General features: G+C 41.4%; 9 protein-coding genes and 2 long non-coding RNA genes across 23 annotated transcripts; 7 read left to right on the top strand and 4 right to left on the bottom strand.

Annotated features, from left to right (window-relative positions):
• The first annotated feature begins 5,321 nt into the window (after positions 1 to 5,321).
• On the top strand, positions 5,322 to 31,989 carry LOC130250345 (uncharacterized). Of its 2 annotated transcripts, none has more exons than XR_008839970.1 (4): positions 5,322 to 5,786; positions 7,214 to 7,406; positions 30,297 to 30,671; positions 31,688 to 31,989. It is a non-coding gene; the product is annotated as an uncharacterized LOC130250345 (long non-coding RNA). The 2 variants fall into 2 exon arrangements; XR_008839969.1 differs by having other exon boundaries at positions 31,630 to 31,989.
• An 18,449-nt stretch (positions 31,990 to 50,438) lies between these two features.
• Positions 50,439 to 84,132, top strand: DPY19L4 (dpy-19 like 4). 2 transcript variants are annotated; one of them, XM_056485902.1, is made up of 19 exons: positions 50,439 to 51,590; positions 55,086 to 55,193; positions 56,179 to 56,303; positions 57,010 to 57,100; positions 58,845 to 58,966; positions 59,797 to 59,942; positions 61,617 to 61,740; positions 62,275 to 62,409; positions 63,621 to 63,752; positions 63,842 to 63,940; positions 65,133 to 65,206; positions 67,052 to 67,210; positions 68,852 to 68,971; positions 70,066 to 70,186; positions 71,570 to 71,626; positions 73,969 to 74,051; positions 75,770 to 75,902; positions 76,293 to 76,451; positions 78,739 to 84,132. In XM_056485902.1, the coding sequence occupies exons 1-19, from the start codon at positions 51,452 to 51,454 to the stop codon at positions 78,901 to 78,903; spliced, it is 2,292 nt and encodes a 763-aa protein (XP_056341877.1). In that variant the 5' UTR covers positions 50,439 to 51,451; the 3' UTR covers positions 78,904 to 84,132. The 2 variants fall into 2 exon arrangements, with proteins under 2 accessions (XP_056341877.1, XP_056341878.1); XM_056485903.1 differs by lacking the exon at positions 50,439 to 51,590 and adding an exon at positions 51,762 to 51,905.
• Positions 84,133 to 88,298: 4,166 nt separating this feature from the next.
• Positions 88,299 to 89,411, top strand: LOC130250355 (cadherin EGF LAG seven-pass G-type receptor 2-like). Its single transcript, XM_056485933.1, has one exon. It carries the CDS (start codon positions 88,299 to 88,301, stop codon positions 89,409 to 89,411), a length of 1,113 nt encoding a protein of 370 aa, XP_056341908.1.
• Positions 89,412 to 100,183: 10,772 nt separating this feature from the next.
• Positions 100,184 to 143,062, top strand: LOC130250340 (neural-cadherin-like). Its single transcript, XM_056485899.1, has 32 exons — positions 100,184 to 100,328; positions 100,755 to 100,980; positions 102,265 to 102,469; positions 102,857 to 102,968; positions 106,015 to 106,264; positions 107,169 to 107,311; positions 107,659 to 107,831; positions 108,168 to 108,336; positions 109,880 to 110,050; positions 114,075 to 114,247; positions 114,349 to 114,516; positions 115,396 to 115,645; positions 116,880 to 117,007; positions 118,147 to 118,333; positions 118,440 to 118,583; positions 120,171 to 120,454; positions 121,383 to 123,000; positions 124,839 to 124,932; positions 125,691 to 125,875; positions 126,448 to 126,680; positions 127,519 to 127,796; positions 129,426 to 129,640; positions 129,919 to 130,046; positions 130,879 to 131,006; positions 131,186 to 131,318; positions 131,401 to 131,581; positions 134,288 to 134,454; positions 135,102 to 135,366; positions 136,208 to 136,388; positions 137,808 to 138,061; positions 138,962 to 139,116; positions 139,475 to 143,062. The coding sequence occupies exons 1-32, from the start codon at positions 100,199 to 100,201 to the stop codon at positions 139,874 to 139,876; spliced, it is 7,530 nt and encodes a 2,509-aa protein (XP_056341874.1). The 5' UTR covers positions 100,184 to 100,198; the 3' UTR covers positions 139,877 to 143,062.
• A 1,076-nt stretch (positions 143,063 to 144,138) lies between these two features.
• INTS8 (integrator complex subunit 8) lies at positions 144,139 to 165,493 on the top strand. Its single transcript, XM_056485900.1, has 27 exons — positions 144,139 to 144,357; positions 145,592 to 145,766; positions 147,659 to 147,799; positions 148,207 to 148,278; positions 149,452 to 149,503; positions 149,719 to 149,901; positions 150,436 to 150,543; positions 151,196 to 151,351; positions 151,852 to 151,952; positions 152,282 to 152,423; positions 154,238 to 154,308; positions 154,447 to 154,622; positions 155,463 to 155,596; positions 156,211 to 156,321; positions 156,984 to 157,185; positions 157,734 to 157,855; positions 158,865 to 159,049; positions 160,448 to 160,481; positions 161,131 to 161,187; positions 161,272 to 161,333; positions 161,968 to 162,086; positions 163,241 to 163,344; positions 163,993 to 164,043; positions 164,671 to 164,744; positions 164,819 to 164,883; positions 164,977 to 165,020; positions 165,284 to 165,493. Exons 1-27 carry the CDS (start codon positions 144,228 to 144,230, stop codon positions 165,398 to 165,400), a joined length of 2,988 nt encoding a protein of 995 aa, XP_056341875.1. The 5' UTR covers positions 144,139 to 144,227; the 3' UTR covers positions 165,401 to 165,493.
• Positions 165,494 to 165,674: 181 nt separating this feature from the next.
• Positions 165,675 to 179,371, bottom strand: CCNE2 (cyclin E2). Of its 5 annotated transcripts, none has more exons than XM_056485908.1 (12): positions 179,265 to 179,371; positions 177,461 to 177,499; positions 177,259 to 177,367; positions 177,021 to 177,077; positions 175,016 to 175,167; positions 173,106 to 173,241; positions 170,895 to 171,041; positions 169,618 to 169,713; positions 168,761 to 168,895; positions 167,985 to 168,096; positions 167,196 to 167,350; positions 165,675 to 166,795 (listed from the first exon to the last, which is right to left on the bottom strand). In XM_056485908.1, the coding sequence occupies exons 2-12, from the start codon at positions 177,472 to 177,474 to the stop codon at positions 166,694 to 166,696; spliced, it is 1,215 nt and encodes a 404-aa protein (XP_056341883.1). In that variant the 5' UTR covers positions 177,475 to 177,499; positions 179,265 to 179,371; the 3' UTR covers positions 165,675 to 166,693. The 5 variants fall into 5 exon arrangements, with proteins under 5 accessions (XP_056341883.1, XP_056341880.1, XP_056341882.1 ...); XM_056485905.1 differs by having other exon boundaries at positions 177,021 to 177,080; positions 179,265 to 179,370; XM_056485907.1 differs by lacking the exon at positions 179,265 to 179,371 and adding an exon at positions 178,951 to 179,050.
• A 10,342-nt stretch (positions 179,372 to 189,713) lies between these two features.
• TP53INP1 (tumor protein p53 inducible nuclear protein 1) lies at positions 189,714 to 201,467 on the bottom strand. 4 transcript variants are annotated; one of them, XM_056484385.1, is made up of 5 exons: positions 201,360 to 201,463; positions 198,040 to 198,321; positions 197,200 to 197,548; positions 195,492 to 195,525; positions 189,714 to 193,170 (listed from the first exon to the last, which is right to left on the bottom strand). In XM_056484385.1, the coding sequence occupies exons 2-5, from the start codon at positions 198,149 to 198,151 to the stop codon at positions 193,153 to 193,155; spliced, it is 513 nt and encodes a 170-aa protein (XP_056340360.1). In that variant the 5' UTR covers positions 198,152 to 198,321; positions 201,360 to 201,463; the 3' UTR covers positions 189,714 to 193,152. The 4 variants fall into 4 exon arrangements, with proteins under 4 accessions (XP_056340360.1, XP_056340357.1, XP_056340359.1 ...); XM_056484382.1 differs by lacking the exon at positions 195,492 to 195,525 and having other exon boundaries at positions 197,200 to 197,551; positions 201,360 to 201,467; XM_056484384.1 differs by lacking the exon at positions 195,492 to 195,525 and having other exon boundaries at positions 201,360 to 201,462.
• A 19,017-nt stretch (positions 201,468 to 220,484) lies between these two features.
• NDUFAF6 (NADH:ubiquinone oxidoreductase complex assembly factor 6) lies at positions 220,485 to 239,644 on the top strand. 2 transcript variants are annotated; one of them, XM_056483762.1, is made up of 9 exons: positions 220,485 to 220,644; positions 224,018 to 224,117; positions 225,041 to 225,163; positions 227,168 to 227,224; positions 228,347 to 228,449; positions 231,005 to 231,138; positions 232,932 to 233,033; positions 236,876 to 236,932; positions 237,428 to 239,644. In XM_056483762.1, exons 1-9 carry the CDS (start codon positions 220,493 to 220,495, stop codon positions 237,554 to 237,556), a joined length of 957 nt encoding a protein of 318 aa, XP_056339737.1. In that variant the 5' UTR covers positions 220,485 to 220,492; the 3' UTR covers positions 237,557 to 239,644. The 2 variants fall into 2 exon arrangements, with proteins under 2 accessions (XP_056339737.1, XP_056339738.1); XM_056483763.1 differs by lacking the exon at positions 220,485 to 220,644 and adding an exon at positions 221,549 to 221,672 and having other exon boundaries at positions 224,018 to 224,121; positions 237,428 to 239,643.
• Positions 233,039 to 240,832, bottom strand: LOC130249214 (uncharacterized). The gene is made up of 3 exons (XR_008839757.1): positions 240,381 to 240,832; positions 239,696 to 239,833; positions 233,039 to 236,503 (listed from the first exon to the last, which is right to left on the bottom strand). It is a non-coding gene; the product is annotated as an uncharacterized LOC130249214 (long non-coding RNA).
• Positions 240,833 to 247,272: 6,440 nt separating this feature from the next.
• Positions 247,273 to 254,354, bottom strand: LOC130250346 (alpha-protein kinase 3-like). Its single transcript, XM_056485911.1, has 5 exons — positions 254,284 to 254,354; positions 253,980 to 254,124; positions 253,220 to 253,575; positions 249,124 to 249,212; positions 247,273 to 248,789 (listed from the first exon to the last, which is right to left on the bottom strand). The coding sequence occupies exons 1-5, from the start codon at positions 254,352 to 254,354 to the stop codon at positions 248,779 to 248,781; spliced, it is 672 nt and encodes a 223-aa protein (XP_056341886.1). The 3' UTR covers positions 247,273 to 248,778.
• PLEKHF2 (pleckstrin homology and FYVE domain containing 2) lies at positions 253,481 to 273,831 on the top strand. 3 transcript variants are annotated; one of them, XM_056483764.1, is made up of 2 exons: positions 253,481 to 253,565; positions 270,485 to 273,831. In XM_056483764.1, the coding sequence occupies exon 2, from the start codon at positions 270,499 to 270,501 to the stop codon at positions 271,246 to 271,248; it is 750 nt and encodes a 249-aa protein (XP_056339739.1). In that variant the 5' UTR covers positions 253,481 to 253,565; positions 270,485 to 270,498; the 3' UTR covers positions 271,249 to 273,831. The 3 variants fall into 3 exon arrangements, with proteins under 3 accessions (XP_056339739.1, XP_056339741.1, XP_056339740.1); XM_056483766.1 differs by lacking the exon at positions 253,481 to 253,565 and adding an exon at positions 253,786 to 253,979; XM_056483765.1 differs by lacking the exon at positions 253,481 to 253,565 and adding an exon at positions 253,849 to 254,190.
• The last annotated feature ends 2,183 nt before the right edge of the window (positions 273,832 to 276,014 follow it).

Here is a 276,014-nt window from a genome sequence, read left to right as displayed (position 1 = left end):
TTTACTTCACCTCCTGCATCAAGGCTCTGCCCTGTCTCTTCATGTCCCAGTCCCATTCCTTCCCTTGTTTCCATCACCGCATCATTCAAGCAAGTGCTGAAAATTCTAAGATGAGCCTTAAATAAGGTTTTCTGGGTGTTGGTGCTGTGGGGCCATAGTCCGGAACACGCTTATTCACGTGACGGGGCATGCGGTCGGCTCCGCTAGGAACAGCTTGTAAAGTGTAAGTTTGCTCGTACACATAACTGCTCTCAGCACTGTACCCTTGATTAATCAGTAAGCAGTTGGCAAAGGAGAGGGCATGTCCTTCGGTCTGTTTGTCCTCATGTTCTCCTGAGCTACTTCCACTTGCTGTACCGAGCAAGAGCCTGTGCATAAATGCACGTGTTTGTGAACATGCCTGCTGTCTGCACATGGCACTGGTGTGCTCACCAGCCTAGGTGTCCAAACCCATTATTACATCCCCTGCCTGGATTTATATGAGCTGGGCATAAATCATGCTACCTGATTGCATATTATTTATTCATGTGCATACTTAAAGATACCAATACTTTCTTATTTTCAGCACTTTTTTGGTAACTGTCAATTAAAACACAGATCACATTTTTCTATATATGATGAAAAAGTGAGATTTTGTTGCCCCCTGCCCGCCCCCAAGTATTTTTAAGAAAACACTTTCACCTTTAGTCCTATTTAGCCGTGTTCAAAAGCAAAGGAAGCAGGCCTACATAGATGCAGTGGATGGATCTACTTCAGCTCCAAGGGAGATCTATATTCAGATCACTTCAGAGTGGGTAATCTGGTATTCTGTACGAGCAAAACTGCCATAAACCAGTACAGCTTATTCCAGCCTTTTCTTCTCCCACAAAAGCAAAATAAGCTATACCAGCAAAAGCTCAGTGCTGCTTGTGATTACATCTACACCTGGGGCTTTCATGAGCCCGGGAATGATAATCACAAATCGTGCTTCATTGCATCCCTAACCAACGGCAGTGCTGGGAAAAGCTGGCAGGATCATGCAGATCAGTGCCACAGATAGGCAGCTCAGAGCACAGTCATTAGCAGAATCCTGATGTCCTCAGATCTTTTTAAATGCAGAATTTTAGTGATGACTGGTTCATAGTGGACTAGTATCTGCTGAGGGTTTTAGGACTAAACATACTGCAAATGTTTATGCTGAATGCTACTGATCAGGATTAATAGATTTGCCAGCTGAACAAAATGAGATTTGTGGACCTTCAGGAGAAGGGTGTTTCAGATTATGTCCTCCTAGAGGAATTGGGAGCCTCAGCCATTACTTAGGTGCTATTTGCTTATTTCACTGATGGGAGAAAAGCTAAAGTGCTGGAGAAGACGGTATATCCTGTATCTGCGGTTGTCCCTCCAAGATTTGTTTATGTGGGAAAACTACCAAAGAGGTCTCAATATGAATTTACATTATAATCATATCAGTGGAATGGATCTCAGTCTGTCAGCACCCAGTGACCTTTCTGGGCTTAAACCCCAGTCCATGCTAGGGGCAGATCTGGACTGTCTGCAGCCATCATGGGGTGTTCCTGGCAGAAATACTACAGCAGGTCATGAGCAGGCAGCTGTTTGCTAGTGCCTCTCCACAGAAATGAGAACAACTTCAACAGTGGGTTTTGCAATGAAGGGCTGTCATAGGTGTCCTGATGCAGAGTTTCTAAGTGACAGCTGGCTGCCAGGTCAGTCCCAAAGAAGCTGAGGCCTCGACCATTGCAACTATCAGGTTTGGCCAAGTCCTGAGTAAGCTGTAGCTTACTCACTGTATTCTCTTTAAAATTAGGAGAATAACAACCTGGTTATCATAATTGGCCTTCTACCACTGGAGATAAGCTCTGCAGCACTGCTTTTACTTTAGCAGTTTACAACAGTAATTGCAATGAAAAACAACCCCAAAACCCCAAAGCATAGAACATAGAACACTAAGGATAGGGGGAGGTTCTTTTTACAATACAAATATAAAACAAGTTGCAAAACTGTTGACAAAATTTCTCTGACCTCTGACAGTATTTTTCTGAGCAGAAATTTGATAATGACTGTTGCTACTATTCTTTTTTTTTTTTTTTCCAGATGCATTTCTGTGTATGGTCTGCTTCTCTTCTGGGATTGCCAAAATTCTCATGGCAACTTGTCATCTAAGTCATTCTATTAGCAACTGAGAACAGTGATTGGTCCCTTTTTATGATTATTATTACTTGCACTCTCACTTTATCTGTTCAGATTTTTAGAAAACCGTCTTTAAGATGCTTTTAGTAATACTTGTCTTTCAGATATTCCTACCAGAAGAAAAAAATCTGAGCTTCATAAACTAGTACTAATTATATTAATTATGTGCCATCTATAAAAATTTGACATAATTTTACTGTGTTTCCTGAGGATACATTTTAATTTCAGAATATAAAGGTCAATTTATATGTTTTACCTTTTGTACTGATCCTGACAACATGGACAACTGGATGTGAATTCTGAGCTTTAAACTTATTAAAGATAAAGAAAAAAACCCCTTAAATTCTTTGAAGTCTGCAATCCAGTGTAATCTCAGTACTTCAACTACATGTATGTGTTCAGGATCATGCACATGTTCTAATCTGTTGTGGAGACCCTGTTACCCAGTCACTGTGAAAATTTTAAATAATACTTCATTTATGGAGGTGTTTGCATTTCAAACCCTTTTGCTGGAGTTGCGTGATCTGTGATCTCAGACTTTGGCGTGTGTAGAAATGAATCAGGTTGATAAATTCATGGTAGAGACTATGTAGTGTTGCATCACAGTGTTAAAGTATTTATAGTGTTGTTTACCAAACAGTAAGACAGCTTTGAACTGGGTGAACCCAGTGACTAGGAGGTCCTTTCCAGTCCTTTCCTTCTCCAGGCATTTTTCACATCCTTTATTTTCTACAGAAACTTCTGTTCGTATTTGTTAAATATGCAGAGCTTCTCTTCATAACAATAGTGTCAATGAAGGATGCTTGTGTAAAGTAAATTAATTTCCTGTGCACACTTCAAATGCAAAATGGAGAGAGGCCAGAACACCATCCAAATAAGACAAGTCTAGATTCCCCAATAATTGTTTTGTAATCTGCATTTATAATAGATTTCCAAGAACAAAAGACATTCCTTTAGAAACAACTGAGGTTGCTAAGTGACACAAATGTATTTACTGTATCATAACTTTCAAAAGCTAAGCATATTAAAACAAGAGTTTTAATAAGCAGCAGTGTCATGAATCTCAACTTGACTCCCAGGGTAAATATAAACCTGTTGGCCAGCAACTTTACATGTTTTGGGATGCCCAGTCTGAGACCTTAATGGAAACAGGAAATGTTAGTTGTTTTAGAAAATACAGACTTTCACTCTTAAGGAATTGAAATATGCATACTTTGTCTCAATGGATGTTTGGGATTTTTTTCTTTCATGTATTGTTTCTATTTATTCTAAGAATTTGCATGTAGGGATACTGCTTCCTAACAAGGCTGGGAACTATGCTGTCAGTTGTGAGACTGAGTTACTTCTTTTTGCTGAAGTTATCACTGTTTCTTATATCTTTTAGAAACAAAAACCCCTCTCCAGTCTTTTGAGGAAAGCAAAAAGCTGGCACCTTCTTCTGTCCTCTCAGCTTCTTCTAGTGTCTGACACACCAAACTGCTATATTTCAGCTTGTCCAAGCAATCAGAGCACAGGGCCCCTTTGGAGCGACCACATTAACATTCCTTTGGCATGATAACCTGATCCTTCTCTTTCCCTAAGCTGCAAAACCTCTTCTTCCTGCTCTGATACACACAAGATGCAGTTGATGCCCTGTGTCTGCCACAAATGTGCAGGAGTGGACAGTGTGCAGGAATTGCTTCCAAGGAGTGCATTGAGCTACCTGTTCATTAGGAGCTGCCAGGTTGCCTTGCACAACAGCCTCTGCTAGTTTAGGAATGAGACAGGAGGCGTGGGAATGGAGCCTACAGACATCTCAGGGATGCACTAAACTATGGGGCAACCCAGTCTTTGTTTATTCAAATAATTGACTCACTTCCAGCTTTCCTAATAACTGGAATACATTTTAATGGTAACCTATATTATCAGTAATGAACCAGTGTAATCCATTGTGTGGGCTCTCATAGGTTTTCTGTATAGTTCCTGAGAATAATTTCCATTTGTTCAATCTTTTCAAATATTAAAATATAGGAAGCAGAGATGAAAACAATGCATTGAACCACTCCTAAAATTAAATGGACTTTAGGAACATCTCTTTAAAAATACCAGATTAAAGAGAAAAGCCCTTTCACCTTTTGTCAAAATACCCTGCACATTTCTGGATGTTCTGACAAAAACCCTGTGCTTATTTCTATACCTTCAATTGGTAATTGTTTGTTAACCAGACATGTCTCTTGACAGTTCTGTTAAAACAAGCCTATCTACAGTGAATACTGAAAAGCCACGATCAATAAACTAGTATATAATGATTACAAGTAATGCATCTCACTCAGCATGTAGGGCAAAAAAGAAAAAAAAAACCTCCTGTCTAATTATATTTGAAGTAGACTTGTCTAAAATTAAGGGAGTACTTGTCCCACAAGGACTGCAGCCAATTCCACTGAATCAATGGAACCTGGGCAGGGCTGCCAGCTTTCCTCATTGAAATTCCTCCTTCAAGCATACTTTTGGCATTAAGCCATTAGAAAAAGATGACTGTTCCTTAAAAAGGAAAATGAAGACCAGGCACCACCTGAGATCTGACAACTCCTTCTTGTTTTGAGTCTGAACTATGCTGTTAGTACAACTTTGGCCCTGGATTTTGCACCTCACAGATGCATGATCAACCTTCAGGTAAGAAACCTCTTGGGGCAGCTACAATGGTTATAGATGTTGTCACATTTACTTCTTTTGCTTCCTGACCACAGCTCACTTATTTTTTTCCTTTTTCTTTTCTTTTTTTTTTTTTTTTTTTTTTTTGGTGGTATTACTCATCTCATTGTGAATTCCTCAGTTTTCCTTCTTAATCTAATCCTGCAGAGCACTGTGATGTTCACTTGTGGTACTCAGTATGATATTTAATCTTTGCCATTTTCCCCTGTGAGAGAGATTAGTAAAAGATTTTAAAACCAATGATTTTCATATCCATTTTTCTCAAGACTTATTAGCCCTTTAGAGCAAGACACATGGTTCTAGCTTCTTGAAACACCTTTCCTTCTTCTCTTTAAAAATATTATATCCATGACAGCCTGATTCTACTGCACATGCTCCTTTCTGTTTTACCTAAAATAGTCCTTTTGATCTGCTTACAGTCCTTTTTTTTTTTTTTTTTTTTTTTTTTTTTTTTTTTCTCCAGTAACTTCTAAATATCCAAACACATTTCATAGAATCATGTAGTGGTTTGGTTGGAATAGACCTTAAAGATCACCTAGTTCCAACCCCCCTACTGTGGGCAGGAACACTTTCCACTAGACCTGGTTGCTCAGAGCCCTACCCAGCCTGGCCTTGAACACTTTTGGGGATGGGGCATCTACAGCTTTCCTGGGCAGCCTGTGCCAGTGCCTCACCACCCTCACAGGAAAGAATTTCTTCCTAGTGTCCAATCTAAACCTACATTCTTTCAGTTTAAAGCCATTATCCCTTGTCCTGTCACTACACACCCTGGTCAAAAGTCTCTCTCCAGCCTTCTTTTAGGTCCCCTTGAGGTACTGGAAGGCAACTCTCAGCCTGTCCACACAGGAGAGGTTCTCCAGCCCTCCAGTCATGCTTATGACCCACCTCTGGACTTGCTTCAACAGGTCTGCATCTTTCTTGTGTTGTGTTGGATGCTGTACTCTAGCTGGGATCTCAGTAGAGTGGAGTAGGGGGGCAGAATCACCTTCCTCGACCTGCTGGTCAGAGTGTCAAGTGGCTTATTTGAGGGGTTTGGGGGGATTTGTTCCTCTATCTGCATATTTTATCTTCCAACAATTTATTAGGTTAGCCTGATTTTCCCTTTTTAAAATCAAGCCTATATAGACAGTGAATTTCCCAGCAGCAAAATCAACAAACAACACGCATAAATTATTGCACAGTAATAATTCCCATCACATTAACAACTGTGTTTTCTTGTATATTTTGTTTAGGGCTAAATTTACTCTCAGTGGATAATAAAAAACAGCCCTTTATGTTGCAAACCTTTCAGCATATATTGTTCATCATAATAGATTTCGTTATGTCCTTGGGTGCTAAATGCATAATTTAGAGTAAGTGTCACAGGTCATGTTAGTTACTTCATCCTGGTGTAGAGTTCTCAAGACTTTGGTATTAAAAAAGTCTTTGGCTCATAGTAAGAGACATGGAGAATGTTCCTGCCTTATTCAATTTTCCTCTCTCTAGGGTCCTGCTGAACCACCACAGTTCACAGCCAGGGGCACACACATAAACTGGCCATGATTTTAAATTATAGAATCATGGAATGCAGGTTGGAAAGAGCTGATCTCAAGGAACATTTCATCTAGCCTTTCTTGGTAAAAGCACAAGATGGCCCAGCACACTGGCAGCCAGATCTCAGGAGTGTACAGTATTGGGGAATCCACCACTTCCTGGAGATTATTCCAGTGGCTGATTGTTCTCATTGTGAAAAGTTTTTCTTTTGCGAGTAGTTGTAACGTCCCCAGCAGTGACTTGTACCCAATACCCTCTGTCTTTTTCATGTGACTCCTGGTAAAAAGGGAGTCTCCATCTTCTCTTTAAATAGTGGAACATGGTGATGTCTCCCCTAAGCCTTCTTTTCTCAAGGCTGAACAAACCCAGTTCTCTCAGCCTTTTCCCCCGTCACTGGCTTCCCAGTGTGTGACTCTTCTCTGGACATCCTCCAGCCTGTCCACATCTTCTCTGCACAGCAGGGACCAAACTGAGCACAGTACTCCAGTGTGGCCTGATGAGCACTGAGCAGAGTGGGATAATGACTGCTGGATCTCTGCCGGTGATGCCCTTGTGGGTGCATCAACCTGGATGTTTTGTCCCCATGGCTGGGGGCCCAGCAGTGCTGTGCAGACAGAGGTGAAGGAAGTGTTGAGAACCTCTGCCTTTTCAGCATTGTCAGTGGCAAATTCACCTCTCTTATCAGTGGGACAAGTATTTTCTTTCTGCCTGTTGTTTGTGTATCTGAAGAACAATTTCTTTTAGTTTTGAGCAGACTCAGAAGCACACAGTTAACCTGAATTTTAATTTTCCTTTATAGCAAGACTTGGATTTGTGGCAGTTCTGTAGCTGCAGAGGAGCAGACTGAGTTGCCCCTGAAGCAGGAAAACTGGGCAGTGTGGAAGTGCTGGGGAGAAGCAATTTTAGCCATCTCAGTGAGAGCTTTGCCTTTCCACTTGGCTTGGAGGGCTGTGCTCAGATTGAGTGGAGACCTCTGGAATGAAGATTTATGGGTAAATCCTTAGGGGAACCACTGTTTTTTTGCATTATCTGAATTGTTCGTGTTGGACTCCCACTTGTTTCAGATAAATGTGCTCTTCTACCTTTGAAAACACTCAACACTTCGGAATAATTCCCCGTCTTCTTTTCTGTATAACATCTCTTAAACTAAAAGCAGCAAACCAAAATTCCTGCCAATTACAAAGAAAGCTTTTCTACACTTTAGAGCCAAATAACAATAACTTTCCTATCTCACTCTATGTTTCATCTTCCCCATACTGACTGCTGCAGCTATGATTGCCACTGGACATTTTGATTCCTGCATTACATCCTTTTTGCTGAAAGATGTGACTGTATTTCAAAGGAGTGAGTCATAGGGATTCAAGTGGGGTTTTTTGTCAGGAAAATTGCAACTAGCCCTCCCCAATAGTCCCTGACCACTGGCTGATTTTGGGGGGATTTAGAATTGTTTAGATGTGTTCTAGAAGTGTTCTCTTGCACTAGCTGCCTCAAGCCTCTTGCTAGTTCATGAAGGCATTTGCAGCCTCTGCTCCTGGAGCATGTCTTTATACCTTCCCTTGTGTCTCCTGCAGCTGTCACAGCTTCACAATGCCACATGTTTTGTAAAAATGCTGTTTTAAGCTTTCTGACCCTGCCATGCCCACTGCCATGCCCATGTTGCAGCCCTTATGTGCTGTGCCACACTAGGAGCCACTGAGCTGTTCTTTGGAAATTTATCTTTTTCAGGATTCTAAAAATACTGGATCAGCAGAAATGAGCAATGCAGGGACAGAGGAGGGCAGGACTGAGGAACAGTGTTGAAATGGGATCACTAGAAGTAGGTTCTACCCTTAAAAAACTTCACACCATAAAACCATGCCCCAGGATTTCTGCAAACCTTAAAGGTTTTTAGCAGTACCACAAGCTGGCAGTGCTATTCATTCTGTTGCAGGCATGAGCAGGAGGCCTCTGGCAATAAGGAAGGATTATTTCCATTGCATTGGAAAGGCATTGGAAGAGCAATATCATTCAAGTGGTGGAAAAATGTCCTCATAGTACAGAGTAGCTGACAAGACAGACACTTCAGTATCAGCCTTTATCCTCCTGTTTTGATTTGAGGCAAGGCTGCCTCAAATCAAAAGCAACTACAGGCTTGGGTTTCATACTTTTTTGTGTAGAAAGGATTCCAGTTATATCTGGAATAACTTACAAGGTAGGTTGACTTCACAGTGAAATTGAGTTCAAAGAGCTTATAAACAGAATTCTTGATTGCAAAATTGATTTTAAACTGTATAAGGTTCTGTTGGCATTATGCTATTTTAGCAAGGACGACAGGATCCCTAAGGCCAACATTTCTAAGGCAATTTGTCCAAGAAAGAAACCTCTTTTCAGTTGATGAACCACTTTATAAAAAAACTTAATATTGCTAGCTTTCACTATAACTTTCCTATAAAATATGTCTTCAGCTAGGGAATCATGACTTAGATGATTTACCATTGGCATCATGAGTTCATATATTTTAGAAGTTCTCTCCTTTACAGTTTTCATGAATTTACCTTCCTGATCCATTTCCAAATGGTCCCTATTTAAAGTTTATGTTTCTTGCTGAAGGTCAAGCTGCAATAAGAAGGCTCTCCACCGCATTTACCAAAATTCGTTGGTGTTGCAGCCTGGTGGGTTTCATTACTTTCCTTTAACGTTCATTTAAATAAGATAGTCAATTGGGCAAAACGGTACCAGAAGTTGCAACACGGTTTGTGAGAACACAAACTTAAAAATGAGCAACAAAGGCAGGAACCAGGGAAACTAGATATCATTTGTCTACATGCTTGAGTCCACCTTTCTTCTATTCCAGAATCATACTTGACTTGAAAGACACTCACACAGCAATAAAAAAAATAATAAATTAAAATATCAAAATAGTAAACAACCATGGCAGTTCCAGCTTAGTGGTTACTTTCTTTCTCATGGCTTTCCTGTCTTCATATTTATCAGCACTGGGCATTATAGTCTGCTACAGCAAATTGTGGAATTGCACTGCAGAAAATAAAATGTTAATGATGATGATTAAAGTTTTCCTGGGATTCTCATATGCACTTATTATCACTGCTGCCATTATTCACTCTCTGTGCTGTGCTTATTGAAAACTCTGCAACTGAAATAATTTCTTGAAAGTAATGTGAATCTAAATTCATCTTCCTTCACAAAATAATTTTGGAAAAACAATGCAGTCCCAAAATCCCAAAAGAAAACCTCTTCTAAGATACCAAAAGAGGAAGTTGGTTGCATTGCTCAATAAGAAACCCCAAAATGACAAGCAGAAAGGAGGGACCACATGAATATTTCCTGTGCTGAGGTATCCCAGCTTTCAGAGGGATGTTGTAAGATGACTTGTGTAACTTGTGGGTAGTCTGGATGGCACCTCATCATGGAGATGGCTTTTGATAATGACCAAACCTGACTAAGCCAGCATAATGCCAAGCTCCCTTTGGAAGCCCTCCCCCACCTGCTCCCCTTTCTGTGTTTCTAACATGTCCCTTGTGCTGTCTCTGGTGCTCTTTGGAGCCACAGTCAGAGCAGTCAGATCAGAGGGCCCAGACAACAGAAGACTAGGTCTGCAAAAAAGCACTGAGTTGTAGATCAGTTTAGCTTTCTGCTCTGGATTATTCATGGTGCATCCCTAGCAAAGAGCTTGCAGAAAGCATGGCTGGCAGGCAGGAGAGGGAGTGGGACTTCTTTCAGCTATTTAGTCTGGTTTAACTGAACCACAAACCTGCAGGAGAAGTCTCCCCAATACACTGACTTTGATAGTGAAGCCTTCAAACAGTGCTCCAGGCCCAGCTGACTGCTTCTGCATTTGTGCTGGAATCCATCCCTCCTGAGGTGGGTCTGTGAAACCAGTCTCTGTAGAGCTAGACTATAAACTGGGCTGTGGCTCAAGGTACATCATTTGTGACGCAACAGCAGAGCTGGTGAGCTGTGGTGTGACACCAGGAGTGAGTACTGGAGGTCACAAGGCAGGAACTTTACCCGCATGGTTGCTGGAGCCAGTCTCTCATGAAACTACATTTGGAGTGGTCTCAATGGCTCATGTTCCCTGAACTTATCATCACCTGCAATTCCTCTGTGCTTTTTAATTAAAGAAGATGATCTGCGTGGCAGCTACACTGGTGGATTCAGTGTTTTTCCCAGAAAACAGTCTGCTAAGGGAACAAATTAACACACAGGAGTTGTAGCATGGCATTGTGGGCTTGTCTAGGACATGATGGCCATCCATAATTCAGTCTTGCAGCATGGACAGGCATGGCAGAGAGGACACTACAACAGCACTGCAGTTACTAGGGCTTACTGGGGTCACAGGTCTCCTTTGCAGAATGGAGCCATGCAGATCTGCTCAATATAGACTCACTAACTGATCTTACAGACCTTCAAAATCCATTGCTTTTACCATGATATAGGAATAAAAAGAAATCAAATTTCTTCCATGCAGGCAACAAACCATAGGTTATGTTGGGGATAACAAACACCTTAAGAGTGCCGACATTTAGACTTGGACCAAAGCACCTGAAGGTGTGGTCTTCATGGGTCGTCTCAGTGCTCCACTGGGAATTTGTATGCTGTTAAGTCTCCAAAAAAAGTTTTCTGTGTGCAACCATATGAATTGCAGAACTAGTATCAGAGGTGAGGACCAGTCACCATTAAGATACATCTCTGTTGTGGCTGGTGTAAGGGATGAGTAAACTTTTTGGACTTCTCTGTCTGAGAAAACATTGTAAAATATTTTACTCATATTACATTTTCTGCTTAGAAAGTGTGTCAAAGTTTAAACTGATTGTCCACTCTGAGTGAACTCTTCCTTTCATCCTTGGCTCTTTGAATTGCCCAGCACCCAATGGACGCCCTCTCTTATTGCAGCCAAGACAAAATGGGTAATGGATTTTAGCAGATCCCCTCCCACGCCTGCCAATATGTAAAGGAGGCTAATACTGCTTGTAAAAAAAAAAAATCATGCACATAGTTTCTCATTCTGATCACAAAGCAAAGCCAAGTATGATGGAAAGCATTTTCCCTCTGAATTGATTTGTTGTATATATATTACTGTTTGCAGCAACAAAGATGCCATTGTTATGTAAAACTGTCAGTCCTCAGGTTGAATTTGTAGTTGCAGTTATCTGATTACATAAAAAGAAATGCTGAAGGACTGTAAAACTCTCAAATACTTATTCAGCAAAAAAGCTGAATCCTGTGGACTCTTCCTTCACTGTGCACATGTACATGTTTCTTGTATACTATTTAGTGTGTACTGCTTTTTATAGCGTAGTTTGTGTAATTTGTTACTTTGATTTACTGTATCATTTCCTGAGTATGGAACAATCCTGAAGTAAGTGCCATTTTGTGGGTAGCAAAGTATTTGAGTGCAGCTCACCACCTCCAATGTGTCAGCTAGATCTATTGCACAGCTATTAATGGCATGTTCAGAAGAACTTTTACACTAATATTGAAATTCTTTTAAGACCATATTTAGCTTTGGCAAATGTTTCCCACATGTCTTTGAGTGGCAGTCCATCTTTTGATGTTTATATTTGCCATCTGGATATGTCAGCTTTGTGCAACAGAAGTATGAAATGGTGTAAGTAAATCTCAAGAAGTGGAAAGAACATTTTAAAAGGTTTACAAACAAATGTACCCATAAATAGTAGAGAAAAATGAATATGTAATGGTGTGGACATACTTTTTTGGCAAGTCACTCTACAGTCTGAATTTTTTTAGATCTTATTACTACAGATATCCCAAAAGAAAGTTTAAGCAAGTTATAAAAGAGAAAGAATATACATTGTGGTTTTTGGTTGTTAATTTTATGCATGTGATCATGTGTTTGGTATGATCAAGCTCACATTTCTTCCAGTACTTCCTATAAAGAGGCAGATCTCCTGATTTTCATGGATTTTCCCACACAACTTTTGTGGAAAATATTTGAACAAATTATAAACTACATGTAAAACATTAAAAAAATCCTTGGTTCCTTGGACAGGCAGATGCAAAAGTTATCATTATGCTTATGGCTGTTACCATTACTTTTTGTACTTATGAGAATTTAAATGCAGAATCTGTTTTTCTTTGTACTCAGCTACAACTCAGATAAGCATCAGGAGGGATTAAATGTAACTGTGTAGAGGACGTAACCTCCTGTTACACTGCACTAGGTTTGTTTTGCCACCAGCTACTGCAGGATAACATGAAATTCAGCTCTTGGCAGGTAAAACACTTCCAGTTCAACTTGATAATTCCTGTAATGTGGAATATTTGAAGCCATAGCCATGTTAAATATAATTAGATGCAACCAACCATTGTGTGCCACAGAACAATTAGAACTCAATCCCTAGAAATGTGTTAAAGTTCTTTCCAGTTATTTATGCTGTTGAGATAGGCAGAGCCATATACAGTACTCAGAAGTGATATGCATTCATCTGTGTTTATATCACCAGGAAAGGCACTGCCATCTGCCCTTAGCAATTCTCTCTCTACTCTTTGCTCTTTGTAAGATGAGCCCAGCTTCAATGTCATGTTACAATTTATTGCTAGTGATCTGCTTCGAGTTGTTTTCTGGTCACCGGTAGTTTGTTTGGATACCTTTTTTCCTTGTCTGTTGTCTAGTGTCACTGTGGGACTTGGGCTTGTTGTACTTATTTTATACATCATTAGCTCAGCAGTGCAGGGGATGATTACTTTCTCATATAAAAGTAATTCTTTCTCAGAAGACGTGTAAATCTTGGCTGTGGAGACAGTGCTTTTTGCAAATTTCCTTGAAAGCTGAATGCTCAGGATTTTATTCTTCATTGCCTCACACCTCTTGCTGTCATTTAAACTCCTGCCAAAGAACATCACTGAAGCAGCAGCTCTGCACTCTGAGTCTTCCAACCTTTGAGACTGCTGCTTTGTAATCTTAATGTCCTTGTACACAAGTCTTATTTACTTTTTTTATGTCATCCCAAGTTCATTTCCTTTAATGATCAAAAGTCCATGGCACAGTTTAGCCCTGAAAAGGACTGATACTACAGCCCTCTCTACATTACTGAGTGTAACTAGGGCAGAGGCCAGCTGGGCAGCAGCCAGTGCCTGGCTCCAGCATTTGAGAGCTGGGAAGCTCTAAGGTGAAACATTACTGGACACACTTGAGAACTAGAGGCTGTAAATAGAATAAAGTAAATAAAAACATTCAGAAAAATGAGGGCTGCAAGAACTGGGCTCTTTCCAAACACTCTTCCTATTTTCTTTTTTTTTTTTTTTTTTTTTTTTTGCAGTCTTCGTTTCGTTTGTAGGATAATACAAGTTCTAGATCTTGGCACTGCCCTTTCCACGGCACAACATGTGCTCTATTCTCTGTCCTATTTCTTCTTGTGATGTAGTTTGCTGAAGGGCTCTGGTGTGTAGTTGTTAAAGTTCATTGCAAAATGGCTGGTGGGGTCAGGACACAGCAATTTTTCAAGTGTATTTGGTGTGCCTCAGTGGTCATCTGCCATTTGTGCACCAGAGGATTCATTTTCATAACCTGAGAGCTGCTCTGTCATTGAAACTTGTAAGAACTTGGAGCATTCACCACTGCTCCATGTTTCTCCAAAGAGAAACAATCAAAGTTTATTGTAGAATCATTTCTCCAAAGTCCTGTTCTGTTCCTGTTTTGATGGTGTTCTAATAGTCCAGCAGTGTCTGCTGTTGTTAGGGAAGCCAGGCTCACAGGGAAACAGGTACATTGTGGCAGCAGCAAAGTTGTCAGCCATCGCTCCACAATCCAAACTCTTCAACACTCAGGTGGGCTCATATATGTGCTAATATTTGTTAGCACAAAACTTTATTAACCAAGCTGTTGGCCTGACTCAAAGCCTTTTCCATTCAATTTTTATGTCCTCTGAATTGCCCTCCTTCATTTTTCCACAATGAGTTCTGCCCATCATTATCAAGAGCAGCACTTTCTGGAGTAATCTGGAATAAACTTTGTGATTCATTTGTCTTCCATTTATAACATTTTAATTAAAACTTGATTTTTTTTCAATCTCCCTGCACTGTAGCAATATCATTGAAGGAATGCGTGTTCCATTCAGGTAAGGGAGAATTGTTTCTTCTATAATTTATTTGTGGAATTCCAAGAGTGTTTGTTTATTTAATGGCTGCACAAATTCCCTCCCAGGAGAGGCTGCATATTTAATAAAACTTACATACCTTGGCCTAATTCTCATCTGTCTTGGTTTCTTGTTAGCCATTCATCCTTGTGCAAGGTGTATATCCACTATTAGGAGGAGTATATATTTGGGGTTCAGTAGCATTTCACCTTCATCCACAGAAATATACAGTGGCCCAGAAGTCATGCCAGCAATACTGTGCTTCTGGCCAAAGCTGTCTTCAGGTGTGTCCCACTGCAGGGATGACTGGCATACTTGTAGTGTAAAACTACACAGCCCTTCCAGATGTACCAGCCCTGCAGGAATAGACAAGTATGATGGAGAATCAAAATCTTTACTGGTGGAGACCAAGCTGGTAAGACCTAGAGCAGCACTTCCACAAGCACTTCAGGGAAGTTTACACACTTAGGCCCCCATAAAGGGCTTTTGTGGCTGAGATTTTGAGGGGACAGAGAGTCCCTTGGTGGAGTTGTGGGGAACTGAGCATACATCATAGCCAGTGGGTTCCTGCTGTGATCTTTCTGTGATGGAAACAGGTCTCAGACCCCACCTCCACTAAAGGAATCATCAAGGCACTGATAACTGCAGATATTTGCTTCTCTGACATTTTTCTCTGCCCCTGCCAGTGCTGCTGCAGGTTGGCCCTTAGGTCTATCAGCTTAAAAATGTGATCCTGGGGGTAAATCATGTGCTGACTTTTTAAAGCTGGACAGTTTTTTTAATTACCCCCACAAAGAGCCGGGTTGGTTTCCCTGATGGAGTGTTGCATTGTGGTTTGGGGTCTGGAGAGCTGTGATCAAGACAGAGAAGGATAGAGAGGGGATCTATGGTTTTGAGACCCATCTTCTCAGTGGTTATGTTCCAGATATGGGAACATATTCTGACTGAAGCAGATTTACTGGGGTGCTGAAGAGAGAATGACTGTTTTGCATTCAGTGTGTAAGGGTGAGTTACCATATAACATGCACAGGAAATACAAAATGTATGACTGCCTCTGTCATCCTTAAAAACACACTCTAAAATATTACTTTATGAGAGGCTGCAAAAAAGAAGCCAGAGCAAAAGGAAAAACTGGAATAATTTACAACTGCCAGTTAGAAAATGATGCAGTATGTCAAAAAAGTTGAGACTTTATGAAAGCCAACTGTGCACTGCAGTCATTTATGCTTAGTAAAGCTTGTAACTATTGCTGTACATAGAAGGATAGCAAATAATTAACATAAAAGTGGTTAGTTATTACTTGGGCGTGGAGCCAAACCGTGTTATGGCTGATTTACCGTCAAGCTTATCGGCACTCGAGCTGTTCCCACCCTTGCCCTGGTACCAGCATGGTTCCACTTGTGGTAACAATTGCAGGAGCTCTTGTTGGACCAGGCAGGGGCACTTTTACTGCCATGTGGCCTAATCTGGTTGTGCAGTCATGTGTGCAGAGAGCAGTGCATGGGTGTGTGTTTTACAGCTTTTCCTTAGAAATGGCTTTAATATGCACACCAACAGTCAGCACATAAAAGTCATTTCCATCGAGAGATTTGGGGATATAGGAAAGACAGATTTCAAGGCTTGTTTTTATGCTACTGTGATGGGCTTTAAAAAGGAAACATTTTTCCTAGCATGTTATAAATATCTCATCATGCCATTACGATCACAGGCTAGGAAACCATCACGGCTATGCACGAGAAAGGCAGCACTGCAGCAACATAAAATCTCTCACTCTCTTTTGTTTTCCTGGTGGATTGTTGCAAGAAGGAAAACTTGCTAGTGTCCAGACATTTTCTTGCTCTTTTTTAAAAGTCAGAATTTTTTCTTGTTTACCTTAGAAACAGAGGCTTTGTTTATGGTGTGTTCTGTGCTGTGAAGCACATGGAAATACTGGCAGCCCCTGCTTGAAGAGGCTTCTTACTCACTGATCTACTCCAACATACTCTCAGGGGAACCCTGACTTGGGTTTGGTGATTAACCCAACACATGTACATGTCTCAGAGGACTCAGGCATTTGAGAACATAAGCTTAAGTTTCTAGAAGTAAGCAAGGAGTTAAACAATAAACCATATCAGGTAGCCTGTTTATTACCACATGGCCATTTCCATGCTGTTCTCCATAAAGTTGTGCCAGCACTTTAATTTTAAACATTGTTTTTCATTAGTTTATATAATACAGCTGTAAATATTTTTTTCAGACTCAAACATGGAATTTAAGGGGAGAAACTAGGAAAAAACACACCCCCAACTACTCTGCTTTTGAACAATATAAAAGTGAAACTGCTGGGAGTATTGCATGGGATGTGTATGTCCATCTCAATAAAAGCTTTGGATTAAGTGGAGCATGTACAAAGCCATCTCTGCAGATGCCCTCCATGAGGCAGATGTCCTGGAAAAGGCCAGGGAATGAGCCTGTGTGTTGAATCTTGAGCTAGAATGGAAGAGCTCAATAAACAAAATACCAGTATAGTAACACTGAAGGAATATAATTAGTCACCACATTCTTGACTTGTGCTCTCTGGTATTTCCATTGTAAACATGGATTGTTTTCATCAAGCCTAAGGACAGCCCTGGATACAGCTGTGTGTCCTTGTGCAAGTGACAAGCATCAAGGATCTGATCACTGAGGCTGACATTATACAAGACAACTAAACCATCTAACAGCCCAGTAGAAAACCAGCCTCTTTTTTACCAGCCTGACTAGTTTCTGCCAGGTTAGTGAGCTTGGTTACTCTGGTGAAGCCTCCAAATGCTAAAGCCAGCACAAGTGAAATGGCTCGAGCACAGACCCTCCTGACAGCACCTGCTGCTCTATCTCAGTCCCTCTGCATCACCAGCCTGGGAGCATCTTCCAAGGGGGACATTTTGTTGGTAGCATTGTTGAGCAGCTGTTTCTCCGTGCTTGTCCTGGACCCCGTGCACCTGTCTGTGGGGCTGGCACAGCTGTTAGGGCAGCCAGGCAGTGAGCTGTGTCAGGGAACATCCCTGGGCTGTTTCCTAAGGCACTTTACTGCATGGTTACACAAACAGTTGGGCTGGTGCAACTCAGGAGGCTGCAGGGAGGCACGACTGATCAGCTGATGGGGACAGGGTAAACAGCAACTGCTACAGCCAGTCCCAAAGCAGCAGGGAGACCAGAAGCCAAACCACAGGCTCAAGTTATTTACAGTCCTTTCCATTGGCTTCAGTGAACAGCAGTTGGTCACCCTATTGCAACCCCAAATCCTGGTAAGACTGAAATCAGTGAACAATTCTTTTCCCCATGGTTTCAACTGATTTGTGTTTAGAGTAAAAATCTTAACCTATGTTTTGATGTTATCTATGAAGGTCCCATCTGAAGGTATTTGGAGTGGGTACTAAAAGACCATTTGGGTAGCAACTCACAGATTTTTATCCCACTTCCTGGCTCATTCACCATGGTCTCTGTTGTGACTAGGGTTGATGTAAAATAATATGACAGAAAGCTCCTTCAATCTGAACCACAAGGGAAATAAAAAACCATGGCTGACAGAGGCTCAACTGAGAACACAGGCTGGGGAAAAAAGCACCTGATGCCTGGGACATGTCCACTAAAAGAGAGCATCCAGTCCCCTTCTTCCTCATGCTAGGCCACATACTCTGTGATTGTGCTGTTTTAGCAGCTGTGCAGAGAAAGTCCCTGCTGGGTCCCTAAAAGCCATCATGGACTTGGCCATCTGGGTAGGTCAGTACGTCCATAAAAATCCTCTTGCATTAAACCGAAATGAAGAACAACTCTCCAAATCCATCAAAGGAAGTCCAACATGTGGGTGTTGATACAATGGGCTCTTTAGGTGTGTAGCTCTTGTCTGTAGCAGAACTACTAAAACCTCATTTGTTTTTGACTTGTTTTGAATCTAGGTGCCCACTATCCAGTGCAAGTATCCAAGTTTTGGCCAGGAACGCCCTAGGTGTGGAGATACCAAGTGATAATTCCTGCATGAACCTGTGAGGGCTTGGTTCTTTGGAAGGAGGTTTCAAGCATCCCTAGAAAAAAAACAGAGAAAACAACTTGATGTCTCTGGCAGGAAGATTTGTTTTGCAGTCCCTATATCTGAAAAAGTCCTACAATTACACGCAACCTAACAGAAAAGCTGTAGACTTGATTAGTGTGTGCAAAGCCCGTCAGTGTGTACATGGTGAAGTCTATAGACCTGAGAAAGGAAGGAATGAGGTGGCCCAATAACTCTGCAGTGAGTCAGAAACATTACCTAATCTATAGTACAGCTGCACCACACGGGATACTCACTATAAACACACTGCCTTATCACCTGCTCCTTGGGAAGGGTGAGCTGGTTTAGCTAAAATAAGAACAGGAATAAACCTGTGTCCAACAGCACTTCCACCTTTCCTCCAGTTATGCTCCAGCGCTCCCTGTCTTGAGTGAAATGAACTCCCAGGGGTTTGTTTTTTCCATGAAGTATTAATTATTTCATTGAACAAAAAGAGGGAGGATGAAAATAACCCAGAGAAATGGGGGTTTGTGCAGTGTTTCAGCCAGGTTTCCAAGCTGATATACAGCAATAAATATCAGGGACCAGCTGCTTCCTTTCCTGCATGAGTCCATGTGAAGATGGCAATTCCCTCCTGATCTCCCCTGGGAAACACTGGATAAGAGCATCATTTGAAAAATAAATAAAGGATGTCAGCAAACAGAGGTGGACTTTGCATTATTCCCATCTCATTTTCCCCTTTACAGTCCAAGCTCCATGGCTATGTTCATGGGGACTCATGAAACCATCTGGCCCATGGAGGCTTTGCTTCCACTGGAGTTGCATCCTGCTTCCCTCCACTGTGCAGAAAAAAGGGGACCAAACTTCCAAGCATAGCACAAGGGTTCAGCAGGTGCTGCTTCTCAGTCTGTAGGGACATGGTATGTGTCACATCACTGCTGCACCTTGTCACCTCTGGAGGATGCTGCAAGCTCCTTAGAGCAAGGTAGGTGGGCTATGGCAGAGAGTGATGCTTAGGAAGGGCACAACTCCAGACATCTTAAGATTGCAGGCAATGAGTGCTTTATGTACTATTTTGATGATTGTATGGCATTTATATTGCAAGTGATCAGATGTGCTAGAAATTGTACAAACTGATAGGGTAATATAGTCTCTGTCACCAGGGAACATTTTTAAAAGATAAAAGAGATGAGTCTGGGGGAAGGTAATACTCTGTCTTACAAATATGTACCAAGATAATGATGAAAGTTCTTGCACATGCTCGTAGATCTCACCCAGAAAAATACACTTGTAGCAGAGTTGTTAATCTTGGCTTTCCTGTTTGGTTGTGTTTTGTTTAGAAATCCATTTTTTGAATCAGAAACAGCTCGTCAGAATAGAAATGAGAAGGAGGGGAAGGACTAATCAGTAAGGGGATAAGGAAATAAGAAGATGGGAATAAGGAAGGAACAGAAAGAAAGAAGATGAGTGCAAGAGGAATAGCGAAGCTTATCATTTTAGAACATTAGCATGGGGAGATTACAGAGTATGGAGTTAGAAATGCAGTGTAAAGCAGGGACAATTGCCATTGGTAGTTTAAGAAAATAATGAAAAATAGCAAGAATTTTAAACATGTGTAAATGTTGGCTTCATGAGCTCTAGAGGCATCAGAAAGAAACTGACCACTGGGACTAAGACAGGGACACTACCTTCACAAGGGCAGAAGAGGATGCTGCTCTCCCCTCCCACACTGCTTCCCATCAGCAGCCCCCTTTTTAAAGCCTGTTCTTAGGGTAGTTGCTCCTAAGACCACCTGTCTTGAACCAAGCAGTCCTGCACCCCAGTGCTGAGAAGTGTGCAAAATACAGAGTAAATCTGTAAATCCATTTGCAATTGTCCTTTATTCCAATGAAGTCCCAAACCAAATCTGGGTCTGTTTGAGTTTCAAGATGAACTGATGCCAGGGACAGGAATTTCTCAGGTGCAGTTTTCCTAACTTACTAAATAACTCTCCAAAGTAATTTCTCCCTGAGCAATGCAAGAAAGCCAGGCCTGTCCTTCCATAAGAAAGGACAAATCTTAGTTTCTTCCTTACTTCCACTAGAAATGACACACCATTCATTCTCTGATTTTCCTTCTTTCTTTCCATTTCCTATGCACATGCACCCTTTGGTCTGTAATCAGTTCTAAGAAATCTCTTTGGTGTTCAGTGATTGCTCCTGCTTGGATCACTCTGCATCCCCATTATCACCAGTGGAGCAGGCAGTGGCAATGAACTGGTGGGAGGGGATCTGTGCTGCTGAACATTCCTTCCCAAAAAACAAGGGTGGCTATCGTGTGCTCTGGCCTGCTCAGCCCATGCAGTACTGGCCCATGGCTTCTGTTGCACTTCCCCAACATTAACCCTTCCTTTCTCCTACATGGGGAGTTCATGGCAGCTGGAGTAGAAAGTTTTTTATTCCCACAGAAAACCAGGGGTGTGTAAGCTCGAGGTGACATTGTTTTATCTGAGCTGTGTTGACCCATCACACAGAGGAAGGTGTGTTTGACTGTGCTGACTGTTCTTACACCATTATCTTCAGTTTTGTAATATCAGGTGATGTTGGTAGGGGCCAGCTGTTGAAATTAGATGATAATATGTTAATCCCAGTTTTCTTTTTCCTTTCTTAAAACAAGCTTGTGGCAGCAAAGTAAGGGAAGCCTGACAGCATGGCACAAAGCCTGAAACATTTGAAGGCCCATAAAACACACTTCAAATGAATGCATTTTGTAAAATCTCATTAGTTTTTGAGGCTTGATTCATGACAGCTGAATCCTCAGGACTGGCAATATTCATATAATGTAAAAGAGCTATAAACATTAAAGAAGTAAAAATGCGCACAGCTTCTACATCAGTCACCAGCTGCAGCCAAGCTATGGCTCATTGGAATTTATTGCAGCGTCTTCAAGCGGAGCAAGTGGTGAAGTGGTGCTATTACTTCTGATTACAAATGGACTAGGTAAGAGCATTGGTGCTATAAACACCCCATCACAGAATGGGCTGCACACTACAACACCTACTATATTAATAACATTCAATTCTTCAGATTTAAAAATAGTGCTCTTAGGAAGAAAAGCAATTGCATTCTAGTCTGACACCTAAAAGGAAATGTGGGAAGGAAATAACTGTAACTGGCACAGCTAATAATGGATTATGGTGTTACCCTCCTGAGAACTGGAGGGAATTGTCCTGCACTTTAGATTGGAACTAGTATTCTTTCTCAAACATAAATCTGTGTTAATCCTTCTAAAAGCTTAAAAAAAAAAATGTCCAGGTGAGCTTTTGGTTCCCAGGGATCTCCTCTGTGCCATTTTGATGAAGGAAAAGGATCAGAAGGCTGCCTCTATGGTTCATCTGGAAGCACCCCTCTGAAAAGGGAGCCAGAGACATCCTTGTACCTACCCCCCACACACACAGTGTCTCCACACCTGCTGACAACAAGAGGAGGCTGGAGCAACTTGCCCTTTGGTAGGCTTTACCTAACATAATAATCCCTCAAGGCCTTTGGCAATTCAAAGATTAGAGGGCTCAGCTGAACACAGAAGCTGCACCAATTTAACTTATATCATGGCTTTGATTTGCATTCCCAGAACCAGTTCAAGGTGTGGTTTCACAGGTTCCTTGCTCTCTGTTCCCATCCCCTTGCCAGAGGTCTCTCCCAGCAGAGCTGGTAGCCCTTGCCCTGGGTGCTCATCTCAGCTGGTTTTGTCCAAAAAAAGCCCACACACCTTCCCACAGACCTGCCTTCATCAGGCACTTGTGGGAGGACACTGGACTTCTGCCCTGGAGGAGCTGGGGCACAGGGAGCCTTGTTCCTGCCAGCTCACAGCAGGATGGTGGCGGCAGCACAAGCGCTGAGTAAACACCTGGGCAGGGGACTCCTCCAGCATTGCACCAAGGGCTGCCAGACTTCATCAGTCAGCACAGCTGCTCCACAGCCCCAGGGAGTTCAAACCCTTCCTCTCCCACACCCCAGCATTGTGCCCAAGCCACATGACTGTGGGATAGCTGGAGAGGAAGGGAATGCTCTCTGTCTCATCCCATGATTTTTTAACTGCTGAAAAGAAAGAAGTCAAGATTCAGGCAAGAGGAGCAAGGTGAGGCTTTAGTTATCACTTCCCACTGTTGGATCTCAAAGGGGTTTGGAGGTAGATAGTTTTAAGCCCATTGCACAGACACTGCACCAATAGCATTCAGTAGATGGTTGATCTGATGAAGGTCATCTAGCAAGCAAATGGCAGAACTGGGAAAAAAAATGTTACCTTAGACCCTTCCAGTAACCCACTTACTTCACAGTGCCTCCAACTATGAACTCCTCTGGCAGACACAGACCATAGCTGAATGCTTGCATCTTCCTTCTGTCCCCTGTGCAGGCATCAGATTTTAACCAAATCTGTCCTATCCCTGCCTAGGCCTCCTTCCACCACCCAGATTGTGCACAAAGGGCCTTCCATGACTACACTTGTCCTCATACACCCTGGAGGAGTGGGATGGGACATATTCATGCTTTGAGACACCGATTTATTCATCCCAGACCAACCTTGCATCTTTGGTTAAATTGATGTGACATTACACATAGGCTACAACAAAAAGTCCCCATGACCTTTGGGAAGTAAAATGGCTGAAGAGGGATCTAAAGGTTTGTTCTAACCTTTGTCCTGTCATTTTTTTCCCACTAAGCATGTGCATGAGCACAACTGAAGATCCAGCCTATTTTGTAGCAAGCATAGATTTAATAAATCTGTCTCAATTCCGGTTGTACAAGGAGAAGCTGTTATAATGGGAGGAAGTCAGCTCAGTTCATATTCTTCCCTGAGACAAAAGTTCTGGGCACAACTAGATGAGAAAATAGCTACAGCTTTTTCTAAAGAGCCAGTGAAATATAATCACTGGAGGAAATACTCCAAAGCCCTTCAACACAGTAAACTATGCAGGCAAGCAGTACAAGCAAAGATTACATCATTGCCAGAAACAACCAAATAGTCCTGTCAAGGTAATTACCAAGTATGAGGGAAACAACTGGATCAGGGTACAGGTAAATACTGCTAAACCAGAATACTGGGCATGTTATCCTGGAGAACAGAATGGGAGCATTTCAAGGCATATGTTAATTCATCAGCTCTCACCATTATTCTTGATCAGAAGTGCTTGTGTTTCAGTGCTGTCTTGGGAAGCTGTGAACATCAAAGCCCAGACATACACACACACATCCAGGTCCACCAGCTCTACCAGGCAGGTATGAATCTCCAGCAAGCAGATGATAACAAATAGCAGGAAGCCCGTGAAAATACATCTTAAGCCAGCTCTGGGAACAGGAATCAAAGCCATAGTTTAAGTTACTTTGATTCAGCCCCTGTGTAGAGACTAGAAACTGAAAATCAAAGTGGGGCTTGGTACCTTTTTAAAGGAGCCAATTCACCACAGCCTAAATGAAAAGAGATAGTAGCTGCCACAGAAGTGCAGGTACAATTCTCAGCTGAGATGTGAGAAGCTCTTTTCTCTTTTCAGAGCTGGTTACACAAAGAAGTTTACTTTGAAATGTGTGGTGCCACAAAATAATTGCTTCATATAAACTGGTATGCAGAAGCAGTCTCCAAAATGAACACAGGGCTTTTTCCCAAGTCACTGTTTGTGCTTGGAGAAAAAGAGGATGCTTCAGCTGGACACCAGGGTACCTGGACCTGCAAGGCTGTGGGACAGCTCCAGTGGCACCCAGTGGGGCAGGTGACAAAGCATAGCCAGCAGTCACAAACTTCCACCCAGATGTTCACACCATCAAATCTCTGTGATTCACCTTTGGGTGTTATCATTGTTCAAGGTACCAACTAATCACTGTGAAGAAACCAGCTCTCCCCAAAGTAACTGGGCATAGGTGACCATCACTGTGGGGATATTTGGCATAGCAGTGTCTGACAGCTGCAAGTTTTCCAGACAGGCACAACTCTTCCATGTAATTTTAGCTGCCATTTTCCCAGCTTCCTGTGCAGTGCCACAAGTACAAGGATGTAGAGGAGAAGCAGAAGGAGTTATGGAGCTCTGCTGGTAGAGCTGCATTTCATGTGTCTTCCCTTCTTGTCATGAGCTTGGGAGAGTGGAGAGGAGTATGCTGAGGGCATACAGAACGTGCTCCAAGGTGTGGAAAGGCACTTTGCCACATGCAGTTACCTGAGATTCTGCATCATTCTGCCTTATCAAAGGGGCAGCCATCACCAGCCAGAAAGGTGCTGTCAGGGCAGAGATGGAGATCCCCAGGTCTTGGAGTGTAGTTAGTGTCACCTATGAGGGTCTCTAATTCCACTGGCTTGGCACAGCCCTTGCTGTTGTTATCCCTGAGCCAAAGCTTGCACTTAACAAATACAGCCAGGTACAGGGGGGTACTCGGGGCAGCCCTGGCCTGGGGGGGCAGAACACCCAAGAACAGGAGCACTCCTGCTTGCCTGCACCAGTCCCATCCTGGGCTGTGCCACTGGTAATACCTCAAGCCCCACAGTTTTCCAGTACAACTTCATCTAGGGGTTGTCTGCTCTACTTCAGGCCTTCTGAAAACCTCTCAGAGGTCTTAGCTTACACTGTATGCAATTCGCCAGATTGTCACCTGACTCCACTGCTGAAAAAGAAAGGATTGCCATCCCACTTAAGAGTGTCATTAGCACTAACAGGGTTTCTTCTTCAGTTTCCAGAAGGTTCTGTGGTCACCCTCTCTGTGTGACTCAGTAATGTATTGGTGGGACATCTGGACCATAGAAAAATCCATTTGATGGCTGCAGGAGCAGTGACAGCCAGCAGTGAAATGCTGTTCCCCATCACCACAAGCTGTGAGGAGACTCCAGCCAGTCTCTGTGAGCTCAGAGTGATCAGTGTCCCCACACTGCACCAGAGAGAGGGAATAGTCTCAGCTGGAGACCAGGCTTTAGGTGTTATAAGGCTGGCTTAGCAGCCTGTGTTCATCCAGCAGAGTGGCAATTTCCAGAACATGTGTCAGACAGCCCTCCTACACTGGTGCTGAGAGCAACACCTTGGGTACAGGCCTGACATAATTCTAGGAATATTTGTCATGATTTATGGTATGCAGTATCACTGATGCAGGGACATGACCTGATGAGATGTGTGAGACATCTCCTTTGCTAGGATGTGCAAGTTCTGCATGCTTGGGAAGCTTTTATTAATTTTAAATAAAATGGGGGATGTCAATTAACTGTGGGAAATATGTCAGCCTTTGTTAATGCACTTTGTACTCCTTTATTAATTTTTCATACTGCCATGGATGCAAGTCTGTTTGGGGGAAATAGCAGTTGTACACAGTGGGTTTCCCTGCAGGGTCCTGTGCTGGGAGGCAGGGAGTGCAGAAGAGAGGGAGGCTCTCTGTTATTGCTCAGTAAGATTTTCAGAGTGCCTGAGTGTACACACAAGTGTATAAAACTGTGCAACTTGTACATAATCAGTCTGAGTGCCTGAGTGCTGGCCTGTGGGGCCTCTCTCCCTGCCTGCAGCATCATTCCAAAAGCTTAGGTTATTTTCTAGGTCATGATCAATATAATATATCGGACTACATGTTGGATAATGCTGGTGCATTTAAAAAAGAAAAAAAAAAAAAAGTAAAATTACAAATATTTACAAATATTATTTAATATAATTACAAATTTTTTTCTCCCTGGAAAGTGCAGTGTTTTAATGCTATGCAAACAGAGGGCTTAATAAAGGACAAGGGAGATTCTGGTGTGCAGAGCTGAGTGCTCTTGGCATGCTGTGGAGAGTCTTCTAGTGTGTGTGACCACCTTACCTTTCCAGGAGTCCTGGGAACTCCTGTGACATGGCTCTGTAATCTGCTCACAACATATCAAAGGTGGATCCACCTCTGAACAAGTTTTGCACTGTTTTTTTGGTAAGGGAGAGATCTGTCTTGCATTCCCTGGACTCTGCTCATCCCAGAGCATCACGCCCCTGTCTTGCACATTTCTGCATTTCTCAGGGCTCAGATAAAGTCACCAAATGTTTCTTTCTTTGTTTTTCCCTTTCTTCATTCTCACATCCTCTCAGGATCCTGAGATCTGTGATCTTAAGGAGTGTGAACCTGGAAAGGAGCAAAGTCAAACCCCTGAATTTTGCAAGAGTGAACTTCCAGCTCTTTAAGGAGTTGGTGAATAAGATTGGCTGGGAAACTGTCCTTAAGGACAGAGGTGATAACCAGTGCTGGCAGCTCTTTAAGGCCCCTTTTCTTAGAGTGCAAGGATGCTCTTCCAGTGTGTGGGAAATCAAGCAAGGCAGGCCAGAAACAGACATGGATTTGCTCCTCAGACTGAGGAGTAAGAAAGAAATTTCCTGCCAGTGGAAGCAGAGACAGGTGACATGGGGAGATACAGAGACACAGTTCATGTGTCTAGGAATGGGGTCAGGAAAGCCAAGCAAAGCTGGAACAGGACTTGGCAAGAGATGTAAGGAATTACAAGAAGGGATTCCATAAGGACATGGTCAGAAAAGGCCAGGGAGAGTGTAGCCCCATGATAAGCAAGAAGGGTGACACTGATATGGAGAAGGCAGAGGTAGTTGTTGCAATCTTCACTGACAGTCAGGCCTGCCACTTCTATGGGACCTGAGGAGATGCATCCCAAGATCCTGAGGGAACTGGTCAGTGTTGCTGCTAAACCATTCTCCATGATATTTGAAAAATCATGGTGGTAAGATGAAGTCCTTGGTGACCAGAAAACTGGAGACATCACTCCCATTAAAAAAAAAAAATGGGAAAAAGGAAGATCCAGGGAACTACAGACCAGCTGGGACCACCATGGTTCAGAACCTACTAGAAGATCTGCTAAAGCACATAAAAGACAAGGAGGTGTCAGCCAGCACATCTCTAGTGAGAGCAAATCATGAACCAGTCTCAGATGGAGCTGCCATGGGTGCATCCTCCTCTCCAGGCACAGCTGTGCTGGCCTTGCACCCCAGGACTGCAGGGAGCTGCAGGGAGCTGAGCTGGCTGAAAGCTGACACAATTGTCTGCAGAAAAACAAGCTCCCCTACCCAGTCCTTGTGTCATTGCTCTGGTGCCAGTGTTAGTGCTGGGGTGGGAGACAGCCAGGGTGGCTGCAGCCCCAGATTTTACCAGCAGGGTCGTGTCCCAGCTTGGAAGCTCCTTGAAAGACATCTGGGTCCTGGCTGACTTCTTCCTTCCTTGTCCATCCAATGCACAGTGCAGTGCCAAAGGGGGTGCTCAGTTCTCAAAGGCCACAGGATTGTTAATAAATCAAATGGATGGGGGAGGTGGCTAAACTCTCCTTATCCATCCTGCCTCTTGGGGAATGGTCCCTGGGTTTTTCATGTCCCCCAAACTGGACTGGAACCACCAGTTGCCACAGGGCTACTTATCCTGGAGGGTTATTTAGGATTCTCTGAGATGCAGTGCACTATGTAAGTACAGACACCCTCCTGCCCCCAAAGTAAACACATATCTGTCAAAATACTGTGCATCTCATAGGTGACATTGCTGTAAGGAAACATGCCTTTCAGTGTTGTGCAGTGTTTGGATGGCCCAGAGACCTGAGAGATGCTTCCCAACCTGCTCTGTGAGGGCTTTGTGGCAAGATCTTCAAATGTCCCAGCCTCTCCACGCTGATATTTAAAGATCAGTTGTATTCTGGAAAGTTACCTTGATAGGCATGGTGAAAATTAGTCTTTATAATCAACAAATTTGCCCACTAACAACAGAACAGATGTGCCAGTTCAGGGTAAGTTCAGCTGAGAAAGCCAGAACTGCTTTTTCTGTGTCCCACCCTCAGTTGTAAGGGCTGTGTAAAAAAAGTTTCAAATACTTCAAATGTGACTGGAGTTGGAGTGGAAATGTGCTGTCTTGGGTGAGGAAGTTCTGCAGCCTTAGCTGGCATAAAATGTAGCAAATCCTTATTTTAGTGAGTGAATTCCCCAGATGTGCCTGGGAACAAGTCAACTGACTACAGAATATCTATTTATCCACCATCACTATTTAGAGTAAAACTGCACTTTGAAGTCTGGAAGGCTCTTTTGCAATAGAGGGGTTTGCCCTGATGTCCTTGGCCAAAAATAGTGCCTTATTTTTGTCCTGCTAACACATGCCAGCTGGCTGCCACCCTCCATTCCTGACACAGCTGCATTTCAGTTCTGCTGTTTATGTAAAGTTTGTGCAGTGTGATTTAGGGTCCTTTGGGATGAAATGTACTATGTAAATATAAACTCTTATTTCCAATGTCTTTCTATAGCCATTAAGGGCCTGATTCATCCCATCACTCAGGGGTTTGCACCAAGATTTGGCCAAAAAGATGCAGAACCCAGCATCATCTGGCACCTATTGGGTTCACTCTCTGGAGGAAGCTTCCATGAGCAGCTTCTGGAAACACCTCAGTGCTGCTCAGTGTCCCAGCCTGGCCCAGGATTTGGAACATCCATGTAGCAGAGGGTTTTGAAGACAAGGGTTTAGTTTGGCATTTTTACTACATAAACTTGTCGTGTGCTAACAGATGGGAATCTGGATTTGGAGTTTTGCATATTCCTTCACACTAGGCTGTAGGATAGTTTGGATCCATCTGGTTAATTTACCAGTACAGCTGAGCAAGTGATAAGGAATAGGGTGTGCTACAGCTATCTAAGGGCTTCTCTTGCAAGATCCCCATAATTTGGAATAATGTGCAAATATATTGCTTTCACAAAGAAATAAGCCCTGCTGAGGAATTGGGAGAACTGTAAATCTGGTCCAGTTTGATTATATTTTGCCATCTATTGACAAGTATGGGCCTATCCCAGATTATAAGCAACACATATCCATAATTCACACTACACAATACCAAATGCAACATTTGCAACATAGGAAAGCAGATGATCTGCAAGAGATAGCTGCCTATTTAAATAGTGTCCTGAATATTTATCCATAAGAATTTCTGTGTCACTTCAGCTGTAGAGAGAGTGGAAAAATGTGGGCAAAAAAAAAGTAAAGGCAAAGTTTGAAAATCCAGGGTAAAAAACTCAAGAGACTAGTATCACATGCCTACAATAGCCTCCCAGCAGTTTAATCAGGGATGTTCAGCCTCCTCTGACTGCAGCAGAACTGACATTGAATAACAAGAGATTTCCCTTAGATTTTAGAAGCTACAAAACATGGAACAGACTTCATGTGCCTTAACCACAGGTGAAGTTGAAATTTCACCTGTGCTCAGCCAGCATCAACTTCTGCCAGCCCAGGCAGAGCCTGTGACATGGAATCACATCCCCATATTTGTGAGTTGATAAGCAGAATGGTTTGCAGACTTCCAGCTACACCTCCTGCAGGTGAATAAACTCAGGTGAATGTCTCTGCCTCCAAGAGCAGCAGTGTGGGGCCAACCTGAAAGTGGGTGTTTTTCCCCATAAGTCTCTCTCCTTTGCAATTAATTCAGTTCCCCATGTGCAATAGCAGCAGCACATGCTCTCAGGCTAAGCCTTTCATGCACACTTTGAACCAGCACTGCAGCCACACAAGAGGCAGGAAAGGGGAGCTGCCTCAGACAGAGGCTGCTGAGGATCTCCCTGTCAAAGCTCAAACACAAAAGGCACTTATGGACTTCTGTCCCAGGCAAGAAAAATTACCCTCAGAAGGAACTTGCTCTGCCTGGTATGAAATGCTGATGGTTGCCCATTAGAGCAGGGAGGTCTGCTCTGGCAGTCCTCCTTGCTTCTCAGAACACCTTGGTCACCAACAAAGTTCCTTGTGAGCATTGGGACACAATTTTGAAAATGACCAGATGCTTTTCTCAAGACAGGCTATCAGGACTTCACAAATCAGGTGGGAATACTGCACCAAGAATTAAAACCTGGAGCTGCTGAATTTACAACAACCAGCAAGACTCACCTGAACATTGAAAAAGCAGAGTAAATACAATCCAAATCTCCAGGCCAGAGATGCCATCCTGCTGCATTTATGGGATGATGCAGCCCATTCCAGCAGAACCTGTCCCCCTCCTGGAGAATGGACTCACTTTTCTGAAGGCAGAGGAGACCATGCCCATCAAACCTGGATCAACCCCATCCCCAGCTCCACCTGCTTCACCTCCCCCAAAGCCCATGTGATCACCTTTTGCAGTGTCCTTGAGCCTGACTGGATTCCCACTGGGCTCCTGCAGTGTGCTGGAAGGTGAGATCTGCTCCCTGTGCTATTCTCAACCAGCAGCACATAGTGTCTCTTGTTTTCCCCTTGGAAATTCAAAGAGGGAAATTATTATATTTCTTCAAAGGTGCCCAGGACTGTTTGAGGCTACCTGATCCCAGGGAAGAAGATGGAGGTGTTCTGTACCTTTTCCCATTTTCCTCTGTATCTCCATGCCCATTACTGCTGCACCAAACTTAGAGCTTATTAGCTAAAAAGGAATTGCAGAGGAATTTGCAGAGGAGCTTAGGAGACTATTTTTGGGGCCAAATGAGCTCAGAACCAGTGAGGAGCAGAGACTGGCTGCAATGGTGATGCTCACAGACCTCCAGGACTGGGTTGACTATGACCCCAATGATGGTGCTTTGGCTCTAATCTGGCACTGTGAAATGTCCTTAAAACAAAACCAAAAGAATTAAGTATTGCCAGAATCCTGTCACATCCAGAGATGAAAGACTATACTGCATATTACCTGTGCCTTGCTGCTTCAGTCATGGTGAGCACATCACCATCACTGAAATACGGGACTGGTACCAACGTGACACATTTTTAGCAGAAGTGCTCAAAAGGGAATTATCTCTTTTTACAAACTCTCTCTTCCTCTCCCAGGAGCAGTCCTAGCTCATTTTTTTCTCTCCAGGATTCCCACTTCTCCTTACACTCATGATGTTTCTACCTTTATTTCCCCTCCTGTTTGGCAAAGACAAGTTATTAATCCTCATGGGGGTTGCAGGGCAGCAGAAGGTGTAGCAGAGGCTGCCAAAGGTACAGTGGTGTATAGTTTGCCTATCTCTGGTGTCAGCTGGGTTTGGGATGAGTCAGGAAGATAAGTTAGGCAACAAACAAGTGGGAGAGCTAATAGAGCAGTTGGTAGCATGGCAAGGGTGCGTCCGCTGCTGACTCAGACCTAATCAATGTCTTATCATTTCTCACGCCTTCCACTCAGCATCAAACCTCTAAGGGCTCTCATCAGGGGATTAATTCCTCCTTCTCATCTTCATCAGGAGCATGCACTTGAGCCCTCTGCGTGGGAAACAGACACATCTTCTCCGTGTGGCAGAAACACCCAGCCAGTGATCACACCCAGCAGCTAATGGATGGACAAGTATCCCAGACAGTCGTACCTGGGTACAGAATGCAGATACATTATCCCCAGCTGCAAGCACTATCAGGAGCCCAAGGAATTATTAGATATATTTTATAACAGAATAAAGAGATTGTAAGGGAAGTGGAACCTCAAAGGAAAAAGATCAGACATCCTGCAGACAACAAGCAGAGGTGCTCAGGAGGATGCACATTATGCTTAAACACAAGTCCATCAGAGGCAGCTGAGTCTCATGTCACAGAATAACACATCTCTTGGTGTCATTCTGTGAGAGCTGTGAAGATTCACCTGAAGATCCATTGTGAAGGCTGGAAGTCATGTTGTTAAAGGACTTGTCCTGAGAAAAAAGACACAGGATGAATGCTAGCCCAGTGCTGTGCATGTGAACCTTGTTCCCTGGAAGGGAGCCATACTGCAAGACTCCAGCACCAGGCTCAAGTAGGGCCCTCTTTGGCTCCTTGGTGGCACCTCCTAAGGCTCCTTGTCTTTTTCCTCACCTGGCCTCTATGGCCCTTCACTCTGGGCAGGGTTATGGTGGTTGCTGATTGCTGCTGATTATTTCAGACAGACTTTTGTAGCTCACTCAATGTTTCTGACCCTGCCCCATCCCGGACATGGCTATAAATGATGTTCCTTCTTCATGTCTTGCCCCAGCTTTTGTTCTATTTTTCTCTCCCTCAGTCTCCTAAGTGCTTGGAGGTGTCTTTCATCTGCCTGGCATGGGCTCCACGGATATGCAATGGGCACAGAAGCTAATTAGTGACTGATGCAACAGGGTTTTAAATTTAACCTCATGGGGCAGCCATGCCTTGAATATAAATAAGGCACATGCTTTTTGGTGAACATGTGGGGTCCTTTGAGAGCACTTTAGAGGAGACCAACCTGCTGTTCAGGCCAGGTGTGACCTCTGCAAAAAACCTCTGAAATACTCAGAGGACTTACTGTGTGCTACTCACACACTACTTCAAAAATTTCCATCAGTGCTCAACTGCTTGCAGCAGCAGAAGTGCATGAAAATCTGAAAAGTGAAAAATTCACTACGAATCTTTAGAAAGGGATCTACAGGCAAATTTGGAGGAGGTAGTCAAGCTTTTAGATGGCTTTCATTTCTGACCCTCCTCTGGCCTTATTTACTAAAGGAAATTGAGTTTGAACAAAGGGAGTAAAATCAAGGAAAAGATGCTTTTAAAGTTAAGTGATTAACAATAAATAAAATGAGAAAACAAATCAGAATAAAAGAAGTGCATCAAGATGATCTCAATAATCTCAACACAAAACCAGTTAATCCTTATAAGCGTTAAGAGAGGCTCTTCAGGAAGCAGCTGTCCCTGTGGTTACAAACACACTAGAGTCAATTTAGCAGAGAAACTGGAGCTGCTTAAATAGTTTACTTTTGAGACATTACTATCTAATGTTCACATCACAGAGCCAGTTATACAGCTCCCGTCTTAGATTTCCGTTCTCACATAGTAGGTAACCCTTTCCTCCCCTCTGCCAGCAGATTCCAACAGAAGACAGATTTCAACAGTACAACTCTAATAAACAGGATTTTGACAGGTCTTATTAGCCAGAAACTATCTGGGGCAACAGCAAGGGCTCTTTTAGCAGAAAATAATTTTTCTTTATGAGCCAACATTAAAATATTTTCTTCAGAGTACAGATTTTAGGGACAGACACATGCATGCATGCACACAGAAATGCTTTCATGGCATAGAGTGAAGTCTAAGAAAGTCCAGACATTTCCTAGACATCAAACACAAATTGCAAACATCGATAAAGAAGCCACTTCCCAGAGGACTGGGCCTGGAGCTGCAGTTGCAGACGCAGCAGATGTGCTCTTGGCTCAATGCTTCTCCTGCAGACCTTGTTTGGGAGCTGGCTGGGAAGCAGAAGACAGAACAATATAATCAGCAGAGTTTTGACAATGCCTCATTAAAAGAACTGTACTTGGGGGGACTGGAGAGCCAGTTTTCTCTCAACAGGTTCATTGACCTTAAAGGTGAGATATCCCAGGCTGTCTCTTAAGGTTCGTGAACTTTGCTGACTTGGACTGTGACATCTCCCTCCCCAGGCTGCAAGCAAATCTTCTGCAAGGACTGATTTGGAGCTACCCCAGATTTGAACTTAGCAAGTGGCAGGTTTGGGAAAAGTCCATTTACATCCACAGAATAAAAAGTATTTGGTGCCTTATAGGGCAGACACTGTACATCTGCAAACATTTCCTAAGCCTTCATTTCCCTCCCTCTCCTCTGTTTTGTAAGTAAAAAAAAATTAACATGCAAGATGTTTCCTGAAGATTTTGGCATAGTCTTATCTGGATAAAAGGTCTCATAATGACTCAGTTGCCAACTTATAGAAATTTCAACACAAAACTATTCTATAAAAATAGCAGCTTGCCAGGGTTTGTTTATTTTCTTCCCAACCGCTGCCTGACATTCCCTCTTGTGCAAACTCAAAAATAAACGTGTGCAATTTATTATTTCTGTCATCATTCTTCTCCTAAAGAAGGCAACTTACAGTCAGCATTCTATTTTGGAAATAAGCTAGAAGTCAAGCAGTTTGTCTCTTGTACACTTTTAGAGAAGCAAAACTTGCTGGTTATTTCTTTGCTGACTTAGCCTTTGAGCAGTGCTGGGCACGCTGCCTGACGCTCCCACAGCTGATTCCAAAGCTGTACCCCACCAAGAGCAGTACTTGCAGCAGCCTTTTGCAGAAGGAGTGACTTTGGGGTTCCCAGGGGGCTGGGATCTTACTGCTATCCACTGAGGATGCTGGGCAGGGAGCAGGGTCTGAGCACCCTTTGCTCAAGGGTGATGCTTCCTGAAGCTGTGCACAGCCCTGCTGATGGGCACTGAGCAGCAGGGAGGCAGTGTCACCCTGTGCCCCATTTCGAGGGAAAAGCAGAGAGAGAACAGACCTGTCATGTTTCCCCCTCCACAGCTGGCTGCCCTTCTTCCCCACATTTTGGAGAAGCAGTGGTGATAGTACCACTGCACTACATAATAATCAAAATGTATGTTCTGTGCTCTGGAATCCTATGTTCTTGGCCTTGCCTGGGAGGGTATAATCTTTGTCTCTCATCCAGACAGTTTGGAATCTGAGGGTGAACAATTCAGTGGGTGTGGGAAGACCCACTTTTCTACCCTCCATCACAGACTCATTTTGTGACAAGGAAAAGTTGTCCAGAGCTACAGAGAAGTGCCTAGTTAGCTCCTCCTTTGAAAACCAGACCCTAAACCTTCTGTGTCCGACCACTCCAACTTCTTTTGGTGAAAGAAGCACTTCCTATGCCCTTTTGAGAAATGTATTCAAAACTAGGAGCACTTAGTGATAGGGACAGATGCTCCCTGTAACCTGGGTTTGCTGTCTTGGCATGCCTGATTGCTCTTGGTGGGTCAGGAGCACCCACACTGGTGGAAACTGAGTCCCTGCTGCCACACTGGCTTTGGGGGGTCATGGGGAGCCAAGGGCTTTGGCTGGGTGAAGCAAGGGGCTGGAAGTGAGCTTCACCCAGGGCTCATGGCAAGGGCAGCCCCAGCAGGAGAGGCAGGCTCATGGCTTCCTCACTCTAAAGAGGAGGGAAAAAGATGATTGGGACCCAGTTGCCTGGTATAAACATTAAAGGGATTTTGCATGCTTATATTTTTTTCCTCGGAGAAAAATTATACTGCTTTGGGTTGCCATGGTTTCTGGTTTCCCTGGTTACCTCTTGGTATGGAGTAGGGGATGAGAAATGAGGGGAGGAGGAGCCAAAAAGGACAGGGGCCAATTACAAAGATCCTGAGCAAGGCAGATGATGTCAGCAGACCTTTTTCCCGGGAAAAAGAACAAAAAGACAGAATGGATGTTTGGCAAAGACGGTGGCCCTGTTTTGTACCCTTTGATGTTTTATAATTCAAAAGGGGGAGAAGATTATACAACAAAATTAATCACCAGTGAAAACCTACAGCCCAGTGTTTAATACTTCCTTAAACTTAGAAGCAAGAGGATCATTGGTGAGAGAACCATGATGCAGAAGAAGCCACAGCAATGAGAGTACCTGGGACCATGTGCAGACTGGCCAGCAAGGCCAGGCTGCTGGTAATGCCTTCTGCAATGGACCATTGCAGCCAGGCAGGAGAAAAGTGCTGATGGAACTCTGTGAGGTTATGAACCTTCGGTGAACTCTGATTTCTCTCTGAAAAATTCAGAAACCCTCAACTCACTGACTCCAACAGAATTCCAGCTCCAGAGAGCTCCAGCACAGCACTCCTGGCCTGCCCCATCCTGCAGAGCCTCATACAGATCATCTCCTTACAAAAATCAACAGGAAAATGTGTGCTAGAAAGGCATCCTTACATGGCCAAGTCCCCAGTCCTTAGTGAAAATCCCATGCTGTTTTCAAGTGGTCAAGCTTTGAGCAAGGACTAAACCAAGCCTACGTAAACCCTCTTTATACAACCACATGTTTCAGTGGTTGGACAAGAAATCCAATCTGACCCCAGTGGCAGGGAGCCAATAATCCTCTCACCTTTCTGTTAATATCCTGTGACTCAGTGATATATGTCAGGCCATTTAAACTCCAGCAGCAGAGTTCAGGTGCTGTGCCAATTATATTGAGTGGATGGGGAGATATGCCAGTTGAACAAGAAATAGGTCGGAGGAACGATTCAGCTAATAAATTATATTAATGAAAAGTTCTTTTGGGAGCTGTTGGGTTTGTAGTTTTGCAGAGGAGAAGAGGGTCAGCAAGAGCAAAGAGAAAAATGGGAGGACCTGGCAGTAGACCTCAGTAGAGCAATGAATGGACAACTGAGAAGATGGGAAATTGGATGAACAGAGCATGTCTGGTCTTTGTGGCACTGACCCTGCTATAATGGCACTGAACAGTCTCCACAGGGCACAGAGGTGCTTGGGCTAGCTTGTGTTGGGGGCAAAACTGCTGCCAAAACTGAGCTTCTCTGCCCAGGTCAAAATAGAATTTCTCATCAAGGCTTCTTAGCCAGGATTTCGTGTCCAACCAGCCCAGCAATATCAGCCTCCAGCCCTGGCAGTACACTCAGCACTGGGCATCTTTGTACAGCATTTCATTCACCCCATTGAAATATCTACATCCCTGTCCAAAATCTGCTGATGTCAAGTCTTTCCAGTGCTGGGCTTTGAATCAAGTCCAAGTCTGGTGTCTAGATACAGAGTTAGCAAAACTGAAATTGTTGCCAGGAACACACAGAATCCTTAGGTTGCCTTCATTACCAGCTCACTTTGAAATTATTCCTAAGGACTACTTTGTTGTGTTCTGATTGCTGGGGTTTGGAAATGCAGGGGAGAGTTTCTCTGCAGTCTTGTGTTCCACCTGTAGATAAACCAAGACAAAACACACCTTCCAAAGGTACTAATGGCAATCTATTGCATGTCCTACAGGGAGAGCAGGACATGACTGCAAGTTGGGCAAAAATTACAAAAATGAGTAAACAAGGTATCTTTGGAGTTTTGTTTCTGTTAGTAATAACAGAGATAGCTTCAAAATTATGTTGTCATCACTGCAAATGAAGGCATAGAGATTAGGTGTTTTGAAGTTAGATGACTGTTGCCAGCCAGAGGAGAGCAGCTGGGACTGCACACCTTGGAGCTGTCTTGGAGATAAAGTCTCTCCTGGTGGTGCCTGTTTCTCTCCACCATTTTCAGACAAAGCCCAGCAAACTGATTTCAGTTATCTGACTGTGAGTGCACTGTGTCAGATGTACAAGGTCCACCTGTACTTTCTGTGATGGCTGTTGACAAAGGAGTGTCCCCTGCCCGCAGAGCTCCTGCTGGTTGTGCTCAGGCCTGAAACTCCTCCTGGCAGCTAAGGACAAAACTGAAACTGGCAGGAGATGGGCAGGGGAAGGAACACCTCCCTACAGAGAAGAAATTTTGGATTTCTGGTTTCTCATTTCTCTCTGCCATGCAGCATCCAGCCCACAGAGTTTATTGCATATTGTTGGTGAATTTAATTTAGGGCTGATGCTGAACAAACCACAGAAACAGGGCGTCCATCACAGTACTTATTTTTGTAGTGAGATTTGAAGTAGTAGTTTGAAAAATAATCTCCAGCATTCATGAGATGTTATAAATTGGCTCTTTTATGTATTAGAGACAGGGCAATAAATGCCAAAAAGGATTTATTGGTTATTGCTGCTCTGATAAAAGGGTCATTAAGAGTTGTAAAAGTCTAAACGATAATGGGGAGATGTTGTAAATGCTGTAAGTGAATAGAATGAAAGAACATGATATACCCATCAGCTGAGGTCACTTCCTAATAGTTTATAACCCTCTTCTGAACACTGAAGAGAAATCTGGGTTTGTCCAGCCAGGCAACCGAAAATTCCCATCAGTCACCCCAAGCTGAGCTCCTGGACCTTCCTAAGCATCCTGACAAGCATCCTGAAAAAGCCCAAGCCTGCAGAGTAAGTCTCTACACCATGTGGGACTGGTCTCTGAAAGGGCAAGTATGGGGCATGGGGGTGTGTCTTATGTGGTGCAGCACCAGGGGCTGTTCTGAGAAAGGCACTAAAACAGTTGTGAGAAAGAACAGACCTACATGCCCCAAATCTGCACCTCTGATGCAGACAAGCCTCATCCTCCTCTTAAATGTGTAGGGAGGTTTTTAAAAATACTCCAGCAGGCCTGCCAGCTATTTGTTTTATCTGCCCTGCACACAGCATCTAACCAATAAGCCCCATCAAAATTTAAATGTGAAAATCATTTTAAAATGAACACCATCAATTCCCACAGCTTGTTATTAGCAGAGCTGCTGAAAGCATCTGTTATTAAGGTCTTCAGCATGTCCCTTAGGAGCCTTGTTTTCTGTTGTTTATGATTTTGTCAAACTTGAACGGAAATTTTTCATTCTGAATCTCTGTCTCCTGCTGAATTACTGTGGAACATTTCAGGCAGAACAGTAGAGCTGAGAGGCTAGAGGAAAAGACATCATTTTGTCTGTGTTTAAGTAAGACACTGTGACTTTTTCTTTGAGGAAGGCTAATTTCTCTGTACTCAGAACTCTGTCATAACAGCATGATTTCAATTATCTACTTTTTTGCAATTTCACGGGTAAATTAGGGGAATCTGGTAAATTATGTTCTTTGGCAGTTAAAAAAATCAACATAACCAGTCAAGATGCAGTACATGACTTCTGATTTCCTGGGTGTGCTCCAGTCCAAGGAGGCCATGACCTTACCTGCAGATAAAGGAGAGAATGTCAGTCCAGCAAGGGCTGGATGTCAGATCTAAGGGGAGATCATAAATTTAGGTCCCTAATAGGAGCTGTGAATGTAGCCCTAGAGAAGAAGTCAGAGCTGTGAGAGATGTAGGGCCTGATTTACAGAATATAGGTGGGATAAGCTGTGGGAAGAGGGAGAGGAGGTTTACATCAGGGCAAGAAATTGTGGATGGAGATGGAGATGGAGATGATGGAGATGAAGATGGAGTGTCTGTGCAGGAGGCTTTGAATTTGCTGGTGAGCTCTGCAGTAGCACCTGAGGGAACTGCTCTTGGTTTGTCCTCCCCATGCCCTTATGTGGGTAAAACATCCCCTCTCCTCCTCCTTGAGAGTGTTATTGCAATTGTCAGGTCAAACATCTGCAGATGGGAAAGGTTAAATCTTCTATTTTGCTGAGCTACTCCAGCAATACAATCATATGAAAAATCCTGAGTAAGAATACATAGCTGCCTCCAAAGCAGGGTTTGAAGAGTGTACAGTAACCAAGGGCTGGGCACACTCAGCACAGAGTAAACAAACTGCACATCCTGAGCACCAGGGCAGGAGAAAACATCAGTGGGTGATCATGTGGCTAGAGATAAATGTATCATATATCATTTGCCACCAGGAAACAAATGTCAGTTGAGTAAGCATCCTAATTCTGGCATTTCTTAGATTTTCAGTGTTTGCCTTTGCAACCTAATCATGCCTTTGGCTTCTGTGATGCACCTGATATCATGGCACACTGCGTATTGAGGCACTGCAGACTGTCTCTGACCTAGTAAGGGAGGCACGTCGGATTTATTCCCATGACAGGGCTGGAGCAGGCACACTGCAGAGCTGCTCTCTGCTGCAGATGAGCTAAGAAGCTTGGCATGTCACCTGCCCTTAATTCCCCCAGAGCAGGCACAGAGCAGTCAAGGCTCCTTGTGACACCTGATGGAATGCAGAAACTCTATGGAGCCCAGCTTGCTCAGTGACTTGTGTGCTCTGGGAGGCACTGTAAGTACCTTGAAATATCGATTTCACACACATAAACCAATCTGAAGAGGATTAAAAGATTGGTTGGCATTTGAGCAAACAAGAAGGATAGTTTTTTTCTAGGGTGTCTATGACTCATCTTTTATTTGACTAGTCAGACAACCTTCAGATATTAAAATACATCTTGAAAATACTTCTAAACCCTTGACTTATTATAATCCAAAGAGAACTGTTGTTGACTGTGCCTGGTTTTAAAAGATTTTCATGTTTGGTCAGGAGCAAGTACAATGATGCATTTTACAGCTTCACTAAAAAATATAAGGAATAAATAATTTCTAAATGTCACATGAAATGAGAAGTTATTATTTGAATTATTTACAGAATATTCACAAATAAGAAATTTGTGTAGAGAAAACAGGGACAACTATGCCTACACACTAGGGAAGAAGTTTGTCAATAAAATAGTATGAACTATAAATTGTAAAGGAATGTAAACAACATTTTAAAAACAGGTAACAGTATCAGAGGTTTCTCAGACATAGATCTTCAAGCAGTTGACTAATTATGACATTAGTCAGAAAAAATTGGACAAGTCCCAGCCCAGCAAATTATCAGCATCCTCAGAGAGGATAACCTCATTTCCAGGGCACCACTGGGAACAGACAAACAAGTTGGTTCAGTTTTTCCATTTAATTTTTGTTTTCTTGTTGTTGTAAATTGTATGCTGTTGTTTTGGTTTTCAGTGCTTATGGTTAAGTTACTTACAAGCAGCATGACTGTAACTTAACCCAAGAAAATGATTGTGGATTTATTTACAAGATATTAATTTACACTTGTGTAACTGAGTAGAGAATTCTCCTCCAACCTGTATGTTCTCACCTGGCATTCTTCCTGTTTGCTTGCTTTTAATTACTTCTAATATGCATACTAATGCTCTTAATAACTTGGCTCATGCAATCTACATCTGCAGTGGGCTTTTAATTTACAGCTCGAATGGCATTGTTTTAATTTTCTCTTTCCAATAACAAAGCAGCTACTGATGCTTCAGATGTGATCAGAGTATTTAAACATTCCTTTGGTGTGCAATGGATGCTCTTTGCTACACCAGTACCTTTCCTGGAGTGAGGCTGGGACACACACAGGACAATCCTGAACTTGTACTGGTCAGGACTTCATCCCCTGACAAGCCCTGAGCATCCTTCTGCACAAAGGAACCCTGTTCCTGTTCTCTTCATCAGTTCTGCTTCTTGACTCCTGCATACCTTTAATTTCCACATTTAAAACAATCTCACAGCCTTCACAGAAAGCCATGAGCCACCTGTACCCCAAAGCCTGGCTGTGACTGCTGTTTCTTCCCGTGGCAGTCTGGCTTTCACAACTCACTAACAAACCTCACATCCGGGGATTGGCTTGTCATGAGTGTCAGATAATGGGGATACATTTGCTTTCGTGGTTTCAAGGCTTTCCAAGTTTCTATCTAATCATGAAGGTTGGAAATTTGCTTGCATTTTTTTTTCAAACAAAAGGCAAATCAGAAATATAACTGAGATTATTCACCAGGCACGTGGCTTCTGGAATGTGAGTTAAAAGCAAAACATAAAACGAATATAATGCTTTAGAAGTCAAGAGAGGCAGAACCACTGCAAAGAATAATTTGTGGATTACTTTTATTGTGTTACACAATAAATAATTAATAAAAGTAAATAAATTCTGAGGTCATACAGCAAATAATGATTGTGATAGATAAACGACACTGTAAAAAGTTGTAGGCTTGGTCCAGGTTTTTAAACATAAATTAGTTTTCTGAGAAACAATGCTTTATATACATGCACTTTAAAAGCTCTTTAACTCTGCTGTACTATGTGGAGTAAATAAAAATCAACCTCTGTATTTACATACACTAAATGTGCATAGTAATGTGTTTTGAGAGTTAATAATGCATGAAGGGTGCTCAGGGTAGAGGTGGAAGCTTGGCCTCTGGTTGCTGAAAACTTCTGTGATGCAAAGGGGGTCATGCAGATTTAACTGTTACCTGAGAGCTTTTTCTGGGGTTTGTTGTTTGAAAACAATTTTTTAAAAAAGTTTTATACAAAGCAAAGCAGGAGAAAGGCTTCAAGTGAAACAAATACCATCTTAGAGAAAAATTATACTACAATTTTACAAATTTATATTTATTTACATTCTATATGAAATAAAATCTATTCTAATAAGATAAAATAAAATAAATCTCTTAAAATAAAACTACTGAGAGGATGTTCATAGAAGCATTTTTAACTTCTTCATCAATAACATACCAAACAATCCACATTGTGTAATCTCCTTTGTCCCCTGTGTTCCCCCTGTGTATCCTTGACCATCAATCTGTGCTTCCTGATGTTAAGTCCTTTTCTCTCTTTCTAAGCCCTGCAGTTGTGCTCCTCAGGCACCATTCATGTGGTTCCTCACACCTTTCCCAGCTCTCTCAGAATGGGGTGAATGGCCCCCAGGAGACTCCCCTCTCTCTCCATTTGCTCAGCTGGAGCTGGGATGGGCTGGAGCAGCACACAGGCACTCAGGATAGGCGAGAGGAATCCCACCCCTCTTCCCAGTAACTCTCATTTCCTGGTTTTCCCAGGATTAAACAGTGCTGAGCTGTTTGGCCCCAGAGGAAAAAGGAGGAAACAGAACAACAAAGGAGAAATCTGATTCCAGTGGGAGCTGTTGATGAAAAGCATTTAGGCAGAGCTTTAAAAAGGAGGCAGAAATACTCATTGTGTCTCACTTCAAGTGACACACATCAATAAAGCAGTGTAAAAGCAAAGGGATCTGCTGACCTTCAGAGCAGAGCTTCCATGGGAAGCACATTTTGTGATTTGGCTCAGGTATGTCAGGAGTCATTAAATCAGGAAATTACAAAACCGAAGGCTGGTGCTATTGGGAATCAGAAGGGAGCACAAAAATGGACGAATCCTGTACTGATCAATTTAACAAAAAATAGTGGCAGTTTGAGAGCTGACAAGCAATCAAATAAGATCAAAGTTCTCCCATAATGGCTGGCATCAGATGGGAATGGTGTTTGCTAGGTGGGAAAGGCTGCCCTGCCCTTCTCCACCACGAGCCTGTTTGTGGACAAATACATTAATTCAAGGTCCCAAATGACTTCAGTATTTCAGGCTGCTAGCCTGATCAACTCCCATTGAAGGCTTGTTTATCAGTGCTAACAGCCTATTTCGCAAGGCAGGCCTTTATTTTGGCTGACATTCTGTATTCCAAAAGGTTGATGTAACACGGGTCACAAATGTCTGGTGACAAATCTCTTCCATCCTCTAATTTCCATGTGAAATCAACTTGCATGTAGCCCAGATTATATACAGCCAAGCAAGGAGACGGTGTCTTGGCACAAGCACGTTTAAATCCCCCAGGTGCAAGGAAGGAGAAACAAAGATTCATTACAGTAATAAAGTTTCAGCCTTCTAGAGACGAGGTCAAATGAGAGCAGCAGAGCACTGGCTACCAGGAGAGCAGATCTTATGTACATGGGAGCCATCAATAAGCCTTCCAACACCTGTCTGTCGAGTAGGGTCCATTGAGGGAAAATATCTGCCTTATCACTGAACATTTCACAGGGCAAGAAATGTTCATTGGGCAGTGTTGCACAACTAGGAATTTTTTTTTCTGTCTAAATTTGCTTTCCTAGCTTATTTACCTTTGTGGTCATTCAAAATAGTGAGTTCTGTCAATCTGTATGTTTAGTACAATGGAAAAACACTGTGTTATTTTGGCACTTAGCAATTTTTTTATTTACTGAGAATCCTTTCTTTGTAATGATGGAAATTCAGTTTTTAGGGTAGGAATTGTTCATTTGAATCAAGTCTGGAAACTGCAAGGATGCACACCAGAATGCTGCCCACTTCTTTAGAGTCAATGAAAATGTGCATTCTCCTTAATACACTACTACATATTAGTATGGTTTTTACAGACTAAAAGCTGCTGCTGCTGCTGAAAATGCCAAAGTGAACTGAAAAGCACAACTAATATCTAGGTTGCAACATGTTGTCAGAACATTCCTGAGAAACAGGAGCCTCCTGGGAGCAGTGTAGGTGGCATTCACTCACTTTGGAGCCCCAATGTTTATACCAAATTGCATTTCCCTGCCACTGTGCATGCCAGAGCCTGCCTTAATTTAGACTCTGCCCTCATAAGACCCTGAACTCCCTCCACTGCTCCCTGCTGAGGCATGAGCAGCAGCCAGAATCTCCCAGGACAGGTCTCCAGAGCCTCTTGCCCCTCCACTCAGTTCAGCAGAATTTCATGACATATACATTAACACGGGTTTAATTTGGTACTTCTCCAAATGCCAACTGCAAAAAAGGGGCTGAGGAGGAGGAGAGGGGAAGAAAACTCCACAAGCAAGTGTGCTACCTGCAGGCCTATAGCTCCATTAACCTTTCCAGGAAAAGGCAGGCACTCTTGTTTTCTAGCAGTCTATCAGTTTTCTCCCTATATATATATGTACTCTTTGCCTAGGTTATAAAGTGTCTAAATGAAAATTTGTTGCAGGGGCTGGCTATTGATTTGCAATCCTGCACATCTGGAAGACTTGATCCTAAAAGAATGCCCATTCTTTGAACTAATGAAAATTTTAACTCTAGCATAAAATAAATTGTTTCAGGATAAAATTAACTGCCATTTTGAATGAACACCTCTGAGGCTTGGGCTTATTTTATAGGTAAATTTTGTTTACAAAATATACCAGAGAAGTTTCAGTGATATTTGTGGGGCTGATTGAATTCAGTGAAGCCACACTGGAGACTTACAGCAATTAATGACACCCTCCTAAGTATATTGCAAAGAATGGTTACATGACAGCTGCTTCCCAGAGTCCCTGATGTCAACGGGATGGATACAGTAGTCTCTCTTAAGATCGAGAATTTTTTCTGTGAATGAAACAAGCTAGTCCGTGACCAAGCAATTCAAGTAAACTCCCTCTCTGGGAGGGAATCCAGGTTTCTCCCTCTGTCACTTTGTGTTTCATTCAGTCATATCTCTGCCAAAACCGTGGAGTTCAAGGACTAAGCGTAAATTTCCTGTCAATTCCTGTCCAAGTCCTTGCTGCTGACATTCTGACTCACTGAAAAGGAAGATATTATCTACCTCTGTCAACAAACATCATTCTTCTTGCAATTCCTAGGGCACGACTAACCCTTCACCTGTAAGGTCAGAACCACGTAAGGTTGGGAAGGATATTTAACAAATTACTCTAACGTGATGTATGTACACAGGAAAAAACAATGCAGCCAGCTAAGGCCAGCCACAAAACCTGGTTTCTTCAGATTCTCCCATCACAAAAACCATATAAACATTTGGCACTTTCACCAGCACATGCACCAACAGGTTGACTCTTTGCTCATCTGAACTGTACATAAATTAATTTCTCCGTAAGTTTCTTAGTGATAGATCTTGTATCTGCCTACCATCCAGGCTGTCTGTTTTATATGTGCAGATTGCACTTGCATTAACTCAAAACAACACAGATTTACAAGGAAGCAAAGAATCTTCCTTTGTTTAGAGAGTCATAGAATACTCTGAGGTGTAATGGACTTAAGATCCAACTCTTGAGTAAATGACCCATCAGGGGGGATTGAACCCACAACCTTGGTGTTATTATTGTTATTAATATTATTGTTATTATTGGTGTACCATGCTTTAACCAACTGAACTAACACCAGAAAGATGACTGTATTATTACCAAATGTCAAATTTAGCCACCTTTTGCTTAAGCAAAGCCATCACTTTCCTTCCCTCCCTCCACCTGCCAATGCATATTTCTTCTTGTGTAAGTATTGCAATAAGGTATTACAGTAACAGTCACTTTAACACTGGTAATGATATCACTAATAATAATTACCTTGAACTAATATAGTGCCTTTCTTCTGGGGATCACACTGTGCTTTAAAATCATCAATGGGTGCATTAGATTTGTTACCCCAACTTATAAAAATGCATCTGTCAAGAAGAGGAAGAATCAGTCTGCAAACTAGCTAGTGATATTCTAGTAACACTCTGAAACTTGACAAGTGGAGTAAATTATTCCACTTTTTCAGACATCCCAGTTTTATCACTGGATCTATCTCTCATCTTCATTAATTACTATTGAAAGTGCAGGCAGTAATCCACTTACCATAGAACAAGCAGGAAACAGAGTATTCAAAGGATGATGAATCAGTGCTTTAACTAGCCAAAACATGACAAGCAAAGCTTGCTGCCGTCACTGGTGATTCCCCAAGAAAAGCATTTATGTAACTGTACAGTTATACATAATTACACAATGATAGGTGTCCTGCTTACACACCAGGTCTGTTTGTTCCCTTCAATTTTCATAGTGCCCAGTGTCTCATAAAAGCAGTTATGCAGACTGATACAGGTGCCAGTAAAATTAATAATTTCAAATGGTTGGTTCAACTCAGACAACTCCAGGCTTGGAGAGCATCAGTTCTGGAAATGAAGTTAGCCTGGCAAAGCTGGCTGGGATTGAAGAAAAGCTCAGGAAACAGAACTGCCCTTCCTAGAGGAATCACACTTCTCTGTAACAAACTGCCTGGCTTATGTTTCCTCACTTGGAAAATTACAGCTGGGATTATTGGAGCTGCTTCAGAATCAAGAATCTGTATCCCAGATGGAAGTTGCACCCTACTTCCAAGTATAGTCCCATTCACTTCTTTTCCTGCTGCCCAGGAAATCCTAGCAGACAAGCAGTAGCTTGCTAATAGCTAACCTGCCTGGTTGGAGTGCATTTTGCCTGTGCTGGAGTCTGTTTCTACTCACTCCAGTGAAAAGCAGCACCATCTGCAGAGGGCTGCTTCAGCCCAAGATGTTTTAATAACACTAGAGAAGGGATCTTGTGTCTGCTTAGTGTTTGGGCTATGACTTGTATTACTGATTTATAATCTTCAAGTATCAGGCCAAATTGCTTCCTGCTTAAAGTTGGAAACCCATCAAAAGCAGTGATATCTCCCTTTCTTCTGCCAGCTGTAACATGGTCAGACAAGAATGTGGGGCTAAGACTGCTGGTTGCTACGTTGGGATGGGAAATGCGCCTGACTAGTGTACATTAAGACACACTAAAGATCACATTGCTCCACTTCTCTGAAAAAATACTTATATAAAAAAGGCCAGCACAATATTCCAAGAGCAATTTCCTAGATGCAATCAGTCATTCCTACTGATGTCAGTGCCAGGGATGGGGTTTCAGTGACTCCAGGCCTGCCCTTCAGGGACAACACAGTGCCTGAAAAAAGACCTGAATTCTGGTGCTTGTTTTGCACCAGCTGAAGTGTTTGCTAAGCCCTCATCATCAGCACCTGTGTGATGACCCCAACTCTGTTATCACTCAAGAAGTGTTACTGGGGATGCCACTGGAAGCTGGGGAATGCCCTGATCCTGGGAAAGCATCTGATGAATGGTAAAAGTGATGCATGGGAAGGCAGGGGATGAGGCTGCCTTTCCATGTTGGCAGGGCAGCTGTGTGGGGACCAGCACCTTCAGAAATGCAGCCCAAACAGCTGGGCACCAGAGACAAAAGAGCCTCCAGACTCTGAAATCTGCAGGAGACTTTTCAAAAACCAAATGGTATCAAACCCAGGAAGAAGGAGAAAGGGGAAATACTCCTTTGACCAATCATGGAGAAAACAAGTATAGCTTTGACCCAGCAGAAATGACAGTGAAATCAAAGATGTGGGCTGCAAGGGTTGTCGTCATTAGAAATAAAAAAAAACCAAATTGCAGTTTAGTAAGAGCTGACCAATACACTAGGTGGCAAAGTGTGAGTCAAAGCAAGTGCAGAGCTATGAGTCATCCACCTCAAAGGGCTTTATCCTTGGATAAAAGTCAAAGAGACAGCTCAGGAAGCAAAAAGGAGTGTAGGAGAGGACAGAGAAAATATCAGAGCAGTGGGCCTCCTCACAGAGCAGAGGCCATGTGGAGGGCAAGGCAGCTGTTGGCCAGTTATGCTCCCTTACTGTTATTTCTGGCCAGGTGCACAAAACTCTGCGTGATTCACAAATACACGGGTCAGCCTCCTGCTCTGGGGAACTTCACCTGCAGCACAAACAAGAACTAGATCAAGAGCAGAAAGAGGGAAGTGATACACAAAGCAAGTCACATCACTAAGGGTGTGTGTTTGTGTGTGTGTATGTTGAAATGAACAAACATTTACCAAGATTTTTCTCGGTAGTCCATTTACCATGACTTTATTACTGATACAAGTGCAGGCACTTGGGCTGATGGAGCAATATAGCAATTAGTCAGCTGACATGGCTTGGTCTAATGAAGAAGATGAAAAGCAAGAAACTAACAGAAAATTACAGGTCAGATAAAGGCAACTGTGATAAGGATCAATGCCATTTAAGAGGGTGAAAACACAAAGAAGGAGTTCTTTCAGGTGGGATGGAGAGAGAAAAAAAGGATAGAGAAGATGATGAGATGGTTAGAAGGACATAGAAGAGAAAGTAGAGGATGACACACTGCTGAGCATCACACACATCTAAACACAGCGACATGAGTCAGTTCTAGATTACAGGCAAGCACAAGGAGTGACAGGAAGAAGCAAAAAAAAAAGAATATGCAGCATCTCATGCTGCTTCAAGGACAGTAAATGCAAAAGGCAGGGCAGAAAGATCAGGAAGATGGCCATGACAATCACATCTGTAGAGTCTTACAGGGCGCTGTTTAAAGAAATTCCAAAGGTCTCAGGAGAAATCAAAACAAAGATTTACCACCAGAGGATTGAAGCTAAGAGAGAATGGAGCCAAAGCAAGTTTCCATGTACCCAGCTCAGCTTCAGAGTGCAAATCTATATCAGCTCCCTTGATTTAATGTGTGTTTTACAATACAGGAAATGACAATAGAACCTGGCTCACTTATATCCTAGGCAAGGCAGGCAGGAGCTGAAGCAATCAAAACCAGTGGAAGCTGTGATGAAATAAGATAGAAAAATAATTAAATAGGTGGGGAAAATTCCAAAAGTTTTACATATTTTGTGTAACTTAATCTTAGGACTTCTTAGGTCCAGTTTTAAGTAATGCTTCCATATAGTCATTATCCCTCAATATCCCCCCACTTATTTCCTTGCAGTCCCCATATGAGGTGGGAAAGCACACCTTTCCAACTTTAAGCAAAATTTTGGTCCCACAAACATTTTTGTAGGCACTACTTTTTTACACTTTGGTAGAAGATATACAGCTTTGGAGAAGGAATAATCTGAAATAATTAAAATAAGTAAAACCTCTGGATACTGACAATCCAGAACCATAAGTTAGCAGCCTGAAAATTATCCCTACAAAAGGCTGAAATCAGGAGAACAGGTGAAATATCCACAGTTGTTACCTAATTATTGAAACATTAGAGATATTTTTAGGCATGGGATCTTTAACATAGAAAAATACAACCTGGTTTGTTTACAAAGTAAACAACTACATATTTTTAAAAATTTTGTGTAATGACAAACATGCCCAGTATTAATGCATGATACTGACTTCTGCATCTGTCTCCTGACAACAATCTCTAGAGGAGAGAAAGAATGATTGTTAAACTGGAAAGCATCAGTTCATGATGAACTTATAAACAAAAAGGAAAGTTATGTCTGCAGAGCTTAGAAACAATATGTAAACAGAAAACAAATGTCACCATACAGATACATGATGCATGTTTGTACAGAGAAAGCTTGGAAAAAGAACACAATATCCCTGTATTTATCCACTGTAATGTATTACAGCACAATGTTTAGGGCACACTATAGGCTGTCAAATGAAATAACTTTCATATCATATCAGTTACAGAAAGCATTTTGGAAGATTGAAGTGCAACAGTAATAACATTTTCAACATTACCTTAACAATCATTTCAGCATATTCACTCTGGGAGAAAGAAACTTGCATGAAAAATTATTTTTGATTCTCTCACCTTCAAATGTGCAATTTCTTTCCTCAGCAAAAATTAAAATCGAGTGAGCAGACTGGATTTTTCACTTCTCTGCTAACTATACAGTTATGCATGTAAATAACTCGATGTACATTTATAATTGTACTGAAATCAAGGTGTGGGATGATCCATGTTGGAGCATCAGTAAAAAAGTGAAGTTGCACAATAAATGCCCTTTATAGTTTATAAAACAGCAAATACAAAAAGGCTTAAGAAAAAAGAACATCTAGAGCACAACTAAGCAATTGTTTATTTTATGTCTGTCCATGTACTGATGGTCTGAGCATAAATATTTACAACAATCACTGTTCTTTTCATTGTAATAATTATTGTTGCTTATTCCAGTAACTTTAAAACCCCTAAACTAACTAACAAACAAACAAAAAAAACCCCAGTTCAAACACGATGCATTTGAAACGCAATGGATAATTTGTTCATCATTGAAAACGCAAGCAACTCCTTTCCCTATCAAAAATAAATCAACAACTGCAGAAGTATTTTAGATTTTATTAAAAAATCCAGGAAACTTATAAATCTCATTTTACACTCCAACAGGACACACATATTGGTTTAGTTTTTCCCTGCAGCTGCTGGACAAGCAATCAGTTTTCCAGCAGCTGATGGGCTGCAGGTCAGGAGACATGCAGCCTCCAAGGGGCAATTCCCATCAACCTCTTCCATAGAAGTTACCAGTCCTGTAATCACAGAATCGATTAGGTTTGGAAAGGCCTTGGGATCATCGAGACCAATGTCCGACCCAACACCACCAGGTCAACCAGACCCGGGCACAAAGTGCCAGTTCCTTAACCACCTCCGGGACAGTGACTCCACCACCTCCCCGGGCAGCACATTCTAATGTCTAATCACTCTGTGAAAAAATTCCTCCTGGTGTCCAAGCTAAACCTTCCCTGGCACAGCTTGAGGCCATGTCCTCTCGTCCTATCTCTGGCTGCTCGGGAAGAGAGACGGACGCTCCCCTGGCTGCCAGCTCCTTCCAGGTAATCGCCGAGAGCCGTAAGGTCACCCCGAGCCTCCTCCTGCTCTCCGGGGCCTGCGGAGCGGGGCTGGCAGCGGGAGCGGCACGGAGCGGCCGCGCTGCCCGGGAGGGGCGGCTTTGGGGCGGCGGGAGCGCGGGGCTCCCACACGGGAGGGAGCCCTGACCCCGCCCGGCAGCGCCCCGGTACTCCCGCTGTACCCCGTACATACGCTGTGCCCCGGTACTCCTGCTGTAACACCGTACATACGCTGTGCCCCGGTACTCCCGCTGTACCCCGTACATACGCTGTGCCCCGGTACTCCTGCTGTAACACCGTACATTCGCCGTGCCCCGGTACTCCTGCTGTAACACCGTACATACGCTGTGCCCCGGTACTCGTACTCCCGCCGTGCCCCGGTACGCCGCCGCTGGGCTCCGGCCGCCCCCCGCGCTCCGCAGCCGCAGTTCCGGCGGCGGGAGGAAGCGCGGGGCCGCTCCGCTGCGCTCCGCTCCGCTCGGCTCGCCGGGGGATGCGGGAGCGCTCCCGCCCCCGCGGCCGGCGGGAGGCGGGCGGCGGCGGCGGCGCGGGCGGGGCGGACGAGTCGCCCCGCGGAGAGCGGCGGGGGGACGCGGCGGCGGGCGGCGGGCACAGGCCGGCCATGGAGGAAGGTGAGGGCCGGCTCCGCAGGCCGCGGAGCGGGGCCGGGCGGAGGCGGTCGGGCACAGGCCGCTGGTCAGGCCGGCGGTGTGGCCGCCCCCCGCGGTTTGTGCCGGGGCCGTGCCGGGGCCGCCGCGCACGGACAGAGGTGAAATACCGGGTGCAGCACACGGGGCCTGCCGGGCCCAGCCCAGCCCAGCCCGTGCTTTGCAGCTAAGCGGAGCCGGGCCGGTCTTTAGGGGACATGGGGTCTTCTCTGCCCTCGCCTGGCATTGTGTGTGGGCAGAGCGCCCGGAGCAGCATCTGTGGGCTCCGTGCGTGCCTCCGTGAGCGTACTTTCTCTTTGGCATCCTTCCGTATGTTTTAGTCAGTCTTCCCTCTCGTTAAGTATTAGAGAGCATCCAAAAGAGGGCTACGAAGGTGGCCAAGGGCCTTGAGGGGAAGCTGGATGAGGAGCGGCTGAAGTCATTGGTTTGTTCAGCCTGGAGAAGACTGACAGAGACCTCATCGGAGCCTGCAGCTTGGTCAGGAGGGGAAGAGGAGGGACAGATACTGATCTCTTCTCGGTGGTGACCAGTGACCGGACCTGAAACTGCGTATGGGGGGGTTAGGTTGGTATTAGGAGGAGGTTCTTCACTCAGGGGGTGGTTTGGCACTGGAACAGGCTCCCAAGGGAAGTGGACACAGCACTGAGCCTGACAGAGTTCAAGAAGCTCTTTGACAGTGCTCTCAGGCACATGGTGTGATTATTGAGGTGTCCTGTGCATGGCCAAGAACTGGACTTGGATCATCCCTGTGGGTCCCTTCCAGCTCAGGGTATTCTGTGATTTGTTTCACTTTTAGCCCCTACACAAGTGTTTTTCTCCATGTCTTTAAAGTGCAAACCCCCTTCGTAGGGGATAGGAGATGGTGTTTAGTTTTCTTGGAGAAATCAGCAGAAACAAAACTGTTAATAAGCACCCAGAAAAATACAGGAGCAAAACAAGCATATGCAAATCTGTCCCATGGCATATTCCAGCATCCCAGCTGTTGTCAGCAGGGGTACTTTCTGAGTTGCACATGGTTTCTGTATGTTTAGGAGTCTCCAGTTGCTTGTCCTCCGCAACTGTGTCCGTCTTCTTATGAATCTGTGCAAACTCTACAGAACATTCTTTGGGTAGGAGTGTTCTGCATGAAGGTGATGTGCAATGAGCTGGTTCTTTTTAGCCTGACTCACTAGGTTTGTTTGAGAACTTCTTGTATTAGAAAAGGTGAATCACTGCTCATTATTCAGTGTGTTTGTGCACTTCACTAACTAGTAGACGTCTGGCATGTTTCTGTTGGTCATCCTCTTTTCTAGGCTGAGGCATCTTCAATTTGCTTCCCCATTCCTTGTGTGGGAGCCATTGCACGACTTAAATCACCTTCATGGCCCTTCTCTGAAAGTTTCCCAGCTCTATCTTATCCTTCTTTAGATGAAAGGACTACAGACAGTGCTCAACTAGTAGGCAGATTAGAAAAGTAGATGAGTATAGTGGCACAAAGTAGGAATGAGTTATGTTTTTCTGAGGCAGAAACACAAAAATAAGTGGAATGCATGTTTCCTGAAAGAGGGCTTATTTGAACTGGGGTCCTACAGGGAACTGAAAACCAGATGAAAAATTACGTGCTGGATGGAGAGTTACTAGAGACTGTGTCATCAAAAATTCTATAGAATTCTTAGTTGTTACCTTATTTGACTTTCATTTCACTCTGTGCGAAGTATTCATTGAAGTGAAAACAGCATTTGTTTGCAGCAGCAGCAGCAGCAACAAACACAAGTAACACACTCACATCTTTGTGTTATTGCTTTGGGGGTGGGGGATATGTTGTGCAGTCTTCAAAACAGAGGTGAAGATCATTTGCTGATTGAGATGTTTTTGTTTCAGAAGTAGAATTTTAAATTGTTAATGCTTTGGGAGCTTTCTATTACTGCTGTTAGTGCCATACTTGATAAGTTTGTTGCACTTCTGCTATGGTTCACTTCTCTGCCAGAGAAGCAAAGGCCTTTTCTCCAGTGTTCTCAGTGCTGTTGCTTTGGTTATAACTAGAATGACAGGGGCACTCAGTTGTCCTTCCAAGCACATATGTGCCCACTTTTGTGATCTAGGGTTTTCTCCCACTGTGTTTTATTTTGCATGATACAGATGATTTTTAACTGCAGTGATTGGTGTTTGCATTGCTGATAAACTTCTCATTTACATGTCATGAAGAGATGCTGGTATACATTTCATTTTGGATTGACATGATGATAAATGATACTGAACACTCTATGCCTTGTGTTGTTTAGCATCTTTACAGTCCTTTTCTTGTTTAAGAAGGTAGACATTTTCATTCCATGAAAAATGTTACCATTGAGATCTTGGTTTGCTCAGAATGATTTATAAATTGCTCTGTCAATACACTGGTGTCCTGGTCCAAGCAGACATTCCTTTAACCATTTATATTTCTATCTCTAGTTTCTAGCATTTTGATCTAATATAATTGAAGTAATATACAAGCAGAATACTTAAAAGCTTTGTTGTGAGGTGTGAAGATGGACACTTCAAGTTTAAGGTTGGATGGGTTTATTATGAAAGAGCTGTTTTAAGTCCAGAGGAAAATTGGTGGCTGCAAAATTTCGAGCAATGTTGGACAGTAGGTCAAACAGGAGAGGTAAAAATTCTGGAGTGTGAATTACAGTTAAAACTTTTCATTACACTTCCAGAATGACAGAAATATTGTGGGATATCTTTAATATAGGAATTATAAAATATGTTTGCAATGAGTCTTTTTGTATGTAGACTTGAAGTCTGTGAATTACTCTCGTTGCCTTTCAGACTGTAAAATAAGTGAAGCAGGACTTCAAACTGCTGCTGCTCACAAAAAAAGTTAACAGAAGCCCTTGGTCTTATGATGTGATCTATGTGGCTGAGCAGACTGGGCTTTTTAGTTATATGTTAGACTAAATACTTGTAAATCTGCTTAGTTCCAGTAGATCCAAAAGCAGGAAAAAAGTGATAGTACATTTGCTTTATAAAAGCCTTTGCCATATAAATAATAGGCATTTCAATTTAAAAGTAATGGACTAGCCCAGTTTATGTATTGCACTGCTATGGCAGCATAAAACCAGGATGAGAGTAGAATGGAATTGGCACCAGTTTCTCCCAGTGTCTTTGTCAACGTTTCTAAACTACTGATTTCCTTCATTTGTGTTCACCAAATGGAATAAACCAGTTAGCTTCCAGTTTGGATTCTAGCTTATCCCAGAGCGTGGCCTCAAGAGAATACTCTTATTTTTTCTAAGGAATAACATAATAATTTATACCTATAGTGTTATATTGTTATATTAGTTGAGCATATGACATACTTTAATTGAGACTTTGTCAAATACATCTTTCATGGGTTTGAATCAGTAGCAGTAACTGGCTGCTACCTGCTGCTGTGTGGATTTCCCAGTCTGATTTTAGGTATTGTGTTGAAATAACTTTAAAAAAAAATGTCTTCAGGGGCAGCAGACCTGCGACAGAGGAAGAAACAAAACTGCACAGAATCTGACAAAATGGATCCAGAGGAGAGAAACAAAGAAAATTCAAAGCTGGGAAGGTCGCCAAAATGTAAGCTACAGAATTTTTAGCTGACTTTTGATTGTTTTTTTCATTATTCTCTTACATTTTATGGGAAGATGTTTGTAGCACAGTAATTCATAACAGACTTACTTTGAATTAGGTTTTTCAATATTTCAAGAGAAAACAGGCATGCACATTAGAGTTCTTTAATTATGGCATTTTATGTATTGGAGGGTGAAATAGTAGTCTTGGATTGTTTCAGGCTTGGGGAGGGGAGGTAGAGGCAGGGGAGTTAAGAAATTTGCTGTTACTATATGCATACAAATAAATATTTTTATTGCTTCTGGAATGATCTTCTGGTTGGAAGCTGATACGCATGAAATAATGGTACTGAAACAAGAACAGACGAAAAGTCCTTACAGCTTTTCAAGAGACAGAACTAAAACTGAACTAAACAGAACTAAATTAGGTATAATTTTAGGCAAGTGCTCACCAAGCTACCAAAAGCTTTTATGTTAAAAGTACATGCTGACTTGAGAGAGCTATGAATGAAGTAGACATCTTTTGAGTGAGTTTGGTAAAATTCAGATTTGTTCATTCTTATATTCAAAAACAGAATGGAAAATAGAATGTCTCAGAAAATATGTCAGATGTGTTATGCCACCTGTCTGTTAATGTCTTTAAGAAGTTTGTGGTGTTTTGGGTGGAATCTAGAGTTGCTCTATTTATCTGGAAGAGGCCTTTCTGAAGCTTCTTGGAATTCATTTGAAATTAAAGCTTGCTGGAGAAAATTTGCAGTGTAGTGTTTGAGTATTTTGTCTCAAAGTTCTGTGAAGCAATGATAACAATTGAGAAAGAAAACTACAGGACAGGAGTAACAAACCAGTTTTCAATGTATCTGTGCTGCTGATGGTGTGATAATTCTCATGCCATTAAGTTTGCTTGTTGTTCACAAATAAGAGTCACGTGTGGGAGGTACTGTTTGTTTCTCCATCCTCTGGACTATTTTAGTTTTTCCACTGTTCATTTTCAGATATGTTAATCCAGCGTTTTGCAAAGCTTTTCTTTGGCTGTCTCGCGGCAGTCACCAGTGGAATGATGTATGCTGTGTACCTCTCAACATATCATGAGCGGAAATTCTGGTTTTCCAGCAGGCAGGTAAAGATAAACTACTGCAACAAAAGCCAGATTGTGTCCTTGAAATCAAATCTGATCCATGTCATGTTGAAACTACTTGCAGAATCCTGTGTTCTTCTACTGAGGCCTCTGTCTTGGAAACAGCTTCTTTTTTTTTCGTTTTCTTTTTTTTTTTCCCTCCTGCTAACAGTTGTAATGGCTTGTCATGCTTTGGTATGTTTTTCCATGCCACCCTTTATCTTTAAAACACCTTTGTAAAATATGGAAAAGTAACTGAAGCATACTGGGATTGCAGAAGCTAATCAACAGGAATATGTGTTGGGCTTTTTGGGATGGGTTCTTTTGTGTTTGTTTTGGGATTTTGGGGGGGTAGGTTGTGTTTTTTGGTTGGTTGGTTTGTTTTTGTTTTCTTAAGAGCTCCATTATTAAGTGAAGTATAGAAAGTTGAATGAAATTCAGGTTTGTGAATATGAAAAGATCCTGTGGATTTTGTACTGACTTACAATGTGGATTTGAGTTACTCTGCTTCCAGGCATGTTTGCTAAGTTACAGAGAGCCTTATGTACCTCATAGAAATGCTGTGAAGATTAATGTTTTGTGGAATATTTTGAAAATGTACAGTGAAGTCATAACCATGTACCATGTTACAAAACTGGTCTGTCTGAAAATATATTGTCTTCTCTGGAAAGAGATTGCAGAAGATTAATTTTTCTTTTTTTTTTTCTAGGAACTTGAACGAGAAATTACATTTCAGGGTGACAGTGCCATTTATTACTCATTCTATAAAGAACTGCTAAAGGCTCCTTCCTTTGAAAGAGGTATGAAACTCATTTGTTTTATTAACTTTGAAAAGTCCTGTTCTCTTTGGAGACAGTAAAAAACTATAGACTGGGGAGACTAATTTTATTCTCTTATGTAGGTATATTGGCCAGATTAATCAAAAACTGAATGCTGTCCTAACTTTTCAATGCCTTTTTGAAAACAGTATTTAACTATTCTGTATGCCAGCAGATTGCCTTTAATCAATACTCTGGGATAGGGTAATATTAGTCTTGTGATGTCCTGTATCAAAGTTATCATTGGGTTTGCCTGTATCACAATAGTGGATCTTCTGCCATGTAAATATAATTTATGTTGAATTTGAGAATGAGGGGTGAAAATTATTGTTTTCCATCCTCTGTCAGAAGAGAGAGAAGTTTCTGTCACAAGCTGATCTGCTCTGTCCTGTCCCTGCCAGAAGTTTTTACTCTTGTCAGCTGTGATGAGTAGATGCTGGTGAGCACTGAGTGGTGGGGACAGAAAGCAACAGGAATGAGAACAGACTGAGTGACAGTGATCTTCCTTTGTGCTCCTGCTCTTTATCCAGCACTGGCTCTGGGGCTTGCTGACTCTGGGTCCCTAACCAAAAGGAAACTAAAGCAGTGAAAAGAAGAAGGAGCACTTTGGTGCTTGCTCAGGGAGTTCAGAAGTGTACTGCACTAGCATGGGGCTGGAACTCAGGAGAGAAGAGGATGAACTGTCCTATCTTGCAGTGGTCAGCCACTGAGTCAGTTCAGTCCCTTTGTAAAACCTCACTGAAGCTAGTAGAACTAAACTTTGTGGTTAGTGTTTTATTGGTTGAACAGTTTCCCAGCTGAAATGTAGCACATCAGCAATACCTGAGATCTTTGGTACACTCAGTGCCTCATGACCTCTGGGGATATTGCCCATGCTGTCAGTGGATGGACTGCATGCCTCATTCAGGGACGCTGTCTCTGCAAACAGGTAGACTCGTGTCTACAGGGTATTACAAGGCATCCAGTCTTCAAGAGTGTATTGCAGCTGTCCTGAACCCAGTTATAAGTCCTGAAAGACCTGGTTTGGCCTACAGACAACTGAAACTGCAGACCAAGATATGCTCAGAGCTGGAAACAATTGTCTGGTTTGACAGTTGCATTGTTTTTGAGCGTTTTGTTCTCCCTCTTATTTTGTTTTGGATTGTTTTTGCTCTTCCCCCTATTGTCCTAAGTATTGACAAGTCTTTTCTTTATTTATAACATTTTGAAATTATCTTGGAATGATCCTTCAAATATGGCAGCTTCAATTCCATCTTAACCCCATAGAAAGGCACACTGTGTTTGGTGAATGATTCTTAGAAATCTCAGAAATGCAGAGCTGAAAGGGATGGTGAGGCCATCATACCTGACATCCTTCTGGAGACAGATTTAATACATCCTGCTCATCCCTGTTAGATCTGTCTCACTCCTTAAGATCTTCCTGTGAAGGTGATCTATAGGCAAATAGTTCCAGCTCTGCAAAAGTGTGTTACTGAAAAGACTGTGCTTCAGATGATTTGTTTTGGGCCTTCTATTTAAAGACTAGATGGAAAAAGGGTAATAACTTTCTAGCTAGATCAGTAGGTGGAATGATATCTAACATGAACATTTCTCCTTCCTTTAAGACTATGTATGGTGAACCAGTCAGTAGCTTTAATAATTTCCCCCTATCTTTGAATATATTTTGGCCTCTTTTAGGAACAGTAGCAAGTCATTCCAAGAATATATTTTTTTTTTTTGTCTGTAGGTGTTTATGAGTTGACACACAACAATAAGACAATATCACTGAAGACCATAAATGCTGTGCAGCAAATGACTTTGTATCCAGAGTTGATTGCCAGTGTTTTATATCAAGCATCTGGTAGCGAAGTATGTGCATTTCTCCTACTTTCAACATTGTGGTTGTTATCTGTGTGTGTGTGTATGAGACTTTCTGTGCTGTGTCCAATGAAGACATACATTTTTTGTTGAATGAGTTGAGCTAAGGCTCTCACCAGGTCCAGGTTCTCCTCATTTCTGATCAGTCTCTGGCATAGGATTTTGGGGGTTTAATCTTAACTAGTAACCTTTTCTGTTATTCTTTACTTCTACAGACTGCATAGAAATGTCAGGAGTATCTGTGCTATCCATTAAAAACAGGAAAGTTAACTCCTTTGGAGTGTAGAAGTCTGTTATAGTGGTGCCTGTCTACCCGTTCTCATAGGGAAAAGCACTTCTGTAGATTAACCTTTTGTCAGTTTTCACTCTACCCAGGCTTTGTTCTGCTTATGCTGCATACTTGTTTCCTCTCTCGTTTTCTTTCCTTTCTTATTATTTACTTATTTTGGAACCATTTTTGCCACATCTTTACTTCTTCAAGTTCTTCCATTTTATAACTTCTTCTAGTAGTCCTTTGAACTTTATATCCCACTGCAGCATAGATTTATTAAACCTGACACACAGAGTGTTCAAGCTAAAGCAAATTCAAAAATCATGGCTCTGGCAAGCTGAGTCCTCAAGTGTTCGCTTAATTCACACTGTTTTGTTCTTCCTGAGCCCCAAATGAAAGCATGCCCAGTACTTTCCTAGAGTAGGAGGCATCTCTTACCTGTTTGTAAAGCACCTAGCACATTGTTAGCAGTAACAAATTGTAAATAGTAATAATTTCCAGCTTCAGCTCAGTTGCCACTATGTCTCTTCGTTTTTATTTGTAATTTCAGGAAGTTATTGAACCAGTGTATTTCTACATTGGTATAGTTTTTGGACTGCAGGGAATTTATGTGACTGCATTGTTTGTAACCAGTTGGGTTATGAGTGGGACTTGGCTGGCAGGAATGCTGACTGTAGCATGGTTCATTATTAACAGGTAAGAAAAACATCTTTATACAATCTAGTTTGTCAATAAGGCATTTTAAAATATTAGTGGATTTAAGTGATTTTAATTAGTGGATTGAAATGCTTTTATTAAGCTTTGTGTTCTCGCTGTGAGAGCAAAATCTTATGGTGAATAGAAAACATTTCCAAGAGATTCATTGATTCTCATGGTGATTTTTTTTAATGGAAAGGCCTCCTGTTGTCCAAACCATCCACGCTACCAGTTGAACTGACCTTATGTATGTGTGTGAATACAGGAGCATTCACACACAATTTCATTTCTCAAAAATATTCCTCAGAAGATTTGTTTTTGTGCTGTTGAAGAATGAAGACTAATGTTCAAAACAGCTGTAAAACAGAACTGCACTCTCTGGCCAGCTCCAAATATTGTGACAGTTGTCTGGTGGTATAGAAAGAAATTCTCAAGTGCATTTTTTTTGGTAAAGAATATTTGATTTATTAGTATTCTTTTTGTAGTTGGATTTTCTGCAAAGTGGAATTTTGTTAGATGATCATAATACCAAGATTTTTTTTATTTTATTTTAAAACAATTCACTTGGAATTCCCCTTCCCCACAATAATAGGAAGCCTTACTTGGGCAATGAAAACCTATGTTCATGCTCTTGGTTTTGTCACCATGGAACTCTGGGGCTTTCTGTGAACTTGAGAGCCCTTGAAATAAAAGAACTATGGATCAAACTGTTAAGGATATACCTTTAAAGTTGAACTGTTGGAAAGCATCTTCTAGCAATATGAAGTCATCATGACAGAATCTGTGATTAGGAGGTGAAAATACTGTTCATCAAGCTGGTGTGAACAGTGGAAAGTAGGAAAAATGGTGAATAACTCTGTAAGACTTTTCAACAATGAATAAGATTAAACAGTGTCAACAAAATGAAAAATTTAGTAGTTAAAAAAGCTCTGAGTATGCCTCTGTGAGAGGCTTCAGAGGGAAAAATGAAAGGTGATGCTTTTAAATACCTAAATGATAAAGGAACTTGAGGCTCCTTTTTAAAGGCATAGTAGACACAAAGAAAACTGTGTACCTCTGAGACTTATGCTTTTGATCACATTTGAAAGCGTGGTTTGTGCTTCTGAGTCACTTTATCACTTTTAAAAACTTTCACCTACACCTCTAATTGTGTGGATACTGTCAAGTCATTCCATGAGAAAACCCTGCATGCTCCCCATCCATCTTTAATCTCTTGTTTTGCTGGGCAGAATTTTCCCCGTAGATGAAATATTTGCTGCTTCTGCTGCTGTGGGGGAGCACCAGTTTGTATCCTAAGTATGTTGTGCTCAACTATCTAAATCACTTGTTTAAAACCTGTTGTATGAGAACTGAAAGGAATCTTTTCTGTCAGCTGTGAGCTGATTTTCATTGCAGGTGAAAAGGCTCGAAGCAGTTGCTTTTTGGCTTCAGTCCTATGAATGCCAGCTAACATGGAAACCTGCTAAATAGATGAGTAAAGATTGAGCCTTCCATGCTGTTAATAAATTGGTGTACTGTATCAGGAGCAGAACTGTGTCAGTGTTACTTTGCACCAAAATCAGGAAAAGTTTGCTTCTAAGGCCACATTTACAACTAGAAGTCACACTTAGGCTTTCCTTGATATTTTGTACCATAAATATTTTAATGCTTTTGTTTCTTTTTACTTTATTCTAGGACAGATACAACAAGAATTGATTACTCCATACCATCAAGAGAAAATTGGGCTTTGCCATATTTTGCATGTCAAGTAGCAGCTCTCACGGGCTATTTAAAAAAGAACCTGAACTGTTCTGCTGAGGTAAAGCAAAATTAGTTTCTTAATAAAGAGCTGCTGCTCTGGGTTAGTTACTTCTGTTATTGTTGCCCTTCTAGGCAGAAAACAATAGATGTTTTGTTTCTTCTTTTCAAAAGATCCAGTAGGATTTCACCTAGGCATGTGCAGTTTTTGCTAAGCAACTTGTGCCCTACCTTGTTGTGCCCCCAGGAGGGTTCAGAGAGAACAGTGTGGTAATAGACTGTGTGCTGCTTTTTTTTTTTAATAAAACAAGGCAGAATTTTTCCTATGTAAACTGCTTTTCTTGAAGAAGATGGTTTTTACTTTCTTACCATGACTCTCAAAAATGTTTCTTTTGGTTGGCTTGAAATGTTTTTGACTATTTCAGTAATTACTTTCTTCCATCTGAAAGTTAAGCACATCTGAAGTCAGCATTTTAATTATATCTCAGAATAATAATTAATTTCCGTAGTTTATGCTTTAATGACCTCTCAGTTACTGGTGACAGACATGCATGGGTACAAAATAAATGCTTTTTCTTTTCTTTTTTTCTTCTAGAAATTTTGTTATCTTTTGGTGAATGCCTCAACATATACCTTCGTGATGATGTGGGAATACAGTCATTATCTCCTGTTTGTCCAGGCTGTTTCTCTTTTCCTGCTAGACAGCTTTGCCCTGGCACAGACAGAGAAGGTATTGGAACTTTTCAGCCTACTGGTACCTGGAGGCAGCCTCTGAGGTGCCTGCCATTCATACTGCCCAGAAGCTCCAGAGGGCACAAGAGACTGAGTGATGAGTGTCTTGCAGCATGGGCCCAGCTGAAGTGCATGTGATATCCATCAGAAGAATAAAATAACTTTAAACTGAGTCTCTTTTGAACTGCTGTGTTTAGGATAGAAGCTAAGCAAAGCTTCTGAGACCTGAAGCATAATTGGAGAGCTAAAAGACTGATGAATGATAGTCTTCCGTTTTGGCCTAGCTGCCTCTTCTTTTCTTTTTTCCTGTTCACAGCAGGGTGGGCAGACCAAAGAAGTGCTCTGTTGGCTCTGTGCACTTAAAGGGCTCACTTGCACCCTCAGTGACCTGTCCTGCAGTGATTTGCCAATAAATAGACCAGACAGATGTTGAAGGCCAGTTGATTTTTCAATGCAAGAAAGTATTTAAATTTATTCTGCAAAATGGTTCTTAAAAATGTTGCAACAACAAGGCATTTTTGTTCTGCCTGTTGCAGTTGTTTATATGCTCTTTTGTACATGCATGCCTTCTGGTTTTATTAGGTATCAAACTGCATGCGATTCTAATTCTTCACCTCTTCTCTCAGTTTCTTTTTATTCTGTTCCTCAGCAGCTGGAAATGTTTGATCTATTATAATTCAAAGCAGAGTGCATAAGGGAGTAAATGGGTGTTTTGGTAAAAGTCTGAAGAATCAAGCATCAAGGTTTATAAGATCTGCTTATCAAATAGTAAATAACAGCAAGTATAGATGTCTGAGTATTCATTTCTGAGACAGGTTAATGAACAAGTTGTTTTGAGGTCAAGGAAAGCACCTATTTGCAGGTGAGCTCTGTCACAAATTGTGTGTTCTCACTGGTGCTCATAGTTACTGCTTTGTGCTGCATCACAGGGAGATGTTACTAAATGGGGAGACCTGGTAAAATACTCCTGCTTCTGGCATTTTTACAGAATTCTTGTGAAGTAATTGCCCATTAGTTACTGGGGCTGACCAGGATCATTTTCATGTGCAATGCTTTCCAACTAAATGGTACCTTGCTAGACACATGAGTTGAAGGATTGAGATCTGTTAATCCCCTGATGAACAGAGGAAGTGAGCTATCTACTGCTCTAAAAAGGTGTATTTACATCCACTGTAGTTTTATTTTATTGTTTATTTTTTTCTTCATCAGGTGCACGAGGTGTACAGAATCTACCTGTTTTCTCTCATCGTGGGGTATCTGCTGCAGTTTGAAAATTCAGCCTTACTAGTGTCACCATTACTGAGCCTTGTGGTAGCTTTGATGCTCTCTAAATCCCTTCAGGTAACTAGACTTTCTTCTAACCCTGAGTGTAGTTTTGAAGTTTAAACTGAACTCCAGAATGATACAGCATTCTTTGAATATTTTTGCAGATGAATATGAAAAAAAGTACATTTGTGTCAAGATTGCTGAAAGTAATGTATATTTATTTGGTGCTTACAGTAGCAGTGACACTAAACTTCTTATTAAAGGTAAGATTTCTCTGAAAATGTGATTTTAATTTCAGAATCTAAATGGAAAGTTGCAGATATATCTTGAAAAAATATTTTGAATTGTAGCGTATCTCATTGATACAACAGTTCATGGCTTAATTCATAGTCAGTATGAACTAAAAATTCTGTCATTTTGTAGCAACTCAGACAGCTTGGTCTTGTTAGGGTTTTGGTCTTCTGGGTTGAAACAGTACAGAAATACTCTTTGAAAGACATTTAATGTATTTTATAAATATGGCCTTTGTTATAACTTGAATGGCCTCTACAGACTAGTCTGAGTATTAAAACAATATTCTTGTGCATGGTGACACAATAGCCAGAAGCAAGTATGAGTAGTCTTAGGGTAGATACTAATTTTCAATTACATTTCAAGTAGAGCATGGCAACAGAGGCTTTCACTTTGTGTAGGGGTCAGTTAAGAGTTGAGATTACTCAGTGGGATTTCAGCCTGGTCTTGTATTTCAACTAGCAATTCCCTCTTGCTGGCCTTTTACACATATCATTGTGCTTTTCTTCTATGTCTCAAACTCACCATGGTTGGGTTAATTAAAAGTATTAACTTAAAAGTAAAGAAACTACTGAACCCTAGAAGGCTTGAAAGAATGCTCACATATAATTATTTTCTTGTGCCATTCAGGCTGATTAGCCGTGCTGTATCTCCAGGAAAATAAGATCTAACCTTGAAAAATATGAATTAAATTGCAGTTATGAGTAAGTTACAGAACTTTAGGCAGCTCAGACAATCTGTGTGAATATTACAAATGCTCATGACTTTTGTTTAGGCTGCAGTCCTGTTTTCTAATGGAACCAAGTATGACACTCTTAGGCTTGTTTGAGAGTAAGTGTGTTTTTCATGATCCTTGTTACACTGCTCAGTAGTCTTTTGACAGCTTATTGGCAGCTTTTTACTTGCCCTCTTGTTGTGGCATGGGAGTGGCATGAAGGCAATAACATTCTCAAGGAAACTCTGAATATAGATTTATTGAAGTGAAGATTTACAATACTATACCAGTACCTTAATTGGCACACTTAATCCATTTTGTTAGTTTTAACTAAATCTTGAATAGTTGATTGTTACCTGACATTTTGTAATCTGAACAAAATGAACTGAACTATGTGAAAACTGCTTCCAGCATTTCCTATGATTTTTCTCTGCTAAATTAATTTTCAGATGTTCATTCCTCATAAAGAAAATGAGCATATGCTGAAGTTCATTGAAGTAAAACTTGGCTTAAACACAACTAAGTAAGTTTATTTAAACTCTTTACATCTCCCAAGGTATCCAAGCTTTTGAAACTATTCTGAGAAGTGTAACATTCCAGTGGCTTGTGAGAGTTTTGTAGAGGAGCTAGGGAAATAGTTTAGTTATTTGTTGTCTGATTTTAAGATTGATGTAAAAAAAAAGCACATACAGAATTTACTTAGGATATTGAGGTTTCTGAGGCACTTCAGTATTTTTTATGCCTTGGGGTGAAAGCATTTCATGGATTTTTGTTCTCTTGTGATGTTGGAGAGTGAAAACTTTCTGTATCCTGTCTAGTGTTTCTAATAAGACTTGAAAGCAAAGATAATAGGGTAAAGGTGGCAGTGTTTTTTATAGCTTGGAAAAGAAGGCTCTGGAAAGAGTCATGAAGTATTGATGCTATCTCAAAAGAGGCTTGGGTTGTGGGTACCCCCAGTACTTCCTTTATGTTTTGGAAGAAATTAGGACAAGGAACATCTTAAAAGTCACAGGGAATTGTGATTCTAAGAAAAAACATTAGTATCTGTAAAAGAGTTGGATATTGGACTGCAAGAAGATGTCATGGCAACAGATTTTCTGGAAAACTTCCAGTGGAGTATTAGTAAGGACTGACACAGTCCTGGACCAAAGCCAAGACTTGCAATTTTGTGCAGGATTTGGAACTCTCTCTGAAGAAGTGCATCTCTCTTACAAAAAAACTACTTCACAGCCTTTCAGAGGAATAAGTGGAAAATTACATCACACCCAACTGAAACTGCTGGGGAACTTTTGGAAGACAAGATGTAATGACGTTGACTACAATACATTGTTTAACACACACACACACACACACACACACACACACACACACAACACACACACACAGACACACACACACACATACTCATTCTTAAGTGTTTTGCAAGAAAAGAAAGGACTCCTGGTCAGGATTTCCATTTATTCAGCTCCCAGGTATTAATGGATTTCTCTTTTGTTTTTTTCCCCTGGGGCCTTACTTAACATTACTTTTCAGACTGTCAGACTCTGCAATGAAGCCAGAGATTGAGATGAAGTGGATGCCTTTATGCCTGGAACACTGTGTAACTGTGTATTGGAATTATGATTTGTAGCAGAAGAGCTTCAAGATCTGTCTTTTAAGGCCAGTTTGGCCATGCCCAGCTGTTAATCTTTAAACTGATTCTGTCTAGTTGAAAGTGGTTCTGTCCTCTAGTCTTCCTTGGGAGAAAATGAAAAGAAGGAGGAAAGCAAAACAAAGACAAGAATGCATTCACAGCACCACATACTGCACCAGTTCCAGTTGAGAATGCACACTGACAGTGCTGCTTATTATCTTCCTGCTCCTAACTGAGAGAGAAAAATGATCAAGTGGCTTCAGCTACAGAACTAGAATTTCAACATTAAGGATTTTATTCCTGGCAGAGCCTCAGGCTTCTTTGTGATCTCAGATGACCACTTTCCCTTCTTCATCTCCTTATTAGGAATGAGGACAAGCATACCTTCTTGCATCAATATCTCTAAAATCTTAATCCACTGTGACAAGATTCTTTTGGTCCCCATTATGGAGTTATATGGGAGGTTGGGCTTTTGTGATATAAAGGACTTATAAAGGACCAGACTATAGTCTGGTCTCTTCAGATCACAAATACTTTTTGGAAAAATAAACTTTTGACAATTACCCTAAAAAGTATTTGCAAAGCAGTTTCAAATAATAAAAAGATGATGAATTTCAAGTAGTTTCCTATGATATGAATAGGTTAAACTTCTATTGTTTTGGCTGGGTTGTTGGGTTTTTTCATAATCTATGGGATATTGTTATTGTTTTTAATTGAATGTTTTTGCCTTACTAGGAATTTTACAATGAATTGGCTCCTTTGTCAAGAATCTCTTCAGGCACCCTCCCAAGACTTTTTTTTGCGACTAACACAGTCATCCCTGTTGCCTTTTTATATTTTAGTATTAATTATCTGCTTTTTTTCTGTAACTCAGGTCATTTTTAGAAGAATTTGGTAAGTAACTTATTTATATGAAAAATAATTAAAAATAAGAGGCTTCAGGGAATGGTCATCATGTTTGTTGCTCCAAAGTTTATTGTACATTGAGCTTGTCAGGGTGTGAGCACAGTGGGAAGGCCCACCAGAGCCTTCTAAAGGAAAGTCCTTTAATGAGGAGGTTCTTGATCATCCCTCCTGTCAGAAAAGGGATTGTCATTGGTTTGTTTCCCTGCAGGTGCAATTCCTGCAGAGCTCTGCCTAATGTTTGCTGTTTGTGTATGACAGAGAAAGATGATATATCTGTAGTTCTTCTTCCAACAGCAAAGTTATCTAATTGTTCCTAGAATTTGTTTTTCTGTTTTGGATTTGGGGTTTTTTGGTTGTTTTTTTTTTTTTTCAAGTTTACATGTTGAGAAAGATGAGGTGGGTGGAGCTGAGAGGACTTTGGATTTCTAATGCTTCACTGTTGATTTTTTAAAACACTTGTTTACTGTGATAAGGTCCACTAGCCGTTGCTGCTTGGAACAGAGCTGAAGTGAAACTGACTCAATTAGTTTTAGTTTCACGGTGATTCACAGTTCCCTTGAGAGAAGGAGTAGTGGAACTGTCTTTGTAAAAAGACTAAGAGTACCAACACTGTAGATCCTAGCATAAGTTGTCTTGGAAACTCAGTGGTTAGGAAATTATCTCTTCCTGGTAGAAGATGAATGGTGTAACTGCTCAGATACTGGAACAAATTTCTCACTTGTCTGCAGCAAAAATCAATAGGTTTATTTCAAGGATGAAGGCTTCTAACACATAAGGATTACGCTGCTATAAATGAAGATGTTTGTCAGGTTGGATGTGTGATAGGATATTTGGAACAATTTTTGTTATTCCTTATTGTTTGCTGGTGGTTAAAATAACTATTTATTACTTTGTAATGAGGCAGTGACTACACTATGTCCAACACCTTTTTAAAGAAAAGCTTAAAATAAACCTTCTCCTCTCTCTTTTTTTCTAAATTTTTTAATCTGTTAATAATCTCAATTTTTTTTCTAATTCTCATAAGGAAGCTTATTATAAAGATATAACCTGAAATCACATAGTGGTAGAAAGAATTGTGATGTATTATGCCTTGCTATCTTGTTAGTAGAAAACCTTTCATTGCAAGATTTTGACAATGATTTTTATTTATAATATATTTCTACAATTTATAATAATGTGACTAAAAGCTACTTTTTTTATCTTTGTTGTACTCATATTCCATACAGGATTATCATCCTACAGATTCCATAATTCTTTACCAAGATAATGCTATGAAGGAACTTAAAATGCATGTTCAGCATGATTTGTCTAAATGTTTGTAGAGTGTACATGCAAGAGCAAATTAGACTGGCTCTTGGTGGTGAATTACCTTAAAGTAAGATTTATGGTCATAGGCAGTGTGATCCCATTGTATTAATTTGCTCCAGAGAGGTTACAGTCTAAAACAAGGGACAGTGGGTACTGATATGCCATTCATCAAGTGCAAAAAACAAGTAAACAGTGCAATAGTATTATATGCTATCAGGTAGAAAGATCTCAGTGCACTGCTGACTTAAAAGTATTTTTATTGGCACCTTTTCCTGGGATAATAACTGAATTAAGTGATGTTTCATTTTTTTCCAACTGCAGTGGTGAACCACTGAAAGAGACAGTTAAACTTGAGGATGGTCGAATTGGAGAGAGGCCAGAAATAGTTTATCATGTAATTCACACAATTTTGCTTGGCTGTCTAGCGATGTGTTTGGAAGGGTAAGTCTGATTTTGATGTATCTCTTTTGAAAGCAACAGAGTTCCTTACTGGACATGATATGCTGTTTATCCCTTTGAAACTCACCCTTTTTGGGAAATAATTTTGGCATATAGTGATACTAGTTAGGACTAGTCAAAGGTAATTTTGATTATAAATCAGATATGGTTATATGAACGTGGTGCTTGGTCTCTTTTTTCCAAGCTTTAATGCAGCAAGATCCAAGACATTATTTGAATCACAATTTAATTGCATTCTTTATGGTATTTATGTGTATAACTGTGCTGTAATTATTTTTAGCAAGAGCTTATGTAGTGTTTTGATGAACAGAATACTGCTGGAATATTGGGGCATGGAAGATTTCTTATCCATCTTCTTGTGTATAGGCTACCTTGAAGTGTACCTTTGCTTGACACATTAAAGCAGTAGCAGAACTAATTTCAAAAGTATTGTGTTAGTCCTTAAAGCTAGAGGAGCTGATGTTTGGGAGACATTATTGTTCTAATCTTGTTTCTCAGCTTAATCAGCTTGAATATGTCAGGCTTGTGTTTTTATTAGGCTCCTCATCCTAAAATCTAAATATTCACAAATACTGCTTAAAGTGAGCAGACTGTTGGTGTTATCCTGCAGTTGTTCTAAGTTGACTAGTCTACCCTTAAGAGGCAGACAACACCAGCAAATCATAAATTGTTAATTAAATATTTTCCTTTCCTTTCTTCAGGAATTCCCTTATAGTACATTGTCTGTACAGCTTTGCTGAATACCTGCTTTTTATCCCTTCTTGGCTGGAAAAACACAACAGCCAAGTGACTTTACTATTCTCTTTGTTTTTCTTTCATCCTCCCCTGAACTCTGTGAAGGATTTTGTCATCTTTTACCTTGGATCTTGCTCCTGCATCTGACAGCAAATACTCAGGTGCCAGCTCTTCTGCTAAAGATTTCCTTGGTTTACCCTCCAGTACATCAAAGTTGACCTCAGATTGTTTGAACATCCAGACTATGTTTGACACAAGAAAAAAGTTTGAATGCTTTTATAAGAGTTTTGAGTACAGAGGCATACACAGGGTCCCAACTAAGTTATTGCAGTGTTTTTCAGAATGAAATATCTATGGACACCTTATGTTTGCATGCTTGCTGCATTTGGTGTGTGCTCTCCTGAACTTTGGATGACGCTTTTCAAGTGGCTTCGACTGAAAGCTGTGCACCCAATACTGCTGGTGAGTTGCTATTGCCAAAGTCTTGGAAAATACAGCTAGCAAGCATATAACTTTGCAAACAACAATTACCTAAGACCTATGAAAGAACCCATGAAAACAACAGGTTCTCTGAGCAGTGGATCACATATGGTCTGTTCTTTCTGTGCTTTCATTCTTGGTATCATGTGTTCTCTGGTACCTGGTGATAAAGTTGCATCCACACTACAACCTTTCCTCATAAAGACCAGGGCTGTCTTCATCTTCCTTTTCTCAATTTCTTTTAACAAATCTTTGAGACCTCAATCTCTCTGTGATATCTAGTTTGGTTTGGTCAATGTCATGCACTTGCTAGGAGGAATGCAGGAGAAAAAGTACTGGTGCACAGGAAAGACATAAGCTTTGTTTCACAGGAAATGGATCTTAAAATGGTGTAGGAAGGTGTATTTAACTGCTGAGAGTAAAACTGCTTCATAAGAAATGGCAAGTTGAATTATGTTGTGTAAGATTTGTTCATGTATGGCCATTAACAACTCCCCTGCTTCCAGCCCTGGCTTTATTATCAACATGACAAGAGTTACTTCATGTGATTTTTAGCAGCTTTGTGCATTGGTTGTATTAATAAAATAGGGATAGGATATTGCTTCCCTTAAATTCAAGAGGTTTATAGGAATAAATATGTTATACTTAGAGGTTTCATTATGTCTTCCTATGAAAATACCATACACGGCTATATCAGAAACATTGACTGTATTCTTTCAGTCAAGAAGTAACCTTACGTTCAGGTACATGGCAAGCACATTCTTTTATTTACTTCATGTTTTCTGTGATGTAGAGCTGCTTTTTTAGTATTAACACAGTAGATGTGTTAGTGGCTTATAATCAAAGGAATGCCTTGTGTGCATTCCTTGCCAAATGTTTTCTGTACCATACAAGCTGTTTTCTCCTTGCAAAGCAAAAATTGTATTGGCTAGAATGATGGTATGCTGAGGGATGGGTTTCTGGGTCTTGCACATCAATAATGCTAAGCTGAACAAAAGCATCAGCAAGATCAGAGGTTTGAAATGCTTGGTTTTTTTCCTTTCTCATAGCATTTGAATGTGAGGTGTTTACCCTCTTTTGTTCCCTACGTCATGTGCACAAGGAATCATTGTTACTTGAGTAGTAAATTAAATGTCCCTAAAATTGGTGGTAAAGTTTTAGTAAGTCAAATTAAGCCTTTGATGCTAAATTAGGCAAATTCTTGTTTAAGGAAAGTTTTTTGCCTGGTAGAAAGCCACTAAGTTTCACCTACTGTCACTCTAAGGTTTCAGGCATGAATATTGCTCACTGTGTGAGCAGAATCAACAGACACCTCAGTGTTGGAGAATGGTACATAATACATTTTCTCTAACATGTACTTTCTAGGCTCTTATTCTGAGTATGGCAGTTCCCACTATAATTGGATTCAGCTTGTGGAAAGAGGTAAGAAAAATACCTTTGTGGAGTTTGGAGTTTTCTTTGTATGTAGGCATAATGAGTCAAAATGATGAGCAAATATAATGAAATGTACTTGGTGAAATTAAATATATGTGACGAAATTGAAGCTGCCATCCGTTGAAAATATGCTTAGTTTTTAAAAGAAACTTTACTTTTTTCAGTAAAGCATTTGACAATTTAATTTTTTAACAGTCACTTATTGTAATTGAATTTAAATGAAGACTTTATTGTATTGAGCTGTTAAGCTTTGGGTGTATAAACTGGCTCAACAAAGAAAATACTGCCAAGGGAAAACTCAGGATGTTGAAAACTATGTTACCTCAATTTTAGTTTTAGTGAAAAGGACTAAAGCTAGATGAAGTAAAATTATAGGAGGCCATATGCAAATAAGGTGTTTGAAAAGCTCCCTTCAAATTATAATGGAATTAAATTCTTTGTGCAAACCATTGTGTTAAGGTGTGTACCTACTACAATACAGGAAAGAAAAGCCACAGATGTTCCATGTTTAAATGAATACTTAGTTCTTTATTTCAAGTCACAGATAGACTGGGAGTAGAGTATTTGGAAATTGTTTTTTTAAGGTCCTGTGAGTGCAAAAAGTATGTGAAACATCTCATGAAGTGTAATCTTCTGCTATACTGGCACAGCTTTATAATAGTTTGGGTAGTCTAAGAATTCATGTATAGAAGCCGGTCTTGCCCAACAGTATTTTAACAGATTTTGTAACATCTATTTTACATTGCAACCAAATTTTCTACTGTAGCCTGAGTTTTTACATGTTTCTGATGGAGCAATAGGTACAGTCTGTAGAGAAAGCTAAAGTTGCTCAGAAGAGTAATGAAATCTATTACAATAGAGGAAACTAATTTAATTAACCAAGTAATTCTTTTTCAGAATGTTTTTAATGAAAGCAGTGTGAGGGTTTGGACTCTAGAGGGCTTCATCCATTGCAGGTCTGGCTTCTGCTTTTAAGCAGTGGTGAACAGTTTGCTCTCCAGGTTCATAACTCATCCCTAAGGGTTGCAATGTTGATTTGAAGTAACAGAGCAGCAAAAATGCCTTGAAACTCTTAATCTATTAGCATGGCTATAAAAGGCTGAGTTGTATAGCTCAGCATCTTTTTGCTTGGCTGCCTTCTGATCTGTCTGGCATAGTCCCTCCTCTGACTAGGTTTTTTCCAGGTACTGTGAGGGATGAGTGAAGCAGGTTCTCCTTGGGATGGCAGTAGCAGTTCCTCTTTCCATCCCTCTGTTCTGGGAGTAGTTCCAATATATGTGTAACAGCAGTGCTGTTTGTCCCTCACACAAACATTTGGCAGCTGCTCTTGTGCTGGTTGTAGACTGCTGTCACTTGACAGCTGAGTTATCCAGGTAATGGGGGTGGAAACTCCTCCATTAAAAGCAGGCTCCCATTTCTAACTGCCTGTCCACTGTGGCTGTCCCAAAGTAAGCTGGCTCTTTAATCTGGCATGACCTGTAAGATTTATTCTTTTCCAAAAGAGCTGACATGCAGGAACTTTCACTTAGCATTTACTACATCATGTACATGTGCCTGTTGCAGCCCCTCAAGGCTGGCCAGTTTCCAGCCATGCCTCTTTCAGATAAATGCTCCAAATGGCTCAAAGACTGACAAAATCTCCTGTCTTAATGAAGAAGGACCTCAAACCCAATAGGGTGGGGAAGCGATGATGCGGGGTTGCAATCTGGCCTGGTTTGAAAGAGGTGGCATTGTCTCACTTTGCAGAATCCCTCCTTTTCCCAAAAAGTTTTTCAAGAGCATAAACTGAGATATCCCACTTCACACAAGGTAATGTGCTTTCCTTCACTTCAGTGATTGAAGTCAGAAGCAAGTCCAGAGAACATTACCAGGGCTGCTAGGAAATTTCTTCTCTCCTCTTACTTCCTAACACTTTTCCATCAAGTCCAATCCCTCCTACTCAAGCAGGTTTATCATGAGGGATTTATCACCTTCTTGGCTCAGTGCCTTTGTTTGTAGACATTTGCATATGACCACCTCAACTATGGTTTTGATGCATTTAAGGCCGTTTGATGTTGATGAATGTTGTTGCTGCTATTTGTTTATTTATTTTTAAGTATTCTAATATAATAGAGATGAGAACTTCTGTTTAACATACTTACTTTGGAGAGGGTCTCCTGTTGTCAGGTAAGTAAATGTAAGATGAGTTTTGCAAAATGTTCAAGCAAAATTAGCAGTTGGCGGTAAAACTGTTGAAACCCATTTCTGTTGTGTGACTTAAGGCCTTAATATCATGAGAAGCTCTATAGATACTTTTTAAAACTGTAAGTAACCAGAAACATTTCCATCAGTTTTTCCCTAGAATAATGACAGAGCTTACAGAACTGCAAGAATTCTATGATCCTGATACAGTAGAACTTATGACATGGATAAAGTAAGCATCAAGTCAAACATTTCTATTTTACTGCTTTTTGTAAGGGTATTTTTATCTCAGCAGTTTGTGGAGCTACCTCTATCAAGCTGGGTTTTCACTTCAATCGTTCAATGATGCATGAGGGAAGAAGTTCTGTATTTTAGGTTTGGTATTGTTCCCATTAGAAGAAACAGGAGTTTATCATTGATTACAAGAGAAGATCCTGAAACACACAAGCAAAGTCATGTTTAATGTCATTGCAGATCTAGTTTCCAGCTAGAGGTGGAGATCTTAGCAAGATCTTAGATCTTGCTTCTTTGCATGCTAACTTTTCATCAGATTACAGGATTCATGTTCATTGTAATGCCAGTGGGGGACAAAAACACTGTAATGTTATGTGCCTGAGCCAATAAAATGAAATGCCTGAATGTGAGGATTTAGAGACTTTTGTCAGGATGCATGGAGGGGAACATTTGTAATTCAGACTTCCCCTTTGACCACAGCAAGTATGGAGCTATGTTTTACAGCTCATACTGAACACAGCTAGTACCAAGTCAAGTCATTTTCACAGATGTGTTTTCTTACTACCAAAAGTTTCAGAATTGCATTCTGCCTCATTCAATTTAACTTCAAACTATATCATTGGGAACTACACTTTCCTGAAAATTAGATCCCTTGTGTTCAGATAACTTAGCTTTAACTGTATTTTTTAGAATATTACTTTCTGTATTTATGTAGTCTTTAATGGCAGCCTGTTCATCTTCACAAGAGGCAAGACTGGTAATTAGTGTTCCAGCCAATTTCTTCTTGTTGTTGTAGTAGTGTATGTTGTTTGTCACTGCTGTAGCTCTTCAAGGCAGCAAGTGGAATAATGCCAAGTACCTAATGGCTTTTATGTTAGTCTGCATATACTTCAAGTACATAATTAATCCGGGTGGATTTAATTGAGATTCACTCATCTACAAAGCAATTTGACTACCCTTATTTGTAGCAACTGTTCTTATTTTAAAGAATAATTCTTATGGATATACTTAGCAATCCATATTGAAATTTTAATTCAATATCATTATTACAGTATATTTTCTCAAAGTTTTCTTTCTAATAATACAAATTTAATTTAAATTTTCTCTACAGAAGTTGCCAAAGTCTTTCATAAAGTGTGACAATGACTGGTTTTTTTCACTAATACAGAAATACAAATAGTCAAAAAATAATACCAAACCCAGAAACATAATTACTGTAGACTGTATTCTGTATGCTGACGTTATTTTCTCATCGATTATAAAATACATAATCATAGATTACATATGAAATATATAATAGAGATCGAGTTACAACAGTCACAAATCTTACAAGATAACATCATGTTTCTCCTACCTACGGTCTCTCACGAGCTTGTTTTGTCACGAGTTGGCAACCATTCAGAAAAGCAATGTTGGATCCATTCCAGGACCACTCTGAATGGTACTCAGTGGATTGCAAGGAGGGAAGAACAACCATCAGCCCTTGCCCCAGCAGGAACTCTTCCTTTCAAACTCCATATTGCTGTGGGTCTGTGCTTTCCCTGTCAAGGAAAGTACTGCCACAGCAACACAATCACCAATTGTAATGAGACCCCCAATGACACCATCACTTACTCCAGTTCATTCTGCAGCACCCTAACAGACCCCACAGTATATAAAATTGTTTTGATGAGTGTATCCAGTACTCAGACATGTGTGTTGGTGTTGCTTTTGCAGACGACAGGCTCCTGTGGCTGCAGTGTTTGCAGGCAGCCCACAGCTCATGGGTGTGATTAAGCTCTGTACAGGATGGATGGTGTCAAGCTTGCCTTTGTATAATGATGATGATCTTCTGAAAAGAAATGAGAATGTGAGTATCCAATTCCATAAATGTGGCATCTCACAGGAACTCAGAAGGAAGGAGGACATAGGAGTACAGCAGACATGGAAAGAGATTATCAAGTAGATTATCAGTGTTTAACTCTGTACAGAAACAAATATCAAAATATTATTTCTGAAGACTTTTCAGGCCACTTGAAGTATGTAAGATGAGAACTTGCCATCATCAGAGACAAATACTTCCCATTCAGCAGGCCCTTGCCCTCGCTGTTTTAGAGATTTCAAAACCAAACTTTTTATATCTTGATGTGTACCTATAGTTTGTTGTTGCAGATGGGTCATTGTTAGGGGGTGTGTGTGTCCCAGTGTTGAAGGTATCGCTGATTTTTGCATTGCATGAACATGTTTTCTTCATTTTTAGATTTATCAAATCTATTCAAAGAGGTCAGCAGAGGATATTTATAAGATACTCACATCTTACAAGGCCAACTTTCTGGTTATTGAAGATTCAATTTGCAATGAAGTGGGACCTGTAAGAGGATGTAGAGTTAAAGATCTGTTGGATATTGCTAATGGTCATGTAAGTATCGGTGAGAAAAAATGAATGTTTGAATGCATGAATAATTAAGTTAAAAATAAATCTTATAATGCTGGTCTTATTTTTCGTGTTGTAATTGACTTGTAGGCAAAGACTCAAGTTTTAAAAGTGATCAGTTAAGTTTTGGATTGTCTGTTTCTTAAACTTGTAATCTTACCTTATCCCTCCTAACACATGAGTATCTAGCTGTGCTGCTTTTCTGCCAATCATGAAATACCATTTAACTATATATAAATGTTCAAGACGGACACCTGAAGAGGTTATTACAAAAGCAGTGAAGTCCTGCCTCAGAAGGCATTCTTTACTAGCTTTGAAGATGAAATTCTTAAATGGATAAACTCAGTTCTTCTAAAACTCTGACTGGGATGAGGACCAGCCTGCCATTTAGTTTAGTACAGACTTTGGTTCTGATGAGGGTGCACGTGTATTTAGTTCAGCCTTGCAGTGAGGTTAGCACATCAACAAATAGTTTAAACCATGTCTGCTAGAAAGATTGGTTGAATAAACTGCACCATGAATACTGCTTCAGTCATTGACGTGTTCTGTCTCTTCGGATCTTGGTAGTGCTGCTCTTGCTGGGAATAAGATGTGGTTTGTAAGGTGATCTCACTGCCACTTGCTTCTTGGAAATCCAGCAAAAATTTTGATTTTAGAAAGGCGGGGGCAGCCTTAAACTTGCATAGAGTTTCATTGCTTATTCTCAGGTCAACAGGAAAGAGGGAGTCACCAGTTACCTCTAAGCAATATAGGAGTGGTATGCTATTAGGGGATTACTCTGTATTGCCCCAGGAGTCTACAGCTGGTATCAATTTCACTTCAGGTTTCTTAACTACTTTATCCATGAAGGATATTGTCTCCATTTTTCTATTAACTTCCTTACCATTGCTGAAATCTGTTTTTCCTTTTCTTGTCTTGCTGCTAAAATCATGTATGCTGTGATTATTCCAGGATATATCCAATATACAGTACCATAACTAGAGTGTATGTGTATGAATAACCTCTCTCATTGTTAATCTGCACGTTGCCTCTCAGTTTCTTCTCAGATCTGTGTTTGCATGACTAAGGTCCTGTTTCCTCTTCATACTTAGGATCTCCACTGGAGCAATTAACCACAATTTCAGGATTCCATGCCCTCATACCCCTGCATCTCTCATCTCCATGCTGTCTGCATGCTTCTCTCTCACACATAAGCCTGATAATCCTTCTTGTGGGTTTTTTTTTGGTGGTTTTTGTTGTTATTGTTGTTGTTTTGGGGGGCATGGTTGGTTTGGGTATATTGGAGGTTTTTTTCTGAAAACTGACATAATTTGTTCTGGAAGGTTAAAAAGTATATTGTTAAAGTACATTGTCTCAGGAAGCTTTAAACAAATCTCTCAGTTTGCTTGCTAACAAAAATTAAGTAATGTTGGGAGATTATCAAGACAGTAGTGCATACATATTTGGAGACTGCATCTGCAGCATTTACTTACTCCCAAAGTAAGTGAGACAGTGGACAGTGTGTTGACAGTTCTATGGATGTGTTTTGAATTACTGTGTTTAAGAAGATAAGTACTACTTTCTATCTTATGCTACATCCTGTAGTCTCAGTCCAATATCTTGTTTCTGACACATGCTGAGAGCACAGGTTTACTGATAGGAAAAGACAAATGTTTTCCAGCAGTCTGTTGCTGAAGGACTGTAGCTCAGGGCAATTATCTTTGTATTTGGCAGCCACTGGTGGATTTTTCTTCATGAGTTTCTCCTACCACCTTTTTTTAAAACCATGTAAATTTGTGCCATCAGTAGGAATAATGAAAAGATTTCTTCAGGGATATCAGACAGTAGATGCTAAAATGCAAGTTTGCTTCCAAGTCAATTGATTGGAATTTGTAGGACTATGTGTGTGTTTCTTTGGTCTTTACTAGGTATGTCAAACTTACTTGGCCTGGGAAAGGTAATTGAGATTTTCCTTTCTTTCAAATTGGTATGCCCTGTGCAGGTCAGGTTTGAGCTACTGGGTAAATGGGGCATGTTCATAATTTCCACTGCTGTTGTTCTTTATGATATGAATGAAGCACACCAATTTTAATGTATCCCTTGAAAAAGGGATTAATTCACAAAGGCGGTTAAACAAATTACAGGGGAATGTTTATTGGAACTGTACAATGTGGAAATTAAATGTCTATCATAAATGAAATTTACAGAATACAGAAGTTAATTAAATGTACAGAATTACATTCTGTAATCACTTATCTTCAGTACTGTAATTAGGTCTTTTTCTTTCTGACAGGTGGTTTGTGAGGAAGGTGACAACTATGCCTACTCAAAATATGGACGATTTTGTCATGAAATCAAAATGAACTATTCTCCATATGTGAATTATTTCACTCGAGTATACTGGAACAGGTCCTACTTTGTATATAGAATCAACACTGTGATATCCTTCCAGTCATGAAAAGGCATGCAAGCTTCTTTCTGAGGATTAATTGTGAATGAATTTCAGTTGGAAAAGTTCCTTTTGAACAAGGAAGTATATTTTTCCAGAGAGATGTGCACACATGCAGTGTACTGACAACTTTATTCTACCAAACTTAAATTCTTTGATCTACAGATCAGCAGACACATATACCATCCTTGAAGGAAATGGGAACATTTATCAGTTTTACAGTCTCTGTGTTACAGTCTTCCATGTTTTTACATTTTTCTTCCCATTATAAATCTTAATCTTCATGTAAATGAGATTTCTAACTTTAGTGTTAGAAACTTCAGTAAATATAGAAATATATGTAGACGTCAGTAAATACAGAAAAAAAATATTTTAAGAGCTCATTTAAGTTATGTAGCTTTTAATTTTTAGCAAGAAAACAATCACTATCCCAAGTCTTTTCAAGTAAGTGTTTGGATTATTAGCTTGAAGTTTCTTTTTGTTTTGTTTTAATTCTTCTGTCTTCCATGGTAAACATTTCTTTGTTTTTCAAACACGCATTTATACATCTTACGTGTAGCTATATAGTTTGTATAAATCAAATAAGGAAGATTTTACTTAAACAACACTTCCATAGGTTAAGGCACTGATTTCTACATTGTTGTCTCTGTTGTCTACAGAGACATATTGGTGGAAATGCTAGGAATTAGACCTAGCTCAGATCTTCAGTTTGGAAAGAACTTGTCTTCAGCATTTCTCCACACTTAAGTGTGTATGTGTGTATGCTTAAGTGTGTCTTTCTTAGCAGCCACCAGAAAGGGCCAGTATACCACATGCTTGTTTTCAGGCAAGTGTAGCAGGACAGCCAGGTTTGCTACTGAGACTTCTGCACTTCAGTTTCACCCCCTGTGAGTGTGTGTGTGTGTGTGTGTGTGTGTGTGTGTGTGTGTGTGTGTGTGTGTGTGTGTGTGTGTGTGCGTGTGTGTGTGTGTGTGTGTGTGTGTGGAGGGATGGGTGATACTCATTTCATTCAACTTATTATGCAATAGCTGTATTAAGATAGTGCCATAACTGTCATTTAAATCACTATAATCACCACCATTAATAAGTAATGGTACAGATGTTCATAGCTATTTTTATATCAATTATGCAAATACACAGATCTTTGAAAATTTGGGAAGGTACTCTGCAATTTTCGTCCCTCTAAAATTTTCTTTATTATATGATCCTCTTTGCCTCTACAACTCCTTTTCTTAACAAATTATCTGTTTATCCTGTTTGTTGATGGCTGACAGACTTTCAAGAAAATGAATGATGTTTTAATTCCAGCTCTGGGCTTAAACCTTTTGTTGACCATGGAAACTCCAATAGAAGGTCACAGTCAGTAGCTTTGCTTGATGTAGGTGTTACTGGACAAAAAGCCATGAGTAAGTTTTGGAAAAAGATGGTCACCCCTTAGGAGTTACCTGCAGTTACAAATTAATGTAACACCTGGCCCAGAGACCAGTCTATCAGGCATGCGAGAATGATTCTTTGGAGCCCAGATGCCTTTAATCTAGCAGAATAGGATGAATAGCTGAAAAATCTGCAAACCATTCTGCAAGTGGAAGCTGCAAAACAGTCATTACTGGAAATTGGAGATTTTAACTCAGAAATTATTAGGAACTGCAGCATGTTGTTGTATGTGCATGATTCTTCTCTGCTCTGTGCACATACATTTGCTTACTTTACACTGACACGTAGTGCTGAGATTTTTAAAACTTTTGGAGTGATTTTAAAGAAAAAAGCTTTATTGTTTTTTTATTGTTTTAAAAGCCAACATGTCTGTAATCTGTTTTTTCTTTCAGTTACATTTTTATGCCTATGAGTCTTGACAAAATGTTAAATTATGCATTTTATTTTAAACCAGTGTTCAGAAAAATCCATCGAGTATATGGGATGCTGTCACTGAGAAACATTTGTCCATACAACTGAGTTACAAGTTACAAGCAAATATCCTTTCTGGGCATGCAGGCATCGTGTTGAGGGTAGTGTGTGCCTGTGTGTCTGCTGGAGTGCAGGCTGCATTTATTTGCTTGTGCACAAGTGCATGTTCTACTGCACTGGGCTGTTTAAGACTACTCAATTACTGTATGCAAACAGAAGCTTGTGTATTAATTTGAGCTATGTCAGGCCTGCAGGAACCCCCTCTGTATGTGTGGATATAGATGTAATACTTGGAAGTAAGTTTAGAATTCCTTTTTCAATTTAAGTTTGTTTGAATCAAGGAATTACATGTCTGTGTGTCGGTCATTTAATCTCTTGAAGTTAGTAATTCATGAATATCACTTCATATCAGCAATAAGGCATTCCAAGTGCAAACTTCAGGGTTACAACTGTGCTTGGGGAGGTGAAGTCGCAGAGCTTATGGCTTCATGCCTTAGACTGCCACTGAGATGCAGCATTCAGCTGTCCTTGACTGCCTGTTGTGTTTTTCTGCAATGTTGTGTGTATTCCCACACAGAATATAATTTGAACTTCTACATGTAGAGCACACATATTAAGAGAACCACAAATGAGGCCACCCACACATCTAAAAAAACTGTCTTGTAGCACATTGGCCTTTATACATGTTTGAATGAATGAGTTGAACTTTATTTGAACTGTGACATAGTTATTGTTATTAGTTTTGTCATAGTTTTTAAGATGTATTCTTGATACTTCAATTGATTCTGCTTTAGGAGAATCATTTAAGATTTTTAACTTGCTTTTATATTAGAGAAAATTATATTGCAGCACCATTGGCACAGCAGCCTTAAGTAACAGAAGGAGCCTTTTATTTGGGAGAACATTATGATTGTTCCTGTAAAAAGGCATTATTAAAACAAGTGACTGAAAGAATCATATCTTAGAAAGAAAGTGAATTAATTTCTTATCCAGCTATGGACTAGCAAAATACTGTCTAATCTCCAGCTTCTGTGAAAAATAGTAAGTTCCAGTGGTACCCCTCAGTGGGACAACAGTAGGGCATAATTACACCAGACAACCCTGGCTTGGTTTTCAACCAGATCACAGGTTTAACTCCCTGACAGGGTTGTGGGAAAGTTTTACAAATCTTGATCTGCTTTGCTGTAGATGTTGCAATTCAGTTGAAACATGTGCCTTGCAAGCTTTTATTAAACAAACAAAAACCTCAATTCATGTTTCTTTTTGTGAAGGTTTTTTTTTTTTAATTCCCGTCCCTCTGATTTCTAGAGTTTCTTAATAATAAACTTAGTAAGAGTTTTGTCTTAATACGCCAGCCTCCGAGGATGCCCAAGTGGTGCAGCTGGGGTGTGTACCAGCCATCTAACAGCTGTTCACTGGGGAGAATGAGAATTTGCATTTGTGTGATTATTCTGCTGGCTTATTTCCTCCTTCACATGTCCACTTTCTTATATACTTGATCTTAGTAAATGAAAAAAAAAACCTACCTTGAAAGAATACATTAATGTAGTGTTTTCAAGCACCCACGTGTTATCCTTAGACTTGTGAATTGAAGTTTGACCAACCCACAGCTAAACTTAACATACACAGTTTTGTCTTAATCTTAAAAAAATGCTCTTTCACTTCCTGAATTACCACATACTTGAACTCAGATTTGACAAGAGATGTGTGAGACTAAGGAAAGGTATTTCTGAGATAAACTTGTATTCATATTATTTAAAAAAATACTTATTTCGTTTTTTCCAAAGTAAATGGAAATAAAGTTTAATACAACACAAATACATTTTCCATGGGGGTGGGGAATAAGGAAAAGATACACAGGTGTGGAAGAAAGAGGGCCAAAAGGTTTCACAGGCATTGAAAATTGTTCCAACTATTTGCTCTGGTGGCATTACTGTTTACTAAAAGGTAGAAACTAGGGACCAGCTCTTGTTCTTACCACCTTATTTTCACTAAGTCATCTTCAAGTTTCCAGGCCTTGTGGCATTCCATCAGCTTTTCCGTGCAATTCACATGAAAAGGAGCTGCAAGATCAGGTTGTAGGGATTGTAAGGTATCCCTGAAATACTTCTTAAAATTTCATATAATCTGTCCTTCAACCAAAATTCCAACAGGAGAAAGCATAGGCTGTGCTTGTGACTGCGTGGGCGTGTGCACATACGATGTGTTTGCATTTACTGTTTTACTGTTGTGTTTTGGAACTGAAATGAGGAACTTCTCTTACCACTAATAGTGATTGAATCTGTAAGTCTGGTAAATGTTGATGGGCAGATGGACTTTGGAGTACTGTGGTATTGGAGATGAAAGAGAAGCAGAACTTTATTGCAACAAAAGCAATATTTCATGTGAAATAATACCTCAACATTAATCTGCATAAACATGCTTTAATACTCTTTTTAAAACTTAACTTTAGAGGGAAAAAAAAAAGTGGGAATTCTAAGACATGCATTGTGTGTTATCTTAATAATCTTTTCTACTTCATCAGTACAGCTATAAAAACAAACACCATTATGTTGCTGCACTCTTAACTATGCCAAATGCACAGCTAGTGATGCCTAAAGGTCTTCTGAATTGCTTTGTACCTCAACAGTGTGTTTAAGTGTAATTAATCTGGCAATGGTTTTGGTTTCAGCACAGTTAAATGTATGTATTTCTGCCTTTCAAGTGATGTTTAAGGCTACCTATTTATTTGATGGGACAGAAGGTTTAATGCCTTTCAAAATTTCAAACTTGTTTACTTCAATAATGCAGAAGAATTATTGGTGGTGCTGTACTTGTTAACAGTGACATTTAGCAGTAGTGTGTATGTGCAGCTATTTAATAACAAGTCTAAGGAATACAATTCATTTTATCCTGTTTGTTGTCTTGGACAGTTTTTTATCAAAATAATGTATAAATAGTAATTATTTTTCTCTTGTAACTATTTTTTTTTCTGTGGAAAAAAAATTAATAAAAACCAAGTCCAGAAAGTATGAATTGTTTGGGACACAAACCATTTTATCCTTTGAGAAGTCAAGGGAAGGCTGTGCAGCATAGCTCAAACGTCTGTCTTGACGGGCAGCATAAACAGTCTTGCAACTCTTGAGGACAAGCAGCCTGCTCAGACTGGATCCATATGTTGTGCTGACTGTGACTGCCTGTTGAGACATACTTGTGTGAGGATGAACAGCAAAATGTGATCTGCTTCATATGGAATTGCTGAACTGTCACCTTCTCCCTAAAGATGTTCCTACAGCAAGCATGTCACCTGGAAATAAAGTGCTATGCAACGTCAAATGCTTACTGATGTAGTTTTTTTCCTAATCTACTAATGTATTATCTGCCTTGTTTTTTTACAGATCATTATTACATATTTTGGAACCCTCTTTTGTTTTATACAGTATTGTTAGTAGAAATATTTGAATGCAGATTACTTTGTAATAATTTGGCATGTACTGATATAAAAATTTTGATTTTTTTTTTTAATTCCAAAGACAGTAGAAATACTACAGAGCACTTGTCCAAAAACAGATCATTTAGCACCTGAAAAAAATTACATATTACATCTTTAATTTGTAATGATTCTGAGTTTGAGCATTTATCAGACTGCTTTGTTTTAAGCTAGTCAGGAAATGAGCTGATGTTGAAGTATCCAAGTTTAGCCATTCAGGCAACCAGGCTTTGTGATTTCTTAGCTAAAAGGGGAATGGAGCTTCCTGGCAGCATGAAGTCTATGTTGGTATCTCTGTACTCCTCTATGCCTGTATGCAAAACTGAGACTGGTTACTAGCTGTGAAACAGAGAACATTCTATTATGTATAATAGAATTTGTATTGATACGTGTCTGTAAATAGGTGCATACATGTTTTATTTGAGTCTATATAAAATATGTATTCTGTTTATAATCAATGATCCAGAGGCATTAGGTAAAAATCACTGTCGGTTTGGATTATTTTCCACCAAAATAGTGGTTCTGGAATGTTTGTAGGAGCTAATTTCCCAGATTTTCCCGTTTTTGCAGTGACCCAGCCTATCATACTTCCACCCCTGTATGTTTTCAGGTTGGTTAGGTAATAAATGTCATAGACGTTTTCTAATAGTGATGAGATGCATCTTATTATGGATTAAACTGCATATATAGAATATACAAACATTAAGCAATCCTGAGGATTATGGAGCTATTCACTAGATTGTATCACACTACCAGTACATACATTTACTTTCAAAACTTTGGGCAGCTTTACAATGCTTTGGAATTTCTTCCTTTTCGCAGTTACACTGTACTGTGTGCTGTCAAACCATGACTCCTGATGATGCTGTACTGACTGGTAACAGAAAGACCCAAAACATGTTAAGACTGACTTTATTTTTAAACTGGAATAAGTACCAGAATATTCTGTAAGGTGAGGGTGAATGTAAAGTGATTCCTTAAGATGTTCTCCCCTCTGAAGTGAGTAGAAAAGGGATGGGTAAGAATGCAGCTCCATTCTTCACTGTCTCATGTTACATTCTCCATGATACTCCAAGCACAGAAGTTGTCTCCCCAGAGTAACTGCAGGGTGCACCTGTGGTTTCCATGGCTGATCTGACTTCAATTATGGGCAGTAAGACAAAATCACTGCAGCAGAAGTGACTAAACCATTTACGCAATTTTAGAAAGGTACATTAAAATCAAGCCTGTTTGTTACTTCATCATGAGAACCTCTTTCTGAAACACTGTCCTTTTCATCTATTTCAGCATTGTTTTCACGTGAATAAATGCTGCTCCTTTATTTTTTTTCTTTCCTTTTTTTTCTTTTTCTCTCCTCCCAAACTTGGATCATTTTATGCTAGTCTGAGCTGTAGTACAAACTGCTGGCTGCATTCCAGGGACTTGTTCCAGCTGCAAGGAACAGCCAGAGGAAGGCTGTTGGGCTTGCTGATGCTTTGGCCTCAGAATGCCAGTTCTTAGATTTGGTGGTTGCAGTTCACAGTCCTCAGTTGACTAGATCAACATTGCTTAAGCAGAATTCTAAAACTAAATTTCACTGATTCTTTGGCAATGGAAGCTGACAGTGTCCTGAAGATATCTGTGTTGGTTTAGACAATATCTAAGGAGCTTATTTATTTTTATTTATTTCTTGTTTCCTGTTGAAGCTAAAAGCCATCTTCACTATCTTTACTGAGATGTCCTCTTGGATTAACACTGGATCAGTCTCTGTGGATTCTGCTTCAGTTTTGCAGGAAGAGACCAGTTTCTTTGGAAAACACAATTACATTCAAGTGTGTTTGCATCTCTTTAAATGGTAGGGTAGGATCTGTGGCCACAAATATCTGTACATTTGTTTTGTCATCACACAGGTTTTGTGTAATTGGGTGTTGAAAATAATGCAGTTGTGCTAGTGAGTATCTACAAGGGGAGCTTCGCTCTGGTTCTGCTCTGTAAGGTGTGTCCTGAATTCTGGCAATACGAGTGACATGAAGGAGGAGCCTGAATTTCTAACACCGAAATTCTGTGTTAATGTATTAGAAATACATGAGTTCATAGGTGGGAGGGAATAGTGTGAATAAAATCTAGTTTATATCTTCACAGGCTGTAGGGGAAACTGCATGTTATAAGAGCTTGAATAGAAGAGAATAGAAAGGGTAGTGTGTCCTGTAATGTAGGCTAAAAATGGGAACTTGATTTTGAGAGGATGTAATTTGCTTGTTGAAAGTTGTGTAAGGATTCAACACGCTTCAGAAGAGGGGATGCTGTGCTGTGTCCCATGCAGAGCTGAGCTTGTCCTAAACTGAATGCTTGTTTGCATGGTCTGGCTAGCTCATTTAGTGTTTTAAATTAATGAGCCTTCTAGTACATTTGTGAAGGAAAAAATTAGGGAACAAAGAGCAGCCATACCATACTCAAAACTTGCTACAGCACATTAACCAGGCATGGATCTGGATGATTACTTTCATGTTACTGGTAAAACATTCTGTAAAACTACTTGGTTTTACTTTTTGCCTTCCCAGTCTGAAATCTTGCATTGTTCCACATTTTAGAAGCTATCATGCCTTCACCTTGAGGGGGTAAAAAATAAATGTAATTGTAATAATGGTATGCGGTCTCCCAGCTATTATCTCTCCTTAAAACCAGTAATTCCCCGGGTGGCACAGGTGCAGGTCTAGCAGCTGGCTGTCACCTTTGACTGTTGCCCGTAATACTTGACTAAAGTAGTGAAATGGGTTCTGACTTTCTTGAGCAGAGCTTCACTTCCAGCCTTGTTATGTCATCACTGAAGTTACAACACAGCTGGCAACAAACACTCTGCCTTCCTAACAACCTTCTGGTAAAACTATCGAGCCTGTTCGAAGCAGGAAGAGGGAGCATTTCTGATGGAACAACACCTAAAACAGTTTGACCAGCTGGATGTGGAACCTTTGCAAAAGGCAGTTCCTGAGCTGTTACCATCACTATGTGAAGGGAGATATTTTTGTTCTTGTTTATTAACGGGGAGATGCTGCTGGGAACTCAAGCTTTGAGCGATTAGAAAATGAGTACTGTTTTGTTTGATGAGCAGTGATTGACTCTGGAGTGGTCTGGCTTGTATTCACACTCCCACTGATCACAGACTAACCAGAGCGACGAGTTCCATGCCCAGATGGTTTTATGCATGTTTAGTGGGACTGATGTGTTTGCTCCATATGTTCAGAAGGACCATTTCAGTCTGGCTCTCAACAACAGCACACACTACTCTTGTCCCAAAAATATTGCAGCTTCCCTGAAGAAGCAGCAACCTGAATGTGCACTTTCTGAGAGTCTGTTCTTCCAAGACAAACCCAGCTTACAACAGAAGTTGTCTGCTGGGTGACAACTACTCTTATGATTCAAGTGTCCCAAGGTCCACTCTCCTTTATGCAATTGTAGTTGTTTTCCTTGATTCTTTTATGGTGTTCTTGTAGCTTGGCTGGGTGTTTTTTTTTTTTTCATACAGGCTCAGAAGAGAGGGGGAAATTGCCTGTTTTCCCCCGAGTCACCACCCAGGGAAATTTAGTTCTGCCTGTGTCTGCAAGCTCTGCTCAACCTGCAGAAGACCCGGAGGGAGCAGCTGGATGCATGTGGTAGTTTGACCCCGGCTGAATGCCAGGGATCCACAAAAGCTGCTCTAGCACTCCCCTCTGCAACGGGACAGACGAGAGAAAATACAACAAAAAGTTCGCGAGTTGAAACAGGGGCGGGGGGAGAGCGCTCACACATGACCCTCACGGGCGATGTGAAATGGGGGAAGATGAGGAATTTGCCAAGCAACATCGTGCGCTTTACCACGGAATAGGGGAAAACGAGGAATTCGCACCTCAGCGCTGTGCGCTTGGCCGCGGGCGGGCTCCCCGCTGGAGCAGGCGGGGCGGTCTCGCTCCGTCCCCGCCCTCGGCCGTGCGTGGCCGGGCCGGGGCCGCCGGTGCCGCTGTGCCCGCGGCGGGAGCGGCGCAGAGCCGGGCTGCGCTCCGCTCCGCTCGGCGGGATGGGCCGGGCGCGGCGCAGCGGCTGCGGGCTGCTCCCGCTCCTGCTGCTGCTGCCGCTGCTCGGCGGGGCGGCGGGGCCGGGCAGCGGCGGCTGCCCCCGCCTGCTGCGCTTCTCCGGGCAGGTGCCCGAGAACAGCCCGGCGGGGACGCGGGTGCGGGGCTTGTGGGTGCCGCTGCGGAGGCTGCTGGGCCCCGGGGAGCCGGCCGGGGAGTGGGCGCTGGAAGGCGACGGCGCCTCCCGCTTCTCCCTGCAGCGGCGGCCGGACGGCGGCGGGGGGCTGCTGCTCCTCCGCACCGCCGAGCCCCTGGACCGGGAGACGCGGGCCGAGTACGGGCTGCGGCTGCGGCGGCGGGCGGGCCGGTCCCCCCGGGAGGCGCTGCTGCGGGTGCGGGTCCTGGACCGCAACGACCACCGGCCGCGGCTGCCGCCGGCGGGGCCGCTGGAGGTGGACGAGCTGGTCCCGCTGGGCACGGAGGTGGCGCGGCTCCGCGCCTCGGACCGCGACGAGGGCGCCAACGCGCGCCTCACCTACCGCGCCTGGCCGCCGGGCGCCGGCAGCCGCCTGCTGTTCGTGGTGCCCCGCAGCGGGCAAGTGCTGACCGTGGGCTCGCTGCTGGGGCAGCGGCGCCTCCGCCTGTGCGTGGCGGCCCTGGACCACGGGCGGCCGCGGGCGCTGCGCAGCCCCGCGCGGTGCCTGCGCCTGGCCGTGCGCGGCCGGGGGGCGGCCCGGCCCAGGGAGCCCCGCTCGCCGCGGCTGCCGGAGCCCGGGGCACGGCGCTTCACCGCCCGCCTGCCCCCCGCGGCCCGCGTGGGCGACACCGTCTTCACCGTGCCCGGGAGCCGGGACTCGGCGGCGGGCGCCTGGTTCGAGCTGGCCTCGCCCGGCGCCAGCCCCGTGGGGATCGACAGGACGTCGGGGCGGCTCTACCTGCGGCGGGAGCTGCGAGCGGGCGGCCGGGAGGAGGTGCTGGTCAAGGTGCACCGCGGCGGCGGAGCAGGTAGCGCTCCGGGGCCGGACCGGACCGGACGGGGAGGCTGGGATGGGTCGGTTCTCCCCGCGGCGCTGCCCCGAGTGGGTCCGGATGGCCGCAGAAGGAGCGGATGGGCATGAAGGGTTCTCCCGAGGGAGGGGATGCTGAGCAGACACGGCCGTGCCGGGCATTTCCCGGCAGATGCGGCCGCGGTGATGCTGCCCTCCGAGGGGTGCGGGAACTGCCCCCGGCTGTGGGAGCTCGGTGGGTGAAGTGGGAATGTGCCGGCTCTTCCCCGGTACCGCCCGCTGAGCTTCTGCCTCTTGCCTTTGAAGGAGCAGCTGGAAACGTAGGGAATGGTGTTTTGGTTATGTTGTCTTGTAAGGAATTCTTGTCACGCTAGGTTCACTTTTGTGGGACCAGAGGCGTCTGCTCAGGGGGCCCGGTAAAGAAGGGGCCACGCCACAACAGACAGCTTTTCTCCTAGTGGGGGCAGCCAGCAGGGAGCCTCTCCTGTCGCTCTGGGCCTGCTGGAAGGACCCGAGAAGGAAGAGGTGACGCTGTCCCGGGTGTGGCAGTGCCAGCCCCGCGGATGCAGCCCCTGCGCTGGGATGCCGCCGCTCCGGGTGATGCTGGCACTCAGCGACAGCCTGGCAGAGCAGCGCACGGGAGGGGAAAGCAGTCCTTACAAAATAGATGTCAACGAGCTAGGACGAGAAAAAGAAAAAAAATCTGAATCCAGAATCCTAGGAATTGGAGTAGAGAGCTAAATGGAGATATTGTAGTTATACCTGATTGTCAAGAGCTCATATACTGTTATGTATGGCTTTCCTAATAAGATGGCAAAGACTTGATAAACTTCTTTAACCACATAAACTTGAGGTGTGTTATCATTGCAGGAGCCATCCTTTCCATGTATTACTTTCATCTTAGAGTAAGTTTTAGAGTGTGTTTGTAAGTGCAGCTCAGGTCGCTAATAACATAACTGGTTATCATTTGTTTGGGTTTGTTTTGTCTTGTTTCCTTGTCTTTTTTCTTAGATGTTTGCAACTTTACTAAAGAGGGAATATTTACCAATTCATATAATTGAATTTTACAGCCTAGTTCTCAGGAAATGTGGAACACAGAGCTGGGAGGAAAACAAATGTGCTGAAGCATGCTGTGTGCAGTCTACGAGTCCAGGGCTGCCTGCCTGAGAAACTTATTCCTGCAGGAATGGGATGCATTGTGCAAGTGACAAACATTTACCGTTAGAAAAACTCTGCACAGTATTTCCAGCTACTAACTTTAAACAAATCACTTGATGATGTTTAAAGTAGAACTTCTCATTCAAGCTAAAGATGGAGCTGGAAAGGGGATGCATAGCTTGACTGTCTTGCTTATTTATAATTAAAGCAAATAACCTTGTGAACAGTGTTCAACACATGATTGTGTTGTCCTCTCCAATCTGGTGGTGGACAGCATGTTTTTACCACTGTCTGTGTGCTAATAATGTATTGACAAGAGATGAGCCTCAGGGAGAAAGGAATTCGATGATCAAGTGGGACAAGGTCATTTAGATACTCCTTTAAGCTACTTTGAAAATCAAAACTGTCTCATAACTTTGCACAGCAACAAACTTGGGATCTTTTTCTGTCTGCTTATTTTACAAAAATATGGTGAAATCGTGAGAGGATTTGAGCATCCATTTTTTTTATCTGAAGAGACCTGGTGAGCTGTCAAAAGTCAAACAGAATTAACTTTGGTCTGCTCCTCATTTCTCCTCGTGTCTATTACTAAATGTAATTAACAATCATTCACAAAGCAATCAATATTATGGAACATGTAGCAAACTTTTAATCACCTCTTTAAATGAAAAACAAAGCTACCAGACCTTTATTAATTGCCATCTCTTATGTAAAAGACATCAATGGACTTAGGCATTTCACAGGTGCTGCTTCTCGAGGCAAGGATGTGTTTTGGGGTTTTGGATGCGTTTGCCTTTTTTTTTTTTTTCAAGAAAAGAAAAACTTTTTTTAAAAAAACAAGCTTTAAAAAAATAAAACAGTAGGTCAGATGTAACTTAGAGCACTATTTCCTGCAACAGTAGTCCTAGGAAGACAAGGTATTCCTGTGCACAGTTGAAATACTGAAATAAACTGAGTGCAGAGTAAATAAATAAACAATAAATAGCCTTCTGAATCTTCCCAGTTGCTCAACAGCACACATAGCAGTGATGGGGAGGGGGCTGCCATCTGTTTTGTGGTGACCCTGTAGCAGGCTGTGAAAACACAGCTGTTCTCCCATTGAGTGTGCACTTGGCACATGGACTGTGCATCATAAAGGTGTTTGCACAACTTCTGGGGCTGGTTTTATCTACCTACACCAAGAAGTTTACATCTGCTTTAGGAATCTGGCAGTCTGTCAAAGCCTTGTTGTTCTGAGCTCTGTGCATGGATGGACCTGGAGTTTAGATAAGGCTCTCATACAAAGGTATGAACTGCATTTCTCATCCAGATTTTCTTTTGGGACATTTCACATCCTGGAAACACTGGCTGCACCATCAGAGGAGTGTGGGGCTTGAGCATGGAAAGGCTGGGGGTGGTGAGGAAGGGATGAACTCCCTTTCTCTTCCATGTCTGCCTCTGTCCATGCACACCTACAAGTGCCTACATAAGGTCTCATGGTTGTTATTACACAGGGTAGGATGTGCAGTTGCTATTTTGTCTTCTCCCCCTCAGCTGCCCCCTCAATGCTGGCAATAGGTGCTGGTGCACATTATGTAAAAATTTGACATTTAGGACTTTGTCTATCCTGCATCAAAAAGCAATTTCATACCCCTGTTCTTCAGCTCTAGAAGACTTTTAGGTCTCTTGGGTATTTTGGTTTGGGGTTTTTTTTTTTGGTGTTTTGGGTTTTCTTGTTCATTTGTTTTCTAATTTTGATTTTTGGTGTTTTTTGTTTGTTTTGGTTTTGATTGGTTGGTTTTTGTTTTTTTGTTTATTCGGTTTGGTTTTTTGTTTCTTTAAACTTAAGAGCCTGACACAAAGGGCTTACAGAGTGCCTTGGCTTGGAATAGTGAGACCCAGTGGGACATGTTGATGTTCCTGCACACTCACACTGCAGATACACTCCACATGCTGTCTGACTGAAAACAACTGTGTAAGAAGTCACTCTGTAATCTACAAATTTTGCCAATGGTAAGAACTCAAAAAAATCATGGCAAGACAAAACTCTTCCCCTTTCATGTGTCTGCAGTGCACTGAGGGGTTAAAGGGTTGATGTTAGCAGCCCTGTAGCTCTGGCATGCTCAAGACCTCAAAGGTGGGTGAACACCAGCAGGTAGTTTAAGACTGAAGTGAGTAAAATAGTTGTAAGGCTGTTCAGTATTTTCCTGGTTTTGGAGGTGAGATGAGTATCTCATTCCCTGCTCTCTCTGGTGAGATAACAACTGTTTACTACTGTAAGTGAATTCCAAGGAGATAGATTTTAAATCTGACTAAGGAAGCTGTAGCATAATGCATTTCCTTCAGTGCAATGCCTTGTGGTGGAATATGACCAGTGTTGAACCCTTATGATTCACTGGAAGCAAGCTGCATTTTAAAAAGACATCTGTCAGACATAATTTCCTGTGAATACAACCTAGACTGCACGTGGAAAAAATATGTGGTTTGAGTCCCTTCTACTTTCTTAAGAAACTTCCATCAGGATGCCTGCTGGGAAGGGAGACCTTTCAATCCATGGAATACAGCTTTTGTAAAGCTAACAAGTAATTCATGTATGTTGCTGGCCATGATTTAGGTTTGGGGTTTTTTGTTATTTTTTTTATTTTTCTTTGTCAACAGAGCCAGAAATTGCCCACTGCTTCCTGGCACCCCCTGACATATTTAGAAAATAAATCTCACTCCAGAAGCAGAAATTTGACCTGATCAGGTACTCAGGTCACATTATATCACATTATATGCTGCTTTTTTTTTTTTCTGGGGGTGGGATGGGGGGGTGTTTCCTCCTGGTATCAGACTGATTAAAACCATCTGTGGATGCCATTAGTGTGCCTCCAAATTCAGGTACCAACAGAAAAAGGTTGCTTCTCTTAACCCGTGAAATCTCTTTAATGGCCAGGGATCATTGGATGAAAGAGCAAGCTCCAGGATAAAGGTTATTATGTTACCCTGTCTGTAGGTATCTTTGTAAAAACTTTGCTGTAAAAAAATAAAAAATTGAATCAATGTAAACATATATAATGATCCAGAGGCAATAAATTGGTCTTAAGAATGTCTAATAAAGTCAGACATTTTGAGACACCTACAAGAAGCTTAAAACTGAATAGGTAAATGTAAAGCTTATGTTACAAGTATTCTTGGTAAGTTGCATAAGCTATTTAAATGATGAGAAAACCTCTGTCATAACAAGTTTGAGAAAAAAGTGAGAGACCTTAAAAATACAATATTAAATCCTTTATTCTTAAGAGTAGCATCATGAATCCTTTTATACAAACTATGATTTAGTATTTCTGAGTTTTCATTACATTTCAACAGCAGGAAGGCATTTAAAAAGCTGGTTTTAGACCCAGGTGAAAGCTGGACCATGCCAGAAACAGCCCTGTGTGCTCCTGGTGGTATCTCACACTCCAGGAGCTCCGTGCAGTGCTCAGCAGTGTTTGATTTTTGTGTGCTGGCAGGAGCCAGCTGACCTGGGGCTGCCTTTACACACCTGTATTGCACATGGGAGCCCCAAAATTCACATGTACCACATTTGCACAGGCAGCCTGTTCACATTAGCTCCCCATGGCAGGTGTGCACAAAGCCTTCTCCTTAGGGACTGTGACTGAAGTGGAATTGAACTTGCTCCTGCATCTCTGATGGGCTTGGAAAGCTGTGTCCTCCCCAGAGAGCAGTGGCCTCACAGCTGGTGTTCTGGTGTCTTGGGGCAGGCATTAGGGGTTCCTTGCTACAGCAGCCAGACCTTGGCTAGTGCAGAACTCAACAGTGCTGCACTTTGAACACTGAGGTTGGCTTGCTGGTGGAAACTGCCCAAAATTTAGGAAAAGGTAAAGCAGAAAGTTTAAGAGAACCCTTTAAAAGCCTGACCTGAGGAAACAGGCTGACAGAAAGGACTTGGAGTTCTGCTCCTGCCATGAGTTACTGTTGGAATGCCCTAAAAGCAGTGCTGGATGACAACAAAGTAGGAGCCATTAGTTCCTGTGAGTGGCTGAGCTTTTGCCTGAGTAAGCAAACCCTGTGTGTGGCATAGACAATGATTTGTGAGAGAGAAGTAGCAAGTTATCAAGGGCTATGTCTGTGCAAGAAATTTGTTCTATAAGGAGAACTGGAAGGTGGTGTAGCAACTTTAGCTTTTCATTTCTTGGGACACAGCAGAGCACACAGCTCCTTTGGATGCTGCTGCTCCAAACACCTGCCAGTGCTGCTGCCCTGCTTCACCAGAGGGGCTGAGCTGCTCCTCACACCTGCATCCAGGGATGCTAAAGTGTTAAAGCTGATATTGCTACAGAGCTTTTCAGCATCTTTTTGTACATGCCAAACACATTTGCTGTTCTAAAATGATTGGATTTTGCTGGTGGCATTAACTTTATAAGCATTTGGAAAGAAGTTAATACACTCTTAAGTATAGAAACAGCTCTTCCTGCTTGAAGCCTCAGCAAGCAACTTCTTATTTTAAAATGTTTGAACAATATTCAGGGAGAAGAGACTTAATTATGTTAAAGGACAACAGATAAATGCTTGTAGTTTTTCCACAGGAAGACTGGACATCAAAGCAAAGTGATTCCTAACCACTGAAGCAATCAGACTCTGCTACAGCCTCTCAGGAACATATTTTTATGTCCCACATAAACTACTTTAAACTTAATAAGTGCCACTTTAATGAGGAGGAGCAGGTGCTGTGCTGGGTAGGATGACAAGAAGACAGGATTGTAACTGTGTCTGCACTTTCCTTCTTTAAAAGCTGTAAAAAATCCCCCAAATATCCTTTGTGCTCTTGACTCCTCAGCTGTTCTAACTACCTTGGTGTGATCTGACTTCCTCTTCAACTGATGTGCCTGCAAACTCACATCACATTGAAGTCCCCTCACATCAGCTCTAATCCTAGTCTTAGGAAAAGAGATTTCTCTTCTCTTCTCTTCTCTTCTCTTCTCTTCTCTTCTCTTCTCTTCTCTTCTCTTCTCTTCTCTTCTCTTCTCTTCTCTTCTCTTCTCTTCTCTTCTCTTCTCTTCTCTTCTCTTCTCTTCTCTTCTCTTCTCTTCTCTTCTCTTCTCTTCTCTTCTCTTCTCTTCTCTTCTCTTCTCTTCTCTTCTCTTCTCTTCTCTTCTCCCTCTCCCTCTCCCTCTCCCTCTCCCTCTCCCTCTCCCTCTCCCTCTCCCTCTCCCTCTCCCTCTCCCTCTCCCTCTCCTCTTCCCTGAAACTTCCCTCCCCTCTTCTCTTCCCTTCCCTTTCTTCCTCTGGTAAAGAAGGAAACTTTGAAGGAGTTTTGATTGATTTTGATTGAAGGAGTGAAATTGATACAGGCTTGCAAGAATAGCCACTTGCAGTTTTGGAAAAAATCCTTTCCAGTTCTTCCTTTGCTTCCATATTCCTGTCCAAGGAAGGTGTGGGTGTATCTGCTCTGCTCTGCTGAAGAACGTTTAGCCATCTGAGACACAAATTTAGCATTTCTGCATTCCCCCCAATTCTTGCACTTGCTACATCCTGAGATTTTTACTTAGGATGCTCTTAACTGGTGATTGATTGACATCCCTTTTGTTGACATGTGTTTTTTAGATGTAAGCAGGAAGTAAAGCTGAAGCCTTGGGGATACACCAGCATCTCCAGGAAAATCAGCACTCCTTAGGATTCTCTTCCAGAGTGATCCTGCCAAGACTCTTCCCAATGTGTGGTGCAGAGGCCAGAATATCCTGTTGATAGTCTGGTTTCACAGGGAATAGAGCCTAGTTTCCTGATTATTTCCTTCCTTGCAGTGGATGATTCATATTGACAAAATGGGTGAACTGCAACATCACTGGGTGATGTTGCATTTTGATTTAATAGGATGTTCTGGTTGTGTCAGGAACAAAATAAAACACTATTGATTTCAGAGGCTTGATCTGTTAATGCCTTTACAGCTATGACAGCTGAAAAACCAAAGCGTTCCTGGGGAAAACTCTACTTTGTTAAGGCTGGTTTTGTTTCACTGACATGTTTCAAGACAAGGTGGTAATTTTATACAGTATCTGATTGCCACATGTCTGTAACACCTTAAAGTCCTTGAGTTTCTCACACCTGGTGTGTGTGCAGAGGGGAGGGACCAGAACAAAAGTGTCTGTACTCATAGTGCTGCTTCTGAACAGCTCTTTCTGGATGATAGGGGAAATCAGTGCTGTTTGACTGAGCTCCTGTTAGTTTCCCGACAATGTTCAACACTGCTTTTTTAGGGTTTTGGAGTGAATTGATAAAATCTGCTCTTTGTAACTATCTTTTCTTCCATTTATGCCTTGCTAGAATTAGAAGTCTGATCTATATAGATACAACCTGGACTGTTTTGTCAGCATGCTTGCAGGTTGCTTCAATTTTAATTTTCTTTGCTTGCATGGAGAAAACAGCTTCAAGTCTGAAAATCTGAAATAAATGCTGGGGGCCTGAAGGAGTGAGCCAGGTCTCAGCTGCAGAAAGACATTCCACCCTATAGCTGAAGTTGATTACCCCTGCCCTCCAGGTTTGGCTTCATCCCATGTTTTTTCTTTCATGTGTGGTGCTGGATGTTTCTAGACTGCCATTCACTCCTTTTCTCACTTCTTACCCTTAAGGAAACAGCAAAGAGAAAACACAAATGTTTGTTTATGTTAGAAGTTCCTTGAAGCTGCAGGGGAATGAGTGACATGTGGCCATCTATGCCTCAAAAATCAATAAGATGCAAAAGCTGAAGGGCAGGGAGATTAATGTGTGATGGAAAGGATTCAATAGTCTTGCTGGTTCCATGTCCCTGCCTAGAGGCAGGTTTTGTCACAACAAAGCAATTGCCAGCAGATATTTGTTTAGTCAGGTCTTAAAGATCTCAGTGATGGATGCTGTCTCACCTCTCTGGCCACTCTCAAGGGCTCCATTGTCCTGATAATTAAAAACGTGCTGAAGGGTCCCATGCCCAACATCTAATGCCAGTCTTTTCCTCTGGAATGGGAGTTAGTTATTCTTTGTTTTGCAGGTTATGGAGCAGCTGACTGCTGACATCAGTCCTTCAACCTCTTATATCATTATTTGCATGTCTCTTGCAGTCTCCTGAAAATCTCCAGGTCTTTTCACCTCTCTTGAAGGGCATTCTTTCTGGTTATGCTCTTGGCTTTTCTCTGGACACTTGCCAGCCAGTCTATGTCTTTCTTGAAATCCAGCCCTGAGAACTTTAGTTCACTGGATTGCCCAGGGAGGTTTTGGATTCTCCCTCCTTGTAGATATTCAAAAGCCTTGTCGACATTTTTCTGAGCAGGCAGCTCTAGGTAGCCTGGCTTGAGCAGAGCAGTTGGACCAGATGATCTCCAGAAGTCCTGCCACGCTCACCCCTGCCATGAGTCTGTGATCTGAGGCTTTGCTGAGTGTCACAGCTTTACCAGGGTTCAGTGAGGGCTGAACATGAGCCAGGGTGAGCCCAGGTGGCCAGGAGGGCCAGTGTCACCCTGGCCTGTGTCAGCAATGGTGTGGCCAGCAGGAGCAGGGCAGGGATTGTCCCCTGCACTGGGCACTGGTGAGGGTGCACATCAAGCACTGCATCCAGCTCTGGGCCCTCAGCTCAGGAAGGACATTGAGGAGCTGCAGCGTGTCCAGAGGAGGGAAATGGAGCTGGGGAAGGGTCTGGAGCACAAATCCTGAGAGGAGAGGCTGAGGGAGCTGGGGGTGTTTACCCTAGAGCAAAGGAGGCTCAGGGGTGACCTTACTGCTCTCTGCACCTGCCTGAAAGGAGGAGCCAGGAGTGGCTTGTTCTCCTCTCCCAAGTAACAGCACAAGAGGAGATGGCCCCAAGTTGTGCCAGGGGAGGGTTAATGTCGATATTAGTGGAAAAATTCTTCACAGAAAGGGTTGCCAAGCATTAGAACAGGCTGTCCAGAGAAATGGTGGAGTCACCATCCCTGGGGGCATCTAAAGGACATGTGAATGTGGCATTTATGGACGTGGTTTCTTGGAATTGTAGGATTCTTAAGGTTCAAAAAGACCTTTAAAATGATCAAGTCCAACTGTCAACCTATCACCAGCACCATGTTCACCATTAAATCATGTCCTCAAGTGCCATGCTCATATACTTTTTCAACATTTCCAGGGATAGTTAATTCCAGGTTTAGTTGTGAAGTTGGCAGTACCAGGTTAATGGTTGGACTTGATAATCTTAGAGCCTTTTCCAACCTAAATTCTTCTATGATTCTATTTAAATACACCTTTCATAGAGAGGGAAGGTGAACTGTTTGTAAAAGTCCAGAAAATTATGGTAATTTTGAACAACACATTTTCCCTGACATGCTGTCCTGAACTCAGTGAAATTTGTTCCCTTGTCTGTCTTTTTTAAAATGCAAATCTCAGTTTCACTGCTGACTTTAGGGAGCTTTTGCAACACCTACCAGGATTAGGACATTGTTACTGATTGATACTTAACAAATGGATCACCTACATGGAGCAATATTAAGAATAATCTGTATAATTCTAATTTTTAAAACCATTCTCCAGGTTTCACTAAATGGGGAAAATATTTGACTAGATATCCAATCTCTGCAGAAATTACAACTGCCTGAATTAGACCAATAAATGAACAAAAATATCTTTAAATGCTCATGCCTACAAGTTTTCATCCCTTTACTAGCAAAATAACACTGTCTGTATTAGGACATGTATTTCTCAACCCTCCTTCTTGGCTATAGATAAAATAGTGACTGCTCCAGCTGCTCTTTTGAGCTACTACCTCATGCTGTGGGTTGTGCCTTTTCTACACAGCAATACAGAGGAAAAAAAATAAGAAAAGTGAACCAGTGTTCTCCTGTATGCAGTGCTGGTACATGAGAAAACCAGAAACCAAATCTAAGAAAAACTAAGGAAACCATGTCTTAAATGATTTTAAATAATTTAAAACCCCACAAAACTTCAGTTAAGTTTTTTCCTTCCTGGGAATGATTATCTCTAGGAAATTTCTCTAGCATGTATTTTTACTGCAGGGTAAGGCTGCTTGTAACTACAGGGCTGGTGTGTCAGGGAATGTCTGTCTGTGGGCAGCCTTTTATTTAATATTACATCCCTGAGACATACACTTAAAATGGTTTGGAATTTCTTGCTTACTTCTTGCCTTTGGTGCTGGTTTTGTCCACCTGCTCCTGTCTTCTTCCATCCTGTGTGAAATGATGATGCCTTTGTCCTTCTTGAAGGCAGAGATGAAAGGTTTCCTGTATGAGACACACACACCTGGGTGGGTGTTTCATTTTGTAGTGGTGTAGCCCTCCACAGACCTGCAACCTCAGTGCAGTTTGTTGAAGTATATGATCATATTTTAACAGGCATTTCATACATAGGAGAAATGTACCTTTCTTCATACCCCCCTTTCTACATTTAGTTTCTCTTTTTATTCAAATTTATTCTCTACATTCAATAACACATTCATTTTAATTTGAAGTCAAATCTTAAGGCCACTTTTAGAACACAAATGTGCTTAGGAAAATTTCTTCAAGAAGCCCATATATCCTTTAGCATCAGTTAGTGACTTGCTGTGAATTCAAATATAGGTCAGAGTACTGTGATGAAATCTCTACATGTCCTTTGCAGCGGACGCTTCCTTCCCAGTGTGTTTACAGATACTAATGGGTGAGGTGTTAACATTCCTGGCTGAAGTTTGTGACCAAGCTAGAACCCGTGTGCCTTTTGCAGATGATGACTGGTACCTGTGCCAGGTGACACTGGTGGCCCCAGAGGAGGAGCTGCTGTCCTGGGCCATGCACCCGTTCCCGTTCCTGGCGCGCGTCGACCCCGATGCGCGCAAGGGCACGCTCGTCTACCAGCTGGTGGCACGCTCCAGCAGCCAAGGAAACACCTCTGCTGGCATAACCTACACACTCCTTGCAGGTAGGGCTGCTCTGGGAAAAAGGGTAGAATTCTGTTTAGTTGCAGGTGTTCCCATTTTGTAATTTAATTGGTAGATTTTTCCCTTGGGGAATCCTTAAAGATACAGCATGGACAGCAAGTAGAAGCTGGAAGTGCTGTAAGTAGAAGTTATGTGGATGGGAGTCTTTCTTGTTGCCATTTTCTTTGCTTATTTTGAGATTGCTGTTAACTTAAGGCTCCATTTCTTACTCATTGTTGTCTCTTTTACACTGCACTGGTCAACAAAACAGTGTGAGTGAAAGACAAGGTGAGCAACTGGGAAGGTGAAAAGAAGTGCATACAAGGATGTGGGTGGATGAGTTGAGGATAGCTTACCTTGAAATGGGGAAGGTGCAAATGTTCCTTCTGTGGGCTTGTCTGAGAGCAGCTTTGTGCCTGTGTTGGTAGGTGGTGAGGAGCGATTCCAGGTGGATAAGGACACTGGCATCATCATGACCACTGGCTTGCCCCTGACGTGGAACAAGGAGTACGTGGTTACTGTGGAAGCCTCTGATGAGAACGGCAGCAAGAGCCCCTACGCCTCCGTTTCCATCCTGGCAGGCTCCCGACCTCCACAGTTCACCAACATGTCCTACAGCGTGTTTGTCCCTGAAAACACTCCAGCAGGAGAAAGGTGAGTTCTGCTTGGTTAGGTGGCTCCCTCCCTGCAGCCTGAGAGGAGCTTCACAGAGCACAGCAGAGTGAAACTTTTGTGGTATTGCTTCTCAGGGCTACACATATGCATTTGCCTATTACACTTTAAAAATCATGTTGTGTTTTCTAAAAGAAATTACACCTCTTTTGATGTTTCAGAGTCTCCAGTGGGGCATGAATCATGAATTATTTTAATGCTTTTGGGGTCTTAGTGCCTTGCATCATGAATTAGAACAGCCAAACTACTGGCTATGCATCTCCTGGTGATTTAAACAAATGCCTGAAAATAATCTTTTGACCAACCAGATCTGGAGCAGTTTCTGTGCCATTTGACTTGTATTTCAATTTCTAGGAAGATTAGTCATTGCCAGACTCTTGAGATAACAGCACCAGTGTGGAGCACAAATAGATAAATCTCAATCTCCAAGGGGCTCTGCTGTTACATGAAAAGTAGCTAAGCCAAATCACAGTGGGGAGATGCTCTCAAGCTGGCTCTGAGTTTATTGTCACTGTTCAGCTACTTGAGAGCAGAATGGGCTTTAAGGAACAGGTGGAACTGTGCCATGAGGCCTCTAAGGAGCAGGAAACCTCAAAATAAACTGATGACCTAGGAAAAATTGCTGGAGATGTGCCACTAATCCTTAAGAGAGACTGAATGAGAAAGAGGAGGGAAATTTCTCTACTTCCCAGGAGCTTTTAGTGAGATGAGCTAAAAGTGTATTATGCTGGTGAGAGACTGGTGCGAGAGGTGGAGCTTCAAAACATAAGTCACAGTAGGGAGGCAAACATTCCTTTGATGTCCTGCCAAGGTGGACAGCAGGATCTGGAAAGCCCTGTGCTCCATGGGTTTCTCATCCATGCCTGAACCCTTTTCTTTTCTGAATATACAACTACAGAGAAACTCAGAAGTATAGTTGGTCACTTACTTGGGAATAACTGAGAAACTGGGGGTAAACCAATAACTGCTGTCAAATATTTAAAAGGCAAAAATAGGGAAGAAAAGGATGTTTTAGTGTTAGTGGGGGTTGAAATGGGTTGTTATTTCAGCACTGCTGTGTCAGTGAATGAGTTTGGTGAAAGAAGAGAAAGTAGATGTGCTCCCTGTAGCAAAAGGGGTTTCCAGTCTGAATGCAAAGCTGAGCCAAGCATTGACAGAGATTGAGCAAGACACCTTTCCTCATCCTATCCTCCTCCTCTAGCTGCTGAGGGGACAGCTTTGGTTGTTACTGTTTTGAAGCAAAGGTTGTTCTCTCGTTCTTTGCAGAGTAGCAGTTGTTGAGGCTGTTTCCTTCCAGAGCCAGCCTCTTTCCTACAGTCTCCTGACGAACCCGTCCGGGCTGTTCCGGGTGAGGCAGGAGAGTGGGGAGCTCAGCCTGACCCACCCCGTGGACTATGAGAGTGAGCACCACCTCTACCAGCTGCTGCTGAGAGCCATGGAAGCTGAGAGCACCCTCAGCACTGTGACTGAGGTACCTGAATCTCTTCACGTCCCACCCATGGTCTGCAATCCGTGCTAGGATTGCTCCAGGTTACACAGATGGATAGCCCAGGACACTGTGAGGATGCTGGGCAGGGAGGAGGACTTGTAGAACAGGCAGAAATCTGACATCTGACTTGGGTTCACATCTAGGCTCTGCAAATACCTCTTGTTATTACTTTTTGGATTTGCTCCCATCTTGGGAGTGGAGGAGAAAATACTTCTCTATGTTACAGGGGTGGTATGAGAGGAATGGCATCAGAGGTGTAAAGATGGGACAGCAGCAAAAGCACTGACTGCCACTGCAGTGTCCCAGAGGAGGTGCTCTTTTAGCAGTTTAGAAGCTAAAATCCATTCTCAGTGTGTCCTTTTTCCTCAGGTCATGGTCCACATCACCGATGAAAACGACTGTTCTCCCGAATTCCAGCGCTCCATCTACAGCAGAGACAACGTTCCCGAAACCATTCCTGTTGGGACGTCCCTTCTGCAAGGTGGGGACCATCAAAGGATTCATTTCAGTCCTGCCACAGGCCTGCTAGGTTGTTACCTTCTATGTGCTCTCTTCCACAGATGTGGATGCAGCTGTCCTGGCAATCTGTGGATGACTTTTAGGTTTCCTGGAAGTAGAGTGTCTTTACATGAGGATCACTGTATTGTGCTCAAGGAGAGATCCTGTGGTGTCCAAGGACAGAAAAAGCAGCTGATGGGAAGTGCTTAGTTTCCTTTAAATGTTGTAGCTGTCTTTTAGTTCATCTTGGCAATCTTTTTGTATCCCAGAAGCAGCTGCAATTAGTTTTTCTCTTCTTAAGGTCTTTTTAAAATGGACAGCTAGTTTTGTCAAATAGCATTATTATGCATATTATATATACACATATACATATATATATGTATATTATATACAGCATTAATGCTGTATAACTGATTTGCAAAGTGTTAAAGGAAAAATATTTTGAAAGCATGTGAACTTACATTTATGATTGTGGCCAAACATCCCATGTTTGTTGTTTTTAACATGGCCATGTATCACTTGTGTGCACCCTGAGTGCACAGATGACATTTTTAGAGGCTAAAATAGCATCCTGATAAAAGACTTCAGGGGGTATGAGCCCTGAGAAGTATATGCCAAGGCAAGACTTAGCAAAAACACAAAAATGTAATTTCCCAAAGCTGGAGCTGAACTTGCAGGTTGCAGAGGTGGTAAGAAGCTTAACTTTCCTTGTGTAAGGCTGCAGGGCCTGCTTCCTCTAAACATTTGCTAAGAGAGTTCAGAGCTTGTCATACTTAACTTTTAGATTTAATTGCTCTTGGGAAGAAAGAAATTGGTCAGAAAAACCAAATCCTAAAATTCCTAAGCATGTGATTTTACTTAAAGAGAGCAATATTCTTCTGTCCAGAGGACTTGTAAAGCTCATCAAAATTCCACTTGTGGGGAAAAAAATGAATGCCCCATGTCCAAAGCAAGTAGAATGTCAAAGCTGTGCAATGCATCCCGTGTTGTTTCTTGCCACATGGGGTAAATTTCAAGAGAAAGAACCATCTTAGAAAAGAAAGTGTGAGTTGGAAGTATAGTGACAATCAGTGGAAATGGGTGGAAAAGACTCACCTGCTGCAGAAGGGCTGAGCAGGGTTGTTCGTGGCTGCAAAGAAGCTGCATCTTGTGCAGGATGAGACCTGTGCTACTAACTCTGACTGCCAAAGCAAGTATCTCAGAAAACAAAAAGACAAACAGCTCTTACCCTCGTTGTAGTTCCTCAAGGGGTGGGATGGTGCAGCCTCAGAGTGATCCACAAACAAAAATAAATGCAAATATGAGACAGCTTTTTCCATTCTGGGTATGCCTGTAGCTGTTGGTGGCAGTGCAAAAGGTGGTGTGATATGTGCCTTTGTTAAAACTGGATGATGCAGATGTAGGTTTCAGTTATCAGTTGCTTTTATTTTAGCACACTGGAAGTCTGAAGCACAGAGGGTGCTCTCAAAGGGCTCTCAACCTTCAGCTGCATCACTGTGCCAGCAGAGCAAGGCTTGGAGCTGTGGCTGGCAGCTCAGTCAGCTTTTGAACCAGAATTAGTTTGAACTTAGCTAGATCAGAACACGTGCAAAGCCAGCACAGAGCTGCTTGTTTGGCATATGATCCTTAAAATATCCTTTGCAATGCACACAGGTTTCCAGGATGGAATGCAATGGAAGGGAATAGAATTCCCAGTTGCTATTGGGAAGTAAGGCATGTTTCTGTCATGTACATGTAAGAGCTACATTCCTTATTTGCCAGAAAACATCTGGGGGAAAAGAAGCGTGTCGTTAAGCACATAGAATGTGTTTTTGTGAGTGGTTACAATGGCTCACTAATGACTGTAGATTAAATCAGGATTTTTCAAATCAAATAAGTTTTTGACATTCTGCATGCCTTTCTAAAAACAGTATTTAACCACTATATTTGACAGATTTAAATCACTGTCATTTTAGTCTTTCTTGAGTTTTTAATATATTTTGTCTGTTAGTGCAGCAATAGAGTGATTAACTCTAAAACCCTTGATTTTGTAGTCTGTAGCATACACAAACGTCTAGTCACAGCAGGATTTGGAGAGATTTTAAACAAAATGTTGCAACCAGTCTAAATATCCTTGTAAACAAAGATCAGTAACTTTCCACAGGCAGATGTAGTTGAAATTTTTTGCAACTAAGTAGAACAGTTCTTCAGTGTGCATTTGAAATCATTCTCTTCTCCTTTCCTCTTTTGAGTTGATATTCTGATAGAGGTGGGTTGTTTCTGCCACCCCTCTGTGGATGATGCTGCAGCAGGTTGCTGGGGTGTCCACACCCTGCAATCACTGTTCTGCCTACAGAAGGCTGTGTGCTCCCACAGTGGCTGCATCTGGATCCCATTGGTAGAATAAGGAGTTTGTTCATTACCAGTGTAGGTATGATGTGAAGCCTTGTTGTTAGGCTAGAAAAATTGCAAGGTAATTGGAGAGGTGAGCTTCTGCTCTTAAAAATCCTTTTTGATGCTATGCTGTGAGCTCCAGGTCTTTGTTGTGCCAGTTTGCTGCTTCTGAGCAGATGGGGCACTCAGCATACTCAATAAACACTTACTGGGTAGGAATGTTTAATCACTCTTCATACCTTGAAGCACCAGGTAATTAAACAGTATATAACTAGCTGGGAGCTAATTAAATTTGAACATAGCATTTCTGGAAAGAGTGAGGAACTAGTTTATGACTGATAATGTTCAACCAACGTGCATACTGATTGTGTGCTAATTACCAGTGCTGATTGCTATTTGTACAAAGCATTTTGTGCAGTTCTGAGATCACAGCTCTCTTGCAAATTCACCTGGCTGCGATGATCAGGTTGGAGCAGAGGGAAGCGTTCTTTTGATTTCTCACTCCCAGCATCCTGCTAAGTTCCCAGACTCCAACCACCAAAAAAAAAAAAAAAAAAAAAAAAGGCTTTTATGGATGAAGCAGCCTGTTCTCAAAAACTGGCAAAAAACCAGAGCTGTCTTGGTATGACTGTTCTGTTAAATGTGTTCTCTAACAGTGCTTGCAACAGACTGCGACTCCGGCTCCAACGCTGAGATCTCTTACTTCATTCAGAGCACTGATTTTTCCATCACACGTCACGGGGTCATCAATTCTAACCAGAGGCTGAACTTTGAGCGGGCAAACCACATGTACGAGTTTGTGGTGATAGCTGTGGACAGAGGACATCCCCCTCGGACGGGGACGGCGTCCGTGCGCATCCGAGTGGCCAACGTCAACGACGAGGCTCCCGTCTTCTCCCAGCCCGTGTAAGGCACCTTGGGCACCTGCCTTGGCTTTAAAATATGCTGCTCATGTAACCTTAGCAGCACTTGGCTAAATGGCCACTTGTTTTGTGCACCAGTGAAATTGAAGGGTGATTTCTATAGACAAAGGCTTTAGGAGTTGGACTTTCATTTCTAGGTCGTATATTAAAAAAATACATCATTTGTGATACCAGTATGTTGACTTTATAGAGAGAGAACAGAATGAATCAAAGACCTATCTATACAGGGAATGATTTTGACTGCGTTGACTCCTCGGTCTCACAGCGATTTTCCATGTATAAATAGGTGACAAATAAATATGGTAGTTTGCAAACACTAAAACCTAAATTTAGCATCAACAGATTGTATTGTAAGCTAATTTCATGAGCCCCTGCTTGTTTAAGATTCCTTTTTCTTTCCTGTCCCTAGCCAATACAATTTCTACTCTTTGCATAATTTTGAAGTATGGACATATTTTAAATACAAAACATACATATATTTATATACAAAATTAAGTACTTCTTTGCATTCATCTCTGTAGTATCTGATGTGTAGTATCCATTAATATATAGGGACACAAGAAACACTGCATGGCAGATACTAGTCCTTTTTCTCAACTTTAGGAGATATATAATCCTGGTTTACAGTGCAGTGTATTATGGTGCATATTGTTATCCTCCAAAGGATCCTTCAGAATTACTTATATCAAAAGTACATGATTACAATCCTAAAATAAGTACCCTACGTTGAACAAATAAGACCGAAGTCATATGTTAAACCCATTTAAGATTCCGTGGTTTCATGCCAAAGCTTTAAAAGACCATTCATAATGAATTAATAATCTTGCTGATAGTTAACATGGTTATTCTGATACTTTGTGCTGCCATTGCTCCCTTGTGTGCATCAGTTACAGGACTTTCCTTTCGGAGGATGCTGGTCCTGGCACCTTGGTGGCTACTGTTCGGGCAGAGGACCCTGATGGAGATGGGCTCCTTTATCTGATTACAGGAGGCAATGAGGAGGGCAACTTTGAGATGGATAGCCAGAAAGGTAAGGAATGAGGTTTAAGAACACAGTTATTTACTGTCTAATCTTTATTGACTCTACTCCACCTGAATGTCTCAAACTGTAAGAAAGTACCAAATTTATATAATCCACAAATGGGGATGTTTTGTATCAGTGAGGATTAGTTCTTTGATGTCATGGCTGCTCTTCAACTACCAGCCAAAACTTGGGATCCTGGTCCAAGGCTGTGCAGAATAAGATGACAGGTTCCTGTGCTTTGCAACCAAAGTACAAACTGAACCAGCAATACAGTGACAGAGAAATATAATGCTCACTTGATTTCGTGTGTTTACACAGTAAATTAATATGACACTTTATGCTTCCAAATTCAGGTATCATCAAACTCCGGAGAAACCCACCACCCAGTCTGAAAGGGCCACAGTACACCCTGAATGTCACTGCCATAGACGACAATGCCTCGGGGGGACCCACTCCTCTCAGCAGTTTTGCTGAGGTTATTGTAGGAGTTAATGACATAAATAACAACAAGCCTGTCTTTAGAGAGGTAAGATGTCTTTCTGCAGAGATTTTTTTTTCCCATGTAAGCTATAACTGGGGTAATAGAGTCTCCATAGCTACTGGTGGGCTGAAGGGTCTGTGTGTGCAGAGCAGAATGAGCTTGTAAGTGAAAAGCAGTCAGCTCTCTTTATAGAGGAAGTGTAAAGTCTTCATTCTCCTTTTTCCTTCCTCTCCCTTAAAGATTGATTTATTTGTGTGCATAAGCAATAGTGATTTTCTTCCAAGTTTTTCTCAGACCTGCTGAAAAAAATATTGACACTGTGCAGGCAATTCACATGCCTCTGTGTAATATTTAGGGTCGGATGTTTGGGTGTGTTTTTAGTGCGCTTACTACAGTGACAGCACCTGGGTTCTGGAGAATCAGCCTCCAGGCACGCATGTGCTGCAGGTGGAAGCCTATGATGCAGACCTTGGCATCAATGGAGAGGTGAAGTATGGGCTCATGCACCGAGATGGAGCTTCCCTGGGCTTCAGCATTGACCCCGACACAGGTCAGTGGCTTCAGGTTACTGAGGACAAGTGAAAATGACATTGTGTTCTAATGAAAATGCTGCTCCATCCCTATGTCCATGTGGGTTCATGCTTAACTATGTAACTGCAGAGTTAGCTGTGACAGTTTATAGGATGAACACTGGGAAATGCTCAGGGTATGTAAATAGCTATGAAGATTAGATTAGGTTAGATTAGATTAGATGACAGTTGTAGTGATTTAAATCATAGGTTTTGGGTTGGAAGAGACCTGAAAGATCATTGATTTCCAACACCTCTGCTGTGGGCAGGGACACCTTCCACTAGATCAGGCTGCCCAATGCCCTATCCAACCTGGCCTTGAACACTTCCGGGGATGAGGCTTCCACAGCTTCCCTGGACAACCTATGTTGGGCAGAGTCTCACCACCCTCACAGTAAAGAATCTCTTCCTGATCTAAACCTGTTTCCCTCAGTTTAAAGCCATTACCCCTTGTCCTATCACTACATGCCCATAGACCCTCTTCAGCTCTTGTGTAGGCCATGTTTAGTTACTGGAAGGTGGTGAAAGGTCTCCCTGGAACCTTCTTTTCTCCAGGCTGAAAAATCCCAACTCAGTTTGTCTTCACAGGAGAGGTGTTCCAACCCTCTGATCATCTTCATATCTCTCCTCTGGATCCACTCCAACAGATCCACATTCTTATTATATTGGGGCCCCAAATACAAATGAAATAGAGAAACAAGCCCCAGTTGAATAAGAAGATAAAAATGTGTTCTGTATCACGTACCTTCCTTTTTGTATCAAGGGTAGCTATAAAAATGCAGAGCAGAAAGTGTGATTTTTGCAGATTAAGTTTATTCTTCCCGATAATGTAACCACATTTCTCATCTCATGCACAAATAGGAGATCAAGTGCACTGCAGGCAAAACCCTTGTACCAGAACAGGTCAACAATGTCTTAATATATGATTTATTTCAAATGAAGATGTTGTACAGTTGTTGATGTTTCTATAATAAAAATAGGAAAATGGGAAATTGTTATGTCTAGGACTGCGCAGGAGACTGGAAGGGACTACAACAGAGCTGAAGAACTCTGAGCATAGCAGAGAAGTGGCCTCAAGAAGGCCAGTTCAAAATATGCTAATAATAAAATAGGTGAGGTAGGGAGAGACTTGATTAGTAGGGAGGAAAACTTGAAGATTTGGAGAAAATTGTTTGATTTATCTACTGTATACTTGGGCTGGAATAAACCTGGGGAGACCCTTCAGTGAGAAGGAGAAAGTCCTGTGCTCCATGAGCCATGAGATAGCAAGATACTCAGACTGAGCTTCTTATCAGGGCAGCAGGAAAAAGGTGACATGTGACATGTGAGGAGGGGAGGGACAGGAACTGGAGTTGGTCTGGTCCAAGATGTGCATTACAGGGCTGGTGAGGATGGAGCTTCATGGTTGTGTCGCATGCGGTCAGAGCTTCCTTTTGCACAGGAGAGTGCAGATTCCTGTCTGCGAATCCATCCTGGTCTGTGACAGGAGGTGGCACGCAGGACAGGGGGTGTCTGTGTTTGCAGGAGCCATCAGCACCACGCGCAGTTTCGACCGGGAGGAGCAGCGGGAGCACACCCTGTGTGTCACTGCCACGGACCAGGCGCGGGAGCCGCTGATCGGCGTGTGCCAGCTCACCGTGCTCATTGCCGACCTCAACGACAACGACCCCACCTTTGAGAACAGCCGCTACCAGTGTGAGTGCTGCTTGCCCACCTGTCCCACCACGGCCACCTGAATCTCCTTTGCTTATTCCTCATTACAGTGGTCAGCTTGTTAGGTGACCAATCTTCCTTTGTTCCTTCCTTCATTTACCAGTGTCCTGGTTTGAAGGACAGGTGTCTGCCGATAAAGGCAGAAGCTTCTCTTTGAAATGGAGAATGTAAACCCCCTCCCTCCAAATTATTATTATAATTTTGAAATTAAGGGGCTCTCAGGCAAAGATATGGGAATTAGGAATAACAGTTCTTTACTAGGAAAATTAAAATAGAAATACAGTATTACGAAGATCAATCCCAAAAACACTGACAGAGTCAGAATACAACCTGACACCCTGTCAGTCAGTCAGGGTGTTGGTAGCAGTCCCATTAAATGGTGGCTGCATCCTCCTGCTGGGGCAGATGTGGTTCAGCTGAAGCAGTGCTCCTGTAGAAGGATGCAGTTTTCCTCTGAAGGTCCAGGAATGATGTGGAAAAGGTCTGGTTTTCCTCTGGAATCCAGTGGAAAGAAAGTAACTTGCTGTCCAAAATCTAAGTATTTTATCTAGGTAAGAAAGGCTTGGCTCCTCCGCCTGGCTGGAGCATCTCCCAGTGGGATGATGTAATTTTATCAGTCATACAGTGGGACTCAATGGCCCAGCAGCAGATGATATCTTCCTGGAGGAGGGATGGGTTGTGGAAAAGATAAAGATGATTGCCCCACGTGGTTTTAAAGATGGCCCATTAGCAGATAATATGTGCCACAGAGATAAGGAATCACTGCCCTACCCAGCTTCAACAGATGGTGATAGAATACACATTTCTGGCCACATCCTATATTGCAACCCAAGACAGCCAGTTGCTATTTAACCCATCATCAGTGGAAATGTGCAGAATTAGCCAGTCCTCTTTAGTTATTGCAGTTCTCTTAAAAACATGGACATACTTGTTTTTGTCCTGCAGATGTCCTGCAGATGAGGCAGATCTGATCCCTTCTCTTTGCAGCTTTTCTCTGTCCAGCTCTTTTCCACACTGAATTTTTATTTGATGTCCCAAAACAAAACATGACATCCTAGCTGGGAAATCATCAACCCTGACTAGAAGTACAATTGTCATCCGTGTCTCTGTAGCATAGCACCTCTGTTTGAATAGACATTTATGTCATGTCAAACACCACAAAATCCTTTGTTTCTAGGCTGCCTTTGGCTGGCAGCCAATGCCTGCTGTATCTGTCCTGCTGAGCTAGCTTTTCCCATTTGCCCTGGTGACATTCCCTTTTTCATCCCCACATGATATGCTTTGCATCAGTCTTTTGTTTAATTTGACTTGATGCTTCTCCACTAAAATCCTGAATTTCATTACACTTGGACTCTCTATATTTAATGTCGTCCACAAGTCATGAGCATAATCTCTAGTTGTTGGACTGGAACAGGTCCTTCCTTGCATAATTACTTGAATATGAAAAAAAAATGTTGCTGATGCATCTGCCAACAACTTCATTTTGGAGTTTTTTTGCCACTTGTGTAAAAATGTCATGGAGCAGTGACCAATGCCTTATTAAAATAAAGATGGCATGTAAGAAAATTGTCTTTAACATCTCAGATGCCAGCATTTCAAAAGGATAAATTGGATGTTTATATTTTCGAACTTAAACAAGAAGTGACATGCTGGGAAATGAGCTAAATATATATCCACACTTCAGAGTTATGTACAAGGACAGAAGGAAGATTGTGTTTCACCTTTTAAAGTATCTTGTAGTGACTAATTATAAGTGCCAAATTCATTAAAATGTGTAGATTTGGAATAGCCATTTCTACATTCTTACCAGTGTCTTCTGCCAACCTGGCCAAAGCAGCACTGAGAAGCTGGGTAGCAATGATCTTTCTGGAGAGAAATATTTTTGAGCACAGCAGACAACTCCTGAGGTAATGTTGGTGCAAAGATGAACTTTTCTATTCTACCATCACACATGTCCTTCAGGTGAAACTGCCCATGATTTTTATTCTCTAAAGCTGTGGAGCTGAGAAGCTGCATTTGTAATTATGGTGGCTTCAGCACTTCTGAGGAACAGGCAGATTTTTCTTTCTTTTGTCATGAACAGAGGGTACAGAGGTTCTGGAGCAAAGGCAGCTTTTTGAGATGGCAAAACTGCAGATAACAAGGCCATGTTATGCCTAGCACTTTCCCAGCCTCTCTACATAAGTAATCAATGCTTGAACGTCACAGAATTGAAAATAGCTTCTCCCCTAACCAGATCAAATGCCATTAGTCATAGGTTTCTATTCATCCTGGAAACTGCTGGTTCTTTACTCTCAGTACTAGGATGTTTGTCAAATTCCTGATTTAGCCATGCATCTTATCACCTGTCTGCAAAACAGACGTTAAAGAAATGCTTAACTGTAGTACGGATGGTACAGTAAACATTAAAGTTGTGTCAGCAGCAGGCAAAGCACATGAAATGAGAGACTACCACCCTTCCAAGTAACTTTGTCTATTTTCTTACAATGCAATTTAACAGAATTTGACTGTTAAAGACAGCATAAACACAGGCACAGACATACACACACACAAAAGCATAAACACAAAAAAGGAGTATTTTGCAGTTATTTTTGGCAGTTAATCCAATTTTCATTAATCTGTCTTAGTGCTGGTAAATCTCTTGTGAGATAAGCTTTGTATGTTACTGACATACCAAAGACAAGAATCCCAGGACAATTAAATGACACAGGGATGAGTGAAGCCAATTAAATCTCAAATTATTGTTCATGGAGCAAGTGGTTGCTGTTGTTTAAAGTTGTACTATTCCACTACTACAGACTGTAGACATTTAAGGAGAAGACCAAAACAGAAAACATGCCCACTTTGAAAGTAGCATGCAGTTCTGATTATCCCACCTCAAAAATGCTAAAGGAGACACATATGAGGGAGATCAAAGGTATGAAATAGTTTCTGAAAAAGACATGAATTAACAGACTGACTGGGTTGCCTAAACCCAACTGCAGCAGCCTTCCTACTGTCATTTTTTATACACTGAGCTGATGGAGCCTTAGTACAAGGAAACAGCTCACAAACACAGTCAGGCAAGGCAAGCACACATAGCTACTTGGAGGAGGAATTGGGACTGGATGGCTGAGGATAGAGGGAAGAGCTGGACTAAAAATCAGTGTAATGTGAATATGACTGTGGAATAAAGACAGCTGGCAGGGATGAGATAGATTCATATAAAACTGTGCCTCACAGAGTGGAGGGGAGCAGGAAATGACTGCTTATGATTTCCCATCATTTGGTTGGTGTCCCTTCCAGAAATCAGGCTTTAGGAGGACAAAATTAATTTCTGTGCAGTGGGCTCTTCAAATGTGTGACTTTGACACCTGATTTTTAGATGACAATTATCCAAGCAGGTTCAAAGAAGGATTGGTGTCTCTAGAACTGTGGGCAGAAGGACACAACCTCTGACACAGGTGGATTTCTGGGAGCAGGGAGTCAAACCTAAGGAAAAGGACACATATAAAATGATCATTGCCTTTGCCCTGGGCAGCTTCTCCAAAACACTGAGGGTTTGGAGGCATCTTTGCTTGTGACCTGAGTCTTTGTGCTTTGCAATTGCCTAGTGCCTCCCGCTGGCAGCGCTGCCAGCACCACTCGTATTCAAGGTTAATTCAGTTCACACAGAATTCCCTTTGGTGCCAGCTGCTTTTATCATCAGCTGAGCCCAGCAGGCTGGGCTGTGATCTGAAGCAGTGGGCATGCGAGCGCCGTGGAGAGGCACAGTGCTGGCAGCAGCAGTGTCAGTAAATCTGCATCACCTGCAGCTCACTAACAGCCCAGCGTGGCAGGGGACAGGGAAGGGGAGGCTAAAAGGGACTATGGACACTGTTGGTGGCAGTACTTTATAACCTGCCTCAGCACAGAAGTGTTTAATCTCCCATGAAGGCAACAATGATGTTTTACAGGGGTATTTCTTTACAAATACAGCCTGGTAAAGCAGAACAGACCTGCTCACAATACCTTTGTCTTTTCAAAGACTTCCTTAGTGAAGACACTCCGGTGGGGATGAGTTTCCTCCGAGTTGCAGCTCACGACCGTGACCAGGGTGTGAATGCTGCTGTCACATACTCGATGTTAGAGCATCAGCTGGAATACTTCCAGATCAACCCCAGCACAGGCTGGGTGTATGTGAATTGCCCGCTACCCCAGGTAATGTGAGACTCCAACCCCTCAAATCCATCGCAGAGGGTTAATTGCAATCTCCTGGCTTGTACAAGATAGTTTTGAGTATCCCCTGTGTCTTTTGGCAGCCGATGCGCATCAGCCGCTATATTGTAGCGACAGACGGGGGGAACAGGAGCAGCACGGTGGAGCTGACGGTGACGGTCACCAGTGCACGGAGCCAGCCCCCCCGCTGGGAGCAGGGCACCTACTGGGTAACCATCCCCGAAAACACCATTCGTGACACCAGCATTGTGGTATGTTAAATGCCTGATTACTCCTCTCCCTCTTCATTTCCACTTCTTCCTCTGCTGTGCTCCAAGTGGATGCCCACTCTGCAGCCTCATTGCCCTGCACTGTTCCCTTGTGAGCCTTCACTGCTGCGTGACCATTAAAGTTTGTCACAGAATAGGCTGGCATTTCAGCTGGCAGCAGTTTTCCCTGTAATTCTTGCCCAAATGGCCCTCAAGGTGTGCTTCTACAGGAGCAAGACTTGTTCTCTGCCAGCAAAGGAAATCCTTGAGTGTTCCTGCCGAGGGCCAGCTCCTCACTCCTCCATCCTCAGTGGGCTGTGCTATCTGCTTGTCTTTCCTAAAGCATTTTTCAGTTTAGCAGGAGAGCATGGAGTGACACAGTTTGCTTTGGACCCTTCTGACTCAAACCAAATCCTTTTTAACCCATAGAGACTTAGTCTTTAAGGACAGTGCCTTCTATATATTGCCACATAATTCTTGCTTTCCTCCTTCTGTATGTAATATTCAAGCATTTGCAAAAAAATTAAGGTTTGGGGCTTTTTTTTCTGCAACTTACTGGGTAAAATATACATTGGAGAAATGGTCTCCTTATGGATCGGCTTTGCTTTGGAAGGAGGAGAGAGGAGGGATTTCCTTCAGCTGTGCTTGGCACATTTACAGGCAGATAAATTTCCTGTTGATTAAACACCTGCATCAAACCTAGATACTGTAAAACAAGACTCAGCTCTGTAAATGTTTCTATTTTGTCTGTCACCCGAGTCATACAGGCGTGTGTGTTCTTGGAGAACATACACGTATGTATGCTTCTGCCATCAAACTCAGCACCTAACACTTGCAACCCTGTGCTTCATGAATGTATGTGGTGGCTCTTTTCTTCTTCAGACCATCAAAGCCACATCCCCTCTTGGTGATCCCAGGGTTACGTATAATCTGGAGGAGGGTCAAGTTCCAGAGACTAACATGCCAGTTCGTTTCTATCTGAAGCCAAACAGAGCTGATGGATCTGCTTCTCTTCTAGTCGCTGAGCCACTTGACTTTGAGACAACTAAGTTTTTCACCCTGACAGTCCGGGCACAAAATGTAGCAATGACTCCTTTAGCTTCCTTTGCCACTGTTTGTGTGAATATAACAGGTAAGCTTTGCTGCTGTTCAGAACAATATTCTTATTATTTTTACTATAATGCCACAAATTAAGGTAATGTTCATGAGATGCCAGGCTGCCTCAGAATGCTTTTTACATTTCTGTACTGTAAAAAGTTCTGCAGTCATTAAAAAGATCTGTGTGAGAAAACTCCTAGGTACAACTATCAAATGTGGAGATGCAATAGTGCAAAAATGGGCTGTCTGAATGTTTAGGCAGCACTAGTGCCTGGTTCTGTAAAGGTAATTAGAAAGATTTTCTTTCAAAAGGAGCAGAAATCAAGTACTTGTTCCCAAGCTATTGAAAGGAGATGAGTATTACTGGAAATAGTCTGTGCTATAGAAACAGAAACAGCCCAGATAGGCTGGGTTTGTGTTGGATATCTGTTTAGGGGTTTTTGCTGCATTCAGAATTTTCCATTGCATACTGAGATTACAACTACAGAAGCAAAATTGCAAAGATCCTTATGATAAGTGCAATTTTTCAAAAATTTGATCCAAACCTCCTTATAGCAGGGTCTTTTCATAAGGCTCTGTTCCGGTAGATCCACATAAAGCTGTAAATCTGATATTAATCCCTGCTTTTTGCAGGATTAGTGGAGTTACTTTGAGGCAGACATTCAATGAAAATATGAATAAATGAAGTGTCCAGCAAAAACATTTGTCTTCCACCACCGTGGAAATGAGAATGGGGTAGTATTTGAAAGGGAATCCAACTTTCCTGCTTCACTTTATCATGACATTGTCCTGTCCAAAATCCACCAATGCAAAACCCCTTCAGCCTGCAGAGCAGAGTCTGAGCCTCATTGTAGGTTATGGACTCTGTCCCAGAAGGTTTTTCCTGTCGTGCAGTTACTGGTACCAAAATTATGCAAAAACTTCATTCTGCTCACAAGAAAAAAAATCCCTTTTCAGTAGCTTAGCTGTGGATGGAAGCTCTCCTGGTCCTGGAATTCATGGACTTAGTATGTCTCTGGTCAAATCATTAGGCAGTTTCTCATCTGGGATTAGGCCACTATCTCCCAGAAACTGCCCAGTGTCTGTAAAATGCTTCCTGACTGCCACCACGAGAACAGGAAAAGCCAGAGCAAGATTGCTTATTACAATAAACAATGTAAATTCTTCCTCCAAGCAAAATACAACTGTGGGGGAAAAAAACCAAAACACAGTAAACTAAAATGTCTTCAAATATTTTCTTACCATGATCCTCATCACCTCCCTTTCAGATGTCAATGATAATGTTCCATTCTTCATGTCCTCTAACTACGAGGTGTCTGTGCCAGAAGGAGCTGATGTTGGCACGTCCGTGGTCCAGGTGTTAGCTATGGACTTGGACTCTGGCCTGCATGGACAGGTTTGACTTTAATCCAGTTCTTTTCCTCACAATACCCAAGTGGTAGTATTGTAATTAATGAGAATATGCAGTCAGCAGCTGGCAGGGTAATGAGCCACCAGCACTTCTTACAGCACTTGTCAAGCATTTGTCTGTCTTGTGGCTGATGTGCATCCCATGGGATGCAGGCAGAGAAGATGCTGTTGGTGATCTCAGGGTCCTGCAGCTTGGCAGCTCATCCTGATCCAGCAATGACAAAGTACTGCTGCAGGATTCTCAGGGCTGCTCCCATGACAAGCCACGTGGATGTGGCTGCAGGACGTTTCCAAACTCTTGCCTCTTTAGCTCATATTTTTAACTGGCCATTAGTGATTATAGTCGACTAAATACCATCATTGGTCAAACCATCATTTGACCATCATAGTAATAATAACCCAACCCTAGAAAAAAGCAGAATTCTGAAGGGAATTGCTCATTTTCTTTGCATTTTCCTGAGTGATTTCTAAAAATCCAACTAACTCTTCTGTGAAGAAACTGTAGCTAGCAGAGATCTGCTGCTCTGGAACTGTCATTTTGCAGCTTCTGAAGAGTAACCTGTGTGGTAGAACAGTCTGGTGCTGCTCTGGGCATGACTTGGGTGGGGGGTGGAAATGGTGTTTTTTTAGAGAATGACCTTTATTAAAGGGAAAAACGTGAATATCTTCCATTGGTGGAGGTTTTAATTTAAGCAGTCTTGTTGAACAGGACCCAAATTTTTAGCTACTTTTTTTTTTTTTTTTTTTTTTTTTTTTTTTGAGATCAGAAGCACAGTGGATTACTAGAAGCTGAGGAGATACCAGGGAAAATGCCAGTCCATACATTCTCTCTCCTTTTGTCATTCATTGTCATTCTTTTCTGCTCCTACTGGCCACTGTTGGAGATTAGATACTGGGCTTGATGGGCCTTGATATCACTGGTACAGACGTTCTTCTGTTTGAGAATTCTGCACTTTTTATATCCAAATGAACAAAAGACTTAGAAAAATTATGTTCTGTCTTTCCCCAGAGTGTTGCTACTTTGCAGGAAGAGCTAGGAGGCTACTGAGGAAGGGGGAGGTCACAGCACTTGGACGTACAAATGAAAATTGAAAATGTAACCTCTTTTAACTATTTCCTTTTTAGGTTCACTACTTAATATTAAAAGATGCTAATGAGGATTATCAGTTCTTCACCATTGAACCTGAGACAGGAATTATTTCTACCCAGGCATCTTTTGACAGAGAGAAAAGAGCCTCTTACTTGATTGAAGTTCAGTCTCAGGACTTATCAGAATCTGCTAGACCTGGTGTTCACGGGCAGCCCAACACAGGTAAAACTAAGGAATTCTGTATTGGGCTTTTTAACTTTCATAGGCTTGGCAGGTATGTCCACCTCTGCCATTTCTACTGTGCTTTCCTCCTGCATCTCCTCCTTAGACACAGCCTACGTGAGGGTGTTTGTCAGCGATGTGAATGACAACGCTCCGGCGTTTCCTCGGTCGGTGTATGAGGTCAGCGTAGATGAGGACAGGGATGTTGGAACTCCTGTTGTGACAGCAACAGCAAATGATCAAGATGAGGGTGAGTGGACCCTGCATGTCTTTTTAAGTTTACCATGTGTTTGTGTGTGTAGGGCTGCTTTCTTCACAGACAAACAGTTCTGAGCATTCAGGAGACAATTCCACATTTCAAACATTTGTAAAAGGGGGGAGAGAAGGGAGAGAAGTTCTGGGCACATGGGAGCATTTCTTTGATTAGGTGCTCAGGTTTGTAGTGCAGAGGTTAAGTTAGCTGGCAATGTCTTTGGGGCAGAATGAAATCACCTGGCATCACAACACTGCTGTAACTTTACACTCACTCTTTCTGGAGCACATGCTTGCTTTTTGCTGATTCCTGTTCGTTCAAGTTCTCCTTAGGAGTCAGTTGTGTTTACCACTATTGTAGAATATCAAATGTGTGCTTTGTGGTGAGTTAGTGGGTTAAATATGCTTGTGGAAGAATCTGACAAACAGTGGAAAATGTGGGATGATGTGGCCAGAAATGAAGTCAGGAAGAAAGGGAATGTCAGACTCATTTGGGCTCACACTGACATCAGCTTCCAGATGGGCAGAGTCAGTCTACCAGCATCTACCTATCTTTGCATTTTGGTTACTTTTGTGAGCTGGTCCATCTCAACTTGCCCAAGAGAAACAAATCTCTTGATTAAAAGAAGGCCAGCTGGTGCAGAGCCCAAATGAGAACCAGAGGAGGGAGCTGGCCATTCCTTTCTGTGGCAGTGCTGCAATGCCTGTGCCTCTTAGTGCCCATGAGGGAGGTGTAAAGAGACCATTTGAAACCAGCTGCTGCACTTGGGAGAATTTGACTAAAGCTGCTAGCAAGTGAAGCTCAAACTCTTGCTGCAAAGGTAGCCAAGTCCTTCCAAACACTAATGCTGAGCACAGCCTTTTCACTTGCTAGCCATCCATACTCTTCTAATCTTCTCATCCACAGCTGACTCAGAACTTAAAAAGCTGAATATTCTTTTTGTTCCTAGCAGCTCACCTATTTAATTTAGGAAATGACTTTGTATACTGGAATGCAATGTATTTTTTACTTTTCCAAATAAATAAACCAGAAGCACTAAGCAATTTGTTGTTGTTCCTAAAAGTTTTGTTCTTGTTCCTAAAAGTTTTGCAGCAATCAAACAACTGCTGTTGCACAGGTGGAATGTTCTAAGATTAATTCTTGCTCAAAATGGAGGACTTCTGTTATATTTTAGCACCACCCAGTGGTTTAAAAAAAAGGAATACTGGCATTTGAAATGAGAAGCTTAGGAAACATTGAGTAAAAACAGCTTCTTGTATTTTCATAGTATGTTACTTTATTATTGGCAAATGAATGCATGGTAATTTAGAGGCACAAAATTTCTCCATTATCAATCAAGTGCTTGTCTGTGTCTGTAAATGATACTTGTAAGTATAAGTGCAAACCTAGCCTCACATCTACCACATACAAAACCTTCAAATTACATACACAGATCATTCTGTGTATGTTTTTATGTTTTATCTCACACACACACACCAGAACAGTCTGGGCAAGTAGAGTTTCTCTTGGCTACATGTCCTTTGTGCATAGCTGGATTGAGCATTCATAAAGTGAACAGGGAGCAATTGTTTCTTTCTCTTATAGGTGCAAATGCCAAACTAAGATATCAGATCACTTCAGGAAATGTGAAAGGGTTTTTTGATGTGGAACCTGAGATTGGAACTGTCTTCATTGCTCAGCCTCTGGATTATGAACAAGAACAACATTATGAGCTCCGGCTTGTGGCTTCTGATGGAAAATGGGAAAACCACACTCTTATCATCATCAATGTTGTCAATAAGAACGATGAAGCACCAGTCTTCACTCAGAATGAATACCAGGGCAGTGTCTTGGAGGAGCTCACAGATCTGCCTGTACTTGTCCTGAAGGTAAAGCAGTTTCCACAAAGCAGGGCAAAACCTGGCTTTGTGTTCAGCTCAATCCTATCCATTCACACAGATCCAAAGGGATAGTTAATTTAGAGTGGGTGAGGCCTGGTATCAAGAATTAGCTAGCAACTTTCTGTAGAGAATAGAATAAAATAAGCCTGGTAATTTTGCGTGGTGGACTTGCTCTCTTGACGATCATAAATAACGCTTGGTTTTGATCTTAAGGGTCATTTCCAAACTGATTCTAAAATTATGTATTCTAAGTATTGAAAAATGTGACAACTGTCCTTTACAAAGAAGATTTGGTACATTTTGAGTTACTGTATAAGCACAGAATGGTTGGCATGTATACCTCATGTATGTAATGGTTAAATTTATGCTACCAAATAAACATTACCCGGAATTGTTCTTTGACTCCAGCTCAATCATCTTCGTTATTTTGTTGTTAGAGTAGTTCTTGGTAGGCCCTGCTAGCAATCTCCCAAACAATCCCTGGATGCAAATCAGGAGCTGGGAGTACTCTCTGGACTGTACTGATTATCAGCTTGGAGGTATGGGCTGTTTTCACAGCAGTCTGTTCACTCAGACAGAATCAGCCTCTGTTTGCCTTTGTATTCCAGCACCAAAGAATTTCACAAGAAATATTTGCTCAGCAGAACTGTTATTATTTTCACTTGATTCTTCCTACAGTTTTTCTCTTTTCAAAATATACTGGGGAGTAGAATGTATTAGTCTGTCAAAACGTCCTCATCTTGTTTCTCTAGGCTGTGCATGATGTTTATTGAAAGAATACTTGAATGACTCAAAATGAATAGATGCTTGCTGTTAAAATGCACGCCATTCATTTAGCCTGCTGCCATCAATAAGAGAACTGTGATTTCCCCTTTTTTTTTGAACATAAACACTTGCCTGCTGTGGCTTGTTCCAGGTTTCTGCGACGGATCCCGACCAGGCAGCAGATCAAAATGCCATTAACTATTCCCTGCACGGCCAGGGAGCCAGCAGCGAATTCAGCATCAATGAGAGCACAGGTGAGATCAGCGCACACAAACAGCTGGACCGAGAGAAGCGATCAACGTGGCGCTTCCTCGTTCTTGCCACGGATGAGGGCGGAGAGGGACTGACTGGCTTTGCAGATGTGATCATAGAAGTGGGGGACGTGAACGACAACGCGCCCCTTTTCCTCTGCGTGTCCGATGGCTGCTTCACGGGCCGCATCCCTGAGGACTCTCCGGCTGACACTCCTGTCATGGAAATGACAGCAGTGGACCTCGATGACCCCAAGGCTGGTATAAATGCTGTTCTGACATACACTATCATCCAGAACGTCAAAAACGAAATTAATTTGAACTTGTTCTCAATTGATCCAGTCAGTGGCACCATCTCTACGGTGCTGGGGGCCTTGGACCGCGAGAAGGAAGACAAGTACCTCGTGGTGGTCGAGGCCAGAGATGGAGGAGGGCTCACTGGGACAGGCACCGCCACTATTTTGGTGACTGACATTAATGATCATGCTCCAGTCTTCCTGCAAAGGATTTACACAGCATTTGTCTCTGAGAATGCAAGTATTAACACTGAGGTGGTGGTGGTGTCAGCTGTGGACAGAGATGAGGGAGAAAACGCCATGGTGACGTTCAGCATCGTCGATGGGGACAATGACCGCAAGTTCTCCATAGAGACAGATGAAATCAACAACTGTGGGTTTATCCGACTACACAAACAGATTGACTTTGAGAAGCCTCATGAGAGGGTGTTCAATTTGACTGTGAAAGCAGAGGACATGGATTTCTTCAGCATTGCTTACTGTGTGATCTATGTGGAGGATGCAAATGATCATGCTCCTGTCTTCTATCCCCAGTTCTATGAAGTGGCTGCACTTGGGGAAGATGTACCAGTTGGTACCAAAGTTATTCAGGTTTCTGCTGTGGACTTGGATTCTGGCCTGAATGGGAGGTTTTTTTTCCATCTGCTAAACAAGTCTGATCCCGGTGGCCAGTTCTCTTTGGACAGTGATGGGTGGCTGATGGTTGCAGGATTGCTGGATCATGAGACAGTGGCTCAGTACCAACTCATTGTGATTGCCACTGATATGGGACAGCCCCCTCTGACTGGCAGTGCCACCGTTGTAGTGACTCTGCAGGATGTAAATGACAATGGGCCAGAGTTTGAGGCACATTATAACCCAGTGGTCTGGGAAAACACAGCTTCTCCACAGGTTGTCCCAATGAACGAGACCTGCAGGCTGCTGTACGCCAAGGACCGAGACACTGCTGCGAACGGAGCGCCTTTCTCCTTTCGCCTTCTCGGGGATCTCGACAGCCTGACCAGCTTCAGCCTGCAGGACTTCCACAATGGCAGTGCCATGCTGACTGCACTGCGCACCTTTGACAGGGAGGTGCACAAGGCCTTCTACCTGCCCATCCTGATCACAGACAGCGGGATGCCCCCCATGAGCTCCACCAACACCCTGACCGTGAACATCGGGGACCAGAATGACCACCCGCATTCTGCTGGCTACATGGAATGCCTCATTTACAGCTATGATGGTAAATCACTCTCTGACCTTTGCTTCCCAGTGTGACATAAGGTTAAAAGAGGCAGCTTTGAGTTTTACAGGAGGACTCTGTCCTGTTCCACATAAGCTGATAATAGAGTTTGCTTAAACCCCAACAGAGAGCAGGAGGTATGTGGGGCACAGGACTCTGGGCCACTTGATTTGTGGAAGAAAGTGAGCCTTGAAGAGGCAGCATAACTGGCTGCTTTTCTTGGCACCTTTCTGTCAAACTTGAGTAATGGTCTCTTGGTATCAGATACAGTTTTTCAGCAGCATTAACATATCGGGGAGAAAAAATTACCAAAGTTCATAATGTTGCTGAAAAATGATGAGTCTAAATGGTGAGACCCTTCTGTCTCCTCCTTAAACCTTTTTCCTTCTCCAGAATGAATTGAATTTTAGTGAATGCACCTAAACTGAACTCATATGTAAACTGTTGAAACATTCATCAAAGTCTTCAGCTGAAAAGTGATGTTATGGGGGAATTTTCTGTGAATGCTGGCTGCATGCAGTGAGAGAAGCTGTCTTTCCCTTCTTGCTTTGGCAATTAGGCAGCAGTATCCTTGTGATCTGGTGCCCTCATAATAAGCCCATTAGGAAGATAAACAGCAAAGGTAAACATATTTTGGGATGCTTGATCTATGTTGACTCAGGGCATTCCTTCCTCTTCTACTCTGCTCTGTGTCCAATTATTTGATAGCACATTAAATAGATTGTCTGTTGTGGCACACTAGGAACTACTGAATAGATGCTGAGCAGATTCACATTTATTTGTACTGAAACATTGTACTGCCTGTTGCATGATTGCTCAAGTTCAGCTTATTGTTAAATTGAAACCAAGTCTGTTTCTATTTGCTGAGAAACTCCACCTGTAGCTTAAATACCAAACATTTTCATTAAGCCTGAATTCCATTTTAGTTGTTTCTTGAAAATCATCGGTATGTCAGTTAATTTCTGGGAGAGGCAATTCAAGACCTCAGATCTTTGATTAAATAAAATATAAAGGAGAGACAGAATCAAAAGGATCAAAAAGAGACAGAATCGTTGTATGTTACATTCATCTGTGGGAATCAAACACCAGGGCATCCTGTGTACTGTCTCCTGCAAAATATCCAGTGAATGTCATGGAGGTACAATTTTCTCTCCTTGCATTCAGTTCCTTGGTTGTCCATGTTTGTGCTGTTCCTTGTCACAAGGTGAAGTCCTGCATCTATGCTTTTTGTGTATCCTTGATTCTTTTACTCAGCAGGTTTATGAATTCAGATAACTATGAACCTTTGCGTCAGAAGTAAATTTTGTAAATCCAGAAAACACAGATTTGTCAGTTTTGCTGAGAGGATGCAAAACCAGCAGAATACATGCTGCTTTCCATCTCACCCCAGTCTCACCATGTACTCAAAATAAGCCTGGCCACTGTATTTTGGACATCCTCTCTATCTTGCTGTAACTGCTATTGTTTTTTACCCTTTATAACTCAGTCTGCATTTTGGTTTTTCATCCTGCCAAAGACCAATGCCTGTCTAAACCACTTTGTAAGTTGGCTGGATAATGCAGATAAAATAGAGAAAATTCTCAGAGATGGCTTTTCTTTATTCCTTTCCATTGCTTTTCATTGCAGTAACCTGTAGAATTAAATCTGTGTAGTCACACAGCAAACATGTGATAAGCAGGGCACCATGTGGCATTTGCAAACTGGTGCACATCTCTCAAGAACTACCACAACTATTTTTGTAAAGATCTTAAGCTTACAATACGTGCTTAGACCAGTACACAATGTTTGTGTGCATGTGAGAGGTCTGACTGTGCCACTTGTGTGCTGTGTTGTTCTAGGTATTCTCCCCACGACTGCACTGGGCCAGGTCAGTGCCCCTGATGCTGATGACTGGGATCGCAAAATCTACCAGTTTGAAGGGAAAGCATCAAGGTATTTGGAAAGGAAAATGGGAGTTCTGTACATTTTATGGGAAAGTCAAGCACACACAAAATCATAGCAAGTATTTACACTGACTTTTTTTTGAAAACAAAGCACAAAAGCATTTTGTTGGTCAGAAATTTCTGTGTGTAGATCTCCAAAAGCCTTCTGGATGTGAGGCTGCAGTAAATAACCCTGCATGCTGACCCAGTCTGCTGCCCATTGCCTCATGGGCCAGAATTCTGAATTCCTGTTCACAGCCATATCCACAATCAGTGTATCAGTGACCCACTGCAGGAAACATACCTACTAACTTCTAAATTCCTCCATCCAAGCTCCTGGTGTTTCCATGGCACCACTGGTTTTAACACCTTATTTATACTAGATGTAAAGACTTGGGAGTGTCTGGGTTGTGTCTGGGGCTGAGATGTGCTACTCAGAGGTTTTGACAGAGGTGTCACTCTCAGTGAATGTATCTACACTAGGACTTTGCACTGTTCCCAAAGTCCTGGCTATTGCATCTTTAGTCTTCCTAAACAGTCTATTCGGCAGAGCAGCAGGAAGAAACCTTCATGATACACTGGTGAAGACATTAGGAGCTAACAGAAGACAATGTAAAAAAATTCTGTTCTGCTCTGTCCCTTCATGAGGGAACACATCTGCTTTCTTTGATAAATAGAAAGTGGTTCAGAAAAACCATCAGTGATGATAATTAGTACTTAGCTTTTGAACTTCTCATAGCTTGTTCCTTGGCTTAACTCTTATTACAGGTACTTTATCCTTAATGATAACTCAGGTTTGCTGACTATTAAAGAAGGAACCCCACCAGGAACATACAACATAAGAGTTAGAGTCATTGATGGAGTCTGGCCAGATGTTATCTCCACTGTAAAGGTTATAGTGAAGGAAATCAAAGATGATGCCCTCCAAAATGCTGGTTCTGTACGAATAAAAGGTAAGCAATATGCTCAAGTACAGTCTATGTCTTTAGTGTTGCTGCTGTGTTACTTAGAATTCTGCTTAGAAAGTTCTTAGACATGGGATGAGAATTAATAATTTTCTGGGTAAGGGTTTGAAAATGCATCTTTGAATGATACTCTGATGCTGCATGTGAAGGAACATCTATGGAGAAAAAAGACAGCAAGGGAATGTTCTGATTTCTACACCAACTTTTAAAAACCCCAGCAACTTATATTTCAGAGGAAAAACTTTATTTGAACAAGTGCTTTCCTGAAATTCACCAAATTCTTTCAATCTTTGTGGAAAAGTAAAATCTTCTTAAACATGTTTCTGATTAAAAAAAAAAAAAAAAATGGAAATCAATAAAAGAAAAAAAAAAAGTTTTAGAACACAGAGGTTTAGCAGAAGCAAGCACAAAAAATTTCAGAGCCTAAAAATGAAAATATTCCTGAATTGCAGTTGAGTCCATTTTCTGCAACTTTATGATTTATTCTGCATTGCTCCTCTCTTCTATTGTTACAGCAGTTGCAAGAAGCATATGTGACAAGTTTTCAACTTCTGTTACAGGTATCACACCAGAGGAGTTCATATCCCAGTCCCCTGAAAAACAAAGTAAATACTACCAGATGAAGAAGCTGCTTTCAGAAATTCTCTCAGTTCAACTGGAAAATGTTCACATTTTCAGTGTACTGAATAGCCCAAGTCCAATCCAAGGGGTTGATGTTTGGTTTGCAGTTTATGGTCCACCTTATTATAAAGCAGAAAAACTTAATGGCAATGTAGCAGCTTCCAGAGCTTGGGTAAGTATCCATCCTGTGTTTGAAACCACAGCATCTTCTCATGGTGTCTATTCAGGTAATGCCCATTGCCTAGTGAATGGGAACAATCAGAATTGAGGGAGTAATGTGTGAGAAAAATAGATAGTTTTAATCAGTAAAATCAAACAATCCTTTTGCACTTATTCTAAAAGTTTCAAATATGAATGTTGGAAAGCCAGAGCCTAAATACATATTGTCACCTAAACACAATGCACTTTTAGGACTGTAAACATGCTTTTCCTGTTGAACACTGTATGAAGAATGTTTTTGGCTCTTGTCTTTCTACATGATGCCTTAATGTTTCAATTTTTAGGTCTCTAGTTGAACCAGTCAAACATTTCAAGTTTCTAGACTTAAGAGAGCAAAGTAGTAAAAGACCCACTCTCCAGTATAAAACCAGGATGGAAACATGTGTTTAAAATTTAGTAAAGTTCTTTCCCTCTAGCAAAAAAACCCAAACAAAACAAAACAAAACAAAAACAAATCCCACCAAAAAAATCATATTGAAAAGAGTTAAATTATTTGCTGTCTTGGAAACATGTTGGTACAGAGCTGTACCAACTCATTCTCTAATAAATATTGACAATATTTTTGCCCTTGAAATGCTTATTCATGCTGAACTGACTTGCACCAAGGCTTTGGTCTTAACAGATGCCAGACTGATCTGCCTCTGGCTGTATAGGGTGGGGCAGACATTGGAAGGAATTGGCACAGCCAACAGTTTTGAAGATAAATAAGACTTGGGCTTTTCATTGCTGTCATTGGTGAACTTAGTGGAGAAGTCAGATGAATGCAATTAATTGTTGTTGTTGTTGTTCAGCTGGAAAGTGTTCTGCACATAAATATCACCCAGGCTGGCATTGATGAATGTGTGACTGCAGACTGCACTCACAGCAGCGGATGCATCAGTAAGCATGAGCAGACCCATGTACCAACCATAACCACAGCTGGAAGCGTTTCCCTGGTGTCTGTGACAGTCCTGAGCCAGGCTGTGTGTGGCTGTGCTGCTCGGGAGAATCCTCACCTTTCCTGCTCCTCGTACCAGACAAACCCTTGTCTCAACGGTGGCACCTGTGTGGATACTGTCTTGGGCTACAGGTTGGTAAAGCTTCATGAGGTGTGCAAGCAAAGTGCACGTAGTGTAGACTGTAAGGAGGATGTGTTGAAGCTTTAGGAGCCACTACTGCATGTCTTCCCACTGTGGCAGGTCTAAATTTTGTTATACTTCACACACAGGTCTTGCAAAAGAACCTCTATTTTCAGATTCATGTATTTCATGTATTTCAACATAGTCTTATGGAAAACTTTGGGAATATTCCAGGCTACACCAGTTCCATTAATGCCACCCTGCAAAATGCTCTTAGTTTGTGCAGCCTACCTTAAACATTTTAATGCTGTTAATTTACGTCTCTTATGTCACTTAATAACCTCTTTCCCCCATTTCTTGCCTCACTTGTTTCTCCAAAAATGAGATCTCTTAGATAATATAGTATAAAGATGAAGAAAATGATTGGACTGTACTAGCTTAGAATTAGCCTGATCCCCTTCCAGAATGTGGCTTCCAGCATGTTTGCTTAAAAATAATCATCCCAATATAGGAAAGTAGAAACACTGGCCAGTCTTTGTAGCATCCTTGGTAGGGGTGACAGGACCCAGTCTGAAGCTGCAGAAGTTCTTGTCATGCTGAAGTTCTCATTTGCTGCTCAGGTATAATCAGACAGGGAAATTTTGCTGCCCAGAAACTCTAGGTAGGCTCTGTCACCTATCATTTGTTCAGCTCTGAGGTTTCTTTGCTTCTTCTCCATTTTCAGTAGTTTTGTGTGTCATCTTTTTCTGCATCCTATCCCCATCATGCTGCTCTCAAAGGTACTAGCAATCTATGGGAAACCAAACTAAGGAATAGGAGTCCAGCTGATCTCCCTTCCTGTCCTTCTGCCCATTTCTGTTGTTCCTTTGGTTTCCCAATTACAGGTTCTGTTACTGTCATACTGTGGCTACTTTTTCTACAGAGTATTAAGGAAAGAACTTCAAGCCTCTCTTGTTTGATAATATAAAAGAAATAAACTAGCAAGTATCTTGCAATAAGAGTGAAGACACCAAGATCTGTAACTGCCACATCCTACTTTTTCTGGGTGATACTACCTTTCTACACCCTTCCTGTGGACACTCTGATTGGACACAAGCAGAATTTTTTTCCCAGTGAAAATAGTCAACCACTGTATTAATCTCCCCAGGGAGGTGTTGGTTTACCCAACAGTGGACACTTCTGAGATTCGACTACCAGGATGCTTGTCTAGATCATTCTTTTGCCAAGAAAAGTTGGACCAAATCATACTTGAAGCCCTTTCAACTTGGCATTTTATGATTCTTTGATTCCTTTGCTTTTCCTGTCAGCATTATAAAGTCTTCAGACAAGCTGATAACTAAGCTTAGTGAAAAGCATGGGGTTTTTAATACTGATGAGGTAAGAGGTTTTCATGGGCTTTATATATTACAGGAGGTCCGTCATTTACTCACAGATTATCCTTGCACAGACATACTATAATTTAGACTAAATTTATATTGCATTTGTAAAAACAAGTAAAAACATTTTTTGACAGAAGTTTTGCTAGCACTTTACCTACGTACTATGTGCTGTGTTTAAAGTGAAGAATCCTGTTGTCAGAAGAGACCTTTGCATCTTCTGTTTGAATGATGGACATTTGCTTTTAATTTTTTATTAAACAGATGCAAATGTGCTGCCAATTTTCACGGACCAGACTGCCAGCAGACAAAACACAGCTTCAGAGGCCATGGTTATGCCTGGTTCCCTCCTCTCCAGCCTTGCTTTGAGAGCCGCATCTCCCTAGAGTTTGTCACTGAGGTTGTGGATGGCCTTCTGTTGTACCATGGACCAGCAGCCCAGGGGCAGCCTGGGGAACGGGAGCCTTTCCTTGCTTTAGGTTAGCACCTTATAAAGTATTTGTGTTGGTGTCAAGGTGAGATTCCACTTAGCTCAGAGGTTTGGGAGTTTTATTTTTAAAAAGGCTCAGAAATTTACATTTGGATAAGAAGGAGAATGCACAATGGTTTGCCAGTATGCCTAATTCATATCATTGTGTCACTGTTAGAAGCTGGACTTTTTTTAAAAGTAGCTAAGATCTAGCTACAACAGTCATTTCAACTTCATTGGAATGGGAACATGGTTACTGCATATCCAATGAGAGTCTTTCCTTTGCAGGACTCTCTGGTGGTGTCCCGTCGCTGACCGTGAGCCACAGCTCTGGTGAGCTTTTCCTGCAGCTGTCACAAAAAGTTAATGTTGCAGATCGCCGCTGGCACAATATTAAAATTATAAATGATGGAAAGGCAAGTGTAAATATGGGCAGTCCTGTGTAAGCATTAGATCATGTACCTAGTTATTCCTTCCAAATCCTTCCTCCCTTCTGTAGAACTCTTATCAATCAATCAATCAATCAATCAATCAATCAATCCATTTTCTGTAATCTCTGAAACAGCAGGGGTAGAAGTTTGTTAGTTTGGACGTCCTCTTAGACCTGGAGAAGTCTGATCCAGTTATGAAACTGGCCATGCTGTCTCCTTTGTTTAATTATCCTGCCTGCTGCTTAGGCAACAGAGTTGTGATAATCCAGGAGTTAAATGCTTCCTGATGTGATTGAGTGAAATACTCGTGCTTTATCTGAGTGAGAAGCCCTGCCCCACCAAGAGACTTTAGATGTGCAGCACAAAGGAGGTAGATGCACTTCTGTGTACAGGGACTGTTTTGCTGATATAACACTACTGAAGGCATCTGCTCAGCTCCCCCTTCTCCCCCACATAAGACAAGCTGAAGGGTAGGTCAGGGTCTGGGATGCAGCCTGATGGACCTTCTGATCTGCTAGGTTATCTCTCTGTGTTCCGATCTTGCAGAAAACTCCAAATGTCCTATGCTCCCTCTACTATGTCAATGACTTGGCATGGTCATGGCAGAGTCAGATCTTTCTTTTGTGTGGATCTTTAGTTATATGCCATGTGCAATAACTTTCCAGATTAGTATGTGGAATATTTTATTATTTTAACCAAGTTTCCTACACTGTAATTGCTAGTTATTATTCTGCATTCTGCTAAGTGAAAGAAAATATGTCATTAAAATATATGCATGCCTCTGGATGTAATTGTTTTAAATAATGCCTTTTTCTAGGAAGTGAAGTTGATTCTTGACAACTGCATGAATGTCTCAGTTAGAGACAATGGCAGTGTCACTAAGAAAATTTCCCAAATGGATCTGTCTGCCTGTGAAGCCTCTGGAGAGATTGTGGGATCTCAAAGGTAAAAAAATAAAAAAACCCAAATTAAAAAACAACCAAACAAACAACAAAAAACAAACAAAAATTGAAACACAACTACTCAAAAGAGCTACAGAAAAAGGCAGGGGTGGGGTGGTGAAATCAGCCAAACTGTTGTGTTTTATGTGCCACTGATTCTTTCTTTCCCTCCCTCCTGTTCAGCCTGGGTAAGCTCTTCAGTGGCCATCAGCCCCTGCAGCTGGGTGGAGTTAAGAAGACCTTGCCTCACCACAGCTCCCAAAGGCACTTCAGAGGGTTTGTGGGCTGCATACGCAATGTCATCGTTGATAGTAAGGTAGGGCCACAAAGATCAGTCTTGGATTTACTGCTGATAATTGTAGGCACCTGCTGTGATGGTTTTCTTTGACCTTTTCCAGGTCTATGATTTAGAGCACCCTGCAGAGTCCCTGAACAGTGCTCCTGGCTGTGTCCTTATGGATGAAATGTGTCAGAGTGGCGGCGTGGCCTCCTGTGGCACCCATGGCAAGTGTGTTGGTGGCTGGGATTTCTTTCACTGTGACTGCTCCCCAGGATATGCTGGATTAGCATGTGAAAAAGGTACTGTAAATTCTAGGGAGAAATTGGTGGTGAGGATCTGTGGGAACAGCATCTGACACATTGCTCCAATGTTCAAAGTTATGCTGCCATGACTTCGAACTGAATAGAATAATAACACCATGCTCTACTCTGGAAATTATTTAGATCTTCAAAGATGTCAAGATTCTACTAACTGTTGTTAAATAAAGATAGTGACACAGATGAGGGCTGTGTTAAGACCTGCTTTATTTTGCAGGGTAGAGAAGTGGTCAGACAGGTTGTTTTGTCCTTTATATCACCATCTTATTTCTAAGTGGTGAAAGGGGAAATATTCTGCATTGTGCCTTTTTCCTCTGCTCATGCTGATCACAAAATGAAGTTTAATGAACATATGGGCATAACCCTCTTGTTATCTTCAGGCCCCATTTCCCATTTATAAAATGGTGATAATTGCATTTGCATCTGTCATTAGAATGAATTGCAAGTTGAGCAATGCCCCTAGACCACAGCAGTGGGTGTACTTGGGGGCATAATATCAGGCTGGCTGCAACAAATGTGTTATCCTGTACAAAGTCAGCATGAAATATATATCAGAGAACAAAAGCTTCCCATGGTGGATAATGAAACCTCAGAGATGTTTTAAGAAAGTGGAAAATTTTACCACAATTAAAAAACTTAGGAAATATATTATTTAGCTCCTAGCAGCCCACACCCATATACACTTGAAGGGGATATACACTTGGCTCTGTCCCCTCTGTCTTAAAACCTTCATCAGCCAAGCAGGAATCAGAAGTGAGTGACAGGTGTTTATTGGGACTTTACCTGCCTGTATGTACAAGGTATAAATTATGTGGTTGATCATGACAGTCTGTAAAGAGCACCAGTGCCCCATAACTCTGGAGGCTTTGTTGGAAGAGAATTATCCCCTCATTCCTGTAGTTTGAGTGAGCTACAGGTGAGGATGAGTTGCAGTGAGCAGCTGCAAAGGAGTGCTTGCAAGCTAGTGTTGGATCAATGTGTTGGAATTAATGAACAGGACAATGGTGCATTACATGTATCCTTTCAGCTCAATGCACTTAATTTTCCTTCTTGTATACAGAGCAATAATACCCTATGCAGGCAGCCAGACCCTCTCTTCTTTCCCCATCTGCCACACAAGACTTAAAAAGTGTAACACTAAACTACTCAGTGGAAGTCCAGTGAGGGAGAGGACTGGAATTGTAACTGGCATAGTCCAGACCTGGAGCATTCACTGTTTAAGGTGTTCATAATGACCACAAAATTGGTTAATATAGTTAAGCTTTTTTGTATTACAGACAGATGATACTGGTTTATAAACATCTGCCTGGATTCAAATCCTACTCTATTTTGCATTACTTTGCTTCACAAGCCCAGCTGCTGAATTGGTTCTACCCTTAATTACTGTGGGACAAACCAAGGACTCAGAAAGTAATTGTTCAAAATCTGTAAGTCATATCCTGATGTAACAGAAGAACTTTGATTAGCACCAGCTTCTTCTAATATGTTGGGCTGCAAAATGCTGGTATGCAGCTGGTGCTTCATGAATGACTGTGAATGAATGCTGACAGCAAGGAGCAGACAGCTGAGCACAGGAGTCACTGGAGCATCCCAGGAAAACCCATGCCTGCTCACCAGCTAGAGCCTGTAGCTGCAGAGACAGTGAACAAGAGAGAACTAGGTTAGGAACAATATTGTTGCTTTAGGAAAGGAAAGAGAGAAGGCAAACAGTGAAAAGAAAAGAGAGTGCAGAAATTAAATCTCTTGATCATTTAATATTTCATGTCCTGGGAACAAAGCGAAATGCCTCAGGATGAGCTGGGTACTCTTTGGATTTCTACTTGCATGACACTGATGTCTGATGAGCTGTTGGTCACCCAGCATCTGACTATTAACTAACTTGAACTATCTCTTTATTTGGTGAAAAGAAATGTCTTTTTTTTCAATTAAGTTTGGCCCAAAACAGGTCTAGAATTGCGGTCAGCTAATGACACTGAAATAGGTGCCTTCTTTGCCAGAGCATCAGGACCTGGGTAGTTGAGTAGTGTTTGATTTCCACAAAAGTGTGCAGTGCAACTTTATCAAACTGTGTGCTGGACCCTGGGTTCCTCAGAGGGATAGGGAAACAAATAATTCCAGTGCATTTTCCCTAGTTAAAGTAGTAAACACTAACTTAATTTCCCTTTGTAGTTAAAACAATCCTGTGCTTTCACTGAGGCTTTCTCTTGTGCCAATTGAAATGGGAAGTAAAGTGCATATTTTCTAACAGTGGGAGTTTTAACCATGGGACTAAACTACTGAAAGAAACATTTAATTCTTTTCTTTGGTTGTTTTTTTGGGGGGTTGTTTTTCTGTTTTTCAGATCAACATGAACTACTTTACTGGAAAGTATGCTTCAGGTTGAAAAAAAAAAGTTATTTGGGCAAGTGTAAGAGGGATTGGGTAGAACATACAGGTTGTAACAGGCAGACTGCAAGAGACACTATTTAATTGTCCTTTTCCTGCCTAAATTCTGAATCCTGGATTTATTTTCTCTTAATTCCCTTTGAAGTGCGACAGAGGCTGCTTTCCATGATGCTTCATTGTATTGCCAAAATTCCTTAAGAACTAAAACTCTAACACTCAGAGCTAGTAAATTCTCAAAGAGCAGAAATCTGAGGGAGCGGCCACTTCTGAGATTTTCCCTTTGATTTTGTGTGCTGTGCTCAGTTCTTCCAGAATGGGCTTTTGGAAGGGACAGCTGGATCCATTTCGAGCCCAGGAGCATCCTCAGCCCCCGAAGCACTCGGATCCAGCTGATGGTGCGCACGCGGCTGTCCCACAGCACGCTGCTCAGCCTGGCCTCTGCAGGTGGCAACGGGCACATCCAGCTGCAGGTGAGCAGAGCTGCTCTGCTGGAGTGCTCCTGATTTGCCATGGAGTACCACAGTGACAGAAAAAGATGCAGTTTCTGATAAAAGACACCTGTTCTGTAATATAATAAAGGGCAAGGATTTTCTGTATTTGTGTTGTCCTTCTCAGTATTACTCTTTCATGTCATAAATTCTAGTTTGCACTTCCTGTAAAAAGTCCATGTGGTGCATGTGAATGAAGAAGATTGTTCTGCTTGTCCTACTTGCTTTTTCCCTTGGCTTCTATCTCTCTCTGTCTCTAAAACTTGCCTCTACATTTTTGTTGCTGTTGAAAAAAGCTGTCTGGACAGTAGAGCTGTCTGGACAGTAGAGAGAGGCTAATTATTCTAATTGAACCAGGAGTGTCAGCTGGGAAGATTTAGAGGTAGATATCAGTAGGGAGAAGACTGATTAAAGAATTCTGTGAGTTAGAAGAGTGGCCTGCAAAAAAAGAGTTGATAATTCCTGCACCTGCAGTCTTCTTGTGGTAACTTCTATCTGGGAATAAAGCACTTAAAAACAAGAGTGCCATTTCCATTTTATAAACTCACATCCATTTCTTGAGGCAGGACTGTGTAATAACATTTAGAATTGCATTTCTGTTATTAAAGTTCTTTATCATCTTCTTCTAGGTGGTTGAGGGTTTCTTTAGTGTTAACTTCAGCTTGGGGGACAAAAATCACTCTTTGAGAATGAGAACATTGCGTATAAACAATGGCCAGTGGGTTCTTCTGACCATGGAGCGCTACAACAATGAATTTACCCTGCGTGTTAACAGTGGTGGAGGTGATCAAGAAGTCACCTCTGTCTTGGGTATGAACAGATGGTTTGAAATGGATTGGGCAAGCATCGTGCTAGGAAACCACCTTCCCAGTCATTCAGAGAGTGATTTCCAAGGTAAGTGATAAGATGGATTCCTAATAGGGGGGAATTAAAGCCTGGAAGTGGCACTCTGAGTGTATTGGATAGTCTAAAACCCAGGTAACAATTCCCAATATGGACTACTATGCCCCTCCTTTACTGGGGAATTCAATGTTCAACCCTATGTGCCATTGTATCTGGTTCTAGTGAAGACATGAGATTTCCTGTAAATATTAAAATATAGCACTTCAGTTTTTTGTTTCAGAGAATCATAGAATGGGTTGGAAGAGGTCTTAAAGATCATCTCATTACAAACCCTCTGTTAGGGCCAGGGACATTTCCACTAGATCAGTGTACTCATGGTGTCATCTTCACTCCTGTTTTTGCCTTAGAAGGATTTAAGAAAAAGGGAGAACAGCTCTTGACAGGAGGAGAAAGAATTGCAAGGCAATTTGTGGTGCTCTCTCCATCTCCTGGGGTTGAGTGCTGAGACTTTGAGATTGTGGTTCAATAAGAAGACAGCTTTTTCCATTCTGTTGCTTTTTATTCAGCTTCATTTTTGAGATTATATCTTAAATCTAGATTAATTTACTGGAGCTGTTCTGATTAATAGCAGAGTTCTGCTGAACTGTGGTATTGGTACAGTGCAGATCTCCTGGAGAAGTGTTGTCCATCTGTAGATTGACCAGAGCAAAATAGACACATGTTCTTTGGCTCTCCTAAAATAAAACTGAGGAGTATAAGGATGTTTTTAAACAATATTTTAAATTCTCTGCACATCTCTAAGTTCTCCTGCTTATGTGCTGGGGGCAAGGCTTGAGGTGCAGAAATAGCTAACTTAATGTCCTTCTGTGCACCCTGCTCTGCTTTGTTGCAGGCTGTATGCGTGATGTCCAGCTGGATGGTCATCCACTCCTCGTGGAAGGCAGAAACACAGAGTTTGGGTTAATTTTGAGGCGACAAGGGGTTACCATGGGATGCCATTCCAGTGCCTGCAGCAGCCAGCCCTGTTACAGCCCCTTCCTTTGTGTGGACCTTTGGAGAAAATATGAATGCCGGTACATGAAGCTTTTATTTTCATCCAGGGATGGCTGGGAAGCTTTTGTTCCACCTTTGACCAGGCAACTTGCTTCTAACAGTGAAATTCACTGTGGCTGCTGGCCAGAGAGCCATTCTGAGAACAAATCCTTCTCTCCATCTCCTCTCCCTATCATGGACTAGACTTGCCTTTTTCTGCAAGTCTGGTGTGGAGCCTTATTACTCCACCTTTTTTTCCATGGTGAGAAGGCCAGTGAGCAAATGAAATGTCCTTTGATAAAAAGTGGACTGCAAAAGCTTTAGTCTGTCCTCTGTATGAAAATACTAATATAGTGTATATATACACTTATAGTGTATATAGACAGTGTGTGTGTATATAGACAGTGTGTGTGTATACACATCAATATATATGTATATATAATATATATTTCTTTATAAATATATGTAAGTATATTTCAAATAGAATACATATATACATATATTTCCTGTAAAGAAGTAGAAATTAATCATAATTTGTATAAAACAATGAGACTTGCAAAGTTTGATTGTCACAAAACTTGATTCTAAAATTTGCTTCCCAGGGCCAGAGCCAAAGCCCAACAGCTGTTATCTGACACTGTTAGTTTCTTTGAGAAGATCCACTATTTAAAGAAAAATTTAAAAATATTTATTAAAATATGCAAATCAAAATGCAGGCATTTCTGTTTGAAAAACCCAAACATAAATACATGCAGGACTGAGAGGAGGAGTCACTTGAATTCTTGGTATTCAGACAAAATTTGGCACTTGGGAAGTCTGGTGTTTGTTTGCTAGAAGAGGCTGCTAGATGGTTTTAACTGTACCTGGGGACACTCCATTCTTGAGACTGCTTCTGAAAGAACAATATGAAGTCTTTGCCATTTTTTCAGTAGAATTTCTTTGGATTGCAGAAAGGAAGTCTGTGACCTCACACTATACCTCCAGAGCCTCTCCAATTACACACAAGAAGAAATCAATCATAAAAGACAAGACGAGTCATTTTGAGGAGGTCAATGACATTTCTCCCCAGGGTCCAAAGGAACATTGCTAAACTTATACCACATGCTTGCTAGCTCTTTTCCTATTGATCTCAGCTGTCCATTTTCTTTTAGGGGCTTTGATTACAACATGGATGTAGAAAAAGGGTTAGCCAGAAAGTGATGGCTCCCTCTTTTAATGAAAGAGTGAAGCTCTTCTGCGTATCTTCTGGATCAGGAAACCAGAACATGTGTTCATGTTTTCATAAGTCTGCTAGCTCACTTAGTTAGATTTTCCATGCATTTCAAACTGTCAGTGTGTATTTGTGGTTTGCTTGAAAATAAACTTTACTTTAAAGAAACAGTAACAAACTTTGCAGAAAACAACATGCAGCTTCAGATGTTTTGCTTGACTATAAGATGTCGTGTGCTTTGGTTGTTCAGATGCCCAGCTGGGAAAGTAGAAGTGACTGACACCCTTACAGGACTCAGACATTGTACTTCATCCCCTTGTGGACACTGGACCTGTAGAAATGGAGGTACCTGTGTGGCTCAATCCCAAGACAAGACTATCTGCCAGTGCCCTGAAGGTTACAAGGGAAGATGGTGTGAAATTAGCCAGGTGAAGGCTGGAAGACCTGTTGGACTAAGCTCTGGCTCTATTCTGGCAATCAGCATGTGTCTCCTTGTCTTCCTAGGTAGGAGATCATGCACCCTTTTTCCTTATTTTTATCTTGTACCTTGTTCTACTGAATTAAGTCTGCTTTACCTTTGAGTGTTGTGATCAGCGTTTTGCCTTTTCTGGAGATGGCTATTTGAGGATGCTGAGAGACAGACAACAGCACATAGTTACAGTTTACTTGCTTTGAAGACAGTTCAGGCAAAGTTAGGACTTCTCTCTTCCAGAGTCACTTACTTTCAATCCTTCTTAAGTAAGAGCTTTCTGTCTTTGTGTGCAATTCTTTGTGCAGCCACATCCATTTGAAACTCCCACCTGCCCTGAGCCCTTGCATTTGTAGCAGATAGGACCTACAGCTACATATGCTCTTCACATATTAGGAAGAAAGAATTCTTCTAGAAAGTTCATGATCTTAAAAGGCAAGCCTCATTAAAAATGTGGGCAGAGAGAGATGTTCACAGTGTCTCCTTTTTCAGCTGCACTTTGGCTGAAAAAGTAGTAACACCATAAAACTGTGTTCATGTTGATAAACTGCATACGCATCTCATAATAGCAAAGACTCCATGATTATATTACACTTGTAACCTTCATTAAAACAGTGGTTTACTTACTTTGGGTATCTTATTTACTCAGGATTGATGAAAGGCCAGAGATTGGCCAAAATGCCTTCTATTTAAATGGATTCCTTTAGGTAAGTAAAATACCCTTTTAATGAAGTTTATGATGTAATATACATAGATTATTCTTTACATTTGTGAATTTAAGTTGTTTATATATTAACAATATTCTTTTCTTACCTGCAAATTTAGTTGTCAAATTAAGAGTTGATTTAATATCTCAGGAATCATAATTACTTGTTTATCATGCAACATACTACGTTATACATCATATAACAAATATGTGTCTTTATTTCTTCCAGCACTTTTGGTTTCCTACACAGTGTGGAGTCAGTGGGGAAGTTCAGGGTTTCGGAAAGGAGGAATTTACCACATTCCTGAAGAGCGTGAAAGCTGGGAGGATGTTAGGGAAAATGTCTTCAATTATAATGAAGAAGGAGGTGGAGAGCGTGACCAGGTATGATGCAGCTTCAATCCAGCTTTGCAAATCCAACCTCTCCTCACCTTCCTTTCCCGGACCTTTTAGTTAACTTATTGTCAAATTGTCTTTTTTCTTCTTTTTTTTAACTGAAGTCCTCTTAAGTGGGAGGCTTCTATTTCAACCCAGTCTGTACCTTCAATGGTTCTGGTCATGTGTGCCCACTTTCAAGGGAGCTGCTCTGGATACATCATTGTTGCTTTAGCTGACTCTCCTCTTCAGCTTGTAAAAAACTCACAGAACTCAGTCTTGTGTTGCCTTGTGTTGTGAAACATTTTTTGAATCAGTTTCCTTTTGAGTTGTTTCTCTCTGATAATTGCATTCTCTTTGTTTCCAGAATGCTTATGATATAGATGAACTGAAGAAACCTCTCCATAAAATTCCCCGCTCCTCCTCACGAGCAGCTGCTCCACACTCCAGGACACAAACTGGCCCAAAAAGAGACTCAATCCCAAAACATGCACATCAAAAGCAATCAATATCAGCTGCTACCAGCATCCCAGACTTCAAGGAATATGTTTCTCAAATCATACGGGATGCAGACAATGATCTAAAGAATCTGCCAGCTGACACTATTCATTTTTACTGCTTGGAAGGGCAATGCTCTCTAGCAGGGAGCCTTAGCTCATTAGATTCCATCAGTGGGGAAGAAGATATAAATTACGATTGCCTCCAAGAGTGGGGGTCAAAGTTTGAGAAGCTTAAAGAACTCTATGTGGTCTCAGATGAAAATTTGTAACCAGCGTTAAAGGAACTTGACACATTGTCTTGACATATGGACACTACTTTTAAAAATGCCCTTTTTTATATATAAATTACATCAAGTAACTTACATGATGCAAGTTTTTAGTTACAATAGCATGATAGACTCACTTTTCCCAGGAGTGATAATCTGAATGATCTTTTTATATGCATTGTACAAAGTTATTTCATTATATAAGTGTAAAGACTTTTAAAGCATGAATTTTCTTGAAAACTTTGGAATGTAGGATGTTTATAGAATAGTATTATAATATCCTTTTTTATTTGTGTAGACCACAGTGACTTACTAGAATTATCCTGGATGCAAGAACTTGAATTATTTTCTCCCTAGTGTTAATATGAAACCTACCATGTGGGTAACAATGCATAGAGCATTCTTTTCTTAAATTGAATTAATTTTAGACTGTGAAATAATTATTACCAATGCTAAATATAAAACATTTACAATTTCTGGTTTCTTGTCAGCTTTCATTGTATCCTCCTAAACTCTGCTCTTCCATGACATGACACAAACCACCTCACTCACAGGCTGCCCAACTCTGTGGGACTTTTTCTGTCTGACCATTTTTCTAATTATCTGTACTAAGGCAAAAAGAGTAGCAAGATCCCATCTGTGAACATGACTTTGTGACAATTTTAAGGGCAGTTGTGGGACTTGGAAAAAGTTTCTGTTCAATAAACTTTTGTGTCCAAGTTTGCTTTTCACATGGAACCCTTCTTCAAAGAGTGCAGCTGGGAAGCAGAAGAGCTGATAGCAGGTGTGAAGACAAGCTAGAAGGGCATCCAGGCAAAAGTTGGCACTGAATTCTTTCAATCAAGACAGTCATTGTAAAAATTGGGATCCTCAAAACAGAAAGCATGGGAAACCTAGCCTTTACTCCTTTGCTTCCTCATGCTCTCCAAAAAATGACTGGTTTTGGTATGGAAAAAAGGGAATCAGAAGCTTCTGAAATCTGACATTAACTTGAACACTCACCTCTGTGACCATGGGTAAATCACCTTGTTCTTTCCCTTTCTCTCTTAACCTCTCTGACGTGGGCAGCTCCCAATGCAAGGGGTGATGTGTGAATGTTAATAGGTGCTTACAGAGTGCTTGTAAGCTCTGAAGCACCAAGGGTTTTTTAACTGGTTTCATCTCAGTGGGATTTTTTAATTACCGTGATACTCAACATTTGTTTTTTATTAAAGTCTTGATGCTTGATTTGATTTACCATTTATGTTTTAAAATTATATCTTTCATCATGTTTAATCATTTTACTAGGCATAAAGAATGCGAATGCAAATTAGTTTTGTACCTAGAAGGAAGATTTTAATACTATTGGAACAAATAGTTTACATCAAAAATTGATTGAACAAAACTACCATGGGAACTGAATAAAAAGATTTCCATTCATTTCATGTAATTATTTGTATTAATGATGCTAAATCAGTAATATTTATTAGAAAAATTTGGAGAACGAGTGACCATGAACCTCTCCTTCACATGGCTAGGTACTAATTGTTCTTACGAAGAGATAAAAAATAAATATGGTGGAAAGAAACTAGAACATTTCTTACACCAAGGGATATTACGTATGTTATTACTGGAAATAAAAATTGCTGAGCCTCAGAATTTCAGTAAGGTGACTCTTCCAAGTGTTGAATTCTTACATTTTAATGAAGTGGATATACATTTTTATTGCTCTTTATTATGTTGCCTTTTCTGAACTCGGTATCAAGTAAAGCTTAGCATAATTATTGGTAAACTGTCTCTTCCAAAAGAGACTAATTTGAATGATGTGCTACAAATCATGCTAACAGACTATGATCTCCTTGAGGGTTATTTTGTAATTCACATTCTGAAACTGAACATTTTACATAGGGATGCATTAAACAATAACTCAGGAAAGCTGAAGCAGTAGCTAATTTTTTCCCTCAAATAGCTGAAGACACAAAGTAATATGCACGACAGAAGATAAATTGCATTGAACTCAGGACATGTAATGGACTTCTGTCCTAATGGCAGATGAGAAAGAAGAACTTTCCTCTATCTCCTTGGGTCACTTATAGAAAAATGCAGAATGCTTATAGCTGAGAGCTGCATGTGACACCCCCAAGAGCCACACCATTTGCCTGAACATGGTCCAAACACTTCTTGAACTGTCAGGCTTGGAGCTGCAACCACTTCCCTGGGTAGCCTGTTCCACTGCCCAACCACCCTCTGGGTGAAAAACTTTTCTAGTACTGTAATATTGTATGTAATCATAAATCTACCTTGCAAACGTCCTATGCAGCCTTTGTGAACTATTCTCTTGGTAAAATATTACTGAAAAAAATTACAAATTATTGAAATAGCTATAAGCTTCTGCTAGTCATCCTGCTTCTCCCCAGAACATATATATGTTCTAAGAACAGAGATACCTGAAAAGTTTCAGAACCAGATCCTGCCTAGTTGCAGTTGCGAGAATGGCACAGCTGGACATAGACTATGCAAATACTGATACCTTAATAATTTTGGAAGTTGTTACTATGAAAGAGTAGCTCTTCTGCAACTTCATTCATAAGATGGACATGGAGTTGGAGCAATTCCAGAGGAGGGCCATGAAGTTGATAAGAGGACAGAAGCATCCCCACTACGAAGAGGCTGAGAAAGTTCGAGCTGTTCAGCCTGGAGAAGAGAAGGTCATGTGGAAACCTCATAGCAGCTTTCAGTTTCTAAAGTGAGCCTACAGGAAAGCTGGAGAGGGATTCTTTGTCAGGAATGGTAGTGAGAGTGATGCCTTGGGTTTTAGCTTTTATATTTTTCAGAATCTCTGCTGCTTAATGTGTAACTCTGGAACTTCATGTTGGGTGTTGGTAAGTTCTCTTCACAGGGTAGTTAGACAAAACACTCCCCTCCCAGCTAGAAAATCAAGGACAACTGGTACCCAAAAAGCACAAACAATGGCAAGGGAAAGGGGGCAAGCCAGGGGGCTGATGCTTCATAGCCTGGGGCTGTGGTTGGACAATTGACCCCAATATGTAGATGAATCTAAACTTATAAAAGTGTAAAGACTGGTGATTTGATTTGATTTGGGTGTATCCCTGGCCAGGCTCTTGCACTGCCCAAAGTGTATCCTTTCAATAAACACCTATTTTATCCCTTTTGCTCTGTCTAGTCTCTGTTCCAGGTCAGCCTTTCCAGGCATCAGTTCTGACACTCCAGAAGGGACCTCAAGGCATCTGGAAAACCCCTGGACTGGAGGAACACCCATCTCCTGACACACCCCCACCCCCAACCCTAGCACAGATGGAGTGGGTACACTAGAGTCCACCAGGTCAATCCCCCATGGGGTCTCTATTGAGGTTTTGGAGGATGCAACCTCCTTTTATCCTAAACTCCCAGCCACATGTTGCCCTCTTCATTTCCCCATTGGCTGAGATATTGGGAAAGTACAGCCTTCCCAAACCACCTATCACATATTCCCCCATAAGCATGTATCATCATTTCCCCCTAAAGTCTGGAAGTTCTGGCTTCTGTGGATCCACCAAAAGTTCAGACCATTTGGGCTCTGCAACAGATTTTGTACAGACCCATTTCTCCTAATACCCTGAAGTTCAGGAATTGAAAATGCCTGGTCAAAACACCTGGGCTCTGTCACAAACCTGTGCAGCTTGAGATCCATTTCAAAGACAGTACCACCCTTTTCTCCTAAATCTCGTCATGGAATCATTTGTAAAGACATTAGCACCCATCTTTCCCTCAGGAAAGGGTGGTGAAACACTGGCAGGGCTGCCCAGGGAGGCTGTGGCTGTCCCAGCCTGGGAGTGTCCGTCCTGGCAGGCTGGATGGGGCTCTGGGCAGCCTGGTCTGGCAGGAGCTGTCCGTTCATGGCAGGAATGCTTGGGTCTGGATGATCCTTAAGGTCCGCTCCAATCCCTTAACATTAAATCTGCCTCAATGGATCCTAATTTCTTTACTCTTTCATGAGGCATTAGTGTGTGCACGGGCAGGAGCATGGAGAGCTCACGGCCTGAATGCTCACAGGAGGCGCCCTGAAGTGACGGGACCGCGGTGGGCGCAAAGGTAGAGGGACACCTGCGGGGCATGGCAGAGCATATGCATCGAGCTAGTGATTTCGGAAATAAATCCACCGATTCAAAAGGAGAGCCAGGCTGCTCCGCCGCCAGGCCCGCCCGGCCGTGCGGGCAGCGCCCAGCCTCGAACCCGCGGCCGCTGGGCAGGCCTGCCGCACCGGCGGGCGGGGCCTGCGCGGGCCGCCTCACAGGGGCCAGGCGCGGCCGCCATCTTGTGCGGCGGTGGTGCTGCGGTGCCGAGCGCCCTGTGCGGGGCCCTGCGAGCGGACGGCATGAGCGCCGAGGCGGCCGACCGGGAAGCCGCCACCTCCAGCCGGCCATGCACGCCGCCGCAGACGTCGTGGTTCGAGTTCGTGCTGGAGGAGGCGCTGCTGGAGCAGCACCTGCAGAAGCCTTCTCCCGGTGCGTGCCCTGCTGGCCGCCGCCTCCCCGCGGCCTCGGCCTCGGTTCGGGCCGGCCCCGCTGCCCGGCCCCTCCTGGGCACGATCGTTCCGGGTGTGAGGCCTCGGTACTGGGAGCGGGGGCAGAGGGAGCCGGGCACTGCCCGCGGCCGTGCTGCGGCATTTGTAACGCCGCTTTTCTCATTTCACATTGTCTTTCCTATTTAATAACTTCATTTTTCTTGTCTGGTAGATAGCTTTTCTTTTCGCATGTGTGAGTGTTGTGTGCGGAAGTGCTGTAGCTGGTTTGTTCGGTGGGAGGTGCTGCTCGTGAACATCAGTGCGGTTCGCAGCTGGCTTGGTTTTCTCCCATTGGAGTCTTGTTAGGGGCAGGAGCTGAAGTCCTCCGAAAAGTTCAGTGCTGAAGTTGCTCTCTGGACCTGGAATAAATAGAAATCTCATGTGGTGTACATTATAAGAAAGTGACCGTATTTAAAAGCAGCTGGTCTTGTAAATGGTAGTCATCTGTTTCAGTACCCAAATTCTGCGAGGAGGTGGAGGGAATAGGAAAACCTGGGCCAGTGTTGCCTCTATAAAAAGTCAATTTAAGCATAATCCATCTTATATCTTACGCTTCGATTTTATACTCTATTTTGTAATTGATTAAGTAAAATGATAATACTCATTTTATGCTTCACAAAGTTCAGTGAGAGTATAATAGTTATGGTTTGGCCTCTTTTTTCAAAAGAGCTCAACGGTATTGGCTGTCTTATTGTAAGGGAGACATTTAGGTTCTTTTTTCATGCTGTTTTTTAACCAATCTGGAAGTATTTTCTAAATATATTCTGAAGTAGCAGCAATTGCTTGTAAATATACTTTATGTGCAGAGGGGAATTACAAGTAGATACATAGTTTTTATAACAGTTCACTTGTCGTTTCATTAGGCAGCATTTATTTTCAGTAGATTCAAAGAGTTGAAACATGATTAATATAATATAGTGAAAATAAGTAAAAGTGTGAGAGTATAGTTGCCATGGTCAAGTGAGCTTTTATGTTAAGCAAAGATATGTTAGTAGTCTGATTTGAGTCAGCATATGCAGGACACCATTTGGGATTACCAGGTAACAATGTCGACTATAACTATAGTATAACTCTTAACTATAAACACCAGGGATAAAAGAACTGTGTTCATAGCTGGGAAAAAAATAATCTCTGGCCTTACAAAGAATTTGAGGAGTGGCTGTGTTTTTTTGCAGACCCACCACCTGTGCAGCTGATTGTTCAGTTCTTGGAACAAGCTTCAAAACCATCAGTGAATGAACAGAACCAAGTCCAGCCACCACCTGATAACAAAAGAAACCGCATTCTAAAGCTTCTTGCTCTCAAAGTTGCTGCTCATCTGAAGTGGGATTTGGATGTATTAGAGAAAAGGTACAGTCTGTGCATCTTCATGCTAAGTTTACTAAATTGAAGTGGCTTGAGATATTTATTTTTAAAAAATGGACATTTGTCTTGCTCCCTTTTGGGTGTGACAGTTGAAATCAAGTTTTATTTTTATTTAGCTTTATTTATTTTATTTTAAGTTAGGGAACAGTTTTGATAAAAGCAGTGTGTCTGAACAAATCAACAGTATTACAGAGGAAAAATAGCATGTCTTAGACATTAAGGTATGTACATGTAAGCTTCATAACGATGAATTGGAGGTTATGTTTTTTTCAGTGAGAAAACTGAAACTTCCTCATTCTGACAAGGTTGAAATTAGAGGTCTTGCTCCAGTTTTGCTGATGTGAAGAACTCCATAAATCTGTGAAATAGGTCACTGAAATTATTGTGGTTGAAATAGACAAACCCCAACTTCGCATCTTTCCTTTAGAAATTTCAGCTGAGGAATGGTCTGATGAGCTAGAACAGTCGGGAACTGCTTCACTTTGGCAGTGCACATTAGAGAGCTGTACTTCACAGAATCACAGGGTGGGTGTGGTTGGAAAGAACCACAGTGGATCATCTGTTCCAATCTCCCTGCTCAAACAGGGTCATCCCAGAGCACATGGCACAGGATTGTGTTCAGGCAATTCTTTACACTTGTCTTCTTGTTTGTACTTAGGTAATGGCAGGAGTTCCTTATTCATTCACATAGGTCTCTTTCCCCCTTTATCTGTAATTTAATGTAAAATCTTAAGGGAGCAATAATTGCCCTGGTTCTAGCTTGCATGGAATTGTAGAATCATTTAGGCTGGAAAGGAGCTTTAGGATCATGGAGGCCAACTGTTAATCTGACACTGTTAAGTCCACCACTAAACCATGTTCCACATCTGCATATAATTTAAATTCCTTCAGGATATGATGGTGATCCAACACCTTCCCTGGGGAGTCTGTTCCAATGCCTCACCACCTGTTTGGTGAAAAACTTTTCCTAAAATTCAATTTAAACCTTCCCTGGCACAACTTGAAGCTATTTCCTCTCATCCTGTCACTTGCCTGGGAGAAGAGACTGACCACTCACATGCTACAGCTTCCTTTTGGGGAGTTGCAGAGAGTGATAAGGGCCCCTCAGAGCCTTTTCTTAAGGCTAAACATCCCAAACTCCCTCAGCCTCTCCTTATATATATATTTAACCTAAAATTTGTTAAACAGAAATCCTGGCTTTAGCTGCTAAAAGTGTAGTTTCACTGGTTGTTTTCAATACTGCTTGCAAAGAATGCAAATTTTTCACAAGATCAAAGATACTTTGGCAGTAGCTGATGTAATTTAAAATACTGTCTAAATTAGTAATAGTATTTTAGTTGTGTTAAATTATACCACAAAAGCTTGGAGCAGTGCAGTCCAGCCTGCATGTCTTATTTTATTGAAGAGTTCTGTCCCAGCTAACGTATATTTTACTTATCTCTATTAAAAAAGTTCCTAGCCTCTGCTTCACTATTCAGTTTATGTGAGTGAAATTTCATTTGTGGTGAAAATGGGATTGTTTGCCTTCAGGGAGCATGATCTGGGGCTGCTTTGAAAGAACTTATTATTAGCTGGGTCGTGCTGTTATAGGTGACTGGATTATTCTGGTAAGGTGCCTGTGTGGGCTAATGCAGTGGAACAGAGTAGTAGTTCAACTGCCAGGGCAGCTGAAATACTACTTGGGCCCATCCACTTGGGCTTAATTTATGCAGCTAATACTGGTAACTGCTTTATATACCTGATCACAAATGCTGAATAAACATCCATGTGATGTTAAGTAATAACCCACTACTGAATAGTAGTGTATATTGTTTAACATTCCATAAGTACATTTACTCTATGAAGTATCTGATTCTCTCTCTCTTATTTTTTCATAGCTTGTCTGTTCCTGTATTGAACATGTTACTGAATGAACTTCTGTGTATCAGCAAAGTTCCCCCAGGAACTAAACATGTGGATGTAGATCTGTCCAGCTTACCCCCAACCACTGCAATGGCAATACTACTCTACAACAGATGGTAAACTACTACAAGGCAATAATATAACAGTGTTTTCTTTTATCTGTATAATTGTATGTAGAGGGAGAAAGAATCCTAAAGTACTAATAAATATTGTGATCTGTTGTTAGGTTATAGTGAAGGAGCTGGGTCTGAAAAGCTATTCTAGAGCTGGTTTTCTTCTCTAAAAAATAGTCAAGATAGTGATTCGAAATCTCTCCTTATAAATATAAAAAAATCTCCATCTTTCAGCTTTTTATGGACATAGGAGCAATTCTTAGCTGCTAGATGTGCTCTTGAGTGAAGGATGTATTCTAATGGTGTAATGTTTCTGAAATGGTAAACTGCTATTATCAAGAGGCCTGTAATCTGCTTACTACACTTCTGAGGCTAATACAATTCTTTGCTTAATTTTTTCCTCTATGTAGGGCCATAAGGACCATCGTTCAAAGTAGTTTTCCTGTAAAGCAAGTGAAACCTGGTCCACCTCAGTTAAATGTGTAAGTTACAGATATAATTCATTTGGATGTCATGGGTATTTTATAGTCAAGGATGTAATTTCTGAGTGGATTAAATCGCGTTAATAATGTACAGTTGCTTAAAATGTCTAGTTGTGATATGGAAAACTTGGATTTATTTCAAGTATATTCTCACTTTCCTGTCAGACACACTTGATACATACACTTGTCTGTTGTTCCACTCTGTCAGTGTTATAATCTCTGTGACTTTGTTATGGCATGAAAAGTCATGGGAGGAATGGAGACAACAATTTGCCTTGGCAGAATGCTTATGCTCTAGTTTAGATAGGGTACATTTCTTGCATTCTTTTGCATCCCTAATTTCGAGTATCTTGTGTAATATGGTTGTTTTATTACACCAGTTTGAAGCATTGTGTATGATAACCTAAGAAATATTGAAGTATTTTAATTTGCTTTATTAGACAGTAATTTGTAATTTAAAATCACTTTTGCATTTTGCCTTCTAAAAGCTGGGAGGCTTTAGTAACAACTTGTCTATTACTTTTATGTTATAGATTTCTCCAAAAGTTGGAAGTATCTCTAAGTGATCCTTTTCATATGTTTTATGTTAATTTTATACTTAAGCATTAGACCATACTTGTTTCAGAGAGTCTGTTGAATATGTTGATTAAACATACTCCTCTTCCTCCTCCTTATTTTACTATAAATCTTATATTATCTTATATGTATCAGTCTGATCCTGAATTTAAAAAAAAAAAATCTGTGTGGGAAAATAATTTTAAAATACTTCTAATTTTTTACATAAACATGTGAACACACTTCTGCCCCTGACATGTTTGAGAAGATTTAAATGTTAAAGCTTCATGAGACTTGAGGCTGTGGAAGCTTTCTTCATTATTGTTTTGCTATTGAATGGTATTAGCAATCTGATCTTAAAAAAGGCAATGATAACTTTGCAGCTTTTTGTTTTATTGAGCCACATTCTCATACAAAACTGTCTTTTATTGTATAGTTCTGTATTTCAGATATAGATAGATAAGAGCAGTCAGTGGTTCTGCATAATGATGTTCAAAATATAGTTAAGCAAAACCAAGCTATTGAATGAATGAATTATTGTGATCCAGAACATGAAATAAAATAACACGCAGATCTGTGTAATAACTGAACTCTTTACCTCTTGTGTCTAACTTGCAGTATGAATCATATTCAACAAGAAAAGGAGCTAACTGAAAATATTTTGAAAGTGGTGAGTCTCTTTTTCCCTTATTTTTGCCTCTTTTATATGTAAATATGAATTTCTTTGTTGTACAAGAAATACAAAAGCCAATTCTATATGGCATAAAAAGTTGTGTAAGAACTTTTTTAAAATCCTTTTACTGAACTGTTAAAATTGTAGCATTAACTTAAACCCAGAGTTAAAACCAAGTGGTTAATTCTTTTAATGTATTTGAACTATTACAGTTGAAAGAGCAGGCTGCTGATTCCATCCTGGTCCTAGAAGGAGCACTCAAATTAAACAAAGATCTTTATGTCCATACTATAAGAACTCTGGATTTATTGGCCATGGAACCTGGTATGGTGAATGGAGAAACAGAGAGTTCCACAGCTGGACTGAAAATCAGTGCAGAGGAGATACAGTGCCAGGTAGCTCACATTGTGTACTGGAGCTTAGAGTTTATATCTGTTTCTTCAGAAAAAGTGTTAAGTAATAATTTTGAGATAAATTGCAGTATTTTTTCTATCAGTATTCCCTGTGCTGGTTTGGGGGTTGTTTTTGGGGTTTTTTTTGTTTGTTTTTGTAATGTAATGAAATAATGCTGGCTTCATTTTTACATTAATAGAACTTTTTAAAATCATTTTAAGTATCGTGGCTTCCCACCAACCTCACTTTTGTCCCCTCAATCCCATGATATAACTCATTATATGACAAGGACAGCTTACTGCATTTTTTTCAGTGATTATGGGAAAATAATTTAATTTTGTAATGCTTGTGCAGAACTACTCAAACTGAGATTGCAGTTAAAGAGGAAGCAATTATGTGGGGTAAGGTGTGCAGTTGGTAAATTAGATAAAAATAGGAATAGTTTAAAGTACATACAACATTTGAGCTGAAATACTTAAACTTGACTTGAGACGTGATGTCCAAGACTGTGTGTTTGACTTCAGTGCTGTTTGCAGGTTTGCTATGATTTGGGTGCCATCTATTTCCAACAAGGATCTACAAATACAGCTGTTCATGAAAAGGCTAAAGAAAAGTTTTTTAAAACAAAGGAGTTAATTGCAAAGGTAACAAGTGTTCTTTTAACATGTGTATTCAATTCTTCTGTAAAAAACCCCTTGTATAAATTATTGCTTCCTTTAGCAGTTTAATAACTCTTAATGGTACACAGAGTTTTTTAAGAAACTTCCTGAAGTTTTGACCAGAATTTTTTTTTCATGTTGTGTCTGGTTTGAAATTATATTAATTGATTGCAGTATATTGCTGCTTTGTTCTACGTTTTGTAGTTAATAGTCTTCTACACAAATCATATTGATGCAAAAAATGCAGAAATAACTTCTCCAGTGCTAATGGTAACTCAATTGAACTGTACATCCTGTGTCCATGGTGATGATGTGTTTTTGAGGAAGGTAACCATGCAGCACTTCCTATTTTTTTTTTGGAATCTAACTTTCCCTTGGAAATCAGATTGTTTATGTTCTAACTGTTTGAAAAAGTACATCTTAAGTTATAAGTAAGATATGCTTCCTTTTTTATTTTGCTTCATATTCATATTTCCAAAACTACAAACTCCAGTTTTTATTTAAATATAGCGTGTACATGTACATTCTTCTGTACTTTTGCTGTTACTTGGGGAAATTGTCAGTCTCTGTTTCTGAATTAAACATACGTTTCATAATACTTCAGCTACTAAGATCTGATGTAACTCTTACTTTTCAGAATGGCTCATCATCACTTCATTTTACCATAGATGAAGAACGGTTAGCTGGGTATTGTCAAGCTTGTGAAGTTCTTACCTCGTCTTCTGATGATGCATCTCAACAGGCAACTCCATATAGTAAAATCCACAGCTGTATGAAATCTGGCAAATATCAGGTAGGATGCCTAAATAAATCCACATATGTTTGAGGGGTTTTCTTATCATTCTGTGTGAATGATTCCATTTGAACTGGTATGGATTTTAAGAAATTTTAAATGCTAATTTAACCATTAACTTGCTGGTTTAAATCCTATGTGTTTAGGAAAATAACATAATCTGGTACATGTTAAATTAAAATATCTTGGATTCCAGACAATGGTAAATAATTCCTGAGATAAGGGATTTTCAGGTAGATTCTAAGTCTTTGGGTTTCAGGGAATGTTGCTACTTACATGTGCAAGTTTGTTTTGGTTTTTTGTGGGTTTTTCTTTGGTTTTTTTCTGATGATAGAGAATTTTTTTTTTTTTTACTTGATTCATTTTCAGTTGTTCAGTGAATTTTGGTATTAAATATGGATATGAGCTGCTTCTCTTAGTTTGTTCATTTTTACCAGATAATTTACTGTCTGTTTCTTTTGGATTATGCATTGACTCTTCCAACTGTGGTTTTTTTACAGGACTTAGTGAAGATATTCCTTGAAGATAACTTAACCCTCAGTTTACCTGAACAGTTCAGACAATCAGTGCTGAGAGAACTCTTCCAAAAAGCTCAGCAAGGGTGAGACATTAAATAATGATCAGCGATGATGAAGGGCAATTTTCATTAGTTACATATTTTATGGAAAGTATGTAAAATCTTTTAACAACAGAATACTTACATCCAAGAAACTTCAGCCTTCATTTCTGTTAGCAACAGTCTGAACTACATTTTACATCACACCACAGCTCCTTGGTTGTATCTCACTGTGGAGAAAACATAATGAACATTAACAGTTAATTTTGATCACTTTACTGGTTTTTAAAAAAAAAAAAGTTCCACCTGCTGTGGTGATACCACTCTTTGTTCGTCAGAGCTGTCCTGTAATCTTCAGTTTTGTGTTCATGCAGGAATGATGCTCTGGATGAAGTTTGTTTCAAAGTCTGTGTGTGCAACACAGTCTGCGATGTATTACAAGGTCGAATAATTGATATTCAATTTTGTCAACTGTTCCTGAAACCCAGCAAAGAGAAAATAGACTTCCTTCTTGAGGTAAAACATTAATCTAAAATTAGAAGTGAAAATGGTATTTAGTGAGAGATTTTTCCCTGCATAACTATTGTTATTGCAAGTGATGCTCAAATTTCTGAAGCAGAGAAAGGTGACTTCTCAAACATTATTCAATTTGTTTGCAGTTAGTACAATTCCACTCTGATCAGTTGTGTATCTGTTGTTAGTACAGTTCCACTCAGTGATCAGTACTGCATCTGTTGTTCATAGCTCTGTTTCCATCTATTGGGGAGGATCCACTGGTAGCTGTTCCTTCAGCTTGTATTTGAAATTGCTGCTATTCCTGACATTGTTCAATTATATAGAGATATTGGTGAATATTTTTGTGGAACAGAGTCAAATTCTCCAAGACAGAGAGAATGAGTAGAAAAGGTACACGTGGAAGAGGAGCACTTTTCCCTTACCAGCTTTGTTGTCGAAGTTAGCGTGTGATAAAGTGATCCTGACTTACTGTTCTGTGTGAGACCTATGCTGTTACTCTTAGTGAAGCTTTTTAGGAAATTGTTATTGCTTAAACTAAACTGAATCCTTTTGTTGCTTTGCTATTATTTTAATGTCTTTTATTAATTTGAACCTAGTTCTTTTGCTTGTCTCTTCCAGCATGTGGCAAAAATTAACTGACTCTCTACTGTACTGTACTCTACAGTACTCTCTACTGTATAGCAAGTAAATGCTTACATCAACTGCTTATATTGGGACTGAAACATACTTCTAAAAAAAGTTCTTGCAGGCTGACAATTAACTTCAACTATCTAGTGATCTGCTGGCTTAAAAGAAGTCCTAGTGAATCTTAGCATTTTGCACTTAGAAATACTTCGTTTTTAAACTCACGTGCTAAATGATCTTGTGAGGCTGACTGATAGTGTGGCACTCAGCATCAGTGCTTCTGTGTACCAGAGGAATAGGAAAAAGGAATGTGGATTATGTCTGATAATCACAGCTGTCTGAAACATCCTGTCTTGTGTACAGGTTGAAGAAAACTGATCCATATGTGATGACAGTAGCTTTTATCAGGTTTACTTCAGAGACAGTCTTTATTTCACACAGTTGTACTGAGATTTCTTTATCAAACTTTGTCAGTTAAATCTTACTTTCTTTGGCTTACAAGAAACCCTTGAGAGCTGGTCTCATCTCTACAATTAGAGTAACAGAATGACAGAGTTACACAGTGGAAAACAAATACTGCTTTAATTCCAGATGAATTAGAGTAACCACCCAGCAATGCTGCACTTAGTTCCCACCCAACAGCACTTGAGCAGATTCAAAAATTGCTCTGCAAAGTAAAAACAACAGACAGGCCAAAAGAGTTGGGGTTCTTGAGCCTGGAGAAGCAAAGACTCCAAGGGGATTTTGGAGCACCTTCAGGTACCTAGAGGGGACTAAAAAAAAGCTGGAGAGGGATTTTTGCATTTTGCTGTGGAACAGGACAAGGGTAATTGGTTCAAACTGAAGGTGGCAGGTTTAGATTAAATATTAGGAAGAAATCCTTTACAATGGAGGGTGGTGAGGCACTGGAGCAGATTGCCCAGAGAAGCTGTGGATGCCCCATGCCTGGAAGTGTTCAAGACCAGGCTGGATGGGACTTTGAGCAGTCTGGTTTAGTGAAAAGTGTCCCTGCCCATGGCAGGGCTTTTAAAACTGGATGATCTTTAAGGTCTCTTCCAAGCCAAACCATTCCATGATTCTATAACTTTGTTGCCTCACTTGAGATTAGAGGTTTACTGGCTGTTACTACTTTATGAGACTGAAAACTGGTCAGTAACACTGTCTGTAACTAAATATTATAAATGTTCCAGGTTTGTTCAGGGTCAATAGACTTGGAAAATGCTTCTGAAGAATTGAAGAGAAGAATGGCAGCATTTCTCAAGTATGTACCCATATTAAGATAACGTGAATTTCCACTTTGTAAGCAATGTAATACAGCACAATAAATATTTCAAGAAATTGTAACTGGAAATATAAGCACTTTTCTCCTGTTTATGTACTAACATTTTTATTTGTTTAGAAACTTGTGTTTGGGCATGGAAGATCTTCAGTTTGTCTTCATGATTTCATCTCATGAGCTTTTCATAAAACTGCTGAAAGATGATGAACGGAAGCTGCTCATTGACCAAATGCGGAAGAGATCTCCTCGAATCAATCTGTGCACAAAACCTGTGACTTCTTTTTATGATATCCCAGGTAATTTTCACATCATTTTCATTAACTTATGAGCAGACAGTGCCCTGTTTCCATGATGAAAACTTTCAGTCTACATAGTGCAGTGTGTTCTCGAAAAAGTTTAGAATGTTTTTAGAGAGAATACTTCCTGCTGTATGTTGGTGCATGTCCTGCTTGTTCATGAAGGTGGCTGTTACTTGCTTGTGTCTCAAGTGAGTGTAATAGATAAGCTCAAATGAATGTGTCCTATGTGGCAGAGTGAGAAAGTATGGCATTGGTTTGAACAAAATGTGGCTGTGGCAGCTGTTCCCAGAAAGGGAACCTTGCCTCTGGACTTACATACACTAATGATGATGTGACTGTGTGCTAAGCTGGACCAGGAGTGCCATTTGAATGAAATTTTAAACCTACCAAAGTAAAACAGATATTTTCAATCAATATATAGCTGGCTGGCTGTGCAGCTGCACAAGTCAAGGCTAACAAGAGGTGCCAGGTGGAGCTGGAAAGGACTTACCTTTTCAGCTCTAATGCAGTCTTGAAGTAACTTGAGCCAGTTAATGCAATGTGTATTTTCACTAGAGCACTATAGGAACACAATGCAGATCTTGAATCTCTTGCTTTGCAATAGCAGGAGTACTCGGAGCTGATGGAGTGAGGAAAGGGACTTGCATCAGCCCTTTAGGCCAGGGTGAAGGTAGCATAAGGAATTTGTGGAAGGGCACAAAAAGATGGCTGGACCTATAGAAGCATGATGTATCTGCTGTTCTTACTGTGTTCTGATTTGAAGTGTTATATACTGAAGAATTCTAAATATCTACATTGAGAAGAAATGTGGTGAAGACCTGGTTGGTTTTCTTTTAGCTTCTGCAAGTGTCAATATTGGCCAGCTTGAGCATCAGCTCATACTGTCAGTGGATCCTTGGAGGATTCGGCAGATCTTAATTGAGTTGCATGGTATGACCTCAGAGCGCCAATTCTGGATGATTTCTAATAAGGTAACTTAGTTTTTGTGGTCAGGAGAGACTATAATTCAAGGACTGGTTAGGTATCACATTGCATACAATAAGCATTTTCTCATAGATCCTCAGGGTGACTTACCTTCTCAAACCTTTCTGCATAGTGGTGGTTTAATAAGAATGATGATACTTATCTAAATTCACATTCTGTGTGAAAAGGATTATAACAAAATCTGTAACCTTTGTTTTAAGGAATTACTGGCTGTATCACAAGCTTTCCTTATGAGAAAAGATGTTTTCATAGCTTTTGCTTTTAGTGTTCTGACTAGATAGCAATATTGTTTTAGCTTAAATTTCTGTCATTAGAAGGTGGGAGCAGGAGAGAAGGAAGACTTTTTGTTTAAGTAAAGATTTCTTCTATTTTTATTTTTTTTTTGTTTCTCCCTTAATTATTGAATATTCAGGGTGTAAACAAAGGGTAGTTGGGCATTTTTATTGTATTTCCAAATGAGCCATACATTACTTGTGATTAGATGTAAAGACAAGAGTTGGCAATCGTTTTCAGTATTTGGGGTTTGTTTGTGGTGTTTGAAGCAGTGATGTGAATTCTAAAACTTGTTTCTGTGCAAATGTCCTATGCGTTTCTCTCCCAGTGGGAAGTACCAAATGTTTACGGCAATGTTATTTTAGGAATCAAAGACAGTCTGACTAGGGATTTGGTCTACATCCTGATGGCGAAGGGATTGCACTGCTGTGCCATTAAGGTGAGCAAGCCATCTGAGCTTCCTGGTTGGTTTGGACAATTGCATCTTAATGAAATGGAATATTTTGAAGGCACTTTTTTTAGAAAAAGAACTGAAAACTCGGGAGGTGAGGGAGGTGTTGTAACAAGCTTCATGTGTTTTATAATGGTTAAGTATTTCTATCTCTCAGAGTTCCATCAGCAGAGCAAAGATAATGGCTTTCCAGTGAGTTGGGCCTGGAGATAATTTCATTCATATAAAGTGTTGATTTTGTTGTTCTAAATCATGTGGCATTTAAATCCAGTGGTGATTTGATTTACTGATATGAAGTGCTGTTCTTTTGAGTAAGTGTTTTACATAAGGAATTTATTGGAACGCCGTTCTGTTTTCCTTGTAATTAACAAATTTGCTGAGCTGCAGCTAAAACAAAATTGTACCAAACATACCAGTTATTGCATATTTTTGCATAAACTTCTTGTTTTGATTTCAAAAGATCTGGAACTCTTAAGCTTAATAACAAGTCCAGAGGACTTATAAGTAGACACTGGGAGATGCTTGAGCAATTCTGATCTAATGGATGCTGAGGCTGGTTCAGCCACGGTGGAGTTGAATGCACTTTAGCTTGTAGTATTTCCCCTTACGTATTCATGACGAATCATTAATGCATCTGATTTTTATTGCAGGATTTTGTCCATGCAAAACAGCTTTTTGCTGCTTGCCTGGAGCTTGTGACAGAGTTTTCTCCAAAGCTCCGCCAGGTCATGCTGAATGAAATGCTGCTTTTGGACATTTACACTCACGAAGCTGGAGCTGGTGCTTCTGGAGAACGTCCTCCTTCTGATCTTATAAGCAGAGTCCGAGGATATTTGGAAATGAGAGTACCTGGTAAGTACATTCCTGTCTTTCCTAGGATGCAGTAAAGCATAAACCTTGAGAGAATGGGGAAGAAACCACAGTGAAATAAAACAACTTTGTATTGCAGACTAACTACTTAGGTGTATAAGTGGAAAAACAACAGTGACTTTGATGGTGGTTTTAGTAAGTCTTTAGAAGTTTCATTAATTTTTAGAAGCTGGAAATGAGCATGATGCCTAACAGTGCTAAATATTGACAGTTTCTGTTCAGTGGCACTTAAAGGACTTGAACATGTCTGCACTTGTACCTGAAAGGTTTTGCTAGTTGTTAAAGCTTTCTCCTGGTTTCACAATAAAAGAGTAACATTGTACTGTTGTGATTAGATGAAACGCTTGTTGCTCCTGATCTCCGGAGGTGAGGTCTCTTGTAGGTCTAAGCATCATACTTTGCTGTGACAGCTGTGGAGCAAAAACTGCTGGTTAGAGCGTATGGGATTTGCTTGTTTCCATACAACACCATTTTACAACACTGTTTTCTCAAAAATAAAAAAGTTAAACAAAGAATCCCTTTCCTTTTAGATATTCCTCTTCGACAAGTTATAGCTGAAGAATGTGTTGCCTTCCTGTTAAACTGGTGTGAGAACGAGTATTTGACCATGCAAGTTCCGTTACCCCTGGTTCAAACTAATCCTTATGTGAAGGTAACGTGCTCAGTCTCAGAGCTTTCTCAGACTGCAATTGACTTATTTCTGTTGAAGTATTTTGTACTTTTCAAACAAGTACCTTTCTGCTGTGTGGGGCTTCTGCTCGAGAGTGTGGGGCTTAGTGGCCGTAATGATTTAAGTACGGGGTAGAACATAGTAGGGCTAAGCAACAAGCATGTTTAGCATTTGACAAAAAACATGGAAGCTGTGAAATCTTTGCCCTTGTTGGCTGACAGCTAAGGTTGGTTCCATCAGATGTGTGTGGTTATGATCCATGATTAGGGAAGTGCTACAGCATTTCAAAGGACTCTCCTCAGCTGGAATTCAGCCTAGATTTATGCAGGAGGTATGAGAAGTGTGCAGATTTCTGGTTTAATGTCTGGCTTTTTTTCTGTTCCTAAGATACTTATGTTCCAAATACACTGTAAGAGTTCCATTCTTTTACCCAGAATCATTGCTGTATTTTTGGAGACATTCAAGCCCTTCCCTATTTGAAACTATGTTTTCAAAATTGTTTCACAGCAGTGTTTCAACTTCTCAAGCCGTGGAGCGGAAGGCAGGTCATATTACAGGGCAGGTTCATTATTACCCTGCCCTGCTTACCTATGATACTTCCTAATTTCTGTTTTGAGGTTCAGCTTTTTTTGTATAACATTGTTCCAGTTTCAGTTAAGATTAATTACTATATGGAAGTTAAGTGAATTCTACAGACCCAGTAAAACAGTATTCATGGGGTTACAGTTTTATGCAGTATGTAAGTTCATTTTCTGGAGCTTGTAATAATGAAATATACACCAAGGAAACTAATAAATGGGAAAATGCTCTGTTTAATTCCTGTTTTCCAGCTTCTTCATCACTGTTCTCTGCTGCAAAATTTAGTCACATTGCTTTGTAGCTTGTAATTTAAAGTCACTTGCTTAGCCATTTTAAATGCCAGTAATTCCTTTGCTGTAGATGATACGCAGAGAAGCCTTAGTTCCTGTATTTCTTCTGTTGCATTGCATAGCTGGGCCAGTTGCTGGCTGCTACGTGCAAGGAACTGCCAGGTCCCAAAGAAAGCAGACGCACAGCTAAAGATCTCTGGGAAGTGGTTGTACAAATCTGCAGTGTATCCAACCAGCACAAACGTGGCAATGATGGAAGAGTCAGTTTGATAAAACACAGGGAGTCTACACTGGGCATTATGTACAGGTATGTTTTCTAAAATTATTTTTGAAGCTGGCTTAAATGGTTAGTTTGATCCCATGTTCTCATCAAAAATTGTCTGGATTCTGCTGTCAGAGTGATGGCAGCAGCTAAAGGTCTGAGTAAAAATCCATCTACTGTGGGAGTTGGGTGTTAGCAGGGATGTGTTGACTTTCCTTTTCAGAGGCAGAAAAGGAGTGTGTGGGAGGCAGCTGAGCAAGCAGAAACTGAAGCATATATTGCTGTGCTCCCATTATAACCAGTGCAGAAATTCCAGTAAAGTCAATGGCGTCTAGAGGGCAGCGTAGATGATGGGCTGGAGGTGTCTGCTTTGAATAGAATTATTCTGTATCATTTTTATGCTTTCGTAGCTGTATCAAGCACGTAGCTCACAGTATGGGTATCTATACTTAGCTTTGTTTCTGAGTGTAAAGCTGAATGTTACTCAGCATTGGAATAAAATTCTAGTTCAGCTAAGCTCTGCAAATAGTAAGAAAATCCAATTACTCAGGTCAAGAGTTTTCTCTGTCAAATACCTTGGCAACCTTAGCTTCAAATGACTGATTCAGGACTCTGAGTTATCCAGTGTCCGGTGATTTGTCCTGTTCTGGAGTCTAAGCCTAAACACAAGTTGTCTAATATGGTACAGTTTGGCATGTGTGATTACATTGAACAGTTTCCACACAGGAGCCTTGGGAAAGGTGTCTCTGTCAAACGTTCTGTCTGTGTCTTTGCCTCCCTTGAGCTGATCAGGTTAACGTGTGCTGAAGGCCAGCTGCGTTTGCTTACGCTGCTGTGGGGCAGCTGCAGGAGGCTAGGACGTGCTGTAGCTTCCACTTGTGTACTCTGGCAAGGAAAAGGAATACAGGTGTACTCCAGGTTACTGAACCTTTCCTGACCTCTCTGATTCAAACACTAAAGGACAGTGACCCTGTTGTTATTATGGAAAAGTAGTAGTGAAACCTTTTACAAAGGCTGTTCTTGTCCGGATTGTCTTATGGGGACAATTTATGATGTTCATCACAAGAAAATCAAAGTGCATTATAAATGATCACTGTGTACCCTCTTCTGTAAGTGTGTAGGTCATTGTAGCTTGGGGAATTGCAGAGCAGTTCAATTGGTTTCCCTTTTAGGTTGACTTCTATGATTTTCATGCCTTTTATAGCTTGATAGAAGAACATACTTCATACTACTGTTTGTAGTATAAAATTTGCTAGTTACTGTATTAAAAGTGAATGGTCTGCTTGAGCATTTTCATTTACATGCCCTGCATTTGTAAACTTAGAGGTGAAGGGATATTTTAGCAGGTGAAGAATTTGCTCTACCTGACTCTTGTTTTAAGTGTGCATATATTCTTTATCGTGGATGATTACTTATGTGGGTATTTTTTTGTCCCTAATTTAGGAGTGAACTGTTGTCCTTCATCAAAAAGCTTAGGGTAAGTCACAGTAGCGTTGAAAATGTGTTTGCAACCAAAACTTCCCTTTGGTGTAGCATTTTTCTGGACTTTTAGATTTTCTGGAATTTAACAAACAGTTATATGGGTGTTTTGTATGGCTGAAAAAAGTCTGAATTTGCTATACCTGGCATACAGCAGTATGGAATAGCTTGTGAAAAAAATACCCTGTATTCTAATGGAGATCTGTTTACATTGGGAGTGTATTTTATTGCAGCTGTCACGAAGCAAAGCATTCCTTTTGGAGGGAGACAGAAGCTGCTACATGCATCATACTAAGCAGCAGAAGTAAGAAGGAGGGAAATTGTTTATAGCTTCTGGGTTTGTAAATGCATAGAAAATTGTAGTAAACCTAGCTTAAGTTTGAGGTTAGGTAGTAATCACAGAAACAACATAAAGATGTGTAAAAGCAAAAGTAAAGTTTATATCCAAGCAATTATTCAGGACAATCTGAAGTAATTAAAAACTTTCTACAGAAACATTATTGCAGTATCTTTGTGTTGCAGGTCTCTTAACAAAATATTGTCCTATTTCAATAGTGATGGCAGAACTTCTTACATAGTTTTGAAGCTTAGGGAAGGAAGTGGAGTTTCATCAGTTCATGGGAATACTATTTTTTTGCCCCTTACAGGAGCCATTGGTTCTAACTACAATACTGTCCCTGTTTGTCAAGCTTCATAATGTTCGGGTTAGTATATATCTTCAAAGTCTTTCTTGGTTTTCTTGAAATGTTTCTTGTTGTGATTTCTGATACCATCTTTTCTCCTCTTAGGAAGACATTGTGAATGATATTGCAGCAGAACACATTTCTATCTGGCCCTCATCCATCCCCAAGTAAGATGATGATGAAAAACACTTTTCAAAATACTGTATGTGATGGGTTTGGTCCCAGTTAGTGTGATTTCTCTGTATAAAGGCATCACTGCCCCCATTCTGTCTCTGGGAAGGTTGGTTTGAGGGCATGGAGAGTTTTGTTCGTAGTTTGATGGTCCTTATGGAGATATGGGGAAGAAGGAGGAGAGGAAAAAATGTTTTTTTTCTTTAACTGTGTGCTTTATTGAACTATGTGTATGTGAACTATATAATGCTTATATATGAAATCATTAATATTTTTGAGGTGTGTTTGAATAGTAGTCAAAATAGGAAGTGGCAAATTGTATATATTGATTTATTCTGGCTAAGTTGAACTGTATTTCTGCACTGAAATGTAGAGGCTCTGTGGGGAGGGAATCTCAGAATCTGGTTTAGTTCTGGCTTTTTGTTCAAGACTGTGAAGGCTGTACTTTTTCAGTCTGATTTACTGTATTGTAATAACAGTAGTCTTGGTCAACACAAAGTCTCTTCTGGAGGTATTTATGCTTCACACAATGCAAGGTGCTTTGGACTTGAACTAGATGGGAAATCAAATTAGTGGTTAAAAAAACAAAGCAATAAGTTAGGAATTATTTTTCTTTCTTTTTTCCTTTAGTCTTCAATCAGTGGACTTTGAAGCTGTAGCTATTACAGTGAAAGAGCTGGTCAGCTATGCCTTGACTATCAATGCAAACAACCACTTCTGGTTAATTATTCAGGCAGATATTTATTTTGGTAAGTGAAACCAATCTCTGTTTAACACATGTGTGGAGGTACCTTGCTGCTCTGAGATTTGTTTGGCATAACCATCCTTTTATTCCCTTTTATGAAAAGAAGTGTAAATGATACATGAGTATAAAATCTTCAGAGGCAGTGGTGTAGGTGGATTTGTCTGGGTAAGTGTCTAAGCCCACTGATAGACTGAGCTTCTGAGGGGTCATGCAGTCTTGCTTTTTGGGCAAGGGCAACTAACAGTTACCCTTAACTTTACTTCTCTAGTGCAGTTAGTCCTTGAGTGGTGTGATTGTGCAAACCCATGGCACTTGAGTGTTTTATAAGTGAATGAAAAGTTGAATAGTGGTTGCTTTTAAATGTAGAGATCAGCTTCAATGAAGCACAAGATGAGCAGAGTGGAGAGAATCTGTATTTTATATAGGGAAGTATGAAGGGTTTGTAAATGAGGAAGCATGAGGAAGGATTTGTAAATGAGCTTTATAACCCTTGGGGTAAGAGGAGGAGCCTTAATCCAGTGTTCAGTGCTGTCACATTACATGTGGGAGAGTGATTCAGGGTTATTAACCTGTTTTTCAATGTTTGTTGCCTGTACGAAGTGCAGTAGCATCCCAGAAGGAGGACGTTTAAGTAGGGAAGGTGGTACTTGAAGGAACAGTGGTTGGAGCAGTGGTAGTATTTCAGCAGCCATGGGCGAGCAGGCTGCTCCTGCTGCAGAGCCCTGGGAGGCTGCTGCCTTCTCCACAGCTCAGGAAGGGCTTACTGGGGGTAGAGGCAGTGCTGAGCCATGAGGGGGCTGTTCCTCTCACTCACACCAACTAAACTCCTTCACTGTCCCATGTGTGCTAAGCTCACTGAAGACAACCTTCCACTCTAGGGTTGATAGACTCAAGATCAACTGTTAAAAAAAACAAAACCCAAAAGACAAAATTTTGCTGTAGTGCTGGTTTCCCTGATTGTGTAGTTTTTCCATCTACCACTGTGTAACCACTTTTTGTGTGTCCATGCTTTTTTTAAAACATGAAACAGGAGTCATTTTCCCAGTAGAATTGAGCAGTGAGATATACATCTGAATAATTCTATAAGTAATTGAGCTGAGTATTAAATAATTGCTGTATTTACTTTTTAGACCTTATTTTGTTTTTTTCCCTTGGCAGCAACTAACCAGTATTCAGCAGCCCTTCACTATTACCTACAGGCAGGAGCTGTATGCTCGGACTTCTTTAATAAGATGGTGCCACCAGATGTGTACACAGACCAGGTGAGCTGAAGTGGAATTCACAAAAATCTCTTTAGATTCAGTCAGCATCCTGATTCTGTGTAGAGCCAAAACTGTCCAGCACACACACACATTCCTGTAGCATGTGCAGTGTTATATCTTGATGCATTTAGGAATACATGTCCTCATCAGTCCTTTTTCATTTTTGGCTTGTTGCTTGAAAGCTGTAGAAAATCTGAGACTTGTCTTTTGCTAAATCTATTAGTTCATAGAGGCTGCAGAGCTGTGTGCTGGGGAAGCACTGTGGGGCACCACAAATGGAAGAGCCCAGAGCACAGTCACTGTGTGGTGTGCTCGTCCCCAGCTGCTCCCTGCAGAGCCACACCATGCTGGGCAGGGCTGGGGACCAGCCCCACTCGGGACAGTGTGGCAGCCCTGCCTCACCAACAGTGCTCACCTGAGCTCCAGCTGCTGAAAACATCTGGCTCCTACTGTGCTGGCAGTCTCTACAGTGATGAAAGCTCAGTTCAGCAGTGGGTGTGCTAAAGCCTGGGAGTTTTTAGGGGGTAGAAAAATGTGATAGCTATTTAGCTGGCCCTTTGAATTAAAAAAGAGAACAATAATATAAATTGCAGTTTGTGTTCCAAAACAAGCATTTTAGAACATGTTTTGTTTTTAACCTTTCTGTAGGTGATAAAAAGAATGATCAAGTGTTGCTCTTTACTCAATTGTCACACCCAGGTAAGAGGTGAAACACGGCATTAACTAAAGCATTTCTTTAGAAATATTTATATAGGGGATAACTTTAAAAAAGACTGAATCCAACTTCCCTTGGAAATGCAATCTGTAGTAGAGTAGGTTTTATTACCTTTGCTTCTAGGACAGTTATAGAAGCAAAATTAATGGGTAAATAAGCACATAACTAGAAATGTAAAAAGTAGTAGTCTGGGTGTTTTGTCCTACATTTCTATGATAATGTAATTTTTTAATTTTTTTTTAAGAAAGAAGGTATCTGTGGGGTGGTGGGAACCTGGCCATGTTTTTCCTAACTGCAAGTGCTCTTGCTGTTCTGTGGGGTCAGTCATTCTCCAAGTAAGAAGGCTTGTATTGGGCTCTGCTTTAAAAGCTCTTCAATGCATTTAGAAAACTGGAAGCCAAGTCAGTCCCTTCTGATGTGACTAAATCAATTTTTTTTACCTGTTGCTACTGTTGATGTCAGAATGATCTGTGTACAGGTGCTCAGAACTTGCTTGCCCTGGAAGCAAGGTCCAGATTAGGTCTAGAACACAGGTGGAATGAACAAGGCAGTGTGAAAGGTTTGTTTGTGGGGAATTAGGGCTGTCAGAATCACTCTGTCTTTTCTTACAGGTAGCTATTTTGTGCCAGTTCCTCAGAGAAGTAGACTATAAAACTGCTTTTAAGGCACTGCAGGAACAGAACAGGTAAGTGTTACAACAAAAATTATAGATGCTTAAACACAGTGTGTAACTGTCAGTTAATCTGCCTTGTCTTTCAGTCATGATGCCATGGATTCTTACTATGAATACATCTGGGATGTCACCATCTTGGAGTACTTGACATGTATCCTTTTGCTGGAATCCCCCACATACTGGATGTTCACAGCTGGGAAGAGTCCATTACCTACCTAAGTGACTTTTCTTGACTCATCCTCAGATCTCCACCACAAGAGAGGCGAGACAGACAAGCGGCAGATAGCAGTAAGTTAACTCAGAGTGCTGGGATTTCTTTAGTCTTTTTCCCCCTGAAATTGCCTCTGAAAAGGTGGTTTCACTTCCAGTTTTAATTTTGTCACACAGTTGTTTTAGAATCTGGTGCTTACGTAAAGTTGCAGCTGTAGGGGTGGGGTGGTAGGGCATGTTACAGAAATAAACCGCTTATGAACTAGTGCTGAAAATGCCTCAAAATGAAACAGCTCTACTGGAAGGCCTCATGCTGGTTGTGTCTCCTCTTTTGTTTCAAGATAAAAGCCATTGGCCAGACAGAACTGAATGCCAGCAATCCTGAGGAAGTCCTACAGCTTGCTGCACAGAGAAGGAAAAAGAAGTTTCTTCAGGCAATGGCAAAACTTTACTTTTAGGCTAATGCTGGAAGACTATTACAAAATGTGCAAAAGTGAAAAAAAATCAAGACTTTATTATTTTTTAAAATTCATTTAAATTTTTGTACAACATTTACAGTCTCTAGTATCTTTCTTCTTAGAAATAGATGAAATCTTATAATAAACCCCTTATTTTTACAAACTGTACAGAAGGCTGGAAGGAACTGCAGCTAGTTCCACAATGGCTTGTTTGAAGAAGACATGAATTCAAGTTTGCCAAGTTGTTGTGAGTGTAATGTGGATGTGGGTGGCACTTGATGCTCTAGTGCAGCGTTGTGGGCTGCTCAGTGTCATGTCACACTTGTCCCTGGATGTGTGGCACACAAGGAGCATCATGAAAGAGGGAGGAGGACTGATGCCCTTCCTTCCCAGTACTGCCCTTCATCACAGAAGTGACTCAGAGGTAGTGAATATTCCAAGGAAAACACAGTAGTTAATGCTGTTTGTAAACACTGATAACATACAGCACCACAGTTCAAAATACTGTTCCTATGCTGAGTGGTAGTAGAGTACCTGCGGCTCCCTTTGTTCCATACCTTCTCCAGTTCTCATTCTGTTCTTTCTTGTTGCAAGTGGGTGGCTGGGGACTGTACTTCTTCCAGTTAGGGTTACTGCAGCAGCAGGTTCTTTGCTGGTACTCTTACATGAGGTCACTGATATACTAAAACTGAAGTTTGTGGCAGGCCTAAAGGGCTTTAAATTCATCAGCCTCCTGTGGCACTGGGATTTGATGCAAGGCTGGCTGCACTGTCCTACATGCACAGAGTGGTTTCAGAGATGTGAACTGCTTAACCACAGGGCTCTCTAATACTGCACCTGAGCTGGGGGGACTAACTGACACAAGTGAGCTTTGACCTTACCAGGGGAAGAAAAAGGGTCAAGAAGAGGTAATACATACAAGCTGTCAATATTCTCCTGCTCATCTAACCCACATTAAAGCAAGTTTGCCATGTAAGCTGAGTGGACAAATCTTGTCACCCAGCCCTATTAAGAATGTTATTGAAAGTCATAAGTTAAGAATTCAGTTCTCACCCATAAGTCACATCAGAATGGACCAAAGTGGTCCAGGCTCTTGTGACAGCAAGGGTGCAGTGCTCAGCTGAGCTCTTTTAGTCAAGTCTGTAGGAGGTTGCGGGTCTCAGTTTCCATCTGCTGTATCTTTTACTGCTCAAGTTTTGAACAGCAGTAAGGAGCATGGATCACCTTTAGTGTGGTCTTGTTTTGAAGCACCAAGTCCTGTTTCTCAATCTGTTCATGACAATTCAATGTATTTCATTTCTTCTCTGTGCTTTTGGGAGGGGTTATTATTCCTCCTGTTGACACAGGTGATAACTGCCCTGGGGCAGTAGACACTACTCCACTGTTCACTTCTTCCTGTGTATTGGGGAAAGAAGACAACAGTTAATAGCTGTGACAAGGTCTCTTTTTTTGTAGCAGTAGGAGGCAGCAGTGCTGCCTCACACCACTCATACAATTCAAGCGCTCCAGAGTCAGGAGACTGAGAAAACCACAGTGACGTTGCATAACTAAGTGAAGATTATTCTCTTATAAACACCTCTCCAATACTGGTACAGCAAGTGTTTGCTTATGGCCTGGGAGTGTTAGGTAAATCATGGGTTGTTTATAGCATCACTGGCGGTTGGGCACTCACTTGTTGAGGTGAGCCAGGGCAGGTGTGAGCAGGGAGGTGCTTTGGTCACTCACAGCTGCCTCAGGACAAGGGATGTGAAATGAACTCTCAGCTGCCCAAACTGCACATCCACAAACTACTTACCAGCATGTCCAGATAATTTGTGTGGGTCTGGATATTGTGTCGATCTTCTGCTGCAACCTTCTTAAAGTTCTTCAGCTTCACAGGGACCTTTTTTGCCACATTCACAAAAGGAACCATCCACTGTACACACTCTGAAATGCTGTCCCAGTCTAAGCCTAAAGGGTAGAACACAGGAATATATTTAGTAATCATGAGGGAGTTGCACCATGTTGCAATATGGCCATGAGTTAAAAAACACAATAAATAATACTGCATATAAAAATTCAGAAGCATCCTCCCAGAAACAGCCAACATTTCACTGTGCTTGTTACTTGAAAGGGTGGTGGCTGTGGAGGGTGAAAGGAGGTCACAAGAGTTGTTGTTGCTTTCCAGGAGAGGCTGAAGTGACTTGTGGCTTGAACACGAGATTGTGGGTCATTCTATAAAAACAAACACTGGGTGCTGCTGACAGACATGCACGACTGCTTGAGGACTACATTTCAGGAGAAAAAGTGGCCAAATACATAGCTAATGATCTCCTAAACAACTGGAAGTCACAGATCAAATATTAGCCAAAAGCAAGAAAAATAAATGTTTCAATTCCTTAGCAAAAGCTGCACTGCTGAAGGTGTTTCCTTCTTTGTCACATCTCAAGGAGTGGTAGGAAGTGAAATTAGAAGGAAAATAGTGTCCATGTAGGATTTTGGTCTGGCAGCTTGGTAAATCAATATCCTCTTAAGCAGATTTGGGCCTGTGACAGCTTCCAGAATTCCCTGCCTAACAAGGCCAAGCTTTACAGAGGCATCTTACCTGAAGCTTTCTTAACTATTTCAATTGAGGTATAGTGGCAGAGTGCTGCAGCAGCTAGCGTTCTGTACTGGAAGTCCAAAGAATTCACATCCAGAATACACAGGTCTAAAAGCTGAGGAAAGAAGAGTAACAAATTTTAACAAGCTGATACTTGAGCATGATCCTGTCTCAGAGAGGGCTGTGCACACAACAGTCCTCCTACAGTCTCTGTCTCAGAACAGGGCTGAGGTCCAGGAAGGTGCTGTCTTAAATTTAAATATTACCTAGTGCAGTATTTACACCACTAAGCTACCCAACCTCAGTAAGCCTCTCTGAGGCTGAGCTCAACACATGCCCATACAAATGGAACCACAGCACTTCCAAAATAGTCAAAACACTCCCCAGGCTCCCTTCTTGGCAATTACACAGAAACACTGTTACGGGCAACACAGGTACAAACAGCCTAGAGTCCAGAATTACCCACCTTCCTCTCAGAGCTGTCACTGCTGCTTATAGAATGCTGGAGTGCACAGTGATTAAAGAAATAAAATGGATTTTTTATTTTTCCAGCATACAGAAAAGCCTTAAAAGTATGTAAAAGCAGGGAGACAAGAAACACAGGGGTACTCATCCTCAAAACTGAGTTTCTTTCGTGGAGTCAAACTTGCATGTTCCTTAACAAAGTAACAGGCGAGGGGAAACAAGGGAACACTTAGAACAAAGTGGCTTTCAGAGTGTAACGTTCAGTAGTGCTTGCCGCTGCCCCAAGAACCGTTTTCCAACAGTTTACTACCTACCTGGGCTATTTGAATGAATTTTTCCTGAGAATACTGAGGTAGCAGCACTTTTGGGACATCCTTCAGAGCATCCACTTGAAGATAGAGGTTCAGCCAAGAGACAATTGTCACTGGACAGAGTTCCCATTTTAAAGCCTGAAAATATTTAACAAACAGGTAAGTGCCTTAAACCACTCAAGGATAGTTTTGTGCTCTGATTTCTTCCTATACCTCTACTGAAATTATTGCACATATCCTTAAAAGACACTAAAAATTATTTACAATTTCAAGTGCAAATATTCTTTTTTAGATTGCATTCTCACTGCTTTTTGAGAAGGCTCGAGGATCAGCACAAATCTGTATCCTTTTACCTGTGCAGTTGGATTTTATATGTCTTCTCCATTCAGAAGCTAGGAAATTAATATTATTTCCTCAAGCTTTTGGGCTAGTTGTGTGAACCTGCAGCTCATAGCTATTAAAGAAGAATAAATGTATAGAGTCCTGTGCTGGTAAAGATGGATCCTTTCCAACATGAGGAGCACCAAGCAGTGTGAGGTCTTTGCCTGTCTCTCCAAAAGTCCCTGTTCCTGGACAGCAAGGGATATTGGCAAGTGCAGTAAATTACAGTGACAGCCTTCCAGCCTGCCTGTGTCTGGCTGCACTGCTAAGAGCTTTTACATTCACACAAGCATGAGAAACTTGCCCTTTTCAGTCAGGGACTGCAACCCAGCCAGGGTGTCAGAGGCCCACTGCACACACAGAGCCTTCACTATTGTGCAGAAACAGGGACAGGTTCCTTTTTCTAAGAAACTAAGTGACATTAAAACACAAGGCTCAGCTGCAGAGTCTTTCATCCAACACTTACAGCAAATCCTTACCTTTAACATAATAAGTTCCATTCTTACAATATCATCTTCACTGCAAGCACCATCAGTGACATAAGCAAATTCCTGTATTTTAGGAGCGTAGATTTCCTTTTAAGGGAGAGAAAATGAAGATGAGTCTATCTCACTGTTCTAAGAAAGGTTGAGAAGATACCAGGAAATACTTTTCTGTCCATATTGGCAGGCTAACATTTCTTATGCTATGTTTTTTTCATTATATGAACTGATATGAAACTTAAGGATAAGGAGATAACACATAACCTACTTGGGTTTTAGTATCTGTTGTACAATGCAATGAACTTATTGCAACTCTGAGCTTCTGGATTGCTGACCAAGCAAGCAGAGCACCCTTTCATTTATAGATCTTTCTACGCAGCCATTCCAATGCTGTAAGAACATACATCATCCCAATGTATAGCTGGCTGGTACAGGTTACCTGCAATGTCAGTGCTGATGTAATCACATAAAAAAAGTGAGGGGGGGAAAATAAATAAATAAATAAATAAAATCCCAGTGTAACTGCCAAAATCCACAGTGAAGAGATGGTTAAGGAAATTTTCTAAGCCAGTCATGCCAGCTGGGGCCAAGCACAGTTTGGTGTGTAAGTAGAAGACAGTTTGCCAGCTAAACTGCTTCCCTACAGCTGGCTCTGTGACCACAATGGCCTCCACACTTCCTTAGGACAGGTGACTGTTCATAGGACACAGACTTGCTTTGGGAATCACAGTGAGATCTGGAGGTTCCAAGATAACTCAATCCTAAGTTTTCCTGTCTATCTAGTCCACTATGCATTGTCCAAAAGTATGCTCTTGCCCCACGGATGCAGCACACAATGCAAGGTATCACCATCACTGCACTTAAGACTCACACTCCACTAAATGGAGGATACCATAAGGGTATCAGCCTGATGTACAGGCAGTTCGAGACTTAGCCTTGGTTTTGTTCAAGTCCCACACCCATTCCTGAGATTGTTTGCCAACTGCTGTATATTTGGAAAAAGACAACACAAAACAAAACTACTTCTAGCACATTTGCATGCCTTTTAAGTTTATGTGGTCTCCTTCCCTGCTGCTGGAGAAAGAGGACAAAAACTACTCTCCAAGAGACTGACATATGCACAATTGAAGGAAGAGAAAAAAATTTCCCCTTCTGACCTTCAGTGTTGTACATACACCATCAAGTTCAAAACATTCAGACAAGAAAAAATTGTTATCACTATCTTTTTAGTTACTCCAAATTCAATATTCTCCTCCTGTAACAGAGCTTCTTACCTCAAGTTTGGAGGCAATAAATAATGAGGTAATTCCTATGAGCTGAAGCATGCTCTTGTTAATGTTCTTCTGTGTCAACATGAATCTATCAAAGAAGTCTTGAGCTAGGTAGAAGGTTTCCCGGTGGAGTGCATACACCTCACATACCTACAGCAGGGGAAAAAAACAACTCAGTTTCTGTTTTAAAACTGTGTATACACACTGGAGTATTGAAGCTTTAACAGCAAAATGCAGGTTCACCTTTTGCACACATAAAGCTTTGCATACCAAGGTATGGTAGGATGTAGTGGATAGCATGGGATTGGAAAAGCTATTTCCCATGCTCCCACCTAAATGGGAATTTCCTACAATGTACTAACAGACTTCCAAAAAATGCTTTTTCCAAATCAAATAGCAAACATTTTTCTACTGAAAGAAGAAAGCCTGTTGAAGAAAAAAACCCAACAAAACACCTACACATATACACACTAATTACCTCAATTAATAATACTCTCAAGCCTCAAGCTGAAGTCAAATCCTCACTGAATTCCCAGTAGGTCTGTCCCAGGGCAGAACCACTGGAAAAATCAGTCTTTAGCTGTACAGCAAAGAAGCCTGGAAGCTCCTGCTGGAGGGGGCTCTGCTGGCAGGCCAGGAGCACTGCCTGCAGCCCCTCAGGCACACGGCAGCCTCACTAAGCAGGAACAAAACTGCAGGAGCCGCCATCTGCTCCATCCCATTGCTGGTTTCCCGGGCAGGGAGAACTTTAAATGCTCGCATTGTATCAAAGTGTTTCAAATGCCAGTTCAACAAAAAAAGAAAGGAGAGTGCCCAGACCTGGAAATCTTAGGGAGAGCCCTACTTTTTAATCTAATCTCTAACTGAATTGGGAGGGGCTACCACATATCCAGCTCATCTGCAACTCCATACCCCTTCCACAACTAGAAAGCAGTTACATATCTATTAATTACTTACAATCTACATGCAGTAAAGAACAAGAACAGAAAAGAATATCCAAGAAATAGATCCCAGCTACTTCATTATTTTACTTGGATACAAAGTCAGAATAAAATCTCACTACTACAAGCTATTTTCCAAGATAAGGTTGGAAGCTCATTTGCAAATTAAAGCCCTTCCTGACCACCAAAAATGCAACTGATTGGCAGAAATAGCATAGCCCCACTCTTTTAGCCCTGATATATTTGCCTGATAATTGATGTGTTACTCTGATACTATTAATGACTGCTCCAGAGAAGATTCAGAACTAAAACTGCATAGACGAGGCACACCCATAAATAAGTGGCAGATTCTATAGAACTGTATTTCCCAAACATAGTTACACTTGGTCATGTTAAGCAGTATCTGTTATAATGTTACAGAAGAGTGTTAGGAATTACTGAAGAGGTCTCAAAGTTGCTGGGATTTAAATTCATTACGGCATATAGAACCAATGAGCTGGACAAAAGCAATGCCCTTGTTGATATTTTTGTTTGGAAATTGGATTATTTCCTAATTCAAGATTAAGAAAAAAAGCAACAAATTAATTTAATGGTACTATGCAAATTCCACAGTAGAGGAACTAGTGAAGCACACAATTTGAGTAGGTTTTTAAACAGACTGTATTAAAAAAATACTTTCATTTTTCTTGAAATTCCTTGCTAATATGATTTATTTGTAACCTTTCACATAAGAAGCTGTCTATATCTAGAGCCTTTACCTGTCAGCCATCAATATATTCTATGCTCTTCATATAAAGTTGAAAATTCACTATGAAATTAAAAAATAGCATCATGGGCTGATACTCAAGAGCTCTTGACATGGTCAGGGTCATAAATCAATACAGATGCAGTTGGCTATTAAGATACACATGCATGGCTATTTAGATACAGTCTACTCTGTAAGTTAGAGACCCATTAACTGGTCTGTGTGCAGCAATTTCAATACAAGTGTCTCAAAACTAGATTCCTTTCCCTTGCAGGATGTAGGGTGTCATGAGCAAAAGTTAAACACTTTTGCTCACTGTCCTGGGGGTAAAATTCAGTGCCTTCTGCCTGGGAAGGCCCAGATGTAGCTCACCAAGAGAATCAAAAGCAGTCACTTGTTCTGTTGCAAAACAGTTCTGCCATATTTTTATAACTGCACATGTTACTATTATATCTTTATGTAAAAGCTGTGCTTTTCCCTGCCTACTTCACAGGCACAACACATGGCAAAGTAACTAAAAGTACACACCTCTAAGAGCCAGTCTAGCAGTATCGATCTCATGTGAGGTTGCAAACTAGAATGTAGTGATGTGAAGTGTTTGCAGTGAGCATATCTGTTCTCCTTTGTCAGGATGTTGAGCCAGACATCTTTGGAATTTCCCCAGCTATGGAATAAAGTTACACAAAACATTATTAAGTATATATACAATTCACAAAAAGAGAAACCAAAACATTATTTATCATTTACAGACATTCAAAAACAAAAAGGAAAATTCCACATACTATAAGATCCTTATGGTAACTGGAAAACTTGCAGGAGTATTTGGAACATTTTACATTACCACAACAGCAGCTTGCCAAGATCACCAGCAAGCCCAGTTCTACAGAGCAGGTAGTAAAACTGAACATGTGCCTTTCAAAGCTGCACTTGCAACCAGAGTTTCCTATTTTGCCTAGTTTGGTGGCTGTTCAGAGAACAACACAAAAATCAAACCCTCCTCCCAGAAAAGGACAATATACTCCTCCTCAGGAAACACAAAGCAAATATAAGTTGTCCAGTTTAGCTTGAGAAAAACTTAAGATAGTGTTTAAAAGTCACTCATCCATCCCTTTATTTTCTAAATATTTTATTTATTTTATTTACTTCAAGGCTCAGAAACAATCTATTTAGAGAAAAATTGAGTTCTTCTTTATTACTAACTTAACATTTATTAGCACTCCAGTCTGTTTAGGAATATGATGCCTATATCATCAATATGGCTTGATTTGTAATTGTTATTATTAATCAATATGGGCCTTAGATGAACTTCTCATCCTGCAAGTACTAAGAGGAAAAGCATGTTAACCAATGAAATGACTATTTCCTACAGAAATTTTTGGAGTTATGTATTTACCTTCTCCCAAGTAGAAGCAGAGAGACAGAGCTGATCACTGGTATTGCCTAAAATTTTAACCCAGGTCAGTTTCATTCTGTTGCCCTCTAAGTCAAAAGCTAGGGAGATATTTGCTTGTTTATCACACAACTCTCTCCATTTAAGCAGATGGGCATTGAGAAATGAATTATCATCTTACAGGTTAGGAAAGGATGGAGAAGGCAAAAGTAAATTATCCTCTTATTCAGCTAATCAGAAAGGATGGAGTTCAGCTTTACCACATGCCTGTCAACAACAGGATTAAGCACCTTGCACAGAACTCTGTATCTGAACATATCTTTGAGGCAAAGCATCACCTGGTGGCATCTCAAAGCTCTGATCCAGTTTAGGCCAGAACAAAAAAAAACAGACCAAGTTATATCTAGAAAGGTTCTCTTAAAGAAATGTTTTCTGTTCTGCTTCTCTTCTCATTCACCTTGGCAGAAGTCTTCCTTAACACAGTGCAGTAAATTTACCACCTCTTTCATTAAACCCCAGGCTGATACAAACAGCAACTGGATACTGATCTGACACACCTGAATGTCTAGGAAATTCTGAAATTGAAAACTACATTTAAGTCAGCTAAGCTATCTCTCTGCAGAAGGGCAAGTGTCTAGAACTGAGACTGCACCAAGCACATTGCATTGCATTAGCAAGCTACCCGCACAGTGATATTGCCACAAGTTTAAGTCCTTTAAGAAAATTTTGTTAAATATTTTTGGCCACTCAGTTCCAATAGCACTGAAAGAAGTTTAGTTTAACCATTATGTGTCTCTTAATCACTTAGAATGTTCAGTGTTAAGTTATTAAAGGACAGACCTGGAAGGTGAAAACTATGTCTGGTACATTTATAAGATCAGGGCAAAAATATCCAAACAACAAAACCCAAGAACTTCTGTCTTTTGCTTTTACACCAAATCTTTTGTGGGATAAGGAGACGAGTAGAAGTGTGTATTATATAAGCACAATATGACAGATTTTATTAGAGTGTTCAGACATTAACAATTACTGCATCTATTAAACTTACTTGAGTTCTGGCAAAGGTGATGGATTTATGAAGAGGTTCCTGAATCTGTATTTTTTGAATCTTGAGAAGTCAGTGGTTACTGGTTCTTTGTGAGGTGTTTCAATAATTATGCAAGGTGAGATGCCTCCTGTTATCGTCGGGGGCCAACAACTCTGCAAAATAAACAAGGTGTCTTTTAAATGCTGAGTTTACAATGAGAGCAAGAAAGGCAAGGAGTAGATTACAGTAGCAGCAACAATATATGTAATGTACATCAGTCTTTCTGGATCTCAGCATTGATCCAAGTACTGAAATCAAGAAAGATAAAAATTAAATGCCAACAAAACCTTCCATAGTCAAGATAGAACATGTACAAATAAATTGGATGCATTCGGGAACTCAGCTTTGAGGAAGATGACCATCTTTAGTCTATGAACCCAAAAGTAGCCTATCCCTTGGTTGAAAAGCTCAGTTAAAGTAAAAAAGGCAAAGATACTAATTGCTACTAAAACACAAGACATTAGGTTGCTAGTCCTATCTACTTATCTATTCAGAGGGAAAATAAAAGAGGGGGTGGAGGTACTACTGTCTCAGTGGAAATTTAGCAACTTGTTATCTTCCACTTTAGTGCTCCAGAGAGGAGCCACCCATCTCAGCTCCAGAGCTAGATACCCACTGAGCAAGCAGCAGCTGTGAACTCTCTCAGCTTGCCAATGCCAAATATGGGATGCAATGACTCAAAAGGACAAGAGTGCAAAAGTATTCATGCAGAAAGCCTTAGAGAAGGAATTCTAGATTACTGTAGTTAACCATAACCCATTTCACTAATGCTTGTTTGATTGTATGTAACCAATACGAGTAAGGAGGTATCAAATCCCTGGAGCACATGCAGTGCTGTAATGGCTGACAGCCTTCAAAATGGTGACACAGAACTTTAATTCTTCTCTGAGGAGTTGAAAGGCAATTCCATTCACAAAGAATGGAAACACCTGTCCCTGAACACAGAAGCTTTTCCTATACAGCTGACTTGCAAGGTAAGCTACACAGGACTCCTTAGTATATCTAAATTTATTTGTAGCCAGACTGAAGTATCCCCAGAGTGAAGTTACATGTTCCAGCAGAATTGACCTTAATGCCCGCAGCCAAGAGAAAAGGGAGGTCCTACTCCTCCTCCTCTCCTGTGATCCTCACTGCCCAAGTTCCTCCCCAATGTTTGTCAGACCCTCTCCTGAGCTAACTCACTAACCTGGCAGAACTTTAACTTATTTTGTAGTGCCTAATTAGCAAGATGAACCTGCATACTGCTTCGTTCAAAGAATGGAGCAAGGCAGGGGATGGAGTGCATGACCAGATAAGTTGTAACACTTAAGTTTCACCTCAGGTAGAGCTGATGTACTTTTGCAGCATTTTTTCCTACTCAAGATTTACAAAGACGACTTTACAATCACAAGAGTTTCACTTCACCATAACTGTTAGTCTCATTTACTTTACCAACAGAATAACCACAAACAATATTGTTTGCAATAAAAAGTTATAACGTTTTACTAATCTGCTTTAAAATAGAAAACCATAAGGCCTGTCAGTTTTAAGAATTTCCTGTGTTAGTGAAAACACATTCCTAAATTGATTTAAATAATGAAAATAACTGTTAAATAAAAGTAAAGATGGCCTGCATGGTTATTAATCTTAACTAAGTGGCCATGAAACCACACCTAAAGTTAAAACAAGTGTAGTGATCTTGTTTAGACTTGCCTCTAGGCCTTACCTGCTCAGTACATGGAATTGTTCAGAAATATCTGGGGTTATTACTTTTTTCACCTAACCTTACTCTGCAGTGGGTTTTCCATTGAAGGACCTTTTATCTGCAACCAAGTCGTGTAAAAAAGCCAAAAGAGGTAAAAAGGTGCTAAGCTCCCATAGTTCCCCTATTCACTACTTTCTGGTGTGGAATGCTTGATTTCACACCCAGCACCAAACCAGACAGACTCCCTTACCTAGTTTGAAATGATATTCAGGACTGAATTACCTTAATTTCATATTGATGCTTTTTAGCAATTTTCCCATCTTCTCTTTTCTTAATCTCCTGCTGAAAAGAGAGACACACATGAATACATCGACAGCAGCCATCACACTCTCCTAAAGCTCAGGCAAACTCTTGCTACCCCTGCCCCACTTTGTAATTTGTCAAAGTAAAGATTATCCCATCCAAATGCACTGGAGAGCTTTCATATCATTCATCTTTCCCAGTTGCTCAAATTGCTCACCTCTGCTGTTCTCCTTTTTCTGGTCTGGAGATAATCTAGTGCTTGCAGTTCTTGTGAAGCCTCTTCTTGGCAGGACAGTGGCTGCTGCTGTTTGGCTTGCAAACGGCTACTGGAAAGAGCAAGGAGTAAAAAGACATTAGGCATTAGGAGAGCAGCAGTGGTTAGATTAGTACAGATACTCAGTACAACGCTAGCAGCTTACCTGCGCCTTGACATCTTCTTTGGGCTATAAGATCTCTACCTGGACCAAAGTAATAGAATAAGCTCAGTTAGTACATTCTCATGAAATTAGAAGCAAGTTCCCTACTTTGCATCATGAACTCATCACAAAGAGCAGCATGGTTCACACAGCTCAAAGAGAAGGGCACAATTCCTTCACTGGCCTGAGGAATGCCCAAGCAGAGCAAGACTGTGGGATATAAGCACATGCAGCTCCATGTCCTGCTGCAGGGTGCCCAGGTAAGCCAGCAGTTTAGCTGAGGCTGCCTGGCGGTGGGGGCAGGGAAGTTATAAAGGGACACTTCCCACACAAGAGGATATGGGGAGTCCCTGGGGCTGTGACCCCACTAGTCCCCCCACACCCTACATTCCAGGCACCCACAGACACACAGCTTGACGCTGCTGCTCCCTGCGGGGCGATGCCCCCCACACCTGCCGGGATGGCCGGGCCGCGATGGGCCGGGCCGGGCGCCGCCGCCCGCGCTCCCGCCGCGCCGGTTCCGCGCCAATTTCAGCGAGCGGGGAGGCGGCGGCGGCCTGTGCCGGGGTCAGGCTGGGCGGGGGGCACCGCCGGCGCCCGCGCTGCCTCCCCAAGGGCCGATCCGACACCCACCCGCTCCCGAGGGGGCTGAGGGGACGCGGGAGGGGCAGCACCGCCGCCCCGCCCCCCCGCGCTCCCGCCTGGCTGAGAGCGCGGCTCCCTCCAAAACCTGAGGGGAAGGAAGGGGCTGCCGGGACGGCGCCTCACACGCGGGGACACCCACCCCCCCGCCGGGACACCCCTCAGCGGGACCCGCCGGCGCCGGGACCGGGGCCGTGAGGGGGTGTCCCCACAGGCACCCCGCTCTCAGGGCCGGGCGGGGGAGCCGGGTCCCGCCGGGGTGCGGCGCGGGCGGGCGGTCGGGGTCAGCCCGCCAAGCTGCTCGGCCGGCATCCCCGCCCCCAGCGCGCCGGGCTCCCTCCAAAAGCGGGCAGCCCGCCCCCCGCGGGGCTCTCCGCGCTGGGTGGGGGGCAGCCGATGGCGGGATCCCGCCGGCACCCCGGCCCACCGCGCTGCCGCTGCCCACTCCGGCCGTGCCCACCCGGGCCATCGCCACTCTCCGCTCCCCGCGGATGGGGCCGCCCGTGGGGACATCTCCCCCCAGCTCTCCTCAGCCACTCTCCCTCCAAAACGCAGCCCGGGCGGGCGGGCAGCCCGCCTCACCGTTCCCGGCCACCGCTCCCGCCTCACCGCTACCAGCCATCGCTGCCAGTGCCCCCCTCCCACCCCCCAGCACCGGCACCGTGTCTGCGGTACCGGTACCGCCACCACTACTATCATCACCTCCATCCTCAACACCACCACCGCTATCATCACTACCGTCATCATCAACATCATCATCACCAACATCAATATTATTATTAGTATTATTATTATCATCAGCATTATCACCACCATCGCCCTGCCAGCCCACCGGCGGGACCCCCGCTCACCTCCGCCGCTGCCGCCCGGGCCGCGCTGCTCAGCTGGCGCCGGCGCCAACCCGCTATATAGCGCGGCCGGGCCCGCGCTGCGCATGTGCGAGGGCGGCAGGCGGCTCCCCCGCCCGTCCGCAGCCCGCGCCCCGCTCGCCCCAGCGCCGCCCCTGTGCGGCGGGGCCGCGCCGACCCCCGCGGCCCCCGGACACCCCGCGCCCCTGCCCGGCTGCCCCGGCTCCGCCGGCGGAGGCGTCCGGGGGAGCGCCAGGCAGCGCCAGGAGGAGCGCTGCCATGGCTGCCGTCTCTGCCGCCGCCCGCTGCCCCGGCACCTCTCCGCCGCCCGGCCTCGCTGGCGGGGGGCACCCCCGGCACCATCACCCCGCTCCGGTTCGCTCCATCGGGCCCCGTGCCCCGCCGAGACAGCGGCGGCTCGGCCGGCGGCCCCGCGCGCCCAGCGGGGCTCAGCCCGCCCGCCCCGGGGCGGGGCCGCCGCGGAGCCGCCAATGGCAGCGCGCGGAGCCGCGGCAGCGTGCGGCGGCCCGGGATGTAAACACGGCCCCGCCCGCCCCGGGCCGCCTGTCAGCGGCACCGCCTGCTCGGCCTGCCGGGCCCGCCGCACCGTGCACCGTGCACCCAGCACCACCGCCTGCTCGGCCTGCCGGGCCCGCCACACCGTGCACCGTGCACCGTGCACCCAGCACCACCGCCTGCTCGGCCTGCCGAGCCCGCCACACCGTGCACCGTGCACCCAGCACCACCGCCTGCTCGGCCTGCCGGGCCCGCCACACCGTGCACCGTGCACCCAGCACCACCGCCTGCTCGGCCTGCCGGGCCCGCCACACCGTGCACCGTGCACCCAGCACCACCGCCTGCTCGGCCTGCCGGGCCCGCCGACACCCCGCACCGTGCACCCAGCACCACCGCCTGCTCGGCCTGCCGGGCCCGCCGACACCCCGCACCGTGCACGGAGCTGTCACATATCCCACTGCATGGCGGCAGGGTGGAGAGGAGGCTAAGGAATGACCTTACCGCTCTCTACAACCACCTGACAGGAGGATGTAGCCAGGTAGGGGTTATCCTCTTCTCCCAGGTGACAAGTGACAGGACAAGAGGACAGAGTCTTAGGCTGCACCAGGGGAGGTTGGGGATGGACGTTACAGAGAATTTCTTCACAGAAGAGGTGATTGGACATTGGAATCGACTGTCCAGGGTGGTGGTGGAGTCACCATCCCTGGAGGTGTTTAAGCAAAGATTGGATGTGGCACTTTGTGCCAGGGTCTGGTTGACTTGGTGGTGTTCGTTCAGAGGTTGGACTCGATGATCCCAGAGGTCTTTTCCTACATAATTATTTCTGTGATTCTGTGCCAGCTGAAGACAGGCCTCCCCCAAGCACACCCTCCATGATGTCCCGAGGACAAGCCCTATCCCTACAGAGCAGCTTTCCACACCTGCCAGCCAGGCCCACCGCTGCCCTCAGGGTCCCACCGTGTCCAAGGGCAGCAGGCCCTGCAGGAGCGCCCGCCCTGCAATCCCCTTGTCTGGCAGACAATGCTGAAGCTTACCCTCAGTGCCAGCACACCTCCTGTCAACTTCACTCAATGGTTGCATAGAGTTTTCTTAATACATATTCTAAAAACTCAAAAATAAAATCCACACTACCCCAAAAGCAACCAAATCCCACAGCACCACATACCTAGCAGTGCTGTAAGCAGACACTTTTCTTTAAAACCCCCATTGCAGGGCACCTGCAGCCATTTTGCTGATGAGGAACAACTGGCACTTTCTTGCAGTGCTGAGCACATGTACTGCAAAACAGCACAAAGAGAAGCCACAGCTGCCTTCAAGTAAATCCACTTTTTTTTTTTTTTTTCATTTATTTATAATTTCCCAAGTGTAACATTATTAAAGAATAAACACAGGCTTTGCCTCCAAGTATGTATTATAGTAATTAAGCACAATAACCAGGTGCTTACCCTCTGGTAGCTTTGCCATTTTAAAGGGCAAGAGAAAAAGCAGTGCAGCCCACCAAGGCAAAGATGTCACAGTGGGGTCTCTGACAGCAGTTTAACAGGTCCCAAGTTTTGGGCACTGAGGGCCATCACTCAGCTGTGCGTCCTTACAGCACTTCATGAAGTGGGGACAACAATTCCTGCAAACTTCAAGTAAAGCATTGACATGTGCTAGATGGACATTGCAGCCAGCCAGCCACCTCAGCTCTGCAAAATGTCTATTCCAGACCTTGCCATGAAGAAAACCTGCTAGCTGTGGCTCAAAGGGAATGTATCACCTCATTGCAAGAAATCTAACCCATGTCATAATTCAGGATGCCTGCAGTGGACATGCAGGTGTCTCTTCTAGTTGACTTCCACCAAAATCCACCAGCAAGATTCATCCTGCTGTCTGGAAGTTCATCTCCTGCTCCACTGACTACAAAGAAAAGGTGGTCCCCTCAGTTTGGGCAAAGTTGACCTAACTGACCTCCTGCCTTTAGCTGACTTGCTGAAGTTGAAATACTACCATAGCTAATTTGTTAAAAACAACTAAAACTTCAGCTAGCAAAAGAAGAGAGACAAATTATCTTTTTTCCCTAAAAAACCTCTACCCTTCAGAGATACCTGATTAGGGATTGTTGGCAAACAGGCTCCACACAGCAAACTGAGTTTGGTACATCAGGAACAACTTCCATGGCACACTGTGGAAGAAGAATACTGTAAAGGGAATGGTAGCTAAAAATTGAATGGGTCAGGTTGGCCATGAATAGGTCTCAGCATAAAGACTGTAATGCTGCTCATTTTTCTAGACCTTTTGATGTGATCTGCTGCAGATCACCTGCCACATTTTTGTGGTTTTGATTCAGTAGTGGAAAATGCACCAGGTCCCATGAGCACTCCCCATCCTGCCAGCAATTTTTTCCCATAAATTTTCATCAGTAAAAAAATCCCACAAAGCAACCAAACCAAGCCCCCAGAAGCTAATGTGCAATCAAGTCCTGCAGCAGACAATGAAATGATGATTTTAATGCAAGCTAACACAATGACCATTTGATGTGGCAATAAAACTGAAGTGAGTTAGTCCACACTGGGACATTTCCAAGTGGATTGACACACAGTACATCCTCTTTCACTGTGTGGATACCTCCTTATGGAGGATGAATGTAAAAGATTTTTTAAGCTACTAGAAATATACTACTGCTGAGCAATATTTGTTCTGGGATCTGTCAAGTTCTTTTAGATTAGTCTTGTGGTTTTCTTTTTTTTTTTTTTTTCCCCAATTACCACCTGTAGGTATGTTCTAGGGAAGGTGTTAAGGCCTTCCTTACAAATTTATACACCTGAGGTTGTTTTTCTTGGTTATCCTCCTATGGATCTATTTGAAGGAGCCTAGAATCTACCAAGGATCTAAAATGCACAGATCTAAAGCTATGAGGATCAATCCAGTTACTGCATGCTCCATACTGTTCCTCTCTCAGGGAGTTTCTGAGTCCATTTGGTTGTTCCCAAGGAAAGAAGCAGAATTTCATTAGAACATTTTCACACAGCTCCTCTGTGATCTGGGCACAAAAATAGCATGGAATATCATGTCCATATTTCTTCTACCTTGCAGTAAGTATACTGCTATGGTCATCTGCTTGTGCTGTCAGGCTTTGTCCTTTTTAGTCACAGCCATTTTGTCAATGCTGTTTGCCTTGGTTTGAAAGACAGGTGCCTGCTAAAAAAGGGAGGAGCCTCTCTTGAAATGGAAAACGTAAAAAACCCCTCCCTCCAAATTATTATAATTGTGAAATTAAGAAGCTCTCAGGCAAAGATATGGGAATAGGAATAACAGTTCTTTACTAGGAAAATTAAAATAAAAATAAAGTAAAACAATTACCAAAACACTGACAGAGTCAGAACACAGCCTGACACCCTGTCAGTCAGTCAGGGTGTTGGTAGCAGTCCCATTAAATGGTTGCTGCATCCTCCTGCAGTGACAGATGTGGTTCAGCTGAAGCAGTGATCCTGTAGAAGGTGCAGTTGGAAAGGTTTGGTTTCCCTTTGGAATCCAGTGGAAGAAGGCTGCTCTGATGTTCCAAATCTCAGTTTTTATCTAGGTAGGAAAGGCTAGGCTCCTCTCCCTGGCTGGAGCATCTCCCAGTGGGATGATGTAATTTTATCAGTCATACAGTGGGACTCAATGGCCCGTGACAAATTAACAGAAGCTATCTCCACAGAGATAAGGATCACTGCCCCACCTGGTTTCAACAGATGGTGATACAATACATACCTTTGGTTGCATCCTGCATTGCAACCCAAGGTAGTTAAGGGAAAGGCCTGCTCTTGTGTGGATGAACTTCACCATTCCTAAGAGGAGTTTTAAGGCTATTTATGGCTCCAGATACATAATCTAAACAAAGCACCATTAAAGCTTTATACCTCCTAAAGAGAAATACTTTACCAGGAAGTTGCACCCTTCCATAAAGGTATTTTTTCTGTTGAAGAGCATGAGACAGCTTGAAGCCCTGAGGTTTAGAAAACTCTTGTTTTCTGTTATAACCTACAATATTCTACTTTCTTGTTTGTTTCATTCAGAGACCTTTTCACAGAATGGGTAAGTTTAGAAGGAGGCACATCTGGCTCAACCTCCCTGCTCAAGCAGGGCCATCAGAGCACATGGACAGGGTTGCATCCAGACAGTCCTTGAATATCTCCAGTAAGGGAGACTCCACAAGCTCTTTATTTTTTAACAAGGCATGATGCAGTTTAATATGCATTAAGGAGTATTTTTAATATCTTAAAAGATTGATTTGTTTTGTGGTTTGTTTGGTTCTTTTTTTTTTTTTCCTGTTGTTTTTTTCCTGATTTGGTGGGGAGAGAGCTCATATTACAGTTATTTAGAACCTATTAGCTAAGATATAGCAGAGCAAACCTTCAGTCATAAGCAAATGAAGATATACTTCTAAGGCAAATACCAGCAACAGAGAGCATAGGCCAAGACCAGCTATTGATAAGCAGCTTGTATGACAATCAAGTCAGCTAAGATATCCAAACTAAGAGTTTTAACTAAAAGATAATAACTGAGAATTATTTTAATAATAGAGGAAGAAACTCAAGTAGAGATCAAGAATAAGTTATTAGTTCCTTTACAATTTACAGTGTCAAACCTTGAACAGTACTGCATGATACAAGGATTTCCTCTTTGAATTAAGTTTTTGAAAGCACACTTTTTAAGGAGGTGGGGAGTCAGGATCACCAGCCTTTTAAACTCACATTCAGGAGTAAATGCTGTCACTTCACAGCAATTATAAAGCAAACCAATGGACTATGTCCTTCTGGATCTTACTAGCAGTCTCTTTCTTCTTGAGATCATGCACCTTTATTGGTGCATGGAAAAAACATTCTCTTGTCCTGAAAGCCCTTTTCTGCAGAAGGCACTTTGTTCATGTCCATAAAAACTCATATTCATGTTAGAGACCAACAGCCTTTTCTGTACATAAAGATTTAAATTCCTGCTGTGAACACACCAAAGGTGAAACACCTTTAAAGAATGATTCTTACACTTGATCTCCTGAGCAAAGCCCACAGTCACACCCCAGTAGGGACAGTGTCTCTCCAGTGAGAAGGAGCACCTGTAACTAACAGCCAAACATTGAGTTTATCTTCACCTACCTCTGTGTTGAATCCCCTATCTGAAGCACAAAGTAATAACAAGACACACTTCCCTCATGTTTTCCAGAACTGCCTAACCACTGCTCTGCAAATGTGACACCTTTTGGACCAGGACATAAGTGTAAGTAAGGGAAAATAAGAATATAGAGAATAAAGAGTATAAAGAATATAGAGTCACATAAAAGAGCCATTTAGAAGACAAGTAGGACAATAATGCAGTATTTTTAAAAACTGAAACAGTTTAATTTGTCCTAGGGTAAGCTCCTAGGCATGTAGGGAGACACCCCTTTGCCCTGCTGCCAGGAGAAACAGATGACTGGCTACAGGGGAAGGCCCCCTTCTCCCTGGCTCTGCCTGTGACCTGGAAGTGTGTGTGGTTCTTCATCCAGACAGCTCACATCACCTCATCAAACCTACAGCTGCCCAGCCCTGGGCTCAGGGCTTTCCCTTCCAAGCCTGCAAGGTGAAGGGTGTTTACTGCTGCTGCTCCAGCTTCCAAGTACCATAGCTAACACCTTTTCAACACTTAGTGACTAAGACTTATGATTCCCCATAGCCTCAGGCTTAGCCATGTTTAGGGGACACCATGAATCTCTCCACAGGCAAAGGTGATAGGCAGGAGATGATAACTCCACCCTAAACTGCCTACCATTAATAAAACATATGTACTTATTCAGCTGTTTGGCAGTTTGTCACCAGCCGTGGAAGCCATGTTGTTCTCCCCATTTAATACAAGACACAGTTGTAGAATTATACAATCATTAAGGTTGGAAAAGACTTCCAAGATCATTAGGTCCAACCTTTGACTGAATATCACTTTGGCAACTAAACCATAGCACTAAGTGACACATCCTGGAATGGTGACTCAACCAACTGCCTTGACTTCTGACACTGGGGAATTGCTGCTCCTGTGCCCATAGGAGGTGATGTTTAAAAATTGACCAGCACTGACAGACCCCAGCCCTACTGAAACATTTCCCAGAGGACTTTTCTTACTAGTTCCCTGAGCGGCCTGAAGTGTGCTCTCCTTGTGTCCAGAGTTGAGGTTTTGCCACACTTTTATTCCTGTTAACAAGGATTTTAAACTCGATCACTTCATGGTTGCTGTGGCACGACAGCACCAGTCACTCATGAGGTCCAAGCAGCAGATCAAGGAGGTAGCCTTTCTGAGTCAGCTCCCTGAGGACCTGTTCCATGAAATTGTTGTCCAGGTATTTTAGGAATTTTCTGGCCCAGGTTGTACCAGCTGTGTGAAGCTCACAGTTAATTTCTGGCAGGTGAAAGTTCTCCATAAGGACAGGAGCAGTTGATTTGGAAGTATCCCTTAGTTCTTCAAAGAATAATTTGTTGATGTCATCATCCTGTCTGGCAGGTCTATAGTAGACTTCCATGATGATATCCACATTGTTTGTTTGCCCCTTGTTTTGCCCCTTTGTTTGACTCTTATGCAAAGTCTCTCAACTGTGCCATTGCCAACCGTGAGCTCCACACATTCCAGCCCTTCCATTACATACAGTGCCAACCCCTACCTCTTCTGCCATGTCTAACCCTCCCAAAAAGCCTGTAACCATCCAACCAGGTCAGCCTGCACCCCAGGTCCTTTTCTGACAGGCCCCTTTCCAGCCACTCTTCCCTAAGCCTGTTTCACTGCCTGGGGTAATTGTGATTAGAATGAAGGACCCAGCATCTGGTTTTACTGAATCTCAGACCACTGGCTTTGGCCCATCAATCATTCCTTAGTCTCTCGTCATAGATAAAAGAGCTAGAACTAAAATTCACTGCTGGGAATAGACAAGGGGATACTTCTGCCTATGTCAGTCCTCTCTTTCTTAATTAAGATCTCATTTTCTTTGTTTACCTTGCAAAAATTGACAGCTCTTAGCCAATAACCACATATCCCAAAAGCCTGAGGCCTCCCTTCTCTTTTCCATCTCTGTCTGCTGCTGATTCTCTGTAGAGCCCCATTTCAGGGAATCTACAATTCTTTCAGTACTCTGATAGATTTATTTTTGTGCATAATGCTATTTTTTTATTATATTGCCTAAGTTCCTTGCTTAAACACAACAATTCGAAGTCTGTAGAGGAAAAAGTATAGACCTGTGGCACAGCCCATGTCTGCAAGCTGAGATCTGATGCCTGCTCCTGGACACTAGCCTAGTTTTGTTACTCTTACCTATTTGGAGTTGGGGTTTCTTTTGTTATTATTCCTTTTCCTTAGCTCACTCATGAAATTACAATAGTTATTCCCCTTATTAAGGTATTTGAGTGTTCATCAGTCTGCCCACAGAACTTTTGAACAAGTCAAGAGACTTCTGAAGTATTAGTTACACAGCAGTAACTCCAGAACAGTATTTTCATCAAGAAAAAGCTGGCTGCAAAACGTATCCTGTTAAGTCTCAGCTCAGTCTCATTTACTCTAAGACTGATAGATCATGACCATACCATGGGAAGAACAGTGCCACAGCAGCATTAGCATATTCTTTTGATGAATCATTCCTACATGTTCCCAAAAGCCCAAACCTTCCTTGCAAGTATCACTCAGTAATAGTCACAATATTTTGTGGCTATAAACAGGCACCAGAAGTCACTGAGACAAAGAAAGCAAATAATGACTGATTTGATGAGGAAACATAGTAATTATGGTTCTGACATTTAATACAGATACTATCAGACACATACAAGGATTTAGATAGACAAAAACCAGAATGTAAAGCGAGAACTAAAGCAAATAGTTACATTGATACAACCCTTCATACAAACATTTTTGCTTCAGCACAGAGAAGTTTCAAAAAACGCTAGTTCATGGTGTTTTGGAGACTGCCCAAGCTAAATTTTAAAAGTTGCATCAGGTCTGAAATAAGCACCCCCAAAAGGAACTCTATCAGCTTAACTATGTTAGGTTATCTGTGTAGATACAATAATACAAGCATAATGATCAAACTTTCTCCTTAATAATACTGTACAAGCTTTCAGCATAGACCTGCTGCTTTGATAAACATACAGAACAAAATCTACATTTCAAAGGGAAAGCTTTTACTCAGTTCTTGCTCTGGGAAGATGGATGCCACAAATACATTTTCACTGCTGTCAGTTAAATAGATCATTTTGTCACCCTGCTTGTTTGGTGGGTGAGAATTAAATCAGAAACTACTTGTAACAACTCAGCCCATACAAATCCGTGGAAGCCTTTATCCAATGTGCTGAGAGAGCTGGCTGATGTAATTTCACAGCCATTCTCCATGATCTTTGGAAAGCCACAGAGATCAAGGATCTCCAATGGCTGGAGGCAAAAAAACCCACTCATTCATACAGTTTCAGAAAAAGCCAAAATAACAATATGGAGAAGATCACTGAGCCCATTTCTTACATCCAGTGATTTCATGTATTTCAGCTTGCACACCCTGCCTTTTGTCTTTTCATTAGGCACCACCAGAGAAGAGTCTGGCTCTGTTGTCTTTATTGCCCCCTTCATCTGTTTATATACCTTGACAAGATCTCCCCAGACTTTTCTTCCCCAGCCTAAACAATCCCAGCTCTCATCCTCTCCTGTTATTTCAGTCTTCAATCCTATTACTCCCTGGCTTCTTACTGGACACCTTCTAGTGTCCTCTCATCCTGGGAGCTCAGCACTGGACATGCCATTCAGATGTGTCTCACCAGCCCCGGGTGGAGGGGCAAGATCACCTCCCTCCCCCTTGCTGTCAACACCCTGCCTGATGAGGCCAGGAATCTCTGAGTTTTTGAGGCCATGAGGGTGTACTGCTGGCTCATGCTCAACTTCCTGTCCACCAGGACTCCAGGGCCCTTTCTGTCACAATGCTTTCCAGTCAGTTGGCCTGGTGGCTGGGTTTTTTTATTCCTCCAGGTACAAGACTTGGTATTTCCCCACGCTGAATTCCATGAGGTTCCTGTTAGCCCATTTGTCCATGTTAAGGTCCTTCTGAATAGCAGCACAGCCCTCTGGTGCATAAATAACTCTGCCCTGTGACCCAGGTCATGAATGAAGGCTTCTAACAGTGTCAGGATCCTGCACTGATAGGGTGCACCAGTAAAAACAAGCTTTCAGCTTGGCTTCATGTCACTGATCACAGCACTTTGAACACAGGGTTCAGCCAGCTCTCCACACACCTGCTCACCATCTGCTTCACACAGTCCATAATTCATGGCTTTGGGAAGATGTTATGGAGGTCAGTGTCAAAAGCCTTGATAAAGGCAGATTAACAACATCTACCACTCTCCCCTCATCGACTGAGCCAGTTATCTAAGGCTCAGTACTGTAGAAGGCTATCTCAGAATCCTTGTCCATTGCCAAATCCTTTCAGACAATTAAGAACAGCTTCACAAAGACATCAGCCAGCTCCTTCAGCAGTCATGGGTGCATCCCATAAAACTGAGTATGATGCATTTCTTACCTTGAGACTTCTCATCCAAGGGTTGACCTTCATTGCTTTTGCATTTCTCATAGGCATTAAGGAACCTGCAATCCCAAAGGGTTGTCTTCCCAGTAGACACCAAGGCAAAGAAGACATGGAGTACCTCAGCCTTCTCCATGTCCTTTGCCACATGGATTCTGGTCCCACTTAGAAGCATCCCCACACTTCCTCTGATCCTCCTTTTGCAGCTGGTGTACCTGTGGAAGGCCTGTTGTCCTTCACATCTCTTGCCAAGTTCAGCTGCAGGTGGCTTTGCTTTGCCTTTCCTAACCCCATCCCTGGGCATCTGCACATCTCTGCCCCCTCGCAGAATACCTGTACCAGCAACTTTCCATACAGTTTTTCATGGTGGTTCATGGCAGGAAAATGATAGACAGTGGGTCATGAGTTGAAACGAGAGGTTCAGCCAAGACATGGAAATAATTCCCCCCACCCCACGCACACTTCATGTGTTTTTTATCTCTGTCTTGTTCACCTATGGAGTTCCTGCATGTTGATCAGGAGAGGCACCAGTCAGCAGAGATGTGCAACACTGCTCAGATGCACATTATCACCTGATCAGCAATGCAAACCAAGTCTCAGGGCAACTGCTGTATTACAGCAAGCACTGAGACCCTCATTACTTGTACCTGCCACCTGAACAAAATGCTCAGGCATCTGGACTTTCACTAACCTGTAACATTAAAGAACAGACTGACAATTTTTAATAGGCCATTTTTTATTGAGAGTTAAAATCATGTTTCCCCACAGTGTGCAGAATGCACTATGAAAACAAAATACAGGAGATCACTTTAGTAAATACACACTGGTTAAGCAATGCTACTTTTTTTTGGCAAAGTGCTGTATTTTGTCTGTTTTCAGCTTGTGTTAAGCTATTAAAAATAAGAGCCACAGATTCTTCCATATCAAAAGGACTGCTACAAATAGAGAAGTGGCTCTGGAGAAAAGCTGCCATATATGCATAGACTGATGTACAGTATTAATCCCAACTGAAATGTCCCTTTTGAATCTTCAAGTTTGCTGTGTAGAAGGCACAGTTTAAAATGCAAATCTGTCCATTGACCAATACATATGAAAATACAATTTCTGCAAGATATTCATGAATATCAATCAGTATGAGACAGTGCAAGGCCTCCACTTTTGCAATAAAAAACACACACTTTAATACAATTCAAAAAACCATATAAAAAGCCACACAGCTCACTATTAAAACAGAAAACCAAAACAAATCTAATTGCCCAATAGCTCCAGGCACAAAACAGGGCAAGACCAACATAAATATGTAAAACAAATTAACAAAAAGCCATTGATGTAGTACTCTCACACAATAATATGGTTTCCAATATTACAAATTGAGAAGCACAGCTTTGTGCAACAAAATAGTTTATATCCTGAAAGATATAGGTTTTCATCACCAGAAAGTCATCTAGTAATGCAGTATAAAAAGATCAGTATCTCCCAATTCTAGGAGCAGTCTAAAGTTGCATTTACTTGCCTACTGAGAAGAACAGACCAAGGCTCTCATTTTAATGCCTGGGAGCCTTATGCTCTCAGCTCCATCTCCCCATTAGAGGTTAAGGGATTACTTACTTCTTCCAACACAGGGAGGTGGAGACTCCATCTTCCTTCATTGCACTTTAAGAAAATTAAAGCTGAAGGAAAGTAGTACTTTTATATAAAGAAAAGTAATACAGGAAAGCAAAGAATTTTCCTGAGCTAGCAAGTTGGCAGCAAGGATAAGGAAGTTTAAGCTAGACAAAAAGTTGGAGTGATAAAGGTAGATAATCTGAGGCAAGTAAGAGTACTTGTGAACAGATAAGAGACTGGTAAAACTACAGCTATTTGCAGATAAACCAAAGTATTTGGACCACATGAGAATTGTTGCATGGACATGGGCACATATTGCTAAAACAGCAGTAACAAAATATTTCTTTTGGAAACTCATGATGTGACCAATTTTGTTTTCCTTCAGTGACCATGTGAATTCAATTTGTCAACCACCCCCCTAAAAAAAACCAAAAAAACACAAAACCCAACAACGAAAAAACAACTAGTGCATCCAGGAAAGCACCTCTTGCTTTTGTACATTTAACTATTTTCAACATCCCTTTGTGACGTTAATTGCAGTGGAGCAGCACATCTGCAGTGAAACAAGTTATAAATGCTGTTCCCTGTATGCTAAGTAGGTTCCACAACAATTCCAGCTGCAGAACATTCAACAGTACCACTACATCAAGGTCAATCTGAATTGTTGGGGTTTTGCTTCAGTGAAATTGAAGCATCTGGCTGAGTTTAAATACTTCATAGGTCTGGAACAATTCACATTATTGATCTTGCCTTATTTCAAAGATTCCTCACATGATTCCTTATACCATCTTCTGTGTAAGGACTACTGGAAGACACAGCTGAGTGTAATGTTAACACTGTATTGCCCTAGGCACTAAACACAAGGGAAAACAGCAAGACACATTCAGCACTGGCAAAAAGGAAGATAAACTTACTTTTACTTCTCTCCCTTCTTTCAGTGCAGATTTCTGCTTCCTTACTTCCATATCCATTTAATCTGCTTCCCAGATTGATCTATCAGGGTTCAGCATGCCGCTGGCTGCTGTGTAACACAGCTTTTGTTAACACATGAACTTTACCTGTAATTGTAGTTGGCAGTGCCTGCCAACTTCCAGAACATCTTGCACAGTGTTCTTAAGAAAACTACTTGACAGTTTTGAATGGCTTTTCTTTCCTGTTGGTCCATAGAATTGCTACCCAGTCCTCCTGCCTCCAGTGGGCTAGGAGAACAACCATGGCTGATCAACCAATTTTTATACACTGTTATTGCTGTGTTTAGCTCAGCATCCACTTCTCCCTGCCTCACACTGCCCTTCCTTTCTAGTCCCCATTAACCTGGATTTCTTTTTCATAGAGAAAGAGAGAAAATTAGGAGAACTCCAAATAAAAGCTTCCTTCTAGCTACTTCTGAGCTACTTTCAATCTGTAAATATGAGACAATCTAAAAGCAATCTGTAGCTCAAATAGCTGTCCATCAGCCTGACTTCTCTGAAAAGCAGTCAGCTACTGATAGAATTAAAAGAGCAGTCAATCCACCATCTTTTTCCTTTAACTAGACTAAAGATTAAATGAGATAGGGTAGGGGAAATACATGCTTCAAAGACAGAAATAGTTAGAGAAACTCAAACTTTACCTAGTAAAACCCAGTTCAGTTCTCTGTGTTGTGCATCTGCACATTAGGCAAAGGTTCTTTTCTTCCCACTCCACTGTAAGGTACTACATTTGTAACACCAGTGCTATATTGTACTGCAACAATACTGGTGGGACATTTAACTCTTTCAATATCCATATTAAGTACCCAGCTCATCTACACAGACCCCACTAACACAAGTTCTAGGAATTTAGATGAGAGGTCCTTCTTGAAACAGCTCAACGCAGCTATGTAATATCCACTGGCAGCTATAGTATTTCCTTGTTAGAAAATAATCATATATGCTGAATACAGACAGATACACAAGCTGTCAAGTACTGGTCATTAAAGCACATGGCTAACCTCAAATTTTCTAACTCCATTTTGATTAATGTAAAATGTAACTGATTTCCATCTCAGTTAAGTGTCTTTAAAACCCCAACTAAGAACCCACCTATACATCATAGTTTATAAAACAGCACACAAACTATCATACTGATAGGCTTCCAAGACATTGATATTTAACATCAACATTTAGAATTTGATGCAAGATGTTTGGAGATTTATGTGTCTTTTGAAAATAATGCAACACTAGTTACGATTGTATTCGAGGGATTGACGATCAGCTTCAGATTGACCACACTTACCTACACATGAAAACAAGAGCAACCTAAGAAACAATGGGACCATAGACTAAAACCACGAGGAGCATCAGTAATTGAACTGGCGCTGGCAAGGCTGGTGAACAAACAGTCCGTTGTGCTTGATTTGCCGCGAGTGGCAATCCCGGCTAAGGTTCTGGCGACGGAGACTGTTTCTGTTGAGATAGTGTCTTTCATTATGCTCTTTTATCCAGTGGGTAGGACGAAAGCTCTTGTTTTTTTCCAGAAAAGTTGAACTAGTAGCAAGAGCCGTGACATAGCAGTGAACACGCTGTCCTGTTTCATTTCGGGCCTCCAGTCTAGAAATGTAACAAGCAGGTATCAGTCACCACTGTGCTTTGGAAAAACAAGCAAAATAAAGGGTAGAACATGGACATCAACATCCAGCATTTCAAAAGGGTACTTTTATTCTACTGGACAAAGATTTGGGCTGAGGTGAGGTCAAGCCACTTACCACACTGGTAAGTAATGTGTAGTGCAGCTAAATCACTTTCTGTGCTAGCTGTCTTACTCTGCTGTGCTCTCTCCCCCACACCACCTCCCTAAGCCCAAGATGCAACAAAAATCAGAAATATAAGGCAATGTGTGTCACACTGCTCCAGCTTTAGAAGACTTGAGAGTAATCCACTAGGCAAAGTTTAGTCTAAAATCATCTTGAACACAGATGGTTCAGCCTGAAAACAGAAGCACGCTGACAAAAGTGCATTTCAATTATCAGCCACACAAGTAAATCCAAACAATGTTCATGCAGAGGAATGGAAAGGTAGACCAGGTGTGACACACATGAGAAATAACTTAGAATGATTGTTCCTCAACCAGCCCCCTACATTTCATGAGCAGTGAGTCAGCAATTTTGGCAAACCCTTGCTTCATCATGCACTAGTGAAAAACAAACCAGCAGCCTATGCAAGCAGTGACTGACATATTGAAAAAGGACTTCCCTACTTGACAGAACAATCACTGGCATTTCCTGAAACTTCCAAAGTAAAGTTAAAAATAGCCTAGCCATTTTAAAAGCAACAAGAACCCCTAATCTGAATGCTAGAGCTGGTGTGAGACCAGTGGCAGCAATTTCTTGCCTTCTCTCTCCCCACTCAGGGCCTAACAACTGAATGTCAGTGATGCCCAGGAAAGAAGTTTGCAAGACCAGGTGTTTGCCCAGGCATGAGCAAGAGGTCTCTTGGGAAGTCTGTCTTTCAACACTAGCATGACTTTTTCATAAAGTCTCTTCTGGAAGAGCTTAACTTGCAATTATTGTATGATGTCTCTGTAGGCATAAGTCAGGTCTGTCATGGCACACCTTTTGTAGCCTTACTCTGGGAAGCTGCAGCTGCCTGACATGAAGGAAGCTCTTCTGCCTCCTCCCACTCCACACTGGAGGGAAATACTCCTTGTTATCAAGGGAATTCTACCTCCCTCCCTCCTACTTTTTTCTCATTTTAAATATCCTAATCCTGCTTTTAGATCCTTGGGTAGCTTGATATGACTGACTGAAGACTAGAGACTGCAGAACAGTCAGATGTGACATGCTGGTCTTCCCCTGTTTATTCACTGGGTATTGTCCTAAACCTAGCAATTGAAATATCAAGCAAAAAAAAACAAGTGAATAACAAGCACAAATCAATTCACAGTGCCTTGTAAATACATTCTTTTCAGATTACACCAGTTTAATTTACATGATGGTACCTGCAAATATGTGACTACTATTTTCTATGTGGAGTGATCCCTTAGTACATCCAATAGTGCTGGGGGTGGAACTGCAAGTGAAACCTTTCTGGGGAAAGCTATTAAGGAGCCAGGAAGCCACACCACAGTTATTGCAACCTGTATTTCCTAAGTATACCCTTAGCTAGCATAGGGCAGCAACTGTTAATACAAACTTGTGGTTTTGTTATGGAAAAATATGACTAATCTGACAAATAGGGAAGTTTATATAATATCCTTTTGCTTTGAAAGGAATTTAAAATTAAAAAAGATTTCTTCCACAAAAGGAGAAGTACTGGTTTAAACTTGCTGGCTGAAGATACTTAAGCTTTTCCTCCCCTCCTACCAAATACCCTTCCAGTAATGGTTTGCAAACCAAGACACTTCTATTTGTCATCATAAAGTGACACTGGGATAGCAGAGATGGTTTGAATTAGCCAAACAGCCACATATTCTTCCAAAATGCAGCATTTTGTTACCTTATATGCATTTGGTAGGCTGGCACTAAAAAGCTCCATGCACTGAGAGTACAGGCTGATGAGTCTCTATCATATTGTCAAAATGGAATTTCAGAGATGCTGTGTCTTAAGCCAGCCACCACTATATACCTTCTCTGCTGTGCTTCCAGTGTCTATTTTGCTAGAAAGCAGAAGTGTCCTGCTCATTGTGCTATAGACCCACACTTCACAAGAAACATTAAAGGCTTCAGACCCCCAACCCAATTATTTCAGTAATTTTTCTGCACTTAGCATTTTGGCTTGTTAAAGCAGATGTAGTTAGGCTTGATCAAGTAATCATTTGGCACAAAGGTTAGTCCTAAAACCAGTATTGCTTTGGCAGACAAGGCTCTAGAGGAAGCAGTGTTGCTAGCAGCCTGATCAAACAAAAAGCACTGTTCCAAAACAGTAGTACTTACTGTGCCAGTGTGCCTTAAGCAGCTTTTCTTGGCCCTACAATATTAAATGGCCAACCATTAAACCACTAGAGACTTCATAACAGCTTTTGAAACTTACTGCAATATCAGTGTAACCAATGTTCCCACATTCTGCATTCTATCTTAGCTTTAGATTTAAATCTCATCCCAATTGTCACACAAAATATCCTGTAGAAGAGGCTAGATCCTCTGAAAAAGCAACAGCACACAGTTCAGTGCGAAGAAAATTACACACCAGCTGAAGAGCACACCTCTAGCCTCCCCACACATTAAAGCAGCTTAACTGTAACACAAGACAGGATTTTTCTCTGGATGAATTTGCATCAGCATCCCCAGTTCCAGTGACTGAAAAGTCAGTATCCAACTTTTGAGTGTTACTATTCACCGCAAATTGGTATTCTAGATAAAAGTGTCTTTACTGTCTTTTTCTAGGTCATGCCTTGCAGCCTAACAGTACTGTTACACATTCATTCAGACCCTTCACATTCAGGTGCTGTCTGCTTATAGTTTCCCCCAATTTAACTTAACCTAGACTCTGATGCTTAACTTCATAATCTGTCCTTCCCAAATAATTATACAAATCCCACACCAAGATCAATAGTACCAGCACTTTACTTCAACATTATAGAGTAGCATGTCATCTCAAAGTCACCTGTTCCTTTGAACTAAAAACTTAAATATAGCAAGGTGCTGATCAGACTAGTCAATACCTACAGCAACTCAACCCCTACGCTCATTTCTTCCTGTATATCAAAGCTTAGTATACTGTGATATTTTTCTTCAGTATTATTGTTTCTAAACTTAAGAATGAGATGGTATGAAAAGTCAGTCTTTGTTATTAACCAGGATTGACAAAACACCCAATTATTTCAAAACCAATGAACACATGGGCAAGTGTGGGGTCATGATGGGAAAGAAATACTCTATTTGCATACAGCCATGTATACTGTACTGGTATAACTGCATACACCAACACCAAAGAATGGCAGTGCATGGCAAATGTACCTCTATAATAAACCCACAGAGATAGATTTTTAGGACCCAAAACCAAAAAGCACTCCTTACTTTGCTAAAAGTAACAGTTTGCAGCACAGATTCTCACATTGAAGGGACAAGGTTTTGTGGAATCTTTCAGTTTGCCTTTGCTCCAGAAGCCACTTGAGGGTAAACTTAATCCTGTTCTTATCTATCACTAGCTTGAGGAATGAAAAAAAAAACCTAAGAAGCCTCCCACCTAAACCCAAGCCATTTCTCTGCCAGGATCATTAAAGTTCTATGTTTCACTTCACAAGATGAAACTCACTGAAAGAGTACTGACTAGCAGTTATGAAAAACACACAAAGCTGTGAAGAGGGCAAAGTGCTCTCGTATCTATGTTACTGGCTATACAGTTAACTGCCATCAGTTTTCACAGGACTGGAACATACTCTGCAAGGGAGTAATAAGGCTCCATAAATATCCACTGTAGTGCCAAAATGCATACCCAACTGTTTGCCAACATGGCCATCTTGTATAACATTTTTCTGAGCAGGCAGGCACTTTACCACTCTACACAACTTACGTGGTGTTCATGCTTTGTTCACCTATCCTGAAATAAGCTGGAAAATTCAGTATTAAGTGTCTAAGCTGATCAAGGAGAAACCAGATATTTTCAGCACCAGAGCTCCTTGACCAGAGAATTCAGACCTACCTGGGACTACCTGGGCTGTGAAACTCCTCATCCCCACATCCAGTCTCATTAAGGCTGTGGCAGGTGTTGTGGACAGCATACACAGACATGCTGGGATGCTCTATTAAGAGGTTCTCCATCGGACTGGTCTCCACTTTGATAGTGGTTAATCCACCTGCAGTAAAACATGGGGGAGGGGTAATAAACCAGCTCTCCTCCATGGGACATGACTCAAACTGGATGAAGCAAGACTCGCTGGCCTCTGGCAAGTGTTCCAGGGGAGAAGATAAGCAGGAGAAGACCGGCGAGCTGTCCGTGGCCGATGCTTCAACGATGTCTGCTTCTTCCACAGAGCAATTAGTGCAAGTGTCTGCTGTAGGGGACCATTCATCAGTGCAGAGGAACCCATGGAAGTTGGTGATTGCAGGAGGTCAAAAACAACACAGTTGCACATAGCCAGAAATGGGACATGGAAAAAAAATAAGAAAAAAAAGAAAAGCCCTGTTAGCATAAATACAAGTTTTTATTTTTTAAAAGCAGAGGAGGGAAGAAAGGAGCTTCCAGACAAGCCATGTTAGTCATGTGAACTGTTATCAGTAAAGCTATATAATTGTGAAACTATCAAATATATTTTGTTTGTACAAGTGGTTCTGCTGAAGCCTGTGTCAGGCTTATAAACCTGACATCATTTTTCTGACCAATTTACACAACACGCAACATTTGTTTAGATGACATCCTACACTCTAATCACACAGTGGTTTTGCAAAGATACTTTCCCCAAGCTACTGGTTTGTTCACATGGAAGACAAGCAAGAGCCAGAGCAAGACAAAGGCAGAACTTATGTCTGACAGACATCTTACCTATAAAGTCAACCAGAATCCATTCGTCATCTTCTTTCTCACTGAACTCTGGCTTTTGGCTGGACAAGCTATCAATCTCTCCCATGAGCATGTTATTTAACCTCTGGAACATTACTAAGGCAGGAACAAGACTTTGGCTGGTAAGTCTCTATATCCAAGGTTCAAGGCACAGCTCACACTACTAGCAGAGTGGCACAGACTTGAGATTAAAGTGCATAGATGCTTTATCAGCTTAGGTACAGGACATGCAAAAGCATGACTTGTAAACAGTTTACGTGAAACCTGCAAAAAATGATGACAACAATCTTAATGACAAAACCACAGGTAGCATCCCTAGGGAAACAAATTAAAAGCCCCTTGTTAGTGCAGTCTAAGGTACCAGTGAACATTTTTCCCTGAAGAGGAGAGGCAGCTTCACTGACATTTGCCCTCCCCTCCCAGCTAGATACATACAGAAAACCCAACCCTAAGGCTCTCCTGGGAGCTGCTTGCCTTTGTCTCAGACCTTCTCCCCAAGAAAACTGTTCAGCTGTCAGTCCCACTTTCTCCTAAGGAAGTGGAAGATTCTTGTAGAGGACTCTTGTGTCTACACTCCCCCAGCTCCCTCCCCGTCTTCCTCCATGTCAGAGAGACACCAAGGGCAAGGATACATTTTTTGCTCCAGACAATTCATCTCCTCTGTTGACACAGAGGAGCCCCTGTGAGAGCTCCCAGGGAAGCCCAAAGCAGTGTTTCTTCTCTGTTCCATCACACACATCTCAGGGCTGCTGACTACAAGTTAACACAGTACGGAGGCACATTCTGTCTTCAGGTTCAAAGTACACCACAGAGTTACCAGTGAGGTCATTCTCACAGCAACCACCCAACTAATCATGTATCCTAAGTCTAAGGAACATGGAAAAGTATGGGATACGTTTAACTAAACCCAGTGCTTATTTCTCAATTCACTCCCCTAAATCTACACGTAATTGGTCACCAAAGCCTGACCTCTGCATTGGGCAGTTAAGGTGAAAAAATCATATTAGTACCAAGAAGCTGGATGTTTAAACATCTCAAATCAGGACACTTACAGCCTTTGATATTTATGTATAAGCCAATAAATAGAAACCATTAAAGCAGGTGAAAAAGTAAAAACTATGGGGAAAACATTCACCAACTTAACTACAAGTTATTTTTGCCCATAGCAATATTTGAATCATCACAGCAGGTCAGAATTATTACAGATTAAATACATGTTTGATAATTAAACATGAAAGAATATATCCATGTAAGACAGTATGAGTGCCTGCATTCAGAGGGAGAGCAAGACACCTGACAGTAGACAAACACAGGTATTAAAATACAACCTCATAAAGAATATTGCTTATATATAGGCCAGTATACCCTGCTTCACCCTAGAACTGTCAGGTCACACTGAAGAGTCATTTGGGCCTCCTGTGTCATCTTATCCCAGGAAACCAGACCTCATCACCTGCTTGTTCAAGGTAAGGACAAGCACTTGCTCCATGCAGCACTACTCCTCCACACATTTATGCAGCTTCCTCCTTATTCTGACAGCACAGAAGGATAGGAGCAGAATTTAAAGTAGTCTTCAGGAGCAATATGAAAAGGTATAGTGAAACTCAAGAAGTTCTGCACTCCAGCTCCTCAAGAGAAAAGACTGACTTCAGGAAAACACGAGACTAGGAACAATAGGCTCAGCTGCAACAGTCATACAGGTCTCTCCTAAAGAGAACTACAAAAATGATCAGAAGTCTAAAGAAAATAAATTTCAAAAATTGAAAAGTTTAATAGAGGGAAGAAAAAAAAATCACAACAAAAGTCAATTATATGAAGAAAGAGGCAAACATTTATTGCCTTCTTTTACTCCCAGAGCAAGCAGAAGTGGCTTTAAACAGCAGCAAAGTTCAACTTTCAGTGGTTACTAGCAGGAAACACTTTTAACCATTAAGGTTGCTAAGCCCTGGATGGGTTACCTAATGAAATGACAAATGCCTACAGTGTTCCTAAGTACCTTCTCGAGAAGGTTTGAGTACTTCAGTTATAGGCAGAGCTTACTACGAATAAGGAAATGAACTCTAAGTGAAAGCTTGAAGTCTGTAGTTTTCCAGTTACCTTCCACATCCTTCTCTAACTGTCTCCTGGCACCAGGCCTATGAAAAAATGAGTTTGTTTTTTTCTTTAGGCTAACTAGTAAGCCATTGCATGGCTTTCCCTGTACTCCCACACACGTGTGCTGCCTCCTTCCTAGAACAAGCCTGGAGGTACCTTCAGGCAGAGGCTGGCTTTTTGTTCTGTGCACAGAGCAAGATGAGAGCTCACATTCCCCTAGAAAGGCTCCCAAGGCATCACAGCAACATAAAATAATTAACCTCTACAAATAAGAGAGAGATCACTGTTCCCAAGAATGTGAGCGAAACAAACCTCAGCTTTTGACCCACAAATTACTCTCCGTAGATCAAAAGCAGTTTGTTCCATTTTTCCCTTCCCCCACCCCAAGGAGGATCCAAAAAAACATCTGAATCATTTTGTCCTGGTTTCATCTCCAGCTGGGATTAAAACCACGGCACATTTAGAAAGTGGTTGATGCTTTGACATCCTTTTGGACAAGCGCCTTTAAAAAGGCCACCACACTTGCGTGCTATTGTGCAAGTCAAGACAGCGAAAGAGAAGTTCGGCTGTTATCAAGGGCCATCGTCCGGGGACGAAAGCAGGACAGAGAGCGAGAGAGGCTCTTAGACAGGAACTGTCAGCTGCAGGAAAACACAAGCCTGGAAACAACTGACTCAGCTACAGTAATGATTCAGAGGCTGTTACAGATAACACATCCAACGAATGTCAACAATACAGTACCGCAGCAAATAAAAACCTTTTTTTTTCTTTTTTTTTTTGTTTCTAACCTAGCAAAAGAGATGGGGTACGTGCTAAGAAAAAAGAAAACACAACCAAAAAACGACGCCTCCCAACCAATCCCTGTTAGAGCCGAGCCGCCGATCCGCGCCCCCAGCCCGGGCCGCCGCCAGGAGGCTCCACACGGCCGCGGCCAGCGAGCGGCACGGCCGCAGCAGCTGCGCACCTTCCCGGCTGCGCTCCGGGGTGCCGGGGCGGACGGACGACAACACCGGCTGCTCCACAGCCGGGAAAGCGCCAGGAGCCCCCGGCCTCGGCGCCTTCCCGGCGGAGACAAGCCGGGATGGGCGCACAGGAAAACGGGGGCTCCGCCGCTGCTGCTTTCCAGCCGCTCCGACCGCGGGAGACCACCGCGCCCAGGACACCGGCAGCGCGCCCGGTGCCCGCAGCTCCCCGCCAAGCGAACTCACCCAGACCGCGGCCAGCCCAGCCCCGCGCCCGGCCGCCTCCGCGGAGCCCTTTGTTGTCAGGGCCCGGCGCAGCTGACGGACCGGCCGCCGGCCACGCCCCCCGCCGCTCCGCCAATGGGCGCCGCCGCCGCCTGTCGCTAACGCACGTGACGGGCGGGCGGGGAGCGCGGGGGGCGGGGCCTGAGCGCTCCTCCCCGCCCCTCGCCCCGCCCCCGCGGCGGGCTGGACCGGCGGGGAGCGGGGATGTGGCGGGGTCCCAAAACCCGGCCGTGGTCGTGTCCGAGAGCCCGGCCGCGCCGGTGTCCCGAAACCCTGCATGGACAGGGACATCTCCGCCAGACTAGGCTGCTCACAGCCCCGATCTTGAGCACTTCCCGGGATGGGGCAGCCACAGCTTCGCTGGGGAATCTGTTCCAGTGCCTCACCACCCTCACTGTGAAAAACTCTTTGGTCTCCCTGGATACTTCTCACGGCTAAACAATCCCAACTCTCTCGGTCTTTCTTCGCAGGAGAGGTGCTCCATCCCTCCAATCATCTTGGTGTCACTCCTCTGAACTTGCCCCAACAAGTCACAGAATCACAGAACATATGAGGCTGGAAGGGACCATAGTGGGTCATCTGGTCCAAGCTCTCTGCTCAAGCAGGGCCATCCCAGAGCACATGGACAAGATTGTGTCCAGATGGTTCTTGAATATCTCCAGTGAGGGAGACTGCATAGCATCTCTGGGCAGCCTGTTCCCATGCTCAGTCACTCAAAGAGTAAATAAGTTCTTCCCCATGTTCAGGTGGAACTTTCTGTGCATCAGTTTCTGCCCGTTGCCTTTCATCCTATTGCCAGGGACCACTGAGCAGCCTGGTCCATCCTCCTGACTCCTTCCCTTCAGAGACTGGTAGACACTGGTGAGGCCCCCTCTCAGGTGCCTCCTCTTGAGGCTGAACAGAACTCTTTCGGCTTTTCTTAATAAGAGAGGTGATCCAGTCCCTTGACCAGCTTTGCAGCTCTCTGCTAGACCTGCTGTAGGTGCTACACACCTCTCCTGTACTGCGGTCCATGTCCTTCCTGTGCTGAGGATTAGATGCAGGACTGCAAGCGGGGTCTCATGGGAGCAGAGTATAGGAGGAGAATCACATTTCTCAGCATTTATTAAGCTGAGGCACCTTAACTGGGCTGTAAAATTAAAGTCACAATGTAAAGCCTTAGAAAACTCATGCATTAGATCACTTACCCCATCTTTTTAGGAGAAAAAAAAAGGGCAATGAATGTAAATGCAGCACTTTTTCAGCTGCTCATGTCTCAGAAAGGAATTTCCAGACAGTCAAGGAGTTACAGAAGTTACAGTCAAGGAGAGCTGGTGTGGCTGTGCTGCACACCTTCAGTCACTTAATGTAACTGAGAATATCAGAAACTTAATAGTCACTTCAGACTGCAGTGAGTGCTGGATGGGCAAAGATCTGTGTCCTTCAGAAGATGCTGAAATGAATCAGTGATATGTATACAAACAGCATTTTACATACAACATATCCTACCAATTTAGGATTTTTTATATTTTCAGTTGTGATGTGCAACTTGGTTTATTACAAAATAATAGCATTTTGTAATAAAATAGTCTGTGTGCAGCGTAAGTGTCTCAGTTGATAGAGTCCAGATAAACTTGGTCTTTTAACCTCCATGTTTAATGATATCTTTCTTGTCTACTTTTTTGCTTTCTCTTTCTTTTTCCCCCCTTCATTTTCTTGCAAGGACAAAGCTTCTCTATGTAAAACAAGATAGAGAAAGTAGATTTTGGAAAAATGCTGCAAAGTGCCTTCCTGTGGCTGGGAATAGGCTGTGTGAGTTGACCAAGAGACTGTCTAGCTGTACAATCTGCAATATTTCTGCAAAAGCTTCAATTAGCTAGCATTTGATGATACTTTTCTATGCAGAACTAGCAGTTCCTGAATTAAAATATCAACTTTATGACATCAGTGCTGTTAAAGGGTATAAACAAATAGTATATTTGATTGAACTTTCAGTTTATAAGCTGAAGCTAGAAATGAGAATGCCTACAAAGTCTCTACAATTTTCAATGATAGTGGCTTCAGGATAGAAGGGGGAGGGGAGAAGCAGCAAATATATCTGCAAATTCAAGATAGGCGAGACAGAAAATTAAATGTACAGAATGAATGCCCCAAAGGACTAATCTGTATTGCAAAATTACATAGTGTTAGAACATGTTAATTAAGGTGATACAAACCACTTAGTGTAGACAAGAACTGTCATGTTTGGCAGCTGGGTTACCTTGGGTCAACAACAACAAAAAATGTCAAAGCCTTAGTCTTTGTTTATACTGATTGTTATATTAAGCATTACATGCTAATCAATTAATATAATGTATTTTTCTAGTGTAGGCAAGCCCTAGGAAAGCTTGGGTTGTAATTGAGACACAGACTTCTAATGAAGATAAAAAGTCACTGTTTATATTTTTTTAAGTCCTCTGAGAAGTAATTGAAGGAATAGAAGCTCTCCTCTTTCTATAGTGTTGCTCTCAAATTCTTCCATTTTCTTTCACTTATTTCTTAATTCTCTATTGTAACAAAATGGTGGAAACAATGAACTTGCTTATTCTTTCTCAAATATCATTGCTGTTGGCAGGAGAAAGGCAGTTTTGAAAGCTACTCTCTTTCTCAGCCTGGCAACCATCACACTTTTGTTCCAAATCTGACAAGTACTTAGGCATATGAATGGTTTATAATGAAATAAATTATATGTGTGGACTCAAATACCTGCTGCACAAGAGTCCAGGTATTTTATCCTGCGCTCACTGAGGTCAATGATAAATTTTCTGGTGATTGCAGTAGTGCAGGTTCTGACCTTGGATGCTTTTTCCAAAGCCTTTCAAATCAATTAGCCTTTCCATTGATTCTAATAGTTGTTAGACCAGGCCCTCAGCAGAAGAGACACAGCTGCTTAGGTCTGGGGCTTCTGGACACAAAAATTGACTTAGAAACTGGCCTTCCTTTGAGGAATTTGGTGTTTATACTTCAGAAAATATTTTGAAGAGATAGCTGGAGCAAGGAAACCATTTATAGTTCCAATAATATGCGCCCATGCATGATTCTGAATTTATTGGTATGAGTTAGCAGAGAGCACTTTCTTTGCACACATTGTACTTACTGTGTGCTCAGTGGCAGCTTAATGGCACAGCCATTGCTCTCTGTGTGTCCTGGGAATAGTAAACAACTGGGCAGCAGTCCCCTGTTATTTGAATTGTATTGATTTTTCAAGATCCTACACATTAATGCGAGGCATGACCTATTGTCTGGGTTCCCACTGCGATGAAATAGTACAGCAGTATTGAGCAGGCACAATACATGTCTAGCCATGGAGTAGAGAGTGACCTTCCTACCACAAGACCTGCGAGTTACAATGAGTGCATTGAGCTTACAACAAAGCATTGCCATGTGCTGTGCCTCTTGGAGAGGCCCTACTCACAGTCCTGCCTGTTTCAAGGGTAGGTGAGAATGCAGATCTGTCTCTGTATGAGAAACACTGAGTAGCGGGAGGGAGAACCACACCAAACAAAGCTTGCACACACTAGAAAAACAATCTCTAAACTTTGGACAAGATATATCCTCCAGACAAAGATAAATAAGAATTCTTTCCAAACCATGTGTAAAAACCAGCTTGATACCACTCTGGGTGATTTGCATAAACACACCCATTGTTCCCACACAGAAAGAATCTGGTGTATCAGTACAGGAAGCTCCACACCAGTCACCTTTGCTGATGTGTGCCATTGTTTTAAGATCAGTCTCGCACAGCTACCAAAATGGAAGTTTCAGTTTAATGGTAAGTTAGAAACCGATGCTCTGAACTTAACCCTAGTAAAGAAGTCTGAAACCCTCTGCCCTACAGCTTCCATCTGGTTGTGGTAGAAAGTCCTGTGCTGTATGGGAAGAGATTCTATGTGATACTGCAAGATCACAGCTGTCAGATAGATCCTTGTCTGTCCTATTGAATGCATTAGGCAGAAACAGCCAGGGTTTCTAATTTTAAAAATATCTCAAGTTTATGATTAACCACAGTGAAATACTGTTGTGTTGGTTTGGACTTTTTGTTTCTTTTTCCTATGGAAAAGATACGAGCTACTGTTCCAAAGAGTCCAAACTTTTGTGTCCAAATTTAGGTACAAACACTTCAAACCTGCTGTTTAAAGCATGAACAGTCTAAACAGACCCAAGCCTAAAAAAGCACAGCCTGACATTTGTGTGCTTGTACAAATGTCAATCCCATTTTTGAAGTGGACTTCTAGATTTAAACATCAGTCTCAACTAAAACAGGCACTTACTTTTCTGCTCTTCTTCCCTGACTTTATTTAGTGCAAAGATTCCTGCCACATTGGTTTCAAGATGATAAATTGTTTCTGCTATAAGTCACAAGTTTCTAACGCTATTTTCCCAAACAGCAAATTACAATTTGAGTAAGAGCAGGCCTTTCCAGACTTTTATGCAAAACAGGTGTTAGAGACCTGTTACTGTATTTCTGCAGCATGAATTCAGCAAATTCAAGAATCCAATTTTGACATGACTAGAACCCTCATGATTTGGCTGAGAAAGATCCAAGGAGGCAGAAATTACTGGATATGATCCTTTAAGACAGACTGAAAAAGATGAGAGATTCCATTTTCAGAAGAGCTATTATCTTAAAACATCCAATCTGTTGCCCTTTTCAGCAGAGTGCATTTTAGAAAAAAAATAATTTTCCCTCAAAACTGTCAAAACACAAGTCCTGCTTTTTGTATTGTTTGAGAGCAAAACCAGGTATAACTCTGTCTTCAAATTGCCATTGGCAGGAAGCCATTATAAATCATAGCCAGATTGAAAAAATAATGGTAAGCTTTAGCTGCACTTTTCTTCTTGTCAAAATAAAAATCCTCTCAGAAGTCATACAGATTTCAGTGGTCTGAATAACTCTGCTTTTTCTAGAGGACCTTCAGTGGCAGCATTTGGATTGTTAGCTTGGACTGAAGCATGTTGGGCATCACAGCAGGTTGTGCTGTACTGCAGTGCCAGCCAGCAGAGAGCCAGAGACAGATGCCTCTTCTTATCGTTATGGGAAGGATTTTTTCCCTGAGCCCAGAGGCATTCATTAAATATTTTCCATTGGGATTGTCTGTCCTCTCTCATATTTGTCTCTCATACTAGAAGAAGTCCAGTGCATTTTCACTATTCTTGCCTGAACCTGTCCTCTCCTTCAGCACTCAGTAATAAAAGACCCTATTGTACCTCTGGGTACAGCCAGGAATATTCTTCTACTGTTCTCTTCTTTGCCATGTGATTAGAGAGCCTTTCCAGAAGCAAACCTCCCACCTAAAACAGCCAAGCAAAGTGTTCTTAACGTCCAAAGGGGAAATGACCCGTGAATTTTTGACTATGGCATTGAACATGCATTTGTTACATTTATGGAATTTTTGCATGCTTCAGATATTGATGGCTTATTATCATGGCTATTAACCTTTCTTTTTTTTTGCTCTTCATTTCAGTGGTGGTGTTAAGATGATCAGCACCATAGTCAATGTATAGGCAAGTCTGCTTGATCAGTTAATACAGGTTGTCTAAGAGGAACTTGCCTTGATCATATAATTTATTTTCCTCTGCTGGATTTACATTTTAAAGATTGTCAGATAATGTTCAGTGACAGAATAAGCAGTGTCAGTCTGTATAACATATCTTTGTTTTAAATCACGTAGGAAGGACAGACACTGTGCAAGATCTCTTCCTCCTTAAATTGTCAGCTCAAAATGTTTTTGTGTGGCTAGACATGCTTAAAACCCTTCCTCGATTTTTTTCTGCACAACCTCAGAGTCAGCAGACACACTGCTCACATCTCTGAGGCATTTTTAGTCTCACCAGTGATCCATTTGTTTCCTTTTGGCTCTCCCACTGACTCATATGCTTCCTAAAATAGAGCCCACTATCTTTGTTCTGTTGTGGTAAGTTACAAAAGAATTAGCAACATTAATTTCACACCAAATAACATGAATCATATCATATGCTTAGATGTACTTGGATTTCAACTGTAAGATTCCATCTAATTGTAAATTACCATTATTTTGAAAAATTTCTTAGTCTTTTCAGGGTACAAAGACACACACCTTAATTCTGCATTGTTATTCTTTTCAGCCATGGATGCTTTTTACAAATACTGAGCCCAATGTTCCTCACAGTAACTCAGACCAGTCCCTCTTAAAAAAAAAAAAAAGCTAAATGCTTCTGAGAGAAGAACAAATAATGTCTATTGCAATGGAGGCTGAGGTGATCATGGTAGATAAAAGACATGCCCTTTCCTGACCAGGTCTCAGGCACTGCTTTTTGGAACAAAGCAGCCAATACTTCGCAGTGTCCTTAGCTTGCATGTTTCAACCCCATTTTAACATGGAATACATACAAATATATATGTGTCTTTGTGTATTTCATAATTTATTTATGCAGTGCATGACAGCATGCATGCATGTTTATGTATCACACACATGAGCACCAGCATTCTGTGCCAGCTGAATGTGGCTGAATGAATGGTGTGGGAGGTCTTGTCTGTGGGGTTAAGAATCTCATGCGAGCCAGGTGTGAGCGTCATCCTTGCATATTGAATCTCTGCAGCTCAGGATCTAGTATTACATCTGTTTACAGATAGCATTTCAAATTGGTCCTGAACAATAATGCATTTGTGAGGTCTCAGTCTCTTCAATATTTGTGCTAATGAAGCCTTCAGGCAAGGGACAGATTGTCCCTTCCACATGTCCTTCCAGTTTGGAAAAGTTAGTGTTCACAGAAATGTTTAGCTTCCCTACATCACAATATAACTCCCCAGGTGACAGCAAAGGTTCTATTAGAACTTGCTAGCAAGGTCATGTTGTCCAGCCATTACAGCAAGAGACCTGTAGCTTCAGATTTAGTTTTTAACCAGTTGCCTGGCTTTGGGCAGACTACGTAATTCTGCCTGAGTTCCTCATACCTAGGATGTGGTCAGGCAGCCAGGCACTCCACTGGGATGATGCAAGAGAGGTGTTTGCACTTAACCCTTTTTACTCTAGGCTGCCTAAGAACTTTTCAAATGGCTGTAAGTTGCTGGAAATGTTTTTAGATAAGGTGAAGTAGAGATGCTCCTGAATATTCTTCCAGCTGATAATTCAGCAGGTGTGAGGTCTAAAACACAGAGAAAGTAAGTCAGTGTACTTCAATTCTTAAACTAATAGACCAAAACAGCTCATTCTTGGCCATGAGTGACAGCATGACAGAATGTGACAACTTGAGAATGATGCCCTCTTAGCACCTGGTATTTCCCAGGGCTCAGTCCCTACAGTTGATATGCTATGAACCATTTGTCTCACCTGTGCCAGTGTTTCAAGGCATGCTACCGAATGTATTTTAAAGGTACATCTTTCTTCCTGCTGTAGTGAAAGCGCTGAAGTATAAGAAATAGATTTGTATGAAAAAATTTCTGGCTGAAGCAGGGCCTTACAGTGTCTTCCAGGGTTTTTGGAAAAACATGAGTGGTTGTGACTGAGTGTGGAATGTATTGTGAGAAGACAGGCAGTTCAAGAGAACAGATAAATAAAAGACTCTGAAGTTGAAAGAACCCTTTTTCTCTGCGCCTGAATTTTGGACATAATATCACTCAAATGTCAGTGTTTGAGTTATTAAAATGATGTAATGAGATGTAATAGCCAGAGCTGCAAGGACAGTAAACATAACTGCACTATTATCAGGACAAGCTGAACTTCCAATGGTGCAAGAGGTCAAACAGCTATAATCATAACACCGTACCTGGAACAGTGTAAGTGGAGGGGCCACATCCAGGCTGCCCATGAACATAATGTACCTGGGCACTGGGACTATAATTAGAGCAAAGCTGAAGGTTTATAGATCCCAGGCATAAGCCAGCATGATAAAGTTTTTAAAAAATTGAAAGAAAGATGGAAGAAATATAAGCTTAGCATTCACTAAGCAATTTCACACCAGTTAACTACATAGTTGGATTGTTAGTGAAAAAATGAGAGGCTATTTAAGAACAGGAAATCAAATATTTTATGTCTGGTCAGGACTAATCCACTGCAAAAAACACAGACAAGAAATATTCTGGATGTTGCATATTCTTTCAAAAAAAGTTGAGAAGTACAAATATAAACAGAGGCAATAAAATACATGAAGTGATTCTTCCACTTTCCTTAGTATTGGCAAAGATCAGTGGGAACTCAGCAAGCCTGGCTTGGGCCACCATGCTTATGAGAGATAAAACATTCATCAAGATACAGAGGAGAGCAATGTGTATGATCAGAGTTCTAGAAAAACACAGATTACATGGGAAGACTGGACAAACAGGGGTGCTTGCTCTAGTGAAGAGAAACCTAAAAGAAATGTGACAGCAGTCTTCAAAAATAAAGATATTGCAGATATTAATAAGACATTCCATTGCAGCAGAAATAAGCTTTGGTTAGACATTAGGAAAACTTTCTAAAAATAAGGCTAGTGATGCATTAGGCAAGATTGCCTGAGGATTGTAAATCTTTTTAAAAGAGATCAGATAAAACTTAGTCAGTAATGACAGAGGTAAACTTTATTCATCTGTAAAGAGTGGGATGGTAATAACTTCTTGAGATACCTTTTCATCTCTATTTTCTATGTTCATCCACAAGATGAGTGTTTGTTCTTTTCAGACTTGCTTGTTTATTCATGCCAGTCGCTTGTTTCTTCATCTTAGAAATGGAAATCCCATTATTCAGTCCCAGTCAGGCTGAGTTCAGGTTTTTCTTGTACTCCGTAGCAACACAATGTGACTGTTCAAGGTGCAAAGACATAAAGACAAAATTTAAAACTGTGTTAAATTAATAACTATGAGCAAACAATCATACCAGACTTATCATTGGCTTCAAATCAAAAGACTGCAGGAAAACAAGTCCTAAGTCGTGAGTCTTGGATAATTCACATGGTCCCTTTGACACTTCAAAGAGATTGTGATGCTTGGATGAGATGTTCAGTTCTACTGGGACTGGCAAGACAAGAGTCAGGAACAAACCATTTGGATCCACTCTGCAAAGCAGCTGTTCCCACTCTTTCCACACAGGAAGCAGGAGATCTGTGCTGCCAGCACCATTGACACTTTCATACATATCCACATCCACTGCCAGCAGCATGGAGTCCCACCCACACAAAGGAGGTGGCAGGTGGATTTCAAATCTTCCAAGAGTGCTCCCACTGAATTACTGGGGTCTTCAGCAGGAAGACTTGAGATGAGATCAGTAACACAGGCCTCTTCTTGCTGCCATGGATGCCTTTGGTGGATTTTCTCCTCCAGTGCTCCTACAGCAGCAGAATCAAAGCATGGAACAGCAAAGCCTTCTGCCTATATTCTGGAAGATGTGGCCAACATTTGACTATGTTTCTGTCTCAATGTAATTTTTTTACTACTGAGAGGATTTTACCTTAGCATCAAATTATTTAAACGCCATTACAGTAATCCTTGTTATGACATGTTAAGGCACTTACTTCCTGAGCAAGTGCCTTACAAAAAGGATAATGTGCATCTATCTATTATGATTAATATTATTTTGCTAAATATGGAGGGCACTTTGGCTGCCCTCCCCCTAGGTTACTACAGCAACACACGTCTGCAAGGAGTTGTTCTTCTAATTGTGCCAGTTAGGCTTATATAAGGGTATTTCAGTGATCCAAATGCTGTGGAAAGCACAGTCTGAGGTCTGGCTGAAGACAAACTTCATGCTCCAAATGCTAGCAAAATTATTTTAAACCTCCTTCTGGTGTAACTGTATTAGTCACAGTGAGCAAGAAGCAGTGCAGTAGCTGGGCAGGTTCCTTTACTCTCTGAGGGAAAGAAGCACAACAGGAGACTTCTGAAATGCACCTCTGAAACAGAAAAAAAGCGAGCTTGCATTTTGTTTGCAAACATTATTTTGCTGTCAAGGAAAAGAAATGAGAATGCAAATCAAGCATGTAAAGGGTTAATGAGACTAATGATTAATATTTTACATCTAAATGGTGCCAGATTAATGACTAATACTTTACAGCTATACATAACTTTTTGAATAAAGCCAACCTGTGAAATACTTAGAGGTGCTTAGGTCAGCAACAGTGAAAGTGCAGTAACTATCTGATTGACACTTTGACTGAAGAAATGTGAAAGCTCCAGGGCCATGTAGAAACTTTGCAGGCAACAGCAGAGTCTTTCTCATGCAAGAAAACTGCTGTTTTCCTCACAATAAAATTAAGTTAAGGAGTTTGTAATAACTAGCTGCTTATTTTATTAGCTTTATCCTCCAAGGGTGTTTTTGCAAGCCAGATCATTACGTGTGAATAAGAAACACTTTGTGAAAACCTGGACTGCTTGAGACGGTTGTCATTAAAACATTAGCAAAAGACACTGATTTGCTGTTCCATGACATTATAATATCACACTTGACATGTTTTGCTGATGTTGTGACTCATCATAGGAGTTTCCTTGAGACTGGCTATTGGAACACCATCCAATTGTAATAATTGCTGTCTGAAACCTCCTGAAACAAAGAAAATTGTATCTTTAAAGTGAGACAACTATGTCTAATTACAGCCTGTGATGGTCATAAAATAACTGTCCAAACATAACAGTACAATTGTTCAGATATGTAATTATGTTAATCCAAAAGAAATCAACATGCTGATTCTTTCCAATTCTCATCTTGTGTTGCAATGGACTTACTGGTCAGGCTGAACACTATTTATTGTGTAGAATATGGAGATACAATCTTTGCAGACAATGTTTTCAGATTATACAGTCACAGAATCATAGATCAGCTTGGGCTGGAACGGACCTTAAACATTATCTAGTTCCACCCCCCTGCCATGGGCAGGAACAACTTTCCGTAGGAAAGTACAATAAGGTCACTGTGAATAAAAGTTTACTCTCGCTTTGTTTTTCACACAGTTACTAGAGGCAACAAAGTAACTCACAAATGCATATTTGTATAAGATGGATCATATTTGTATAAGATGGATCTCGAAAAGTCTTTATGTTAAAAGATGGTAGTAGCTTATATAGGGTTAAAGATGACAAAAGGACCCCTTACACTCACAGATGCCAAATCTCAATGCTACCTACATTTAAGAACTTCCTAACTCTAGGCTAAAGTATGAATCACCATGTTGGAGCAATTTATTTTACCCTTGCATCAGGCTGCCTAGTGCTGCAGCTTTTGCTTAGGAATTAGACGTGGAGCTGAATGTGAAATGACACCATCAAAATGCACTGGCTTCCCTTTGTCAAAGAGGCGGTGGGGAGGAGGTAACACGGTGTAAGAAAGCAACGAGAGAGGTTCCCCAGCTTCGTATTTCCAGAGCCAGCACTGACCTACATTGACCTGCCTCCCAGAACCGAAGCTTTGTCGTGCTGGTGCTGAAAGGATTACTTCCCCATGGTTTTCAGTCGTCAATCTTCCAACCTAAAGCTCCTTTCTTCTTAAGATTCTCAATAATTGTTCTACTTCAGCAACCAGAGAATCACCATAAATCACCTTTCTACAGTACTTTTTCCCCTTCTGTGCTCTCTCAGGGTGTTTTGTCATTGATCTTGTCTGCCCTGCAACTCTTTTCATTATTTTAGCTGCATTTAATTAGCATGACCATTTATAATGCTCAGAACTGGAGTGTCTGCGGATTTGCAAAGAGTTGATTTCTAAAAGGTGTTTTAGAAATGCTTTGAGATTCCATGTCACCAAAAAAATGTGGAGAAGTGAAAAGCAGGGCAGTAGCTAGGCATCTCATTCTTTCCAGCAAATGCTATACTCTGCTAGTTATTATGGTTGGCTGATAAGGAACACTTTTGAGAGTGATTGTTTCTACTTACCACTGCAAATTTCAGTATCAAAATTCCCATGTATGCTTGTGCCCTGAAGCCCTCTGCAGAAGATCCTCCTGGCTTCTGCCCAAGTGTGTCCCCTCCCCTAGGCCCCCTGGATCTGATAAATCACTTTGTCCAAGCAGAGCTGGGAGTGATTCTCTTTGAGGAGTAAGAACACCATCTGTAAGAATGCTCATATGGATGGTTGAAAGAGTAGGATCCCACTGTGAGATGGAGCAGAACAATGTGACAGGGTGGAAGCTCTCTGTGTGACCTCTGAGGAACCAGGCTGAGTTTCAGAAGGGGACATAGTACCTGAGATAAAGACTAGGCAGAAAGCAGTTTGACTGGACAGTCAGGCCCAGGTTGTTGATCTGAGGAGCTGGAAGTGCCCAAGTTTTTGTCAGAAAAAATGCTTAAGACAGCAAGATCCTGCTTCTGCACGTGGCATTATCCAGTAAAGCTGGCTACCACAGGACCTTTGGCACATCAGCATCCCTTTCCTCAGAACCAATCCCAGGAAACCTCATATTCCCTCAGCAACCATTTTAAAATGAATACAAGTAGAACAAATGGTGCACAGTCTCAGAAGCCTAGGCAGCTGTCTCTACATTGTCTTCTACGTTGTCCCGACAAATGTTCCTTATGGCCTACACGGTATAAAATTTTCAGATCATTAAACAGTATTTTAGTTGGGTTAGCAACCCTGCAGCCTTGCACAATGGGTTTCAAAAAGAAACTTGTTTCAAAAAGAAGCTTGCAGGATTTGGGGTGGTCTCCTGCTAAGCAGCTGACTCTACAGCCTCTTCTCACTGGGACTGCTGACACCTGCCATGACGGTCTGGGATGTGGGAAGGAGAGAGGAGGAGAGTTTAGTTTCATATCAGGAGCAGGGAAGGAGACTGCCACTGGGACATAGAGAGCAAAAGTCAAGATGCAATGAGTCTGTCTGTGTCCTTGGAACTCTACAAGTTTTGAACATGTTGCTGCCAGTCATTGGTTACAGGTAAGCTTCCCAAAGCATTGTCTCATGCCTGGCAACTGGCACACTGCCTGGTCTGCAACATCCTAGGAGTGTCTGCTCTGCACAGAAAGTTTTCTCTGAGCCCTTTTACAAGCTGCTACAAGGGCCTTGGAGGCAGCAAGGGTGCATGGGTTGCTGTAGCACTGCCAGCAAACCTGTAATGTTTTGCCCAGCTGCCTGGCAGCACACCCAACCTTGCAAGAGTTTGGAGCCTGGTTAAAGTTCTTGGACTGGTCAGAGGTTAGGCTGAGCAGATCATAATAAAAAGGGATCCCCTCAGGCCACCAGTTTTTTAAACAGCAGAAGACATCAGAAGTTCCTGGCTTGTGTCTGGTGGAATGTATCCAAATGCCAAATCATGCCGTCATCTTGGACTCTGTCAGGGTAACCAGTTTATGAATTATCCTTGCTGATTGACAAGGCTCAGGCAGATCAGGTGAGGGATCCTTCCTAGCTCTTGCAGACACAGACCCCATATGACAAACAGCCAAAGGAATGTGGGTCCTAATTCTGTCTCTTCTTTTGGTGAAATGGCATTAGGTAACTTCTCTTGCAGGTCACTCCTGATGCCTTATTCTAACACATAAAAGTAACAAGCCCCAACATGCCAGCACAGGGAGCAGCAAAAGGCAGAGGAAGAACAGTAGAAGAGGGAGCTGTCTGTGTCCAGCCACAGCAAGAGCTGCTGATCTCATCTTTTCTGCCTCAGTTAGCAAAACTGGACACGGGCCTGGGGATCTTTCCCAAATGGGATAGCTCTCATGCCACCCTGTATCCCCCTTAATATGCAGTAGTGATGTGCCCTGTGCACCGAAAAGGCCTTTAGATGTGAACACTAAAGGTGCAAGTCGGTTAAGATGACCTGGCCCAGGACCGTGAAGTGCAGGCCTCTCTCAGAGGTGACCACTGCAGACAGTACATGTGCTGCCACAGGAGCTCAATGACACGACTTCAGAAGCCCAGCTGCCAACTCTGTGCTTTAATAACTCAGTAATGGTCCCTCCTGTATGTTCCTAAAAAAGAAAAAAGGGAAGTAGGGAAACATCAGTAGAACATGATAAAGTTCTGGAACAAGTTGTTCTCTCTACTGTTGTTGCCTTTTTGCACACATGCCTGAGGCCTCTCTCACCATTCTGTATCGGCTATCACTTCTTTCCAGGCCTGTCAGGGACAAGTCATAGTGATGTAGTTTCTCATTACTCACCTTCCCTCTTGAGTGCTAGTCTGGTTTGTAGGAGTTCAAACAAAGAGATGTAAATAAAAGCAGCGTACACAACAAATGCACCTACCTTCAACACAGCAGACATGACATTTAGGTCAATTTAGGTTCTGGTGAAGAAACATTCACTTGGTGAATTCCACTGAAATAATTTTTGTATTTGCAGTTGACTTCATCTGCATGCTTCAAACAAGTTTGCACACCCTCAGCTTCCTCTCTTTTTCATCTCTCTCCCAACAACTTCACAAGAATTTCAAAGAAAAGGTTGGCAACTTGTTGAAAGAACACAAAGACCCTGACCTTGCTAGGCAGAGAGAAAGTGCTGGTACCTGTCTGTCAAGAACTTGTGGCTTTTCAGTTTGCATATTTCTTGCTAACACTGTTTATCCAGGTAGCACAGATGGGGTGTATCATTTGGCAAGCTTACCCCTAAGCTTTTTACAAGAAGGATGATAACAGGTGCAAGATAAGGGATACAGACAAAACCGGGATTTCATTACAAATACATTTGCATCCAAAGCAACAGTAGAAGGACTTGGCTTTACTTTATCTTTAAAGCACACACTTAGTGAATTCCATTCAAATATTCACTGTATTTGCATTTGATACTGTGCACACATTTGATACTGTGCATTTGTAACTGTGTCACACCAGACAACTACATGGAACCAAACTGTGTTTGTGTGGGTTTGCACTCCTGTGCAAGGGTGGCCAATTAAGTAATCTCTTCTCATGGCAGTATGGAAGTTTTACAATGGGTGCTAAAAAACAGGGACAAAATTCTGAGCAAAGTACATTGTCCCACAGAGAGCAAGATTTTTGAAGGAAATTCTTAGATTAATAGCAAAGGCTTATTAAGTCTGAGGGTCTTATTTTGATCCCAAAGTTGAAGCTCAGCAGTTGCAATGTACTAAACACTTGGACCCAAGTTCTGCATCCATGTGTTTGTGTGTTCAAAGAATGTGGCACAGCTGTGGAGAGGTTTCTGATCAGAAACAGTCAGTAACCTACAGTAAGGAGAGGGACTAAATTGATCAGCTGAAGCTATTCCTTATTCTGAACTACTCTCTGTAGATGTCCTATTTTAATCGGTTGTCTGAAAAGAGATGAGAGTAACCTAATAAAAGATAGGTATCAAAAAGTTGCATGACACTTTTCACTCACAAGTCTGCATGCAGTCTGAAGCAGAACTAATTAGAATTCGGTAATATCTGGCCTTTACTTGATAGTGTATGTAAAGCATGTTGATAGATCCATCCGTTTGGGAGCATAACTGAATCCCAGGTAAAAGCCCAAGAGGCTTCGGATATCAGATGAACAGCCATTCCTATTGAGTAGAGTAGTGTATGCCCAAGGCTGGCAAAGGTGCCAGTGGATAAGGAAAAATTGCTCTTTCCTTCCCCTCTGCAGGACAGTTGCTCCAGCCCAGTTCTGCAGCACAAAGCCAAGGAAGTTTGCAGTGGTTCTTACTCTCTGGAAATCACCAAGACCTTTGTCTCCCACTGCTTTTAGCACACCACCTTGTACAACCTCATTTGTACTTGAAACTGGGAAATGAAAGAGCACAATAATAACATGAAATAAACAAAGGCTTACCAGCAATTTATCTAAAGAGAAACATACCAAAAATAAAAAATGCAGCAGCAAATGAAGATGAAATCCCTTCACTGCAATGTCCTTTGGAACAGGTTTTCATCTACTTCATAATTAAAGACTGAGATGTTTAAAGCATGAAAAATGGGGAAAGTGTGATTTAAAGTGGCCCAATATTTATCAACACACACATTAATGTATTATTCTTTGGCCGGACTGAAATGACTGCCATTAAACTAATTTTCTTAGTGTTCTCCTTAAACAAAGATTTTTGGTTGAATACTTCTGGTAGTTCAGGTAAAAATAACTGCATACGCCTGTTCACTGTGGCATGGAACTCAACAGGAAACACTATTGTTAGTACACATAGATTTTTCCTTAAGTCTGATATTGGAATTGATCCAGGATTATTCAGAAAAGGAAAATGAGAGAGCGGGAGAATACATCCTTAGCCATGTGAGTGTAGAGAACAGACCTGTCAGATCCCTGTTTGCATTTCTGCTCTTGTCACTAGAGATGAGGGATCCTAGTGACTGTCCCCCAGATCCCAGTTAACACCCCAACTCCCAGTCACTGGATATTCTGTGGGAGATCTCTCTCTTCCCTACTCCATTCTCCTCTGCATGAAGACTTTTGTGTCTACATGAGTATATGTAGACTTCCTAAACTTCAGCCTCTGTTTCGCCAGTGGGACGGCTGAGGGGCTTTTTCTCATTTCTGTTGACAAATTGTATCTGGATGTTCTTGTAACAAGGGTGGGCTATAACTGATCAGTATTTCCTTGACACAGGATTTGGGTTTTTTTCCAGAAATGCCAGGTTAGAGTAATAACTGAACCATCTCTGCCTAAACCAGCCATTGCTGCCACTAGCACTGCTGCCCAAGGATTTCAGGGTTTTGTCTGAGGAGTCAGTGGGACAAAATACTCAGGAAGGAGGACACATCAGAGAGGTGGTCACCTTTCAGCTTCTGAGAGCATTATTGTAAAAGGTGATGGAACGTGCTTTTTAACACAGTGAGATAATGAAAAATAAGTTTGTGGCTGACTCTTACAAAGCTTCAATTTCCATATACAGTGTTCAAAACTTGCTAAAGCATTAAGCTATTACTCCCACTGAGCTGGCAGCTAACTTTTTAGAATCTATAGAGTCTTGAGGAAGCTTTTCAATAATTACACATGACACTTGGAATATTTGTTTAAAGAAAAAAGAAGTGCTTTAATAAGAACAGTAAAGGTACAGAACAATAAGAAACAAATGTCAGTACACTGAGAACAAGGTCAGGATTAATATTTTATATAAACAACCAGTTTATTCTTTTCTTACTATGAGTTTAAATCAGTTTAGCACCCTTTTTGTTCAGAAATGAAAAAAAAAGTTAGTGTTTTATAAGATTTATTTATAATACTCTTGAGGTTTAGAGTATGTTTATGTAACCCTTCTGCCAGGAATTGGCAGCAGCTGAAAGAGCTGGATTCGTTTATCTAGGGGTTCTCTCTGAAAACTTAAACAACAGCAGTTTCAGCCTCCGCCCAAAGCTAAATGACCTTCTTTGGGTGCCCTGACAAACAATAAATCCTGCTCAAGGCATAGCAAGGGTTTAAAACAAGGTTTAGACTTTCACGACAGAGAGAAGTTTAGACATAAGAAAAAGGGAAGAAGAAAGGTTCAGAGTAAACCCACAAGGGCCACTAATCAATAAAATAAATAATGTTTAAGCATGATCCCTAACCTCCTTCTCCTCATCTCTGTAACACAAAATACAGGCTTGCTCTCATTTCCAAGTGGACGCCTTGTCCCTTGCATATCATTGCCCACTCAAAACTCTCGCTGTATTTGCTGCATGGCTTCATTTTGCAGCTAAGCTCATGAACATATTACTGCCCACAACCCAGGAGAGCCCACCCTCTCACCAGCCCACAGCCCCTTGCTCAGCTGCCTATGCAGTGTACTAATTCAAGACACCAAGCTGGCAGAAAAGGAACTCATGAAACACAAAAGTGAGCAGTGGATGGGTCCCTGCTGGTTTAATTCCCTGTACTATAAGATGAAGATCAAAGTTGGCACTGAGGAAGAGGATGGCACAGCTGGGGATAGAAAGAAAAGCAAGACTCCTGTTGTGCCTCTTCTCACAAGAGCTAGGTTGGGCTAGTTACTAATAGGTTGGGCTGGTGTAGTTTTAAGATGAAACTGCCTTTAAGCACAGTGACATTTTTGTATGAATCCGTTATCTTATTCTCTATAGGCCAAATTTTGAGGAAGCTGTTCTGTCCATGACCACGAGGCTAACAGAGCTGTTCTGTCTCTAGATAAAGTTCAGCCAGCCTGCACAGTGAGGTACCCCTCTGCCAGCTAAAAGGAGGAAATAGGGCTTCTGCTGCAAATCTTAAACACAATTTACCAAGGCTGGAACCCTGGGGCTAGTTTTGCTGTCTGGACAGAACTGCTCTGCCTTTCTCCCTCACAGTACACCAGCCTGAGGCTTTTCCCAGTACCACAGCCACTCCTATGAAACACTGCCCAAAACAGGGAGGCTCTTACAATTCAGCTTCCTTGAGGTTTTTTGGGCACCAGGTTTAAAAACTTAATCACAGAATCAATTAGCTTGGAAAAGACTTCTGAGATCAACAAGCCCAATCTGACCAAGCATCACATCAACTAGATCAAGGCACTGAGTGCCATGTCCAGTCTTTTCTTAAGTATCTCCATGGACGGTGACTCCACCACTTCTCTGGGCATCCCATTCCAATGTCTAATCACCCTTTCTGTGGGGAAATTCTTCCTAGTGTCCAGCCTAAACCTCCTCTGTCACAGCTTATGCCAATTTTCTCTTGTTGTATCACCTGTTACATGGGAGGCCAACCCCCGCCTGGCTACAACCTCCTCTCAGGCACTTTTATAGAGCACTAAGGTCCCCAGTGAGCTTCATCTTCTCCAGGCTAAACACCTCCAGATCCCTCACCTGCTCCTCACCAGACCTTTCATCAGCTCCATTGCCCTTGTCTGGACATGTCCAGCACCTCAATGTCTTTCCTGTAGTGAGAGGCCCAGAACTGGACAAAGCACTTGAGGTGTGGCCTTACCAGTGCCGAATACTCTCACTGCCCCGGTCCCGCTGGCCACACTGTTGCTGATACAGGCCAGGATGCCACTGGCCTTCTCGGCCACCTTGGCTCACCGCTGGCTCACGTTCTGCCAGCTGCCGACCAGCGCCCCGAGGTCCTTTTCCAGTGTGCCGGAGGAGCGGAGGGATTGGCCTCGGGAGGCGCTGCAGGCTGAGCCGGCTGAGGCGCTGCGGGCTGAGGGGTCGCTCCGTGCCGGGCGCCATCCGCAGGCACAAAGCGCCGCGCGCCCCCTCAGCGTCCCGGCCGCGGGCGCCCCCTGCCGGCGGCCCGGGCGCGGCGCGGCGGAGGCGCGGCCATGGCGGGCAGCATGGCGGGCAGCATGGCGCGGGCAGCGCTGCGGCGCGGCGGCATCGGCCACCGCCTGGCGCGGCCGCCGGCGCTCGGCGGGAGGGCGGCTGCGGCGGGCTGGAGCGGCCCGGCGGCAGGAGGAGCGGTGCAGTACTGCGCCGAGCTGGTGCGGTGAGTGCCCGCCGCGGGGGCTGCGGGCGCGGGGGTGCGGCGGGTCCGGCCCGGGAAAGCACGGCAGCGCTTCCCACCCGACGGGAAGGTTGAGGAGTTCCCGGAAAGGATGACTGGGAGTGCCCAGGCCGCCCTCGGCCTCTCCTTGCCCCGAAAGCAGCCCGTGTGGGACCGCGCCGTGTCGGGAGCCTGGAAACCCGGCCCGTGTTTAGGCCGCGCGGATGGTTCAACTGCGTACAGAATCAGTGATTAGTTTGTGTTGACGGGACCTCTGGAGATATCCAGTCCAGCCCCACGGCCAGGCAGGGTCACCTAGAGCAGGTTTCACAGGAACGTGTCCTGGTGGGTGTTGAATGTGGCCGGAGAGGGACATTCCACCACCTTCCACGGCAATTCCCTCCCCTCCTCCCGCCCCTTCATGGCTGCACTTCTTCACAAGTACCGAACCTTTCTGTTTCCTTGGATCGGCGTTCTGGAGAGCGAAATCACCGAAGTGGATGTTTAGAAACACTGGGTGTTTTCAGGTCTTGGCTGCTGAGAAATAGCCATGCTTCCTGAGTGCTCCTTGTTAAAACGGGCCGAAGCAGAGGAGTGTGACAGCTGGAGCAGCTCAGTACCTTCTCTATCCTAAACGCAAGAGGAGGGCTGTGTTTCCAAAACATCCTCTCTTTTTGTCAAACCCAAAATGCTCCAAGAAGAGCAGGAGTGCAGTCAAACACTTACAGGTCAGGCCACTTTTTATTCTTGGATTCTGGGCCATAAACAACGTGTAGGGCCCCTTGGCTGCTTCGTAGCTCCCAGAAATTAAATTCTTTGTAAAGTAAGATGTTAAACAAGTCTCTTAGTAAAGACCTAGGTAATTTCCTGTGTATGCAATAGTATTTGAACAATACTGTTGTTCCAGATGATTGACAAAAGCTGGAAGAAAGGTTCCATGTGCGTATAGAAAGAGTGGAACAGGATTATCTTCTCCAAACTGGTGCTTGTAAAAGATGGAAAGGTGTGTGTGATCTGCAGTAATGTCTGAGGTAGGAAAATTAAGGGAAAGTAATGGGACTATCTTAAATGTTCAGTGCAGCACCAAGAAGCTGATGTGTACAGGTGCACCACAATGCATAGTCACATTGCATTTGTCAGAATGGTTTTCGGAATGCAGCTTTCTTTTTCTAGTTATTCTAGCCAGGATTAGTTTTCCTCATACTTAGGAGACCAGAAGCTGTGTGTTCAGCCAATATACAGGTAAAGTTAACATCTGCAGGTGAAATATTTCCAGAAACAAGCAACTGTAAATAGAAGAGCTAGGTTCCAATGAGATGGTTGAATTAAAACTTTTTTTAATATGTATTTTTGTTAAATGATAACAGGACTAATTAGAAAAATACTCAAGCATTCAAAATAATAAAATGAAAGGTAGTTATGCTTTTGGCATAATTTAATTGAAGCTGCTGTTCCTAGTAGCTCAAATATTGCATGGAAATAATAATTATAAAAAATAAGTGGAAGGAATTATTATTCAAACAGAAATAAAATACTTGGGGCTATGCAAGTGTCAGCAACTCCCTAGTTCTGAATTTGAGTCTCCAACACATTAAGAAGTACAACTGAGTTGTTCTTTAATAATGTATATTTGTTTTTGCAATATGGAAGATGCCATTTCTCTTGGATCTTCCTTTTTCTGTTAAACAACTAAATTCACTTCAAGTTATTTGACTAAAAATATGTTTATGTTATGGATATGTTTTATGTCTCTTACTGTGTATGATTCCTGCTCTCAAAGACAAGCTTGTGGATTGATAGCTTTATTATAAATTCATTATAGAGAAAGTCCAGTTATGATCATTACTAATTTTTCTTCTGTGTATGAGCTCATATATAAGCTTATATTAATTTGAAAACTATGAAAACACTCAATACCTGACTTAAGGTCATTCCCTCCTTTCTTCATTCCTTACACTGATACATGAAAAGGGTTGGGGTGGAATGTGCTTTATAGCAATATCAGTTTTATTTTAGTGAGGCTTAATGGATTTGCTACACTAAATTTTTAAGTTTGGAATAATTAAAAATAACCAAAACCCCACCATATCAGTACCATTACTACAGGGAAGACAATTTCCTGTATTGTGTTACTGTGTACTTTGTGTAACATATTTCTTTGTTTCCTTTCCAAAAGTGGAGGTGGTTGTGTGTTGTGTGAGCAACACAGACAGATTGGAACTGGGAAAATGTGGCTGTAAACCAGGCAGCTCTGTCTAGGGTGAGCAACACTGGGTATTTCTGCAATTAATCTTGAAAAAAAATTAGGTTTTGAGCTGATAGTACTTTTCAGAAAGTGTCTTAACTGTAGGAGGTTTAATGCATCTTCTGTAATATGAAGAGGCCCTTTAAAGCCCTCTACACTCAAAAATGTAATTTTTTGGTTGATATTTCTGGATTTGTATCAAGCTCTAAAAGAGTTTGACAGCACTTGTGGAAACTCAGCATTTGCCAGTTTTCAGCTGCCGTGTGTTGTAGGGCTAAGCATCTCTGTTAAACTTTTTGTTTGATGCTAAAAGTAGCAACCCTAATAACCCTTGGGTTTAGTTTGGCTTTCTATTTTAAGATCATATTCAAAAGAAATATGAGTACATGCAAGAACAGCAAACTTAATGAAAATGAGTACATGTGTTTTCCTTGACAACCTGCTTCTCCACCCTCCAGGCCAAACATGGGAGTTCGTCTTGTTCTAAGGAAGAATCAGGTTTCAAGCTTACCAGAAAGTACACAAAAATGTTGTTCAAAGCAAGGAGTTTAGCTTTTCAGAGGTGGTCAGGTGTTTTTGTTAGCTGGAGCGATTTTGTAGTTTATGACTTGTGAGCACTGTGTTTTTAATTTTGTGGCACACCCACGTGGCCAAGCAAAGGCACACCACTCTGGGTTGGCAACAAGTTACCTGCAGCAAAACTGCCAACTCCTGGAGCTTTTATGCTTTAAATATAGTTACCAGTAAACAAAAACTTAATGATTAAGCAAGCACTCTACTGCCAGGCTCCAAAGCACAGTCTTGTAAAGAAATGTGGTTTCATGTTTGGAACAGAAATCTGCAAGTGGGACAGTCTGGATTCTCTTTGCAGTTCTGCCACAGCCTTGCTTCATGGCTTTAGCCAGATATCTTGAGATGTGGATTTCAGAGGTGCACCGAGAGTTCAGACAGCCTGCCTCTCTCTTGGAGTTGGTCTTATTTTAAAACAAGCCTAAAAGCTGCTACTTTTGCAAAGTCAGAGTTTTGAGCTATAACTTTCTGCTACTCTTTCAGGAATTCAGTGCTAAGGAATAGCACACCTAATTGACTTAGAGCTGTAGGTGACAAATGTGCATTTTGATTCTTTTATAGGAAACATGACTATGAAGGGTTTCTGTGTTCTCTGCTGTTGCCTGCGGAATCTCGAACCTCTGCTTTTGCCTTGAGAGCCTTCAATGTGGAACTGGCTCAGGCAGGTATTAAAATACATTTGTGAACTCTGGAAATTTAAAATAACAATTTTGATATTCTAAATTATGCTTGTAAGAAAGTAAGTGTTCTCTTTCTGTAGTAGGTGGTGTTTTGCCAAGATTAACTTTTGTACTGTCGAGGGCAATGAATAAATAGTGCAGTACAAACCTCCAGTTTTGAATGGCCCATGGAAAATACCCAGCCTGCCCTATTATTTTGTTTATGTATATATTTTTTATGGCCTTTTTCTTTATGCATTTTAAAATTGAATTATAACAGACAGTGATTCTTGATACTGTTAAATGATTGCATCTAAATCCTGACTTCATGTGCAGTTAATGGGTAAAGTGCAGTTAAATCCTAATTGCAGAAGGTTGGTCAAAAAATGGGATGCTATAATCAGGACCAAGTCTTTGTTGGCAGAAGTGAGGTGATGAAAAGGCTGCAGGAGGGAAGTTTGTTGTTAGAGAGTTGTGGGAGAAGAGTGGCTGGAGTCTCTCCCCTTTGCTAAGTGGCCAGAAACTGCCAGTGCAATCAGGAAAGTTGGCAGTGCTTGCCAGAAAGGAGTGATCCAGGAAATGAGCTGACCAGGCAGAACTCCTGGCCAGCTTCTGTAGGCTGTGCTTCTGGCAGCCTGTGGTGTGCCCTCCCTTGCTGCTGTCACCATTGTTTTTTTTCCTTCAGGGAAGAAAGCTAAGGTGAGGGTTGTCCAGCACTTAATCTCTGTGGGTTTTAAAATCAAGTTGTGGTAAAGATTTCGCATTTACTCTATGTGGTGTTCTAAGCTTTATGAGGAATAAAAGTCAAGTCAGAACTGAGCTCTTTCCCTGCTGAGTTTGACTATGTCCTGTGTCTGTCTTTTCAGCATAGATAGACCAAGTGTCTTAGAGACACTGAATTTCACTCCAGATGTATCCTTTCCAGATCAAAGACTCCGTAACTCAGAAGACTACAGGTTTGATGCGGATGCAGTTCTGGAGAGATGCTGTGGAGGGCATATATGGTGATAAGCCACCACATCAGCCCGTTGCTACAGAACTGTGGAAGGTAAAATACACCTTTCTTGTCCTAAAATTTGCTTTAATATTACTTTGGGAAGTAATGTCAGTGTTTTGTGTGTGTTGCGGTGCATCTGTTCTAACCAACAACTTTGTTTCCAGCACAAATCCAGAACACAGCCCCATAAAAATGCTGTGAAGAAAATTAACTCTCTCCCAGCCAAAACCAATACAGTGTTCAGATATAAGTAATTCAGATTCTGTGATACCAATTGTAACTCTCTCCAGTAGCTAAGACTGCCAGTCATACTCCTTTCTCACAAAACAGAAAATTGGTTTTTGAAGTGGAAGAAGAATGGTCTCTGTGAGATTTCACTTCATTTATGATTCCTGTAAAGGAAGACCAATACAATACAATCCAAACAGAACTACTTGCAAAATAAGATTATGAAAAATAATTCAGAAAATATTTTTAGGAGCTCTGATAGCTCTGAGCACTGCAGAGCACTGGAGTGAACTAACAATTCAATGTGACTTTGTGACTTTTGCAGTCGATGGGATTTTATTTCCATATTTCAGCAAATACCCCAAGAGTGACCTATTTGAAGCCCATGACTTCACAAATGTCCAAGAATGTCATTGAAATCCTTAGAAAAAAGGATTTGGAAAGACACCTGAACTCACTAGTATTGCTGAGCTGTTAATAGAATTAATGTGTCTTGCACAGCATATTCTATGTACACTTCTTTGTTGCTGTTGAGTTTATATGAGGACTGTGTGATTTTCCAGAATAATTTTAATTTATGATATTTAAATGTGTTCCTGAAGTTTTGTATATCCCAGAATACTCGCATTTGGGTTCCAAATTTTTATCTAGTAAATAAATAAATAGCCTTTAATAGTATTTCTAGTATTATTAATAGCTCAGCTCTTGGTGACTTACACTTACACAGCAACTGTATGATGCATGATTTTATTTTGAATGTATATTTTGAACGTATGAAAAGTGAGGCCTAATTCTCTGTTCATTGTGTGGAAGAAACCAGTTTTTCAAACTTTGGAGAAGTGAGTACCCATGTGTTTGAATGAAGGTATCTCAACATGGATGTAATGTATAAATTTGGTAATTTAGCAGAGTTGAGTTTGATCCTTTAAGTCTTGGCTTGTTAGTATTTCAAGGATTTCATTTACAAAATTATATTTGAGGTGAAAAAGTGAGACTCATAACTGACATTTGTAGTTATAACTTAAAATTTGCCTTTTCATATACCAAGTACTGTCTCAAGCAGAATTATGGAATCAACAAAATCTGGTCTTGTCAAACCTTGAAAAATATTTATTAATATGATGGATGTAAAGAAGAAGTTGAAAGTGAACTATAAGGACTAAATATTGAGAAATCTGCTCTGTAAATTTTGTTTATAGATGTTTTTATGTGTGATTGTGCCTTTCTGGCAAGGTGTTCTGAAAAATTCAAAGTGTGGAATTAAGAGGATTGATAGTAAGTTGATAGAATGAACTGGCACAGGAAGGAAGTCAAATATAAGACAAGAACCAAAAGAAGAATGCATGAATATGAGATGCTGTGAGATATTTTTTTTAAACAAACCCCTAGTATTAATTGCATTGCTTTGTTAGCATTCTGTCTTTATGGTATGTTGTGCTGACATTTTCTTGAGAATTTACAGGGGAAATATTTTTATTGCTGGACTCTGGAGGAAGCTCTGTTCTTTTTGGAAAGTGAACATAGTTATCTGCAAACATTTTGTGGGAACATATGATTCCAAGAATAAATTAATTTCAAAAGCATTTTTAAAGAAATGCTTTTAGTTAGCTGGCTTGATGTCTGGTATTTCATTTTCTGTGTGCAGCAACTTGCAGTAAATGCCAGTTGAAAATTTTTGCATTTGAAGAAGATTGTCATTTTCCACTGACATGCTACTTTGAATACAATTCTTGTATTTAATAACTAAAATGTATTTCAGCCTTCAGAATGCAGTACTACCATCACTTTGTGTACATTAACATGGAGGTTTTATTTGATAATTTTCAGGCTGTCAAGAGGCATAACTTGACTAAAATGTGGTTCATGAAGATCATAGATGAAAGAGTAAGTATTTACCCTTCAGAGCTAATTTTGTTGCTAAACTAGTGTTTCATGAAGCTATAAATTGAGCAGATTGATGATCAATTACTTGCAGAGGGTCATTGCTATGAAAGACTTCATATTTTCTTAGTGTTAAGACTGTTTTTTAGTCTTAAGAGTGATGTGTATCAACCACAGAAACCCCTAGGACTGGAAGAATGCTGGAGGATGTTATAGTTTTGGTTGTATTTTATTATTTTGGATGTATTATTTATTAGCGCCGCTAAGTTGTTCAGAGGACTGGAACACTTCTCCTGTGAAGACAGGCTGAGAGATTTGGGGCTGTTGGTTCTGGAGATGAGAAGGCTCTGGGGAGACCTTAGAGCACCTTCCAGTACCTAGAAAGTGCTTACAAGAGCTGGAGAGAGACTTTTGATAAGGGCATGTAGTGATAGGAAGGGGGAATGGCCTTGAGGTGGAGAAGGGTAGGTTTAGATCTGAGAAAGACGTTGTGGGGATGGTGAGGCACTGGAACAGGTTGCCCAGAGAGATTGTAGGTGCTCTGTGAGATGTCCAGAGGCTGGGTGGGCCTCTGAGTAGCCTGGTCTGGTAAAAGGTTTCCATGCTCATGGTAGGGAACTTGGGGGCTAGATGGTCTTTAAAGTCCCTTCCAACCCAAACCACTCTATGATTTTATGAATCTATGGTTTTTTACATGACTTTAACACTTGTGTGCATTTCATACATTTATTTTGTGTTTTCAAGAAATACATTCCTATTTAATCTTCTCTCTGCTTCAGATGCAAATTAAATATTAAAATTGACAACCCTATAATGTAAGAATACCACGTGATGTTTTGTTTTGGCTATTTCTTTTTTTTTATGGAGAATTCTGATTCCATATTATTGTAGGAAGGTGTATTTGCTCCTATAAGCAGACTTGGCTGCAGTGGAACAGTTATTTGTTAGGCTTGCTATAAGCTTTAATGACTGCCTCTATCTGAGTTTATACTGTCTCACTCTGTCTCTCAGTTATGTCCTTTTTTTGGTTTTGGTGGTGCATTGGGTTGACATGACTGTAGTAATGAGCCTGTATGAACAGCAGTTATGTTTGTGTTCTACTGAAGCTCTGTGTTTATATTCCAGGAGAAGAATTTGGATGATAGGGCGTACCGTAACATCCAGGAGCTCGAAACGTATGCTGAGAACACTCAGAGTGCTCTCTTGTACCTCACCCTGGAAACGCTGGGTAGGTGTTTTCCCCTTTCTAAGTTTAATGATGACTCATTAGTGCAAGTACAATATTTACTGATATTTCAAAAAGCCCTTTCTTTTTCCACTGGAGTTTGATTTCAGGAAAAGTTGTCCTGGGTAGAACTTTTGATATCTTTTGAATGCTGAACCATAAATGTGGAATTGTACTGTAGCTGTCCTAGAACTCTGTGCTTTCCCTGGAAGCTGCTCAGTGCAGATCTCATTGAAGTGTAGTTTCCTACTGCAGTTTCCTACTGTTCTTTGTTGCTTTATTTTCTCTGTTCTTGCTCCTCTTATAGGATGTGGTAAATTCAGCTCCTCAGTGTATTTCTATTGTCCTACTTGTCAGAAGTGCTGTAGGTATCCTGCAGCTGTTCTATATTGCAGTGATGGACACTGCTTATCCTGAAGCAGCCAACTTCCCAACTTAAAACATCACCAAAGGAAGTTTATAAATTTGGGTCTGAATCCTTTCCTCTTCCTAGAAGTAGGTTAACTATCAATAATTGACGAGCTAGAAAAAAATGCAACAAAGATGATCCCTGTGATCAAGAGCTACTATCTGTGTCATGTCTAATGCAAGAACCACAGTTTGGGAAATGATTGTTCATTTGTAGTGAAGAAAAGGGTAATTTTCATTTAAGTGTCTGTTGCATTATGTAAGTATTCCCAATATGTGCTCAGATGTAAAAAAAAGGTTGTTATTATTACTATTATTATTATTATTATTATTATTATTATTATTATTATTATTATTATTATTTAGTGTTTAGTATTGCAGTGGCAATATTTTCCTCTTATCAGACTAATCTGATGAAAGGCAAATACTGATGTCAAAAGAGTTTAAAAATATAGAAAAAAGAGAAGTAAAAAGTGAGAGATGTGAGTACATTCTTCTTTGAAAAATCGAGGAACTTATTTCTTAACATCTGAATTTTGTTTCCTCAGTAGGAAATCAGTGAAATGTTGCAAGCATCTTTCTGAACCTCTTACTGAAGAAATGTAGGAATATGAGAAATGCCAGTGTCTTCCATTCTGAGAAATCCTGAATAAGTTCAGTCATGCTTGGATGACTCACTCCTTGTACGAATCAGATAAAACTTTTTGAAAGTCTGTATGGAGACTCTGGATATTCTAAGTGTTCTATTGTCATATTTAACTTCTCTTAAATATAAAAATGTAACAAATGTAAAATATCTAAGCAAAAGTCTCCTTCACTGCATATTGAACAGTTAACTTCTGTGATTTCTTTTCCCCACAAACAGAGAAACAAATCAAATACAGCCCATTTCTTCGTGTTGCCCATCCAGCAGTGTTTTCCTAACTAGGTGGACCTGGTTTCATTCAGGTCATGTTTGCTAAATTTCCTTTGCTTTTTAAACTATTCCTGACCAGCCTTCAGTTAATGTATATCTCTCTCAGCACTAGTGCTGTTTTATTCTTCTTTTATTTTCTTCTTTTATTTTTTTGTCAAGCTCATTTTGACTGGTAATTGTGTCACCTGAAGTCCTAGTACTTCCTCTCAACTCCTGTCATTTAAAAATATTGATATTTGTGCTCTCTAACTAATTACCCAAGTAGTTAGTAAATAGTATCCATTGATTCCTCCAAGCCACACTTTGCTTTCTACTGCCATTGCCACATTCAGTCCCTGTAGTCTGGGTATAGTCACTCTTTCAGAGAGGATTCTGAGACTGACTGAAGACCCTGACAGGCTTCTGCAGTGAATTTGGTACCCCTAGTGTTATTTCCAGATGTCAGTTAGGCTCATCAATCTGTAATTGCTGTATCCTCATTTCCTTCTTTGTAGAATGCTGCTTCTGTTAGAGTTTTTATAAATTTTAATTTAAATTTTCATTTTATCCCAGCTCAGCTTTATAGTCAAAGCCAAGCTTGTATGGTCTTGCCGTGAAGAGCAATGGTGCTGTTCTGCCACACTCATCTCCCTCTTCCAGTTCTCCCAGTTGTGTGACTGTGCAGTAACTAATATTAGTTTTCCATTATTTTGGTGATTTGGTTCAGTTTGCCTCATTGCTCCTGACAGCACAAGGAATGGGGCAGAAATATGGATTTGGGGGAGTAAAGCATAGGAACATTCTCTTTGACTTCACTACACTGATTAATCAGCTGCAGCTAATCATGAAACCACACTATAAGCATTAATGCTTGTCAGGAATCTCACACTTGAATGACTTTCTGGCAGGACAAGCAGTCCTTGGAATACTGTTATCCTGGGAGAGGACATGCCAATGAAAATGAGTTTGTGTATGAGTGTGTTATATCTGGATAGGTGCTGCTCTGCTAAGTATACCATTTGCAGATATAGCCAACAAGAGGCATCTTGCTCCTGGATGTGGAAATGAATGAATTTTCCTGCTGTTTTGCACCTCTCAGATGAGATCTCAAAGCAGTTTATACACATGGACAGTTCTGTCATGGATCAATGCACGTAGCTTTCCTAAAGTATGGCTGTGATATACATCAGAGAAGACCATGGCCCTCAAAAGGCCTGACTGCATGTTTCTAAACATATTGTTTCTGCAATTTTAGGTGTGAGGGACATCCATGCTGACCATGCAGCCAGTCACATTGGGAAAGCACAAGGCATAATAACCTGTTTAAGGGCAACCCCGTATCATTGTACAAGACGAAAGGTCTTTCTCCCCATGGACATTTGTATGTTGGTAAGATAAGCAAATAATCTGGAATTGAAATGTGTAGTTTTTCTAACTGTGTTTCTCAAAGCTAGATATGAGATCATAATTTATTATGCCAGAAATAAATGGTATGTTTTTTATTCAGTTTTACTAATTTTGCTGTGGCCTGCAATATTGTCATAGTCTTATATCTTTTGGGAAGTGAGAGGAGTGGTCTTAAAGAAACTCAAGATTTCTCTTTGGGTTTTATTTGTTCCTTGTTATTAAATGTAGTAGTATTTTAGGTTTCAGGAATTTTTCCAATAATGTATAAAAGTGCATGTATGGAATGGGGCCTGGAGTTCTGTATTTTGGGGTTGGGTGTGTTTTTTTCTTTTTTTTTCTTATTTTTCTTTTCCTATCACTGTAAAGGAAACACTGTGAAAGATTTTTCTTTTGAACAATCTTGTGCTTCTCTTTATTATCTTTTCATAATGTGCTGGTGGTTTGTGGGTTTTTTTTCTGTTCCATATTTGACAATTATAGGCATATATTCTGTACATTTCTTTAAGAGATGGTCTAGTCCTCTAGTTTAAACTGTACATCAAATTGGCATTGAAATTTAAAACATCTTGCAGTTTAAAATGGGATTAAAGCTCAGAATTTTTCATTAACGTTCCATGGGTTAATCTGTAGACATCTCAGCTGTTAGTCCTCTATTTCCAGTCTTTATATTCAGAAAATACTAACACAACCACCTTAGGCATCACCAAAATTGTATAAATTTTGTTTAAGTTGAAAAAGAACAGTATTAATATTTTAAAATTATTTCAATACAATTAAAAGTTTGGATTTCAAGTTTTGTAATGTAGGTAGCTGCAAAAAAAGTGGATATTAATGTAGGTCAGGGTTGTGAGACTGCAGAAAGGAATTGCACTCTCCTTTCAGCCCTTCTGGGACTGCATGTTATGGGAGGCCTTCCAAGTTTTCAGCTTTTCAAACATAGCCTGAAAATTCAGTCATTCCTTGCCATGGAAGGTGTTCTGCAGTGAAGCTGTAAAAACAGCTTGTATCCCTTCTGTGCAGACAATCATGTAAGCATTTCAGCTGCTGGCAAGAACTGTGGAGTTCTCCTGAGCCTGTACCTCCTGTGAAGCCTTTCTGCCCACCTTCATACAGCTCTCACATGCCTGAGTGTTGTTGAGTGGGCAACTGGTGCAGTTCTGAATATGTCATATTCTGTCTTAACATTGGTTATTATAGTCAAAAGAATGAGTTTGGAGTTGGCTTTTTGGGGTTTGGAAGGGTTCTTTCCTGGTGGTTCTGGGTTTTATTGGTTGGTTGATTTTTGGAGATGGCTTTGTTTGGTGTTTTGTGGGTTGGGGGTTGGTTGGTTGGTTTTTTTGCAAGCTTGGGATATGCACACCAATCCCAAGATTCAAAAGCCAACATGACTTCTGTGGTAGCTGTTACTAGCATTCTTCTGCTTAATATTGATTCTTGGATTATAGTTTCAAAAATTAGGTATCTAAACTGATATAAATCCCCCAAGCTTTAAAATCTGACTTTGTTGTCTTACTGACCACAGAATTTTAGGCAACAAACTTGTGCAGAGAACTGTACCAACGGTTCTCTTTGTTCTCTTTATTTTTTTCCCAAGTGACTGACCAGAAGAAAGGGAATTAAAAAATGAGAGAACAGTGATAGGACATTTAGGCTGTTTTAGTCTTTAGTCTTTGGCTTCGTTGCTGGGACAGGTTTTTGAGAAGCAGAAATGGAAACTTGACATTTATAGAGGGTTTTTTCTCTTTTTTGATTTTGGTTTTCCTTCCTATGTCTAGCATGGAGTTTCACAAGAGGATTTTATAAGAGGCAAGCAAGAAAAAAATGTGAGAGATGTAATATATGACATCGCCAGCCAGGCCCATATTCATCTGGAACATGTGAGATTCCTTTCTTTTTATTTATCTAAATCAACACAACTGATGCTAGTCTTCACAAAGCATTTGTTGTTAGAAGACTTAAAGCTGCATACTTAATTTCAAATATTTTTCCTTTTATTATTTTGAGAGTTTGCATGAATATTATCTTTGTACACAGGACACAAGTTTACTCACATCCAGGTCCAATTTCTTATATATAAATGCTGCCTAAAAGAATTATTATTTGTAAAAAGTAGAGGAAAGAAACTTTATGTGCCAGCATGGGATGAACACATCTGCATATGGTATTTCATAGCACAGTGGAATGGCTGCCAAACAGAAAACAGAGCATGTTGCTTTAACTGCTGTTGGTGTGTGTGGGTGGGGGGATTCATTCCCTAACATGACCATCCATGCCCAAAGCTATGTTGAGAAAGGTGCTTTCTGTTTATTTATTTTCTGGCATGCAGCCAAGTCAATTAGGAGAGTCTGCTTGGAACAGTGGATGATGGGCCCTGAAGAACTGCAGAGTCTTACTCTGTTTTTTCTTTCATGCTTTTATTCTAGCTGCATTCTGAGATGCTTGCTAGTGCACAGCACAAAAGCAGAAGAATGTTTTATTGGCAATGCTTTGTCTGCCTCTAGCTGAAAACAAAGAGCTGAAAAGAGTTTCTTACGTCTGCAAGTGCATGTGCACTTTGAGTATTACACCCAGTGTAAAACAGGGTAGTCTGGAAGGATACTACTTCAGAGTAAAGAAATGCCAGATTTATCTCTGCATTTGCACCATTAATATAATCCTCAATTACAGCATTATGTGTGATTACACTATCTTGTGCAATCAAAATAGGAGAGCCCTTCATCTTTTTTCAGCAGGTCAAATGTGGAATCTCTGGTTTGTCCATCCAGTGCCTTCTGAGCTTATTAATGTTTTTCTTTCATGTTAATAATGTGTATATGTTAGCCTCCAGTACCTAAAGGGTGCCTACAAGAAAGCCAGAGAGGGGCTTTTTACAAGGGCAATAAGGACAAGGGAAAATGGCTTTAAACTGGAAGAGAGCAGGTTTAGATTAGAAGTTAGGAAGAAATTCTTTACTGTGAGGGTGGTGAGGCACGGGCACAGGCTTCCCAGAGAAGCTGTGGATGCCCCATCCTGGAAGTGTTCAAGAGCAGGTTGGGTGGGGCTCTGAAACAACCTGGTCTTAGTAGGAATTGTCCCTCCTTGTGGCAGGAGGGTTGGAACCAGATGATCCCTTCCAACCCAAACCATTCTTTGATTCTGTACCCTTCAGCTTTGTTTTCATACACTAATTTTAATTCGCATTTAAGGCATTCCTGTTCATGTTGTTTAACCTGATATCTCAGTTTTTGTGGTTGCATGCCCAAGAAAACCGTTTGTTCCATTTAGAAGCAGAGAACAAAGTACAATATCAGAACTGTCAATTATCTTTGTTCAAGCTGAAATATTTTTCTTTTTTTTTTTTTCCTTTTTTTTTTTTTTATTTTTTATTCTCCACCCTTCAACCCATAATGTATAGTGTATAAAGCCCATTGTCTTTAGTTGCAATTTTGGCTTAGAAAAATGCTAAGTGCATGGCCTGAAGTGCCTCATATGAAGGATGGGAGGTGTGGAAAGTGAGTAATGTGTATTTATGGTCCACATATGTAAAATTTGGTTGATGGTATTGTATGGAAATTTTGGGACAGAAGCAGGAAGAGAATTTGATTCTTCAGAGCCTTTAGATAATTTTGGTAATTCATAGTGCATTGGTCCCCTGGCTCCCAACATGAGCCTGCCAACTTAAGAGAACAGGCCTCCTTTCTTCCCACTTCATTCCTAGAGCCCTGCCCATGCTATGCACTGGGAGGGTCCTGTGGAAAATATGCAATGTGATCATGTAATTGGAGACTAAAGAGAAAAGTATAAATACAAAGAAACCAGATTAGGACAGCATTAGCATTTTACTCAACTGAATGTTGATTCTGGCACTCCTCCCATTTGCTCCCCCCTTTGTATATTTTTTAATGGATGGGTTATATCATCTTAATTACAACTTTTAGAAAACCCTTTCTGAGTACTTACTTCTAGTCTTCCATCGTCAGTGAGTAGCTGACAGTGCAGGAGCTCTAGAATGTTCAAACCACTTGGACTGGCCATCACTGGCAGCAGTACCAGAGTATTGGCCTCCATAATCAGATGGTCTTTGTTAATGCAAGGACAAGGATACTTGCTGCCTAATGGATGAAATGGACTTTTGTTGGCAGCATTTGCTGGGTATTTCAAGACTTTAGGTAAATCTAATGGGCTGATGCCTTGAAATGCATCTGTTCATCTTGTTTTCCCTGAGGGTCTTCACAGCCACTTACCCTTTGTTTTAGTTGGGATTACAGAGTAGGGTAAAGTTCAAACTTGTAGAGAGATTTCAGCTATCTCAGCATTTGTTGCACAAGCCAGGTATTTTAGAGGATGAGGGTAACAATTACTACCCCCATTTCATAGCTAGGAGATAGATAAATTTGAAATGCTGGAGTCTCAGCCACGTTACATGATGCATATTGTAGTCCTGTGGCCCTTAATCTTGAAAAAAAAAGTTTCTGGAGTATGGTCAGGTCTTCCTGACACTGCAACTGCTGACCAGCAGGTGGCAAAATATGATAATGAAGATTGCAGTTTTCCTTAGTAATTGTGTGTTTTGTCAGCATAAAAGCATATAACATAATGTTCTGTCAGTCCCCAAAAGTGTTGTCTTTGAAAGCCTACAAATACATTTACACATTCTCCCTTTTTCTCTTCAGCACCCCTTTCCTGATTCCTCTTGTGAAAAAGGGTCTCCCTTTTGGCTGTTTGCCTTTGTCTCAGTTACATCATTATGAGACTCAGTTTACCAAGGGAGATAAAATGCTTTCTGAATTACATGTGACCCATTCTGGATTGAGAAGGTCAAGCAAGACTACTTTATTTTTCATTTCACAATTAATAATAGAAGGGCAGAGCATTAGATCAGGGAAGAACATTTTTCTATTTAAGGAATAGATATAAACACACACAGTATTATTATATCACAAAATTTCAAAATAATTTGTCTTCTGAAAAGATTGATAATTTTCTCCTCCTAAAGCCTCATTTTCTCAGTTGTCTGGAAAGGTCTGTGAAAAGCTAAACAAACTCACATCCTTATTGATAGAAAGGTAGTTTGTTTTAGCCAGTAAGAAGTGGCAAAACAGGGAGGGATTTTGTTTTTATAGACAGGCATTACAGAAAGACTTGTTCAGCTTTGTTAAATGTACTGAGTTGAATAAGAGTTTAAATTGCAGACTTGATGCAGCTGTGCTTTAGATTTTTATATGTAGATACTGAGGAACTGAGATAATTTTCATGTCTCAGAAATGTAACCAAAGCATTTACAACTGGACTCCTGGGATTAGTGGCAACGTTGAACAAAAAAAGATGCACTCAGATAAAGGCATTTCTGGTCTTCCATAATTTCTGTCTATTGGGGAGAAAAAAAAGGTTAAACTGTGTTTACTAAACCAGATGCAACTTGGGACTTAGTTGGAACAAGGCATGCTAATTTTCCTTGGTTTATAGTATGTAGTCTTTAGGTCTGTCAAATCATGTAAGTATTTTAGCAAGCCTCTCCCAGTATTACATACGGTTGTGTAACTACTTTTGTACACAGCTTTCATGGAATTGAATGTTACAGTTTCAGGATGTCAAAAAGGGTTAACGCTGGTAATACAGTTTGTTGCCTCTAAGCATGATATATAGTACTTGATGTTTAATTGGAAATGTTAAATTCTTCTGATAAATACTTTTTTTTGTGTTTTGTTTTTCTCTCCCACCTTACCCCATTTACTTTTAGGCTAGATCTTTCAGTAAGAAAGTTCCTGTGAAGGCGTATCCTGCTTTTTTCTGTACGGTGGGTGTGATATATGCACTCTTTAAGTGATGGGCTTATTACTGTGCTGATACATTTGTGAAGAGTATCAAATTAAGCATGGTTAACTGCTACTTCACATGTCTGTTTTGGGAGGATATAGTACCTAAAACTCATAGAAATCGTAATGTGTGCCTGACTGTAGAATCTTATGGTTTTGATCAACACTTCTAATCCTTTTAAGTACATCATTCCACCCAGGATGTCTATTTATTCATAGACTACTGTTCTGATGCAAGAGCCCCAAATCCTGTCTTATTTTCATAATTTGGTGTTTGGTCTACTAAAAGATAACACTTCACAAAACTTGACTCTTTTATATACTTGGAATGGGATGATTACACTACCATTTAACAGCACAGGCAAACTGTCAAGCCTTTTTTTAGTTTCTAATTCAGTTTCTTGTATTGCTTTTTAAATATAATGCCTAATTACTTGGTGCACTGTGTGTATTAAGCTTTTTTTCTTCTTCTCTAGGTTGCTTTAGATGATTATTTATATAACATGCGAAAAGTGGACTTCAATATATTTCATCCAAGCTTACAAAAGAAGAGTACATTATTACCATTGTATTTGTATATTAGATCTTGGAAAAAAACATATTAAAGTTTGTTTGGTTATTTTAATATGGATTCAGAGTGCTGAGTTTTTTTCTTCAATGTCTTAACTTGCTAGAATTGTGAAGTGTCTGACTTCACACTTCTGCAAAATGCAGTTCCAGGGAAACAGCAGATGCACATGAACTGTAGCTGTCAGCTTGCTGGCAGTAGCTTCTTGGAATATTAGGCTGATATCTCTTTTTCACTTGTCTGCCAAGTCATATGTCCTTGTCTGAAATTGCTTTTCTTGTCTTTCCTGTAATAACAGCAGTATGACAGAATACTTGGACTAACACTTTGCTAATGGATACATCTGACAGTTCTGATTCTTTGCTGAGAAAAGGAAAAAGAAAAAAGACTGCTTTGTTGGTGCCCAAAAACAATTACAGTAAATGCCCTATAAATCAGCTAAGTAATTCTGTTTAATTCAAGGAGCAGGCTTCCTGCAAGTAGTGATGATGCTTCAAAGTTGGAAGAATGAGCATGTGTGTTTGAATGCAAGAAAACTGACAGGAAAAGCTTTAGCAGAAATTATTTAGCTGTGTGTTGAGATTGAGCATTGAAGTGACTATAGGTAGTGGGAGGATAGCTTTGCAACGAAGGAAGAGAGCCCATACGTTAATATGTATGGATTAGCACGGATAGAACAAAATACATTTTTATTTCTGGCATTTTCATTCTGCTCTTGGTTTGGCTGCATCTTCCTCCTGGCCTCGTTTGTGCTGTTGCCCACAGCTGTCACTGCAATGTGGGTTTGACTGCCCCTTTGTTGAGTATTCAGCATGTCTCTCAGGACACACTCCTGCGTGGCTTCCCTGAATTCCTTTCCTTCGGTACTGTGAAAACATATTCCTGAATGTTTCAGGTCATTTTAGTACTCTCTCTCTCTAAAGATACTTGTCTGGATTTTTTTGTGGGAAATTACTAATAGCTTTATACTTGGCATCGCTTAGGATCAAGGTAATTATTTCTGTTTGATTTATTATTTGTTATTTGATGTTGTTCCTAACATTCATCTTAATTCAATTGCACAAATCTGGTATTTTGTTCTGCTTTCATCCTTGTTCTAGTAAATAGCTGCTTTTCCTAGAGATTTTTTTTCTTAAATCTGGGCTAATCACCCCAGTTACTTGGCTGTATAACAACATCCTGTATGTTTGTGTAAAATGCTACATAATGAATTTCTGTGAACAAGATTTGTGGCTTTTTTACCACAAACTGTCAGCATGGTAGAAATCTTAGAAACCTGACATTAAGTTCTTCATTTGGTGATTTTGCTTTACATGTTTGAAGTTGGTTTGTGATCTTGGTTAATCTGCAGTTTTTTATTCCTGAGTAAGACATTTCTCTTTGAATTTGTTCAGCTCAGGATTCTGGTTTCTGTATTATTAGAGGTAGAGTAATCAAGGTGATACAAACCAAGAAGAATCAGTATGTACTAAATTGGGAGCATACTGGTTTTCTTAATGTAAAATTTTACAGGCTCTGTCCACTTTTCAGATCAGCTGCAGAATCATATCACTGGTGTTTCTGAATGTGGCAAAGAGGTCTGGTGAAAAGAAAATGTTTAATTCCTATGCAGGCACTGCAGCTCTTCCTGCCAAATGAAGAGCAAAGGCTTAGGCTCTGTTCCTGCTACCAGGGCAGCTGCACATTCACTCTGTTTATTTTGTGATCTGGAGCAAGCATTACAAACGCCTCTTTCTGCACTTGGTCATGTTTTGTTCCAAATGTGCTGAGTCAGGCCAGTTGAGGCAGACCTGTCTGTGCTCTCAGAAGGATTCACTCTCCTGTAAAGTCTTCTCCTAGGCAGCTAGCGACAAGGTAAGAGGACACAGCCTTAGGCTGTGCCAGGGGAGGTTTAGGCTGGACATTGGGAGGAATTTCTTCATGGAAAGGGTTGTTAAGCATTGGAACAGGCTGCCCTGGGAAGTGGTGGCATCACCATCCCTGGAAGTGTTCAAAAAACAACTGGATGTGGCACTTAGTGCTATTGCTTACAAAATGGAGATCAGTCAAAAGTTTGACTTAATCTCAGGTCTTTTCCAACCTAAATGATTTTCTAATGCTGTAATATTTCCTTTCTCATCATGGCAGATAACACCAGCCTCCTCTGCCTAGGCCATCCTCCAGTTCTTCAACCTACCAATTTCCCAGATTTTCCTCACAGCAGTATCCTCTGAAGGGCATGTCCTTCTCTGACCTTTTCCAATCCGTGCAAAGCTGTAGCTGGGCCCATTCTTGACCCTTTCCTCAGCTGTAGCCTAGGATGGCAGCTTCTCTCCTACAATGTACCAGGATAAACTTATAACAATGCAGCTCTGTGTATGCACAATTCTAACACCGGATTTTGAAAGAATTTGAGAAAAGCAAGTATTAGTATTTTGTCCAGGATGAGCTTCAGGTCACTAAACTTCAGGTTTAAAGCTTAAAATCAGTCCTTTTCTGGTTCCTATTAAATAAAAACATGCAAACAACAAACCAAAACAACCCCACCCCAATCCATCATAAATACTGCTAAGACATTAATAACCAACATTACTAGGAGGTTGTCAGTGGCCTATTTGGAAATGTAAATAGCCCTTTTACATTAAAAATTAGGAAGAGAAACCAGTCTCCTAAAATTTAGTTCACTAAAAGCAAGAGGAACAGTCTACACCAGCCTTTGGAAACAAGTCATAGTCCATTACTGGTAGGATTATTTCACAAGCTAAATATCCCTCCCATAATTGTTTGAATTGATATTGGTTAACAACCAATTGAATTTGAAACTGTACAAGTATCAAGAAAATGTCCTACTTTAGTATTAACAAAATTGAAATCGGACTTACTCTGAGCTCAGGGTAATCCAAAAATGCTCCCCATGTGTAAATTTTCTTACTTTCCCATTACATACTTGTGATTCTTCATCCACCTGAGAATATCTTGCATGAACCATAGGGTGTTCTGCAGTGACACAAATGTCTTAAATCAGGATTTCTCTTATTTGGAATACAGTAGCTGAAGTATCCCATACCTGGAATAGGTTTGTCTGCAATAACAGAGAGGACTGTTATCATTTTTTCACTAGGAAATGCTTGACTTATACTTTCTGGCTAAAATCACAGCTCCATAAAAATGAGAAACTTGGATACAAAAAAAAAGAGAAAATGTCATGTTGCAATTACAGCACTGTACAGTAGAACTCCAAGTAATTTAGGTTAGGAAAAACATCTTGCTTTGCAAACTTTAGGACATAATTACTCTATTTCACATGTAACTCTGAGTCCACACTACTTGAAGTTCAGCCTTTTTTACCCTACATTGTTTATTACTGGGACACTACTAATAGAAGAAATGAAACCCAAGAGATTTTTCGGTTATGTACCATTTGAAAGCCAAACTACAGAATCAAAGAAACAGCAGGTGCTGAAAAACAAAAGCTCGGGCAGCATAACTAGAGGGACAGCAGCATTATGCAAGAAACTTTGCTGATTTGGGATAAACTCAACAGAAGTAACAATGGATTCAAGAAAGCTAAAACCTAATAATTACTGTAACTGTCTTTGGGAAGAAAAAAGGAGCTAAAGATCCAGTTTGACTTCCACTTGCTCTTTGAACCTGTATGTTCAGAAGTTTGAGCTCTTTGTCATTTCACTCTCCTTGCTTAGCAGTGAATGTTTAGGAAATGTGATACTATTATTTAGGAAGGAGACTTAGCCACAAGAATCACTCTCATTTTTTGACCCATTTTTCAGTTGCCGGAGGATGCAAACGGAACTTTCCTGGGAAAAGGAGAAGGAAAACAGTTTTCTGAACCATTTATATTGAGCTAAGAAGGAAGTTATGACTTGCTGAGGCAAGTTTACTCTGTAATTCTGACTCAGCTAACAGTAGGTAATGAACCATTTCTGCACCAAGAAGTAGCTCTCAGGGAAAAAAAAAATCCCCAAAAACGAGCAAACCTGCTTTTACAGCTAAAGGTCCCCTTGCACACTCTTCTTTTGGACAACTTGAGCTCAACAGGCTTTGAAAAAATTTCATAAAAACTTCATGTTTAATGAAAAAAAAACCAGAAAACCCTTAATTTCAAAATTCATTCAGTGACCAGCCTCCAAAAGCCCATCTATATTGTGATGAGGAAAAAGCAAACATACTTAATGGCACACAGTCTTTAACAGTTAAGACCAGCAGCCCTCAGGGTACCCAGCTTACTGACCTGGAAGAAGGGAACTATGTTCTTCATTCTTTTCCAAGGAGTTTTCCCCTGCAACATACAGTGTTTCACTGGACACTAAGATTGATGAAAAAGAAGACTGAATGTTTATTACAGGTACTGTAAAATAGTTCAATAGATCTTGACAGTGCTGATACCTCACACAGGTATTTTAGGAATCTGTTGAGAATCTTCACTCTCTGTCACTTTCCTCCATGCCTGAGGTCCCCAGGTTGTATTTGACACCTGAGGTGCAGAGAAACTTGAGATGGAGTGTGCAGGAAGTGGAGTGGTTGATGATTAAACTGGTTTTACATGCATTTGAGCATGTACTGCAGTCAGCTTTTATTTCTCACAGGCAGTTGCCATCCACTTGTGTTCATAATGTGCTACAGTACTGCCTGTTGCTGCAGAAAATAGTCTTCTAGAATTGCTTCCATGGATGATTCCATCATGGGAGTTGGTACCTAACTTTGGTATAGGCAAGGTAAGGACACGTAATTAAATTGTGAATGTGACTGTTACCTGGGCTTTGAGATGAGTACTAAACTTGGTCATACTTGCACAAGACCTTTCTGGAGTCACGCCCTTCTGATTTTCCTGGGATAGAAACCTCATTAAACTGTATAAAATAATAAGAAAATTTTTGAAAGCAATTCTTCTGTTCCTTCTCATGCAACCCATATCAAAGCACAGATATCTCTTCTGCCTCTTTTCCTCCCTCATTTATTTGCTTTCTTTTCCTCAGCCTCTGGCATTTCTCTCCTCTGAAGAGTCATTCAGGGCCAGTGTTAACCTGGACCTGCAGTATTTCAGCTTAGATCTGCATTTCTGGCACTAACATAAAATATTTGTACTGGTTCACTCTAGAGAAAAAATACACATCCATCCTCTATTTTCCTTTTTGCCCGATGCTGATTTTGCTCATGTTTTCCAAGTGCTTCTTTCCAACAAACTCAGCAACTGCCCCATGTCAGACACTCATCTCCTCCTATTCAATAATGATATTCTTCTTACTAAGTTCTAAGTGCCTTTCAGGAAATTTGGCACCCAAACAGAAATGGTGTTGATGTCTGGCAAGATCTGACAGTTGAGTCAAGGTCTTGGCACACTTGGCTCTCTGCTATCAGCATACTGTAAAATCATGGTGAAGGATGGGACAAAGTAATAATGAAAAAACCCACATAGTTTGGTTACACATAATACTTTGATGGATTATTTTCCTGCACTTGGCTAAGGCATAACGGAAACACAGTGACAGTTCTGTTCATTTAAAGTTCAGAATCTCAGCTTTAGACATATATCCTAGAAATAAAGTAATTGGAAACAATTACCTCAGACCTGAGAACAGTGTATCCTTTTGGACTTGCTAAACAGGAATTTTAGGCAGTTTTGGTGGTTTGTCTTTGCAGACAGGTAGTTTGACTTTTTCCTGAAAGCATTTTTGGCCTCTGATCATAAACTGAATTGATATGATTTCTTGCATTAATAGCAAACAAATCAAACTCTCCTATTAGAAAGCCAATGCAGTTCAGGGCAAAACAAAACATCAGAAAAATAAAACAGAAAACCAAAACAAATGCATCTTTAAGTCACAAGCCCTTGCTTTTGGCATGCTGTGGTCTTTTCAAAGTTTGCAAATGGCTGCATGTAAAGAAAGGTTTGAGTTATTTATGCTTCCTTTCCTCACCTGAACTGCTTTATCCATTCTTTTCAGTAACATCTTTTTGATTACTTAAAAGCACAGAAGCTTGTCTATTTGGTTTTTTGTGTTTAGTTTTAGCCAATTCTGTATGCTTTATATTGTTTTACCTTGTAGGGTCTACCTACTAGGCAAAAATCACAAGAGTAGTAAAAATCCCATTTTTGTTTCACAGTATTTACTTCATGGAAATATTCTTTGGGATGCTCTTTGCTTTTTAATTATTATTTTTTACTAAAAGCTAGTTATTTAATGACTAGAACGGGTGCCCTTACGTGAAACTAGACTGTATAAATGATGATACTTTGAGAATGCATGTGCTGTGATGTCTTGAGAACCTTGCATGCTGCAAGAGTTGTGGTGTTCAGTGTGACAGTGCACACATATGGCCAGAAAAACGGGTCAGTTCTTGTCTCCCTGACACCTTTACATGACTGCAGCTGTCTGGAGGAATTGATAATTAAAAACATCCAATGTCCATTGAGCTGCATGAAGTATTAAACACCAGTTGAAGAGCTTTACTCTCAAAGTACACATTTTTCTCACTTTCTCCCAAATCAGAGAAAATTAATTTAATTTAATGAATTTACTTAGAAGTTACTTTCAGATTGGATATATGATCATTTAGGCATTATTAATGTATTTTATATAACAATAGGACTTATTTGTGGACTCAGTTTCATTGGCTGGTAACTGATTAACTGAGGAAAAAAGACTGCGCGTTTCTGTTGGCTTATGTAATGTTACAACAGCCCTAAAGAGAAACTTTTGCTTGGAGTGATGGTCTTTATTTCCAGTCTCTAGCTGTATCGAGTATGTTAGCTGAAAAGTTACTTTACATTTTCTGTCCAGGCCCCTTCAGTTGCTGGTCTCTGCTGAGCCTGCTGTATCCTACTTGTAGTTACCAACACAGAAAAAGGACTTTTTTTTTTTCCTGGTTCTGGGCCTGATGGGTTTTTTTCCCCCCAAAATATGTAGATAGCTGAATAAATGGTCCTAACATTATTGAGAGAGATGGTGGGTTCCTAGAGCCTTTGAGGCATAGGAGCCAGCCCTGCCTGTAACCTCTATGACAATGACACTTTCCCAGGACTGTAAACTTAATGTGAGTAAAATGAATGATAAATTAATTTTTTAAATGTCTGCAGTTTTAGCAAGTAATAAATACATCCCATGTCCCACCCCCTCACATCAAGTCTTCTCTTGATGAACCATTTTATGCCATGGGATGTCAGTGCTACAGGCCTGAATTCCTGACTTCTCTCTGGGTGAAATTACTGGCTAGGAGAGGTTAGTGTCTAAGGTAATGTGATAGAAAATATGAACCCATTGGACTTGGACCATTTCTTTAAGCAAAGGTGTTCTGAAGACAGGCAGGGGAGGGTTAGAAATCCAAAAAGCCTCCATTTAAGTGGCAGTAGATGAGGTGTTTGAGCTGCAGAGGTGAGGCAGAGATGCCACTGTCAGCTGTCTCTATGATTTTCCAAGGATCCTCAACCAACAACCTGTGTTGTGAGCACACAATATTGTCCAGCAATTGAACCTGCAGGTTTAGGCCAACAACGGTAACAGCAAGGAAAATTCATTTCTAGCTGTCAAAAAATTATTTTTTCTAGTCTGACCTATTTTCTTAGTTCATCTAGTGACCATCTGCATAAAGAAAATTGTTGCCTTCTTCTTCTGGTGGTGTGGCTATAGAGATTTCGCTTTCAAAAATGTCAGCATTTAGTTTAATTTGGAGTGCTTTGAAATGTGGTTTATTTATTAACCTGGAGATTGGTGACTCTTCACTCTTCTAGAGAGTGGAAAAAAGACTGGTTGAAAATCAGACCCAGCCAGCTCAACATCTTCAAAAGTTACACCAGTGAAATCCCCAAACCAGACAGTATTGCTGTGTACCAGAAATTTCTGGCACTATTGAACATTGATAGCTTCATGCTCTCAATTCCAGATCATATTCATCCATTAATTAGAGATAGGGATTTATATGGATTGTAACCTCCCAAACTTCCTTAGTTTGGCTAAAAACTAATTAATCAACAATGATTCTAATTATTCACAAGTATTGGAACAGTGTTCCTCCAATCCGAGGAACATCTCTCTGCTGAAAAGACAAAGGGACCTTTTCAGTGAGTAAATCTGCAGATTGGGAATATAAAAGACACACAAATGCTGAAGTTAAAGTCTTCTTGAGCTTCTGTAACATTTCAATTGTCAATATTCTGATCAGCCAGAGTCATCCTCAGTAACACACAGTGCAGTCAGTGAGCATGCAGATTTGGACAATAAACATTAAAAATGGGTGTCAGGTACCAGTAGAGGCCAGTATACACCAGTTGAAATCCATCAATAGGTGTGGTAGATCATGGGCTAGAAGGGAGGGAAAGCAGATTAACCCTTCTGGTGCGTTCTACACTCACAAAGCAGCAGCTGTCCTGCCTTCAAGCAGAAGCTTTCACGTGTTGTCAGGCCTTATGTCAGCAGCTGAAAGAAGTTTTGGTGTAAGCATATGCAGAGGGAAAAAAAAGAACTCAGACCAAAATTGGGAGGAAAAAACCTGGGGAGAGTGTGACTGTTTGAATTAATGTAATTTCTTTTGTGTGTGTGGATAAGTGTAGCCTCAGCCTTTGGAGAGTCAAGCTGGAGGGCAGAGTAGCAGTGCCAGCTCGGGAGAGTCAAGCCAACAAGAAAAAAAGAAAAAGGAGCAGCAGCAGCACAGGAAGAAATACATTGGAAATGGAAGAGAATTGGAAAAGAGCCAAAAGCACAAACATGGGGAAAAAAGGGAAGAAAAGCAAAGAGAAAGATGACCAACAGGTGAAATCTCGTCACATTACAGAATGACAGAGGATTAAAAATTTACTTAATTTGCCATTCATAAGTCCTTCCATCCCTGGAGATGTGTGCTAGTTTTGGACATGCAGATCCATAGGACACACAAACCCATCAAGAACACACCCGTGGGTGTGTTCTGACTGGACTCGACACCAAGGGACACATAGCCAGTGCATGGGGACACCCAGGGAACACACAGCCCTCTGGCATCAGTCCAGCATCTACTGATTAAGGCAGGGACACGGTGGTGGAGCAGTGCTGGTTGAGTGGGGCCTCAGGGATGCTGTCTCAGCAGGCACAGGGTGCTGGGGTGAGCTTGCCAGGGTATGGTCCCCAAAGGGGTGTGTATATGGGGGGATGGCAGTAGGTTGGAATGCAGCATGGGATTCCAGGGCTGTTGGGCTCCCTGGCGTTGAGGTCACCCTGATGCGTTGAGGTCACCTTGTTACTCCAGGTTTGCCCCCTGGAGCAGGTGCTGAGTTCCAGGAGACACAGAGTGCTATTGTGGGAAAGCTGCGTTGAGTGCAGATCTTTATGGAAGATATTGTGGGAATGAGAAATCCAGTAGTTGAAGAAAATTTGCAGGTAAGCTCCTGGGAGACACAAAGATGGGGCTTGGCAGGAAGTCCTATGTGGCATTGCTGCAGGAATAGAGTGTGCAGCACGAGGCACTGAGGAGTGTGGGACAATTAAATTGCTTCTGATTTCTGCAAAGAGTTTGAGCATGCAAGAAAGAATGGACCCAAAACCAAGGCATTGCAACCACTGCAATGGTGGTGCTCCTCCATGGGTGTTATTTAAATGTGGCAATGTTTGGTGTTTGGGGCTTTCTCTTCCTTGAAAGTTTTTGTTAACCACGTATTTCACCAACACAGTTATTTACAGCACAGCCAGCTCTTCAAGAAAGTTGTCCAATTGCTTCAGGGTCCAGTGTCATGTGTGACTTTTGAAAATCCCTTTTCTTGCCTGAAAACAAAATGGTTGTATTTTAGTTTGCCTTAAGTTTTCTCTTATAAAAACACAATTGCCTCCCGCCAAAGCCCTCACCCCAACACAAATACTTTCCTTATCTTTAAAGGTCTGTTATTGATACACTCTTTGTGTCTTCAAGTAGGAAAGTTAATAATTCTCAACTTGTTAGATTAAACACTTGCTATGAGTTGCAGTGAAATAAAAGGCATGTGCATCTTCCATCAAAAGTGAGTTTTCTTAAGCGTTAGATCTAATGATCATGAGGAAAAATTTGTAAAAACCTTATCTGAAAACTTAGATTTTTTCATCAAATTCTCTGCAATTTAGCAAAATGAAAAAAAAAATGGTGACAGTCTCAGTTCAATAAATTTGTTTTTCTGCCAGTTCTAGCTAGAAAACAGTCCTTGCACTCCCTTTCAAATTGCTAGTTACTACCAAGAAGAGCATGTATAACTCAAATTACTGTCACTTATCCAGAAAATGTCAAATGTCACTTATCTCTGATCTTTGCAAGACTTTCTTTGAAGTATTTCCTGATTAATTATGGCAGATTTTTAGAAGTCTTCCACAGTAGGGAATCATGTATTAGATCTGTTTCATGGCACCTCATCTTTTGTTCCTGGAAGCAAATAAAAACTGGGGACAAATGTTTGTGTTAAATGTGCTGTTTAGTGCATTTCTACTAGCCTTCAATCCAAGAAGCCTTTTATATTTTTTTTCAAAAAGTGGTAAAAAGTATTAGTGATAGCCAGAGAAAAAACACAAAACCAGGTTTCCAGTTTTGCACACTGTCCCCCACACACCATTCCCATTCCAAAACTTTTTGCTTGCTACATACCTATTTTTTGCTTAGCTGTTGCAAATGAGCTAGAATGTTCCCAAGCCTTGCACCTGTGCAGTGTGCTTTACACCTTAGTCCAAGTCCAAGTTAATAAGTACAAGTAAGAACATTAGATCCCAACACACTTAATTTGCTCTAGCACCAGCCTTGATCAAAGCTTTTGTTACCAAAAAAGAAATCCTTGTGTGCACACCATTTTTTTTGCCTTCAAGATGCTATAGCCATAATTAATTATAATGAATTCAGGAACACATTCTTTTTTAAACATTTTGGTGTCTGGCAGCATCCCATTTCCACACTGGTCAAAGTGAAACCAAAAATTATCAGAGAATTAACTACCTGTTGAGGTCATCTTCAGACATATCCAGTACCAGGTCTGGCCTCCACAGTAAATGCAGTCTCCAGACAGCTCTCTGGTGTCCAAGCTGGACATTGCTGATGGAGACTTGCACTGCTCTGCAATGCTGGCTTACTACAGGGATTTGTTATAAAGATGGACTTTGCCTCATAAGCACTAAGGCTGAGTTGAAGTTCTGACCTCTTTGTTTGGCAAGTTGAAGTGGAATTCTCGCACAAAGTGTCCAGGTCTTTGTAAAGCAGGATGTACAGGTTCCAGTCTGCTGATGGCTCTGATTACCACAACCTTCCTGCCAGTGAAGCCATCCATTAGTGCCAGAAGTGTTCCTACAACAGAGCTAACAGAAAAATACAATTTTCATTCACTGGTTTAGTAAATTTTCTTCAGTTCCACATAACCGTCTCCACTGATCCCTCAAAAAGGACAAGCTTTTAATGATGAGATGCTGATTTGTAAAAGACTCATTTTAAGACATTATATACAGATAACACAGACCTTGGGCTGATTTCAAGTTTATTGAATTGTTTTCTCATTTAAAATCATCTGAAATTCACTAGCACTGAATTACTATTTTTCAGATAAATGAAGGTGTCACATCAAGTTAAATAAGTTGCAATCTTCTTTTCACAAATATCAAGCACCTCCTACACAAGATACAAGACATGTCCTACCTATGAACCTGGCCTTGTTCACTGGCACATATGGGAGCAAGAGCATCAATCTCATCCAGGAAAATAATTGAAGGTTGCATCTGGTAGGCCTACAAAGAAAACACAGGAACACTGGCATCAGGAAAACAGCACTATTTGAAAGAGAAAATACATGAAAAACGTTATGATTACAAGAGCACTGAACTGGCTAGTTTGGGGTTTTTGAGGGGAATGATGGTGCTTTGAAAAATTTTCTTGTTAGCATTATTAATATTTTCCAATACATCCCAAGATTTCCAGCCCCCCAAAACCCCACTGGAAAAGGAAACACTGACAGTCCCATTTCAGTGGAAGGACCTGACAAAACATACAAAATAATTTCTTCTCAACCACAGAAAATTAGTTACAACTCAGACAGAACATGTAGCACATTTCAATCTTACCTGCTCAAATATTAAACAAAACTGTCATTCATATTCTCCTACCCATTCACTCAGGCATTTGACACCATTTCTCATAAAAAATATTACTCCCCCATCACCCTGGCTACATTAATTAGCAAGTGCACAAGCTACCAGTGTCTTTCCAGTCCCTGGGGTACCATAGAATAGGAAACCTCCGCAATTAAAAAAAACCACAGAAGAAAAAATCATAATGGAAAAGTGTCTGTTACAACACCATGTGTAAAACACACAGCTCTACTCTCCTCAGCAAAACACTTCATGGATAAGACAACAGTAAAAGCTAAAGTGTGAGAAAAGTCAAAAGTGTTCCCACACAATTCAACAAGGCAGAAAATTAAATGAGTAAAGAGGATAATGTGTATGTACAAAACATTGAGAAAAGATAGTAACATCCCAGAAGAACACATCCAAAACTCTGACAAACCAGTAGGGGTGGTTACAACACAGTGGAGCCAAATAAACTTCCAGTGCAGAAGCTGAGATCAGGATAATCACCAGTTATGCATATTCAGTCTCGTTTTCACAAAAGGTAAGATTTGAGAGTAAAGCATTTAATTGCCCCTTAAATAGCTTTAAGTTTTTGGGTCTCCCTTTGCAGGAGATACAGAAGAAGTAATCTAAAGCTGGGAAGGTATTCTGCATTTCTGCATTTCCATCAGTGAGAAAAGCCAAGATGCTGCTACTTCAAAATGTATTTCATTTAATAAAGAAGCAAAACACATAAAGATTTTTTTTCAAACAATTTTCATCATTTGTAATACTTTTTTAAAGTTACTGAAAGCAAAGCATTTAAAGTCCCATTTCCATATAAGATGACTGAATTTTGCTGACCAAGAATATAGAATGTTAATTATTAAATCCCTAATAATTTAATTTTGTAACACAGAACTCAGCTGTGCAAGTGGACAGATTCCTATTTTAGCCCAAGCACAACAAAACATTCCAAGATTCTGGTTGCAGGTTCTGTCAATTGTAAAACTGATGCTTGAGCATTTGAAAAAAAACAGAGCTTCTGGGAGAGACAAGTGGACTTCCATGAAGCAAACTACAGTTGACTACCAGTAGGTAATTCATTGTATGTGGAACTCTAAAGGAAAAAATCTCCCACTCCAGCTTTTAAAGGCAAGACACCTTTAAAAGATAATCTCTCCTCACAGTAACTATCTGAACCTACACATATGCTGGTTTTTATAAAGCTACTTTATACTACTGCTACTTCCCCCCCACCCTCCCCCCATTAAACAGTGCTGAAAATTTTGGAGAATTTTTATATGTTAAAGAAAGCTGCAGCCTCAATAAGGTTCCATTAGAAATTCGATGTCAACACAAAGGAAAGGTTTACAGCAATTTCCAAATTGCTTGAGAGAAACCTGTAAGCCAAGGGAGTTGTGGAGAGCCCATTACTGGAAGCTTTCATAAATAGTGCAGATGTCTCACTGACATGATGAAGTACAAATCCTTACTGAAACCACTATTTGCATTGGCTCGACACCAGACAGATTTGCTTCAATTTTCATGTGATCCCTGTGAAGACTTGAAGTGAAAATGCAAGCCCTGAAACAGCTGTGTAAAAAATCATAAGGAAATTCAGGAAGCACAGTACAAGATACAATATAGATATTGTGTTGCAGCATATCACTGTTACTTCATATTTTCTGAAGAAGATATTTCCTCCACCCTTAAAGCACAGCTCTTGCATAACTGTCAGTAAGATTATAATTAGAAAGCAAAAATAAATATCACTTTAGACTACACTATGCTTTGGAAGAAGAAGTTTTTCTCAACTAAATTAAAATTACAAATAAATAATCACTCTATGTGAAATAGTAAAATAAATTAGTATCTACTTTTCCCAGTAGAACACCCCATGATCTCCAATCCTTTGCCTTCTATCTTCTCTGTACAGCCAGTTTTTTGCAAGATTGCTTCTGCAGTACTAAGATACAAAGCTGACATGTAAGAGCAAAGAGAGATAAATACAAAAACCCCATTGAAACTGGCACACATGATCAGTATGACATTTCAATATAGTAAACATCTCTGGCATTTAGCCAAGTTTTTCAACAGTACTTAAAAATTAGGTCAAATGTTTACTTTTTTTAATAGACTTAGGAACAAGTGTTTGAGGATTTGCAAACAGACCATTTTCAGGTTTATTTTCTCCTCTTGCTGAATAGAGTAAAAAAATCCCATTCAGTAGGAAAAAAATTTCTGAAGATATAGGAAAATAAGAGAAAAAAATTATGGCAGGCTTTCATAGCACTAAAGTTGCTTTGCATGATAACATTAAGTCACTTTTAATTCCCAGCCTTCCTCAGACAACAGGTTAGTAATTCTTCTCTTAACCAGAGTTAAGGTCTTGTGCTGATTTTCCATTACTACGTATGGTAGAAAAAGCATCCCACTGCAGTAAGTTACACTTTGCAAACCTCTCAGAAAACAATGTTAGTTGTTTCTAACTAATCAGTTTGCACTTAATGAGGAGAATTAAAACACAGACACACAGGCAGAAACACTAGGACTGCTTTACTTTGCCTTTCTGCTGCATCTTAACTTGACTGGGTGTTATAAAATTATTTGTAAGCACCGAAGAAAATTTGGTTAACCATGAAGCTGCTTCTGATGCCAAGAAAAATAACTTAGAGGACAAGTTAAATCTACAGAAGGGATCTTTTTGGTTCACAAGAACCAGCCCAGCCCAGCCCAGCCCATACATAAAAGATCCCCTGGTGTGAAGATCTCTCTCCAGCTGGGACTCACAAAATGAAGACACTTGTGGCCAGTTTAAATATTAGCTGTGCCCGAATTCTTTACACATGAAGCACCTGCCAAATACACCCTGCTGCACACGCTCTCAGATTTGTGTTTTAAACAGCCAAAAACACCTGTTTCCAAAAAACTCATGTTAAACAGCTTGTCCCACACCTTATATAAATCAGTGCTTTAAGAATATTACATGCTGGCTCAGGCTGACACACTGGATGGATTTTTGGGAGAAGTGGAAGACCAGACTGTCATGCTGTAGGGTGCTGAGACCTTCATGTCCTGCTCCCTTCCCTGTGTCTCTCTTCCACAGCAGGAGAAACCCACCTCAGTGATTTGGCTCTTGCCTATCTGTGTCTGAGCTGGGATAAAAAACTGTTGAAAGTCAGAAAGCTCAGCAGGTTCATGATTACTACTGGAAAGCCCCTATTTTTAATCCCCAGAAAAGCGAACCACATTATTGCTCAATAATGTGAAATTTGAATAATGAATAAAAGAAAAGAAAAAGCAGCCCACTGGGTCATTTTCCAGTTCAGACTTTGGTATCAGAGCAACAACATAGAAGTTAAAGGTGCTGTACCCTCTTACCCCCCTTGCTCCACAGCTCTTCAAAACCTTCCCAGCCACCCTTCCCCTCTGACAGCATCCACCTACGGCTGGAAATCCTAGAGGATCAGATTTGGAAAATACTGGATCGAGCTCTGGGTGGCTCGATATGTACACACAAAAAAATCTGATGGAGATGGAAGGGGCTCCTTGTGTTGAGAGTGGTTCTGGTGGGAACCCTTCTAGCAGACCTGCCATAGCTTCTCCAGGCTGACCAGACTGAAACATGCTACTTATTCCCTTCCATGTGCCGCGTAGAGAGAGGCGGTTAAAAACTCAATTACCTCTGGGCGAGCACACTTAAGAGCCACAGGCGGGAGCACAAACTCGCGATCGTCCGCAAAGAATGGAAACACTCTGTCTCTTTAAAACAGCCCACGAGGCAGGTCCCGTGCCCGGAGCATCCCTCTCCCACGAGGTGCCACTCGCGGGCCGGGATGGCCGTCGGCCCGGCCCCGCTGAGGGCGGCTCTCGGCGCAGCCCGCGGCTGAGGCGCCGCTCCCTCCCGCCCAAGATGGCGGCGGCCCCGCCCCGCCGGGCGGTGTCCCGGAGCCCGTCCCCCGGCGCGGGGTGTATGACCGCGGCCGTGCGGCGAGCGGGGCAGGCGGCGGCCGGAGCGGGGCGTACCGGGTGAGCAGCGCTGTCCGGCCGCGTTCCGGGCGGCCGGGGGTCAGCTCGCTTCGGCTCAGGGGCGGCCGAGGAGCGAGAGGGAAACTTTCCTCGCGGAGCCCTTCTCCGCCGGGACTCCGGCCGCTCTCCCGCGGCCATGTTGGGAGCCGGGGGCTGCCTGCGGGGGAAGGAGCTCCCCGGCGGGAGGCGGCGCTGGGCTCCGCTGTCCCGCCGCGGGGCTGGGGCAGCGCTGCGTCCCGCCGGCAGAGAGGGAGGGAGGAAGGCGGCGGGGCGGGCAGGAGCTGGGGAAGGAAGCGGCGGCGGCGGGCGCTGGCTTGTCCCGCGGCTCTGAGGGAATTGGGGGGTTCTCGGAAACGAGTTCGTCGGGAAAGGGGAGAAACAACAACAACAACGGCGGCGGCCCCGCGGCGTTACGTAAGTGCCCGACACTCGTGGACTCGTGACTCCGCGGGACGGGACGGGGCGGGCGGGCGCTTCCTGCCCGGCGGGCGGCGGGGCCGCGCTCCCCCGACCCTTCTCCCGCCCGGTGAAACTCCGGGTCGTTCTCGGAGCGAGTCGCCTGAAAAGTGTTGGCGCTGTGGTAAAACGCCAGCGGAACCGCGACTCGTGCTGCTGCGAGCATAAGGTGCCTTTTTTTTTTTTTTTTTTTTTTTTTTTTTTTTTTAATTAATGAAATTCGCCTAGTTTGAGGGGAATGTAACTGATGTGCCAGAGATACGTATGGCTCATAAGCTGTTTTCCGAAAGTAGCTCGAGAAAAGACAGCCGCGTGTTTTTCCTCTCGCCTCATTCGAAATACTTATGTTCAGAGGCACCGATGTTTATAAATGGCAAAACTGCTCATTATGGCAAGAAAGCGGTGGGTGAGTCTGCTGAGCAGCACGTCCTGGCACCGGCTTTGTCCCTACTAAGGGAAATAGCTCTGACTCGGGTTTTGACGTGAAGCGTCAGTACAATGCTTGTTGATAACCAAAAGGACCTTTTATATCCTTAACCAGACATCAAGGATTGTCTTTTGGCTGAATTGATGCGATTGGTTTCAGAAGCATCATTAAGTTCTAATTCAGGCTGTGCTAAGTGTTGCTGAAAGGGTTGATGCTATATCTGAAGCTTCGATGTGCCTAACAGCATAAGGTCAGATGAGGTTAATACAGTTGGCAGAGTGACTCTAAAACCAGACCCACAACACAGGAATCCGTTTCAGACCTGAGACTGCAAATTCCTCTTTCTCTCCTGAAATAAGGAGAACTTAAATATTCAGATCTTAAGTTCTGATACTTGTATATTGAATTATTTTAGGGATGCCTGTCTGAAAGAAGGGAAGTATTTAAAGACAGCAGGGTAATCGGTGCTGAGATCCTGCAGATTAATTGCTTTGTGTGCAGTCATCAGCATGCAGGGTGGAATCGGTTCTTTAGCTCAGAAGGCAGTGCTCTTGCTTTTAGCCTCTAATCTAAATACTGTTGACTAATCCCAGTGGGTAATAGGAATCCCAGTGTTGCTAAATGTCTTTTATATCAGCTCAGTTTCTAAATAGTACTTTCCCAAGAGTTTTAGCGCCACCGATTTTGTTGAAAACAGCAGTGAAAGTGAAGTGCTGCGTGCCTGAGTCCCAAATTCTTGCTTCTGAATGCAGATCGGCTGTTTGGTGTGCCTGAGTTTTGCTCTGCATAGAAGCTCACATAGAGGAAGTCTCTTAAATGCTAAAAGAAAACTGGTGTGTAGAAATTTTTGGCTGGAGAAGCTGGTTCGGTTTCCTCTGTTGTATTCTGTAGAAAGAGAGTAGCATCTTTTCACCTAAAAGCAAGTTTTCATGAGATGCAGTGGTGAAATAATTTTTTAGCTAGAGCTTTGTTCTGTTTCCCTTAAATCTAGGGCTGAGCTTTTAACTGTAGTAATTAGACATGTGCCCAGAGTGACAGAAGGATCTATCCATATCCTAAAGCCCTTTAGTTTACAAAAATTATCATTGGCAAAATGTTTGCTATATTCAAAAGATATATTGGCTTTTAAGTTTCGCTGTTGTGGTTAGTGGATGCAGGACAGTTTCAGAGCAGTAAAGATATGCAACTGCAGTTTCAGGTGAGGCATGATATGACAGAGCCAGAAGCCCCATGAGAGCAAATATGGCAGAGTAAAACACTGGTTTCATACACTTACAGCATTTATAGTGGCTTGTCTTCACCAAAGAGGGCCAGAGGTGTTTAAGTGAAACCTTAGGGTCAAGGCATGGCACATAGATAAGGCAAAGTTTAATTTTTTAGTACTTGCAGATCTGATTTTCTGAAAGTTAGATAAAATGTGGAAGTGGTGTCCTAGCAAACAAATAGCATGCCTGGTTTTGTTCTTAAAGTGCACTTATTAATGGATGATGTCAAAAATGGAAATCCCAGTGTTAACAACTGATATGATTCTTAGATGATGGTAGGTAAGGAATTTATAATCTTGATTTTGTATTAGAAAATGAAACCTTATTCTTTTCAGCCTCAAATTGTAAAGGTATGGTTGTGACTTCTTTCAAGGCCTGTTAATATTCAAGCTTACTTTTCCATTTAATTTTTTTTTTTTTTTGCTTATAGATCATGCTTATATATATAATATATTCCTACTTTCATTAATTCACTTAGTGTTTGGATGAAAGTATCATCATCTGAAGATTGTTCCAAAAGAGAATACATGCAGGCACATACGGATTTCTGAAATAGAAGCGTGTATTTAAAACTTCCTCCCTAATGCAGCAAGTGCCAAGTTTGCTGTTGTGGGATAACTTTTGTCTTCATGATTCATTGGAGGACTGGTTTTTATAATTGAGGGAGGTGAAAAACTACTCTATAGATAGGCATGGTAGAATTTGTTTACTAAAGATAATTTTATTGTTGTCCTGGACTGTAAGATATGATGATGTTAGCAAGTCCTGCAAATTCAGGGCTGCAAGATTACTCTGGTTGAAATAAATGCTGTACACATGAGAAGTGGCTTGATTGAGAGTGATTCTCCTTTTATTAAGATAGTATTGTGCAGAGTTTTATTGAACAGAAGAGTACTGTATGTCTTTCATCCTGCCACTTCAATGCTACACAGTCAAAAATGCACACATGTTAACTTTAGTTACATAATAGGTAAGAGTACTGCTCCTTTGGACATAATCATGTTTCGATTTTTTTTTTCTTTGGTTGTGTTTTTTTAGCTTATTAGTGATTCTAAATAATTTAAGGATTTTAAAAATGAAGTGGGAGTGACTTTCTATTTTTTCTCTTTGCATCCTTTTATTTTACGGTAAAACAGTGTTAAGCATACTGTATGTGTAATGTAGCAGGATTTTGGTATTTGTCAGACTGTAGAAGAAGAAAAAAACCCAAACAGTTGAAAGTTAAGGGTTTCAAATTCAGGAATGTTCTTGCTGCATCACCCTGCCCTCTGACCCATTGTAATGGGGGTTGTAAGAATGTGGGTGAATGTAATAAGAGGACATGCAAGCAGTTAGCTACTGTGTTGAGAGGCAATCTCTTGAGAAATTTTACTGATTCAAACAGGCACAGGGGGATGCTAAATAGTGATAAATATGATCTTTATATCAGCAGCTTTACTTTTCTTAAAATGCTTTTTGTGCCTCCAGCATATCATCTAGAGGTAACTGTTTTGCTTTTAAGTACTTAGTATGCCTTCTGATAAAGTAAAAGTTACAGCATGTTCTTTAACATCTGCATTTCTAAAGTGTACCCATAATTTGCTAACCAAATTAGCAGTCTATCGTACATGCAGCCGTTCAGGTCGTCAGCATCTTCCTTGTGCAGAGTAGCTTCAGTGCAAACCTCTGTGCTGTTTTCCAATTGTCCTCTAGCTAGTCTGTACTCCAGTTGCTTTCCCTGTAACTAAAATAAATCAAACACATCTGACAGGCAGTGAAAGGGAAAAGGGCCAGTGAATGCATTTCCTAGGAAGGCCATCACCTACAGTAAACTGCTGCGATTAAGGAGTTCTTTCAGGAAATAACTCCTTGTTTTCACCCTTCTCCTTCTGCTTTAAATTTCTCCTGCCTTAGCTGTCAATACTTGGTAATGTGAAACTTCTGAGAGTGATATTCAGTGTACTTCTGTTCTGAAAGCTGTGTGTGACAGTGATTAGTTCCCCCTTCATCCTCTCTCTGATCCAGGTTAACAGCATCGAGGCAAGTGAAGTGCTCTTTTAACACACAGGTTATGTTTGGAAGGCTGGCTACATTGAAGATTGACAAGTTTTATTTATGGTATCATTGTTATAGTTTTCCTTCTGGCTTTTTTTAATAGCTGTCAGATGCCAGTTTTCACCATTTGTCTGTGTCACCAGGTAGCATTTGATGTAAGAAAGGTTTTATGTACCTCGCTCAGAAAGAGAATTCAACCCTTGGCATGTTGGCTTGTGTGCTTTTAAATAGTGCTGGATAAATATATTTTAAATATTGCTGGGGATCAGCAGTGACAGGTCCGTGATTGCAGCACTTCAGTGTTGTCAAGCTTCCTGAAAATCACATGTGGTTTGATTCCAAGCCCTAAGCTATTTTGGCTTCCTGTGCCTCTGGGATCTCCCGGTGCCAGCCCTGCTCATGGTTATTGGGGGATGAGCCAGTTTTGGTACCAATTTGGGCAACTTCTTGAAGTGGTTTTAAATAGTAGAAAAAGGATTCCCTGCAACCAGTCATACTTGTCCTTAGTCCACTCTTGCTGGTGAACTAGTGGTAGAAGTTATTGGAGTTTTTTTGATTAAGGAGTGAAGGATTTGAAAGAACTCTGCTTTTCCTACTATAATGTTGAAAATGTGTTTCAGCAGTGTTTTGTCTGATCCTATTGGGTAGTGATCCAGCTGCCTGGCCTCCTGAAAGTATTTCTACAGATAATATATTATTAGGGTTACATCTTGAAGTAGAATTGTCTTAGATTAGGTGGGTCAGGAGTAGGAGAAAGTTGAGGTGATTGCAGCTGCTCAGAGAAGAAGGTTGAGTGTTGTTACTTGGTTTGTGTCTTGTTTAGTTTTGTGGAAATGCTTAAAATTACTGAGCTGGTAAAAGAAACCTCTTTGGTGTACAGCTTCTTTTCCAGGATTCAAAGAACACAGCAGGTGAAAAAAACTGATAAAATAAAAATGAAATAGTAATGATGTTATGTTGCTGTGCTTGTAAATTGTGAGACTCCATGGGAACACTTTGCTTTCTTTTTGAACACAGTTTGCTAAAAGTGAAAGTCCTTTTGTGTTGTAGTACTTTGTAGAAAATTAATGACTCTCATCAGGCTCTGACTGCTTGGTAACTCTCTAGTTTGTTCATGCTGTGAATTATTACCTGTTCTCTAGTCCTTGTTAGACTGTAAGTGAAGTCAGTAACTTCTCTCATAATGCTAATAGAAGTGAACCGAAGAAAACTTAGAAGGCTTTTTTTTTTAAACGCTGTCTTGTTTAAGTAACTGTGCATAATAAAAGTACACGAGCCAGTGAACAGGCTGGTGTGTCACAGGTTTGCATTTGTGGAAAGAAAAAAAGAAAAATGAATTCTATGAACTTGATGAAGCTCTTTGGAACGTGTAGCTGTTCTGGTAGTTCTCAAGTGCTAAAACAAGCAGGTGCCCTGAGATCCAGGAGGTGCTGTTTTTAATGTGTACTTGTGTCTTGCAGATGCATAGAGATCTTTCTGTAAATGTTCTGTACTTGTCAGTTAAAGTTGCTGCAAGAAGCATGCTGAAAAATAGAATTTATTTCAGTCACTGGAAACCAAATCCTCTTTTTCTCATTGACTGAGATGGTCTGGGTAGCCATTTACAAGTTGCCTCCATGTGTGCTGTAATAATCCATAATAACAACAAACCACACAGCCAATCTGGTTTTGGAAAATTGCATGCAAGATGGATTTGGCAATAGCTCTTGTAGAACAGCTGCATCTGGAGCTGTGTTTTTCTATACTAATGATGCTGTGTCCCCTCCTCAAAAGAATTTAAATAGGTCTTTTCTAAATTTAAAATGTTGATGCAGTGGGTTCTCTTTGTCATGCTGGGTTGACAAAGCTGAAGCAGGATCTAGCTTGCTCAGAAATTGGCCGGGTCCTTTTGACTGATTTTGTTTTGTTGTTTTATTTTTCCTGTCTCTCATGCAATATCCATTTAGTGTTAAGTGTGTGTATCTGTCAGGTAATTGCTAGCCCAGCTGTCCCGAAGCGTGGCCCGGCGCTGCTGAGGGGTGCTCATAAAGCAGTGTACGGGATGGGAGGGGCGCGGCCGGCGCCGGGCCAGGCCTGCAAGGGAGGGGCGAGTCCCTGCTGCCAAACTGGAGAGCAGGCTTTGCTGGGAGACACCCTCCAAACAGCTGAACGGTGGAAGTAGGGAAACATTAAACTGTAAACAGAAAAATGCATCCCAGTGTTTGGTATTGCTGCCCGGTCGAGTGATCTTTTAGGCACTGACTGAGCAGATGGGGTTTGTGTCTCCTGGAGCTGCTTCAGGCACATTTTGAAGGTGTAGATCTGTTGTCTGTGTTCTTCTGATGTCTTTTATCTTCTCAGAATTGTGGAAAGCTTCAGAAGGAACTTGAGCTTTTTTGGACTTAAGATCTGTGGAAATTGATTTTGAAACTGTGCTCTGGTGTATGTCCCCAGTGCTTTAGTTAAGATGCAAGATGCAGTTTGCTAGCACCAGAAGTTAAGCTAAACCACTGATAGTGCTCCTAAATACATGCAAATGGCAAGCCAAAATACTAAGGTGTTTTCCTATGACAACAAAAATTTGGTTTGAATAAAGGGCTTTTTTTTGTCAGTTGTTAATTAATTTTAAAGGGCACACTTGTGTTCTGTAGCTTATGAATGCATGATTTTTGGATATACAAAATATCCGCCTTTTTACTTATCCCTGTTTTAATATGCTGACAGCTGCAAGTATTTGCTGTGCCTATAGTTGCCTTTGCTTTCTGTGCTTTGAGAGATGAGTTTTTCAAAGTTGAGCACTATTCATGGTGGATCAGGCCTGCCTTTTTGTTCATCTCTGCAGAATCCAAGCTTTCAGGGATTTTGGCTATGTGCTGTGGGGGGTTTTTTGGTATGTTTTTTTGTTTGGTTGCTTTTTTAGTAATTCCTTTAATTCTAGCCATTCCACACACTCATGCTGGCAACCTCCTCTTTCACATCTTGAACAGTGTTAAGAATTTCCACATCTAAATGTGGCAGCACCTCAGCTCCTGAAGTGCTACCCAAAGCCTGTGTAGGTGCTTGGCAAATGCTCAGCTTGACAGATGAGTAAGGACACAGAAGTAAGTGTAGGTAGTTGCTCTGTTTGCTCCAACCCCTGACTGCCAGGTGGGGGATGGAGAATTATGTGTTTCTTCCCAGCAGCAGCAGCTCTGTCTCTATCATGCCAGAAGACAAAAACAGTACCAGCTACTATGGTTTATTGTAAATAGAAGCCTGACAGTGGTAATAAGCAGCTGACTTCGTTAAAAAGTTGGACTTCTTACAAGAATGTTCCTCCTGCACTCCTGCAGTGAGGTATCTTCTCCCCTAAGAGGCATTCAGGGATGACTTCAGTGCAGCAGGGGCCAGAAAGGAAATACAACCCTTTCCAATTGGTATAGGAGTGCATTGAGGCATCCTGATAATTTATTTCCCTGTGGTACAAACCCTTTAGTACTGCTTGCATTTCCATCTTTCATGTTTTCTCCAAATAGGATAAGATAGTGGGGGCAGCTTTGAACTGAGCAATTCTGGATTTCTCTGTCTCTTTGATGGGTGCCACATGTTTCTTGCTTGGAGCAAGGGTGCTGCCGTTCCTGCGCGTGGCCTTATGGCCAAGGTGGCTCCTCTCATCCTTCATGCAGGGCAGGTTTAAAACAGGCCAGACATGTCTGGTGGGACCGCCCTCTTCTGCATGCCTTTATTTTCTTTGTGTCTCCTCTGTCATTACTTAGCATTATAACCCTTCTGGATGTGGGAGTTGGCCTTTCTGTTTACAAGCAGGTTAAGTTGGTGTTTTATTTCCAGCTGAGGTTTATGGTGTTAAATACCAAACCTTGTGAGCAGCTAATGTGCAGAACTTAGATGGTTTTGTCTGCATACAGGCACTCAGGGAGTGTGGTAATTGTTTAGCAGAGTAGCCTGGATAGCAAAACAGCATTGCTCTGCTCTTGCTGTGCTAATACATATGCTGCTTGGCAAAATAAATAGTCTTTTGCTAAAAATAGCTTTCTGTACCCAAATGAACTTCTGTGTGGGGTAGGGAATATAAGGTTATACATCTTGAAAGATCTACCTAGACTGAAGATAGAATTGGCCTTTCTAGGCAATCTTACTCAGGAATTCCTAACTCATGTGGATAATGCAAACTTGAAAAGTAATGCACTTGCCATGCAGGTTTGATAATAAAGTGAGGTTTTTTTGTTGTTATTGTTGTGCACTTAGAATTATTTACATTATATGAGCAATTATTACACAACTGGTCAAACAAAGTAAAAGAGCAGTCCTTGCTTGTAAGGTAGAAATTAGGTTATACAAAAATTATTGTAATTTATAGAAAGAATTACCAAACTATAATATGTCAGCCAGTTAAAACAGTAATTTCTACACTGTACTTTCAAGAAGAATTTTAGTGGGATTTGACATCTGACAGTCACGTGTAAGAGTCAAAAACAAAACAATTCATTATAGTTTGTATGAACTATCATATATTTCATTATAGTAATTGAAGGTTTATGATGAAATCCAGCCAGACAAGTGCATGGATTTACTTTCATGACTTCATGATGTAGTTGGACATGACTATATGCTGGGTTCAGAAATAATTTGAGGGTTTCTAAAATTTTGTCAAGGCAGTGTATTCAAAGGCTGCACAGCATGAAGTAATGTGATTGTTGTTAACATATTTCCAGCATGGTTTCTGTGGTTGATGCCACAGCATTGGCTAAAGGTTGAGACAAATGAAGGGTTAAGAGTGCTGGGTCATACTGGATGTACCAGTAAAAGGGTGAGTTAGCTAATCTGTTTTTCCCCTCACTGGAGCCATTGCTCCACAGGCTTGCACAATGCAGGAAGATGTGTCTTCATGGGGTGGGGGGGAAGAAAAAAATGCATTCATATGGTTTTTAGGATTTTCTATAAAATAAGACTTGGGAGAGGTCTACAGTAACACCCTCTTTCCTGCCAGCGTGCCTCTGCTGCTTACACTGTTGGTTTATAGCGTTCAGATGAAAATGTTGCAAACATCTTTGCATCTGGAATCTGAAGCAGCCTTGATGTTGCCATCATCTTTTCTAGTATTTTATCTTGCAGCTTTTCTGACTTTATTAAATATTTATTAAGGGTGTGGGAAATGGTTTGAAGATTCAACAGCTTACATTGCCATAAGGAAAAGTTGTTTGGGCTTTTTTTTTTGTCTGTAAATCAAGCCAAAGTTTCTGTCTTACTATCTGTACCTTTCTGAACACTGCAGACATTAACCAGGTTAGTCAGAAGTGATTATCTGGATAAAGACTATGCTGAAGTTCAGAGAGATCTCATTGCCTCATTTCCTGCTATTATCTCTACCTTGGTTAATATCTTGGCTCTTCTTTTGGGATGAAGCTTTTTGTTGTACTTGATACATCTGATATAGAGGATAACCCTGATAATATATCCTTACCAGCTGGTTATGATAGGGATAGCAAGACAATTTGTTAAGTACAGCAGTTTGGGGAATATTTTTTTGAAGGGAATCATTAAGAGAACTGCTTGTTAGAAGGCTGTATTTCTTTAAGTGACAGTTGTTGTCTCATGTTTTAAATAGCATCCAGCTAGCTCCAGCACAGGACAGCATTTAGTTGTTGCTGTCATGTCAGCTTTTAGCAGTGATAAAGATCTTTAGAAAACATTTGTCCTATCCGTATCTCCTATCAACATAATATTATTGTGGGTGAAATTTTTTAAATTTCACTTAACTTTATGCTCAAATTGGTGTTTTTACTATTTAATAAACAGCAGCTGGTGAATAATGCAAATATATAATTAACACTAAAAAAGCTATCAGTTAATTGTTACCAATGTATTTAAGTAACTGCAGACAATTGAACAAAATACTAATAGATTAAAAATAGGTTTGATACTTAACACTTAATTTTCTGCAGTATTTTATTTTATTTTACATGCTGAACTATAAAGTTTAATTAAATGCCTCTTTCTGTATTATGTTTAATCCAGCTATTGTTATTGGGACTACCTGTCAAGAACCATCAAGATGGCTTGTGCATGAATGCTTGGATTCTGATTACAACTGATGAGATCTAAGTCCATAGAAAATGTAATTTTGCCAACCAGGATAAGCATCAGTATCATCCTTCTCTGGATGTACTGAAGGATGCAGGGTAGGAGGTGTAACTAGTGAGGCTGAAGTAAAGTTTAAAACGTGCTGATTTGTCTTCTCACTTGGATCAGATCTGCAGTGCATGTTTTTAGTTCAGCAATTTTCCACACTAAAACTATTCTCAGAGCATTAATTCCTTAAACAGGTTGCACTTCAGGAACTTACACTTGTGTTTTACTTGGCAGTAGTGCAAAATGTAAAATGTTTCTCCTAAGAACAATGTATATAATACTGATAGAGGATAACATACTGTATTAGAGTACTGAGATGCCTTTATAGCTGGAAGTTTGTCCATGAAATGTAGTGATATTACTGTTTCAGACAGAGCTTTAAGTGAGTGATGTATTAGGGTGCTATGTAACTTAATTGCTGGTGTTTATGCAACTGTAATTCAAATTAGCCTGTCTACTTTGCACAGGTAAAGTGCAAGAGGAAAACTGTATAAATCTGTGATAATATAATATATAGCAATTATTTTAAACCTGTTACTAAAAAACTCCCACGTTACTAAATGCCTGATGAACTCCTTTTAGTAAGAGTGTGATATTTTCCTCTGGATCCAAATAATGAGTCATCTTACAAACCAGTCATTTAATGCACAATAGATATCTGGTCTGCAGATAATTCTTGTCTGTCTTTGGCTTACAATTTACTTGTTTCTGTCTTGCAAAAAACTTTGTTTTGATCTTTTGTACTTTTAATATATGTTTAATTTGTTTAATTTTAAGCATAATGAAGCTAAATAAATTCGTTTGAAATTTCTGTTTTATTTAGAACCTTGAAGTCAAGCATGATAAAACCTGTAACTTTTGCTTGCTATTAAGTGACTCTAACTAGAAACTTTTATGAACTTTTATGTATGATGCCTTTAGATAAGAAGGAAAATTGGTTAATTTGAATGCATGAGGTGTAGTGTAGTTGCTGGCATTGTATGTGCAGGTGTGAAAACAAGGGCTCTCTATGACAACTGGATAATTATTTAGAAGTTTATTTGTGTGGTAAGGTATAAAGTGCTTTGATTTAGATCTGCTGTTTCTGCCTTTTCTGTCTTTATTCCGTTTTGTACTTTTCCATTTCTGACTCTTCTGTTCCCTACATTTACTTCAGTGCACCAGTATCTCACTTTGTCCATTCTGGTGGTGTGGTCATCCTGCTGCAGGTCTAGGACTGGATGGGCCTCTTTGTGATTAGTTCTGAGCTCTTGTGCTTTTTGCAGCAGCTTTCTTTTCTTTAAAGCTGTCACCTTAACTATGAATATCCATAGGAATGGATAAACTGCTTGTGTCCTGATACCATGGCTCTGAGAAATGCAGACTGCCTGGTTTGTGTATTAATGCAATGTGTTAAATGCAGTTAACAGCCTAATAGCTAATTGCAAAGATAATGATAGATGAACTGACAGTTATAACAAGGCCAGTACTATTTTTCTCCCTTGAAGGAATGTTGAAGAAAAATAATACAAAAGTTAAATGCTTATTCATTAACATTTGTTAGCAGGGGCTGTACACTGGACTTGATTTGTTCTTGCCCAAGCTAGAAGTAGTGGAACACTGCCAGTTCAGCTGTTTTGCTGAAGAAACTTGGGAATTTGTGTTGTGTCCCCCTCTCCTGCACACCCTTTGTGCCTGTCCTGCAGCCTGAAGGAAGTGCTGGTTGTGATGGTAGTATGCACTGATCAAGGGTGAGGAAATGTTTTTGTGCTGAGCTGTCTGCATCACTGCATTACAGCTTTTTAAGTCTCATTTCTCCCCTCCAGCACCTTTGTTATTCGTGGTTCTGCTTATGGTGCCAATGCTAACTGCTACAGTGCTAATGTAGCAGTAGAAAAGTTTTTTGTCAGTATTGACTTGGGTGTAACTATGTCAGTCAGGGTTGCATTCTTTTTACTTGACTCCTTATGTCTGTCCTCAGCTACAGCAATTCTGTGCAGTTTAGTCTGGCCACTATCACAAGCAGAGCTAGCATATTAAATAAACATTCTATTTTAAGTAAGACCTGTAGAAGTGTTGAGTCCTGGGAGATCACTGGTTTGGTCTCCCGGATACAGTGGCAGAAAGAAAAAATTATGTGGAAAGTGACTTGTCACTGCATAGCAACCCTAATAGAATTATTTTCCTGCTGCAGTACTTTGGAATGTTAATAACTGTAGTAAGTGCCTGACTTCCTCAACATGGATTGTGTTTTCGGTATGTGGATAACTTGTTAGTTCTTCAAAAATTTCAATGGTGTCTATGTTTGATCACATTGAAGATGGTTGTTTTCACCAACAGGCTACAAGTGTAAAACTGGACTAAAACAGGGGAACCAAGAAGATCTTGGTATATTGATAAGAGAATTGTTATTTCTCTAGAAGCTTCTTGTGAATAAAAGTGGAAATAACCTAAGTGTCAAAAATGGTTCTTTTTATTGTAGAAGAGTTGGGGCTGTGTCATTAAATATTTTGTCACCTTGAAATATGCCATGGAAATGAAAGCCTTTGGCCCAGCATTTTCATCATGAAAGGTACTAAGAGTGTGTGTGTGAGAGGGAGAAACTGAAAGTACTGCAGCATTTTGAGAGTTGAGATTTGTTTTTGGAAAGGCTGCTAAACCCTGCTTATAAAGTAGCTCTTTGTAGCTACTTTTCTTACAAAGCGATGTATTTGTGTTCTTTTGGTTTGTTGTGGGGGTGTGTAATGTTTTGACTAGCAGCTGGTATTATACTGCATCTCAATAGGGCAGTGAATCTGATGTCTTTGAGGACCATCAGTCCATCACAAATGGAGTCTCCTTTGCATGAGGGTCTCAGGATTTTTAGGAGTTTGTATGCCAGAGGTGTGAAATTTGTCACATATGACACAAGCCTGAATAATAGTCTGAGGTTTTTGATTTCACAGCACACATAAACTGAGACTCTGTATTAAGACACTCTCCCCTTAAGTGGAGCTTTCTAACCTTTATTTCAAAGCCTGTAGTTCTGATTTATTCCTTACTTGCTTGGGGAAGGATTGGGGCATGTTTTCAGCAATTTGCCATCAATCAGGAATTGCTTTGTTTGATCAGGTCTTGGGATCCTGCATCTTCAGGGCAGTAATCCAGTATCTACTTCTCATGGTGGCCATCTGTAGAAACTTTAGAATAAAGTTTAGCTGGAAGAGAGGAGGATATTGCCACCCAGTTCCAGGGTATGATGATCTGCAATCTTTTACAATAGATCTGAGTATGCTTTAATGCAAGATTGTAGTTTTTAAAGACTGGTAATTGACAACTTTGCTTTTGGACTGTGACATCTTGGGGTTAAAAGTTCCTTTGTGTGTCCAGACAATATTTTAATTTAAATCTCCTGGTCAGTGTGCTCATGAGAGGAAGAGGTGCACTTCTCATAACTTTGGCTCCTGTTGGTTAGGGATGTCTTCTACTGTATTTCTGGTCTATTTTTGTCATGTTTTATGATTATTTGTAATCAGGATGTATTTTGGGTAGTTTCCTGTCCATTTCTGAACTGACTTCCTTTCTCAGAAAAGGCTAGTGAAGGTGTATGAGCAATAGTGTGCATAGGATTTCAGATGGATTTTTAATTTTCACTTCTTTAAAAACTCATGAGAAAAGTATCTGAGTGCTTATTCTAAAAAGTTCAATCTGTTAGTGTGGGAAAATACAATTAATGCCTTGGAAAGATGGAATTGGTGGCAGCAGTCTGGCATTTACGGCCTTGAGGCTGGCAGGTGGGAATGTTATCCATTTAAAAAAAAAGTTTCAATCTAGAAGAGATGTGATTTATCTAAGGACTCAATAGTCCTTAACTTCCCCAGGATTCTTGCTTAAGGTGCAGTTAGTGATTATTTTCACAGACACCTCAAAATACAATCTTCAGCACAAGTTCTAGAGTCTTCTGTCTTGGTTTCAAGCCATGATGATTATTAAATGATCCTGGTCAGAGCTGTTTTCTCTTAAGTTGTCCTAGGGAACAGTTAATTAAAACCTTTAGCTTTTTCTTCCTTTGTTTTCATCTCCCAGTGACTTGTATTTTGAAAGCTTTTGCAGTGGCCTTGAGCTGAGTTTGCAGTTTATTGGCAGGGAGTGCAGTGGCTGAGTTGGAGCTGTGGAGCGGTGATTGCTTCCTACAGGTGGCTGTGACTTCACTGAAACCCATCGATGTGGTTGTGTCTGTGGGGGTGAGGTGGGAGTAGTGTTCCTCCTGTGAACTGCCAAAAGCATTTAACTCACTGTAATTTGTAGATAATTTGTGTAAAAGTATAAGTTCATAAGTAGTGCATATTGATTTGTACCTGCAGAAAAATGTATTTTCTGGGCTGTCCCCTTTGCATTCTGATGACTGACTTTCCCATTTCATGTAGAGCATTGGATTACTAAATAACTTTAGACTGACCCTGTGACTGAGGCCTTGCTTTTTAAGTTTGACGGGCTGTTGGTTCAGTTTGGATGCTTGTTTATTTCCCATATGTTGTTAAATGGGAATAGTTATTTGGCAGTTAATGGCAATTAACTGTCGTTCCAGATCCTGGATTTAGCAGTCAGGCACCTGAATTTGATTTTGGAGTCTAGGACAACAGCAAGTACACATAAAAAAGCTCCTACTTTCTTTTCCATTCCCTTCTTACTACTTTTTACTTGGCAGTTTGTATTTTATCTTCACCTTCTGCAGATCAAAATTGTTTTGAATTTGGTGGCTTTGTAGTTCTCCTAACCATAAAACTAGTTAATACAATACTCATGTATTGTAACCAATGCTGTGGGGCATGTAAAGAAAATTCAAAAGCAGTGCTGAAAAATAACTTTTGGAGGCTCTTCTATCTTGAGTGTCAAACTTTGATAAAATGTAATGTGTGCAGAGCTTAAAAAAGGTAATTATATCTGTACAAGCTCATTTATCAAACTACTTTAGTGTGAAAATAATTACACTTTCAAAGCAGTAACTTACAATAATAATACTTAACATTGGGCATGTGGATGTGTGTAATCACAGGTAACATACTTATTTAGATGAGGCTTGATGAGAGGTTTCATCCCTATGTTGTAAGGAAGTATCTGTGCTTTGATTCATAGGAGGAAGATTTCCTGGATCAGGTTATAGCAGAGCGATGGAGTCTGAGCAGCATCAAGTCTGAGCCTTGTTTCAGCTCAGTTTCCTCTGGCTATAGGCTGATGCTGTATTGATGGCAGGCAGTGCAGATTAAAGAAAAAGTAAGTAATGTAGAGGATTTCCCAACCTGGGATCATGTCACAAAGCACAGGTAGAAGGCACTGGAGTATTTGCTGCTCTGCTTTTCTTGCTGTTCAAAGCTGTGGCTTTAGCAAAGGGTGTTGTAAGCATCAGCCCTGAGTGAGACCTGGGGCAACCGATGTCTTCTGTGTGCTGAGAAAAAGTTTGTCCATAATACTTGCCTCTGCCAGATGTCTGTCTGCTCCATCAAGCACAACAGTTCAGGTTCATGGCTGTACTCACAAGGGGTTTGAAGGGAGCAGATCTGGATCAGACTGGCAGGATTTGCCTTTGCCAGACTTCTCCCTGGGAAACTCTAGGGCAAAAGAGGCTTTAGAGTGGTTTGCCAAGGTATGAATCACTGTAGTGACTTCTTAATTTTAGTTCCCTGTTGGATGCCTTAGCTATCTTGCACAAAAAAAAAACCTCCTTATTTGCTATTTGGGGAACAACAAGGTGGGGTTTTAATCTGTAATTGGAGCATACAGTTCATTAGCACTTCCTGAAATAGAAAGTAGTCTTATAAACTTTGTGTGGTGCGGGTCACTTAGTTTTTCTCAGGAGCAGTTGTGAGCTGTGTGGCTTGTCCTCTGTGTAGGTCACCTGAATGTGATGGATGCAGATGTGGTTTGTGTAGGTGAGGAGGGAGGGACTGTGGGACTCCTGCAAAATGAAGGCAGCAGCAAGCAGGTGGTGAGCCACCAGCCGTGACTCACTGCCTGTTCCTGGCTCAAGAGTTTGCCATGAAAGCAGATGTAGTGGAGGGTGCAAGCTGTGGCCTGTAAAAAATGTTTCCAGCAGGTAGATTCATGGCTTTGGCCCATGATTTGAGGTTTACATACTGGAAAAAAAGAGCAGTAGTGAGCTAGCTCAGGGAGTGTGGTTTCCTATGTGAACAGCAATTATATAATTTGTTTGTTGTGTTAAAACTAATGTGGGTCTCCAGGCTGCTCAGTTAAGTTGATGTTTTTGTAGCATTAGAATTTGAAATGATGGATGAAACTTCCTGTTGCTATCTGGAGTAGGTGCAGGAGGATATACAGGGAAATATGAGCATTAAACCAGGATGGAGTAGCCTTTACTAGAGAGGAACTAGTTGTTGCCGGAGGCACTCAAATGCAGTGCTGTAGGTGCTCTCTGTGTGATAAAGATAGCTGTCAGCTGCACAGAACATTTTTGCTTTTGGAAAAAAGACTAATCGGTTGCTAAAAATTCTTAGGTGTTAATACTTATTTAAATCTAGCCCAAGTCAATGCCTCTCAGCCAGCAGGTCCTGTTAGGTATTTTAAGAAATGCGGGGTTGGTACCTTCCTTGAGGAAGGCTGCTTGCTGTTGAATCAGTCCTGTTCTAATAACAAACTTTTTTTTCTTATTTTAGGATACTTGTGAAAGATGGTGGATCGCTTGGCAAACAGTGAGGCAAATACTAGAAGAATAAGTATAGTTGAAAACTGCTTTGGAGCAGCTGGGCAGCCCCTGACTATTCCTGGCCGTGTTCTGATTGGAGAGGGAGTCCTAACAAAACTGTGTAGGAAGAAGCCCAAAGCAAGGCAGTTCTTCCTGTTCAATGACATTCTTGTTTATGGTAACATTGTCATCCAGAAGAAGAAATACAATAAACAGCACATAATCCCACTGGAAAACGTCACCATTGATTCCATCCAGGATGAGGGAGACTTGCGGAACGGGTGGCTTATCAAGACACCCACAAAGTCTTTTGCGGTTTATGCTGCCACCGCCACAGAGAAGTCGGAGTGGATGAACCACATAAATAAGTGTGTGTCTGATTTGCTTTCCAAAAGCGGGAAGACCCCCAGCAATGAACACGCAGCTGTGTGGGTCCCGGACTCGGAAGCCGCCGTGTGCATGCGCTGCCAGAAGGCCAAGTTCACGCCCGTCAACCGCCGCCACCACTGCCGCAAGTGCGGCTTCGTCGTCTGCGGGCCCTGCTCGGAAAAGAGGTTCCTGCTCCCCAGCCAGTCGTCCAAGCCAGTGAGGATCTGCGACTTCTGCTACGACCTTCTTTCCACGGGGGAGATGACTGCTTGTCAGTCCGCTAGGTCAGACTCCTACAGCCAGTCGCCTAAGTCATCTCTAAATGATGTGTCTGATGATGATGAGGATGAAGACAGTAGCGATTAAGGACCAGACCTTTTTTCCGTGTGTTGCGAGTTGTGTTTCAAACCATATGGAGCTGCTTTTGGGGAAGTCTGTAGTGAGGTTCCTCAGAGAAATCATGTTCTAGCCATGAAATATGCCTGAATATCTTCAACTGCAATGTGCCTCAATCTATGAATTCTCTAGACAATAGTTGAGTTCTTTTTCTCCTCTGCAGGGATAGACTGGTGCAAATGTTATCAGAATATTTTCCAACTTCATTTACGTGAGTTGTGTCTAGGTTAGACTTTCGTGGAAGATTGGAGGATGAAACGTACTTTCTTAATTTAACAACCCATACTTTCTAATGTTTCACATTGGTATGTTATGTGGGGTTTTTTCAGACCTAGGGAGGAAAACTGTGAGCACACATGAAATGGTGGTGTTTTTGTTAATCCTGTAGACTATTTTATTTTTCTAGCCATGGTATATAATTAATTACAAGGTCATCCAATGTACAAACCTAAATGTCACAGAACTTGGAAGCTCTTGTTCTGCTGTTACTTATGACTTCCTATGCCAAGCAGTGCCTTGTACCAATTGTGCTGATTCAGGAAGAAACAAACCTATTTTATGTCTGTATTTGCCTAAATGCTGGTATCTGAGAGATTGTTGGTGCTATTAAAAATAACTGCTGTGTTCAAAGTGGAGCTTTGACAAGGTCATAACTGCACCCCATGGTGGTTGTTGGAGACCCAAATGGCACATCCTCACCTGTGCAGCTTTCTCCTTGCAGAAGCTGTGTTGTGGGTTGGGATCTTGAGATGGGAAGCTTAGGGAGATTCTTCATGGGGATTTATATACTTTCTTTTCAGAGCAGTTTCTAAGTTTCAAATTTGGCAAATGCATACTGAAATTTTCATTGGGTGATACAGCATTTGGGTGTGCTAGCCTACATATTTTTGGAAGTAATTCCCAAAAATGTCACAAATTCTTTTCTTAAAACACTGGTGAGAGTATTGGGTTTTTTCTTCCCCCCAGGAGTTTTATTGGCTTGTTTAAAAATAACCTCGTATTCTGAAGAAGAAGCCTGCAAGTATCCTTACAAAACTTTCCTTTTTACACAGCTGACCTCAGGATAAATGTGAGATGCAAGTTACTTCATTTTAAATGTATACCTAGGACCAAGAAAGATGTATTTAAGGACTGTCATGAAATTGTCAGTGCAGAAAATGTCTCAATCATAGTGTTCATTTTAATTTCTTGAATACAGAAGTGTCATGTTCCCATATAAATGCAAAAATTACACTTGCAAAGACATGTTAAACCCCCAAATGTATGTTTCTGTATTTTTATAAGGATAACCTCAATTTTGAAGCAGAAAAACCTCTTTGAAATAGCTGTATGAATAGCAACTGACTTTATACAAAAAAAGTGTTAAACTTTTGTATCTCTATATGACAATTTCTGCACTGTTTGCCTTGGTTGGCAATAATTGGATTAAATATTTATTGAATAAACAATCAATGCTGCATGCTGCACTAGTCTCCAATTCTGTATGCTGAAAGTGTCAGTCATATTTTTTTATAAAAATTGGCAGAGTACTCAGAGCCATATCCCTCCATGAGATTTCTGGTAGCTGAAGATGCACTTAGCATCTATAGAGAGGCACTCTGCATTCATACTTTGCAAGACGTTGCTTCAGGTGAAAGCTGCATCAGTATTTTTAGCTTAGAAAATTTCTAAAAATAAGGCTTTCTTTAGAAGCACTGAGGAGTATTTGTTCTGCTTGGAAATAAATACACAAAGGGGAAAAACACTCTGATGCAGACTTGGGACCAGGAAGATTCTGTAAAATTGCCAGATTGTATGTATTGGAAGACTAGTGGAAATAAATAGTTGCATATACTTTTGCCTTGAAAGATGAGGGAGTGGTGACCCTGCAGCAGGGAAAATGGGCTGTTCTGAGAAGGCACTTTGAGTTAATAGTGCTTACTTTATGTACCTCTTGGTATTTATATTTCAGGAGTGGAGACTTCATAGTTTCAGTTTTTCTGTGGAATCAAAGTACAAACCTCCCTTGCACATACCTTTCAGTGACTAACAATCTTCTTCCTTATCCAGTTGTTTCTTCTTTCTCAAAAGAAGGTCTTATTTCTGTCAATTGTTAACTTGTCTTATTAAAGAGACCTTCTCCTTGTGTACTTTCCCCTTTGTTTCCATAGGTTTTGCTTTTCAGCACCTTTTGGTGGTGGGGAAAGGGTTTCTGAGAGTTAGATCACATCCTGTATTTTGAGAATGTACTTGTACCTACTTCATATATCTTTTTATCTGTGAATGAAACTTGCACTGTGCTGCACTGACCCCTGAAGCTGTAACCAAACCAATGTGTGTGTGTGGAATTTTTCATCTGAAATTGTTGTATATGGTCCAAGCTTTTTAAAAAAGCATTAAAAATATGTTTTATGGAAATAGTCCTATTCCTCAGTGATATTTGTTTAGAACTTTATAAAATGGACTGAACATTGACTTCTCTTGTAGTTAAAACTTTCTGAAAGGGCTCATTTCGTACTTTGTAATCTTGTTCTGTCAAGTTGCTTTATTTACAAATACATGGTATAGCTTCAAGCCTGTGTTTAATTTTCTTTTACTGTGGGCCTTCAAAGGTGTGAGAAAACAGGGCAGCTGTTTTTTATATTAACAAGTAGTTTAGCAGCAGCTTTATTCACTGTCAGGAGATACTAATAAACTGGGAGCATAATCCTGCAGAAGGAGTTTTAAGACTAATTTTGAAATAAATGTGCGTATGGATTTAGAAGCCACTAAAGGAGTGGTTTAAAGTAAGTATGACCAAACACGTTGCAAAGTTTGGGTTTTGTTGGATTGTTGATGGTTGGTTGCTGGAACTGACAGTTCCAGTCACTGGAAGAGGCTGGAGGCTGCATTTGGAGTGGCCCAGCTCCAATGCTACAGGTTCTGTTCTTGGTCCTGTCAGACCACCCCTGGGGACAAGGGGTGTCAAACAGGAGAGGAACCTGGTACTCTTCCCAAAACTTCTGCACTCTCCAGATCATAAAATAGTCATTATGTATGGGCAGTCTTTGTGTTTTTTGTGCTTTTTGTTTGTGGTAGTTTTAACCTCTTTTTTTCTTTTCAAATTCAATGAAATAAAAGCAACAGTGTGCTTGTCTCCCACAAGTTTCTGCTTTCTTGAAGATTCTGTATTGGAAAAATAAGTGTGTGTTTTAACTGCCATTAAGATAAATTCAGCTGTTCTTCTTTCTGATTTGATGCAGCTGAATTTGCTGTAGCTGTAATCTGAGGGTCAAGCACTGCTACTCAGTTGAAACAAAGTTTAACAAAATGGGGGAGTGGATTAATGAGTGCTGAATTTGCAGTGGGGCTTTTAAGATCCTGTCTCTAACAGGCAGATTATGAAAATCACAGTCAGAAACCTGGTATTTATGTGAGGCTTTCCCCCCCGGGGGATATGCTAATCTCTTAATGCAAATGAAACAGTGCTTGTCGTAGTTACTGGTTAATGTTTGTGTGGAAGCAGATTATGGATTGTATTGTGATTTTTGTATTTTCCTGTAAGCCTTGAACTGAGAAAAGCATTCCTGGCTCTGTTAGCAGATACAGTCAGAAAAGAGTTATTGATGTCCCCCCCACTTTCCCCTCCAATAACAAATTATTGTAGTAAATATTAGAAAGTCTTTTGGCTGTGTGCTGCATTTCATTTGATGAAATCTGAGCTACTTGTTTGTGCCTGCAGCCGGTCTCTTGCCAGAGCTGGCTCCCGTGACTCATCGGGTCTGTCCTGGCTCTCCCTGGGAAGAATCTCTGCTCTGTTCCCTTGCTGATGGAGCTGGGAGCACAGTGACCATGGATCTGCTGTACATGAGAGACAGCCCTGCTCTGCTGCAGGGACCTGAACATTCTCTGAAACTCATTCACGAGTAAGAAATTTGAACCTCGGTCTTTGGAATAGAGATTAATTGCTGTGTAAATTTTTAATTGTCTGTGAAATACTACATGTGCCCAGAGTAAACATCAAAATGCTTCGACTATACTTGGATACATTTAGGATAAAAACTAACAGAGTGAATTGGTTGAGTTGACAGTGAAATAATATGCTAAGGAGCAGAAGGCTCCTTAGTGCATCTAACTGGTCGAATCTGTCCCTTGAGATGAGAAGTTTTTCATTTATGAAACTTGCAGTTACCTAGTATTTTTAAAAACTCCATCTCAGGTTAATTTCTGTAAACATAGAAGGGTAACACGTAACAGCAACAGCAGCAGAGGCCAAAGTGATGCCCAGAGGCCTGATTGCCCTCCCAGCCTTCCCCCCACTCTGTTCAGGTTCATTCTCAGTTACACTGAAGGTAACTGGATTAAATGGTAAGAACTCTAAAAGAAACCTCCTTTACAAATCCTTTTAGACAAGATGATACCCCCAGACTAAATAAGTGTTCAGGCAGAAAGCAAGAGCTGATTTTATTCAGATATTCTGAGGCATAATGCTAAGGAGTTCAAGGGCTTAAATCTTTCAATAGTCAGACCTTCAAGAGCATCTGTTAACCTTTCTTAGGTAGTCTGTTCTGCTGATGAAAAGTAGATGTGGTCAGGTCTATTACAGGTGTAAGTGTCTTACTGCTGATTCATTTTAGCGTCTGGCTGCTAGACTTACTATTTATATTTTTGTTTTCAAAAGCTGTTGTCTTTATGCAAATTTAATCATAGGCTGGGTTTTAATAAGAGTTAGGGCTTTCTGGCTATTTTATTTATAGAGCCTGGTGCTGCTGTTGAGC

Source organism: Oenanthe melanoleuca, chromosome 2 (genome assembly GCF_029582105.1).
Source record: "Oenanthe melanoleuca isolate GR-GAL-2019-014 chromosome 2, OMel1.0, whole genome shotgun sequence".
In the NCBI taxonomy this organism is placed as follows: domain Eukaryota; kingdom Metazoa; phylum Chordata; class Aves; order Passeriformes; family Muscicapidae; genus Oenanthe; species Oenanthe melanoleuca.
Note: the sequence above shows the minus strand (reverse complement) of the source record. Positions and strands in the feature narration are given on the sequence as shown.

What these genes read in the sequence shown, in the direction of transcription:
- DPY19L4 (XM_056485902.1), top strand. Translation starts at nt 51,452, where the DNA reads ATGCGGGAGCGCTCCCGCCCCCGCGGCCGGCGGGAGGCGGGCGGCGGC. An exon ending in ATCAAGCATCTGGTAGCGAA is followed by an intron (nt 58,967 to 59,796) that starts GTATGTGCATTT and finishes TTGTAATTTCAG; the next exon opens with GAAGTTATTGAACCAGTGTA. An exon ending in GATTCAGCTTGTGGAAAGAG is followed by an intron (nt 71,627 to 73,968) that starts GTAAGAAAAATA and finishes CATTTCCATCAG; the next exon opens with TTTTTCCCTAGAATAATGAC.
- LOC130250355 (XM_056485933.1), top strand. Translation starts at nt 88,299, where the DNA reads ATGGGCCGGGCGCGGCGCAGCGGCTGCGGGCTGCTCCCGCTCCTGCTG.
- LOC130250340 (XM_056485899.1), top strand. Translation starts at nt 100,199, where the DNA reads ATGCACCCGTTCCCGTTCCTGGCGCGCGTCGACCCCGATGCGCGCAAG. An exon ending in TTCGTGACACCAGCATTGTG is followed by an intron (nt 114,517 to 115,395) that starts GTATGTTAAATG and finishes TTTCTTCTTCAG; the next exon opens with ACCATCAAAGCCACATCCCC. An exon ending in GGAGCCTTTCCTTGCTTTAG is followed by an intron (nt 129,641 to 129,918) that starts GTTAGCACCTTA and finishes TTTCCTTTGCAG; the next exon opens with GACTCTCTGGTGGTGTCCCG.
- INTS8 (XM_056485900.1), top strand. Translation starts at nt 144,228, where the DNA reads ATGAGCGCCGAGGCGGCCGACCGGGAAGCCGCCACCTCCAGCCGGCCA. An exon ending in CAAAGGAGTTAATTGCAAAG is followed by an intron (nt 150,544 to 151,195) that starts GTAACAAGTGTT and finishes CTTACTTTTCAG; the next exon opens with AATGGCTCATCATCACTTCA. An exon ending in CATCTTGGAGTACTTGACAT is followed by an intron (nt 164,884 to 164,976) that starts GTATCCTTTTGC and finishes ACTCATCCTCAG; the next exon opens with ATCTCCACCACAAGAGAGGC.
- CCNE2 (XM_056485905.1), bottom strand. An exon ending in TCACCTTTGCCAGAACTCAA is followed by an intron (nt 173,242 to 175,015) that starts GTAAGTTTAATA and finishes TTTATTCCATAG; the next exon opens with CTGGGGAAATTCCAAAGATG. An exon ending in AATAGTTAAGAAAGCTTCAG is followed by an intron (nt 167,351 to 167,984) that starts GTAAGATGCCTC and finishes TCTACCCTTTAG; the next exon opens with GCTTAGACTGGGACAGCATT.
- TP53INP1 (XM_056484382.1), bottom strand. Translation starts at nt 198,151, where the DNA reads ATGTTCCAGAGGTTAAATAACATGCTCATGGGAGAGATTGATAGCTTG. An exon ending in GATTCTGGTTGACTTTATAG is followed by an intron (nt 197,552 to 198,039) that starts GTAAGATGTCTG and finishes GGTCCCCTACAG; the next exon opens with CAGACACTTGCACTAATTGC. An exon ending in CACAGCCCAGGTAGTCCCAG is followed by an intron (nt 193,171 to 197,199) that starts GTAGGTCTGAAT and finishes TTACATTTCTAG; the next exon opens with ACTGGAGGCCCGAAATGAAA.
- NDUFAF6 (XM_056483762.1), top strand. Translation starts at nt 220,493, where the DNA reads ATGGCGGGCAGCATGGCGCGGGCAGCGCTGCGGCGCGGCGGCATCGGC. An exon ending in TGAAGATCATAGATGAAAGA is followed by an intron (nt 227,225 to 228,346) that starts GTAAGTATTTAC and finishes TTTATATTCCAG; the next exon opens with GAGAAGAATTTGGATGATAG. An exon ending in CCATGGACATTTGTATGTTG is followed by an intron (nt 231,139 to 232,931) that starts GTAAGATAAGCA and finishes TCCTATGTCTAG; the next exon opens with CATGGAGTTTCACAAGAGGA.
- LOC130250346 (XM_056485911.1), bottom strand. Translation starts at nt 254,354, where the DNA reads ATGAGGCGAGAGGAAAAACACGCGGCTGTCTTTTCTCGAGCTACTTTC. An exon ending in CACGAGTGTCGGGCACTTAC is followed by an intron (nt 253,576 to 253,979) that starts GTAACGCCGCGG and finishes GCGGCCGGACAG; the next exon opens with CGCTGCTCACCCGGTACGCC. An exon ending in TTAAGTGTGCTCGCCCAGAG is followed by an intron (nt 249,213 to 253,219) that starts GTAATTGAGTTT and finishes TTTTCTTTGTAG; the next exon opens with GCCTACCAGATGCAACCTTC.
- PLEKHF2 (XM_056483764.1), top strand. Translation starts at nt 270,499, where the DNA reads ATGGTGGATCGCTTGGCAAACAGTGAGGCAAATACTAGAAGAATAAGT.